We start from the raw sequence: 288,358 nt of genomic DNA, 5'->3' as shown, positions 1-288,358 counted from the left end.
ATATTGGAAATATACAAAGTAGATCCTAAATTGATACAGTTCCTAAACATAGTAATGAAAAATTGGAAAACCACACTTAATGTCCAAACAAATTCAAATAATGTCACATCACAGCCAATACAGATTAAGCATGGAATATACCAAGGAGACTCATTAAGTCCTTTCTGGTTCTGCCTTGCTCAGAACCCACTATCCAACATCCTAAATAATACAAATTATGGATACAATATTACTGGAACATACCAACACAAAATCACAAATTTGCTATACATGGTTGACCTAAAACTACTGGCAGCAACAAATCAACAACTCAACCAATTACTAAAGGTAACAGAAATATTCAGCAATTATATAAATATGGCTTTTGGAACACACAAATGTAAGAAAAATAACATAGTCAAGGGAAAACACACTAAACAAGAAGATTACGTATTGGATAAACGCAGCGATGTAGAAAACAGATGCCTATAAATATCTAGGATACAGACAAAAAATAGGAATAGATAATACAAATCTCAAAGAAGAACTAAAAGAAAAATATAGACAAAGACTAACAAAAATACTGAAAACAGAATTGACAGCAAGAAACAAGACAAAAGCTATACATACGTATGCTATACCAATATTGACCTACTCATTTGGAGTAGTGAAATGGAGTAACACAGACCTAGAAGCACTCAATGCACTTACACGATCACAATGCTACAAATATAGAAAACATCACATACATTCAGCAACAGAAAGATTCACATTAAGCAGAAAGGAAGAAGAAAGAGGATTTATCGACATAAAAAACCTACATTATGGACAGGTAGACAATTTAAGAAAATTCTTTACAGAACGAGCAGAAACTAGCAAAATACACAAAGCAATCACTCATATAAATACATCGGCTACACCACTGGAATTTCATAACCACTTCTACAACCCTTTAGGTCACATAACATCAACAGATACAAAGAAAGTAAATTGGAAAAAGAAAACACTACATGGCAAGCACCCGTATCATCTAACATAGCCACACACTGATCAAGACGCAGCCAACACATGCCTAAGAAAAGGCAATATATACAGTGAGACGGAAGGATTCATGATTGCAATACAGGATCAAACAATAAACACCAGATGTTACAGCAAGCATATTATTGAAGATCCCAATACCACAACAGATAAATGCAGACTTTGCAAACAACAAATAGAAACAATAGATCACATCACAAGCTGATATACAATACTAGCAAACACAGAATACCTCAGAAGACATGTCAATGTAGCAAAAATAATACATCCACAGCTTGCCTTACGACATAAACTAATAAAACAACACGTTCCCAAATACAAGTATGCACCACAAAATGTACTGGAGAATGATGAATACAAAATTATACTGGAATAGGACAATTATAACAGATAAAACAACACAACATAACAAACCTGACATCATACTCACCAATAAAAAGAAGAAATTAACACAACTAATCGAAAATCCGTACCCAATACAACAAATATACAGAAGAGAACAGGAGAAAAAAATTGAAAAATACATCCAACTGGCTCAGGAAGTCAAGGACATGTGGCATCAGGATAAAGTTGACATTATCCCAATTATACTATCAACTACAGGAGTCATACCACACAATATCCACCAGTACATCAACGCAATACAGCTACATCCAAACTTATATATACAACTACAGAAATCTGTAATTATTGATACATGTTCAATTACCCGAAAGTTCCTAAATGCAATGTAACATGTACCACACAGTTAAAAGGAAGTCGCGTTTGATCAAGGTCCACGTCACTTTCCATTTTTAACCAGACATAACGTCTGAGAAAGGAATATAATAATAATAATAATAATTAATAATAATAATAATGATATTCAATACACTCAGCATACACAGGCCATGAGAGATAGCATCTTGGCACTTGTACAATACAATGGTTTTGGGGCAATGAAGGGACAGCCAGGTGCCACATTCAACTTCACTGTGCCCAGAAGGGGATAAAGCAGTGGCACGGGATGGGTAATTGGCCAGCTTCGAGAGTTGGCTTAGGAAAGGTGTCGATGCCTCAGCAAGATGCCTATAAGTAAAAGCCATTTTAAATGCAGCTCAAGAATGTGACCATTCTCTGTGGATGCTCGACAACCATTCGCAACTGCTTACAGGATGCAGCCTTCGGGCCCATAGGGTGAGTAATAAAGAGGCCCTCTCTGATGATCACAAGTGTTAAGGCTTGCCTCCACTGAATTGAATGCAGACTGTGACTGGCATCACATTATTTTTTTAGATGTCATCAGTATTTAGCTCAGTGAATGAGGATCTGCTGTTGGTCTCCAGGCCACAGGAAGTATTTTACAAAACACAGTATGTAACGCAGCATTCATGTGTTGGCATTATGACAGTCTTGTGCCAGCGGTGGATGTTATTGGATGAGGCAGGGATAATTCATTGAATTTATGGTCATCTCATTGCAGATCAGTGTGTGCACATAAGGAAACATACTATGGTCCCAAGTGTGGGTATGCAATGTCCCTGTGGAGCAATCCAGTCTCAGCACTGCCACTAACTGGTACAAAAGTTGGATCATGTAGCAGTTGTATTCAGGCTGATGTTGACCAGGTTGATTTGCCAGACGTGAACCCCATTGAAAATCTGTGGGCCAAAATAAACATACACTGACTGACACCGGTCCCATGTGCACCTGACCGACTGTGAGACATGGAAGGGTCTCAAGGACAAGGAGATATTTCCAGAGTCTGATCGCCTCCCTGCCTCTTCGAATAAGGCAGGTAGTTGATGCCAGTGATGTGTGAACCTCATACTAGCCTCATCCCTAATACCAAACTTACCTCATCTCACATTACTCCATTTTGTATTACAATATTTAAAGTTGAGATAATTGTGTAGTAAATTTCATTTATTGAATTCATGCTACTTGCCATTTAATACATGTAAATTCAGATGAAGCACGAACAAGTCAAACTGAATCGAAATAGAAATGGCATCCTAACATGAGACAGACAGGGACAACACTTAATATCAATTAACAGATAAATCCTAAAATTTTAATATTCTGTTTCTTACTGCCTCTGAATGACTGGAAGATTATGTTTCATGTATTTTACTCTTTTTCTTTTTTAAGAACAAAACGTTCTCTTCTGTATCCTTTGATTCCACTACAGCTTTCATGTCTTTGAATTGTTTAAAATGTTCCCTGAAAGGTGGCTCTTGATGTGGCCTGCTGATTGTGGAAGCTGGTCAGATACTGCTTGGACTCTCATTTACACCGTTGTGTGCATATTTTATGTCAAACTCTTAGTGTATCGCAAAGTCATTTCTCTAGGCATGCAACTGTTACACGGAAAGAGTCCCTTTTTGTAGAGGGCATTTATAGTGTTTTCCATTGTTACTGCTCAGGAAGGCTTTACCAAATAATACTGTATTCAAAAACAAGGTTACTACTTGTCCTGGATATTTGCCCACCAGGTTTCAATTTATTGGGGATAATGCATTTCAAAGGATCGCATGAATTCCAGACAACAGGCTGCATTTTGTGAGTGGATCGGTGCGATAAATAAATGATGTGGGCATGGTATTCTCAAGCTTTGTCTACCACACAAATGTGATATGATGTCCATCAAGTATTAGCACAACAGGATCATTACCAGGTGGCACCACAAAGTTAACAAAAATGTTGAAACACTTAGTAAAACTGAGTCTCAATCAAGCTAAGAGGATGGCACCTGAAGTTATCCTAATATGAGATAGCGTTTTCTAGTATGAGATATTTTCGTATATTAGGATACCCATAGTATTGCATATTAAGAATAAGTCATCTTGCTTTAAAAACTTAACATCATAGTTATGCTGCCCAGTTTGACGTAGTGAATAAAGAGGGTACTTTGTGAAAAATATAATCCTATGAATATTGTTGCAACAGCTACTCATCTTCAGGTATTACAGCAGTACAGGCACAGACATGCAGAAAACCTGAAATTCAACACTTTTACATTAAGGATTCTTGGCAATGTCCAGCTCCATAATGGTCTTATTGTCACTGTTCCATACCTCTGGTGTTGGGATAACTAAGTTGTTATACTTCCCAACAGAGCTTAGCACTTATTTAGTCAGAATCTAGCTGTCTCACATTATCAAACTCTCCCATAATGGACACATTTGCTGTATATTCAGCAATGGTAGGATCTGTTGAGTAAATTTAAAGGATATGAAATCAGAACATGAATAGTCATTTTCTCAGATTCTAATTGCAGTAAGGAAAAGAATGGTGCATTCTGTCATCTGACATCTGTAGTTTTATACCTGCGGACCACAAGAGCTAGTGAGTTCTATTTTCCTTGAAAATTAGGGAGTAACAAACCATAATTTCTGTTGGAAAACCATATGGTGTGCTTTTCTTGCCAATTGTAACGTCACACAGTTTTGTGCCTGAAATTTTCTTTTTAATCATTATACACATCAAACCCCCCCCCCCCCCCCCCCCCCCCCCTCCCATGAACAATGGACCTTGCCGTTGGTGGGGAGACTTGCGTGCCTCAGCGATACAGATAGCCGTACCGTAGGTGCAACCACAATGGAGGGGTATCTGTTGAGAGGCCAGACAAACGTGTGGTTCCTGAAGAGGGGCAGCAGCCTTTTCAGTAGTTGCAGGGGCAACAGTCTGGATGATTGACTGATCTGGCCTTGTAACAATAACCAAAACAGCCTTGCTGTGCTGGTACTGCGAACGGCTGAAAGCAAGGGGAAACTACAGCTGTAATTTTTCCCGAGGGCATGCAGCTTTACTGTATGATTAAATGACGATGGCGTCCTCTTGGGTAAAATTTTCCGGAGGTAAAATAGTCCCCCATTCGGATCTCTGGGCGGTGACTACTCAAGAGGATATCGTTATCAGGAGAAAGAAAACTGGTGTTCTACGGATCGGAGCGTGGAATGTCAGATCCCTTAATTGGGCAGGAAGGTTAAGAAATTTAAAAAGGGCAATGGATAGGTTAAAGTTAGATATAGTGGGAATTAGTGATGTTCGCTGGCAGGAGGAACAAGACTTCTGGTCAGTTGACTACAGGGTTATAAACACAAAATCAAAGAGGGGTAATGCAGGAGTAGGTCTAATAATGAATAGGAATGCGGGTAACCTATTACAAACAACATAGTGAACGCATTATTGTTGCCAAGAGAGATACGAAGCCCACACCTACTACAGTAGTACAAGTTTATATGACAACTAGCTCTGCAAATTATGAAGAAACTGAAGAAATGTATGATCAAATAAAAGAAATTATTCAGATAGTGAAGGGTGACGAAAATTTAATAGTCATGGGTCACTGGAATTCGGTAGTAGGAAAAGGGAGAGAAGGAAACGTAGTAGGTGAATACGGACTGGGGGAAAGAAATGAAAGAGGAAGCCGCCTGGTAGAATTTTGCACAGAGCACAACTTAATCATAACTAACACTTGGTTCAAGAATCATAAAAGAAGGCTGTATACATGGAAGAAGCCTGGAGATACTGACAGGTTTCAGATAGATTATATAATGGTACGACAGAGATTTAGGAACCAGGTTTTAAATTTTAAGACATTTCCAGGGGCAGATGTGGACTCTGACCACAATCTATTGGTTATGACCTGTAGATTAAAACTGAAGAAACTGCAAAAAGGTGGGAATTTAAGGAGATGGGACCTGGATAAATTGAAAGAACCAGAGGTTGTACAGAGTTTCAAGGAGAGCATAAGGGAGCAATTGACAGGAATGGGGGAAAGAAATACAATGGAAGAAGAATGGGTAGCTTTGAGAGATGAAGTAGTGAAGGCAGCAGAGGATGAAGTAGGTAAAAAGAAGAGGGCTAGTAGAAATCCTTGGGAAACAGAAGAAATATTGAATTTAATTGATGAAAGGAGAAAATATAAAAATACAGTAAATGAAGCAGGCAAAAAGTAATACAAACATCTCAAAAATCGACAGGAAGTGCAAAATGGCTAAGCAGGTATGGGTAGAGGACAAATGTAATGATGTAGAGGCTTATCTCACTAGGGGTAAGATAGATACTGCCTACAGAAAAATTAAAGAGACCTTTGGAGAAAAGAGGACCACTTGAATGAATATTAAGAGCTTTGATGGAAACCCAGTTCTAAGCAAAGAAGGGAAAGCAAAAAGGTGGAAGGAGTATATAGAGGGTCTATACAAGGACGATGTACTTGAGGACAATATTATGGAAATGGAAGAGGATGTAGATGAAGATGAAATGGGAGATACGATACTGCATGAAGAGTTTGACAGAGCACTGAAAGACCTGTGTCCAAACAAGGCCCCCGGAGTAGACAACATTCCATTGGAACTACTGACTGCCTTGGGAGACCCGTTCCTGACAAAACTCTACCATCTGGTGAGCAAGATGTATGAGACAGGCGAAACACCCTCAGACTTCAAGAAGAATATAATAATTCCAATCCCAAAGAAAGCAGGTGTTGACAGATGTGAAAATTACCGAACAATCAGTTTAATAAGCCACAGCCTGAAAATACTAGCACGAATTCTTTACAGACGAATGGAAAAACTAGTAGAAGCCGACCTCGGGGAAGATCAGTTTGGATTCCTTAGAAATGTTGGAACACGTGAGGCAATACTGACCTTACGACTTATCTTAGAAGAAAGATTAAGGAATGGCAAACCGACGTTTCTAGCATTTGTAGACTTAGAGAAAGCTTTTGACAATGTTGACTGGAATACTCTCTTTCAAATTCTGAAGGTGGCAGGGGTAAAATACAGGAAGCGAAAGGCTATTTACAATTTGTACAGAAACCAGATGGCAGTTATAAGAGTCTAGAGACATGAAAGGGAAGCAGTGGTTGGGAAGGGAGTGAGACAGGGCTGTAGTCTCTCCCCGATGTTATTCAATCTGTATATTGAGCAAGCAGTGAAGGTAGCAAAAGAAAAATTCGGAGTAGGTATTAAAATCCATGGAGAAGAAATAAAAACTTTGAGGTTCACCAATGACATTGTAATTCTGTCAGAGACAGCAAAGGACTTGGAAGAGCAGTTGAACAGAATGGATAGTGTCTTGAAAGGAGGATATAAGATGATCATCAACAAAAGCAAAATGAGGATGATGGAATGTAGTCTAATTAAGTCGGGTGATGCTGAAGGAATTAGCTTAGGAAGTGAGACACTCAAAGCAGTAAAGGAGTTTTGCTATTTGGGGAGCAAAATAACTGGTGATGGTCGAAGTAGAGAGGATATAAAATGTAGACTGGCATGGCAAGGAAAGCGTTTATGAAGAAGAGAAATTTGTTAACATCGAATATAGATTTAAGTGTCAGGAAGTCATTACTGAAAGTATTTGTATGGAGTGTAGCCATGTATGGAAGTGAATCATGGACGATAAATAGTTTGGACAAGAAGAGAATAGAAGCTTTCGAAATGTGGCGCTACAGAAGAATGCTGAAGATTAGATGGGTAGATCACATAACTAATGAGGAAGTATTGAATCGGATTGGGGAGAAGAGAAGTTTGTGGCACAACTTGACTAGAAGAAGGGATCCATTGGTAGGACATGTTCTGAGGCATCAAGGGATCACCAATTTCGTATTGGAGGGCAGCGTGGAGGGTAAAAATCGTAGAGAGATACCAAGAGATGACTACACTAAGCAGATTCAGAAGGATGTAGGTTGCAGTAGGTACTGGGAGATAAAGAAGCTTGCACAGGATAGAGTAGGATGGAGAGCTGCATCAAACCAGTCTCAGGACTGAAGACCACAACAACAACAACACATCCAACTGGATTTTAATAAGTATTGTCTGACAAAATGTAAACATTTTATTCAGCTCCGTTAGGCTGATTAGTTGGATTTATTTTTCCGTGCATATTTGTAATTTTACTTTGACAGGCAATATAATTTGGACCTGATAATTTTCAAAATTGAGTGTGTTTCCAAATTTAAGCGCAAAAAGAGTGCTTTTCAATTTGGTGCTTACAACTGGGTGCATGATTTGAAAAACAGTGTATCATTACCAGTTCCATTTGTGCCAAAGAACTGTATTTGATTAGTTATTCTCTCCTACATTTGAAATATGAGGTTTGACAAAATAAAATTTTGATAAAAGTCTGACTGATCTCAAATCACTGACTCCTCAAAATAATTATATTCTTTCACTTATATAAAACAAATGCCTCTAAAATAACTTGGGTGAAGTTTGTTCAAAATTTTGTGATGGAGTTTTTGTTAGCTTATACTATAATAGTTCTCTTAAAGACTACAGATAATGTATGAGGTGCATTCAAGTTCTAAGGCCTCCAATTTTTTTTCTAATTAATTACTCAACCAAAATCGATGAAACTGGCGTTACTTCTTGACGTAATCGCCCTACAGACGTACACGTTTTTCACGATGCTGACGCCATAATTCCATGGCAGCAGCGAAGACTTCTTTAGGAGTCTGTTTTGACCACTGGAAAATCGCTGAGGCAATAGCAGCACAGCTGGCGAATGTGCGGCCACGGAGAGTGTCTTTCATTGTTGGAAAAAGCCAAAAGTCACTAGGAACCAGGTTAGGTTTGTAGGGAGCATGAGGGATCACTTCAAAGTTGTTATCAAAAGTAAACTGTTGCGTAACATTAGCTCGATGTGCGGGTGCGTTGTCTTGGTGAAACAGCACACGCGCAGCCCTTCCCAGACGTTTTTGTTGCAGTGCAGGAAGGAATTTGTTCTTCGAAACATTTTCGTAGGATGCACCTGTTACCGTAGTGCCCTTTGAAACGCAATGGGTAAGGATTACGCCCTCGCTGTCCCAGAACATAGACACCATCATTTTTTCAGCACTGGCAGTTACCCGAAATTTTTTTGGTGGCGGTGAATCTGTGTGCTTCCATTGAGCTGACTGGCGCTTTGTTTCTGGATTGAAAATGGCATCCACGTCTCATCCATTGTCACAGTCAACGAAAAGGAAGTCCCATTGATGCTGTCATTGCGCGTCAACATTGCTTGGCAACATGCTACACGGGCAGGCATGTGGTCGTCCGTCATCGTACGTGGCACCCATCTGGATGACACTTTTCGCATTTTCAGGTCGTCATGCAGGACTGTGTGCACAGAACCCACAGAAATGCCAACTCTGGAGGCGATCTGTTCAACAGTCATTCAGCGATCCCCCAAAACAATTCTCTCGACTTTCTCGATTGTGTCGTCAGACCGGCTTGTGTGAGCCCAAGGTTGTTTCGGTTTGTTGTCACACGATGTTCTGCCTTCATTAAACTGTTGCACCCACGAACTCACTTTCGACACATCCATAACTCCATCACCACATGTCTCCTTCAACTGTCGATGAATTTCAATTGGTTTCACACCACGCAAATTCAGAAAACGAATGATTGCACGCTGTTCAAGTGAGGAAAACGTCGCCATTTTAAGTATTTAAAACAGTTCACATTCTCGCCGCTGGTGGTAAAATTCCATCTGCCGTACGGTGCTGCCATCTCTGGGAGATATTGACAATGAACATGGCCTCATTTTAAAACAATGCACATGTTTCTATCTCTTTCCAGTCAGGAGAAAAAAATCGAAGGCCTTAGAACTTGAATGCACTTCGTACACCAGTGCTGTACTCGTCAAGACAAGAAAAGCTATCACAAAAAGACCGTTGGCATCTACCATGAAGGGAATGTAACAAAATATTGATCAGATGGCAGACCCAAATTCTGATTCAACGAATGATGACCAGGCACTTTGACTGTGAGTTACATGCACCTGATACTATACTCCTTCAGACACTTCTAGCACTTTTGGTCAAATCACTACATATTTTGTGTTTGCTGGTCTTCAGTGTATAATTTTTAATTGGTATTAATTTTCAATTTTGTGTATAGTGCACCTCGCTGGTATAATAAGATGTTGCCACTATAATAAGATGTTGCCACTGTAAACCCAATGTGGGCATTACCATGGCAAAAATGTTGCCACACTTAGTGATGGTGTCAGACTTAGCCACTATCCATGCGAAAAATTTTGTTTTGTCGACTGTACATACACCATCGGATCAAAGGTATACAGACACCCTCATGTAATGCGGAACTGAGCACTAGATGTCACTAGAGGCTGACCCATCAGCATAAAAGGGAGCAGGGAGTAACATTTTGTCAGAGAGAAGCAGTAAGAGCAGAATTTTCCAGTCAGCTTAGCACTCAGTGACTTTCAACACAGGCTAGTCACTGGATGTCACCCTATTAACAAAGCCATCAACAATGTTTCAATCCTTCTAAAGCTACCCAAGTTGACTGTTGGTGACGTGGCTGTGAAGTGGAAACATGAAAGAAGAACCACAGCTAAACCCAGACCAGACAGACACCATGTACAGACTGACACAGACCAGCTAGCACTGAGGGGAGTGGATGTCAAAAATCACATTGAAATCAGTGGAAGGAATCACTTGTGAATTCCAAAGTGCTACCTGCTGTCAAGCTAGCACATTGATTGTGTGTAGCCAGATAAAAGGAATGTGGTATGATGGTTGAGCAGTTCCTCATGATATTCCGTAGGCTCTTACTTTGTTTATCAGGCGACAGTGCGGAACTGTATCAAACGCCTTCCGGAAGTCTAGGAAAATAGCATCTACCTGGGAGCCTGTATCTAATAATTTCTGGGTCTCATGAACAAATAAAGCGAGTTGGGTTTCACACAATCGCTGTTTCCGGAATCCATGTTGATTCCTACAGAGTAGATTCTGGGTTTCCAAAAACTCGAGCAAAAAACATGTTCTGAAATTCTACAACAGATTGACGTCAGAGATATAGGTCTATAGTTTTGTGCATCTGCTCGACGACCCTTTTTGAAGACTGGGACTACCTGTGCTCTTTTCCAATCATTTGGAACCTTCCATTCCTCTAGAGACTTGCGGTACACGGCTGTTAGAAGGGGGGGGGGGGGCAAGTTCTTTTGCGTACTCTGTGTAGAATCAAATTGGTATTCCGTCACGTCCAGTGGACTTTCCTCTGTTGAGTGATTTCAGTTGCTTTTCTATTCCTTGGACACTTATTTCGATGTCAGCCATTTTTTCATTTGTGCGAGGATTTAGAGAAGGAACTGCAGTGCGGTCTTCCTCTGTGAAACAGCTTTGGAAAAAGGTGTTTAGTATTTCAGCTTTACGCGTGTCATCCTCTATTTCAAAGCCATCATCATCCCGGAGTGTCTGGATATGCTGTTTCGAGCCACTTACTGATTTAAATTCCTAGGATTTTCTGTCTAGTCGGTACATAGAATTTTACTTTCGAATTCACTGAACGCTTCACGCATAGCCCTCCTTACGCTAGCTTAGACATCGTTTAGGTTCTGTTTGTCTGAGAGGTTTTGGCTGCGTTTAAACTTGGAGTGAAGCTTTCCTTGCTTCAGCAGTAGTTTTCTAACTTTGTTGTTGAACCACGGTGGGTTTTTCCCTTCCCTCACAGTTTTACTCGGCATGTACCTGTCTAAAACGCATTTTACAATTGCCTTAAACTTTTTCCATAAACACTCAACATTGTCAGTGTGGGAACAGAAATTTTCGTTTTGATCTGTTAGGTGGTCTGAAATCTGCCTTCTATTAATCTTGCTAAACAGATAAACCTTCCTCCCTTTTTTTTATATTCCTATTAACTTCCATATTCAGGGATGCTGCAACGGCCTTATGATCACTGATTCCCTGTTCTGCACTTACAGAGTCGAAAAGTTCGGGTCTGTTTATTATGAGTAGGTCCAAGATGTTATCTCCATGAGTTGGTTCTCTGTTTAATTGCTCGAGGTAATCAGATAGTACACTCAGTATAATGTCACTCGATGCTCTGTCCCTACCATAAGCCACACATTTCTGTAGTAAGTGCAAAGTGATGCTTGAGGTGGTTTAAAGAGAGATGCCACTGGGAATGAGTGATTTAGTATGATGAGTCACACAGCTTTATTTGTTGAAGAAATAGTCTTTCATACAGCCTCTTTTCGTTTCTGATTGTGTAGGAGGCTATTTTTCTACCTTTTCTGAACCTTTTTAGGTTGTTTTGTGTCAAATTCAATTTAAATTTTTGGCATAGCTTTGTTTGTTTTCCAGAACTTCATTGCTCTTTCCATATACTGTGGCAATCTGACTCAAATGTAAGGGCTTGTCAAATGCATGGAGAACATTACATGTCATCAAATGTAATGCTAAGAGTGAAGTACCGAGAGGTATGGTATTATATCGTATGGTAACCGGGGGCCTAGAAACGACAGAGAGGCTCCGTCCCTGCCGCAGCTGCATTGGTCCACAACCCCACAATGGCTACCCCAGGGTTATTGTGCGGTTTGGCCCCCAGTGGACACCCCCCCACCCCCCATGAAACATCTCACACCATACGAGTGTAACCCCAATGTTTGCGTGGTAGAGTAATGGTGGTGTACGCGTACGTGGAGAACTTGCCTGCACAGCAATCACCGACATAGTGTAGCTGAGGTGGAATAAGGGGAACCAGCTCGCATTCACTGTGGCAGATGGAAAAACGCCTAAAAACAATCCACAGACTGGCCGGCTCACCAGACGTTGACACAAGTCCACCGGATGGATTCGTGCCGGGGACCAGGCACTCCTTCCCACTCCGAAAAGCCATGCGTTAGACTGCACGAGCCATTACAGAGAAGTGGTGGTACGGTTTTTTTTATTTTATTTCTTTTTAGCTAGGGTGTGCCCACTTATTGTGCTTACAAGAATGCTAAGTGCAAAAGGACATGAAAACATTTTGAGGCATACAATAGAGAAACTGTCCAGTGATGATGACTGATTGTAATCTCATGACAATGCACCTGTCGTAAAGCAGCTAGCATCTGTTTGGCAATGGATTGTGGACAACAACATTCCTGAAATGCACTGGGTTGCTCAGAGTCCTGACCTGAACCCAGTGGGACACCTTAGGGAGGAGTTAGAAGGCTAACTTCAGAGTACATCATCACTGTCTTCTCAGGTTATGGCTCTTGAGGATAATGGTCTGCTATTCCTCCACAAACATTGACATACCTCACTGAAAGTGTCCTCAGCACAATACAAGCATGGTGAAAGGTGGACTCACCCCATATTAGCGTCCAGATACTTTGATGAGATTATGTAATTAAAGAAATTTTGAAAAAAGTCAGGTCAGGTTGAAAGTCTCAAACATTAACTGATAATCCCCACCCCCACCCTCCAATCTGATAATATTGTTAAGATTAATTGCTGCAATACCCACTTCCCTCATAGGATTATTGCAAAGTTTTTTCAACCTCTTCAATAGCTGTCAAAGATTCCAATGGTGCTAGACCTGTGGCTTCCAGCATTGTTATTGCCATGGAAAATGAAAAAAATTAGATTTGATTTAAATTGGGTCTTGGTTCAAAACAATTTTTTGAGTGTCACTTGTGCATCTTTATAACTTCATCAAAATTATCGCACAAGAAGAAGGCAGCATTTATCCAGGTACCCCATCTGGCTAAAAAGAGAATGTTGTGACAGCTGGACCAGGTAGCCTATCTCTAAAAGCAGCAGCCTGGGGAAGTGCTTTCAATAATACCTTTGATAGGAACAAAGGCAGCATGTGATTTGATTTGTTCTGTCAGAATTATCAAACTTTTTATTTCATGCATACATTTATTTTCTTTGAGGAGGATATCAGCTAATTCCCATTGTCAGATTTTAGGTATACTGTTCCAGCTACACAATGTAGTCTACAGTATGGCCAAGCTAGGACTGTGGGTGACAGGATTGACTGTAAATTTGGGGTACTAAGAAGGAAGCATAGTTGACACCAAAGTGAATTATTGGAAAAAGGAATATAGAGGGTCTACAGAGGCAGAGACATGAATGAAAACTTCAGTCTTTCAAGATTGGCCCATCATGAGTTGAGGTCAGGAACAGAGAGAACGAGCAACCTGCGAAGCCTACTACAGTAATACTTACCTGATCTGATTGGGGAGAAGCTCATTGTTCACCTGGGAAGCACCATGCCATCAGTGCTGGCACTATGGATCAGCACTGGCATCAGGCCATGTTGTCTTCTGTTTCCTGCCACAGCCTCAGTGGAAGCATCAAAAATATCATGGTTGTTACAATAGTTAGCAATAATCATATAGTGTACAATTTTTCCCTCCCAAATGTCCATGTGACATAATGATTTTACTCTGACAGGGGGTTTATAACTAATGGAGAGAGTATCAATGGAAAAAGAAAAGTTTAATGATGGTACATTTGAATATAATGTGCAATTTCTGAATGCCATTGGAAGAACAGTAGCAATGGCTTTCCAATGAGCAGTGGCTTGGCTACAAAGCAGATGCAGTAGACAGGACAGAGCGACCACCAGGCTGGGGCTGATAAGTGAAGATGAGTGGAAATTTGCATGAATTGTATGAGCACATTTATTTGGGAATTACTATATTGTCATCCTACAAAGGTCCGCCCCTGGTAGCTGAGTGGTCAGCGCGACAGAATGTCATACCTAACGCCCCGGGTTTGATTCCCGGTTGGGTCGGAAATGTTCTCTGCTCAGGGACTGGGTGTTGTGTTGTCCTTATCATCATCATTTCATCCCCATCAACACACAAGTTGCCAAATTGGCATCAGCTCAAAAGATTTGCACCAGGTGAACGGTCTGCCCGACGGGAGGCCCTAACCACACAGCATTTCCATTTCCATCCTACAAAGAGGGCAATAGAAAATTATAGTTAATAACTTTTTAGTTTACACAAAAAATAGAAATTAAAAGTATTTACTCTAATTTTTACCTGTTTTGCTTTGAGAATGAGATGACATATTAATGTGTTGAGAATACAATGGCAAAAGCTAAGTTAAGTAAATTAACCATGGTGAAAAATGGCATCAATTAAATCTACTTGTTTTATCAATGTGGCACATTAGGTTACCTACATAGCTACAGATTCCAAACAGTGGGATCCAGGTTGGAGTATCAACAGTATTAGGAAAAGGGTAGGGTGCTGCTAACACACACACACACACACACACACACACACACACACACTCTCTCTCTCTCTCTCTCTCTCTCTCTCTCTCTCTCTCTCTCTCTCTTAACCGCTACTACAACGTGTAACAGTACCTGTCTGCAACTCAATGGGTCATCTTCATAGTGAGTAGCAATCCATCCTTTTCCTAATTTCGTAATATTGTCCTTAGCTCCAGATTCAAAGTGTCTTATTTAGTTCTCAATTAATTACTCCAAACTAGGCTAAGAAAAGCAATAATAATACCTTTTTAGGTTTTTGTACCTCAATCAGTAGAAATGGAACCTTTATAGGGTCACTTTATCATCTGCCTCTCTGTCCAATGTTACAAATATTTTTCTCAGGAACAAGTAGATGTATCACATTGAAATTTATGTCACATGCTAAGGTCTGTGGTCCTTTGGGATGTAAAAACTGTAAGCCTCTATGCCAATCCAATCAAAAGATATGGCCATTTATTTCAGAACTACCCCTTTGCCTTGTTCTTATAAACTTTGAAAAGGCCTTTGATTCAATCAGTCACCCAGCTATGTTTGAGGCTCTAAAAGAACAAGGACTAGAACAGGACTATATCAAAACCCTACATAACATTTACAAAACCTCCACAGCCTTTGTGAGCATTGCCAAAGATACTGATGAATTTCCCATTGAAAAGGGTATAAAGTAAGGTGATTCTATATCTCCCAAACTATTTTCAGCAGTCTTAGAAAAAGCCACGTCTAAATTGAATTGGGTAGAAAAGGGAATTGACGTTCTCGGAAAAAGACTGAACAACTCAAGGGTTGCAGATGATATTTTCCTATTTGCAGATGACATAGAACAACTTCAAATATTAGTTAATGAACTTGCATTAGTGTGCTCTGAAGTTGGACCAAAAATGAACATTGATAAAACCAAGATAATGATTATTGAATGGACACCTGAGGGAAGTATATCAGTTGGAAGTACACAACTCCAAAGAGTCACAGAATATATCTATCTATCTGGGTCAACTGATAAACATGAAAGGAGATTTAAAACTGGAAATATTATGATGAATTAAATTGGCCTCTGGGAAGATTATGGGAGGCACTCTTCAATTTTGAAATCTATTATGTTGGTTGAGCTGAAGAAATCTATTTTTGATCAATGTATATTGCCAGTAATAATGTATGGCTGCAAAACATGAACATTAAATGAGTTCATTGTTAGGAAACTAACAGTAGCCCAAATACAACTGGAAAGATCAGTGTTGTGTTACATGAAAGAAGACAGGAAGGGAGCAATTGAAATAAGACAAACAACAAAGGTCACCGACATAATGGAAAGAGTGAATACATTGAAATGGCAGTGGGCTAGTCATGTTGCTCAAACAAAAGATGGTAGATGGCTTAAACAAGTCCTAGACTGGAGCCCAATTTACCAGAAATGACCTAGAGGAAGACCACTAGACAGATGGGACAGAGATATAAGGAAGACAGTGGGATTCAATTGGCAACAGAAAACTCAGTATAGAAGATCTTACTAGGATGCTTTGTTACACCAAATCAATGAGACCACATAATTAAGTGACAGAACTGGCTGATGATGATGATGATGATGATGATGATGATGTCTTTTCAAAACCTATATTGTACCTCCCGTTAATGCTAAAATAATGAAATTTGGTAAAAAGCAAGGCTTCAGAGTACAAGTAAGGGAAAAAATCAATAAATTGTTAATTTGTAATTATATCACAGAAAAAATTATCATTTGTTATCCTACTGTCTGTCTGTCTGTCTGTCTCTCTTTTTCTCAAGAATTGGTAGACATATCAAGTTGGAATTTACGTCACGTGCTGGTGTCTGTGGTCCCTTGTATGAAATTTAATCTTCTTTGTCAATGTAATCAAAAAATGTCAATTTATGTCACCTATTTTGACATCTTTCCAGCACTGATATCAATAACAGGCCGACGAAACTGCTGAAATTCTTAAGTCCTGGGATGCATGAACTATCTATGTACATAATTAAGTTTGTATGGATCCTGCTGCACACAAATCCTAATCACACATGTTGATTTTATTTGTATGGGCTAATTGATAATTTATATTCCCTGTACTGGAATATACATAATGGATGTTTGAGTCCAGGGGTTGTAGACACTTGGTTGACAACAATTGGAAGTTTGGGTCTGGCTGTGAGTCGTGCTCGAATAGCCAAATGATAAGGTGACTACTCACAGTAAGTAAGAAACCGGGTTTGAGTTCCAGTCTGGCACAAATTTTCATTGTCATCTTTACATTATACAGCTGATGGTTGTCCATATTCACATCTGGAAATGCATTTAATGTGTTTCATAACAGCTGTAGTTTCCACAGTGCCTGTTCCTTTGGACAAGCATGGATGTTCAAAGTAACTTTGTATCATAATTCGGAATACACAGACTCTGCAATATCACATATGCATTATATCATGGTCGATGACAATGTTCAGACCTGGGTGTGATTATGAATATGTGGCTTGCACCAATGGCACAGCTCACTATTCATACTAATTGGTTTGCTTCTTCCCTCAACAGAGTCGTCAATAGAGTCGTACTGCTTCTTGTAAGGTACAAGGGGATATGAACTTTTTTCTTGACTCCTATTCTTACATCAATTAGTTTAATAAAGATATCTACAGCACGAGCCACAGCCTTGCAAAGCAGGGTACCACTATGTTCAGTGAATTCTGACAAAACGTGTGCTGCAAGAATCAGCTTGGATTCCATCTGCAAATGACTCTGAATCCTCCATAGGTTTTTATCTGAAAGTAGATAACTTATCTTGATAAAAGTTAACACTGTTGTGTCTGTGAAGCTGTCCACCAACCCATGGGCAAGCATTTCAAATGAAAATGAGTAAGCACTCCTAAATAAATCTACTGACTCAGTATAGCTCCTGGCATTTTAAGTAGAATGATATTAAATTGAAATTTATCCTAACATGTGCACAGATGACCCACATTCCTAATATTCTGAAGGAATGTGTACACTTAAAAAAATTTAGTTCCCCTCACCCCCCCCCCCCCCCCATGCAAAAACAAAGACAGTAGAAAATTGCTTAAAGAAACATGTGCTACTGAATTAACTACAACTGTCAGAGAGGGTGAAACTTCAAAGACTTGTGAAGTGGAAGCAGTTGCTACATGGGAATTTGTTTGTACTTTCTCATGCCCACTACATACTGCTGCAACCACAACTGCCAATTCAAATTTTCTTTTTCTTTTTGATTCTCAAGCCTAAGAGTTACAATATACTTCTATATCTCCTCATTGACCTCGTTCATGACACAATTACTAATAATAAGTCCCTCTACAGTTGAAGTACTTTTGCTACATGCATCTTCCCATAAGCTCTAGTCTTAAACTTTCTTTTGCGTCAACTTACATTCTAAAAGTTTTCCCAACTTTCACACAAAAAGTAAATAATAAAATAATAACATAGTCCCACACTTCAATTAATCAAGGCAACAAATCAATTGTACTAAACAAATATTTTGAAGCAATTGTTGTTTTAATTAAAGATGTTCAGGCCTCATTCCATGCTTCTATTAAGCTGCAAATAAAGCTACATTTTAATATAAATATTCTCAGGTCTTCTTCCATTTTTTGGTTCCACAATATTCACAGTGACTTAGAATAATACAGTTCAAAACTCTGATCAGTGTCTTCAGACTGCAACGGGGCTGATGTTGTGGCGGAGCACAGATAGCTAACAGTGCATGGACAATGTGTGGCAGAGCAGGAGCCTAGTATGCAACCCTCCACTATGATGAATGGGCAGGTAGCCAGTTGTCCAGCCAATCAGATACTCATATCCACAAGGCTTGCATACCAGATGTGCCATTATACGCAGTGTGTACACAACCAGTTTTAATGGATAGTGACATGTTACCATGCCAGATGGCACCCAGCCATGTGGAAACCAGAATTGCTTACTGCCTTGCAGCATGTACAGCTACACGTGTCATAGTGAGGTCAGGGGATGTATGAAAGCATAGCACAACAGAGCTCTCTAGCATGCCCTTGTGCCATAAGGGAACAGTGCACTATGTGCAGATCTACTATTCTGGAAGTAGTAGCCACGAAAAAAGCTAAAAGATTACAGCTCAGCTAATACCTGTGGCGTAACATGATGTTCCACTTCTTCCTCACAATTAGATGAAAGAGTTTTATGTAAAAACACTGTTTAGTTAGTTATCATGCTGTGCCTGCACTGTTTTGTGAGATGCTATCAATATACATTCTGCTGATTCTTGGAATATAATGATTTCAGGGCTCTTGGTTATACTATATATTGTTGTCATTACTGTATGCTGCCCACCACCTGCTACATGGAAAGGAGGTCAGCTGAAATATTAGAAAAGCTAAAAGTATTAGATAAACTGTCAAACAGATTAAATCCCTTCAAACTCAAGGGCTGGAATAAAAAAAATGGTATTAACACCAACAAAGACAAGTTAGCTGATAATATGAAAACCAGCAAAGAAGAGAGATCCAACAATATCAATACCCACATATGAGCATTAGAGGAGGTATCTACAAAAGTATATGAGATTCCTGATATCAAAGCAATCTTAGTAAAGTCACTCTGGGATATACATCTGGAAACATAAAAGCAATGTGATTTAGTCAGGAAGGAAGCTCTAAAACCATTAAAAGATGGTAAGATGAAAAATAATACACATTACCCAGCCAAGAATTTGAAGAGATACATAATCAAATCTCAGAGACATGAAAATGAGTATAGGCATTAGAGCAAAGCAAAGAATTTGTTGAAGTAAGTAGTACTCCAAATACTCTCCACTAGTTTGGACGAGCACCTACAGGAATAGTTGAACAAAAGAATGTTGAGTCCCCTAGAGCTGTCACCAATTGTTAGGGCAACATTTTAGTGCACCAGAAGGAATTTCTAAAGTTCAAACCAATGATTCTGTGTACACCCAGTTGCCTATTTGAAGCAGTTTAAGGAAGTGTTACCCAAGAGCTGGACTGGAACTTAATGAGTAGTGAAATCTACGCTGTATCAGGCATCCTTTGTTGTGTTGATGCCCTGTAGCCTACTTGCTAGGAAGAAGTGCATTAATTAACAGATAAGGTGGAAAAGATATGCTTTTTCTCTCCAGATCCAGAAAGGAGGTTGCAATGATTAACCTTGAGGACATTATGGATGTAGTTTGCCTCATGTTACCAGTCAGAGAGATGAAAAAAAAAGAAAAATACTTTTATTTACTTTTGTTATACGATTATATTCACTTCGTTTACTTATCTGAAATGAAGTTAGCCTTATTTCATCATTTACTGATTTATAAATAAAAATAGATTTAACTGAAAAAGTTTACGCATTTATGTAACATAAGGAATGTTGTGGTGTGTTCATTTGTTTTCATTTTCTGTGGCAGAAAGCCTAGTGCTAAATATAACTGGTTCAGCATAAACTTAAAGCTGAACAAATTAATTGCAGGCACTAAGACACTGCTACGTATCAAATCTAAAATTCAGTTTAACGAAGCTGGAGATTGAAGGAATATTAAAATTGTTGGTATAAATACATTTAATTATACTTATTACTTTAATATATTATTAATTTGACTCTGTTGTTAACTACCTGAGGCTCCACAGTCATGTACCTTTTATTTAATACTTTATTAAAGCTAAAGGAGATGCTTTAGATTACGTTACAAGCATAGTAAACTAAATATTCAACTATTGAATAAGTGAATTAAATATTATCACTGGTATAGTAATGATAACACCATAGTATTACCTAGTCTATAGTAGTAATAATGACTAAATCTTTTATTGGTGAACCACTGTTAAAGTTGCTTAACTGGCTGCCTCCAGTACCTGCTAAAGTAGAAGAATTATAGAATATGGTAAAGGGAAATGTATGAAAACAAATGGAAAATAGATTAAGAAAATGCAATCAAAAAGCAATTATACCTGCATTTCAGAGTGAAGATTTACTATTAGTTAAGGAATTCCATCTTAATTCTAATTTAAAGAAGGACACAAATAAATTTGCTTCACACTGCGGAGTACGCTTCAAGGTGTTTGGTAATACCACATCCCAAGGCAGTATATTTAGTAGACTCAGTGACTGGTCAACTGAAGGGCCTATATAACACCGACATGTTAAAAAATTCAAATCCCCGAGAGAACTGTGGAGTGATGTCCTAGTTAACTGCTTCATTACTTCATTTGTAGTTTTCCACAAGGTAGTTTCCTCCTCTTAAACTATCCCATTGTCTTTTAGCTACATTCATCTTTTACTATCCTGTTTTAAAAACAAAAAATCATGAATTACATTCTTCCCAGGGAGAGTTAGACTACTCTTTCACAGATGGAAGCTACGAAAACTTTAATAAAAGCAGAGAATATCTAACATTCCATGTGGGAAATTTGTGTGTGTGTTTATGTTTGTTATTGTAGACATTTGTCTGCTTGTGTCTGTGTATGTGTGGATGGATATGTGTGTGTGTGTTTGTGTGAGAGTGTATACCTGTCCTTCTTTTCCCCCTAAGGTCAGTCCTTCTGCTCCTGGGATTGGAATGACTCCTTACCCTCTCCCTTAAAACCCACATCCTTTCGTCTTTCCCTCTCCTTCCCTCTTTCCTGATGAAGCAACCATTGTTGCGGAAGCTTGAATTTTGTGTGTACGTTTGTGTTTGTTTGTGTGTCTATCAACCTGCCAGCGCTTTTGTTTGGTAAGTCACATCATCTTTGTTTTTAGATATATTTTACCCACGTGGAATGTTTCCCTCTATTATGTTCATATCATATCATATATTGTTTGAAAACACAGCAGAGGACAGAAATCCTACTATAGTGTAAAGATTAAAATTCATCTTAGTGAGGGGATATCTGTGTTGTAATGTGATGTTCCAGCCCTACCTTGTAATCGGATGTAAGGTGTTCATTTAAAAACATTGTTTAGGTAGTTGACAGGTACAGAACTTTCCACTGTGTGCATGCTGGTTTGGTGAATGTACAAAATTGGAGTGAGGTGAACAAGCACAAAACACTACCAAGGTGCGACAGTGAATGGATGTCTCCACCCACTGTGAAGGAGTCTCTTAGGCTTTCGTGTCATGGTCTGTAATGGGAGAGAACAATGGCAATGACAATGCCCAGACACAGTTGAAAGAAGCTGAAGAGAAATGTCATTCACTTCTCTTCTGTTCCGAGATTCAGTTCAGATGTGATGATTGAGTAAATAAGATATCTGTTCACAGAATCTTGTAATTGTTACATTATTGCAACAAAATGCAGAAGAGTTCTTTAAAAAGAAGTTATGTCATTTCACAGCTTGAATACTACAAAGCTATCTTGCAGTCCTCCGCTCTCTGTAGACAGGAAAGAAGTAGCACAGCAAGAACTGGTGGCACCATCGATAGCACCAGGGTAACACATCATTTGGAAGATAACACATCATATGGGCTCAATACAGCAAAAGAATGGCACCGTTAAACTCCACTCTTGTGCACGTCAGTTTACAAATTGGCAAAGCTAGGAGAGCAACAGAATAGACTTTGCATTTCAGGGTTCTCAGAATAAGGCATAAAAGGCACCAAAATTGTTTTTTGAAAAAAAGAAAAAAAAAGATACAGAGGTGATAGGTAGGGGAAACCATGAAGGAAAACTTCAGTCTCTTAAGATCAGTCTGTTTCCAAAAGCAGAGAGAATGAGCAGCCTTCCAGGCCTGTCATGGTAAAACTTGCCCAATCTGATTGGGGGAAGCTCATTCGTCATCTGCTAAGCACTGCAACATCAGTGCTGATATGGCAGCACCATCGCGGTGGTATGTCACGTGGTTCCCCACTTCCCTGTTCTGGCCTCAATGGAAGGATCAAAAATATCAAGGCTGTTACAACAGTTAGTAGTAATTATACACTGTGTAGTATTGCATGGGCTAAACATGTAACATGCTTTAAGTTAGGACAAAATATTTGAATCGCTTTCTTGCCACTTAGCATTGCTTAATGGTAATAAGACCCTTTTTTATCTAAATTTATGTACCACAATATTGCCTAAAAAATAATAAAAATATCAAATTGCAGGTACATTTTGAAAAATGATGTAAAGTCCGTAAATGTTAAGAGGTGTTCACTTTAGCAAAACCTGGTGGATTCTGTTTATGTAAGATACAGTTTATCTTGCAGTGAATTTATAATTTCAGTTATTATATGAGTATTTCCATTGACAGAGTGAATCATACAATACTGGTATCGTTTTCATCTCAATGTGTAACTTATTAATTCTTTTACAGTCTCTATGAAGTTCAACTGTTACAGGAATTGATGAATTTTTATCACACATCCAATAACATACATCAGGTTTGAGTAGAGCTTTAAAACATACTGAATTGAACTGCAGATTTTGTTTACAAAAATCTTTTATGCATCCGTTATTGTATAAGTTTTCCATTGTCATCTTGTGACGTCATATACTCTCTCCTCTTAAGCAGCTCATGCTGTGTTGGAAGCTCCATGCTATACTTGGTGTGATGTAAAGGTGTTTGCTGGGAAACTCCAACTGCCACACACCTCCCAAATAGTACCTCAAACAAATAATACAACACAAAACAAGTATTTGCACTAACACATAAAAACATATGTAAAAATATGCACCTTCATATTATTTAGAAACATAACCTTTAACATAATATTAATTATCAAGACATTTACTCATTTATAGATGATAAAGGTACAGAAAACGTCACATCTCTGACTCTTATGGGGAAAGAATCTTTGATTTAATTCTGCAAGAATTCTGAAAAAAATAAATGAGTAAGTATGTCACTATTTTTTTAAGTAATCTAATGCACACATTAAACATTACAACAAGACCCATTCAATAAATATACAATAGATAGTTGAACATAATTCATATTTCTTTCTTTTTCATTAATTAATCATCTTTCTATTCCAAACATTCACACGATTATGTTTTGCTGCTTAAAGGCTATAGTTCAAGTTACATCAGGTGAGTATATACATTTTTGTTTTTCTCTTTGTATCATGATTATTAATCACTTTTATTTTAAAATCAGCGAACCATATGGACTTAAATAAAAACAGTTCTGTTAATGTCATACTATTTCTATGCACTGTGATAATTTCCCTAAATATTATGATATTACTATTATCTTTCTTCACTACTGAAGCTTAAAATATGCCAATACAACAAAGTATTTATGTCATCCATCTGATTTACAACACTATATTAATTGATCAGTTTAAAATTAAATCCAGAATAATGTTAGCTTCCTTTCTGGTGCAAAATGTTAGAATACCTCGACCAGAAGCTACTTGGGTGTTGCTACAACTTGGGTAGCACTAAGGAAACAGGTTGTAAGTATATGGACAAAAGAAGGATTCACACAATCGAACTATTGAATGTTGTATGTGAGAGGGTACTATGGCACCCCAGGCAATGAAGAAAGAAAGGAAAGGTAAATTACAACTGTTAGAACTGAAATAAGAAAGAAGGTAGACCACAGATCCTTCCTATCCTGCACTTCAGGATCCCTCTGTGAGGGATGCTTCACTAGTGGGCTGCAGGATGAAGCTCATCATCAATCATACAGAATGGAGACCTCCAGCTTCGCCCATACATGCTCCAAAAATTGACTCTTAATACTCTGTGTGGAATACCTACAGAGAGAGTAGCAATGAAAATATGAACTTACAAAGAGAACTACTACCAGTTGCACCTGTGGCATGATCTTAAATTACTTTGTTAATCGGGCAGGTAGATTAGAAAATTTAAAAAGGGAAATGGATAGGTTAACGTTAGATATAGTGGGAATTAGTGAAGTTCGGTGGCAGGAGGAACAAGACTTCTGGTCAGGTGACTACAGGTTTATAAGTACAAAATCAAATAGGGGTAATGCAGGAGTAGGTTTAATAATGAATAGGAAAATAGGAATGCGGGTAAGCTACTACAAACAGCATAGTGAACGCATTATTGTGGCCAAGATAGATACGAAGCCCACGCCTACTACAGTAGTACAAGTTTATATGCCAACTAGCTCTGCAGATGATGAAGAAATTGAAGAAATGTACTATGAAATAAAAGAAATTATTCAGATAGTGAAGGGAGACGAAAATTTAATAGTAATGGGTGACTGGAATTCGAGTGTAGGAAAAGGGAGAGAAGGAAACATAGTAGGTGAATATGGATTGGGGCTAAGAAATGAAAGAGGAAGCCGCCTAATAGAATTTTGCACAGAGCACAACTTAATCATAGCTAACACTTGGTTCAAGAATCATGAAAGAAGGTTGTATACGTGGAAGAACCCTGGAGATACTAAAAGGTATAAGATAGATTATATAATGGTAAGACAGAGATTTAGGAACCAGGTTTTAAATTGTAAGACATTTCCAGGGGCAGATGTGTACTCTGACCACAATCTATTGGTTATGACCTGTAGATTAAAACTGAAGAAACTGCAAAAATGTGGGAAATTAAGGAGATGGGACCTGGATAAACTGAAAGAACCAGAGGTTGTACAGAGTTTCAGGGAGAGTATAAGGGAACAATTGACAGGAATAGGGGAAAGAAATACAGTAGAAGAAGAATGGGTAGCTCTGAGGGATGAAGTAGTGAAGGCAGCAGAGGATAAAGTAGGTACAAAGACGAGGGCTGCTAGAAATCCTTGGGTAACAGAAGAAATATTGAATTTAATTGATGAAAGGCGAAAATATAAAAATGCAGTAAATGAAACAGGCAAAAAGGAATACAAACGTCTCAAAAATGAGATCGACAGGAAGTGCAAAATGGCTAAACAGGGATGGCTAGAGGACAAATGTAAGGATGTAGAAGCTTATCTCACTAGGGGTAAGATAGATACTGCCTACAGGAAAATTAAAGAGACCTTTGGAGAGAAGAGAACCATGTGTATGAATATCAAGAGCTCAGATGGCAGCCCAGTTTTAAGCAAGGAAGGGAAGGCAGAAAGGTGGAAGGAGTATATAGAAGGTTTATACAAGGGCGATGTACTTGGGGACAGTATTATGGAAGTGGAAGAGGATGTAGATGAAGACGAAATGGGAGATACGATACTGCGTGAAGAGTTTGACAGAGCACTGAAAGACCTGAGTCGAAACAAGGCCCCCGGAGTAGACAACATTCCATTAGAACTACTGACGGCCTTGGGAGAACCAGTCCTGACAAAACTCTACCAGCTGGTGAGCAAGATGTATGAGACAGGCGAAATACCCTCAGACTTCAAGAAGAATATAATAATTCCAATCCCAAAGAAAGCAGGTGCTGACAGATGTGAAAATTACCGAACTATCAGTTTAATAAGCCACGGCTGCAAAATACTAACGCGAATTCTTTACAGACGAATGGAAAAACTGGTAGATGCAGACCTCGGGGAGGATCAGTTTGGATTCCGTCGAAATGTTGGAACACGTGAAGCAATACTGACCTTACGACTTATCTTAGAAGAAAGATTAAGAAAAGGCAAACCTACATTTCTAGCATTTGTAGACTTAGAGAAAGCTTTTGACAATGTTGACTGGAATACTCTTTTTCAAATTCTAAAGGTGACAGGGGTAAAATACAGGGAGCGTAAGGCTATTTATAATTTGTACAGAAACCAGATGGCAGTCATAAGAGTCGAGGGGCATGAAAGGGAAGCAGTGGTTGGGAAAGGAGTGAGACAGGGTTGTAGCCTCTCCCCGATGTTATTCAATCTGTATATTGAGCAAACAGTAAAGGAAACAAAAGAAAAATTTGGAGTAGGAATTAAAATTCATGGAGACGAAGTAAAAACTTTGAGGTTCGCCGATGACATTGTAATTCTGTCAGAGACGGCAAAGGACTTGGAAGAGCAGTTGAACGGAATGGACAGTGTCTTGAAAGGAGGATATAAGATGAACATTAACAAAAGCAAAACGAGGATAATGGAATGTAGTCAAATTAAATCGGGTGATGCTGAGGGAATTAGATTAGGAAATGAGACACTTAAAGTAGTAAAGGAGTTTTGCTATTTAGGAAGTAAAATAACTGATGATGGTCGAAGTAGAGAGGATATAAAATGTAGACTGGCAATGGCAAGGAAAGCGTTTCTGAAGAAGAGAAATTTGTTAACATCGAATATAGATTTATGTATCAGGAAGTCGTTTCTGAAAGTATTTGTTTGGAGTGTAGCCATGTATGGAAGTGAAACATGGACGATAAATAGTTTGGACAAGAAGAGAATAGAAGCTTTCGAAATGTGGTGCTACAGAAGAATACTGAAGATAAGGTGGATAGATCACGTAACTAATGAGGAGGTATTGAATAGGATTGGGGAGAAGAGAAGTTTGTGGCACAACTTGACTAGAAGAAGGGATCGGTTGGTAGGACATGTTTTGAGGCATCAAGGGATCACAAATTTAGCATTGGAGGGCAGCGTGGAGGGTAAAAATCGTAGAGGGAGACCGAGAGATGAGTACACTAAGCAGATTCAGAAGGATGTAGGTTGCAGTAGGTACTGGGAGATGAAGCAGCTTGCACAGGATAGAGTAGCATGGAGAGCTGCATCAAACCAGTCTCACGACTGAAGACAACAACAACAACAAGGCAGGGTAAGAAATGAACTTGACTACCTATACTATGTTACATTAACTTGCCTTAAAAAATTACATAAACCCAGTTTTATCACTCTGTAATTTCAGAAATGGTAAAAATGTCCTTTTCACAAAACCCATACCAATTATTACCACCACTCAACAGAAAACTGTACAAACGATTATCAAATTTTGTCATTTAATAAATTAAACTTACAAAATTCACTATAAAAGGCACAAAATATTCATTCACAACTTGTTATGGGATGGTCATAAATTTAGATTAATATTCTTAATTGAAAAACTTGTTACGGGACTGAAATTGTCATTTAACTGGAATATGTCTCTCACAGTGGAAGACTTCTAGAGGATTTTCTGTTTCCTCCAGTATTTCAATTACTATAATTACCATTTCTGGTGGATTCTCCTATCTCAGCAAATTTCCCATCAGGGAACAGTTACTTCCATGTAGCAGTAGAAAAATATTGCTTCCCTGTCCAGAAGACGTGGGTACAGAGACCAATAAACTAGTACTTCTCTGCAGAAAGAAAGGTTCTTCCTTGTACAGAAGACAAATGATACTACAACCATGGTAACTATTGGTGGATTCTCTGCAAGTCCACATTCCTTCACACTACTTCTGTAGAAGTCACATAGGTACCCATCATTTTGTGAGATGAAAGAAAATGGATCCATGTCCACGACATTAATTAATAGAACACTTGAAAGAGTGTTTACATCATAGAGTCTAGTGCTACTCCCTAGCAAGGGCACAGAAGGTCCTCAGACTGCGCCACATTTATATTCATAATTATAAATACAGTTCTGTTTATCTTTAGGAAGAAAGTTCTACTTCACTTATTGCTAGTTAGCTTTTAACTGTTATCTATGAAACTCCTGTAAAAATACATTCATAAATCATCACACTGTCAAACATTTATCCCCCTCAAGTGACAAACCATAGTCTGAAGATCATGAAGATACTCCAGTAACGAAAACTGTTGAAGTGCTGTTGACATTGGATGGTGCGGCCTTTTCATGTCCGTGGCCTATTTTGCTGATACTGTTTACCCCACTCAGCAGCATATGCCAGCATTAGCAATATGTGGTCTTGAGTGAGCAGTGCCAGTGATGAGAACATCCACTGAATTCTGATAGGTGTTCACTGCTACTGGATTAGAAGCTAAGCCTCGTGAAGACAGTTGATGGCAGTACCACCCTGGCTGCGAACTGCTACTCTCCAAGGCAGGAGTCTACTCTCCAAGGCAGGAGTTCAGTTGTTACTGTGGACAGCTGATCCATCATGTCATTCTAAGTCCACAGGTGTGGACTTAGAACCATGAACTGGTCTGGTGGAGATGGCTGCCCAGACTGCCATTGGCTGCTGGCTGACCCATAGTGTATTAGAGACTTCTGTGGATCTAATGTCGTAGAGAGTGCTACCAGACTGTGTATAACTGTACTAGAGGGTATTTATAGTGATTAATAGCATGCTTGTTGTGCCAATACATTGCTTCCAGGCACATAAAAATCAACACCTTCATGTCTGAAGGATGTGGAAACCCTCCATAGGCCAGATCATAGTTGCTTGGCCTATTGTTCACTGCCACCGTAATTGCACTGTTCGGCCCAGTGCCCAGCTGCCATATGGTGAACAAACAGGCTTGCTTGTGATATTACATATCAGCACCTCTGTGCCTGCCCGCTTCCCTCAAATACAACTACACTGGAGCTGCTTCTCACCCAATAATGCCCAAAATTAGTGAAGTGCATTACATTCCTCCCCTCTTTGGGAAGACCTGGACGAAGGGTATGAACTCTTGACTTGTCTGCAGCAGAAGACTTCACATATATAATTATGAAATAGATTATTTACAATTTTGCTCTTACATTAAGCAGCAAAGCTCAGAAGCCCCCACATTTCCTGTACAATTCTTAGCCCATTGGCTTGTCAATCCACCCATACAGTACAACATAAAACCTCAATTCTCATTTGAGCTGCCTCTTAAGTGTTAACCCCTCCAAAACACTAAAGAACTATTTACATGAATATCCACTCATTGCACCCTAGCAATATCTTTTACTGTAAGAAACAATACTTGTTTTAACACCACTCAAGCCTCCTTGTCTTCCAAATCTCAATTAAGAATATACAATACAACTTTTATTACTATACCCAGTTATTTGCATGCCTTGTACCTCCTCATGTACAAACAGTTAACCAGTGGTATATGATGTACTGGAAGAACACATTGATGGTGGCCCTCTGCTTAAACTACATGGAGGCTGTGCAAAACAGAGTCCAACATCAACACAGTGCCTGTGAAGCTTATTGTCTTGATCATGTGCTACTGCTGCTGCTTCTGATATTGCTGTGCACATGAAAGCATTCGCTCTACTGAAGCACGTCCCTCTTATGTGGTCTTATTAGCCTGTTGAAGGATAGGATTAGGTTAGAATCCAACGTTTCATTCACGTAATTTCATATTTATCACAGGAAGGATTGCTAGTGGCTTCTCTGCATGTTGTTCAACTTGATTTTCCCTGTAGCAGGCTGACAGATGAAAGGTCTGTCCTTTTACGTCAGAGTCCTTCCCATTAATAATCATTCCACTCTTGTGCAGTACCAAATGTTCAGCTCCTGGGAGCCTATCTTTCTCGAAACAGTTCACTACTACAACTTCAGAAATGTTTACAGAATAAATTCAGTGCAGACCTACTTCCTGGAAATAGGATCATGGCCCAAAAACATCACATGGACAATCCTCACCTTCCAATTTACCTAAGTACAGTTGCGTCACACACGTGCAAGTAGCTCAATGCACCACCCATGTTGGGCAGAGGGAACCCTCTCCCTCTGCCAATGTTCAAGGTTGGTCAGCAACATCATTGCATGACTACCACAATCTTCCCCATTCAGCGGTAGATCTTGTGTCTTTACTTAGACAACTTCCCCATTCTAATGGGTATGCATGTTTGGTGAAACATTTGAACCTGGCTCACTTGTTGCTAGTCATAAATCATATTTATATGTACAATTGCACTTGATCTATCCTGATCTCAACTACTACTATGTGGTAATAAAGTGGTAGATTTGATTTGTCTCAATCAACTATGAATTCCCATTCTGACAGCACTCCTTTCTGCACTTTTCACAGGCCATCCAAGAACTGATCTGGCATTTAAAGAGCTTGACTCAGCTGTCCGTGTGTCGCATGTAAAACTGCTTCCTTCGTCTCCGTCACCACTACCAAAATGTCCCACAAACTATCAGCTAAATACTGCACAATCCTCCATTGGTATTCCCATTTCCAAGCATTTACCCAAGCCTGGACAGTGTGCATGTCCCAGTTCACATATTTACTGCCTCTATACCAGGTGCATTATCTCCATTCCAAACTGTTCTAATGCCTGTGTGTTGTTCAGTACCCCTTTTTCTAAAATAGAGAACTTTATAGTGTGTCGTTCCATGATGGCCTTATTCCTACTCACTACATTACTCAGGCTCTTTATCACACCATTCAGTTCCCAGATGTCGCTGACATCCACAGTCCCAAAAACCATATTCAGTAGCGTACTACCTGTGTCTAACCAACCTCGCTCACATCATTGTACTGTGTGTGGCACCACTTCCACTGTCTGCTGCATCTGCCCTCACAACTGATTGTGTGACTTGTGCAACTTATCTTACTCCCTCCTCATTTCCTTCAGCCCATCTTTTTCTTCCATCTGCGCTGCAAGTCCATAAACATATATTCTAAGTGATTCACCTCATTACACATTTCCCAAGCATTCAGCATGAGCTTCAGTCCCCAACAGTGGCTTGTGAGTACTACATCCTCTTGCCTTGAGAAAAGTACTCCAGTTTCTAATGGTAATACACACAGTGCCCGTGCTCCACTCCTGGCGCACAACTGCCAAGATAAGAACTTCCCTCATCTTTACCTCAATCCATGGAAAACTGGAAACAGGTAATGCCCATCACTCCCCTTAACCCTATTTAGAGGTCTGCTTTCTCATAGACAAGTGAAAGAAAACCAAACCTTAAAACACCTACCTTACATGCAAATGAACACAGAAGTATAACACTACACATAAACTTCTCCCTCCACACCTCACCACCAATTGATAAGGTAATCACTTATGCATCTAACACATCATCCCATGTAAATGTCTGCTATGGTTGTGAAGTCATGATGCATGGATATTGGCTGTGCTGGCACCAACTGCCAAACAAGGTCAGCTGGCACCAAAATGCTTCAGATATCACTGTGTAGTGACCCAGGGTGAATGAGGCCGCTACGGTGTAGGAGCTGGCCAGGAGTTGCTAGAAAAACTCTGCTACAAAATGTAACAATGTTGTAGTGTTGCGATGCCCCTGGATACGCCTACTGAAGGTGCATCGTCATCTGGTGGTGCCATTGTCATCAGAAGATCTTGGCGGTGGGATAGCCAGTCCTTTTGCATGTATGTATGTATGTATGTATGTAAATAAAATAGACAGAAACTTCCACATGGGAAAAATATATTAAAAACAAAGATTCCAAGACTTACCAAGCGGGAAAGCGCCGGCAGACAGGCACAATGAACAAAACACACAAACACACACACAGAATTACTATTTTTCGCAACCGATGGTTGCTTCTTCAGGAAAGAAGGAAGGAGAGGGGAAGACAAAAGGATGTGGGTTTTAAGGGAGAGGATAAGGAGTCATTCCAATCCCGGGAGCGGAAAGACTTCCCTTAGGGGGAAAAAAGGACAGGTGTACACTCGCACACACGCACACATATCCATCCGCACATACACAGACACAAGCAGACATATTTAAAGGCAAAGAGTAAGGGCAGGGATGTCAGTCGAGGCAGAAGTACAGAGGCAATAAATTTCTATTTACTTTCACTTTAACGTCATATTACCCTTTCCACCTTCTAATACCATGTCAACCTCACAACATCCCTACAACGACCCCATTAAATTTTATTTACATTCCCTCCGCAAACATGCCTTCACCCTAGCCAGATTACGCTCCCATATTTTATTTACTCAGGCTTGTCTGACATTTGGCATTACCCCCAAAGGCCTCACACTTAAAGTTCCCATCTCTGGCAGCAATGCTTCTTTCCATCAGTCCTTATACCAGTTCCAAACAGCACAATCCATAGCCCTCACCCGCCTAATCCTTCACCTATACATCGACTCAGCCAATGAACACACCCGTCAACTCCTATCCCAAATCAAAGTCCTCAATCTTTCCTCTCCCACATCCACACCGGTTGTACATAGCATCCTCCTACAGGCCAACCGCAAATTAGAACAGCATGCCACCCTCCACCTCAAAAAACTATCCAATCTCCTGGTTTCCCAACTCCGGATAGGCAACTCACTCACCCTCCACAACCTTTCCAACAAACCTCAACCTCCTCTCATTGCACACAGACCCAGTCTCTCCCATCTAGTCAATCTCCCACTTCCAGCTCCACTCCCCCCAACACCTCAAAATTCTAGTCAACACAATCTGGAACCACAACACTCCAATTCAATAGTTAAACTTTCCTCCAAACCCCTCTCCCAATCCGAAACCTCTGTCCTATCCAAAGGCCTCACCTTCAGCCCCACTCCCAGGTTCAACCAAACTGCCCTTGTCAAAGATTTGCTGTCCTATACTCGTAGTCTCTGCTGGAAATATCACTTTGCCATGAAGAAAAATAATCCTGATCCCACTCCTAATGATCCAACTCCCCAAGACACTATCCAAATTGAACCCTGCCTGGAACAGTTCCGTCCTCCATCACAGTGGGACCCACCTCCTCTTCCTCAAAATCACCCTCTCCAAACCTTCCAGGAATTTCTCACTTCCAGCCTTGCTTCTCAATCTTTCTTGAAAAACCTTAATCCTACTCCCAACATCACCACAGCCGAAGCCCAGGCTATCCGTGACCTGAAAGCTGACCGATCCATCATCATTCTTCCGGCTGACAAGGTTTCCACGACCGTGGTACTTGATCGTCGGGAGTATGTGGCTGAGGGACTGCGTCAGCTTTCAGACAACTCTACAATCAAAGTTTGCCAAGGTAATCCCATTCCTGATGTCCAGGCGGAGCTTCAAGGAATTCAGAACCTTAGGCCCCCTACAAAACCTTTCACCTGACTCCATCAAAGTCCTGACCCCACCGACACCTCGCACTCCTACCTTCCACCTACTTCCTAAAATTCACAAACCCAAACATCCTGGCTGCCCCATTGTAGCTGGTTACCAAGCCCCCACAGAACGTATCTCTGCCTACATAGATCAACACCTTCAACCCATTACATGCAGTCTCCCATCCTTCATCAAAGACACCAACCACTTTCTCGAATGCCTGGAATCCTTACCAGTCTGTTACCCCCGGAAACCATCCTTGTAACTGTTGATGCCACTTCCCTATACACAAATATCCTGCACGTCCAGGGCCTCGCTGCAATGGAGCACTTCCTTTCACACCTATCACCTGCCACCCTACCTAAAACCTCTTTCCTCGTCACCTTAGCCAGCTTCATCCTGACCCACAACTTCTTCACTTTTGAAGGCCAGACATACCAACAATTAAAGGGAACAGCCATGGGTACCAGGATGGCCCCCTCGTATGCCAACCTATTTATGGGTCGCTTAGAGGAAGCCTTCTTGGTTACCCAAGCCTGCCAACCCAAAGTTTGGTACAGATTTGTTGATGACATCTTTATGATCTGGACTCACAGTGAAGAACAACTCCAGAATTTCTTCTCCAACCTCAACTCCTTTGGTTCCATCAGATTCACCTGGTCCTACTCCAAATCCCATCCCACTTTCCTTGACGTTGACCTCCATCTGTCCAATGGCCAGCTTCAGCTTCACAGATCCGTCCACATCAAACCCACCAACAAGCAACAGTACCTCCATTATGACAGCTGCCACCCATTCCATATCAAACGGTCCCTTCCCTACAGCCTAGGCCTTCGTGGCAAACGAATCTGCTCCAGTCCTGAATCCCTCGACCATTACACCAACAACCTGAAAACAGCTTTCACATCCCGCAACTACCCTCCCGACCTGGTACAGAAGCAGATAACCAGAGTCACATCCTCATTCCCTCAAACCCAGAACCTCTCACAGGAGAACCCCAAAAGTTCCCCACTTGTGACAGGATACTTCCCGGGACTGTATCAGACTGAATGTGGCTCTCCAGCAGGGATACGACTTCCTAAAATCCTGCCCCGAAATGAGATCCATCCTTCATGAAATCCTCCCCACTCTACCAAGAGTGTCTTTACGCCATCCACCTAACCTTCGTAACCTCTTGGTTCATCCCTATGAAATCCCCAAACCACCTTCCCTACCCTCTGGCTCCTACCCTTGCAATCGCCCCCAGTGTAAAACCTGTCCTATGCACCCTCCCACCACCACCTACTCCAGTCCTGTAACCCGGAAGGTGTACACGATCAAAGGGAGAGCCACGTGTGAAAGCACCCACGTGATTTACCAACTGACCTGCCTACACTGTGACGCTTTCTATGCGGGAATGACCAGCAACAAACTGTCCATTCGCATGAATGGACACAGAGGCAGACAGTGTTTGTTGGTAATGAGGATCACCCTGTGGCTAAACATGCCTTGGTGCACGGCCAGCACATCTTGGCACAGTGTTACACCATCCGAGTTATCTGGATACTTCCCACCAACACCAACCTATCCGAACTCCGGAGATGGGAACTCGCCCTTCAGTATATCCTCTCTTCTCGATATCCGCCAGGCCTCAACCTCTGCTAATTTCAAGTTGCCGCCGCTCATACCTCACCTGCCTTTCAAAAACTTCTTTGCCTCTGTACTTCCGCCTCGACTGACATCTCTGCCCTTACTCTTTGCCTTTAAATATGTCTGCTTGTGTCTGTGTATGTGCGGATGGATATGTGTGTGTGTGCGAGTGTACACCTGTCCTTTTTTCCCCCTAAGGGAAGTCTTTCCGCTCCTGGGATTGGAATGACTTCTTACCCTCTCCCTTAAAACCCACATCCTTTCGTCTTTCCCTCTCCTTCCTGAAGAAGCAACCATCGGTTGCGAAAGCTAGTAATTCTGTGTGTGTGTTTGTGTGTTTTGTTCATTGTGCCTGTCTGCCGTCGCTTTCCCGCTTGGTAAGTCTTGGAATCTTTGTTTTTAATATGTATGTATGTATGTACGTATAACTGTGCTACATTCAGAGGGTATTTATAGTGATTAATAGTGTGCTTGTTTTGCCAGCACATTGCTTGCAGGTGCATATAGATCAACACCATCATGCTTCAGTTGGATGGTAACACTCTACGCCAGTTTGTAGTTGCATGGCCTTTCTGCAGTGTCACCCTAACCACTTTGGGTGTATAAACAGGATCACTTGAATGGACAACAACATTTAATCAGATAATAATTATAATTTAAATTTGTTATGGGACTGACATCATTAAATTTATAATGTGCCCCTTCCAGTGGAAAATTCAGAGAATGTTCTGTTTCTTCATGCACATCAGTTTATTATTTAGTGGTTAATGTAACCGATTTCTGATGTAGTCTCCTATTTGAGCCCACTCCAGCTAGAAACAAGTAAATCTCTGTACACCCTGTATGTACACAGCCCTTAAAGGGTGAAAGAAAATAGTTCCTAGAGCAACATATCAGTTAACGCTATGATTCCTCATGAATCTTTACATTACTTAATATATCACGATACATCCTAATAACTGTCACCCCTAGCAAGGGCACAAAAGGTCTTTTGACTGTGGCAACTCCTTTCCTCATCTCCATCTGTAGCAGCAGATGATGAGCTGCATAGATCAGAAACCAGCCCCACAACACCCTCGCTGGCTACTTCTGCCAGCCATGCTTTCCAGACATTAGACATGCTGAACCATCGCTCGACCAGTCTCTTGTTCCACTCCGAGAAGACAACATTCCTGCACTTGACAGCTCGACCGTGCAACACCATGTGGCCCACATCGTCATCTGCCCCATTTTTCCTGGGGTATGCACAAACCGCAGAAGTGTTATACTGTTCTCACCACCATTGTCCTGTCACGGTCCTTTAATGAGAGGAGGCCTACCGCATTTTTTCCATGCTGCTGACCTGAGCTGCGTCTTCTTGATGCAGTTCTACTGACTACAGGAGTACAAAAGCCTGAAGCCAGATGCCTGGTTCGTCCCCCAGCATCAGTAATAGGAGTATTGCGTGCAGTGTAGTACAAATAGTGCAGGGAAGTGCAGTGCATGCCAGGACTAAAAGGCCGATTTATTACTATCCTATCCCCAGCCATTTTGGCACTCCTTTGCTGCCAAGTGTGCCACTGAAGCAGTTTTTCCCACGCCACTGGATGACACAGAACAAAGGTTACGAGGCACCCGTTGTCCGCCTGGCCCAGACCCTCCTCAATTAAGAGGTATTAGCTGTACAAACAGGCCTGTCTCTTGGTTAAGAGGCCTGTTTTGAATGATACTGTAGTCATTAGCTTTTGGATTAGTATGTTATAACCAGCTCACATAGCTCTTCCAGTGTGCCCCTTCATGTACTGCCATTTTTATAACTGGCACACTGCGTAGGCATGTGTCCTTTAGGTGTTTAGAAGGTAACATCACTCATCCCTTCACTGGTGATCCCCTCTAAACCAAAGCTCCAAGACTCATTACTGAAACCCTCTGGTCTTCCTTTTTTTAATATCCTGACTAGTACAACCCAAGTGGTCATGAAATCAGTTCCTATTAGGTCGGCTGGACAGATCCTGCTTGCACCCCCACCTGCCCCTTGCCCTCTCCACCCTTTTGCACCCCTCCAGGCATGCCATCCCTCACTACCCACCACTGTCCCCTCCACACATACCATCCCTTTGTGCGCACCAGCGTGCCCTTCCTTCTCCCCTCCCCACACTTCTCCCCGTACGCCACCCCTCGAAGGGCACCAACACACCCCTCCTACAGCCGACAGACATGCACCTGGACAAGCCACAGCATAACCATGCAGCATACTGAAGATCCCTTTCCACAACAACACACAGTGGAGATTGTACTCGCGGTCCATGCTATGCATGCCCCGCTTGCTTTCTTCTCCACGACACTACCTGCCAGTACCCTCCCGCGTACTGCAGAACACTGTCAGCACGGTTAAGTCGTGATGTCTCTGGCGCACGTTCCCACCTCTATGGCAGTCATGCCTGACGGGCGCTCTAACCAGCAGGCCCCCATTAGCAAGCACCCCCCCCCCCCCCCTCCCTTTGCCTTTGAACTTACAAGTACTTTGTTTTGGAGGTGTCGGAACTCCACACACAACTGTCAGCACTACAGAACTGCTTGAATCAGCTGACCGACAGTGCAGCATGTCTAGCACAAGCTGAGTCTACAGACCTCATTTGATTAAGAGCAGACCACAGCCATGATAGAGAGCTTTGAAAAAACAAAACAGCACCTAGCCAATGCAGCCCTTCTGGCCCACTGGCCCACTCCCATCCCCATGCCCTCCTCACAACAGTGGCGAACACAGGAAAACCTCAAGGCAAGGGGACTTAAGATATCTTGAGCCACCTTTACTTTTACCATAATAAAAAATAATCAAGTCACTTCCAAAGTTTAAGAAAGTTTTATTTAAACTGATTATACACACATACAAGACAATGCCATCTTATAATATAAAAAAGTTACAATTGTAGTTCTCTTCCTTAAATGATGAATTCTATATACTTATTCTTCCTGGAAAATTGGTCAATTACATCATCAATAGGACAATCAATGTCAGGGTGGGCATTCAACAGAGCTAAGCTGTTAAGTCGATCCTCCTCCATTGTCGACCTCAGCCACATCTTTTACGCCGCAATGTTGAAAAACTTCTTTTCACTGTAGCAATATATGCAGATGGATTAGCAAATATTTTGTAGAGCATGTGCAAAGTGGGATAGTCAGATGTAGACAAACAGACAACGCTTGCCTAACAGAATCACCATCATTAAGGGTGCTTATTCTCATTTGCTTGTATTGAAGAATCTCTCCCATTAGTATCAAATACAATGACCCAGATGTGTATGCTACATAGGAAAGTACAACTACTCAATTCAGTTGAGTCAACTGATGAAAAAAACGAGTGAATAGTGTGCGGGATGACTGGTGGGGGAGGCACAGGTGGCAATGCGGGCAGCCTTGCCGGTGAGGGGGAGGGGGGAGGCACTCACATGCCCTCCATATGTACCAGCCAGTGCCTCCCAATAGTGGCAGACACAAGACAGATGGCTATCAGAGACGTTCTTCAAGGATACATGGACAATCTCTGGCAATGGCTTGCCTTCTTTCCATCCAAGCTCTCTGATGCACAGTGCCGAAACTGTCCACAATTTCCAATTTCAGTTGAGGGACATGTCTTTATGATCTTCACAGACCATCGCCCCTCGCCTCTGCTTTTTGCAGGAAAGACATAGACCAGATCTCACCTCGACAGTTTAGGCTACAGGAGTATATCACACGATTCACCTCTGACATCCGGCATGTCGCCGGCCTTGACAACATGGTGGCAGATTGCCTTAGCCGCTCTTGCCCTGGCTGCTGCTCAAGATGGCGACCTGGACCTGCTCCATACCCTTTGGAATGTTGATACCAGCTTCAACCTCCAGTTAAGATCCATATGCGGCTCCAACCATAAGATCTGCTGTGACATCCTCATGGATCCTTCACAATGCGATGACTCCAATGATCGCCCAAACCCCTTCCTCCCTCCTGCCTTCTGAAAACTGGCATTTGATCATGTCCACAGCCTCATGCACCCAGGCATCCACGTTTCTGCCACCCTCATGAAACAATGTTTCATCTTTCCAGACAGCCAACATGACTGCATCAACTGGGCCTGATCTTGTGTTCCGTGCCAGATGTTTACTTCCTTGGCATGTTTATTTCCTTACTGCCACTTTTACTCCAACAACACCAGTTCACACACGTTCACCTCGACATTGTTGGTCCACTAACCTCCTCCAATGGCTATCAATATCTGCTGACAATTATTGACAGATTTACTTGCTGGCTGGAGGCCAACCCCATCACAGACATTTCATCCAAAACCATGGCTGCAGCCTTTGTTCCGATCTGGGTGTCCCACTTTGGTTGCCCACACAATATCAGTACAGATCATTGGTGCCATTTCACCGCAGCCCTCTTCCAGTCTCTGACTGCTACCTGTGACTCCAATTTCCACCATACCACCAGTTTCCATCCCACAACTAACGGCATGGTGGGGGCCATTCCATGGCACACTTAAAGACAGCCTTACATGCTATTCTTCTGGATGGTCTGCTGCCCTGCCCCTGATACTTCTAGGCCTCGATTGCACACAGAACTGACCTGGGAAATTTAGCTGCCGAGCTGGTATACTGACAGCCACTCACCATTCCCAGGGAGTTTTGGGAAGTGGCCCTGCTCCCTCCTGACAGCACCATCCCAGGATTTGTGCAGCAGCACCAGGGTGCTATGTGGTGCAACTGCGACCAACTCCTCGAAAACAGCAAGGTGTGCACCGCACCTTCATCCACCGGGACGTCTCAGCAAGCACACACATCATGCTTTGGATGGATGCATACCAACTGCCTCTCCACCCTCAGCATTCCGGCCCGCACCTGGTATTGCATCGCAGGAACAAGACATTCTCCACTCGTCTGAATGAGGTCACAACAACTGTCTCCACAAACAGGATCAAGCCGTCCTACATCCTAGAGCCCCCTCCAGCTAATTAGCACAGCACCATCAAGGTAGAGTTAGTTACCTTCACCTAACACAATCAACAACGCAGCCGTTATGATGGAGGCCTACATCGTCCTCTCTGGTGTCCCTGATGTGCCACCAGCAGACGCCACCCTCGACACTGTGTCCAACACACCTGACACTGCCTCTGGTCCACCACCAACTGACAACATGAGTGGCATACCTCCCAGGGCCTGGGACCCTGATGTCACCACTGCACTACCTTTCTTGCAGCATCCAGCTGACATAAACCCACCCCCACCCTCAATCCCACAGGCGCCCGCCACACTCAAGAGAGTGTTTTCACCACCGCCGCTAGCACCTGTGCTGTTGGAGCAGCGACGTTAGCAGCGACGTTACTTCACACACTCTCTACACAGCATGCAGGCACTGCCCATCCCCCTCTCTTCACTGGAAACCACAGCATGGGCAAAGTAGCAACAACCCATGCATTTCCCACAGCATGAGCACAGTAGCAACAACCCATGCATGCCCCACAGCAAGCACTGTCAGTCAGCTTCAAGCACCCCTCTGCAGTGTTGGCACCAGTGTTTTCCTCTTGAAAGGGTGGAACTGCATTGCAACTCCATCTCTTACTTCTATGATGATGGGCTGCATAGACCAAAAACCAGCCCTACAACACCCTCACTGGTCATTTCCGCCAGATGTCAGATGCCCGGTTCATCCCCCCAGTATCAGCAATTGGAGTACTGTGTGCAGTGTAGTGCAAATAGTGCAGTGTGTGCCAGGACTACCAGTTCAATTTATTACTATCCTATCCCCGTCCATTTTTGTGCTCCTTTGTTACCAAGCACGCCATTGAAGCAGTTTTTCCCACACCACTAGGCAATGCTGAACCGGATTTCACTGTAGGTGTTAGCTTTTGCATTAGTAAGTTAGAACCAACCTGAGCGGCTCTTCCTGCACCCTCTTTCATGTACTGCCATTTTCTTAACTGGCACACCACGTAGGCCTGTGTGCCCCTTAGGTGTAGAAAAGGGAACATGTCCTTTCAAGATCACTACACTTTATACGTAGAGTTCCATACATATATAAAACACTTCCATTTCATTTCTTGCTAGTTATAATTTACATTATTCCACTATGATTATTCAATAAGTTCTCATCATTTAGCAATCTACTACAGTTAAAGGAAATTACATTATTATTTATGAAAGTTCCCCAAAATTATTTTCCTGAATCATATTATTGCACAATGTTCATCCACACAAATGACCTACTACAATTTTAATCCTGGGAACACTTCAGTGTCCTAAATTTTGAAATTTAATACATTGGCCACTTCTTAATGACTGTCATAAATCTCAAATTATGTCTTATGTCTATGCCACAATCTGTAATATCGCTCATCACTAGCTCTGTTTCAGCCACACAAATGCATGCCAGTGAGAATGCTTGCCATTCTCCCTGGCCACAGGGTGGTGAAACAAATTATTTCAGAGCCAAAAAATTGCCACAGTACCTATGGTTTCATTAAATACAAAATATTATATGCACCTCTAGTAAATACCTTAACTTTCTGATGTATACTAAATGTTCTCAGTGTTTTCTTCACAATTTTGTTTTCTATAAAATGTAATGTTTTGTTACTTAGAGCCCATTCTTCTTGTGTCCAAAATATAAATTACCTAACTGTACACTTAATACAATGTTTTTATCCTGTATAGTAACAATATTATTTCTGTTTTTATTTAATGAGGTAGTAAACTCAACTAGTGCAGCAGTATCAGTAATGTAAGATATCATTTATAATACCGGATAATAAATTTGCATTACTACTTATCAATAAGAACTGATGACAGTAAATTCTTAGTATGTAGTAGCAAATGCTAATAAATTCTTAATACTTATTTGGGGCTGGTAAATTCTCACTAGCAACAGAAGATAGCAAGTTCTTAGTAGTAACCAATGACAAAGTAGTGACAGAAGGTGACAATTTATCATTAGCAACTAGACCTAGCAACTTATTGATAATAAAAGGATATAGTAAATTATCATCTATTAAATTCACACACTGTCTACTCACTTCTCCAGAAAATGAGAGTTTCCCTCTTTTCCTTTAATGGTGTTGTGCAATACCTTTTCTTTTTTTTTTCTTCTTTTTTTTTGTGTTTGTGTGTTATGTTTAGATTTGTATCCTGTCTTATCACAGCCTTGATCATGTTTTGCTCTTTCTGTATCATGATGTCGATCCTGGTTTGTTTCATCCTACCTGTCACTACTTGAGCTATTACCATTTTGCCATTTGTTGGATATTTTTATGGCAAGTCTATCTGTTCAAGATACTCTAATAACATTGATACCTTTGCCCAATTGTTTAACAGGGTTTATCTTTACCCTCCCTGGTAACCTTCCAATAAGTCCTTGTAATGAATGTCTTTTTTAAGAGAGGATCATCAATATTTTGCTTTTTTTAAGTGCTGTTCAACAAAATCTCTATATACTTTCCGACAACTATTATAAGGTTTTGAACTAAATAATTCTAAATGTAATTTATTTGTGCACCTTCACTCCAATGTTGATGTGGATTTAAATGCTGTACTGTGTTTACCGCTAAGTAGCTTACAACAAAACAGATTTTCTTTTGGTCATTACAGGCCTTAGGCAGCATACCCTTAGATACTTTCAAGAATAATACTGGACGTATCTCTCGTAATAGAGTAAAAGTTGGAAATCTATGTTTTGACCCTTTACCGAATATGTCAGATAAGTCATCCAGCCACTGTGTTGTAACTTAGGTTTGGCTACTATATCTAGTTCTTTTCTTACCTTACATCTTGCACTTTCAAAATTTAGATAATTATTAATTCTTAATTCTCTGTGCAGTATACCTTTTGACCCCTTTAGTATTTAGTAAGGATCTCTTGTCTGGCTGCATATTAGTAAGTGAAGATGGTTACTTATGATCAAAGTAAATCTATATTGCAATCATTTCTCTCACTAGCGAGGATCCCATATTAGCTTCTAGTTTTCCTAACAATGTTCCAATTAATTTATAATTACTGAAAATGTTTCAGATTTTTTCTGTATGACACTTCCTAAATTATCAGTTGTGTGCAATAACTTCTTTTCCAATATTTCTACTCTATTCAACCAATTATCCTGTATAGATTAAATTGTATGTAAGTGTTCTGTTTTGCTTTCCAACCATTCATCCACTGATTCTAGATGATCTAATTGTTCTACATGCTTAAATTATTAATTCCTTTCTCTTTTCTAACATGTCCATCCTCCCATTCAGTTGAGAACTTAAATTTAATACTGTTTTATTCATTTGAGAATGTTTTTCGTTTATTTCTGCCTTAATTTCTGTTGATTGTTGTGCAATCATCTGCTTAATTGTTTTTGAAGTTATGGCTTCCTGTAAAAGAGTCATTATGTCAGTCTCATAATACTAATGTAAAAGTCACAGAAATCTGCAATATATGTTATATAGTTTTCTCTTTTTTGTTCCAGACAATGAAATTCTCTCAATTAGTTTACTTTCTAATTTTCACAGTATCCAGCACACTGACTACACTGACTATGTATGGAAATTTTCACTCTGTTAACTCACAAATTTAATTTCGATTGAGCAATCACTTTACAGTATTGAACCCTAAAAGAACAAATCCCACCAGATTTTAATAAAATGGATTCCACTGAGAAGTCTATTTCTAAGTGCTAGGCGCATCTGCCACCAGCTGCTGAAGTGTCATGCGTTCACATTCCATTGTTGTGCATTGCATCGAGGCTTGTGAATGTTGTGTTGACTGGCGTTGGTGCCACCTGGTTGTGTCATGTTGAAGCAGCTTATTGTGAGTTGCAGATTGTCAGTCTTCATTAAATTTGGTAGGCTCTGATTACTGCACACACTGTTGGTTCTTCTTTGAACTAATCATCTCAAAGCTTTTGCTTATTTTCGGTCATGTTGAAGCAGCTTATTGTGAGTTGCAGATTGTCAGTCTTCATTAAATTTGGTAGGCTCTGATTACTGCACACACTGTTGGTTCTTCTTTGAACTAATCATCTCAAAGCTTTTGCTTATTTTTGATGAAACTGGAATGCATGTGAGCCTTCAGTATTTCCTTTCCACAAGCAGACATTTGATTAAATTATTCTTGACATGAAGTACAATAAATACATTGTATTCAAAATCTTCTTTGTATTTATCATTTGTTGATATAAATGATTTAATTATGGTTTGTGGCATACTAGTTTCGTGGTTTATTTCTGTCACAGCAGCTTATCGATTTATGTTGTCAAAGAAATCTTTTATTTCTGCTTTACAGGTAATAGTACTTGAAAGCCATTTTCAGTTCAAATATGCAAAACTTAAGAAGTTCTTAATGTCTGAATTATATATTTATATCACTTGTTATTACCCATGGTTCTACTGTTGTGTGAATATTACATGCACATAAATCCTGTCATGGAATAGAAGCTTATTGGTATTAATATAAAGTTAACTCTTAATTCACCTAAGGTGAGCTGTAAAGACCAATATTTGGTTGCACTCTTTCCTTGACGTTGTTGCAATGTCTTTAGTTTAATGTACTGTGTACATCTCTGTATCCTTGCTCACTGTAATAAAGCATTTGCACATGCAATGACATCGATTGCATTCAGTTAATTGTCTTGCACACATAATGAAATAATATTCAGTCTCTATAAAACTTATAATAGGTTTGCAGTCAAAATGCAAAAGAATGAAATATTCAATTCCTGTAGCAAAATTCTTTATACTTATTTTTGTCGTGTGGTTTGATCTAGATTTGCATCTAACTCCAGGGCCACCATGTGAGAGGGTTTGTGCTGACTCAAATGTTTTAAATCTTGTCGTAGAAATCTTTTAAGTTAATTTCTTCTCATTTTTTTAAAAATTTTCAATGTGAAATTCTTCCATTCCAGATTCACATCTAACTCCAAGGTCGCCACATGAGAGAGTTCTTGGTGGCAAAATCAAGAAAACATATTGTTTAAATATTTTTCATTGTAATTTTTCCTTTTTGTTATACTCCTACTTATACTGGAAATAATTAATATTTTATTATTCACAGGATTAAATAACAGTGTACATTTATTGTATGAACTTCTATAATGTTCTGTCAGAGAATATTTTAATTGCAGAATTATACCATGTCTGCTTAGGGCCAAAGACTAGTACACCATACTGGTACTATCGTTGAGTTAATATGGCAGATGCCATATTGAATCTGGCATATTTAGCTGTTTTGTATTATAATTTGCGTATGCTGTTTCAAGACAACAGTGCACTGAAGATTTATCATGAACACATTAGCCTTATAATTAAATGTAAGTTGACAATGCAACAACAACAACAACAACAACAACAACAACAGAAGCCTTCCAAGAGACATTATGACAGCTGACACAAACAGTGACTAAGTCCTCAGTGCAGCTTAGTGTGTAAGGATGTGTAAGGACTTTGATTTTCTTTTTTTTTTTTTTTTTCTTTCTTCATCTTAGTGTTTTTAAGACACATAAGTATGTGCTGCAACATTCAATGTTATTTACATTTCCATCTGATTAGAAAATGAAGGATGAAATAACAATTTTACTGTTTATTTCCAAATATGCAGCAGTTTCTTAGTGTATGGTTAGAAAAGAACTTAAGAAAACAGATTACATTGCACTTGAAAGTGCTGCTTTAATTAGAAGTTGGTACATGTTGGAAGCTTAGTCATAATTCAACCCAAACCATTGTCAAAAAGATAAGAAAGTTAATGAATATCTCTGGTATGACGGCAGTATCGGTGAAGAAATTCATGCCACAAGCTGTCAGATCTGCTGGGCTTTATGGAGTGCCAAAGATATACAAGGAAAATGTTCCTCTGAGGTCTGTAGCTAGTGCAAACATTTCATCCACCTACAGATTAGCAAAACATCTGGCAGGGTTACTAGTTCCCTAGTTGAGACACTGAACATCATATTGTCACTCGCAGCCATTCATTGAGACCCTCAGGGAAATAAAGATGGGCCAAAATGACATAACGGTTACTCTGGACATTGTGTCACTTTTTACGAGGCTGCTGGTATAAGACACACTGAACCTATTGGCCCAATAGTTTCTACATGCAACTGCCAAGCTGCTCCACCATGCCTGAACAACAACACACTTCCTGTATTGCAATGAATATTATGAGACAATAGATGGAACAGCTATGGGGTCTTCACTGTCATCAGCTGTCGTGAACTACTTTATGTAGTTTGCTTTGAGGAGCAACCTCTAAACTCTGTCTGGTTATGCCCATCTGGCTTCCTATGGTACAGTGATGAAGCCTTGTTGATATGAATTCATGGAGAAACAGCACTGCACCACATGGACAATGTCCATCCCAATATTAAATTTACTGTCAAGATGGAGATGGATGGCAAGCTTCAGTTCTTGGATTATTTTAGTTGAGCAGAAGGCAGGAGGCCAGCTTGGTCAATCAGTTAACTGGAAATCTACCCACACTGACCAGTACTTAAACACCAATTCACTACCCTGTACGCAAGATAGTGGTCCTGAGCAAATTAGTACAAAGGGCAAAGATTATTTCTTGTGGCAACCATCTAGAGCCTGAATTTCAGCGTTTGGAGTGCACGTTCGGGGAAAATGGTTACGGCAAGGGAGAAATTGCAAAGGTTTTCAGATGCCACGGACGAAACGCCTTCTGAATCAGTGGAAGAGGCTAAGCCATTTGCATTCCTTTTATACTGTGGTGCAACAACTAGCAAGATATGATGTGTGTTGCTGAGATGTGGGCTGAGACCTGTGTTTCAGCCTGCCTCCAAGATAAGACATATGTTGCACTCCATTAAAGACAACAAAGGTCTTCAAGATCCTGGCATATATGGTGTCCTCTGTGAATGTGGGACAAATTATTGGCACTATTGCTCAGTATTGTGCAGAGCATTCATAACATGGTAAACAAAGGAAACTTGAGAAATCAGTCATGACTGAAATTGCGTAGCAAACAGGCAAAAAGTACAATTAGAAAAGATAAAAGTTGTGGCTCGGTTATCATCATACTGGGATTCCCTTATAAAAGAAGCACCTGAAATTAGAGTAAACAGAAACAATTTTAACAGAGACCAGGGATACACATTTAGCAGGGCATTGGAATGGGCTTTGGACACCAAATGCAAGCAACGACGGAGGCTTGACGCTTGTACAGAGGTGGAGAACAGCAGTTTCACATGCGGTGCTGGCCCCTCATGCCACATGATGTCAATTGGTCTTGTGGTGAGACAGAGCTGCTCAACCTGCATTCCATCTGTGCATCATTTGAGCCCTCTCTGAAAGATTCCAGACTCTGTCTTTGTATCTGTATAAGCAGAACACCTTGCCAGCCCTAGCTGTCAATGATTTTAATCCCTGATGACAATGGCAGAGACAGCTCTTGAAAGGTTGAGTATTTTATTCGAAGTGATGCGACTTGTAAATTGAGAAGATTTTATTGAAACTTGTTTCTTCTTTTTTGAAATGCAGCAGGGTTCTTCTTAATATGTTTTGTCTTCTGTTGTATTTACAATTCACACTCCTTCCTTGAGGATTTGTATTTCACACACAGTCACCACGAGAGAGGGTCTTGTGTGGCAAAAAATCATAAAATATTGATATAGTTCTCATCTTGATGTATTACTTATTAATTCCCCTACAATCTCTACTCTTGAAATGAAATTCAATTGTTATAGGTAATAATTAACATTTGTTATACCTCCATGTACAGACATCAGGTTTGAGTAGAGTTTTAAACCATACTGAATTGAATTACAAAACCCTTTTATACATCCGTGATTATATAGCTTTTCATTGACAGCTTTTGACTTTGCCTCCTCCAAAGTTTCCCTTAAGTGGTCCATATGGTGCTAGAAGATTCATGCAGCACTTTTAGTGACATAAAGGTCTCTTCTGGTAAACTGCAAACCACCCATGCCATCTAAAGAATACTTCAAACAAACAATACAATACAAAACAAATATATTTAAAAATGTACACCCATGTCATATTTAGACAAAATATTGTAAGGGTTTTACAATGGGAATTTATACTACTTTGAATTTCTTTAGCGATAAAGTGGTTGGATTAGCCACAGACACATAACACCTTCAGACTTCACCAACAAGCAGGACAAAATGTGAGTAAATGTTGTTAAAATGAAAAACATAATCCATTAATGACAAACCACACCAAATAGTTTCTCCCGCCTAAAGTCTCACAAATTTTTACCTATGCCCGGTGTTTTGGCAAACAAATAAAAATCAGCCAGAGCTTAGGACAATCCAAATACAGCAAAGTTAAACCTAAAAAACCAGACATATGCTATGATTGTACTGGAACATACATTTTTAAAGGCTGTATTCAAACAAAAATTTAATTCGTATGATGTCCTAACATTTCTGTGTTTGCAGGTGACATGGTGTATTAATTTAGAACTCTGGCTGATTTTGGTTGTCAACCACAGGATATAGATAATGTAAATAAAAGGTAAAATATTGGGTGTTTCAAAATGAATATACAGGTTTTAAACAGTGTGGCTACTCAAACTTGGCAAAGTACTCCCTGAGAATTCAAGGTGTGTGGAGGGAGGGAGAGAGGGGAGCAGCTCTCCATGCTACTCTATCCTGTGCAAGCTTCTTCATCTCCCAGTACTTACTGCAACCTACATCCTTCTGAATCTGCTTAGTGTATTCATCTCTTGGTCTCCCTCTACCATTTTTACCATGCACGCTGCACTCCAATGATAAATTTGTGATCCCTTGATGGCTCAGAACATGTCCTACCAACCGGTCCCTTCTTCTTGTAAAGTTTTGCCACAAACTCCTCTTCTCCCCAATTCTATTCAATACCTTCTCATTAGTTACATGATCTACCCATCTAATCTTCAGCATTCTTCTGTAGCACTACATTTCAAAAGCTTCTATTCTCCTCTTGTCCAAACTATTTATCGTCCACGTTTCACTTCCATACATGGCTACACACCATACAAATACTTTCAGAAATGACTTGCTGACACTTAAATCAATACTCGATGTTAACAAATTTCTCTTCTTCATAAACGCTTTCCTTGCCATGCCAGTCTACATTTTATATCCTCTCTACTTCGACCATCATCAGTTAATTTGCTCCCCAAATAGCAAAACTCCTTTACTACTTTAAGTGTCTCATTTCCTAATCTAATTCCCTCAGCATCACCCGACTTTATTCGACTACATTCCATTATCCTCGTTTTGCTATTGTTGATGTAGATCTTATATCCTCCTTTCAAGACACCGTCCATTCCGTTCAACTGCTCTTCCAAGTCCTTTGCTGTCTCTGACAGAATTACAATGTCATCGGCGAACCTCAAAGTTTTTATTTCTTCTCCATGGATTTTAACACCTACTCCAAATTTTTCTTTTGTTTCCTTCACTGCTTGCTCAATATACAGATGGAATTACATCGGGGACAGGCTACAGCCCTGTCTCACTCCCTTCCCAACCACTGCTTCCCTTTCATGCCCCTCGATTCTTATAACTGCCATCTGGTTTCTGTACAAATTGTAAATAGCCTTTCGCTTCCTGTATTTTACCCCTGCCACCTTCAGAATTTGAAAGAGAGTATTCCAGTCAACATTGTCAAAAGCTTTCTCTAAGTCTACAAATGCTAGAAACGTAGGATCAATATTGCCTCACATGTTCCAACATTTCTACGAAATCCAAACTGATCTTCCCCGAGGTCGGCTTCTACCAGTTTTTCCATTCGTCTGTAAAGAATTCGTGTTAGTATTTTGCAGCTGTGACTTATTAAACTGATAGTTTGGTAATTTTCATACCTGTCAACACCTGTTTTCTTTGGGATTATAATTATTATATTTTTCTTGAAGTCTGAGGGTATTTCGCCTGTCTCATACATCTTGCTCACCAGATGGTAGAGTTTTGTCAGGACTGGCTCTCCCAAAGCAGTCAGTAGTTCCAATGGAATGTTGTCTACTCCCGGGGCCTTGTTTCGACTCAGGTCTTTCAGTGCTCTGTCAAACTCTTCACACAGTATCATATCTCCCATTTCATCTTCATCTACATCCTCTTCAATTTCCATAATATTGTCCTCAAGTACATCGCCCTTGTATAGACCCTCTAAATACTCCTTGCACCTTTCTGCTTTCCCTTCTTTGCTTAGAACTGGGTTTCCATCAAAGCACTTAATATTCATTCAAATGGTCCTCTTTTCTCCAAAGGTCTCTCTAATTTTCCTGTAGGCAGTATCTATCTTACCCCTAGTGAGATAAGCCTCTACGTCATTACATTTGTCCTCTACCCATCCCTGCTTAGCCATTTTGCACTTCCTGTCGATCTCATTTTTGAGATGTTTGTATTCCATTTTGCCTTCTTCATTTACTGCATTTTTATATTTTCTCCATTCATCAATTAAATTCACTATTTCTTCTGTTACCCAAGGATTTCTACTAGCCCTCGTCTTTTTACCTACTTGATCCTCTGCTGCCTTCACTATTTAATTCCTCAATCATTCTTCTTCTACTGTATTTCTTTCCCCCATTCCTGTCCATTGTTCCCTTATGCTCTCCCTGAAACTCTGTACAACCTCTGGTTTAGTCAGTTTGTCCAGGTCCCATCTCCTTAAATTCCCACCTTTTTGCAGTTTCTTCAGTTTTAATCTACAGTTCATAACCAATAGATTATGGTCAGAGTCCACATCTGCCCCTGGAAATGTCTTACAATTTAAAACCTGGTTCTTAAATCTCTGTCTTACCATTGTATAATCTATCTGATACCTTCCAGTATCTCCAGGATTCTTCCATGTATACAACCTTCTTTTATGATCTTTGAACCAAGTGTTAGCTATGATTAAGTTATGCTTTGTGCAAAATTCTACCAGATGGCTTCCTCTTTCATTTCTCTCTCCCAATCCATATTCACCCACTATTTTTCCTTCTCTCCCTTTTCCTACTCTCAAATTCCAGTCACCCATGACTATTAAATTTTCATTTCCCTTCACTACCTGAATAATATCTTTTATCTCATCATACATTTCATAAATTTCTTCATCATCTGCAGAGCCAGTTGGCATATAAACTTGTACTACTGTAGTAGGCATGGGGTTTTTGTCTATCTTGGCCACAATAATGCATTCACTATGCTGTTTGTAGTAGCTTACCCAATTCATTATTAAACCTACTCCTGCATTACACATATTTGATTTTGTATTTATAACCCTGTATGCACCTGACCAAAAGTCTTGTTCCTCCTGCCACCGAACTTCACTAATTCACACTATATCTAACTTTAACCTATCCATTTCCCTTTTTAAATTTTCTAACCTATCTGCCCAATTAAGGGATCTGACATTCCATGCTCCGATCCATAGATCGCCAGTTTTCTTTCTCCTGATAACAATGTCCTCTTGAGTAGCCCCTGCCCGGAGATCCGAATGGGGGACTATTTTACCTCTGGAATATTTTACCCAAGAGGACGCCTTCATCAGTTAACCATACAGTAAAGCTGCATGCCCTCGGGAAAAATTACGGTTGTAGTTTCCCCTTGCTTTCAGCCGTTCACAGTACCAGCACAGCATGGCCATTTTGGTTAGTGTTACAAGGCCAGATCAGTCAATCATCCAGCATGTTGCCCCTGCAACTACTGAAAAGGCTGCTGCTCCTCTTCAGGAACCACACGTTTGTCTGGCCTCTCAACAGATACCCCTCCCTTGTGGTTGCACCTACGGTACGGCCATCTGTATTGCTGAGGCACGCAAGCCTCGCCACCAACGGCACGGTGCCTGGTTCATGGGGGTAGGGTATCAGCCATAAGCACTAGTTTAACTGCACTTATTAAACATCTATAATTTATATGCAGTAAAATTATATAATTAACATGCTTTGAAGTATTATTTTACAATTTGTGATTTATAAAACTTAAAAAAAGTTACTTTTAATACTAGGTTAAAATGCAGAATTCTCTGAGACTTCCCTGATTTTTTCAGATAAAATGTAATTCCCAGATACTTGCAGGTTTTCCAGAAGAGTCACCAACCTGTTAAGGCATTGCAGCATTCATTTCATTCAACTTACAGTTATAAATAATACATCAAATGAAATAGCAAATCAGACAGTTTTCTTTGTATAGTTGTGTCCTAAGGGAAGAGTATGGAACAACCAGTAGCAACTGAAGAATCTGTTGAACGGTTGATAGTCTTTCACACATAGCCACAAGAATCAGTTCGGAAGACTAGTCCTAAATTAGCAATTCCAGTGACATCTGTAAGAACACTTAAGGAGATGCTTACAACTATGTCTTTATCATTTGAAACTGTTACAAGCTTTACAGCCTATAAAATAGGATTTTGTGCCAACTTTGCAAACGAAATTTTGCTGTGTGATGACAGTAAATTGCAAGACTTGCCAAATTGAATGTTTTTTGTGGCATATCCCAGCAGAATGTTTATGGGCCTTTCTTTTTTGGCGAAGAAGTGCAACTGGTGTGTCTTATCTCAATGTGCTATAACTGTGGCTCTTTCCTCAGCTGGAAGAAGCTGAACCAAAGAACTTCATTTGGTGGTGAACTGCCTCACAGGCATAACTCAGTATGGAATCGGTTAGCTGATGACCCGTGTTCACACATGATCCAATGCCATGTGATCTTTACCTTTAGAGGTTCATACAGGATAATGTGTACGTGCCTCCGGCATCAGTTGACCTATCTGACTTTAGAAACTACATTCTAGCATGGCACACTGATCAATATATGGGACTATTGACTTGATGTGTCGTTAATGGTGCTCTCGTTGAACACTTTTGAGAAAAACTGAGTTGCTTTTTCATTTGGTATCTTATTTATAATTGCAAGTTGAATGTTATAAATGCTATGAAGTGTTGAAACCAGTATACTAAATACACTAAATCTGAACCATTATGTATATATGGAAATCAAACAACAACAAAATCTGATGTTACATATTTTCTGGCCTAAATAAAATCTGTATGTTTGTGTTTCAGGAAAAATAAATGAAACAACCTACTTAGGGCCACAACTGTAGTGAAATATGTTTGGATATTACAGCAAAATAATAATTATGTACTTGCAAAATGGCGGACCCTCTCAAATTCATTACTATTTTTCTGCAAGCACAGGAACACAGTTTAAAATTCAAATATGATAGGTTATATAAGAATATGACAACATTAACAAAACTGATTCTATTGAAATCAAGATGGTATTTTGACTTCAAAATAAAAAAAAATGATATGCTTACATGATAAGGTTCACAAACTAGTAGTTTTCTAAAGCAAAACCACAAATGGTACAGATGTTTTGAGACGAATAGTACGTAAATAACTAGTAAGAAGCAAATGAAAATATGATTTATGTTCAAGTATTTGATGAGTATTGAAAACAAAGAAAAATAATTTTTATTGTAATGAATCATATTGAAATTGAATTATCTAGAAAATAAAGACATGCTTACTCATTGATGTGGCATGGAATGTGTGAGGTTACAGAATTTACCTGAATAAATCCAAGCTTTTTCCCGTTAGTGTAAGAGATGTAATGTTTTCTGTACCCTTGTAGGCTGTTTATGAGCAGGCACGTCTATATTTAGTTTTATTATAGAGATTATGATGTTTAAATACGATAGAAATGCATAATTTTGAGGTATATGATATTCTGTATTATTTTTGTATTTGTTTGAGATACACCTTGAGTGGCATACAGCAACACTGCATGGATTGCCAAGGAGGGCCTCAGAGTATTGATCTACAGGAGTTGTTAATGAAAACTCAAGAAAAGAATGTCACCAATGATAATGATGAAAATCTTTTAAAGTCTGAAGTTAGCGTGAGCTTAGTATCTGCTCAGTATACAACTCTGTAAGCAGGCGTACAATAAATGTTGATATATGCAAAACAAAAAAAATCAGTTTGTAAAAGATTAATATAAAAATAGTATCAATTAATTTAAATTTGATCATGAAATGCACATAAACTATTTAACAATATTTTCACCACTCTAAACCCTTTCACATTACAGCACTCTCAGTCCTTCTCCTGGGCATTCAGGACCCAGGTGCAAGCCAGCTGTCTTGCTTCTTTGGTTCTGGTGATGAGATGATTCATGTTGTCATCCTGAGTGTCAGCTGACTGAAATGGGAACAGGGATACATTGTCATTCCGGCCTCGCAACCATGGAGCAGAAATAGCTGTTTGAAATCCATAATGTTTTCCTTTACTGTGCTATAAGTGAATGGCACAAAGGGGACTACTGCATCCTAATTCCTGTTCGACATCAATGTGTATAGAAAGTACAGGGTGACACAAAATAACGGGAATGTTTGAAATGAGTAGTGGCAGTCATCGACAGATGGCAGCACTGCGGGTTCTTGACAGTTAGCGAGTAAACAGTCTGCCATTTCAGTAATCATGGATCAGTGGAACGGACAACAGCATGCGTTAGTTTGATAGTGGTGCAGAGGAAGTTTCGACGTTTTATAATTTAGGACATGATGATGCCACTCCATCAAAACACATGATAAAACGTTGGATTAATAACTTTGAAGAGACAGGATATGCCCTCAAGTATAAACCAACAGGACGACCAAGAGGTGTGTGTTCTCTTGCAAACATTGATGTTGTACGCGAGTCTGTCTTACAGAGGCCACGGTGTTCAATTTGTAAGCAAGCAGCAGTGGTTGGAATGTCCTGGGAGAGTGTGCGCAGAATTCTTCAACTTGATTTAAAATTTCATCCCTACAAACTACAGATGGTGCAACAATTGAAGGACAACTATTACCGGGTACGATTAGGATTCTGTTAACAAATGTGGATGTCAGATGAGGCATATTTTCATCTCACAGGTTATGTGAATAAACAGAACTACCTTTACTGGGCAAATGCAAATTGTAAAGACTTTCATGAGTGCCCTTTACACATTAGTGAAGTGACAGTATGGTGTCGTGTTTCATCACATGGGAGTATCGGACCATATTTTTTGGCAAATGAACAGGAAATACAATAATTATCAATGTCAATCGTTACATGGAGATGATAAAATTTTTATTTCATCTGCATTAAACAACTTTAAAAATGTTCAAGAAGCCTGGTTTCAGGACAGAGCGACATCACACACTAGACGGCAACCAATGACACGTGTGAGAATTGTTTGGCAACCGTGTGACTTCATAATTCGCTAATATTCCCTGGCCGCCTAGATTGCTAGATTTATTAGTTTGTGATTTTTTGTTGTGAGGCTACCTCATGAGCAAAGTCTACACAGCTCGCCCAGAAGCCCTGGATGAGCTAAAACAGAGAATTCGGGATGCAATTCAAAGTATCCCAGCTGAAATGTTGAAGCGGTCAATGAGGAATCTCAACAGCAAGATTTCACTAGTTATTCGTACAGGAAGACACCATCTAAAGGATGTAATTTTTAAAAAATTATAAATGCCATCAGTGTTTTGTAAATGGCAAAGTTGTGAGGTTTCAATTACTATGAATGCAATTACTATGAATGCTCCTTCACCACTTCTAGTTTTATTGGATTATGGAAATGTTTCTGTTTTTCTGTGTCACCCTGTATGTCTCACAATGATTTACTACAGCATTCTGTGAGGCCATTTGTTTAAAGGTGGCAGGCAGTTGGCATCCTGTGTGTGATATCACAACATGAAATTATTTGTGATAGTGGTCTTGACTTTAAAACTTTTCCATGATCAAGTATCACCATATAGGGTGCTCCTTGCTTCAGAATTATGTCCTCTACAAGGAACTTTGCAATTTCTAATGCTTCAGAAGTCAGCACAACTTTATGACAACATAGAAGGCATGGCAGTCAGTGGTCCATATCACCAGTGGCCCAATGGATCCTTTAGGCTAGTCATCCAGCATAGAAAATGATAGTCCATCACAATGGTGAACAGTACACCAAACAAATACAGTCAGAAGATGTTGATGGTGCAAACAACTGCAAAGACTCTTTCTTGGTTGTAGAATAGTTAATCTTAAACTTGTAGGGTACTCTGGGAAGCATAACCCATCATCACCTCTCCTGCACCTTCTTGAATTTGTAGTACAACTGCACCTATCTCATAACCCCTAGTGCCGGCATCAATTTCTGAGATCTTTGTTGTATCTCTTTCCAGGACAATTTGGCATCTGTCAGCAGTAGTTCTTGCAAGAGATGTGCCTTGGTTCAGAAGTCCTTTACCACTAATAAGAGAACATTCTGAAGAAAGAAAACTAATACCATCACAGATGTGCTAAGGTGTGAAAAAATCTATGACTGCCCTTATTTTCCTCTGGATTGAGATTTACTTCATCACCACTCACTAGGTGCACAAAGGCTGATTTCTTGGATGGCAAAAATGCACTTTTTTGGAATTGTGTAGAGGTCTGTAGACTGAGCACGCTTCAACACTGTTATCAGTTGACTTAGATGTTCCTCAAATGCATTCAAAAAAACAAAACAAAACAAAAAAAAAACATTTCATTGAGATAGCGAAGACATATCATCCTTTAAATGTGTCAAAGCAGCAGTAAAGAATATATATGCTGAGAGGCCAATGTCAAAATACCCAGACTAGTGAAAAGGGGTTGACAAGATGTTCACAAACTTACACAGCTTATTGCCCAAAGTGGTTGTTGGGGCTGAAGGATCCGTCCACTAGACTCGTTAGATGGGCTGTGAGACTTAGGGAATTCGACCACGAGGTGGTGCACAAGCCTGGGAAGAAGCATGGTAATGCGGATGCACTGAGTAGGAAGGTGGCAAAAGTAGAAGTCATAGATTCTGACCTAGCAGTATGGCAAGAATAACAGGATGTGGACAACGATTGTAAATTGTATCAGGCACAGCCACAATTTAATATGTATGACGGTCTTCTGAGCAAGTTAGGGTCAAGGGTAGCAGTGCCAGTAAAGTTGAGGGATGAGGTTTTAAAGGAAGCACATGATCACATATTATCATGGAAGATGTAGAGCGGTGAATAGGAGAGTGGCGGAGAGGTAGGAAAGGAGATGTGGATCAGTATGTCAGGAATTGTACACCATGTGCGCAGGAAGCAGATTTGAGTTGGATACGATTACCAGAAGCAACAGTCCATTCTCTTTGCTGGGGATTGATGTCTTAGGACCTTTTAGGTGAACACCATTGGGGAACAGATTCGTTCTGACAATAATAGACCATTTTTTGAGGTATGTGGAGATGGTAGCTATGCCAAATCACCAGGCAGCAATGGTTGCGTAAGCGTTAGTAAACAACTGGATTTTGAAGTTTGGTGTACCAGGGACAATAATTACTGACCAAGGGACCATCTTCATGTCAGATTTAATGAAGTAACTGCATAAATTGTTGAACATAAAGAAGATGAGGACGAGTGCATTTCGTCCACAGGCCAGCAGGAGGACAGAACAGGTACACAGAACAATCAAGAAGATGCTGAGTTCTTATGTGGTTTCTCACCACCATCAGTGGCACGAGTATTTGAGGTATATTGTATGCACATACAATGCAAAAGTCCATAGAAATAATGGTTTGTCTCCATATGAGGTAGTGTACAGGCGAAAAATACCGTTGCCAATTAGAATGACAATAGTACACATTGGGCAGTTACAACCATTCGAGGGTTGCCCGGATGTGATTCCAGGTGTCTCACAGGAAGGAAAGTGGAAGAAAGATAGAGTGAAGAGGAGTGCTAAGCACAGAGAAAACCAGGAAGATAAAGTACAGCATGAAGTACTGTATGTTTTATGATCCAGAACGTAGTAGAGTATTTGTAGTTTTTTTGTTTTGTTTTTTTGTTTTTGTGTCATGTATCATAGGATTAGCGTAGGTTAATTAGGCATTGTATTTTTGTGTATGTGTTTTCGAGTATTGTATGTGGAGTGTTGTTAGAGGAGAAATCAAATGCAGTTCTGGAGAAATAAATGTGTCGGAGTAAATTTTGCGGCAAAGCCATAATAAATGTGTGTTGAAATATGTCAGAATTGTACAATTTCCTGTTTCAATTTTTTGTTATCGACAGTGCTGGTTCAGGAAAGTCGTGTTTATTGCACCAGTTCATATAATGTAAGTTTAAGGATGAAAGTAGTCACACAATCGGTGTTGAGTTTGGTTCGAAAATAGCGAATGTTGGAGGAAAATTTGTAATGCTACAAATATGGGACACATGCATGGTGCAGTTATTTTTAGCCAGGGGAAAAGAAATAGACTGTCCAAGGGACATTGTGGAGCCAAAATTGAGCTTGCAATGGGTCAGGATGCTTCGGATCCTCTCCACCTATGAGAATTTGGTAGTAGTAGCGAGTTGCCTTGAGCAGGGAGTATTAGCAGAAATGAAACATGAAGAGCTCGAGGGAGCAGAATTTTAATCAATGGAACTAAGTGTAACATAATAGGACCAACCTTCCACCTGCCAGCATTAGTTTCAAGAGTCATGCAATTGAATGTTACATAGCCACAGCTGTACTGGCCAGAAGCCACTTTAGAGTTTTTGCCAAGGCAGAATCTGACCTTTTTACATCAAATTATGGAGCCAGGTCTGTTGAGATCTGTAAACCAGTTCATTTTAGAGCAAAAGGGCCACATATCTGCCGAACAGTTTGTTCAACATGTCACTCAGTATAGGGAAAGGCAGGCAAACAAGGATCATTTTGAGCACCTCTGTGCCAAGTGTCATCACAGCCTTAACTTTGTTATGTGGTGTTTTCTTTCTGATCAGGCACAGAGCTAATACCAAAAGGGAACCCAGGGTAGTCCAAGTCCCAGTGGATTGGATACTGAGGGCGTGAGATGAGTAGGTAAGAGGTTGATAGAGCAGTGGTCGTCCAGTGAGGAATTTTTACGTTTTGTTTCATGTCATGGTTTTAAGAGGGCACTAGACCCCATTTAAGTTTTCTAGTAGTAAGGAAATATGCCATAGGTGCCAACCCAAACAAGTTAAGAGCTAGTTAAGGGTCAACTAGAGGACTGGTTCTTTCCAAAGAGGGGAATAATGTAACAGCACCACCATTTAGGATAGGGAAAGTTAGCTTTGTGCAATATTCTGAGCACAAGTTATAGCCAGGTGTGGGTCGGACTGCAGTGAGTTACGCATACCAACAGTTGTGAAGTAGAATGGAGGCCACAGGGCCGTCGAACCGCTGAAAAGCGTAAACACAGCGGTTTGTATGGCGCAAGCTACAGGCAGAAGGGACCCACTGGCGCAACTGAGGTGTTGTGCGTACACGACTCAGAGCGGCATGTTAGCAAAACAGAGGTGCACAGATGAATATAAAGAAGTGCCATTTTCTAACGAGAGTGATTCAAGTGTGGCAGCTCTCCTGGATGGTGGGACATGTCACACTGCTGGGCTACATGCAACAACAGATGGCGTGCCAGCGACCCAGTCCACAGCAGGTCATGGTTTGAACCTCTGAGGCCAACACGAGGTCCGCAGCCAGCTAGCAGTGGGCCACTCTTTGGCTCGCTACCTCGGGCAGTTGTCTCAGCTCCCGACACACACCGGAGACTTCCTGATGCAAGGTCTGCAGATTCGGACACCAGATAGCAGGCGCTTGTTCGTCGCTGCAATCTCAGCCATGCCAGTGAGAAGAAGCAGCAGCTGGCCACCTGCGGCTCACACCAAGCACCGCTGAGTTGGCAGGGACGCAGACCGCTGAGCCAACTCCTAGCATCCTAATGATGCCGCACTCCGCTGGCGTACAAGGCTGACACACAGCGTATTGAACTGTGTTGCTGGGGTGGTGGCCTCAGCATTGTGGGACCTTGTCATGTGAATGAAGGTGAACGAAGCACTGCAGTGTAAACAATAAATCATTTGGAAAGATCTCACCAAGTTTTAATATGGCACCTACTGAATCCACCCACTACATTTGCTGTCTTCCTGCTACATTTGGTAATCCTGATACAGTCAGTGGCAGAGGTCCCCACTACACTTTTTATAAAGCAGCTTTACTACTGAGTATTTTAATAGTTCAAGAAATTGACCATTTTTTAAATAAAAATTACAAATATGCCTGAATACAGGTCTAACATGTGCAGCACAGTACTTTAATACTCTGCTAGGGTCTCCATTATATCCATGAGAGTCCTTAGTCTTCAGTGATTTAATTACTGACTCAACCTCTCCCTTGTCTGTATCAGAGAAGAGTATTTAATACATCAATCTCGGAAAGGCAATTGCAAGAAAGTTATACGATTCCCTGTAGAAACTGAATTTTTGTTTAATTCACCAGCAATGCTCAGAAAATGATTGTTAAATACTGTACATATATCTGATTTATCAGTAACAACAATATTTTTACTAAGAACTGACTTTATGACGTCGAGCTGCTGACCAGACACTTCTTCACAACTGGCCAAATGGTTTTAATTGTATCCTGTGAAGTAGCTATACTATTTGCATAACACATTCTCTTTGCCTTCCTCATAACATTTTTAAGCACCGTACAGCATTGTTTGCAATGGGCTACTGTGGCTTCACTGGGACTACTTCCAACGTTTTGACATAATTCCCGCTTTGTTCTACATTATATCCTTATTCCACTTATCAGCCACCCAGGCTGCCTTTTACTGCTAGTACCCCATTCTAATGGAAAGCAACTCTCAGAGAGCATGAGAAATGTGTTAAGGAAAGCATTATATTTGTCATCTATGTTATCGACACTATAAACATCCTGCCACTCCTTGAAGAGGTTTACAAAACACTATTTCCATTGGATTAACTTTCCTACATAGTTTGTAATTATATGTGACATTTGTTTGAGCACAAAAGCCTTAAGGTGTTAAAATTTGTGTATCATGGTATGAAAGGACATTCACCCTTTTACTAACTGAATGCCCATCTAGTAATGAAGAATGAATAGATCATATGAATTTAGGAGATCTACCAATGTCCTTTTTCTTGCACAATCACATACAAAATTAATATTGAAGTCACCACATACAACTAATTTCTTGTACTTCCTATAAAGTGAATCATGCACTGAAGTCAGAGTTAGGGGACCTATAAACAACAAAAATGAGAAGTTTGGTTTCACTAAATTCAACTGATCCTGCACAACATTCAAATATATGTTCAGTCCAGTGCTGTGATACGTCTATGGTCTCGAACAGAATACTCCCCCACTCCACAAAGAACTCCTTAAAAAACAGCCAGCTGATCTGTATCCTGATGAAGGAAGTCTCTGAATTGTTAAATAATTTAAGTTTAAGAGAAGATACTATGGGGGAGGAAGTTTGTCTTCTAACTAGCAATCCAGGAATTTCCCCCTCATCCTTGTATTTACTTAAATCTTTGTAACTAACCTATATTGTATTGCAGCTTAGTATGTTCCTATTTTGTAAAAGTAATACAGCCCAATTTTTCCATCAGGTCACTGTTTAAGTATCTCATTTTATGAGCTATTTTGTGAAATGTTAAATTTGGTATAAAAACAACAAATCTGTATAGTTCAACTACCTCTTTGGTTTAATTTAGAAATTAGAAAATTGTGCACTGTATTCTGAATATAAAATTAAAGCTTTACCAACTTCAGGTTTGTACATGTAAGTCTTCAATGTACAATGTGTCCTGAATAACCAGATTGGAAAGAGAGAGGCTGTAAGTAGTTCCATTTATAAAATTATTACATCCGTATTCCTTTGAGTAGAGACTTAATGCTCATTCAGCTTACCTGGAGAACCTCTGTCTTGAGTCCAAAAAATTGGCATCAATTTCAAATCCCAACTGGAAAAATTATTCAATCCTTTGTGTTAAATGATGGCGACTTTCATGGCCTCTAGTAAGAAAGTCCTGTCTTTCCTTTGCTATTTGCATGCATGAGCATTGTTTAAGATGTTCTGGAGTAATGTATTCAAACACCATGTGGCAGACAACACACTGGTTTCAGTGGCACTTGCCACAAATGCCACTGCTACAAGGTGGTAATGCCAATATCAGCAGGCAAAATGAGGTGGTGGACATCGTGGGAAACATCTTTGAGTGGAACTTTATGAAAGCTGACAATCTGACAGATCAAGCCCACATTGCTGACTGGCTTCTGACTTTTTTTGGTTGTACGAGCAGCGAACAATAACAATGATCCACTTTCTGCTGAGGAAGCCCACCACAATTCAATGTCTCCAACAGAAGATGTCACCATGTTCAAACAGATACTTCCTACTGTTGCCAGTTACATACCTGAAACCTTCAACACTATTCTGGTGTCTGGCATCCGTAACTTGGAACCACGCAAACATCATCACAATCCCTTTAAGCCAGAGATGATCTGCAAGCTCCCTACATCTACATCTTTACTCCACAAGGTGCCTTATGGTGTGTGGTGGACGGTACTTTGTGTTCCAATATTTCCTCTGTTTCCTGTTCCAGTTGTGTATGATTCATGGGGAGGAGGATTGCTGATAAGCCTCCTTGTGAGCTTGAATGTATCTAATTTCGTCTTCACGGTTTTTTCTGTGACATATGTATAAGGACGCAATATACAGATTGGCTGTTCTAGGAATGTACACACAAAATTTTAACATTAGACCACACTTTGATATAGATTGCCTCTCTTGCAGCGTCTGCCACTGGAGTTAACTTGGCATCTCCGTGACACTTCCATGCTTACTGAATGAACCTATAACAAAACTTGCTGTTCTTCTTTAGATCTTCTCTATTCCATCTATAAATTCTATCTGTTGCAGATCCCAGACTAACAATCAATATTCAAGGATTGTTTGAATGACTGCAAGGTATGCTACTTACTTTGTTGACAGACTAAATTTCCTGAGGATACTTAAACTATGAATTTCAGCCTGGCATCTGCCTCACCAGCCATTAATTTTATGATACTTAGATATTTTATGGAAGAATTTGCTTCCAGGAATTGATCTGCAATTGTGTAATCCATACCTGTTTTAAAAATGGACGTATATTTGTATGCACGTATGCACCAGGGAGATGTATGGGGGAGGGGGGGGGGGGGTGGACAGAGAGCAAGGAAAGAGGAGATGACTAATAGAAGACAAATAAATACATACCCAGGCAACACCCACTTCTCAGCTGCTCATACAATAAATGGTCTTTCTGGGTACGTATTCAAAATGTTACATCTGCTTAAGTTCAGGGCCAGTTGCCAGTCTTTTGGCACCAAGCGTTGATCCTCTGCAGGTCTTCCTGCATTTCACTTCAATTTTCTAGCATTGTGATTTCTTTGTATACAACAGCATCATCTATGAAAAGCCTCAGGAATCTTCTGACATTATCTGCTAGGTCATGTGTATGGTCCAACAACACACTCTTGGGGCATGCCCAAAGTTACTTTTATGTCTGAAGACTTCTCTCCATTTCAAATTACATGCTGTCATCTGTCTGATAGAAACTCCTCAGTCCAGTCACCCATCAGTAAGTCAGTGCTTAGAGGGTCATCCTGAATGTACAACACAACTTCCAACAAGGACATTTGACATCACACCAAATACTTGGTATGGTAGAATAGGCTATGGACACTGGCAATAACCAGGGGTGCCTGGATATAATTCTACTTGATGTCTTGAGAGCTTTTGAGTCAATGTGGCACGAAGTGCTCTTGGATAAACTGCATAAACAAGTCCCCATCATCATGTGTAAGATTGCTCAGAAACTGTCTTCAGCACTGAACCTTTCGCACCTGAGCTGGAAATGGTACTTCGAGCCATCACCACATCAAACCAGGGCTCAGTGGTGGGTCCCATTATATGATATTTTATGTACTGCGGGATTGCCTCAGAGACAGGGTGTGCAGTGCAGTTGGCGGCATACATTGAAGATACAGTGCACTACATGAAGAACTGCAGAGTCAACCTTGTGCAGGCCTGGCTGCAATGTGCTGCATATCAGCTAGTGAACTGGGCCACTATACAGCAGCTCTTGTTTAATGTGACTAAGGTGGGAGACATCATCATCACTAGTAGCACACTTAGGTATTTAAGCAGTGATTCTTTGCATGCTCCACACATGATTGGAACAAGAAGAATCCCCTAAGATGTGGTACTGTGCTAAGTACCTTCCACCATACAATTCACACTGATTTGCACAACATGTCTGATGGATATGTAGGTAATAAATGTCAGTTGCATTGCAACAAGTCCACATCATAGACAAACTTGAACAGATGACATCCACTATCTTGGAATCGCACTGGATCAGCATTTAACACTGCTACAACAACAACATCCAGTGCAGGGCACTGTGTACAGTGTAAAGCTTATATCCTTTGTGTTGGAATACCCGTCTACAAATGCTTTGTATGACCACTTACTGAGTATGCGGCAGTTGTGTGGGCCCAACACTGCCAAACACCAACATCAGCTGCTTCCATTGCATCCAGAAGCAAGCATTGCAGTAGCTCTTCACCAACCTTAGCAGTCAACACATACTGAACCAAATGGCGAGTGTGCAGTTACTGAAAGAAAGATTCCAAGAGATCAAGTGGCAGTTCTATGCACTCTGTGCATGCTCCATATATGACAACATCTGTGTCCTTGGCCATAAACTTCGTTGGCAACACAGAATCAGATGGCCAGATGACCTCCAGCTTAGGAATCACCAGTATTCGTCAATGAAAACTGAATAACACTTTGCTTGCAGAAAAATTGTGCATGCATTCTCTTACATCGGGCCCTAACCACAGAGACATTCCTTCTGTCATCTGTACTTTCTGTGGCACATTCTACTGCTCAACTTATGCTGCATTCTTGAGATAACACAGTGTATCTGATGGAAATAACAGAAGATCCTAACTGTAATGACAGTCAGGAAAGTCTTACAACATTCTCAAAGTATCATTTGTAGTGTAAGTGCTAGTGCTGAGACTACACACAACTCTGATGTTCATGAACATTCATTAAGGAGAGTAAAGGAAAGGAACATGTTTCAGGCAAGTGCAGTAATGATTCAGTATTACATGGCATTTCACTCTGACAATGTTTCATTAAGTCTGTACACACCAGCTGTTGGAAGTTAGCTCTTAATTATACGAAAGAAAATCACATGCCTCAGATGACTGTTTTGAGAACTACTGTATTACACATGGAGCAATTTTATGTTTGACAGCAATAACTGAATGTTCAAGATATGTTTAGAAGATAATTAAAATAACTATGATATTTCAGATTTTGGTATTTCACAAAAATTTGTGTGTGCTGCACTGAATGAAAACTGCATGCCAAATGGAGTACTTGAATTTCCCACTTTTGAGGAAAGCAATCATCTCAAACTGACTGCTGATTGCCAAAATTCTCAAATATTAACACTGGAACCAAACCAGACTTTTAAAGCTTATCATGTAGTGTGTGTCACTTCATAGTAAAGTGCTTGCTTTCACTGTGTAATTAAGAGGACTCAATATACTATACTTTAGCAGAACTGGCTTTAAATTGTTCGAAGCACACCTAAATGCTGCTGATGATTATATTTGGTTTGTGGGGCACTCAACTGCGTGGTCATCAGTGCCTGTACAAATTCCCAATCTTTTCACAGTCCAGTCATGCCACTTTCTGTCATGCATCTGTATGTCAAACAGCTCTGTCATCACTGCTGCTGCCCTTCTTTGTATGGCTTCAGTTTTGGCAGTATTTTTAAGCAGATGTGCTGAAACGTCAACAAGCAAACTGAAGATAACAAGTAATGCCCTGAGGCTATTTTCAAGTTACCTAGTGGAATCTGCAGGCCCTTGTTGCATGGGCAGAAGAGAAACTTTACTAACGAAAACCTTAGGGAAAGGATAGTGAATAATGAATTAAAAATGACTACATGACAAAGATGGTTCTTTTACATTATGAATAATTTTGGAAATAGGCTTCTGCCTCAAGTAAATATAAATTATTCTTGTTTAATACCCAAAACACATTTCAGTGAAACTTCACCATTGTCAGGGGTTAATTTATTTTCATGATATCACATACTAATTTTTACGTAGCTTTCACATTTGCAGTACAGCTGATTTGCTTCAGTTTGTCATCCTTAGTTGATTCTGTTTTTTCATATCCCACTGTTGATCACTGCGTGTTAGAAAGTACAGTTTCATTTACCTTGTACAAGCATAAAAACTCAGAATCAACAAAAATGACAAACTGGAGCAAAATACCTAGTGTACTGCGAATGTCAAACATACCCATAATTACCACAATGTGATGCTAGGAAAATAAATAACCCCACTGACAAAGGGGGTGTTTAAAGAAAAGGCAGAATGGTATTTCCATAATTATATATTAGGAAGCAAAGATAAAAAAGAGGCTTCAATCACAAGGTGAATTTTTTGTATCATTTCTTTTATTGCCATCTCTTTTTTCTTCTCTCATCAACATCGAAGTCAATGCCACCCAATAAAGGACTTTGTATAGACAGTAACAATACATTAATAAACGACGTTCAGACTCTGGACTACTACTAACGGTAAGTTTTATATGCTTGATAGGTTAAATGGAAGAGTAAGATGAGAAGGAAATATCCAAGTTGAATATGACAGGATAACTTAAAAAGAGAGCTAATGGAATGAAATAAGTCTTTCAAATTATATTTAAAGGCAGAAATGTACATAAAGAGGATATGAGGGGAAAATTCCTGTACAATTATTAGTGGTAACTTGATTTGGATAGATTTTTGTTGACAAGTTATCTTTTACCTATGGTAAAGCTGCAATGCATGGTACTGTCCAGGTCCACTGGATGATTATACCCAATATAGAGTCACCAGTTAACTAAAAATGATTAATAGTGCTTCAGAGTGTGATTGGTTTACTACAATTCCATGGATGGTGGGAGGTCACTGAGATGTTGGAAGGATTTTAGGCAGTGAGAGACAAAGCTAAATCCCTGATTTAGAAGTTGCTTTCTATTTTCTGATTTCAAGAGTAAAATTTGAGGTAATAACACTACTTTCGCATATTGACTAGGCATTATTCTCAGAGTCACCATAGGCCATGAAATTTTCTAGCACAGAAGCTTATTAGGATTGTTTCAAGATATGCTATTTACAAGACCACTGATACCCTCATTGTGAGGGTATGTTGGAACAGATCCAATGCCCACAACATCCACTAGCTTAAAGCAGAAAACAAACTGCTGCTTGTTGATGGGCTTAGTAGAAGAGGTCACTTGGATAGGCAACAATCATCTTGAGTATCTATCAATTTATAATACATTGAAGTGCCAAAGAAAGTGGTATAGGCATGTGTATTCAAATACAGAGATGTGCATACAGACAGAATATGGCAGTGTGGTTGGCAATGCCCATATAAGACAATCTGGCACTGTTGTCAGATCAGTTACTGCTGCTACAATGGCAGGTTAGCAAGATTTATGAGAGTGAATGTGGTGTTAGAGTCAGTGCATGTACAATGGGACATAGTATCTCTGAGGCAGTGTCGAAGTGGGGAATTTCCCATACGACCACTTCACGAATATCAGGAATCCAGCAAAACATCAAATTTCCGACATTGTTGCGCCTGGAGAAAGATCCTACAAGAACAGGACCAATGATGATTGAAGTGAATTGTTCAGTGTGACAGAAGTGCGGCTCTTCCACAAATTGTTGCAGATTTCAATGCTGGGCCATCGACAAGTGTCAGTGTGCAAACCATTCAACGAAACATCATCAATATGGGCTTATGGAGCCGAAGGCCCATGTGAGTTTTCTTGATGACTGCATCACACACACACACACACACACACACACACACACACACACACACACACACACACAAAACCTTTATGTTGACACTGGGCTATTGATAACTGGAAACATGTTGTCTGGTCGGATGAGTCTTGTTTCAAATTGTGTTGAGTGGATGGACGTGTACAGGTATGGAGACAACCTCATGAATCCATGGACCCTGCATGTCACCAGGGGACTGTTCAAGCTGGTGGAGGCTCTGCAATGGTGTGGGGCATGTCCAGTTGGAGTGATATGGGGCCCCTGATACGTCTAGATACTGACACATACATAAGCATCCTGTCTGATCACGTGCATCCATTCACGTCCATTGTGCATTCCGATGGACTTGGGCAATTCCAGCAGGAAAATGCAAGACCCCACATGTCCAGAATGGCCACAGAGTGGCTCCAGGAAAACTCTTCCAAGTTTAAAGACTCCCGCTGGCCACCAAACTCCCCAGACATTAACATTATTGAGCATAACTGGGGTGCCTTGCAATGTGCTGTTCAGAAGATGTCTCCACCCCTTGAACTCTTACTGATTTATGGACAGCCCTGCAAGGTTCATGGTGTCAATTCCCTCCAGCACACTACTACAGACATTAATCCAATTCATGCCACGTCGTGTTGTGGCAGTTCTTCATGCCTGTGGGGCCCCTACACATTATTAGACAGATGTACCAGTTTCTTTGGCTCCTTAGTGTATTTCAGCATATTTGCTTACTGCTAATACAAATGATTCTGCATTCCTGGTACTCTCCTGTTGACTTTACCTCTTTGGAAGACCAAGCCAGATGTTCATCTACATAATAACAGACACTTCACGATGTTTTTCTTTGAAAAAATTGAACTAGTGTACGTTCTTCTTTTGATACACATTTTTGATTCGTAAATAGATGTCCCTGTGATAACATTATATAATTTGCACTGTTGACAACACTGTGGTAAAAGGTGGAGAAAAGTGCTATAGATGTGTAGCAGCCACAAGCATTCTTTTTGCGACTTGATAGCAGGAGTGGGCAATTTGCTGTTCACTAGTTCTTTAGTTAGTGTTGACATTTTTTTGGACTAACAAGGATAAAAAGACTAATAGTAATCCAGTCCTTCATTCTTGAATTATGGGTTTCTGCCTAACTTTGAATGGCTACAGTAGTACTCTGCAAAGAAGACTGGAAAGTAAGTTTAAAATGTGTGTATAACTCTGAGGGACATTTGCTCGAAAGAAGTTAGTACTGATACATGATAGTGAGTGTTTAATGCAGAGAACAGGCACAAATGGAGTTTAGCATTTGCGGAAAAATCACATTTAAACAAGTAGCCAGGAATTCCCATTTTTACAAATGTGAAGTGAATGCCCTAATTTACTAAATTATCAGCACAAAATGTCAGGAGCTCACTAACATCTTCCACATAATTGAAATTGTTTCCAGTGAAGTGATATAAAGCAGATGATCAAACTTTATGGACAACTAGAGGAACAGGAGACCACCGAAAAGAAACTTTATTTTGTCAGTTCAGGATTTTCTCACCAGTTATAAACAGATGGGTGAAAATTCCCAAACTCTTGTAATGTGAGTTGAACATTAGGGTGCCAATTAGATACAGGAATGAGGAAGACAATCAATACAGTGACGGCACTCTGGGTCCACTTTGGCGCTGAATTCAGATGTAACAGATCACGACAACAGACTTCTGTAATAATCCTAGAATTTTTTTGACTAATTTTTCATGTCAGGTCAATCCATAAATACAATCAGATTCTGGAAGACTTTCAGAACACTTTGTCAGACCACACTGAACAAGAGGCAAGAGTAACTGTTAAAAGTGAGGTATTAGTTGCCTAACTCAAGCTTAACTCCTCATCATACGTAGAGCAGCCAAGTTTGCAAACGGTTTTCTTTGAAACATTTGTAAACCAACCTGATCTAACATCAAGTAACTTCTCTCTCTTCATTATTTTGAAGAGTGTCTATGATCAAAAACTCAACAACTGGGGAGTGAGTTTATAGTAGAGGTGTGTGACTGATCCAGAAATGTTTATACCTGGCTCATCAAAGGCTTTGAATACCATGGTAATTAAGTTGACAAATAGCAGTACACTTGTATAATATGCCATGTAAGTTTTACAAATAAATATACATTTTTTTTTCTTTGTGTGAAATGTACCATAATCCCATAAAAGGGAAAATTCAGTCAAGATAACTATCAAATTACGAGAAAGAACTGCTAGCCAGTACTTACCTTGAGGCAGCAAAATTTCAGTAGTGCCAAAAGACACATCAAAGTACATACACTATCGTAACTTTCAGAATTACTAGCTCCTTCCTTGGCAAGTACAGAGAGAAAGATTGGGGTAGGTTAAAAATCAAAAAGCAGGTCACTCAGACCCCTGGATGGTGCTAACCCTACTGCTGTAAGGTGTTGCTGGTGCTGCTGCATCCACATAACCATCAAGGCACTGTTCAGGCTGTAGAAACGTTCTTGTGTGGTTGACATTTACAAGGGATGAGGCCCTGAAGGGTGTATCACCATCTAGCACCAGAAAATGATACAGAAAAAACTGTTTGATCATGTGCATTGTCTTAACATAGAGCACCCTGACCTATACCTTCAATGAGACTGTACACCATATCGTCCCTTCAACATACTCACAATTGTTTCCAAAACATGCTATGAACTTATGAGGCATTGAGAGCACAAGTAGACTAACCTATACATTTTGTGCATTTAAGGTATTGACAAACTGTGATAACAGTATACAATTATTATGAAATGCCTATTGATATTTGGCTTATCTGAACGTTTGTCGCATTTAGCGACGTACACATTGCTGTTGCACTCAACGGCCGATACCATTGACAGCAGGAGTGAACTATGCATCATAATCCATTTGTACTCTGTGCTCTGTCCACTGTCACTGCGCATGATGTCGGCAAATAAAGGACTTGTGAATTCAGTGTGGAACAATGTATTGGACCAGTGACCACAATGAAATGTATGTCAGTTGTTCATCATGGAAGCCCCTATAGAAACTGAGGAGGAGCAATTGCAAGGTTAGTAGTTGTGTTCCTTTCTTTTGTTTGTGGATAACACTGTCAAATGTACACTAATGTGTTCATATTCAAAGTTATCCAGAGGTATCTCAAACAGTGACTGTTCACAAAATGCAAGCTGTTTTCCACACGAAAACACAATGAAATACAAACAATACTTTAATTATTGCTATATTGTGTAATCGAGCAAATATCACTTTTAATGTTATGTGTAGAGCAAAGTAAATTTGCACTTTTGAGTTTATTTGTTATAAATTAGATAATTTTGAAGACTAGTAATTTGGAGATTTATTCAAGAGAAAGACAAGCCATCCTGAGCTTACATTTCAGCAAGATAAAGCTTGCCCTCACATGGCAAGAGTTTCTACTGCTTGACTTCAAACTTGCAAAACTGTACCTCACCCAGCAAGGCTGCCGGATATCTCCCCTGTAGTGAACTTTTGGAGCATTATGGGGAGGGTCCAGCAAACAGCTCAGGGTTTTGATGAACACACCAAGTGCACAGAATACATCACAATGTCCCTCAGGAGGACATCCAACACCTCAGTCAGTCAATGTCAAGCCAAATAACAGCTTGCATAAGGACCATAGGTGGACCAACACATTATTGACATCCTCAGTTTGATGCACATGTACATCACACTTATCAATTGCCATTGTTGTGGCTGATTTGTTTGTTTGATGTGGCTGGATTGCTGTGCCACCTACCACACTCCCCAGCCCAGACTAAAGCCCTTGTGACAGAGAGAGAGAGAGAGAGAGAGAGAGAGAGAGAGAGAGAGAGAGAGAGATAGAGAGATAGAGAGAGAGAGAGAGAGAGATAGAGAGAGAGAGAGAGAGAGAGAGAGAGAGCTAGAGAGAGAGAGAGCTAGAGAGAGAGAGAGAGAGAGGGGGGGGGGCAGGCATGAGGGAGGGGGAGGGGGGGAATAAGATGAGGAACAGCAGAAATACTAAAATCATCAGGTTAAAAAGGGAAATAGTTCACAAAAAAATTCTACAAATGTCGTAGCAACGAGGTGCTTTATTTAAGCTTGAAGACTAGTCACATTTCGTTGTTGTTGCCCGATAGTAGAAAAGACTGACCAAAACACAAAACATTCCTCTATGAAAACACACACACACACACACACACACACACACACACACACACACACACACACACACACACACACACACACGTTTCACCATATTTTCTCTATTGTTAGCATTTAGAGTGTGCCCTTATCTTATTTCTTATTGTGTTTATATTTCTGTGACGTTCGTTTTCAGAGGTTCATTACAAAACCCCTGTGTAAGTAATTAGTGCTGATACTTAGATGCAATTCTAACTATGGTATTTCCATAATTTTTCATAAAATAATGAAATTCTATAATTAAATAAAAATATCATAAAAATGTTTTACTTGAAATCTGAGTGTTTGATGTTTTATATTAAATTGAACAAGTTATAGTTAATGCTATATTTCAGTATGTTCATAGCAATTATGATCTGTGGACAATATTATATTTTGTAGTGTTTACAAATCTATTACAATGGAAGGAATTATCATCATAAATATAATTCTTAAATTTATTAATAAATATACAATATAATAATGTAATAAAACCACAGCACATTACTTTTCAGTCAGTCTGTATCACAAGAGAGACAATAATGATTTCCCACAATACATTTTATGCACACAAACAGGAGACGGAGCAAACTACATTTAATGGTAATATATTTTTGTGTCAGACCCCCCCCCCCCCCCCCCCACCCCCTCCCCACAATAATTTTACAGGTAATCAGAGATCACCTTACTGTTCATCGTGTGATACTTATAGCTTGAAAAAGTTAGTTTCAGTACCACTTTGGTAAATACTGAATGTCAGTTTTACTGTTTAAATGTCTGGTAAGCATTAACTGCCACTATAAACAATACTGGCACATAAATTAAGAGCCACTGACACTACACTGATCAAACTGATGTGTAGTGAAGGCACTAACCTACAAAACTGAGTTGTTGAACCCAACTTTTAAATTAGTGTTTTAACATGTTAGAGTCCAAAATAAACACACTGAGCTTTCACTTACAAAGTAAATGTTTTAAAATATGTCAAAATATTTGGTATCAGTCATTGAATTAATTAAAAATTATCCAAAACCTAACACTGCAGGATGAGAGCGTTAATTTAAGATAGGTAACTATAACTTCACTGCTTCAGTTCCAGTGTCCATACTAAAAACACTAAAAACCATGCAGATAATTAAGCTGATGCAAAAATCCAGATAGTGTAATGCAATTAAAAGTTCCGATAGCACCATGAATAAATGCACAAAGAAACATATGACAGTGCAGGTACATAATACAAACCCCACCCCCCAAATATGCTTTCATCAATATCTTCGTCCAAAATTAGTGTTCACAATCTTCATAAAAATTTATAAGAAAGCTATAGGAAACAGAGATCATAGACATCAAAAAATCACTGCTTGCCAGTGTACTAATTCTTCAGCAATCTCTCAAGTATATGGAACTATTTATTCTTCAGTGACATTAAAACTTGTATCTAGACTAGTAACAATATAAACTAGTAGGGTCCGGAACCCATAGGCTACACTTCAGCACCATGCCCGCCCTCATAATCCTGATAAAGTAGTATGTGGTCAGGTGACGTTAGAGCTGCTGGTCCATCTGGTGAACCAGTGCCATACGTCCTCCTCAAAACTGATATTCCCTCAGCAGGTGTCTGCACACTCACAACATCTGGTTGCCTTAAAACAGAGGGCCGAAGAACAGCTGGAACAAAGCGGTGCTGGGATGTGTAAACTGTTCCATTTCCACTGTTGTGCTCAGGGCTTGTGTGTGTTGAAGAACTGGGAGACTGCCAATTATTGTGCGTGCCATTCTGTAAAAATTGTAAAATTTGTGAGCTTCACTTTTTCACATACTAAACACTGACAAACAGTAGCAACAAAAATGTATATGTCAAAACAATGCAATCACATTAGGACCACTATCATCTAGCTGATAAACTACAAATGATTAACAGAACATACTGAGGAGAATACCTGACAGCATTACTTTACTATTTCATGAAAGTCATGTACATAATAGTTGTTAAAGTAAGTCACATATGAAAGTAAACTAGTATTAACACCAATGAAAAAAATAAAGAGTTAGAATATACATCCAACATTTACTATTTTCATCAACTGAAAATGTAATAAGTTTTATATAAGTCCCCCTCCCCTTCTTCCTCCCCCTCTCCCTCCCCCAACCCACCTACCTACCTACCATAGCTGCACTTGAATGCCAGTAATTTTGTTATGGTGAGTTATGGTGAGTTATGGTGAGTTATGGTGAGTTATGGTGAGTTATGGTGAGTTATGGTGAGTTATGGTGAGTAAGCTACAGTATGCACAATGATGTCAGCTGTCCTCGTGTGGCTGCTTGTTCAGGTAAGCATAGCTCATTATGTCCATTCTCCCCACTCCCACCCCCCACTGCTCCAACCAAGGTGCAGTGGTACATGCAGCATCACTGCCGAGTGGTTTGTGTGTGGAGGGGCATTGGCAGGAATGCACATCTACGCAATGTGCTATCGAAGTAGCTGTACATTATATGACTTGCACATTATGCAACAAATTTAATAGTTTTTTTTTTTTAACACTGTTTATGTTTGCTGATGTAAAGAAATATGTTCCATTCCCAACCTCTTAGGAGCTTTTTAGAGTAGCCTTCCTTGTGGTTCAAGCTATACTCATACCAAATTTAATTGAAATCATTTCAATGCCGTAGTCGTGGAAACATAACAAGAGTTACTTTTGCAGTTATATATAAGCAGGATATTAAAAAAAGAATGCTGTAATTTTGAGAAAGTGCTACTGAAATTTGTTCAACTTAAGATAACATAACTGTTCTATTTATTGTGTCATATAAGCCTTCACCTTGACATGTGCCAAAGAGTTTTCTACTGGCATGTGTGACACCCCAGTACAATGTTGACTGTGCAACAGGATGCAAAGTGGTTCTTGGGTATGCTTAGTTTAAATCAACTATTAGTGTGCAGCACTGCTTTTGGGAAACTTATCCAGGACAAAATGTACCCGACAGGTCCACCAGTTTCGAGACACAGGAAGTGTGTTGTAGAGCCAGCTGACAGCAAGTGAAGACAAATGAAGAAATCATGCACTCATATTAGAAGACTGAAAAAAATCTCTTGCTTGACGAAGTCTTGAGTTGAACATACCAAACACTTTTCAATGTCATTTATAAAAGGCTATGACTGCTTGCCTACAACATTCACATTAGACAAGATAGAAAACTGACCGATCGCCCTAAGTGTACAAGATTCGCCATTTTAATGTTAAATGAAATTCATAACAATCCAAATTTTCTTAAACAGTTGCTGTTTTCAAACAAACATTCCATACAAATGACAGTGTAAAAAAAAAAAAAAAAAACACCACCACAATTGTAGGAATAATTTATCTTGATATGCCTGAATTGCTGGTGTATGAAGAAAGAAATTTAATTTTTCTTCAATTTGACATTTAAATCATTTCATTATCTTTAACAGTTTTTCTGTAATGCTCATTGAAAATCCTTTTTGGAACACTGCAAACAACACGGTGTCCAGGAGAAATGGTCAACATTCAGGGATATGACAGATGATCATTCAAAGCAAGAAATCCTAATTGCAAACACGGGCTGTAAAATGCATACCTTAAGAGCTATGGGCACTTTTTCATCTCGACTCATGTAAAACATCTCTTCTAATGAAGTAGTGCTCACAATGTGTATGCATTTTAGAATCCATATTTACTGTACTTTTTTTTTCTCCTGCCTGTCCTGCACTAAATGCTGAAATCTGCACAGATTTATTTATCTATATATATTTCTTTACTTCAGTTTAATACTTGCATTGTTCACAAATTGCAACATCACCCAATCTTTTCATACTAATTAAGGCCATAGAAGCATATTCTTTTCTATAACTGCTTCTGATCTAAAAGCAATTGTAGTAGCTGGTGTAGGGTGTCTTTTTTAATTCTGTCTTTTGAGTTCTTGTCATGATATTTCTGCAGAAACTTCCATTCCATGAAACACATTTATTTAGAAGTCAAACACCAATTTTCATTGATTAGCTTTTTTTAAAAAACAATGTTTTCATACAAATAAAACAGAAAGAAACTTCCACATGGGAAAAATATATTAAAAACAAAGATTCCAAGACTTACCAAGCGGGAAAGCGCCGGCAGACAGGCACATGAACAAAACACACAAACACACACACAGAATTACGAGCTTTCGCAACTGGCAGTTGCTTCGTCAGGAAAGAGGGAGGGAGAGGGAAAAATGAAAGGATGTGGGTTTTAAGGGAGAGGGTAAGGAGTCATTCCAATCCCGGGAGCGGAAAGACTTCCCTTAGGGGAAAAAAGGACAGGTGTACACTCGCGCGCACACACACACACACACACACACACACACATATCCATCCGCACATACACAGACACAAGCAGACATATTTAAAGGCAAAGAGTTAAGGGCAGAGATGTCAGTCAAGGTGGAAGTACAGAGGCAAAGAAGTTGTTGAAAGACAGTTGAGGTATGAGCGGCGGCAACTTGAAATTAGCGGAGGTTGAGGCCTGGCGGATATCGAGAAGAGAGGATATACTGAAGGGCGAGTTCCCATCTCCGGAGTTCGGATAGGTTGGTGTTGGTGGGAAGTATCCAGATAACTCGGACGGTGTAACACTGTGCCAAGATGTGCTGGCCGTGCATCAAGGCATGTTTAGCCACAGGGTGATCCTCATTACCAACAAACACTGTCTGCCTGTGTCCATTCATGCGAATGGACAGTTTGTTGCTGGTCATTCCCACATAGAAAGCATCACAGTGCAGGCAGGTCAGTTGGTAAATCACGTGGGTGCTTTCACATGTAGCTCTCCCTTTGATCGTGTACACCTTCCGGGTTACAGGACTGGAGTAGGTGGTGGTGGGAGGGTGCATAGGACAGGTTTTACACCGGGGGCGGTTGCAAGGGTAGGAGCCAGCGGGTAGGGGAGGTGGTTTGGGGATTTCATAGGGATGAACCCCAAAAGTGCCCCACTTGTAACAGAATACTTCCCGGGACTGGATCAGACCTTGAATGTGGCTCTCCAGCAGGGATACGGCTTCCTAAAATCCTGCCCCGAAATGAGATCCATCCTTCATGAAATCCTCCCCACGCCACCAAGAGTGTCTTTCCGCCGTCCACCTAACCTTCGTAACCTCTTGGTTCATCCCTATGAAATCCCCAAACCACCTCCCCTACCCTCTGGCTCCTACCCTTGCAACCGCCCCCGGTGTAAAACCTGTCCTATGCACCCTCCCACCACCACCTACTGCAGTCCTGTAACCCGGAAGGTGTACACGATCAAAGGGAGAGCTACATGTGAAAGCACCCACGTGATTTACCAACTGACCTGCCTGCACTGTGATGCTTTCTATGTGGGAATGACCAGCAACAAACTGTCCATTCGCATGAATGGACACAGGCAGACAGTGTTTGTTGGTAATGAGGATCACCCTGTGGCTAAACATGCCTTGATGCACGGCCAGCACATCTTGGCACAGTGTTACACCGTCCGAGTTATCTGGATACTTCCCACCAACACCAACCTATCCGAACTCCGGAGATGGGAACTCACCCTTCAGTATATCCTCTCTTCTCGATATCCGCCAGGCCTCAACCTCCGCTAATTTCAAGTTGCCGCCGCTAATTTCAAGTTGCCGCCGCTCATACCTCAACTGTCTTTCAACAACTTCTTTGCCTCTGTACTTCCACCTCGACTGACATCTCTGCCCTTAACTCTTTGCCTTTAAATATGTCTGCTTGTGTCTGTGTATGTGCGGATGGATGTGTGTGTGTGTGTGTGTGTGTGTGTGTGTGTGTGTGTGTGTGTGTGTGTGTGTGCGCGCGAGTGTACACCTGTCCTTTTTTTCCCCTAAGGGAAGTCTTTCCGCTCCCGGGATTGGAATGACTCCTTACCCTCTCCCTTAAAACCCACATCCTTTCATTTTTCCCTCTCCCTCCCTCTTTCCTGACGAAGCAACTGCCAGTTGCGAAAGCTCGTAATTCTGTGTGTGTGTTTGTGTGTTTTGTTCATGTGCCTGTCTGCCGGCGCTTTCCCGCTTGGTAAGTCTTGGAATCTTTGTTTTTAATATGTTTTCATACAAATTTCAATCCCTTATTTCAGCCTACTTAGGGGTTGTCAAATAGCAATTTTCATAAATGTAGCTTTGAAAATGCTTAAGTAGTTCTTTAATAGTGATTTATTCCCAAAGCATTTCACCTCCACAGGGGTTATATTTCCAAAAATTCTGAACCATGCATTTTTTTATTTTGACTAAAAGACAAAATAATAATTTTCATAGTTATAACTTCAAAACTGCTTTAATAGTGACATATTTTAAGGAAACCTTCCATCCCCTATTTTACCTGCTTAGGGACATAATTTCAAAAAATCCCTTCTTAAGTAATGCCTATAGTATACGATCAACAGCTTCAAATTTCAAGCTTCTATCCTTAACAGTTTAAGAGAGCGCAGCGCGTGCACACACACACACACACACACACACACACACACACACACACACACACACACACACACTTCTGTCCCCTTTAGATCAGAATGGCATTCTGGCCCGAGCAGCTGGAGATGGTGGTCAGGTGTGCTTTCTGGTGGCAATGTGTGTGTTTTCTTTTCTGAAGAAGGCTTTGGCAAAAAGCTCAATGTGTAACAGTCTTTCATTTTGCCTGTCTGCAACTCAATATGTCATCTTTACAGTGTGTACCAAGATTTCCTTTTCATAATATTGTTGATATTCTGACCTGGACTTCCCACAGTCTGATTTTTGTTTTGTTTCACACACATTTATTTTGTTGCTCTTCTTACATATTTTTCCTTCAGTTTTTCTCTACTATTTGCTGCTCCTGTTCATCCTCTCATCTAAGCTTCTGTTACCCTAGTTGTCTTTCTCTTGACTGTGCAGTGTGTTAATCCTAACTTACTGATTGAGGCATTTCTTTTAATTTGTCTCTCGATCTACCTGCTTGTGTTTCTGTTCATGCAGAGGCCTCAGTGAATTCTTTAGTTTGTAATTAGTGTTATTTCCTTGGCCTTCTTTGTAACAAACAAGCTACAGTTTTCAATCTCTAGCACTTTTATGGCTATCTTAATGTACCTGTCTCCTATTTCTGCTGCTTGGTAAATAGAAAGTTTTTTTACAACTATATTTTGTTGTAGATGTTCAATTAGCACAAGTCAAAATGAAGACAGTATCAGAGAAAAGAAGAGAGAAGAAATAGTAATCACATTGAAATGAGCATCATAAATCTAAAAAACTTAATACTAGATTAATATATATTTTTATAACCTCACCTGATAAGATATTGGACTGAAACCCTTGCAGCAGTGGAACACTACCTGTGTCCACAAAAACACCATTGTAATGAAAAACCCAACTGCAGAATAAATGGTGATGTCCCTGAAGCCATTCCTTATGTATGACAGCATAACAAAACTCAGCTGCAGCAATGAAATTGAAAATATTACAATGTTTATGGCTGATGCATGTATGCGTGAACTGATTTTTGATGGCCCATATGCCCAGTATATGTTGTAACGATCAACAAAATGCTTTAGCACCATGTATAAAAGACCTGAAATTGTGCAAAAGTATGTGATTATAAATGTGCATGTACACAATTGCTTGACTGTTGCACATTTCCAATGTAATTTAATGCTATAAAACATTAAAAATGACAGACGTAAGATGACCTGAAGTTTCTACATAACAGTAAATTTAGTTTAACCTAGTAAGTACACAATTAATTACCACATGGTGTGATTAGTGGACAAGGTAAACTGTATATAACTGTTGTGGCAAAGATCAGTAGTGTCCAAGCATACTGAACCCCAAAAGGAAATTCGTAGAAGATAGCTTTCCGAACACTTGCACTTTCTGCTTTTGACCTGAAATAATAAAATTATGTTGAGAATTATTCTTTTTACACCTTGACTGTATTCTATGGCAAAGCATAAAACTGACATTAATATAACTATAAACAAAACGTGACACACACACACACACACACACACACACACACACACACACACACACACACCCTCACCCTTCACTCTTGAGAGTTTTCATGCATGAAGGGATATTGCAGTCTAACTTGAAAATCATTTCTGTATTTAATTTGTGTAATATCGTCTACTGAAAGGAAAGCACAAGCTGCATCCATAGTGAGTACATTAAATATCTTAAATTAAACATTACTAAATTCTATCTTTTGATAAAGGTTTAAACTTGCAGACACACATGCTTTTTGAATTCTGCATGTGTAAGATAATTTACACTTAACTATTACAATGGCAAGAAAAAGTTATTGCATCTCAACAAAAAAATTAAGAACAAATGTGAAGTCTACAAAACTAATAGCTCTCAATATGCCACTGACTATCATTGACAAAACAGTTTGCAGTAGAAGTAAATTTTATACTTCATTGCCTTCTCACTGTAATAAGTACAAAAGAAATAACAAAGCAGTAAGTTAACATAATTAAAGAAATAGCCGAAACATATGAGGTCCACTCAAAAAATTATGACGTTCACCCTCAAAATTTTTCTACGCTTGCCTCCTCCTAATTGTGAATGGTCTCCTTCGAAATACCCTTGTCACAATTGTGCACCATTCCCAATGCCATTTCCACTTCCAGAAGATGTCTTGGTATGCCTGTGGCTGGATCGTGTGAAGCGCTTTCTGTGAATTGTCTTTTACCTCACTTACTGTTATAAGTTTTTGTCCTATCAATGAGGCTTTCAACTCTGGAAATTAAAGAAAAGGACAATGGGGCCAGGCCTAGACAGTGCAGAGGATGTGGCAGCACAGTGGTTTTGTGTTTTGTGCAATAGTCACACACCACAGGGGCGAATATGCAGGTATATTACTGTGATTCAAGAGCCATGAATTGTCTTGCCACATTTCAGGCCTTTTCCTTCTCATAGGATTTCATGACATGATCCAACTGAAATGTCACTGTCTTCTGCAATCTCTTGGACCATCAGTCTTCAATTGGTATGCATAATTTTGTTGACATTCCTGACATGAGCGTCATCAGTAAACATTGAAGGGTGTCCTGAAATAGGATCATCTTTAACTTCTGTCTGGTTATTTTTAAACCATTTGCACCATTTATAACCCCGAATATGGCTTAAGTACTCCTCACTGCAGGCTTCCTGCATCATTTGGTGTGTTGCTGTATGGGTTTTCTTGAGTTTCAGGCAAAATTTAATGCAGATGCATTACTCCTCTAACTCTGCCATCTTGAAATTCACAAACTGTGTAACAACGTTCTACTCACTACAGCACTGAACATTAACAGATATACAACAATGAAACTTCTGACAGTTACAAATTTAACACAGGTGCGTCCAGGTATGCCAACTGCATGTCATTCCAGAATACTAGTGGCATGAAATTACAAATGTTCCAGAATTTTTAGAAAAGACCTTGTAATTTGAATGTGCTTATTTAAGTTTTGTTTATTACTGGATTTCTGACCACAAGTCTTAAAAAAACTCAATATGTAACTTCAAATCTAGTTTCATTAAATAAATATTAAGTATTTCACTGCACAATCATAATCTGATAGAACTGAACAATGATAAAACTGAATCTTTTTTAGTAATAGTTCATTTATTAAGAAAGATAAGCTAATACAATAGGAAGAAGAGTCATTATTTCAATATTACACAATGTCAGGGACAGCATAAATGAGGTTGAACTGAGCAGTTCCTATGGCAGTACTATCAACTCAAAGCTGTGCTTTGTTGTATAGCTGAAAGCAGCTCATTTAATGCAAGGAAGAAGCCACTGACTCGGGCTGCGTGAGAATATCAAGCAGCCACTGCATCAGTGTTGGAAAGTATTACATATATAGTACATAGACCAAGCATATTGTCCCAGTGGGGAATGAGAATAGCATCAAGCATTTTCTGCATTTATGGCTCCCAAGAGAGCACATGGGCTTCTTGAAAATCAAAAGCAACTACAGCAGAAGTGATTTTCAGCTATTGCCAATCTACAGTGTTGTCCAAGTCACACACGCCACTTTCATGTTCCTGCAAGTGCGTGGTAATTGGTCTCGCCAATTAAAATGTTACTGGATTCACAACAAAGTCCATAAATGCCCCCCACCATGAAGAGCATATACTAAATCTTTCAGAAGCCTAAAATGATGTTTGATCTTGTGACCAATCTGATATACTAGCTTAGTTTCAAGCTGTGAGGTACATCAAAGACACAGGAGAAAAATAAAGAACAGTTCCTTGCTGCTCCCCTATCTCAAGTGATGTGTGTCAGTGCCCACATAGTCAAGATGCTCCACCACAAACCAATTAAGCCAATATTCCAGAGGAGCTCCACATCCTGAGCTCTAACGAGGCCCACAAGAACTGTATGCTCCCCATGCAACAGACATTTCCAAACTTTGGTAAGAAAGGAGTGATGGAGACACCTAGCATTTGCATATTAGACTACGAACATTACAGGTAACTTGGGCTACATGACAAATTAGCAACACCAAAAGTCCACCTGGGCTGTAGCTAACTTACTAGTTTTCAAGAAACACATGTTTATTGGGAGCATGAATGCAGCGTCAGAAAATCTGGGAGGGAATTTAAGGAATTAAATAACCAAGCATCATGAACAGGGAGAATGTTACACAATGCTGACACCACGGCTGCCAACAGTACCTCAAATGGGTCATGTGTTTGTCAGTCTACAGCTCCTCAAAACCTGGCTTCAACAGTATAATCAAGCAGAGCCATGCAGACATATCTTGCAGCTTGAAAACGCTACCTGGTTACAAACTGCTGATTCAAAGTTGACTTATTATCACCTGCTAGAGTATCACAGACAGTAAGCCTTCTGTACAACCACCTTTACACAGGCACAATGACTTTGGGTCATTCAATTACATTCCAGAATGGTGATGTCAGACACAATGTGGCAACCACAGTAGGGTGATGTATAGGGAAGACTATAATCAAACCTAGATGTTTGATTGCCCTGATGAACACGGCAAAAGCAGCTGAAATATTGGTTTTGGTATATTGTTTTAGTGTTACAGAACATCCACAACTAATTTAGTCAAACTTATCCTTAAATTGTTTTACTATTTTATAATTTCCTTCCCTCAGCCTTAACATAGCTCTGCCTTTAACCAAGATAATATTTTTACTATTTCATATTGTTATCATTCTGTCTCAAAACTATAGGCTGAAACTTTCTGCTGGAAAATAAAATGAGGCTGACAGGTCAACTAAATCCATAGGGATTGCAGTTACAAAAAACTTTAATTGGAACAATCACATAGAGAATGTTGTGGGTAAGACACACCAAAAACTGTGTCTTTGCAGCCATACATTTGGAACACTTGTCTGTCCTCTTCTGGAGTATTACTGCTTGGTATGGGATCCATACCAGGTACGATTCATGGAGATCAGAAAAGCTTGAAGGAGGATTAATTTGGTGTTATGACAAAATAGAGGAGACAGTGTCACAGATACAACATGCAAGTTGAGTGGTAATTGTTAAAACAAATTATTTTTTCCATTGCTGCAAGATCTTTTACAAAATTTCAGTCATAACTTTCTCCTCGAAACATAAAAATATTTTGTAGACACCCATCAACAGAGCAAGAAATGTTCAGCATAATAAAATGAGAAATCAGAGCTCACAAGGAAAGATTTAAAACTGTCCATGTTTCCTCATGCACTGTTAGAGAGTGGAACAATAGAGAAATAGTCTGAAGATGGTTGGATGAACCCTCTGCCAAGTACTTAAGACTTTTGGTATAGTGTTTCCTGGCTAAAAGTAAAGATCTTAGTGAGCTTACAATTTAATCTCCCAGAAAAACTGATAAAAGCAAGCATTCAGCTGCCAAGTGAAATAATAATTTGGGAATAAGCAATGTGTTTTATGTCGCATAAGCCAACAGTGAAGTTAATGAGAATACCAATTTTCAAAGCAGTTCATAAAGAGCATTTTCCAATCATTTCCAGTGACTGAAAAGCACACTTTAATTGACCCTCTGTTTAGTTTAGTCTGCTCATATATGTATGGTATCTGTTTTTCCACACTTGTTCAAAAGAACAAAAACCATTTTGATCCATCTGATACTATGAATTAAAACACTATGGAATTACGGTCATTGGCTGCAAGTGGCCATAGATTTAAATAAGATTTTTGAAATTTTTGAAAACAGTCAGTGATCTTAAAAGTAGCTAAAATTAAAATTTAAAACAGTCTTGATCACAATCTGGTTGAAGTATTTTTTTAATTGGAATGAGTGACCGGTTTCGACTCTATGAATGAGTCATCTTCAGACTCCAGGGAGGTGGATGGACACTGCTAGAAAATTCTCAGCAGCTGAAACATCTGGTCATGAAAGTCTTCATTGTATGACTGCTGGACTCCAGTTACACGAGCGTCGATGGTTGAAGGAACTCCTCTAGCAGTATCCATCCACCGCTCCGGAGTCTGAAGATGACTTTCATAGAGTCGAAACTGGTCACTCATTCCAATTAAAAAAATACTTTAACAAAATTGCAATCAAGACTGTTTTAAATTTTAATTTTAATCGATTTAAATCATTGGGGAAAGTTTAAAATTTTTGCCGGATCAGGATTCAAACCTGAGCTCCTGCTTACTAGGTGGATGTTCTGACCACTGCACCATTTGGACACAGTGGTTATCACAACTGCAAGGACTACCCTAACATGACTCAACTTATCCACACACTACGAATGTAGGCCCCTTGCCCATTATCCTCTTTACTCGTGGCATTTGACTGATTCATGTAAGAGTTTGAGCCCGGTGTGCATTACAACTGAAGAGCTCTAACTCTTACAGGAGTCTGCGAAATGCCAGAAGAAATGACAATAAAGGGCAAGCGGCACTACATTCATAGTGGGTGGTAAGTTGAGAATTTGAGTCTGATAAGAGGAGCGCTAGGGTAGTCCATGCACTTGTGATGCCCACTGTGTCTGGATGGTGCAGTGGTCAGTGCATCTGCCTAGTAAGCAGGAGATCCGAGTGCAGCACAAATTTTCAACTTTGCCCATTAATTTAGATTGATGCCCACTCACAGGTCAATGTTTAATTTCTTTATGTCTTAGTCTGTTCATATTTCCATAATTGGAAAACAGCAACTGTAGCTTGTAAGCATCCTTACCTTGACCAACACAGTCTTACTGCATACATGATCAGTTCAGGAAATCTTATTAGTTCCAGAGCAGTTCCAATAAATGCTGATGTTATTACATAGTTAACAAAGAATGCTCCCTTATCTGGCAGGAACACACACTTCCATCGATAAGTTTCATTTCTTGATAGTGTCCATTCAACAAATGCCTGTGCACTGTAACAGAGAACAAGAAATTAGATGTACACTTCAAAGATACTTTAAATGGAAAATGCAATTCACAGCAGTATCTCAATATTTATCTGTCATTCTGATTCCATTATCACAATTCTTTAATTTTTTATCTGCCATTCTTCTCTCTACAGCATTCGGAGTGTCCTTTCACCACAATATTTATTTATCTCATTATCCATGCCATTACTATCCCTATAACATTTTTCTTTAGTGATTTTTATATATTTTCACAGTTACTATACTTCTGTTGTAAAAACAACTCATCATACAGGGTGTTTCAGAAGTGATGGTTAATAATTCACATGTGGAAAGTATAGGCCAAAAGTAACTACAAGCCCCAATGAACATAGGTCCACAAATCAACAGTTGTTGAGCTGTAACACATTTTCTTAGGCAGCTCATCAACGTCTATGAACACATGGCATCTCTCAGTGTTAAAGTAGGTATTTGAAATCATGTCACTACATCTGAATGCAAAAAACAGGTTCATCTCTGAAATGAGTTGCAATTTCTCTCAGGCAGTCCTGGGGAATTCTGTAAATGCTGGAAGGCTGAGTCAATCCGCAAGCATAAATCCTCAAGAGTTGATCTCAGTACTGTAGACCAGGCTTTTGACATGACCCCATACACAGAAATCCATGGGATTTAAATCCAGAAACCTTTGAGGTCATGACACAGGCCCTCGTCTACCTATCCAATGTTGATCATACATCCAAGACAGAAGCCAGCACACTTGTAAATGGAAATATGCTGGAAACCCGTCATGCATGAATCACATGTTAAGGTGTTAGTTCAGTGGGACATCATCATGTACATTTGGAAGAACAGTCCGAAGAAACCGCATACGCTCTGTTCAGTTAGTATCTGTGGTAGGAAGTATGGTCCAGTAGCGCAGTCTCCAAGCAGCTCTGCCCAGACGTTCAACGAATAACGCTGGTGATGTCATGATGTGGATTAGGATTAACAATTGCCCAAATGTGACAGTTATGGTAGTTAAAAATACTGTCAGAGGTAAATCCAGCCTCATATGTGAACAGAAGTCTGCTTACAAACAGGTGATTCAGGGTACAATGTTGTTGCACTAATGGGCAGAAATTGTCTCTATGAGGAAATTGTGCATTGTTTAGATCTTGCATTTGCTGGAGATGATACAGATAAAGTACTTACCAATGTAAAACCCGCCACACACTTATGATTCACGAGACACTCTCTTATAGCAATCCTTGTTAAAGTACTTGGATGTTTGTGTACAATGTGTAACATCCTTTCCTCAACATCAGGTGTTCTGGATCTAGTCAACCACCTTGTACATGTTGTGCAAAACTCCCAGTTCCTCTAAGGTGCTGATGTAACCAGTTAAATGCATGCCTATTGCACTGCCTGTGGAGAGGAAAAGCTTCTGCATCCTCAAGGGTACTGCCATTCGCTTTGCCACCATACATAAAGTGCATGTCAGCATACTGTTCATTGGTGTAACCTCTGGCTTCACGTTCATAACATTGTGAGGCCGGGATGGCTCAGTGCATGGAGGGGGAAAAGGAAGTAATCGTGCATGCGTAAACAAATAGATAGTGTATCCAAAACCTGGAGATACCAACAAAAATACCACGGTATCTAGGGACATCCACAGTTGGTCGATTTGGGGACCCATGTTCATTGGAGCTTTTTAGCTTCTTATGGCCTGTACTTTTTGTGCGTGAATTATTGACTACCACTTCTGAAACACACTGTACAACATTGAGCACTACAATTGATATCCAAATGTGGAATACTACATGTGTTATAAGGCAATTTTCTTTTGTTCATGCCAGCTCGAGCATATGCTTAATTTCTGCTTTTCCTTTGACATTCTTTTATATAAACTCTTCACAAAACATTTCATCCATATTATCTTGGGATCTCTGTACAATTGCAGCTAGGAACACCGACCATTTAATACTACACCAACTTATGTTGTTATTAACAACATAAGCTTCTTAAGAAAGGTCATTCAAACCTTCCTGTGGGATGTACTATGACAATAATCTGCAGTTGGTATATATATATATATATCTGCCATCTTTATCAAATTACAGTCAATCTTTGTCAATTTCAGCTGCGTTTTCATATTTTCCTCAGTAAATGATGATGTCAAAACGCATTCTGTTCTAAAAACAACTATCATGATATTCATGATAAGACTATCAGGTCTCCAGCCAGAACATATCATCATCTTGACACGGTCCACCCGGCTGCTATCTTCAGGTGAGTAAGCTGTCGCACTAACTCGCCAGAACTGAAATCAAACATGCATCGGCGACTCCATTGTACACCATCTGTATGTCCACCATGTGTGCGCAAACATTACTGCCCACCAGTGAAAAGCACAAAAGTGCACTGGTGGTGAAAACTCACGGAAAAGGTGAATTGATACCAAACACTGTTGGCACCATTTGATGGCTGAAACAAAGACTCGTTTTTTAATGTTTGACAAAACAGGGTTCCAGCTCTTACTTAAAGAGTACCCCCATTTATGTTTATAATATTGTCCGATAGCCAGATCTTAATAGCTTCTTTCACTACACAGTCCCAATAATGTGACTAAGGATCAACCACTTGTGTCTCATCGCACAACTGCACATTTTTCTGGCTGAAATAAATGTGTGTTGTGATGGTGCTCCACACATTGATCCCGGACCATACAAATTGTTTGTCCAATTTAGGTTTACCCGTATGGCAGGGAATTTTACCGATGGCTTGCTTCCTCAAACCCAAATCATCAAAAGATGCACACAGTGTTCAATAGCGGTTTATCATTTCTGCGAGCTTTCACCACCAGTGTGCTGTCATGCTTAGTGCTGGTGGGCAGTTATGTTTGAGCATGCGCGGTGGACCTACAGGCGGTGTATAAATGAGCTGCATCTGCATGTCTGATTTCAGTCCCGGTGACTTAGTACGACAGCTTACTCACCTGAAGATGGCAGCCAGGTGGACCACCAAAATACTGTGTCAAGATGACGTTACATTCCAACTAGAGACCCACTATCAGCTATTACAGTGGAAAAGTTTATAGAGCCCCAACAACTCTCCTAACACTGTGCACTATAATTTGTATCAAATGTGGAAACTGCATGTGTTATGGGGCAATTTTCTTTTCTTCGTACAAGCTCGAGTGTATGCTTAATTTAAGCATTTCTTTTGATATTCTTTATATAAACTCTTCACAAACTGTTTTACCCTTATTATCTTGAGCTCCTTGTTATGCAGCCAGGAACACCAAGCATTTAAAACTACATGAACTTCTGTTATTAGCCTCATAGAAACTGCCACTACAACTGGCTTCTTAAAAATATGATACCCTCTCTGTGTTATGGATATGCTTCAGGAACTCAAATGGGAATCCTTGGTGGAAAGACAACAATCTTTTCAAGAAACACCACCAAGAAAATTTAGAGAACTGACATTTTAAGCTGACTGACAAACAGTTCTACTGCTGTCAACACACATTGCATGTAAGGACCATGAAGACAAAATACAATAAATTAGGCCTCATACAGAGGCATATAGGCAGTTATTTTTCCCTCATTCTATTTGCAAGGAGGACAGAAAAGGAAAAAACTAGTAGTGGTACAAAGTACCCTCTGCCACACACCATATTGTGGCTTGTGGAGTACGATATATATGCAGATTTAACTCATTCAATGCTCTTGTCCTTTCACGGCAAGTTCTTTAATGTTAATCTTTGTCCTACCAATCATTTCTCTGTCTTCCTCACGCATTATTTTCAATTTCTGATTTAAAATTTTGCCAAAATCTGATGCGTCTGAAGAGCCACCTTGAAAAAAAAGTACTGTGTACACAGCAACAACTGTATTGCTCAGTGCAATATTCTGCAACTTTCGAAATCTGCTGGAAGTGATGAAGACAGCAACTATGACTTGAGGGGTCTCAGCTCAAATGTTTCTCTGCAGCACTCCTATATATTCCCTTATCTGGAACTAAGCACAGGGATCAGGCTTCAATTGTTCTCCTACACTTCACAACAGATTTCTCAACTTGTGAAACACTGTTAGACCTACGGAGTCTCTTTCAATATGTCTGATGCATACTACATGCTGAAAATTAACACTCAAATGACAGTGTGCAAATTTAGGGCAGCTTTTTAATCTATAAACCCATTACAAACTCATGCTACAAGCTGGACAACAATTAAGCTATAAAATCATTGCCAATTAACTAGCAAATAATTTGCAACAGTCCAAGAGTTTATCTTTCAACACAAGGAGAGCATTTAAATAATGCAAACTGTCTACATTGAAATCCCTTAATTTTAGCAAGTACATAATGACACTGTCTATTTATCAACATATATGAGACAATACATTAGGTTCCAATAAATGTAGTTAAAAATTGTTCACTAATTTGCAACAGACAAACTTGCAAAATCTCCTCAAACCTGAAACCGCCGTTAAACTTTCTCCATCTACTGCATAACGCCACCTTCCAAGCAGACATAAATCTAACAATTCTGGTCACCTTTTAGATGCAGCTTTAAAAGTATACTATGAATATTTATGAACTTTGGTTTAGCAACAGTTCTAACTACTGACCAAAGACTCATTCCCACATTACTACACCTATCAAGCACTTAAGTGTGTGGCAGACAATACTTTCCACTGTACCATGTACTACGAATTCTTCTCCTTTCACTAGTGTATGAAGTGTGGTAAGAATGATTCCATAAGCACACCTGTGGGTGCTATAATTAGTGTAATCTTCTCTTTGCTGTCCCTAAGAGTGTGATACATAGAAGGCTGGAATATACTTTTAGATTCCTCACTTGGCACAACTACTTAACATTTTGTTAAGCAGAGATTTGAATGTATATATTCAATAACCACAGTTGGTCCTATTTGGTATGTGTCCCACAGACTTGTGTAATATTCTGGGATGAGTTGCATAAGTGTTCTGTAAGCAATCTCATTTGCAGAATCACTGCATTTTTCCAGTCAAATGAGGGTTACTAACTGCTTCACCTATGACTGATTCCATGTGATCATTCTATTTCATATCGCTATGAATTATCACAAAGGGTATTTGTACGAATTGATGGATACCATGTGAGAGACATTAATATTCAGGTCATATGGTACTATGAATTTTTCATTTTTTGAACTGCAAAGTTTTACATTTCAGAACATTTAAATAAAATTGCCAATCTTTTTGTCAGTTTCAAATCTTATCCAGATCCGGTTTAATATTTCCGCAGCTTTTTGAGATAGTAGTTATTGTAAGCAACTCCATAAAAAAATGGTTCAAATGGCTCTGAGCATTATGGGACTTAACAGCTGAGGTAATCAGTCCCTTAGAACTTAGAACTACTTAAACCTAATTAACCTAAGGACATCACACACATCCATGCCCGAGGCAGGATTCAAACCTTCAACCGTAGCAGTCGCGTGCTTCCAGACTGAAATACCTAGAATCGCTCAGCCACACCGGCCGGCAGCAACTCCGTAACCTGTAGAAACTTATGTTAATACTACTATTGTCTACCATATCATTAACATACAACACGAGTAACTAGGATCCTAGCCCATTTCGATGTTGCACACCTTAAGTTACTTCTACACGGAACAGCCAAAGAAACAGGTAAACTTGCCTAATGTCATGTAGGGCACCTGCGAGCATGCAGAAGTGCCACTACATGATGTGGTATGGACTCAACTAATGTCCTAAGTAGTGCTGGAGGGAACTGACACCATGAACCCTTTAGGGCTGTCCATAAATCTGTAAGAGTACGAAGGGGTGGAGACCTCTTCTGAACAGCACGTTGCAAGTTTCCTAGATATGCTCAATAATGTTCGCGTTTGGGTAGTTTGGTGGCCAGTGGAAGTGTTTAAACTCAGAAGAGTTTTCCTGGAGCCACTCTGTAGCAATTCTGGATGTGCAGGTGTCGCATTGGCCTGCTGGAATTGCCCAAGTCCGTCTGAATGCACAATGGACATGAATGGATGCAGGAGACCAGACAGGATATTTACATATGTGTCCCACATCACTCCAACTGCACATGCCCTACACCATTACAGAGCTGGTGTGGCTGAGCGGTTCTAGGCACTTTAGTCTGGAACCGCGTGACCGCTATGGTCACAGGTTTGAATCCTGCCTGGGGCTTGGTTGCGTGTTATGTCATTAGGTTAGTTAGGTTTAAGTAGTTCTAAGATCTAGGGGACTGATGGCCTCAGATGTTAAGTCCCATAGTGCTCAGAGCCATTTTTGAACATGCAGAGCCCATGGATTCATGAGGTTGTCTCCATACCCATACACATCCATCCACTCAACACAATTTAAAACAAGACTTACCCGAGCAGACAACATGTGTCCAGTCAACAATAGCCCAGTGTCTGTGTTGAAGGGCCCATGTGTCATGCAGTCATCAAGAGAACAAGAGTGGGCCTTTCGCTGTGAAAGCAAATATTGATGATGTTTCATCAAATGGTTCACACAATGACACTTTTTGATGGCCCAGCATTGAAATCTGCAACAATCTGTGGAAGGGTTGCACTTCAGTCATTGTTGGTCCTGTTCTTGTAGGATCTTTTTCCACCCACTGTGATGTCCGAGATCTGATGTTTTACTGGATTCCCGATATTCACTCTACACTCATGAAATGGTTGTATGGGAAAATCACTTCTTCATCACTACCTCTGAGATACTATGTCCATCGCTTGTGCACCAACTATAACACAATGTTCAAACTTCCTAAAATTTTGATAACCTGCCATTGTAGCAACAGTAATCAATCTAACACCTGCGCCAGACACTTGTTGTCTTATATAGGCATTGCTGACTGCAGGGCCGTATTCTCCCTACTTACATATCTCTGTATTTGAATACGCTTGCCTATATCAGTTTCTTTGGTGCTTCCATGTGTATCTCATTAGTCTTCATCACACAGATAACAAAAATTCCATCTTTTGCAACTGAATGTTTCATTTGTGCGTACCAAACATGTTTCAACTTTTTGTGCTAGACATCTTCAGTGGTCTTTAATATAAATAAAATTATTTACTTTTACATATTTTCATATGACAACTGTAGTAATTCTTGGCAGCTCATTTACATCTAATTTATTTACTACTGAATGGTTGTGGTTTTTACTTACATTCATTTTGTATCCTTTTCATGGTTCATGACATCGTAGACGATGGTAACTGTAAAATCGTGTTCTGTTTGTACTAGATGCACAAAGCACAGGTTTCTTCCAACTGGCATGCCACAGTTAAAAATTTCTCTGCACATAACTTATACCATAACACATTAAACTTGTTCTTGCTCACATACTTTAGGGATGACGGAGGCACGATGGGAGTTGTAGAGGGTTAGAGTACAGTAGAGTTGGGAATGTGTATATGCATGTGCACACCTTGGCAATGACTGGAGAATTAAACTGAGGCAGTACACCTGGATTTTCTTTTGTAAAGCAGCATTTGAAATCCAGTGTTCAACAATTGTGCCTTTGTTCTGTTAGCATCAATTTCAGTTCCTGTGTCATCCAACAGTGTCCAGATGTTAACTTTGCTGCTTCAGACAGCTATTTTGTATGGTCAGAAATTATTTGGGTTGCGTGTGAGATATTTTCATAAGACACTGCTACAGTAGTCACTGAAAGTTTCAGGCATTGCATTTCTGGAGGGCAAATGGATTTTCTTTATCATTTCTCTACCTGTAGCCCTATGCTTTGTTTTAAACATAATTTGTAGTAGTTACTGTTCCTTTAGAAGTTTCTTCACAGATACTTTATAACATGCAGCATCTCTCCCATTATGAACTATTTTACTAGGTACGTATCTGTATGGTGCTTTCTCAATTATTCTAATAAATTTGGGGAGTAGTTCTTTTACATACTCTTACACAAAGTTATAAATTTAAATATAGCCTAGAGACATGAAACTACTTTTTTTGTTGTGACGTTCAGTCCAAAGACTGATTTGATGCAGCTCCCCATGTTAGTCCACCTTGTATACACTGTCAGTTCAAGAAAATTTTTCACACAGGCAGTATGTCATTTGGTGGCCCTCCTACCCACTCCCTTAGATGTTAGCTGCCTTTTCCTGGGCTTTTGATAAGATCATTATGAATAAATATAAATTCCAGATTTAGATTACGGAAGTACTACACCGATATTTCTCTGTAACAAGTAAATTTCTTAATCTTATTTCTGTAACAAGTAAATTTCTTAATCTTATTTCTGTAACAAGTAAATTTCTTAATCTTATCTAGGTGCTAAGTATAAAAAAAAGACAATTTCTGTTTACAGTAGTTCTTGAGATCATTAAATGCTTTTAGTGAAAGCAGAGAGAAGTGGATGTGTGTATTATTTTAGCTCCAGTTAAAATGTGCTATCTACAAGACTGAATGGAAAGAATGAAAATATAAAATTTCTGTTACTGTTAGACTAATACGGGAACTTTTTAATTCTATAATTTACCAGTTATTTCACATTCCATTGTAAAAGGATGCTGTGCATTTCAAAAAATAACCTAATTGTATATTGAAATGTTACCAGAAGATATTGTGCAATTGTATAATGTGGTTTGGATAACACGGGAAACACCACCTTTAATGTGTTTCAATGTACGGTAAATTGTAACATGCTTAAGTAGTATTTTACCTATTTGGGATCTACAACATGCACCAACTTGTCTGTGGACACTGATATTACCAATAGAATTGCAAAAGCATCGGCTGTCATGGGTAGATTGAAAAACAGAGTATGTAAGAATGGACTACTCACATTAAAAACTAAAATGCAAGTATTAACGCTTGTGTTATCAGCACCCTTTTGTACAGCTGTGAGACATGGGCAACTCTTGCTAAACACAAATCCCAACTGAACTGCTTTCATCTCCATTGTCTCCAGAGATGCTTCAGATCTCTTGGAAGGATAGAGTACCCAACACTGAAGTATTACAGCTCACAAGCACAACCAGCATTCCACGTACTCCTGAGCCACAGACGTCTTAGGTGGCTAGGACATGCCAGGTGGAAGGATTCTGAACAAATAGCAAAACAAAAGTGCCATATCGAGAACTTTGGGAAAGTGTGAGGTCATTAGGAAGACCGAACCTTCACTTCAAGGATGTCTGCAAGAGAGATTTGACCAAGGCCCGCGTCGATCCAAGTCAGTGGGAAAATACAGCTGGTGACCATGTCAAGTGGTGACAAGCTGTGCGCAATGGGGTTGAGCTTACAAGTAGACATCAGGAAGAAGGCAAGATGGAAGGAGAGAGCGGCCTCTGGTGGAAGTCCTTCACATTTAAAGTGCCCAAACTGCAGTAGAGACTGCCACTCTCGAGTGGGACTTTTGAGCCATAGCAGACATTGCAGAGTCTGAACCAACTGTGCTACACCACCATCCTTCGAGGATGGACGAATGCCATATAATGTATTAGTATTGTATTCCTTGTTACAATAGATCTTCAATGAAATCTGAACCCAATTAGATTGGGGGGGGGGGGGGGCTTAACTAAAAATTTACATTTCAAATCCATGCATACTACTTAGGATAATATCTGATTTTGGAGTCTGCAGCAGTTTGTGTCCACACATTCACAATTGTCTCTCAACTGGCTCATTTCCAGACCCATGTTTCCTGAAACGCTTTTGTTTCTATTATCATATATGTTCACCCATGTCAGTATTCTCTATAAATTATAATACACACTGTACATAAAATCTGCATTCTGACACCTCTGGCATCCCCCTGAGCTTGGCACCAGAAGTGGCCACTTGTCTAACTTGGACCTTAAACTGACTCTGCATGTGCAGGCCCTGTTCAAAACTAAAGGCAGTTCAAAAGCAGATGAATGAATTATGAGGGGGTGCTTGGAGCAGAGGAAGCAAGCTCTCCCCACAGACTTCCAGCACATAGGCTGCCAAGAGGCTAGCAGCGGCATGGAGAGAACAAACTGCCTTTACATCACACAGTGCTGTCACTACACTTGTGCTTACATATCAATTTAAGCTCCAAGAAGCACTGACAGTACCACCTACTTGCCTCTGTACTAGCTGTCAGCTGCTACATGCTGCTCATCTACAAAAGTACTAAGTGAGATAGTGTAAGAGATGTTTACAGCTTTTTTGAAATATAAATTAATACTTTCATGGTGAATAATGGTGCTCGATGCTACTAATTCTCTATCAGTTCTCATAGACAATTCAAAATCTAAAAGAGCTCTTAGGAAAACTTCTACTGTAGTGATAAAAATAATGATTAAAATTTTAAACATTTATTAACATATGTAATACAGAATTTTAGGCACAAAGAAATCACTGAGAGTAAGTCTCATTATATACATCTGCACATAATTCGTCATCACCATCACTACTGTCTGATTCAGCACTATGAATAATGAATTTGTCTACTGTGAGTTCAACACCATCATCACTCCTCCAGTAACCTCCTTCCAATAGATGGACTTTCCTGCAGTACCCATCCCAGTCATTAACAGTTACTAACAGAAGGGATTCACTGGCAACATTAAACAAATTGTCATTGGACATATCCCATGAAATGTTGTGCTTCCTGGCTAGATTTTCACTTCTACTCATGGCATTTCCATCACACTTAAATCACAATTATAGGGCAGCAAGCAGACAATGGCATGGCCTTTTTCTTCTTGTTTCATCAACTGCATGCAACTTTTTCACAGGTCTGCATTTTTTAATGAAAGGCAACAGACCCTGCTTGCACATGTTCTCATAGCTGGCAACATGCCTCTTTTGCAGCTACCACATCATTCTCACTTTGATATTACACCATGTTTGTCCACTTGTCTGTCATGGTATGGAGTACTGTTTAACACAATGCCTGCATTTGGAAGAAGATTGGGGGTCCCATATCACAAGGTAGCCATAATTAATTGACTAAAAATAATCAAAACAGTCATTGCTAAAAGATGTAAAAGAAACTGCTTTGCAACATGACTCACTACCTACCTTCAGCATACCAGCAAAATATCTTTAGCACTACACATTGCACAGGTTCAAAAGTGGACTTTGTTATTGTAGCTTTAGTCATCATTTGGCTCTCAAGAAAATAATATTTGTTTATTACTTGTAAACAGGGGGCCACAAAGGCAAATGACTAACTTACCCAACCACATATGTGATTTCAAAAAGTGAATCCTACCCTGCTTTTTCTGGGTCGTTTTGGTAATTTGTTTTTACAAAAATTCCAAATTCTTCACAAAGAGCTGAAGTCTGCTCCTATTTGCCACTGTTCATCTTATCAGCTGAGAAAGACGATGAAGCAAATACGAGGTCGGTTCAAAAAATTCCAGAAATTTGTCCACAAAATTTTTCTATGCTTAGCTTTTACTTATTGTGCACTGTCTCTTTTGAAATACTCTTCTCTGCAGTTCATACATTATTCCCAATGCCTTTTCCATTTCCAGAAGCAGTCTTTGTACATCTCTTGCTAGATTGTGTGAAGCAATTTTTTTCTCATTCATCACTGCAGATCTTTATTCTTTCAACAGCGTTTTCGACTTTGGAAATAACAAAAAGTCTGCAGCAGCCCGGTCTGCAGAGTGTGGAGGATGAGGCAGGAAGTGATTTCATTTTTTGTGCAATAGTCAGGCACCAACATAAATGAATGTGTGGGTGCATTAGTGTAAAGCAAGAGCCATGAATTGTCTCACCACAATTCAGGCCTTTTCCTTCTCACATTATCTTGCAGGCATCACAACATGTCCTGATAGTTCCATTGATTAACAGTTTGTCCCTGTGGCAAGAATACATGATGAACTAATCCTTCAAAGTCAAAGAAAACTATCAGAATGACTATGACATTTGACCTGACCTGACCTGCCTTTTTTGGTCTTTGAGAACCTTTCCCGATTCACTGTGAAGAACGAAACTTCATCTTAACACCATAACCTTAGATCCAAGTCTCATCTCTTAAGAAACATCTCATTCTTGTTTGTGCAATTCAAAAGCTCTTTACAGATTGTGAGATGAAGGTCTTTCTGATCTTGACTCATGAACCGTGGGACGAACTTGGCAGCAACATGAAGCATTCCAAGATGCTAGGTCATGATTTCGTGACGTGCTCCACCTGAAATGTCACATTCTTCTGCAATCTCTGACAGTCAGTCTTTGATTGGGACACACAATTTTGCTTACATTCCTGACATGAGCATCATCAGTAGACATCAAAGGGTCCTGAATAAGGGTCACTTTTAACTTTCATCTAGACATTTTTAAACAGTGTGAGCCATTTGTAACACCGAGTATGGCTTAAACAATCATCACTGTAGGCTTTGTGCATTATTTGATCTGTCTCGGTAAAGATTTTCTTGAGTTTCATCTAAAATTTAATGCACACTCTCTGATCCTCTAACTCGGCCATCTCAAAATTCACAAACTGTGCACAGCAATGTTCTATTCAATACAACACTGATCAACAACAGACATACAACAGTGAAACTTCCAGCAGTTACATACTAAACACAGGCATGCCAACCAAATGACACTGCAACAATTTTTTTTGGACAGATCTCATATTTATTTTAGATCTTCTTCTTGCGACATTCAGTGGCATCACTAATTATTTTTCTAGCTTCACTCTGTAAAGTACCACCCCTTGCTCTTATCCAAGGAGTATCAGACATTGCCCATGATGGGCCAGGAGTTGTTTCATCAGATAGGTATTCATTTGTGACAACACAAGATAATCACTTTGCAATGACTACTTACACAATGTTCTGTATTAGATTGCCGAGGTTGGTAGTGGCCAAATGCAATACATGAGTGCACAAAAGTTGATACAGAATTAATTAGCCTTCATTCATCTCTTTGTGAACAAGATACACTGCAACCTGCACCTATTTGAATCTCTTTACTGTCATATTTTTAGTCTATCTCTATAATTTTCACTCCTTACATTACCAAACTGACAACTCCTTGTGCCTCAAAATGTGTCCTAGCTACCAATCCCATCTTTTAGTACAGCTGTGCAATACATTCCTTCTTCATCCATTTTGACTCCTTATCATCTCAATTATCCCACCACAGTGTTCAAAATTGTTCAGTTGCACTGAATTTTGGAAGCTTTTACTCTCTCCTTGTCTGAACTGTCTCTTGTCTTGCACACAAAACTGTACACCAGGCAAATACCTTCAGAAGAGATTTCCCAATGCTTAAATTCACATTCAGAGTTAAGTATCTCTTTTACAGAAGAGCTTTTCTTGCTATTGCCAGACTACATTTTATATCCCCTGTGCTTTCACCACAACCACTTATTTTGCTTCCCAAATAATACTACTCATCTACTATTTCTTAATCTAATTCCCTCAGCACCACCCGATTTAATTCAGTTATATTCTATCACCCTTATTTTGCTTTTGTTGATGTTCATATAATAACCTCTTCGCAAGACAGTATCCATGCCAACTTCCTGGCAGATTAAAACTGTGTGCCCGACCGAGACTCGAACTCGGGACCTTTACCTTTCGCGGGCAAGTGCTCTACCAACTGAGCTACCGAAGCACGACTCACGCCTGGTACTCACAGCTTTACTTCTGCCAGTATCCGTCTCCTACCTTCCAAACTTTACAGAAGCTCTTCTGCGAACCTTGCAGAACTAGCACTCCTGAAAGAAAGGATATTGCGGAGACATGGCTTAGCCACAGCCTAGGGGATGTTTCCAGAATGAGATTTTCACTCTGCAGCGGAGTGTGCGCTGATATGAAACTTCCTGGCAGATTAAAACTGTGTGCCCGACCGAGACTCGAACTCGGGACCTTTGCCTTTTGCGGGCAAGGCACGTTCAACTATTCTTTTAAACTTGTGCCAGAGTTCTTCTACAAGCTCCTGCCCTGTGCTGAAAGTGTGAAGATCCTCATTAAGATACGACATTTCTGATTTTTTTTTGTCTAATTTACTAAACATTTATATCTTTCTGTTCGTTTCAGTTGTCCTTTGTACTTTGAATATCATTGTTGCCACAACTGTGTTATGGTCTCTGATACCAGTTTGGATGTTGACATCCACAGAGAGATCAGGTCTATTTGTTGTCATTAGATCCAAAATATTTCCATTATGAGTGGTGTTGTGGACTATCTGCTCTAGGTAGTTTTCAGAGAATGCTTTTAGTAAAGTTTCACAGAATGTCTTATGCCCACCACTAACAAAACTGTAATTTTCCCAATTATTGTTGGATGATTATAGTATGACTGGGGAAATTAAGTACAAGTGAACTGAGGTTTCTCTGAAGTTTTCAGTTACACCAGGCAATGGAAGGATCCAATTATTTTATGCCCGCACCTGATACCGAATCTTGCCCGAACAATCTCACATGTAGCTTCAATTTCTAACTCTGTGGATTTGAGCTTCCTGCCTACTGTGAAACATACCACCTTAATTTCCAATAAGCCTATCCTTTCTATATACACTTAAATCTTCCCCAAATATCTCTCTGCTATCAATTTCATCTTTTAACCAGCTTTTGTACCTAGTATTGTGTGAGCTTCACTGCTTTTCATTAGCACTTCAAACTCTGCCACTTTGTTATAAATGCTTTGGCAGTTTACCATTAGGATTTTAATACTCTCACCTATGAGAGGCAATTCTTTTGACCATACACTGATATTTCTGGGTTTCATACAGCTATCATTATCTGGATTGGATGGAGTCACTTTAATCTAAAAAGCCCTTCTGTCCACCCCACACACTGTCAGCTATCTGAGTAGCAGCACCTGATGTGTAGTGCACACCTGTCCTATTTAAGGTGATCCTATAGTTATGAACCCCTATGACACCACAAAGTCACAGCCTAGCTTGTTACAGAACCTTCAAAGCCAGTGGTTCAGTCCTTCCACTCGACTCAGAACTAAGGGGCCACAATGCTGCACATTGTGAGCTTCGCTGAAACTCCACGTGCAAGGCTGGCCTTCTCAACCTTCTCTGCCAGTCGCCAGAATGACCCAAAAATGACCTCTGAACCCAGGCAACACCATCATTTGTTCCAGAGTGTATGGAATACACAGTGCAAATTTTAACATATTTACTGAACTATGGTCTAACAATACCAAGTAAGAGGAGTAGTGACAGCAAAGACTCTTTCACTAGCAGTATTGATGCAAAAGTAACACCAAGAATATTGATAATGTTAAACTCTTCTTAGTTGACAGGAGAATATGAGGACCTGACTGATCACAGTGAACACCGATCCAGGCATCATAAGCAAATTAAGAAAAATTGGCAGATTTTAAATATACTTCTTTAATGGCATGGTGTGTGTAATAGGATAGATCACTATTAACAAAACACAGGTGGTGCTGAGCAGCCAGTCATCACTTCCACTGACCCGAAGAACTAGAGCTGGGTGAAACAAACTGAATTACTTACAATAAAGTATTAGTTACCTAGTGAGTCCCAGAGAAGGCAGAATGAGGACCATGAACAGCAAGAAGATAAAGGTTTTGCGCATAATTGAGTGGTTCTGCTCAGATCGTGTCCAGTGAGAGAGCCATTGATCAGAATATGCAACAATAACCGGTAACAGAGCAGATGCTGTCCACAGTAAAAGCGTAGGTAGGAACTCCGACAGAACAGGGCTCTGCAACATGGAAAAAATACAATGAATCTTAAATATACTGGTATAAATCATCATCATAGCAGTGTAATCCTTTATACTCACTCATCCCACAGTACTCCATGTGGGTAGGATTGAATTTAATATCACATGTAAAGCACACTGAAGAGTGAAAAAGAAGCCTTTCCTGTACTGTATTATATAGTTTCTAAGGGGAACTGCAATTTTAATCATGAAACTGACTCAGTGATACTACATTATTCTTTGTCAAAGTATGAATTATAGTATTTAACAAAGAGGACAGTTTGTTTTCTTTTTCTACACATATCTGACAATAGAATTATCATACCACTATTCATAGAGTACAGTTAGTAATGCAGAACAGCACCATGAGAAATACTGAGGAAAGGTAGTAACAAAATAGTTCATGGGTGAACAACTGGAGGTCCCTATTTCAACAATTAACCACATTGGTATCATCAGGTGTGGAGATGAACCAACTGTTTGGCACGGCACTTATATCCGCATCCTTTCCTTCTGACCTGCTGCCATCTCTTTAGTTTGCCCTTAGCATCCCCCCCCCCTCCCCCCCCCCCCCCCCGACCACTCCTTACCACTCCCGTCAACACATTGCTCTGTCCTCTGTATCCACAGATATGAGCCAGTGGCATCTCTGATGTTGTTCCATCTTTCCACCACCTCATCTCATTGTTGGTATCTCACTACTCCTTTTAATCAGACTACTTGTGGGTCCCCAGGCCTAACTAACAATGTAACCACTATCATGATTGATCAGCTGTTCTCTTACTCTAATCTCTGTAGACTGTTTAATGACACAGTCCAGAACTGAAACTTCTGTCTCAGAACCGTATTACGGTCCAAACAATTAGATGAGGAGGCATTTCAGTTCTTTAGAAAGAACTCAATTTTGCACCCACCCCTTACACTACACATACCAGAAACAGCTCAGGTGTCAGAAGTGTGATCCCTGTGCTGTCACAGGGCTCAGCCAGATGGATATATAACAGCCCCTCCAATTGACTGGCTACACAGGCTGGTGACTTAGGGGGTGGGGTGGGGGTGGGGGTGGGGGTGGGAAGGAAAGGGGCTTGGAGGTAGGTAGGAATGGGGAGTTGGAGGAGGGTAGAAATGAGAAATCGGGAGTCAGAGATAGGATAGGGAGGGGGGGAGGGGGGGGGGGGGAAGGAATAAGGAATCTACACCAGAGATGCTAGGCAGCGAGTTCTTTACCAATTGGTTCATTCTACAGGCAGAAAAATTAAGTAGTGGAGGTCAGTCCTCAAAGGGGGACCAGAAACACCAAAAAGGAAGGATGAAATAGAAAAGGTAAAGGGAACAAAACTGGGAGGAATACAAGAAACCAGGTAGATATCCCGGTCAGCATAACAACAACAAGAGGAAGGAGGAGGCAGTGGGGAAGGAGTCATGATGGGGTGGGGGGGGGGGGGGGCAGGGGTAGAGGGAAGGGGAAGGAAACGCAGCCCCAGAAGGAAGAATGGGCTACAATAGCTTGGGGCCCCATGGTAGCCAAGCACAAACAAAAGAGCCATGAGCCCCGGGAGGAAGTGGGGGGCCTACACTAGATCGCGTGTTGCAAAATCGCATTGCAGTTCCTCATTATTTATTGCATGAGCATCAAAATAATAGACATCAAAGTAAGTTATCATGGTATAGAAAATCAACAGGAATCTCTCAACAGAGGAAAGCCCACTGGACCAGATGGGATACCAACATGAAATTAAAGAGAGTTATTATAGAACACACTGCTTTTCTAGCAGCTGTAACACCGTAGGTCCCTGGAGGAGTAAAGCATTCCTAGTAATTAGAGAGGTGTACAGTTTTTGAGAGAGGTCATCAAATGTGTGTAAAAACTATAGGCCAGTATCTCTGATGTCCACCACTTGTAGAACATTGCATACATAATATTACGCACATGTATTATGATATTTCTCGACATAGTAAAACTCCTCTGTAGGAAATAACATAGGTTTCCAAGACTATAATCATACCCAAACTCAGCTCCCTCTGTTTGTCCACAAGACTCAGTAAGCAGTAGTTATTGGAGCCTAGGTTGATGCTGTGTTGCTTGGCTGCTGGAAGGCATTTGAAACTCTTCCACACTGCTGTCTACTAAAAAAGATCTGAGCATATAGAATATTACACCAACTCTATGACTAGACTGAAGTGTTTCAAGCAAACAGAACACAGCATGTCATTTTCAATACAAAGAGATTTTCAGATGTAAAAGAAACTTTGTTGCATCCCAATGGAATGTTACAGGACTATCAATTTTCATTATTTATATAAATGATCTAGCAGATAACAGCAGAAGTTCCATGCGATCTTTTGTGATTGATACTGTTGTATAAAGAAAAGTCACAAAACTAGAAAATTGTAGCAGACTTTGTATAAGGACTGGCAGTTGACAAATTAAAGTATATTTCACACGGATAGGTAGAATATCTGTTATTGTACAATTACATGATTGCAAAACAACCAAAAGCAGTCACATCCCCAAAATATCTAGGAGTATGTGTATGGAGGGTTTTAAAGTGGGATTGATTACATAAAACTGGTTGCAGTAAGACAGATGCTCAACAAATTCATTGTCAGATTCATGAAGTGTAATCCACCAAAGGAGGAAGGAGGTAGCTTCCAAAGCCCTCATTTGACCAATATTTTAACATTGCACATCAGTCTGGAATCTGCACCAGATAGGATTTATAGAAGAACTAAAGAAGATCCAAGAAACAGCAGTGAGTACCATTACAGGTTCATTTATTTAGTGGAAAATGGAGGTGTATCACAGTGTGGTTTACTGTTAAGTTCTGAGGGTGTACATTCCTAGAAGAGTCAACCAATATATTGCTTCCCCATATGGCTACCTCATGCAAAGACCATGAAGATAAAATTAAAATTAGTGTGTTAAACTCACTCTGAGGCTCACCAACATTCATTTATTCCCCTCTAACCATTCATAACTGGAAGAGGGAAGGGAGAAGTGACAATGGTACACGAAGGATGTACCATCTGTCTAACGACGTAAGTTGGCTTGCATAAAATACACATAGATGTAGATATACAGACAACTACAAAATAAATAGATAAATCTGCAAACAGGACCTTAAAATCAACTTATTTCCTCCTGCTGTCACAAAAGAACTTGATACAGCATAGAAAATGCAAGAAAACATATTAGAATGAAGTGTAATCTGTCATCTAAAAAGCTGAGATAGCCAGATACCAGAATTGTTCCCTTCACTGGAAGTTAAGATGTGTCTTATTGCAAGATATTCTATTTAAGAGCAGAGCTGATCATCCAATGGCAGAAGACTTACTGAGCACAACATGCCTGGTTTCAATGGCTGCTTCATGGCCCATGCCATGTGTTCATATCTGCTAGCTCCTACACTGCACACCATTCATTCCTGCCCCATGACCCTGAATTAACTCATCCTGCACTCGCATGCTCTTCTTTTCAGTCTTCCTCTTCCTCTGTTCAGTCTCCCCCACCCCAATTTATTCCTCCATGGCATTACGCACTGTGCACACCCCGCCCTCCCCCCCCCCCCCCCCCCTTCCCAACCCAGGCCACATCATATTCATTTCATGTGTTCCTGCTGCCTCTCCTTGCCAGCTGTAAGCCAACTTTTTCCAACCTCCGTGTTCCTCACCTCCCTGCTCCCCTCACCACTCTATAGGAAACAATCTCTCATCCTACACAAGTTCCAGTGCCAGTGCCAGTGCACTGCATATATACTGGTGTCTAACTATATGTGTAAAGCTAACTACATTCTCAATTTTGATTCTGTGTTTCTGTGATATAGACAACTAAGAGTCAACAACATAACAAGTTATTACCTTTACTTCTTCAATTATTTATATCCCATCGAGGGCTTTTCCATTATGTCATTTATATGTACTCGTCTAGCTTTAAAAATTGAGAAACTGTTTTGACTGTTACCATTTTGCCTATTTCATCTGAAACGTGGAAGGTCTCCATCATTTTAAACCATAATCGCCGGTGTTGTCAAGAAAAACAGTGCAAAGAAAAGAAGAAATTTACTAGTGTGGCCTTGATGTACCAATAGTTTGACTGCACTGACAAATTTTCCCTGAAAATGAGAAAGAATAAGAAATAATTAGTTACCAATTTCCAATCTTTATTACACACAACGTTTTTACACAGGCATTAAATTTGATTAGCTTTAGCTATTTCATACAAAATTGTGCTTATCATTGGCCATAATCTGAGAACTATACTTTTGCTATAAAGGGCGAGTCTAATAAATATCAGGACATATTATCTGGGCAATGAGAAAGATTGAGAGGCAGTCTAAGTGCGACAAAAAATGAGAATCCCACATAATTTAGGAGATTCTACTCAGTTGCTGCCATCTGCTCGAAGTGCACTGATAGTGTCTGAAGAGAACTTGGGTAGTACTGTCATTGAAAGTCAAAATTCATCAAACTGTCAAGCAGTATAGTATCGCTAAACAATCTGCTAGAGTTTTACTTTTTTTTTGTTGCTTAAAAGAAACACACAAAAAAAAAAGACAGTGATACGGGACAAATGAGACAAGAAAAAGCATGTTGAAAGGATGCCTCACCAGCTCCACTTCAAGGAAAAGTACTGGCAGAAGTGCATGAATACAGCAGGATCCTATTTTGAAGAATATTAACTCACCACACAGACATCTTCAATAACTTTCTTTGAAAAATTTCTGTCAGGACACTTGATGAACTTCACATTATATATATAAAAACAAAGATTCCAAGACTTACCAAGCGGGAAAGCGCCGGTAGATAGGAACAATGAATAAAACACACAAACACACACACAGAATTTCGAGCTTTCGCAACCGGCGGCTGCTTCGTCAGGAAAGAGGGAAGGGAAAGGAAAGATGAAAGGATGTGGGTTTTCAAGGAGAGGGTAAGGAGTCGTTCCAATCCCGGGAGCGGAAAGACTTACCTTAGGGGGAAAAAAGGATAGGTATATACTAGGGCGCGCGCGCGCGCCCACACACACACACACACACACACACACACACACACACACACACACACACACACACACACACACAATCCATCCATCCATACATACATACACACACAGAGACACAAGCAGACATATTTAAAGGCAAAGAGTAAGGGCAGAGATGTAAGTCGAGGCGGAAGTGTGGCGGCAAAGATGTTGTTGAAAGGCAGGTGAGGTATGAGTGGCGGCAACTTGAAATTAGCGGAGGTTGAGGTCTGGTGGATAACAAGAAGCGGGACTGGATCAGACACTGAATGTGGCTCTCCAGCAGGTATACGACTTCCTAAAATCCTGCCCCGAAATGAGATCCATCCTTCATGAAATCCTCCCCACTCCACCAAGAGTGTCTTTCCGCCGTCCACCTAACCTTCGTAACCTCTTTGTTCATCCCTATGAAATCCCCAAACCACCTTCCCTACCCTCTGGCTCCTACCCTTGCAATCGCCCCCAGTGTAAAACCTGTCCTATGCACCCTCCCACCACCACCTACTCCAGTCCTGTAACCCGGAAGGTGTACACGATAAAAGGCAGAGCCACGTGTGAAAGCACCCACGTGATTTACCAACTGACCTGCCTACACTGTGACGCTTTCTATGTGGGAATGACCAGCAACAAACTGTCCATTCGCATGAATGGACACAGGCAGACAGTGTTTGTTGGTAATGAGGATCACCCTGTGGCTAAACATGCCTTGGTGCACGGCCAGCACATCTTGCCACAGTGTTACACCGTCTGAGTTATCTGGATACTTCCTACCAACACCAACCTATCCGAACTCCGGAGATGGGAACTCGCCCTTCAATATATCCTCTCTTCTCGTTATCCACCAGGCCTCAATCTCCGCTAATTTCAAGTTGCCGCCACTCATACCTCACCTGTCTTTCAACATCATCTTTGCCTCCACACTTCCGCCTCGACTTACATCTCTGCCCTTATTCTTTGCCTTTAAATATGTCTGCTTGTGTCTGTGTATGTATGTATGTATGTGTGTATGTGTGTATGTGTGTATGTGTGTATGTGTGTGAGGGCGCGTGCGCACGAGTATATACCTATCCTTTTTCCCCCCCTAAGGTAAGTCTTTCCGCTCCCGGGATTGGAATGACTCCTTACCCTCTCCCTTAAAACCCACATCCTTTCATCTTTCCTTTTCCTTCCCTCTTTCCTGACGAAGCAGCCGCCGGTTGCGAAAGCTTGAAATTTTGTGTGTGTGTTTGTTTGTTTTATTCATTGTGCCTATCTACCGGCGCTTTCCCACTTGGTATGTCTTGGAATCTTTGTTTTTAATATATTTTTCCCATGTGGAAGTTTCTTTCTATTCTTACTATATATGTAGATTGAGGGAAAACTAATTTTATTTTGTGACCTGTTTTCACTTTGCTTCCTGTTTTTTGTTATGTCACATTATCGATGTGAATGCCAACCAGTCCAAGCTAGCACCACCATGGACATGACTTAAGAAGATGCTGGACTGATGCCAGGCTCAATCTGTTTATTGCATTTTATTGGTGTATTCGAAGCCTTACTAGTTAGCCTTTCTTGTTATTACATGCAACAAATATGCTTGCGTCATGGAATTGTTTGGTCTATTTTTGGACTTGCTGATATCAAGTTACGCACATAATACACATGCTCCTTGGTATGTTTGCTCTCTGTCTCAGCACCCACCTATTTCTCGCCATCCATCCCGTGAACAACCTTACATTTCTATTTCTTTCCTTTTAGTGGTTGATGGTGTCATTTTGAACATAATATACGTATAATTTATTATGTTGAAGATGAAGATAAACCAGTCATTTAAATTACATTTACTGGACAATGAATCACATTAATCTACATTACATATCTATGTTATAATTTAAGCATTTAATAACAGTTACTTAGAACAGCTTGGCTTGTAAAGAACAAAAGTAAGGCTAATACAAAATATTCATCAGAAACATTATTATAGAAGTGTAAACTGAGTACAGGGATAATGTGATTGCAAATGGACCACTATCCGACTGTCATCATTGTCAAAACATACTTGTCATTGAGCGCTGTTCTATTAATGTTTGTATGAAGTCTTAACCTTGACATTTCCCTGTAGAATATGATGAATAATCAAAACTACTTTGCAGATGACTTCCACAGTTTGTTATCTGGTTTTGTTCTCCAAATGGTATCTTTGGCCTTGAACTACTGGCACTGATGACTCATGTTCCAACAGTGTCACACACATTGTGGCGAGAGCCAACATTTCCTATCAAGTTCAGTTTTTTTACTATCCCGACAAAATATTTCAATTAAATTCAAAACATTTGGTAACAAATTGTGAGAAGTAATTACTATTATCTGGAGCAAGTAATAAAACCAATGCAAGTTAACTGTCGCCTACAGATTAACAATATTTTTGATTAAGTACTGGGGAAAAAATCAAATACCATTATGTTTCATTACAGTCATTTTTATGTTTTCTTTGAAAACTGCCTATTTGCACAACTCATCATGTTATCATTTAAACAAAATTTTATGCCTTCACATATACACAATTCTACAAAAAACTGAAAACTTCTTACAATCATTCATTTGCACTTGGTTCCAACGTTGGGTTTTCAAACGAAGGGACACAACAATAAGAGATCTGCAAAGACATGCATGAATACTGAAGCTGACAGTGGACTGATCCACAGCAAGGAAAAAAATGACAATGTAAGACAAATATTAAGATTTGTAATTTGAGGTCCGCCAGTTATGCAAAACACCGTTTTTCTTTAACACCCAAACATGTTTCGGCACGACTGTGCCATCATCAGTGGGTTTCCTTTTTATTTTGCACTTTACATTTGATGAATGTGAAATTTACAGATCCCTTTTATGTTGTAGCTTGTAAGGGATCTGTAAATTTCACATTCATCAAATGTAAAGTGCAAAATAAAAAGGAAACCCACTGATGATGGCACAGTCGTGCCGAAACATGTTTGGGTGTTAAAGAAAAACGGTGTTTTGCATAACTGGCGGACCTCAAATCCAAAATATTTTTAACTGCAAACACGGCCAATACAAGGAGCTGCACATCAAAATGATGAATATTAAGATTTGTGACACAGGTACAAATGATTTTGGATTTAATAGATATGTAGAAACAAAAGTTGTTACAAATAAGAAGACACATCAAGTTGCAGAAAGGCACAATTAAAAGGACGCACACATATAGCTTTTAGCAACACCCTTCATCAGTAAAACAAGCACGCAAGCACGCACGCACGCACACACTAAAGAGTGTGTAAATGGTGCATGTGCGAGACTTTTACTGATGAAGGCTGAGGCTGAAAACTATACACAAGTGTCTTAATTGTGCCTGTCTGCAACCTGACATGTCTTTTCATACATTGTTAATATTGCTACCTGCAGTTATTATTCAGTACAAATAAGAAGAGGTGGCTAAAAGCATTATACGAGTACAAACAACAATAATGAATAACAAGGTACAATTAGAAATCAAACTGCTATAATGCATTTATAGACAACTTTAGCTTCTTAATTACTGTGAAACCTTGCATGGACACTGCAGTTAATAAGAGTAAGCCCTGGACATGTATAGTGTCTTTACCACAGTACATAAGAGAACAACTCTGCAATGTCTTTTTGGCATTTAAGATATAATGGTTTAGAACTGTGGGCTCCAGAGCTATCTCAAAATGTTAAAATGTAAATTATTGACTTTAAATTAGTCAATTTATATTTGCTCATTCTGAGTTTGGTATCAAACATACAGAAGGAGCCATTTAGGCAGCCATCTATCGTTAACATGCTAACTGAGATTCTAGCTCATTAATCTGCCTGTAAGAACTTTTTCCACACATTCAGCATGAGTATTGTACCAGCAGAGTCATGTGGAATCGATGGTAGCACCCGCATGTTGGGTAAAGTTTAGAAGAAACTTCACTGCTAAACTGTTTCATTTATACTTACGAATCTGAAGTATTGCTATTGTAGCATGAATATTTATTAATTCTTGTGGCACAATGGGGCCTGTAATTGTGTTATTGTATACAATGTCATGCACCGGGTGAGTATTTAGAAAATTGAAGTGTCTTGGTAATGCAAAAAATACACGTTTATTAAACCAAGTGCAAGGAATTTAATTTAGGCAGTAAACATTTTAAAGAGACATCGACAGTGAGTAAGAGCAACGTATCAGGGTTCAAACAGAAACATAATTAATTTACAGTGTTTAATAAAATACATGTACACTACTGGCCATTAAAGTTGATACACCACGAATGTGACTTGCTACAGACACGAAATTTAACCGACAGGAAGAAGATGCTGTGTTATGCAAATGATTAGCTTTTCAGAGCATTCACACAAGGTTGGCGTCGCCTACAACGTGCTGACATGAGGAAAGCTACCAACCGATTTCTCATACACAAACAGCAATTGACCAGCGTTGCCTGGTGAAACGTTGTGATGCCTCATGTAAGGAGGAGGAAGGCGAACAATCATGTTGCCGACTTTGATAAAGGTCCAATTGTAGCCTATTGCGATTTCGGTTTATCATATCGCGACATTTCTGCTCGCATTGGTCGAGATCAAATGACTGTTAGCAGAATTTGGAATCGGTGGGTTTAGGAGGGTAATACAGAACACCGTGCTGGATCCCAGTGGCCTCGTATCACTAGCAGTTGAGATGACAGGCATCTCATTCGCATGGCTGTAACGGATCGTGCCGCCACATCTCAATCCCTGAGTCAACAGATGGGGAAATTTGCAAAGACAACAACCATCTGCACGAACAGTTCAATGACGTTTACAGCAGAATGGGCTATCAGCTGAGAGACCATGGCTGCAGTTATCCTTGACGCTGCATCACAGACAGGGGTGCCTGCGATGGTGTACTCAATGATGAACCCGGGTGCACAAACGGCAAAAAATGTTTTTCAGGTGAATCCAGGTTCTGTTTACAGCATCATGATGGTCACATCCGTGTTTGGCGACATCGCAGTGAACACACATTGGAAGCGTTTATTTTCGTCATCGCTATACTGGCGTATCACCCGGCATGATGGTATAGGGTGCCATTGGTTACACTTCAGCAGGACAATGCACGACCCCATGTTGTAGGTGTTGTACGGCCCTTTCTGGATACAGAAAGTCTTCGACTGCTGCCCTGGCCAGCACATTCGCCAGATGTCTCACAAACTGAAAAGGTCTGGTCAATGGTGGCCTAGCAACTGGCTCGTCACAATATGCTAGTCACTACTCTTGATGAATTGTGGTATTGTGGTGAAGCTGCATGGGCAGCTGTACCAGTGCACGCCATCCAAGCTCTGTTTGACTCAATGCCCAGGCATATCAATGTAGTTATGGCCAGAAGTGTTTGTTCTGGGTACTGATTTCTCAGGATCTATGCAACAAAACTGCTTGAAAATGTATTCACATGTCAGTTCCAGTAAAATATATTTGTCCAATGAATACCTGTTTATCATCACATTTCTTTTTGGTGTAGCAATTTTAATGGCCAGTAATATATCACCGGGAAAGCGCCGGTAGACAGTCACAATAAATAAAACACACAAACGCACACACAGAAATTCTAGCTTTCGCAACCGACGGTTGCTTCTTCAGGAAAGAGGGAAGGAGAGGGAAAGACGAAAGGATGTGGGTTTTAAGGGAGAGGGTAAGGAGTCATGTCAGTCGAAGCAGAAGTACAGAGGCAAAGAAGTTGTTGAAAGACAGGTGAGGTATGAGCGGTGGCAACTTGAAATTAGCAGAGGTTGAGGCCTGGCGGATATCGAGAAGAGAGGATATACTGAAGGGCAAGTTCCCATCTCCAGAGTTCGGATAGGTTGCTGTTGGTGGGAAGTATCCAGATAACTCGGACGGTGTAACACTGTGCCAAGATGTGCTGGCCGTGCACCAAGGCATGTTTAGCCACAGGGTGATCCTCATTACCAACAAACACTGTCTGTCTGTGTCCATTCATGCGAATGGACAGTTTGTTGCTGGTCATTCCCACATAGAAAGCATCACAGTGTAGGCAGGTCAGTTTGTAAATGACGTGGGTGCTTTCACACGTGGCTCTGCCTTTTATCGTGTACACCTTCCGGGTTACAGGACTGGAGTAGGTGGTGGTGGGAGGGTGCATAGGATAGGTTTTACACCGTGGGTGGCTACAAGGGTAGGAGCCAGAGGGTAGGGAAGGTGGTTTGGGGATTTCATAGGGATGAACCAAGAGGTTACGAAGGTTAGGTGGACGGCGGAAAGACACTCTTGGTAGAGTGGGGAGGATTTCATGAAGGATGGCTCTCATTTTGGGGCAGGATTTTAGGAAGTCGTATCCCTGCTGGAGAGTCACATTCAGAGTCTGATCCAGTCCCGGGAAGTATCCTGTCACAAGTGGGGCACTTTTGGGGTTCTTCTGTGAGAGGTTCTGGGTTTGAGGGGATGAGGAAGTGGCTCTGGTTATCTGCTTCTGTACCAGGTTGGGAGGGTAGTTGCGGGATGCGAAAGTTGTTTTCAGGTTGTTGGTGTAATGGTCCAGGGATTCAGGACTGGAGCAGATTCATTTGCCACAAAGGCCTAGGCTGCAGGGAAGGTACCGTTTGATATGGAATGGGTGGCAGCTGTCATAATGGAGGTACTGTTGCTTGTTGGTGGGTTTGATGTGGACAGATCTGTGAAGCTGGCCATTGGACAGATGGAGGTCAACGTCAAGGAAAGTGGCATGGGATTTGGAGTAGGACCAGGTAAATCTGATGGAACCAAAGGAGTTGCAGTTGGAGAGGAAATTCAGGAGTTGTTCTTCACTGTGAGTCCAGATCATGAAGATGTCATCAATAAATCTGCACCAAACTTTCGGTTGTCAGGCTTGGGTAACCAAGAAGGCTTCCTCTAAGCGACCCATAAATAGGTTCGCATACGAGGGGGCCATCCTGGTACCCATGGCTGTTCCCTTTAATTGTTGGTATGTCTGGCCTTCAAAAGTGAAGAAGTTGTGGGTCAGGATGAAGCTGGCTAAGGTGACGAGGAAAGAGGTTTTAGGTAGGGTGGCATGTGATAGGTGTGAATGGAAGTGCTCCATTGCAGCGAGGCCCTGGACGTGAGGGATATTTGTGTATAGGGAAGTGGCATCAACAGTTACAAGGATGGTTTCCGGGGGTAACAGACTGGTAAGGATTCCAGGCATTCGAGAAAGTGGTTGGTGTCTTTGATGAAGGATGGGAGACTGCATGTAATGGGTTGAAGGTGTTGATCTACGTAGGCAGAGATACGTTCTGTGGGGGCTTGGTATCCAGCTACAATGGGGCGGCCGGGATGTTTGGGTTTGTGAATTTTACGAAGTAGGTAGAAGGTAGGAGTGCGAGGTGTCAGTGGGGTCAAGAGTTTGATGGAGTCAGGTGAAAGGTTTTGTAGGGGGCCTAAGGTTCTGAGGATTCCTTGAAGCTCCGCCTGGACATCAGGAATGGGATTACCTTGGCAAACTTTGTATGTAGAGTTGTCTGAAAGCTGACGCAGTCCCTCAGCCACATACTCCCGACGATCAAGTACCACGGTCGTGGAACCCTTGTCAGCCGGAAGAATGATGATGGATCGGTAAGCTTTCAGATCACGGATAGCCTGGGCTTCGGCTGTGGTGATGTTGGGAGTAGGATTAAGGTTTTTCAAGAAAGATTGAGAGGAAAGGCTGGAAGTGAGAAATTCCTGGAATGTTTGGAGAGGGTGATTTTGAGGAAGAGGAGGTGGGTCCCTCTGTGATGGAGGACGGAACTGTTCCAGGCAGGGTTCAATTTGGATAGTGTCTTGGGGAGTTGGATCATTAAGAGTGGTATCAGGATTATTTTTCTTCATGGCAAAGTGATATTTCCAGCACCTAACCTTCGTAACCTCTTGGTTCATCCCTATAAAATCCCCAAACCACCTTCCCTACCCTCTGGCTCCTACCCTTGCAACCGCCCCCGGTGTAAAACCTGTCCTATGCACCCTCCCACCACCACCTACTCTAGTCCTGTAACCCGGAAGGTGTACACGATCAAAGGCAGAGCCACGTGTGAAAGCACCCACGGGATTTACCAACTGACCTGCCTACACTGTGATGCTTTCTATGTGGGAATGACCAGCAACAAACTGTCCATTCGCATGAATGGACACAGGCAGACAGTGTTTGTTGGTAATGAGGATCACCCTGTGGCTAAACATGCCTTGGTGCACGGCCAGCACATCTTGGCACAGTGTTACACCGTCTGAGTTATCTGGATACTTCCCACCAACACCAACCTATCAGAACTCCGGAGATGGGAACTCGCCCTTCAGTATATCCTCTCTTCTCGATATCCGCCAGGCCTCAACCTCTGCTAATTTCAAGTTGCCACTGCTCATACCTCAACTGTCTTTCTACAACTTCTTTGCCTCTGTACTTCCGCCTCGACTGACATCTCTACCCGAACTCTTTGCTTTACAAATGTCTGCTTGTGTCTGTGTACGTGCGTGTGCGTGTGCGTGTGTGTGTGTGTGTGTGTGTGTGTGTGTGTGTGTGTGTGTGTGTACACCTGTCCTTTTTTCCCCCTAAGGGAAGTCTTTCCGCTCCCAGGACTGGAATGACTCCTTACCCTCTCCCTTAAAACCCACATCCTTTAATCTTTCCGTCTCCTTCCCTCTTTCCTGAAGAAGCAACCATCTGTTGCGAAAGCTAGAAATTCTGTGTGTGCGTTTGTGTGTTTTATTTATTGTGCTTGGCTACCGGCTCTTTCCCGTTTGGTAAGTTTTGGAATCTTTGTTTTTAATGTACACACACACACACACACACACACACACACACACACACACACACACACACACACACACATTCTAAAATGATATTTAACAAATAAATGAAACTGTCAAATGTATTGCTAATTTGTCATGATGGCAATGACAACTCCAAAATAAGCAACAAGTTTTGAATGCCACGACTATAACAAACACAAAATATGACTGATGTTCTAGCATAGAGAGAGAGAGAGAGAGAGATTTCAGGAATACCAGAAAATATCTTTTGGTGATGGCGTGAACTGAACTCTCCACTCGCTGATTCTCAGTTGCTTGCTTAGAGTTGAATGAGGAGGATTGCTAGCACACTGCAATGTAGCTTTGTGTTCTTCAAAGACCTTCTGAGCAGCATCTGTGGATGCCAGTGTGACAAATGCTACACCGACAGGTCTTCTCAGTGCTGCATTGCGTTCTGTATCTACTTTTTCCCTTAAATTCGCCTCTTCTTCAGTGTAGTACTCCAGTGCGTCAACCTGCAGACAGTTACATATGCGAATACAAAAATGTTTCCATAACCTGTTAGGTTACAACAAAATAAATTAACTTAAAATAGTGGAACCGTGAAGAGAGAACTGTTACAAATGACACAAAAGGCTGGTTATGTAAACATATGTTACTACAAATTTAGCCCTAAACAGATAATTTGAGACACAAAACAACAATTGATGACTTAAATAAATGTGTGGGCGTTCTGAGTGAATGCTAACAGGAAGATGTTTCACAAAAAGTATCTAGTACGGCAAGCGTATTTTGTGCATTTAATTTGGTATATATTAAGATGATATGGTAATCTTAGTATCTAATTATATATATTATATTAGTACAGCACATGACATCAGAAAGTTCGGGAAACGTTTACAGGATTTAAATTCCTTCTTCCATGAGTAAGTAAAGGCAAAATGAAAGGGAATGGCTTGGAAGCCATAAAAAAACTGAACAAATAGTTATAGAAACTAAGATTTTGCTGCTACAAGACTTGTTCTGAAGCAGAAATAATAATAAATCAATGATGTAGTTGTACAACATTCACTTATTGAGCTGCCTATGCATGCCCATTGGAATGAGGAATGATATTGACAAAGTGTTTAAACACAGTTGCTCAGGAACATTATTATTATTATTATTATTATTATTATTATTATTATTATTATTATTAAACACTTACAAACACCGTTAAATGCTACACTTGTAAATTTCTGCCTTCATTACCGTCTGACTCTCCAAGTTATTCACATTCTCATTCCCTCTAACATTCATAAGAAGTAAAACTGTCATCAAACTTAAGGTTGGTTTGAATGCCGCAGTGCTTTACTAGCCATGGTCATGTATGGAGAGGCATGCTGTTGCATTCCTCCAACCTTCGAGCTGACTGACACTGCCAGTTATAGAGGGACCAACAGTTTAATATGGGCTACAAGGCACAATGCACCATTTTTCAAATTAACAAAGGAAGTGAAACATGACAGAAAATCCTAGGACTGGCTGGGATCAAACCTGAGACATTGGATCTGTAATCTGGTACTTTTACTACTAAGCCAAGCCATACAACATAGCCTCCACATCCAACTAAAAAAAATTGAATTGCTGGCCTGTGCATTTATCCATATCAAACTAAAAAAATAACTAACTCCTAGTCTGTGCATTTAATTTCTGTTTGAAAATCAAGAAAAATAAATGTATGAGGATTAAAATAGTTGCTCAGAAAAATGTAACTGCCTGATCACATCTAAAAAGTTGCAGTCATTGAGATTTACTCTAAGGCAATCCAGTAACAAGTAGAATGACACCACTTTCCCCTACTCTTGCAGAGAAATGATGTTGCATACATTTTTTAGTAATAATTACATGGTATACACAGTTTGGAGAGCACTCAAATCAGCTCTCATTGTGTAGTATTTTTTGGTGTTTAAGTGTTCTGGAGTCATCAGGTGTTGTGAAGGAGTGTTCTGTGTTGGCACTGCATTAATAACAATAGTGCAGCATGTCTGAACAGAATATCTGCAATAAAAGATCACCCAAGAACACATTCACCAACTGTGAATCTATTGAGTGCTGGTGGGCAAATTTGGATCTGAGGATAAGGCCACAAATGTGTGCACTCCGCGTGCAGTTACTTTGAACTCCAGTGCAATAGTGGAGGTCTGATTTTAGATATTCCAAGAGTAGTGGAGAAAGAGCTGCTGCACTTAACATTCACCAATCTGCAGCGCTGAAAATTAGGAAAAAGAAAGAAAGAAAGGAAAAGGCAAATGATGCAGCAACACCAGCTTGTTCTTTACTAGAAGCTCTGAGTAAGAAAAGAAGTTATGACGGATGTTAACCAAGATAGCCACATTCCAGCAGGATGTAATGCACAGACATGTGTTTGCTCATTATCAATGCAAGGAATACCCTTTGTTAAAGAAACATTTTCAGGCTCAAAGAAGCAGAGCTGTTCACTGGGAGTAGGTCGTCACTTCAAAATTGTCCTCATGAGCTTGGTTCCCAACACAAAAAGTTTTTGTCTCCAACATTTATCATCGAGATAAGTGACATAGTGGCCTGGCAATACTGGCATCTGCGTTGTGTGAGGAGTACTTCGTTGAAAGACATTGTGTGGATGGATGAAACATGGGTTCAATAATGTGTTGCACACTGACAAAGGAGTGGATGGACTGCATAACATGAGGAATGATGGAAGCACCATTAGGCTAGGGCAGAATGATAACTGTCCTTCACACTGGTTCTGTCCACAGCTTCATTCGACTTTTTTTTAATTACTGTTCTGTTCCAGGAAGCATGATGAGAAAATGAACACCACCGTTCTCATGGAGTGTCTTTCTAATGTTCTGCTCCAAAATATTCCTCCAAACTCTACAGGTGTAATGGACAATGTCTCATACCACTCCTCTGTGATGGATTGAGCTCCAACAATGCAATGGAGAAAAGAGGATATTTTGCTCTGTACAAAGAAAATAAAGTTGAACTTAGCATGAATAAGGTGGACTTAATAGAACTTTTAATGCTGTACAAACCAAAGTCCCCACACTACCAGGTCGATGATCTGGTCAACACTAAAGAGCATAGTGTGATCGTGTGTGTGTGTGTGTGGGGGGGGGGGGGGGGGGGGGTGGGGGGGTGGTGCGCGCACACACACGCAGTTGGAAGGCGATGTGTCAAGAAGCAGCAAGAAGTTTATGCTCAGTGGGACTCGAATGCTGACAAAAGAAGCCATTGCAAATATTACCCCAAAGGACTGGTCTCTATTAGTCAACCATACCAAGAAGGTAGTTGAGAAGACATGGATTCAGGCAGGACTGCTACAAGAACTGATTGAAGGGATGGCTATTTTGGTCAGCTCCAATATCAGATCCTGGTCTGAGGAAGAGGACGGCGAGGTTGCTCCACTTATTGAATACGTATGAAAGTTTAAAACGATAGAAAATCCAGGATGGAATGTAACATCGTTATAGAAGGAAAGTTGCTACTCACCATATAGCAAAGAGGCTGAGTTGCAGATAGGGGCAACAAAAACATTGTCACAAAGAAGACTGTGGCTTCAGCTGCCAGATAGAGTAGTTGTGTGGGAGAGTAGTGTTTATGTGTCTGCACGAGAGCGTGCATGCATACATGTCTGTTTTTGAAGAAGGCCTTGCTGACTTGAAAGCTTATTTGTGACAATCTTTTTGTTGCGCCTATTTACGACTCAACATTTCTGCTATATGGTGTGTAGCAACTTTCCTTCCATAATATCGTTATGTATGAAAGTTTCAGGGATTTAACTGCACTGTTCAGTACTGTCATTTCTTTGCCACCAAAGTACGTTTGCCAGGCATCCAGCTAACAACTGCTGCTTAAGATAGGCATAGCATTATCGCCACCAGCAGCACGCTCAGCACACACTTGCAATCATGCTTCCCTGCACTTGCCCCCCACTGAACTGTTTAAAGTCTCAACTTACTCTAAATGCACTAAGTAAGTGTTGGTTGGTTGGATTAAAAGAGGGGGAAAGGGACCAAACTACAAGGTCATCAGTTCCTCGTTTAAAATTTAAAAAAATGCCACAAGTCAGAGAATAAAACAAATGAGACTGACAACTCAAAGCGGAATGGAAGGGAAACTCACAAGAACAATGAAGTGCAACACCACATGTAAATGGACAAAAGGGGACAAGAAAGTCACAGAAATGCAAGAAACAGGATGAAGAGATTAAAACAACAAAGCAGATTACCATGGCTGGCTGACCACGAGAATAAAAAAGGAGAAGCCAGCCACTCTGCAACACATTAATACAGAGGAACAAAGGACATGTGCTAAAACTTAGATCCAATGATAAAACCCCACCCTCAAGAATAAAAGATAAAACTACATCAGCTGACGAGGTGTCATCAGATAATATTAGCGGCACCAAGTCCCGTAACCCACGACTTAGGCACTGGGCAGTCAAAGTGGGACAGTGCACCAGAATATGCGCCATTGTCTACTGGGTGCCGCAACGACACTCAGGCAGTTCTTCACAGCGCAGGAGGTAACCGTGGGTCGCCCAAGCGTGGTCAATGCAGAGCCGGCTCAGGACATTCATAGTTTCCTTAATGACACACAGTTTGTTGTGTGTACTGTTATGCCATTCAGTCTCCCAAAGCTGAATAGCCCTATGGCGTAAGACAGAACGCAGGTCAGTTTCAGAGATGTCCATCTCCAGAAGCAGTTTCCGCATAGCCTGTCGGCAAGTTTGTTGCCTGGGATCCACACAAATACCACTGAACGATGGGGCCAGTCCAGGGCATAAATGGACTCCTGGATGGACGTCACCAAAGGATGGTGAGGGTAGCACTGGTCGGCAGCTTGTACGCTGCTCAAGGAGTCAGTACACAGAAGAAACGATTCCTCAGGGCATGAACGGATATACTGAAGTGCACGAAATATGGCCACCAGCTCTGCAGTGAATACACTGCAGCCAATGGGCAAGGAATGCTGTTCAAAATGGCATCTGTGGATGTAGGCGAAGCCAACATGACCATCACCCATCAAGACGTCAGTGTAAACCACTTCAGAGCCCTGGAACATGTCAAGAATCGAGAGGAAATGACAGCGAAGAGGGACAGGAGTTCTTAGGGTCATGCAAAAGGTCCAGATGAATCTGCAGCCTAGGTGTACACCATGGAGGTGTATGAGGTCGAATCTGGATGGGATGTGGTAAAGGGAAGGACTCCAGTTCCGACAGAAGGGATTGCACGTGAACCGCAATCGTTAGCCCTGACATGGGCAGCTGATGCTGGAGATGAACTGCCGCGAGTGGAAAAAGGAGACGATAATTCGGTTGCGCAGGAGAACTATGAATGTGTGCAATGTAACTGGCAAATAGTTGTGCACATCGGAAATGCAATGGAGGGAGTCTGATCAACAGACTCATTCTATAAGCTCCCGTCGCTAGGCAAATGCCACAATGGTGCACTGAGTTGAGTACACACAACGATGAAGGTGCCGCCGAACCATGAACCAGACTCCCATAGTCAAGGCAGGATTGAACAAGAGCTTTGTAGAGCTGCAGCAGAATAGAGCGATCTGCACCCCACTCTTTGTTGTTCAGGCAGCGGAGGTAATTGAGGTGCTGCCACCAGCACTTCCGCTTAAGCTGACAAAGGTGAGGTGGCCGAGTCAATTGGGCATCGAAAACCAATCCTAAGAATTGATATGTCTCTGTTACAGTGAGTGGATCATCATGATGGCCAAAAACTGGAAGCCATAGGCAAGAAAGATGACAACAAAAGTGTTGGCGTCTGGAAAAGGCTGTTCGGATGGCGGACTTGAAGGACACAAGATTATCAGTGGTAGAGCGCCCCTGGTGGAAACCGCCATGACATGGAGCCAGTAGGCCACAACCTTAGGACCCAACACAACTGACAACACACCATACATTCCACCAGCTTACAAACAACGTTGGTGAGGTTGATGGGCCAATAGCTATCCACATCAAGCAGTTTTTTTACCGGGTTTGAGCACCAGAACGATGGTTCTGTCCCACCACTGCAATGGAAAACTAGCATCTCACCAGATCCAGTTGAACAAGATGAGGAGATGGCGCTTTTAGTCAGATGAGGGATGTTTAATCATCTGACTGTGGATCTGATCCAGCCCAGGAGCCATGTCGGGGCAATGTAAAAGTGCACTGAGGAGCTCCTACTCTGTAAATGTGGTGTTATACAGTCACTGTGGCGTGTAGTGAATGAGACGACTTTCCTTTCCATCCGCTGTTTGAGGGTGCGAAAGGCTGGAGGGTAGTTCTCCGATGCAGAGGCTCAGGCCTAGTGCTCAGGAAAGAGCTCGGCAACAACATTTGCATCGGTACATAGCATGCCATTTATGGTAACTCCAGGGACACATACATCTACATCTACATTTATACTCTGCAAGCCACCCAACGGTGTGGCGGAGGACACTTTACGTGCCACTGTCATTACCTCCCTTTTTCTGTTCCTGTCGCGTATGGTTTGTGGTAAGAACGACTGTCTGAAAGCCTCCATGCGTGCTCGAATCTCTCTAATTTTACATTTGTGATCTCCTCGAGAGGTAAAAGTAGGGGGTCCTTGGGAGGTATAAGTAGGGGGACACCTGTTGGGGTCTGGTACCCAAAAATATGTCTGATCTATGTCCAAACTTGGGAAGGTGATGAATGGTGCTCAATGGTCGAGAAGTACCTCTCCCAACTCTCCTGTTTCCGCCATTTTGTAAGCTGGCGTACACAGGCACAAAGCTGCTTAAAGGCTACCAGATGCCCAAGGGAAGGATGTCACTTATGTTGCTGTAGAGCTCCCCGACGCTCTGTAATTGCCTCAGTGACTTCTGGCGACCAGCAAGGGACTGTCTTTCACCAGGGCACCCTAAAGAGTGAGGTATCGCATTTTCTGCCACAGAAATGATTGTGGTAGTCACCTGCTCAGCTATCACATCGATGTTACCATGTGGGGGAGAGTCAATGGTGACATCAGAGGTGAAAGTTTCCCAGTCCACCTTGTTTAAAGCCCATCTGGGCAGGTGTCAATGGGCCTGATGCCGCAGCAGTGACAGGAAGCTGGGGAAGAGGTTACTACCACACAGGTCGTCATGTGTTCTCCAATGGATAGATGGGATAAGTTCTGAGCTGCAAATTGATAAATCAATGGCCGATTAACTACCTTGAGTCACACTGAAATATGTGGCGGCCCCAGTATTTAAGAGGCAGCGGTCGAACAGAGAGTAAAGTTTCAACATTTCTGCCTTGGCCAGTAAGAACTGTGCAACTGTGCCACCCAGAAGGGGTTATGGGCATTAAAATCTCTCAAAAGTACAAAAGATTTAGGATGTTGATCAATCACTGCAGTTGATACATTCAGGGATACTGCACCATCTGGAGGAATATATACACTGCAGACTTATTTCCTGCGTCATCCTTATTCTGACAGCCACAGCTTCAAGATGGGTTTGAAAGAACACAATTTCACTATAGACTGAGTTTAGGACATAAATGCAACCACCACCCAACACTAGATTACAGTCGCTATGGTTCCTGTAATACCCCATAAAGCCGCAGAGGGCAGGGGTCCACATTGCCAAGAACCAGGTTTCGTGGAGGGCAATGCAGAAAGCAGGTATAAATCTTAACAGTTGCCATAGCTCAGCCAGGCAGTGGAAAAAACTGCTGCAATTCCACTGGAGGATGACGTCGTCATGAGACTGGGAAGGCACTGAACATTCAATGAGGCAGTCTACACCTGAGGGCCATCTGCTGCCACCGACTTTTTGCCTGAGCAGTCTATACCCACTGTGTCTGAGGGTCTGGCAAGATCCAAGTCCTCAGTGGCTGCCAGAATCTCCACCCCATCCTCAGATGCAGAGCTTTTAGCTAGCAGTGGTGTGGGTGCCATCACAAGTTCCTAGTTCTTAGGGGTCTTCTTTTTCGATTTCTGGCACTGTTCCTTGGGTTTCCCTGGCTGGGAGGACTTCACTGAATCAGTCTGTGGGACTGAGGATGAGTGTGAAGCCTTAGGACCAGCTGCTTTTGGGCTCTTCTGCCACTGGCGGGTGCGATCTTTCCCACTAGCAGAAACCAGGGAAGGGAGTGACCCCAAGCGAGTCCTCCTTAGCGAGAAGGGCTGAAGAATCCTTACACTTCTCCAGATCAGAAGTGGGGACAGAAATCCTCAATGGTTCGGGGGGTGTTGCTCCCGAAGTAGGTGGTGCGAGGGCAACAGGGACAGGAGAGACAAGCTATTGTACATGCAACATCATCAGAAATCTCCAAAGCATGCCAAATGATGGTTCATCCACCTCATGCTAAACATAGAGGTGGTCTTATTAAGTAACTGTTTTAAACCTAAACCTTGGATCGAAAAGTATACATCAATAGTTAAGCTGGGGATGCTTAAAGCATTCAGAATTGGAATGTATTTGATCTGTATTATCTCCACGAACACCCCAAGAGTTTACAGCTATGACTGACTTTATCTTCAGATTTGTAAGCTCAATTTCTCACTGAACAGAAGCCCAAGAGAGCTCAATAACTTGTTCTTTTTATAATAAATGATATTCTTCACCTACAGTTCTGGAAGATAGATTATGGGGGAGGGGGCACGAAGGGGGAGCAAAGGAGGTCAGACTGAATAAAATCCATAGCCTTCTTTAAAGAGAATCTACATTTAGTGGTTTCTGTGCACTTATCCAGTTTCTGATCTGTTTATTGTGCCTGCTGAACCACACACCAGCCTATATTAAGCGTGAAAATGAAGAAACTGATTACAATATTGTCCACAAACATGGACATGGTTCATCATCACCACCACCACCACCACCACCACCACCACCACCACCACCACCACCATCATAGTTTGTGCACTACTGATACTGAGAGCATAAACAGTCAAAAACAGAAGCCTGTAAGACACCACTCACGAAGCTATCTGACAAGATATTACTGATACAATATCTATACAGTATACTGGAAATAAATGTCCCTTGAATGGACTACTTTGCCTCCAGGTGGCAGTGCAAACTTTTTCACACACTTCTGGTAATGTGTGGTTAACAAAAATGGAATGAAATTTCTAAAATTCAGGCAGAGCAGCTGGTAAGCTATCAAGATAGAGAAGGCACTGGATTACACATTCCAGGGTTTTCTCTGTGCAGGAGTTAATGTGACACGGCAATAGCCTCAAACTTTTATCAATCCTTGGTTTTAAAAAGTGAAATCAAAGCAGTTCATTCTTCTGTGCTTTAGAAATAGTACTGATGAGTAAGACTCCAGTTTTAGGAGGATCACTTTTATATGGTTAAGATACTGCAAACACTATACGTTGCAAGTGCAGGCTTTCTTGGCAAACTACACTGATGAATTCACTTCCACAAATCAGGCAAGTAACATCAATCTGGAGTGATGTCTTGAGTCAGTTTCCTAATTATCATTTTCCGGCAAAGTGTATGTGTTGCAGCAGCTGCTGCTGTTTATCCGTTTCACGTTACATCTCTCAGAATCACACCAGATAGGCTAATCAAGAGCACTCAGAAGTGAGAATCCCAAGCCGTGGGGATAGAGCTGGTGCAGAAGTGACTATGCATAGTGTCTCAGTTTCATTAGTTAATCCTGGCCATTGGCAGTGCTCCACTCCTCACAAATGTTTGATAATAAGACATCCCATGTGGACCTGTCTCCGCTCAGAGTTTCATGCATCTCTTATTTCCACCACTTACTTGATTACAGAAACCCAAACACTCAGAGTAAAAGCACATTTCTTTCTCTGAAGTCAGACAAGTGTCCTTCAAATGTGCTATGTTACATTACTGTCATCTTGTCTGTGCAGCTGAGGTGGCCCTTTCTCATGTCTATCTACATCTACATCTACACGATTACTCTGCAATTCACATTTAAGTGCTTGGCAGAGGGTTCATCGAACCACAATATACTATCTCTCTACCATTCCACTCCTGAACAGCGCGCGGGAAAAACGAACACCTAAACCTTTCTGTTCGAGCTCTGATTTCTCTTTTTTTATTTTGATGATCATTCCTACCTATGTAGGTTGGGCTCAACAAAATATTTTCGCATTTGGAAGAGAAAGTTTGTGACTGAAATTTCGTAAATGTATCTCGCCACGACGAAGAACGTCTTTGCTTTAATGTCTTCCATCCCAACTCGCATATGATATCTGCCACACTCTCCCCCCTATTATGTAATAATTCAAAACGAGCTGCCTTTTTTGCACCCTTTCGATGTCCTCCGTGAATCCCACCTGGTAAGGATCCCACACTGCGCAGCAATATTCTAACAGAGGACAAACGAGTGTAATGTAAGCTGTCTCTCTAGTGGACTTGTTGCATCTTCTAAGTGTCCTGCCAATGAAACGCAACCTTTGGCTCACCTTCCTCACAATATTATCTATGTGGTCTTTCCAACTGAAGTTGTTCGTAATTTTTAACACCCGGATACTTAGTTGAATTGACAGCCTTGAGAATTTTACTATTTATCGAGTAATAGAATTCCAATGGATTTCTTTTGGAACTCGTGTGGATCACCTCACTTTTCGTTATTTAGTATCAACTGCCACCTTCCACACCATACAACAATCTTTTCTAAATCACTTTGCAACTGATATTGGTCTTTGGATGACCTTACTAGACGGTAAATTACAGCATCATCTGTGAACAACTTAAGAGAACTGCTCAGATTATCACCCAGGTCATTTATATAGATCAGGAACAGCAGAGGTCCCAGGACGCTTCCCTGGGGAACACCTGATATCACTTCAGTATTACTCGATTTGCCATCTATTACTACAAACTGCGACCTTCCTGACAGGAAATCATGAATCCAGTCACACAACTGAGACGATACCCCATAGGCCCGCAGCTTGATTAGAATTCGCTTGTGAGGAACGGTGTCAAAAGCTTTCCAGAAATCTAGTAATACGGAATCAACTTGAGATCCCCTGTCGATAGCAGCCATTACTTCGTGCAAATAAAGATCTAGCTGTGTTGCACAAGAACGATGTTTTCTGAAGCCATGTTGATTACATATCAATAGACCGTTCCCTTCGAGGTGATTCATAATGTCTGAATACAGTATATCCTCCAAAACCCTACTGTAAACCGACGTCGGTGATATAGGTCTGTAGTTCAATGGATTAATCCTACTACCCTTCTTAAACACTGGTGCGACCTGCACAATTTTCCAATCTGTAGGTACAGATCTATCGGTGAGTGAGCGGTTGTATATGATTGCTAAGTAGGGAGCTAATGTATCAGCGTAATCTGAAAGGAACCTAATCGGTATACAATCTGGACCTGAAGACTTGCTCGTATCAAGCGATTTGAGTTGCTTCACAACCCCTAAGGTATCTACTTCTAAGAAACTCATGCTAGCAGCTGTTTGTGTTTCAAATTCTGGAATATTCCATTCGTCTTCCCTGGTGAAGGGATTTTGGAAAACTGCGTTCAATAACTCCGCTGTAGCGGCACAGTCATCGGTAAAAGTGCCATCGGCAATGCACAGCAAAGGTACTGACTGCGTCTTGCCACTAATGTACTTTACAGAATTTCTTCTGATTTTCTACCAAATTTCGAGACAATGTTTCGTTGTGGAGCCTATTGAAGGCATCTCGCATTTAAGTCCGTGCCAAATTTCGCGCGTCTAAATTTTAGCCAATCTTCGGGTTTTCGCATTCTTCTGAACTTAAACAATCCATTCACAAAATGTAGGGCTGCATTTGGATGATGTTTTGGTGGCCACATTACACGTAATGCCACATACACCAGGTGTTCTTAGTCCTGAGGTATCTTTTGTGTAGCCAAGCCTCTTCCCAGTTTTGCATGCAAGGTGGAAAACTATCTTCACATTATGTTATGAAGACAACATTATGAAAAGGATAGATTGATACTCACCATGCAGAGGAGAGGAATAGCAGACAGGCACAACAAAAACACTGCTAAACAAGTGAGCTTTTGAGGAGGACAGGGTGTAACGAAGATTGAAGCGATGTGGGGGTTATGGGAATTTGGGATATATTGCATGGAGCGTTCTCATCGGTGCAATTCAGAAAGATGGTGTTGGTAGGAAGGTTCCAGATAACACAGACTGTGAAGCAGTCATGAAGTGAAGAACCATGTGTTGGGTAGAATACTCAGCAACTATGTGAACCAGATGTCTATTGGCCAGTTTTTGTGTGGCTATTCATTCATGTAGACAGCCAGCTTGTTGGTCGTCATGCCCATGCAGAATGCAGCACAGTGGTTATAGGATAATGGGTAGGATATTCCTCATGTCAGGGCATGACAAGAGGTAATCCAAACCCTGGTGATTCAGTGGTCCAGTCCTGGGTGGTACTGAGTCACGAGGGGAATACTCGTTTGTGGCCAGATGGTTGGACTTTGGGAGGTGGTAGGTGACTGGAGAGAGAAAGCATGGGAGATCTGTTTTTGTACATGGTTGGGAAAGTTATTTTGGTCTGTGAAGGCTTCAGTGTGACCTTTGGTATATTTGGACAAGGACTGCTCATCACTACAGATGTGACAGCCATGGGTTGCTAGGCTGTATGGAGGGGACTTCTTGATATGGAATGCGTAACAGCTGTCTAAGTGGAGGCACTGCTGGTGTTTGGTAGGTTTGATATAGACAGAGGTAGTGGCATAGCAATCTTTGAGATGGGGGCCAACACTGAGGAAGGTGGTTTGTTGAGGTGAGGAGGATCAGATGAAGTGAATGAGGGAGAACGTGTCCTCACCTGCAATCCAGAACATGAAGATGTCATCTGTGGATCTGAAGATGTTTGGGTTTCTGGGGGGTTAGTGAGGATTCCTCTAGATGATCCACGGACAGATTGGCATAGGATGGTGCCATGCAGGTGCAATTGTGATTTTGTTTGTAGTGATGCCCCCCAAGACAAAATTCATGGTGACAGGAAAGAGATTGTAGGACTGGAATCAACTAGGTGTTGGGAAAGAGAGTGTTCAATAGTGGCATGGCCATGGGGATTAGGGATGTTAGTATAAAGCAAGGTGCCATCAATAGCGATGAGCAGGCCACTATATAGGAAAGGAAGAGGAATTGTGTATAGTCTGTGGAGAAAATGGCTTGCGTCTTAAATAGGAGAGTAGGTTGATATCATTATGATCTGAATCAAGCATGACGACACCCTATCTAAATTTCTCCACAGCCTCAATACTTTCTCCCCAACTGCTTCACATGGTCCTTCACAACCAAACAACTCAGCTTCCTTGATTTACGTCCACTTCAAAAGTGGCTAAATCAGCACCCCCGGCCATATCACCACTACCAATCATCAGAAATACTGCCAATTTGACAGCTACCACACATTCGATACCAAGCAGCCTCTTCCACACAGTTAGCCACCTGTGGCCATTGCATTTATATCAACAAGCAGTGCATCTCCAAAAATACCAGGGGTCTCACTGAGGACTTCACAGACCATAATTTTACCCTCACAACCTTTTACAGAATCAAATCTCTCATGCCTTATCTCTCGACTCATCCACGACCTTCCAGAGCATCATCATATGGCCACAAAGGAGCATTCCCCTGTGATTCAGTGCCACCAAGGACTAGAGCAGCTAAATCATGTTCTCCACATGGGTATCACCTACATCTCAAGCCCTGAAATGAGGAATATCTTACCCACTGCCCTTCCCACTCCTTCCACAGTGGTATTCAACAGCCCACCAAACCTATGCAATATCCTCTTTCATCCCTAGTCCAACCCTACTCGCAACCCCTTGCTCATAGCTCATATTTCTGTAACAGACCTATATGCAAAACTTGTTCAATACATGAGCATAGTGTGGCCTCCGCGTCAAAGAATTCTACAACCTGTTCACCAGCCACTCCTGCCTTGGATTACCACAACCTCTACAACAGCCTCCAAACATCCACCACATTCCCTCATAGCTGAAAAATACCACCACCACCACCACCACCAACTCCAGTCTAGTCACGTGTCACCTATCCCATAAAAATCAGGGCTGCCTATGGAAGCAGTAATGTGATCTACAAGTGAAACTGCAACCACTGTGCTCCTTTCTATGTGGCACAATAACCATCAAACTTTCTGTCAGCATGAATGGCCACCAACACACTGTGGCCAATGGACAGCTGGACCGCCAGTTGCTGAGCATACTACCCAAGATGACATTCTCTTCTTCAATTACTGCTTCATAGCTTGTGTTACCTGGACCCTTCCTATGAATACCAGCTCTTCAGAACTGCACAGATGGGAACTCTCCTTGCAATATGTCCTATGTTCCTGCAACCCCTCTGGCCTCATACTTCGTTAGCCACTGTGCTTCACCCAAATATCCTCTTCCCTGCTTCCAATCCAGCACTACACAGGCTTCTGTTTCACCAACACACCCACATTCTTTCCCTCCCCCATCATCTACTTTCCTTTTCAACCCCCCCTCTCCTCTGTCTAACCTCCCAACTGAATCTACCCTGCCCCACCATGTCCCTGCACACTCCCACTATCCACTCCCTACCCTGCTGTAACTCCCCCTCCCTACCTGAGCCACCTCCTTGCCCCTACCACCAAAACTGCTTCTCTCATCATGTGCAGTTGCTCGCAGTACAACCTTAGTCACCAGAGCCGGTGGTCATATGTTTGTGAGCTGTGCTTGTGTGGTGTCTACTTTAGAAGGCCTTCTGGCCAAAAGCTCACTTGTTTAGCAGTCTCTGTTCTGCTCGTCTGTGACTCAACATCATCTCTATATGGTGAGTAGCAATCTACCATTTTCATAATAGTAAACAGTAGAAACTCCATGTAGGAATCTCCACAATGTAGAAAAAGACATTGATACTTACCATAAAGAGGACACGTTAAGTTGCAGACGGGCCCACTTAAAAGACACTTAAATAAAGCTTTTGGCTGCAGCCTTCATCAGCAAAAGAGAAAAAACACAACATACATACAAGCACACCTACCCCCCCCCCCCCCTCTCTCTCTCTCTCTCTCTCTCTCTCTCTCTCTCTCTCTCTCTCACTCACACACACACACACACACACACACACACACACACACACACACAAATGACCAACTGCAGCATTTTGGGCTGCAATAATTTCTTTCATTTTTCTTTTCCTACCATTCTGCTTCACCCCCCCCCCCCCTCCAAATGAGAAAGTACACCATTATTTACAAGCAGCTTCAAAACTACACTAAACAACTGCAACTGACACAGCAAAGATGCATTGTGGCCCAAGATTCTAGAGTTGGCAGTCATATGTGCATTAGGTGTGCTTGCTTGTGTGTATGACTGGCATGCTTCTCTTTTGCTGACGAAGGCTGTGGCCGAAAGCTTTAGGTAAATGTCTCAATTCTGCCTGTCTGCAACTTAACCTATCTTCTTTGCTGTAACCAGCAATCTATCTTTTGATAATAATGTCATTATTCCATCCCGTATTTTTCCATTAGGCTACAAAGTTTTGTAGTACATGGCCACTAGTAGCATGCAGTTGCAGTCTCTATAAACCAGAATGTAGTTTTGGGAATGAAAACTACTATGTCACTATAACAGTTTTCTTAAATGAGTACTGAAAATTTCCCTTCACTTTCCATGTAATTTTAACCCTCCTTTGACTGCTGTTATTACAAATATCTATGTTGGAGTAAGCCTAATTTCCATGTATGGTTGGCTATGTATGACTGGTATGAAAGCTGGTGAACTAGTAATATAGCTGTAATAACGAAACAAAACATTATAAATAGGAAACACTTCCTTGCATTTGGCAAAATTTTATTTGTTTGAGCATGAACCAGCATTTGGCTTCTTATGTTATCAGCAAGTTATAAAAGAACATCCCAAACACAAATGAAATGACATGTGACTTACAATGGTATAATTTTTATATCTTTTGTACCTCCTGTATAAAAGATAACACATAGACTATTTACATAAGAAAGTACTATTTTTTTAACATCACACTGAAACAGTTAGCTTTAACTAAAAGATAAAAGATTTTCATGTAATGACTTTAATAAAAGATGAAAAATAAAGGTGAAATTATAATTTTAATCTAATATTTGTGTAACTAAAACTTTCAGAGAAGAGGGAAAGAAATGTGAGTTTGGTCATTTAATAAGAAGACAATGACCCAAGAAATAAAGCTGGTTTATTACTTCGTTAGTAAATAAATATAAATTTGTGCAACATCAGAACGCTCTTTCTAAACCACCACCACCACCACCACCACCACCACCACCACAGCCACAGCACTGATAAAACTTTCAAATTTTACAGAAAGTTTCTGCTTCTTATAAAAATATTTGTAGTTGTAAAAACACTCTTAAAATGTAGAAGACATATGGTTTCTTGGCCAATCCATCAGTAAAACCTTTAATTTGAAATTACATAAATTTGCATTAATAGACGTAACTCACAGGTGGGCAGCAGGAGTCACAACAGCAGATACTTCCACATGCATATGGTCTCATTAGTAACCTTTCATTCTTTGTTTTTAAGTAATTCTCACAATACAGCTTTGCCTGATAAGCTTTCTCTCTGCAATAAAACAAAATGAATGTTACACCAAAAGTAATTTATTTATGCAAAAAACAACTCACAAAATTATGGGATCTGATCTATGCCAAGTCTAAGGCATATGCAGATTTGAGAAGACTGCCAACACAATCTGTGTCACAATTTACCACTAGGAGCATAAAATGTAAGTTTTAACTTTAATTTTGTTACACACCTATGGTTAATGTATCAATTCAGTTATCACCAGAATGAAGTGACAGCACAAAATTTAGACTGTATGATCATTTGATTATATGATCAGACAACCATGACAACCATAGTGAAAGGGAAATCAATAATGGAATGCAACAGGGGAGATAGATGAACTCCAGACACTAGGAGAGGGAGGGAGGGAAGGAGATCAAGTTAAAAGTCAGAAGGCTAAGGAAAATTTAAAGAAATTCTTGCAAAAACGACAGGTGGGAGGAAAAATTAAAAAACTAACAGAGAAAAAGAAAGGAAGATGACAAATAGAGTGAAAGATATTCAAAGTAGACAAGGAGAAAAGTAATGAAAAAGTGAAATATCAAGAAACACAATATGACACTCCAAAAGACAACAGAATTCATATTTTTCTTCAGTTATCTTCTCCTGTTCATCCTCTTGGCACACCTTCTCGTATTTCCTAACACTTTTCTTGTCCCAGCATTCTGCTACACACCCCACCCCTTCCCCAGAGGAGAAAGTACAGAGTTATTTACATGCAATTGAAGGTTTCGGAACACTACAGTCAACAACAGTGGCTGACACTGCATAAATATTTATATCACTTGAAAAAACAAAAACTGTTTCCAACAAAACTTACAGGTATTTCATGTGGCTACTCTACAGTCTACAACACAAATCATTTCAGTATCTTAAGTCTTATTACACATGTCCTAATTTCTCACAAGACCAGCAGTTGCTTTCATGACTACTAGTCACAACTCTTCAAATATCGCATGACATTACAGACATGAAGGTACAAGTACATTTTTTTTACATAAAAAATTAAGCTTGATTGGGTACTTGTGGAGGAAAATGAAGGGGAGATGTGGGGACACATCCAACTCACTCCTGTTGAAGTGCAACATTTGAATGATCAGACATATTTAGGAAGAAATGACATTTTGTCAATGGAGTGAGTGATTGATTGATTATTTTGTAAAAATCACATATGACTGTGTCTTAAGAATGTGGTTGTGTCTATAAATAAACAAAAAATTGATCAGACATATCTCAATAAAAATATGTTTGAACAACAATACATTGCAAAGTAAAGTCAACACACACTTCACACAGTTGTGATAGAAACTTAATTTCAGCATGTGTGAGTACACAATATCAGTGAACTTTGCCTACAAACACTGGTAGACAAGGTAGCACAAAATTCATTCACTATATTGCATTCAAAAATGTGCTCCAAGACTGATGATACTTCTCTTAGTCCCAAATGCACACGACATGGCAATCCATTTTATAAATCACAGAAAACAAAGCACTGTCATTAATGAAGCTTTTATGGGAACAGTCTCCCTCTATTCACACAAAGTCTGAGGAAACACAAGAACAAATTTCTTGATGAGGACCCAATAACAGAAATAACTGCATTCAACATCATTTCCAGTAAAGATGTTCATGAAGCGCACTTAGAATTGTTGACTGCCATAGCTTAAGATCAGAGGCAACTTCTTTCATCAATCCCTTAAGTCTTCTGATAAATGTGTGTGACATATTACATATTCCCTGCTGACAATCAGAGTTGACCTAGTTTTATTGCAGTAAAAAAGAACTACCTAAGCAACTGTTTTATCTGTTGGAGATTCTGCCTGTGTATACCCTTTAAGCAGTCACAACTAACTAAAAAATCAAGGAGTCTGAATGCTTATGAACAGGTGCCCAAGCATTCCTGGGATAAAGGGAGCTGTTCTAGTATGCTTCTGAAACACTACTTCAATACTGCCTGTAGTATTGCTCAGAAATGTTTTTTCCATCTACAGTGAATTTTTTCCATCCTAGCAGTTTTGCTCTATTTTTCAAAATGGTAGATTTATGTGAACAATCCCCAAATGTGGAATTTTGCTTCCTGCTTGAGAGAAATGCCTCATAACTGTGTGATGTGTAAACAGCTTATAAATATGACACTTAAAAAGCCTCACATCTGTGGGTGGCTTTTCCTGCTTCAGAAATAGTGACAACTGCTAGCAAATCTCATTCTGTCACGAATCAACTTCTTAAATAGATGAAAATATCAAGAATATCAAAGAAGTTATTTTAAGACTGATAATACATAGCTGACAGACTGGTGAAGTTAATAGGCTGTTTTAGAGCTCAGTCCAGTGATATTTAACAGAATATTTGGGAATGGGAAGAGTCACTGCAAATTAGTGACTGTACATCTCGGTGACCAGCAAAATAAGCATCAAGTAGAAGTATGCTGTCCCTTGAAAGAACAGTTCCAAAATGACCCACAAGTTTCATTTACAATGTTATTGCAGGTGACAGGTCACTTTGCAATAGTTACAACCCTGAAACTAAGCAGCTGGCTAAATGAATACATCATTGTTTGCCTTGACCCAAGAGGCTTGTCAAGTGAAGTCTGTAACATTATAGACACTCTGCATCAGCTTAGAGAAAAGTGTGGAATGTAGTTGACAGTCAGCACAGGTGGTAAGTCAAGGGAGTAAGGAAGGGTTTCCCCACGTACCTGCAGCCAGTAGCTCAGGGAGCTGCATGTGCCAGTTGAGCAGAAAGTTGGTTATATTTAGTTAAAACATTTTTGATGTGATACAATATTAGGTGGAAGGTGGTGCTTTAACAGTTACAAGTAGGCTTGAGCATTGTTACTGCATAATGTCTGAATAAGCTTGGAGCACTTTTGTCAATTTTGTGACTGCCAAAAGTTTAAAAGTTATGTGGATTGTCAAATTACTGTTATAACTTGGAAACTTTTATACATCAGTGTCATTTCATAGCTGTGTGCAATTTTCACTATTTCACCTTTTTTTCTTCAAGTGAACTTCTCTTGCTTTCAGCTGTTAGTGTTTTATTTTATAACTGCAATTTTTGCATTCTGTCATTTTCAGGCACAAGATTTTGACATTTAGGTTTTCATAAACCTGTGCATCAAAATGTTATCTTGAAAAATGACATAATGCCGAAATTGCAATCATAAAATAAAATCTAAACATATAAATCAAAATCTTATGTGTGAAACTGGCATAACACCAAAATTGCAACTGTAAACTAATACTACAGCTGAAAGCAAGATGACTTAATTTTAAAATATTATACAAGCTGTGGACTCTTATTACCAGAAATTAGTAATTCACCTGTACCATACAACAGACTGTAGAAGATAACAGATAAGATTCTGGAACAATAAGAATTTATGCTAATCCCTAGAGAGGAAGGTGTTGTAGTCTGGGATAGCATTCTCTGCAAAAGCCCACTTCGAACAGTTTAGTGTGGATACATCATAGAACTCTTGGTTTGGTACATGTGGAAACAATAGTGTAACACTGCTAGTGGATCACATGAAGCAGCAGTGGCGAACTGTGGTTTCACTCACTGCAGTGGAGAGGCTACAGCATCAACCAATGGTGTTTTCAATATGTGGCAGCAGCACGCAAATCAGTAGTGCAACAGTTTCACTAAGTAATGGACGATAAGACAGCGGCTTCACCATATAGCAAGTTATGGCAGAAGTACCACATTGAGTGCAAGATGCCCAAGTTACGTTAACATAGTAGCACATTTCTTTTTCCTTTGTAACCATAATTATTTCAAGTCTGAATAGTTCACAAAATCAAGCAGTCGGTAAGTGGTAATGATTCAGTGGTCAGAGGAGACACTGGTAAATTTGTTGCAAAATTAAGATGTTTCCTTTAGTGGAACTTTGAATTCAATTCTGCAGAAAAAAAATCAGCAGTGAAGCAGAGAAGATGGTGTTGATTATGACAATGATAATATGAATTAGGATAGATTGCTACTCACCACATAGAGATGAATAGCAGGCAAACATATTACACTTTTATATTTCAGTTATCGGATGAAGACCACTGTGTAACAGTATGCGCGTGTGTGCATGCATGTAGGCATAAGCATGTGCCCCATCTGCTAAAGCACTTTGTCTAATATATAAAATCTAACACTATTAAATGTGCCTGTCTGCTGTTTAATGCCTTCTCTATGTGGTGAGTGCAATCAATACCAATCTATATTTTTGTTTGAAGCTACATAATAAGTTTTACAAAAAAACTGGGGATCTGAAGACCATTACTAACTGGGAGTCAGGCTTGTAGTCTCTCAGCAAGTCTTATGCATTCTGCCCTATCAGAAGTCATGCTGCAAGTATGATACTGTCAAAGTCTTCAATTTCAAACATACTGTTTTCCCCATAATGTACAATTTTTACTATGATGAAATAAACTCAATGGGATTGCAATGGCAATAGTGTACTGACAGCCTAATAGCTTTGTGTTCATGATGTTTAACAAACTTTTGGATTTAATAAATACAATATGCAAGCTATTGGGCACAACTAGCAGTCTGGTTTGAGAGGAGTTGTGAAGGACCCAACTGCTTGCCAAGCACAAGCACATAATTAGTATTTCCCAATACATGGAGAAGGTGGTTTGTTTCTTTACACTATGTGGGTGCTGGCACTGTTGACATAAAAATCAGACTTGGGGAGAGGTATGATAACTGGTTTAGATGTGATGGTAATCCTTAAAACACAAACTTATTACTTAAAGAGTACAAGATTACTCTAAGGATTAAAACTCCTGTCTGCTGATCTCGCATGAACAAAAAATGTGACCCAACTTTACCCAAAGGCATTTTTGGAGCACTGGGCCTGTCACTTATTTTCCATCACACTGATCTTAAGTTTTTCTAATTTACATACATTTCTTCAATGTAATAAATGAAAGATGTGCCACTATCTCAGATCTCCTGCATTCTTCCTAGCAGACACAATATCACTCCTTTCCATCAACAATTTCTTGTCAATGGTCATTTTATGGCACCTGAGGCCCATGTCTTAATACACTTAACTCTGCCTACTAACAGCCAAAAACCAACTTAAAAGAAGTAGTTTTTTGCCATCAGATATGTCTTGTTCATAATGTTCCAACACTGATAAACCATAGGGATGCACTCTAAAACTATGGCAAAAGAGAAAATACATATAAAAACGTGGAAGCTAGTCTCTAGAATCAGGTGTATTCTGTGTGCTGGACCTTGCAGCTACTGCTCAACTGTATTTAGAATCATAAGAAATTCTTAAGAATTACTTTTATCATTACGTGTTAATGATGTGCTGGCCATTCTCTCCCACTGTTAAAATTACTTTGTGTCAATGACCTTCTGTTATACCTACATACAAGTCCCACAATCCTATGCACAGACATCCAGAATGTAAATGATGACTTACCTGAGTTATCAGAGTAAACATAGGACACAGGTTTGGAACTTAACCTATCTAGAATGCAAGCAATCTTAGTTACTTATGAGAGACTTATTACCCCTAAAGCTAATAAAAAATTTTCCCCAATAACCATAAACAGCATAGAATAACTATTCCTCCTTCTGCAAAGAATTTTAGGACAATTCTGGACCATCACAGACAGTACTGGAAAGACTACTACAGTCTGAAAGAACTCTTTCCCCTTGCTACACAGTTCTCTACAGAAAGTGTTTTCTTCACAGCAATTGTCACTGTAATTTTCAATCTTCTCCTCTGTCAATATCCCTTCTGTTTCTGATGACACTAAACACTGCTTCAAATGTGCTAAATTAATCAACAATATTACTGTTATTTGTAGTCTACCACCACCACCACCACTCCATTTTGATCAACTAGGGACCATGTTATTTCAACTTTCTGTTTTAGATTTTTGTCTACCACACAATGCGTTCATTTCTGGCAATTTTCTTTTCTCTCTTGGGTTCATGCCTTCCCTGTCTCCAGCTTCAGCTTTTCTTTGAAATCTCTGTGTGTTCATAGCTTTTCCTTAAGTGGCTATTTGGAGATCTTTAGGAGAAACAAAGTTATCTTAGATCTTCACCAACTTCTGTGAACCATCCCCCTTTGGTTTTCCAGATAATAAAGTACATAACTACCATTTCAATAACCCTTCCTGGTCTCATTCATACCATGTGGGCATTAAAGGCAATCATTTTCCGAATCATGTCACTTAACTCCTCTACGTGCTTACATAGTTTGAGGTTGTGCCATCTTCTGTACTTTTGGTTTCTCAATGTGACCAGGATTTTTATCGAAATCTTTGTTTCTCTGGTCTTTAATTTCTCCACTGGCACTTTCTTCTTTATTTTAAGAGTGTCACGTACAGAACCTCCAGTCAAACAACAGTGCAGTAATGTTTAATTTTGGCATTTTAGGATATTTATCTCTTATTGTAGATGTCTTTAGTTAGTTAGCAGGCCATTCCCATTTTGCTAATGCATGACAAGAAAGCTTCTTTCTACGACAGATTAGGCTCTATCCATTCACCTAAGTATTGAAACTTTTCTGCCTGCTTAATGTTTCCTAGTCCAACATCCAGTTCTCTTAGTATTGATTTTATGTCTCTCATAAAATGTGTCTACATCTACATAAGCATACATGCACACACTCCACAAGCCACTGTAAAGTGCACAGTGGAGGGTACCCTGTTCCACTAATAGCCATTTCCTTTCCTGTTCCATTCACAAATAGAGTGAGGGAAAGAGACTGACTGTATGCCTCTAAGAATCCAATTTTCTTGTATCTTATCTTTGTGGTTCTTACACAGCAGTACAATTTTTCTGCAGTCAGCTTAAAATGGCAGTCCTCAAAATTTTCTCAGTAGTGTTCCTCAAAAAGAACTTCATCTTCCCTACAGGGATTCCCATTTGAGTGCTCCAGGCATCTCCGCAATACTTGTAAGTAGTTCGAACTTACTGGTAACAAATCTAGCAGCCCACCTCTGTATTGCTTTGATGTCTTCCTTTAACCCATGGCCTCTATTACAGGTGAACCACACTTTTCTAAATTCTCCCAATAAAGTGAAATCTATTATTCACCTTTCCTACCGCAATCCTCACATACTCATTTAACTTCATATCATTTTGCAACGTTATGCACAAGTATTTGAACAACATGACAAGGACGACACTACTAACTCTGTATTATAATATTATGAGTTTGTTTTTCCTACTCATCTGCATTAACTTAAATTTTTCCACATTTAGAGCTAGTCACCTTTCATCACTCCAGCCAGAAATTTCATTTAGTACATCTTGTATTCACCTACAGTCACTCCAACACCTTCCTGTACACTATAGCATCATCAGCAAATTATGACACATTGTGTGTGCCCTGTCTGCCAGGCCACGTATGTATATAGACAATAATAGCAGTCCTATTGCACTTCCCCAGGGCACTCCTGACAATATCCTTGTCTTTGATGAACACACACTATCGAGGACAACATATCGGTTTCTATTAAGAAGTCTTCAAGCCACTCTTTAGTGGGAACCTTTTTCATATGTTCTTATCTTCATTTTCTCAGTGGAAATTGGAAGCCCTGCCTTCAATGCATGTGTCTTCAGTCCCACACCTAAGCAGTGCCCACAATAACATAGCAATCCCAGTGGCAGTCACAAAACCAAAATAACAATGCATAATCCAGCCATTTGCAGGATACCAGTTATCTTTTCTCTCTGGTTGCTATTAATTGTACATGAAGGGCGTATATTAGGACCACAAATTACAAGTAAGGGGTCCCGCAAGGATATGTTTTGCCATATCTTCTCTTTAATATCTATACTGCTAATTTACAAAAGTTATTCCTAAGGATGGTGAAAGTTCTGCAAAACACATATAATATATATTATTTACATGGAAAGTACATCCCTAGAAGAGTAAGTCACAACTGACAACCACAATATTTGCACTCCAACAGTTGCTCATAAGGAACACACTTGATATATCCACAGGTAATCAAATGCAGTATTGTTTCCAAGGCACAGAGTGAATCTGCCAGCACTAGCACTAGGCCCACACCATTCCGCTTCAAAAATGGTAGTCAAATCAGACTCTTCACTGACCATAAACCAACACAGAAGATGCACACAAAATATGTGGCTAAGAAATGTTAGATGGCTATCAACATCACAGATATAACAGGACTTGGATGGGGCATGAGCATCAGCACAGCACTAACACTTGACCATACAATGGTTCAACCAATTATTCCCTATAGGAGTGGTTACAGATCTGCACTTGACATTTATCTCAGCAGAATTTGTAAATGCCAGTATAAATTGTTCAGAGCTTGTTTGGGCGTAATGCATTCCACGTCCACTATTGTTTTCTTGATTGAGGACATGAACATCCTCAATCCATCTACGCTGATGGTATATTTGTCGCAAAATTATTCTTAAAAGGAATCAGTATGATTGAAGAGCTCCCTTAGACAGTTTGTAGGATGGGGTGGGGGGGGGGGGGGGGCAGTGATTATGGGGTATTTTTAATATTTTGAATGACAAATTGAGACTTAAGTAGCCATAAGAAGTTTCAGTTGGACACCGTTAAAAACCTGCATAACACTGATTTTTTAAATCATTTTCTTGAAAGAAAAACATCTGACTACAATACATTTTTTTCCATTCCCTCAGAGCTGGGGGGAGGTGGGGACAGTGGACAGACAGATCACGGCCCCCTTCCTCCCGTTACATGAATCCATCAATCTGAAATCAATCACTTAAAACCTAATCACTTAGCTGGACACTTCTAGATCACTAACATTCTTCTTTCCGAAGTTCAAGCACATTTAAATACTCAGGAAATTTCTAGGAAGGTTATTAGAGCATCTAGACTAAATAGTTCCTGTGTCCCATTCCCACTGAAATCATTTAAGGTGAATGTAATAAACCGTGATTACGAGACCCACATTAACAATAAAACTTCACTGCATTTTTTAAGCCTGTATCCAGAGGCAATGTATATCTATATTGATGGCCCGAAAACAAGTGACTGTCAGAAGCGCATACTGCATATCAGGTATCCTGACAGCAGAACTTGTTGCCATGTTAGAAGCACTGCATTTCTACTTGTGCATTACATCATCTTTATATTGCCTACTCAGTGAATCTTTCTCTGCTCTAAAAGTAGTTAAAAATTTTAGCATCTGTTTGACCAAAAATCCTATTGTACACAGGATTACTGAAGTTTGCTGAATAATCACTTTTGTGTTGCTATAACATCCACACTCTTCTAGAATTTGAAATAGTGTGGTTTGATCAAAGGAGTCATATCTCATCCTGAAATTTGCAAAGGTCATCACTAATTGCCTGTTCCTGAGATTTGGGTTCAAAATGATGGGACTTCCGCTTCACTATCTGCTCACAACATGAAACCCTATTTGGTATTCTCCCAACTGTGGATCAGTTTGTTCCATCCTATTCTTTAGATTCTATTGTTGAAAATTTTTCACTCTCCCAAATCTCTTGAATACTTTCAACAAGTTTATCAATTGTTTCCAGGGCTCTCGGGTGTCCAGCTAGATGCGATCGTTTAAGTCCCACGATTTCCGCCATTGTCAGATGGTTTTGATGGAATGGTCTGTCTGCTCATTGTCAGTGTTATTTATGTCCGTCAGTCGGGCTTCGATTCCCTGCCCTGCTCTGACAATGAGCAGACAGACCATTCCATCAAAACCACCTGATGATGGCAGAAAGGTTATTCGTCGAAATATCGTGGGACTTCAACGATCGCTTCCGGCTGGACACCCGAGAGCCCTGGAAACAACACACACGCCAGGAAAGTCTCCAATCACAAGTTTATCAATTGCCATATATCCTGCATGCTGCCACAGTTCAGCAATCATCAGATCGCCACCCTTGGTCCCTTGTTGGCCTTAGTGCTTGGATGACCTTTGCAGTTTCTTCCTTCAGGGATGGAAATGAATCTGGGTGGATGTTTGGATTGTTCTCATAAATGAATGTGGTCTCTGAAGCCTCACAGCTGAGAAAACATTCAAAGTTACTAGCTAAACTCTAGCAATTATCTTAATCAATGTGGGCTATTTTCCCTCTGGAATCTATGACCTGTAGGTTCATGGAGGTTGTTATTTGTTCATTTTGTGTTTGAAGGTTGCAGTGTTTTACTTATCTGGAACTCTTGTTCAGTCAGTAACAATTGATTTTTATCAAACATACACTTCATTCCAAGGATGCTTTTTGATGCAAATTTTCTCACGTTTAGAAAGTTGACGCCTTTCACTCCATTTTTCTGGAAATTCCATTTCTGTCAAGAAACCTGACTGCTGCACTGCATTCATCATCCCAGCAAGCATGTTTTCTTGATTTCATGAATGGTTCTCATTAGCTGTATGACTAAAGCCTCTTAATTGTTCCTAGTTCTTGGGATTTAAAGTTTCGAATCTGTGGACAAGTTTTTGATTGCTTCTTAGCATCCTGTCAAAATTATCATTTTATTTTGTAGGAATAAACTTCTTGTTATTGAAATTAGTCTAACTTTGATTTTCAAAAGTTAATGATCTGAGTCTAGATTGTCATTTCTCAGAACCTTTATGTTATAGAACTTGCGTACTTTCCATGCAACGGGAACATGGTCAATTTGGAATTCACCAAGTTTTGGAGTTATGGGATGTCCAGGCCTTCTGGGCATGTGTTTGAAAACTGTTGACTTTAGAGCCAGACTGAATGCTCTGCATAACTTCATTAGTGTATCCACTGTAACTGATTCTTCTTCTTCTTCTTCTTCTTCTTCTTCTTCTTCTTCTTCTTCTTATGATGATGATGATAACAGCAATAACAGGCTCATCATCATCATCATCATCATCATCATCATATCATCATCATCATCATCATCATCATCATCATCATCATCATCATCATCATCGCTATAATTGTCCTCATAATTTGTCAGATGTACATGACTGAATGAGAAGGGTGCATAGAAATTGAGAATCTTCCTTAATAATTTTTTTAGTATGTGTTATTCCTTGTCCAAGGCACGAGAAGGCTGTTAGGTCCAGTAGCTTTGTAGAATAGGTTCAAATTGGTTCAAATGGCTCTGAGCACTATGGGACTTAACTTCTGAGGTCATCAGTCCCCTAGAACTTAGAACTACTAAAATCTAACTAACCTAAGGATATCACACACATCCATGCCCGAGGCAGGATTCGAACCTGCGACCGTAGCTGTCGCGCAGCTCCAGACTGAAGTGCCTAGAACCGCTCGGCCACTATGGCCGGCTGTAGAATAGGTTTTGTCTGAAAGTTTAACACTTTTATTCAATAACAGCCCACAGACAAACATGGCTAAAGCTGCATTTTTTGTTTGTTTGTTTGATTCTCCATTGTAATGGATTTAAGAAATATTTTTAAAATATAGGTGGACAAACATCCAAATTCCATTAAAAAAAAATCATAATTTGATTAAAACAGATGACACATTTAGAGCACTGGCAGCTAACCATTAGGTTTTTAGCTACCACTTAATTCACACAGGATTTACAGGAAGCAAACTACTTTAAATTAGTAAAATGAATTATATGGCCACAGTTTTTCAGCAATTTAAAGAGTTCCTGTTTCCTAAAAAGACTAGAATCTAACAGTTATAAACACATACAGCATACAAGTAACCTCTAAAATCTACAGGAAGCTATCACAATACTACAGTAATAGCTTAGAATAAACAGACATGCTTGTTAATACAGTTACTCTTTTACATATTTAAGGTTTGCAACATACATAGATAGCTCTACTCAGAATATTACTGTCTTTAAGGAAACCAGTCCCAATGATAAACCATCTACAACTTAAACCTCTGCAACTAATACTACAACCAGTAAGTGATTTTGTTACGTATGTTTATTTTGATCATAATCTAGGAAAAGACTATGTGCAAAAATGCCAACACAATTAGTACTTTAATAAGAGTTTTCAGGGCTTGCAATGCATCATGCATTTTAATAAAACAATGTTTTACCTTTCATATCTTATGAAAGTAACTGATTAGTAAAGGTTGTGAACAGCAGATTAAATCTGAAAAAATGCTAAAAGTAGGAAATTAAGGAGATGGGACCTGGATAAGCTGGAAGAACCAGAGGTAGTTGCGAGTTTCAGAGGAAGCATTAGGCAAAGTTGACTAGAAGAGGGGAAAGAAATACAGCAGATGATGGGTGGGTAGCTTGAAGAGATGAAATAGTGAAGGCAGCAGAGAATCAAATACATAAAAAGGCAAGGCCTAATAGAAATCCGTGGATAATGTAGGAGGCATTTAATTTAATTGATGAAAGGAAAAAATATAAAATGCAGCAAAAGAACCAGGGGAAAGGGAGTACAAATGTCTAAAAAATGAAACTGGCAGGACGTGCAAAATAACTAAACAGGGATGGCTAGAGGACAAATCTAAGAATTTAGAAGCATATTTTACCAAGAGAAAAATCGATACTGCCTACAGAAAAATTAATGAGACTTCTGGAGAAAAGAGAGGGAGCTGTATGAGTATCAAGAGCTCAGATGGAAAACCAGCCCCCAGCAAAGAACGGAAAGACAGAATATACAAGGAAAATACAGAGTGTCTATACAAAGGAGATGAACTTTAAGGCAATATTATGGAAAGGGAAGATGACATAGATGAATGTGTGATGGGAGATAGTGATACTGCAAGAAGAATCTGACAATGCTCTGAAAGATCTAAGTCTAAACAAGGCCCAGGGAGTAGACAGCATGCCATCAAAACTACCGGTAGCCTTGGGAGAGCCAGCCATGACAAAACTTCCATCTGGCATGAAAGATGTACGAGAGGGATGAAATACGCTCAGACTTCAAAAAGAACGTCTTAATTCCAATTCCAAGTAAGTGCTTGCTGATGGGTGTGAAAATGACCAACCTATCAGTTTAACAAGTCATAGTTGCAAAATACTAACAAATTCTTTACAGGAGAATAGAAAAACTGGTAGAAGTCAACCTTGGGGAAGGTCCGTTTGAATTCCAGAGAAATGTAGGAACACACAAGACAATAATGATGCTAGGTTAAAGAAGGGCGAAACAATGTTTGTTGATTTAGAGAAAGCTTTTGACAATGTTGATTGGATTACTCTTTGAAATACTGGAGGTAGCAGAAATGAAATACAGGGAGTGAAAGACTATTTACAATTTGTACAGCAACCAAACAGCAGTTATAAGAGTTGAGGGGCATGAAAGGGAAGCAGTAGTTGAGAAGGAAGTGAAACAACAGGGTTGCACCTATCCCCGATCATATTCAATCTGTACACTGAGCAAGCAGTAAAGGACAAAAAAAATTTGGAGTAGGAATTAAAGTTCAGGAAGAAGAAATAAGAATCTTTAAGTTTGTAGATGACATTGTAATTGTGTCAGAGGGAGTAGGAGACTTTGAACAGCAGTTTAACAGAATAGACAGTATCTTGAAAGGAGGATGTAAGATTAACATAAAAAAGCAAAATGAGGATAATGGAATGTAGTCAAATTCAATCACGTGATGCTGAAGGAATTAGATTAGGAAAAGAGGCACTTAAAGTGGTAGATAGGTTTCGTTTTTTTGGGCAGCAAAATAACTGATAACGGCAAAAGTAGAGAGGAAAAATATGTAGACTGGCAATGGTAAGAAGAGCATTTCTGTAGAAGAAAAATTTGTTAACACTGAATATAGATTTAAGCGTTAGGAAGTCTTTTCTGAAGGTATTTGTTTGGAGTGTAGTCGTGTATGGAAGCGAAGCATGGAAACGAACAGTTAAGAGGAGAAGCTTGAAAATGGGGTGCTACAGAAGAAAGCTGAAGATTAGATGAGCAGAGACATAGCCAATGAAGAAGTACTGAACGGAACGGATGAGAAAAGAAATTTGTGTCAAAACCCAATTAGAAGGAAGTATGGGATGATAGGACACATTGTGAGACATCAATGGATCACCAATTTAATACTGGAGGGAAGTGTAGGGGATAAAAATTGTAGAGGGAGACCAAGTGATGGAATACAGAAAGCAGATTCAGAAGGATGTAGGTTGCAGTACTTTTTGGAGGGTGAATAGGCTTGCATAGGAGAGACTAGCATGGGAAGTTGCATGAAACCAGTGTTTGGACTGAAAGAAGAAGAAGCATCAGCAGCTACTGCTACTAATACTACTAATTTAAAGCTAGAATACAAACCACAATGGATAAAATTAAAGAAATATTGTAAAAATTTTAGAGTTGGTGTAAATATGATAACATATAATACCTCTGCTTCTCAAGTGCACTCACTCTTGTTATGTCATATGCTAATTGTACTTCATCAACTTCTACATCTGGATGTGCTTCTCTGAAAATTAGTAAGAAAAATATTACAAAAGATGTAGAAATCACATCAAATCATAGGATTTTCATTGAAACAACAAGCATTTACAAGTTGCATTAACAAAATAATATTTCATAGTGACTTAAATGTTCTGTGAGACAGCTTGTAATTTCTACAAGTTACCTGCACAATATTTAAATTGTATAATTACTTACTTCACATAATCTTATCATATATATACTGCCTGACAAAGCAAACCACTCAGTGGGGGGGAGGTGGAGGACAAAAGTTCACAGACTGAGTATTTGACATTACTTCAGTGACAACAAAATTTTATCATATTTTAAAGAACTTGGCAGTATGAGCTCACATACCAGTATGATGTTGCATCCCCTCTGGGATGAATGCATGCATTGATTCAGTTTGGATAGGGTGCTTAAGCACTTTTGTTCTCTCCAGAGGCAAGGTGACACACAACTGTTGAACCAAGTCCTTGGTATCCCAGATAATGGCAATGGGGCACAGTTGATGTCCAAGCTGGTCCCACATGTGTTCTATTGGGGACAGATCTGGTGATCTTATCGACCATGGGATCTTATCTGGAATATCCAGAGCTGCCCCACCCCTGCTCTCCTGTAGTCAAGATGTTAAAGAGTATTCACTATTCAACAGCATACTTCCTCTCATACAGAAAATAGGGTGGAGCAAAAAAGCAGACAAACTACATCTAAAAGCAATTAAAACAGAGTAAGATGGGGACAAGAGTGAGCTGGTCAAAGAGAGAGAATCAGGATTCCCACAGCCCAGCATGTAGTAAGGGAGACACCAATCGCAACCACCCTGCACCTGCACCAAGCTTAAAACCTTAAATCTGAAAAGAAAAGCTAATTTCATGCAGAAAATGGAGAATCATTTCAACCACCCCTGAACTGCCTGCCAATATTTGAGGCACAGAATTCGGAAGGCCGTACTTCACATGGAGGGCTACAAGGGGCCGTTTCACCAGGATATGAACTACAGTTTGTAAGGCTTCACATGTACCATGTGGGGTGACTTTTTACGTAAAATGATGCTATGGGTTAGCTTGGTATGACCAATCTGGAGGCAATATTGGAGACTGGATTCCTTCCATGGGAAATGTTAGGAAGATGGCCATGCAGTAGTAGTAATCTTTGTAGTGCAGCCTTTATTAGAAGAGGCAATAGTCAGCCAAATGCTGTTCCATCTCTGACTGGGCAGGGGTCTTATTTGCTTCCCCAAATCTGCACCTGTTAGAAGCAAAATGAATAGGGATGAGTAATCACTTCTCTAGGCAAATGGTTTACCAGTTCATTCCGTAGTATATCCACATGACTTCAGACTCTGAGAAAGACAACCAAGCAGTCAGTTTGACTAAGTTTACCAAGGTCATGAATAGAGGAGATTACAGGGTGACAAGAGTAACATTGGTCAATAGCCTGAAAACTGCTTGTTGAGTCACTGCACACTAAAACACAGTCAACAGAGGCCACTTTAACAATATGGAGGGCTCTTAATGGCTATCAGCTCCGCTGCAAAAATACTAGACGTTCCTGGCAGTGAATGGTGTCCCTGACTGGCAGGAGGTGTAAAAGTGTCTCCCATCTTATCCAAAATTTTACAGCTGTCACTGTAGAAGATATGAGGGTGGTCCCATAAGTAACTGACCTGACCAAGAGATGGCAGTCGTCGTAGGAAAAATTTCTCTGGATTAGAAAGTATATGATCTATGAAGCGTATGTTTCAAGTTTGAAGACTTCACATTGTTTATTATTTGTTTGGCAGCCATCAATAATGAACGCTATGAGTGAACTTGTGAAAATAGAGAAAACTGGTCATCGTTATGTGATACAATATTTTTTGAAAGGCCTCAGTGCAACCAATATTAAAGCTGAGCTAGATTCTACTTTGGCAGAGTCTGCTCCATTGTTGACAACAGGTAGCTGAGTTTAAACGAGGCCGTACTAGCTGCCAAGACGAGTGTCGCGTCGGTCAACCAAATAAACCTCCAGAAACCGTGAAGAAAATCCACAAAGCGATACTGGATGTTGTTGTTGTTGTTGTGGTCTTCAGTCCTGAGACTGGTTTGATGCAGCTCTCCATGCTACTCTATCCTGTGCAAGCTTCTTCATCTCCCAGTACCTAGTGCAACCTACATCCTTCTGAATCTGCTTAGTGTACTTATCTCTTGGTCTCCCTCTACGATTTTTACCCTCCACACTGCCCTCCAATACTAAATTGGTGATCCCTTGATGCCTCAGAACATGTCCTACCAACCGATGCCTCCTTCTGGTCAAGTTGTGCCACAAACTTCTCTTCTCCCCAATCCTATTCAATACTTCCTCATTAGTTATGTGATCTACCCATCTAATCTTCAGCATTCTTCTGTAGCACCACATTTCAAAAGCTTCTATTCTCTTCTTGTCCAAACTATTTATCGTCCATGTTTCACTTCCATACATGGCTACACACCATACAAATACTTTCAGAAATGACTTCCTGACACTTAAATCTATACTCGATGTTAACAAATTTCTCTTCTTCACAAACACTTTCCTTGCCATTGCCAGTCTACATTTTATATCCTCTCTACTTCCACCATCATCAGTTATTTTGCTCCCCAAATAGCAAAACTCATTTACTACTTTAATTGTGTCATTTCCTAATCTAAATCCCTCAGCATCAGCCGACTTCATTCGACTACATTCCATTATCCTCGTTTTGCTTTTGTTGATGTTGATCTTATATCCTCGTTTCAAGACTGTCCATTCCATTCAACTGCTCTTTCAAGTCCTTTGCTGACTCTGACATAATTACAATGTCATCGGCGAACCTCAAAGTTTTTATTTCTTCTCCATGGATTTTAACACCTACTCCAAATTTTTCTTTTGTTTCCTTCACTGCTTGCTCAATATACATATTGAATAACATTGGGGAGAGACTACAGCCCTGTCTCACTCCCTTCCCAACCACTGCTTCCCTTTCATACCCCTCTACTCTTATAACTGCCATCTGGTTTCTGTACAAATTGTAAATAGCCTTTCGCTCCCTATATTTTACCCCTGCCACCTTTAGAATTGGGAAGAGAGTATTCCAGTCAACATTGTCAAAAGCTTTCTCTAAGTCTACGAATGCTAAAAACGTAGGTTTGCCTTTCCTTTATCTTTCTTCTAAGATAAGTCGTAAGGTCAGTATTGCCTCACGTGTTCCAACATTTCTACGGAATCCAAACTGATCTTCCCCGAGGTCGGCTTCTACTAGTTTTTCCATTCGTCTGTAAAGAATTCGTGCTAGTATTTTGCAGCTGTGGCTTATTAAACTGATTGTTCAGTAATTTTCACATCTGTCAACACCTGCTTTCTTTGGGATTGGAATTATTATATTCTTCTTGAAGTCTGAGGGTACTTCACCTGTCTCATGCATCTTGCTCACCAGATGGTAGAGTCTTGTCAAGACTGGCTCTCCCAAGGCCGTCAGTAGTTCTAATGGAATGTTGTCTACTCCAGGGGCCTTGTTTAGGCTCAGGTCTTTCAGTGCTCTGTCAAACTCTTCACGCAGTATCGTATCTCCCATTTCATCTTCATCCACATCCTCTTCCATTTCCATAATATTGTCCTCAAGTACATCGCCCTTGTATAGACCCTCTATATACTCCTTCCACCTTTCTGCTTTCCCTTCTTTGCTTAGAACTGGGTTTCCATCTGAGCTCTTTATGTTCATACAAGTGGTTCTCTTTTCTCCAAAGGTCTCTCTAATTTTCCTGTAGGCAGTATCTATCTTACCCCTAGTGAGATAAGCCTCTACATCCTTACATTTGTCCTCTAGCCATCCCTGCTTAGCCATTTTGCACTTCCTGTCGATCTCATTTTTGAGACATTTGTATTCCTTTTTGCCTGCTTCATTTACTGCATTTTTATATTTTCTCCTTTTATCAATTATATTCAATATTTCTTCTGTTACCCAAGGATTTCTACTAGCCCTCATCTTTTTACCTACTTGATTATCTGCTGCCTTCACTACTTCATCCCTCAAAGCTACCCATTCTTCTTCTACTGTATTTGTTTACCCCATTCCTGTCAATTGTTCCCTTATGCTCTCCCTGAAACACTGTACAACCTCTGGTTCTTTCAGTTTATCCACGTCATATCTCCTTAAGTTCCCTCCTTTTTGCAGTTTCTTCAGTTTTAATCTACAGGTCATAACCAATAGATTGTGGTCAGAGTCCACATCTGCCCCTGGAAATGTCTTACAATTTAAAACCTGGTTCCTAAATCTCTGTCTTACCATTATATAATCTATCTGATACCTTTTAGTATCTCCAGGCTTCTTCCATGTATACAACCTTCTTTCATGATTCTTAAACCAAGTATTAGTTATGATTAAGTTGTGATCTGTGCAAAATTCTACCAGACGGGTTCCTCTTTCATTTCTTAGCACCAATCCATATTCACCTACTACGTTTCCTTCTCTCCCTTTTCCTACTGCCGAATTCCAGTCACCCATGACTATTAAATTTTCATCACCCTTTACTATCTGAATAATTTCTTTTATTTCATCATACATTTCTTCTATTTCATCATACATTTCTTCAATTTCTTCGTCATCTGCAGAGCTAGTTGGCATATAAACTTGTACTACTGTAGTAGGTGTGGGCTTCGTATCTATCTTGGCCACAATAATGCGTTCATTATGCTGTTTGTAGTAGCTTACCCGCATTCCTATTTTCCTATTCATTATTAAACCTACTCCTGCATTACCCCTATTTGATTTTGTGTTTATAACCCTGTAGTCAACTGACCAGAAGTCTTGTTCCTCCTGCCAGCAAACATCACTAATTCCCACTATATCTAACTTTAACCTATCCATTGCCCTTTTTAAATTTCTTAACCTTCCTGCCCAATTAAGGGATCTGACATTCCACACTCCGATCCGTGGAACACCAGTTTTCTTTCTGATGATAACGACATCCTCTTGAGTAGTCCCCACCCGGAGATCCAAATGGGGGACTATTTTACCTCCGGAAAATTTTACCCAAGAGGACGCCATCATCATTTAATCATACAGTAAAGCTGCATGTCCTCGGGAAAAATTACGGCCATAGTTTCCCCTTGCTTTCAGCCGTTTGCAGTACCAGCACAGCAAGGCCGTTTTGGTTATTGTTACAAGGCCAGATCAATCAATCATCCAGACTGTTGCCCTTGCAACTACTGAAAAGGCTGCTGCACCTCTTCAGCAACCACACGTTTGTCTGGCCTCTCAACAGATACCCCTCCATTGTGGTTGCACCTACGGTACGGCTATCTGTATCACTGAGCCACGCAAGCCTCCCCACCAACTGCAAGGTCCATGGTTCATGGGGGGGGGTGGGGGGGGAGACTGGATGATTGTCAACTGAAAGTGTGCGAGCTAGCACACACAGTAGGCATTTCAAAAAGTGCGGTACATCACATATTATCTGAAAATTTGGACATGAGAAAACTGTATACAAGATCTGTGCCGCATTTGCTCACACTCCAGCAGAAACAGTGTCACAAAGATGTTTCAATTGAGTGTTTAGAGTAGTTTTGCAGCAACAAAGCCGCTTTTTTGTGCCATTTGATTGCAATGTAAACATAGGTCCGCCACTTCACTCCCGAGACAAAAGAACAATCAAAACAATGGTCACAAATTGGAGAACCAACTCCAAAGAAGGTGAAGAGCTTTTTATCTGCAGGCAAGTTCATGGCATCAGTATTTTGGGATGTGAATGGGATAATTTTCACTGACTACCTTGAAAAAGGAAAAATTATCAATGGCAAGAATACAAGTATTATGTGAACTTACTGCAATGTTCGGTGGCAGGGGGGTGGGGGTGGAGGGGACGGGGGGGGAGGAGAGAGAGAGAGAGAGAGAGAGAGAGAGAGAGAGAGAGAGAGAGAGAGAGAGCAAGCAACAACGGCTGCATTTGGCCAACAAGAAAGTGTTGTTTCTTCAGGACAATGTACCAACTTACAAGTTAGTTATTGCAATGCCCAAAATTAATCAATCAAAATTTGAACTGCTACCTCATGCACTATTTGCCAGATTTAGCCCCCTTGGATTATTGTCTGTTACCAAACTTTTGAAAAATGGCTCAATGGTCAAAGATTTTCGATGAATGAAGATTTGATGTTGGCAGTTAATGGCTATTTTGAGGAGTCAGACAGTTCTCATTATAAACGGGTACAGAACTTAATAAACTTCGCTGGGAAAAGTGTATAGACATGAAACGAAATTATGTCAAAAAATAAACACTTTTTTCCAAAATTTCTGTGTTTTCTTTGTTGGCTCAGGTACTTATGGGATCACCCTCGTAGTAGCACCCTGAAACTCCTGAAGAACTGGCCCAACTGACACTGGAAGGTCACAGGGGTGACAGACTAAGACCACAAAAAAGATTGTTCTAATTTGTGGCTTGGGTCCCAACCTAGAGGAGGGAAGGGGGGCCGGGATATGAGAAAACACTGGGAAAACTTTCCAGTCAGTAGAAGCAGAGATCCTGGCAAAGTGCTGCAAAGCATAATCCAACCAGTAATCCCATCCAAGGGCAGGTATCAGAGGGTCAACTCTTCTTGTATGCAAAAAAGGATGAGATACATTGGATGATCCTGGTATTTTCAAATGGCAATTGCACAAGAGACAAAAGAGTTGTTATTGTCACAACTGAAGAGGTACTATCACTGGTTTGGCACGGAGATTGTCGAAAAAACTAATGTAGATGATGCCAGAAGCCAGACAAAGTATGAAGGTGCTACTGAGCCATAAAACTGGCTACCATGGTGCAGCTGGTACGAGATTAGAGCTCAGTAAACACAGGAGGGGAGTATAATCCACACCTCAAGATGTGTGGGCAAGGAACCACAGCATCTTAAGGTTCTACATGCAACTAGTCTTTACTTGACTAATATGGGGCAACAAAGTCCTCTTTTTATCAAAAGGGGGGCCCAAAACAAGACTGTGTAATGACTTCAAGCACTGCATACCCAAGCTCGATCAGGATGGGCCACAGAATGATGACAGAAATGCACAACCTGCATTTTTTCAATACAAACCACAGGAAAGGGTCCATGCACAGGCCCACCTGATGGTATATTGGAGCTGGATGGGGAAGAGTGCAACACTCAGGGCAATGCCCTGTAGGGTGTTCTTAAGCATCAGTCAGGCAGGTAAGTAAAATGTGATGGTGCCAAGCAGCGTCATATGCCTTATGTAGGTCAAAAAAAGACTGCAATGAGGTGTTTGTGCTTAGAAAAAGCCTGCTGGATTGCCACCACCCATCCCCCCCCCCCTCCCCCAGAACACACACTGACAGAGGGGAGGGAGGGGAGGCCAACAGGCTCAGGGACTCTAGAGCCCACCATAATCTGCTCGCCCTGGCTTCTGAGCAGTTTTCACAGCATGTAGGTGAAGCTAATCAGTCAGCAGCTGTCAAGAGACACTGGGCTTTTGCCTGGCTTAAGGACTGGGACAAAGATACTATCTCACAATTGTGAAGGGAAGTGACCTTCAAGCCAAATACAGTCCAAGACCCTGAGTAGATGTAGTCTTCAAATAACATCCAGGTGTTGGAGCATTTGATTATGAATTGAATCAGGGCCAGGGCCATATCATGAGAGAAGGCAAAAGCTTGAAGCAGTTCCCAGTCAATGAAAGGGTCCTTATATGATTTGGCTTGACGAGAGGGGTTACATGTGGGGGGGATTCAATTTGTCTTTTCTACAGCAGAAAGCTAGCCAGGTAAGAAGAGGACACCAATGCTGTTGCAAAATGGGTTGCAGTAAAAATCCAAACATTGGTACAAAGACCACCCTCAAGACCCAGAACAGTTGTTGAGTGCAGAAGACTATGGAGCTTGTCCCATACCTAGTATGAAGAGGCTTGTATTCCTAGGGAAGAGACTTGGCACTTCCAGCATTCCTTCTTACAGCATTTAATTAGACAGCAAGCTTAGCACGAAGTAGCTCAATTGTGATAAGGCTGGTCTGAAAAGGACGTTGCAAGGCTCTTTGGTGAGCCTGAGCAGCTATTGCAATGTCTTTGATCCACCATGGCACCAGCTGGTGACAGATGCTACCTGTAGAAAGGTAAATAGAAGTTCCTGTGGCACTGTTGATTGCAAAGGAGACACTTGCAGTGTCTTCTCAACAGAGAGGGGGTGGAGGCACTAGCAGAGTCATACAACTGTGCATTGACTCTTTGAAGGACCTAATGTGACAGTCCATCCATCTGGTGTTGGCCAGGAAGCAACAGTGTCACCAGAAAGTGGCGACTGCCAGACAGTTTATCGTATAGTGACTAGTATACTTTAGACTTGGGGAATAGATCATTGGATCAATAGCTGAAAACATGCCATGCGTGGCACTGAAGTGGGTAGAGATTAGATTAGATTAGATTAATACTTGTTCCATAGATCATGAATACGACACTTCGTAATGATGTGGAACGTGTCAGGTTAATGAAAGAGGTCCGTACAAGATATTACATTACACAAAATATTGCATGACACTAATGCTTAAGTTAGTTTTTTTCCCTCCCTTAATTTATATCTAAAAATTCAGCCAATGAGTAGAAGGAGTTGTCATCTAGAAATTCTTTTAATTTATTTTTAAATGTTGGTTGACTATCTGTCAGGCTTTTGATGCTGTTTGGTAGGTGACCAAAGACTTTCGTGGCAGCATAATTTACCCCCTTCTGTGCCAAAGATTTAACCCTGCATAGTGAAGATCATCCTTTCTCCTGGTGTTATAGCTATACTGTGAGGTTACTGTGAGGATCCCTAGATCCTTAAATAGATGTCTGCAAGATGACCGTGGGTGGGCTCCAGCAATTATTCTGATTACACGTTTTTGAGCAATGAATACTTTGCTACTCAACGATGAATTACCCCAGAATATGATACCATACAAAAGCAGTGAATGAAAGTAGGCATGGTAAGCTAATTTACTGAGATTCTTATCACCAAAATTTGCAATAACCCTAATAGCATACGTAGCTGAACTCAGACGTTTCAGCAGACCATCAATGTGTTGCTTCCAGTTTAACCTCTCATCAATGGACACACGTAAAAATTTTGAAAATTCTACCTTAGCTACAGACTTCTGCTCAGAGTCTATATTTATTATTGGAGTCGTGCCATTTACTGTACGGAACTGTATATACTGTGTTTTATCAAAATTTAAAGAGTGTCAGTTTGCTGAGAACCACTTAATAATTTTGTGAAAAACATCATTTACAATTACATCACTTAATTTTTGGTTTTTGGATGTTATTACTATACTTGCACCATCAGCAAGTACACCATTGAGGAGAGAGATGGTACGGTCAGTAAGAAGCTAGCCAAGTAGAAGGGCTGATCAGATGACTGAAATCCACAAGTATGAGAAATGAGGAGGAGGTGGAGTGGGTGCAGTTGTTGGATTAATGTGGTCAACTCAAGGTAAGTAAGAGGCCTGCCTAGAGGCATGTAAAAGGTGATCCCTGAGGTCATCTGCACTCGCATGGCTGTTTCTTCTAAAGTGATGCAAAGGGCAGTCCACTCGCTGACCACATCTGCGCGAACCTATGTATAGACCCTTCCAGGGGCCCTTTCCGAGGCCACGGAGGTTCTGACAATGAACAATAACCACAGAGTGGTGGGATCGGTCATCAGTAAAGTTTTTTTTCTGGTAGAGCAATGCAAATTTAAGATGAGAAAGAAGTAAGGTGGCGTAGTTCCGGCAGGTGGCCCTTTACGAGGCCACGGAGGTTCTGACAATGAACAATAACCACAGAGTGGTTGGGTCGGTCATCAGTAAAGTTTTTTTTCTGGTAGAGCAATGCAAATTTAAGATGAGAAAGAAGTAAGGTGGCGTAGTTCCGGCAGGTGGAAGAAATATTCATTACAGTTCCACTTAATGATCATATTACAGGTGTTCAGATTAGGCATGGTGGGGTCAGGTCTGGTCACTCCCCATGCTGGAGGTGGAATCCTACTGCTTTCTCTACAATGTCTATCCTATGGGAACAGTGACAAGGAAGACATGTAGAAGCAAAGCAGTTTATCTAATTTACTTCCGCTGTGTTCGTTTTAAGGAACATATTGAAGATCAATGTGGAGAAGTCCAGTCATTGGGGAAAATATGCAGTGGATGACTATTTGTTAAAGAATCCAATGGCATGAGAGCATCTGGCACCTCTGGTGTCACTGCAGTAGCTTCATTCAAATTCTCCTCCCAAACCCAACCATCGCCAAAGTCTTTGGTGGCCAAGATTCTTTTAAGGGCCTGTCAGCAATGACAGTGTGGACTGATTAAGAGCAGACAGTCCAGAGAACCACAGGGTGTGGTTCCTTCATTCACTTGCTGGTGTCTGGCCTCTGACCTGACGATTTCTAGAAGGAGGGAGCCCTGTCACCAGGACAACATCTGAGGATAAAACTGCTCCTCTGGCCAAGTGCAGAAAGTGGTTCCTGAATACAGTGCTGTGGGAACAGTGAGAGAAGTCCAGTAGAACAACTAAATTAAAAAAAAAAAGAAAAATCAGGTAGTGTGAGTGGCAGCTGTGACTTTTGCTAACTGGACATCACGTCAAAAGGACATAGGCATTAATATTTTTATTTGCCTCAGTATATGACAGTATATGACAGATGGTCAACAGGTTTATAACCCTGTATTTTTCATGCTTTCTTGAGGCGTGAACAAATCGGTGAATGTGGCAGATAGTGTTCCATGCAACTGACACACAAAAGTAGTTGTTCACAAGGACTACCTTCATGAAATGATGATCACTGTTACCATATTTTGGATCCACCATGCAGCAGGATGATACATGACCAAAGTGCAAGCATCGAAAGCATCTCATTGGTGGCGAGACGTAAACAAAATATAAGCCTCATTGCTCAAAATTAGCCCATAGCTCCTCATCTTTTTGGAACAGAAGGTGGTGGAAGATGATTCCTTGAACCATATTCAAAGTCTTGTGTGGGGCAATGATCACTGGTCAGCTAACCAGATGTTCACATGCCTGAACAGCTGTAGATTGTGCAGCAGAGGAGGCTTTAACCAATAATCATCCACTGCACATGGCTCGACTTCTCCACATTGATCTTCAATATGTTCCTTAAAACGAACACAGTGGAAGTAAATTAGATAAACTGCTTTGCTCCTACATGTCTGGCTTGTCATTATTCCCATAGGGAAGACATGATAGAGAAATCAGTAGAATTATAACTATGTGTATTGAACTTTCTGTACCTGTCTTATGAGAGAGCCAGACGTCTGCTGCAATGGCACCTATTCCAACTGGGGGCTCTTCGCACAGGTGTAACCCAGCCGCAGCAGAGACCATCTAGCACAATGGCCATTTCTGGGAGTCCTGGTGCCCTAGGAAGACGAAAATCTAATTTTTTTAGGGCGCAAAACTGCTTTGGTCATTAGTGCCCGGTCTGTGACTTAGGAAAATGTAAAAAAACGAAAGTGTAAACCAGCAGCAATGGGAACAAACCTCAAAAAATTGAAGAAACTAGAAGCCGAAGGAAAGCTTAAAAAACCACTACAGAAAGGGGTTGGTTGTCCCCAAAAAGAACTTCAAATGACTGATGTCATCTCACTGGAACTAATAAACACGAGAACGCGATCGGCTGAGCGCGTGTCATCTGCTAAAATGGTTGATATATCAGGCGACAGCTGTTGATGGGCGCGTACCAGAGTAACATAGGGGCACTCAAGTAAAAGGTGTCTCACCGTCCACAGCTGAGGGCAGTGGGGACAGAGTGGGGAAGGATCGCTGCTTAAAAGATGTCGATGGCTAAAAAGACAGTGCCCTACCCGGAGTCTAGTTAAAATTACCTCCTCCCAACGATGTGTTTGGGAGGAAGAGGTCCAAGCACAGGGAAGAACTTTCATGTCCCGCAATTTATTATGGGGAAGTGTCGACTAATGTGCGTGCCATAAAAGAACAACACGATGACATAAAACACTCTGTAAATCGGCGAAGGGAATCATGCGAATAACTGGCCAAAGAAGAGAGACTGCAGTCTTGGCCGCTATGTCGGCCGCATCATTTCCACAGATACCAAAGTGTCCTGGGATTCAGAGCAACGCCACAGAGAAGCTCCCCAAGTGGAACAAGTGTAGGCAGTCCTGAATCTGGTGGACCAGAGGGTGAACAGGGCAGAGAGCTAGGAGACTGAGGAGAGAGCTGAGAGAATCTGGACAGATAACATACTGTATCCGCTGATGGCAACTGATGTATTGGACAGCATGGACAGCGTAAAGCTCCGCAGCATAAACCAAACACTAGTCTGGAAGCCGAAATCGATTTGGGGTGTTGCCAACAATATAGGCAGTCCCTACACCTAACGATGTTTTAGAGCCTTCAGTGTAAATAAATGTGGCTTCCTTCATTTGTGCACAGAAAGCAGAAAATGTCAGACAATAAACAAGTGAAGGCAGGTCCGGGAACAGAGCCAAGGCGGTGCTGTACCCCAAGATGTCAAGAAAGTCTTAGGAAAGTGGAAGGAAAGAGAATGGAGCAGTTGACGGAAGTGGACTTCCCGTGGTAGTAGGGAGGAAGGGCGGCCTGTATACCCTAAATCCAAGGAGGCGTCGAAAAAAATGTCATGGGCCGGATTAGCAGGCATTGAAGACAAATGGCTAGCGTAACGACTTAGGAGGACAGCTCACCGATTGGACAGTGGAGGTTCAGCAGTCTCAGCATAAAGGCTTTCCACAAGGCTCATGTAAAAAGCTCCAGACACTAAACATAATCCACGGTGGTGGATAGAGTAGAGACGCCGAAGAATAGACAGCCAAGCAGAGGAGTAAACTATGCTTCCATAGTCCAATTTTGAGTGCACTAAGGCATGATAGAGGCGGAGAAGGACCATTCGGTCCGCTCCTCCAGAGGTATCATTCAGGACATGGAGGGTGTTGAGGGATCGCAGACAGCAAGCTGAAAGATAGGAAACGTGGGAGGGCCAGCACAGTTTTCTGTCAAACATAAGACCCAAGAATTCAGCGATGTCCAAAAATGGAAGGTTGACATGTCCTAGATGTAAGGAAGGTGGAAGAAACTCCGTACTACTCCAAAAATTAACACAAACAGTCTTACTGGAAGAAAAGCATAAGCCTGTTTCTATGCTCCAAGAGTGGAGGTGATCAAGACAGCCTCGAAGAAGTCGTTCAAGAAGGCTGGTCTGTTGAGAGCTGTACAAGATCGCAAAAATCTTCCACAAAGAGGGAGCCCAAGACATCAGGAAGGAGGCATTCCATAATTGGATTTATGGCAATGGCAAACAGTACAACACTTAGCACGGAGCCCTGGGATACCCCGTTTTCTTGGGAGAAAGTACGGGAGAGAGTAGTGTTCACTCACACTTTAAATGTGCGCTCTGCCATAAATTCGTGAAGAAAAAGGGGCAACCGACCTCGAAAGCCCCCAAGAGAACACTGCACGGAGGATGCCTGTCCTCCAACAGGTATCGTATTCTCTCTCCGGATCAAAAAATATTGCTACTCTTTGGCGTTTCCGGAAAGAATTGTTCATGATATAAATGGAGAGAGCAACAAGATGGTCAACTGCAGAACGATGCTTTTGGAAATCAAATTTGGCAGATAGGGGACTGCGAGGCTCCAGCCACCAAGCTAAACAGTGATTAACCATACACTCCAAAACCTTACATAGACTACTCCTGAGAGAAATGGGGCGATATCTAGAGGGGAGATGTTTTTCACTTCCAGGTTTCAGAACAGGAATGACGATAGCTTCCCGCCATCATCTGGGGAAAGTACTGTCAGTCCAAGTTCGATTATAAAGGCGAAGGAGGTAATGCAGACTATGGTATGATAAATGCAGCAACATTTGGATGTGGATACCATCTGGTCTTGGGGCAGAGGAGCAAGAAGAGGAGTGTGCATGTTGGAGTTCCTGCATGGAGAAAACAGTATTGTAGCTTTCACGATTTAGAGAGGAGAAAGCAAGAGGTTGCACTTCCGCTGCACATTTCTTCGGGAGAAATGCTGGCGGGTAATTTGACGAGCTCGAAATCTCAGCAAAATGTTGACCCAACGAGTTCGAAATTGTGACGCGGTCCACTAATGTATCATGCGAGACAGTGAGCCCAGAAACCGGGGAGAAACTAGGCGTGCCTGATAACTGTCGAATCCGACTCCAAACTTCCGAGGAGGGAGTTAAGGTGTTAAATGAGCTAGTAAAGAAGTCCCAGCTTGCCTTCTTGCTATCGCAGATGACGCAATGGCACCGCGCACATAACTGCTTATAGCGGATACAGTTGGCCAAAGTAGGATGGTGTCTGAAAACGCGAAGAGCATGTCGCCGCTCACTTACAGCGTCGTGGCATGCCTCGTTCCACCAAGGAACTGGGGGGCGCCGGGGCAATTCAGAGGTGCGAGGTATTGAACGTTCCGCAGCTGTAAGAATAACATCTGTAATATGAGTGACATCATCATCGACGCTAGGAAAGTGACTGTCATCGAATGTCGCTAGACTCGAAAAAAGTGTCCAATCGGCTTGGGCAAACTGCCAGTGTCATGAGCGCATACACGGCAGTTGTGGCTGCAATCGAAGGACACTTGGAAAGTGGTCACTCAGGAGTGTATCAGCAAGGGCGAACCATTCGAAGCGCCGAGCTAGTGGAACTGTACCGACCGAAAGGTCCAAATGAGAGAAATTTGTTGTAGAGGCAGACAAACCTGTAGGGTCCCCAGTGTTGAGGCGAACAAGATCCGCTTGGTGGAAGACATCTATCAATAGTGAGCCACGTGGACAAGGATGTGGAGATCCCCCAAGTGGGTGGTGGGCATTGAAGTCCCCAACCAGCAAATAGGGGGGTGGAAGCTGACCAAGAAGATGAAGGAGATCAGCTCGTGCCATTGATGTGGACGATGGAATGTATACAGTACAAAGAGAGAAGGTGTATCCAGAAAGGGGAAGACGGACAGCGACTGCTTGGAAGGAAGTGTTTAAGGGGATTGGGTGATAATGGAGAGTTTCATGGAGAAGAATCATGAGCCCTCCATTTGTTGGAGTGCCTTCAACAGCTGGGAGATCAAATCGGACTGACTGAAAATGGAGGAAAGCAAAGTGGTCGTGGGGATGCAGCTTTGTTTCCTGAAGACAGAAGATGTCTGGCAAGTAGGATCGTTAGAGGATCATCAATTCATCCCGATTGGCTCGAATACAGAGGATATTCCAATGAATAATGGACATAGGGTGGACAGAAAATGGAAGAATGTGACCAAGGTTGCCGTCAACTCAACGACTGCTCAAAGCTTGCGACCGACAGCTTGGAACGGCACCCAGCCGAAGGCAGAAGATCCTGATCCACAGGTTGTTCAGGAGCAGCTCCTGCCACCAGCAATCGTCCGGTTGATCAGCCGCCAGCAGTGCACCTCGGCGACACAGAAGACGGCTGAGGGCGGTTACCACCAGGTGGTGCTGTAGATGAGACACGCCGTGGCAGAGAAGGGGAGGGACTGGATTTCTTATTAGCCTGCTTGGAAACAGGATGTTTAGATGGAGGAACCAATGGTTGTGAAGTTGGGGTATGTAAAAAAAATCTTCACGAGTAGGCTCTTTTTTTGGAAGTCCATGTGCCTGACTTTTGGGCTCGAGATTTAGCAGAACCCGATGAAGGGTGAGCCATAGAGCGAGCAGGCGAAAGTGCGGAGGTTGAACGGGCGATCTTTGCGCTGGCCAATCTCATGACCGTGGCACTAAAGGTGAGATCACAAATCTGCGTGGCTGCCTCCTTTGTTGGCCGAGGAGAGGCAAGGACAGTGCTGTATTTTCCTGTCTGAGGCACAGTGGGCTTTAGACTGGCGAATAATTTTCGAGCAGCAAAGGTTGACACCTTTTCCTGAATGAGCTTTTTGTCTTTAAAAATGTGGCAATGTCTAGAGGAAGGAGCATGGTCACCCATACAGTTGATGCAACGAGGGGATGGAGGTGGACAAGCACCCTCATGGGCATCCTTGCCACACTAACACATTTGGCCAGGTTGGAACAGGACTGGCTGGTATGATTGAACCGCTGACACCAATAGCAACGCATAGGGTTTGGGACGTAGGGACGAACGGAAATTATCTCATAGCCCGCTTTTATGTTCGATGGAAGTTGAACTCTGCCAAATGTCAAGAAGACAGTACGGGTTGGAACGATGTTCGTGTCCACCCTTTTCATGACTATGAACAGCCGTTACGCCCTGGTCAGACAGGTAGTGTTGAATTTCCTCGTCAGACAATCTGTCGAGGGAGCTTTCATAAACGACTCCACGTGAGGAATTTAAAGTGTGGTGCACTTCCACCTGGACAGGGAAGGTGTGCAGCAGTGAAGTACGCAGCGTTTACTATTCCTGGAGGGCACTGACTGTTGCTAACAACAAGGTGCCATTCCGTAATCTGGAACAAGACTTTACAGGATCTGTAATTGCGTTGACACCTTTCTGAATAATGAAAGGGTTGACCGTGGAGAAGTCGTGACCTTCGTCAGACCGAGAAACACCAAGGAACTGTGGCAACGATGGAAGAACTGTCTGTGGCTGAGACTCGGTGAACTTACGCTTGTGAGCAGACATAGTGGAAGATGAGGAAACCATTGCGGAAGAATCCCCCATGATTACCAGCATCTCCGATGGTGCACTCCTCCCTTGTGGGGGCCCTCTCTGAGGGCACTCCCGCCTTAGGTGATTGTTCATACCTCAGGTTACACCTCCCAAGAAACGAACGGAGCGACCAATCGGCAATTTCGGAAGGTAACAGCTCGGGTAATCACCCCTGCCTGGTCCTACGTGTCCTACCTGTCTACCAGGGGCGGGGAATTACGTGTTACCCCATCACCGGCTATGCATGAAAATGCATGGGTCGGCCTTCAGACACGCATTGGGAGGAAAAAAGAGAAAGGGAAAAACAAAGAAAGGGAAAGGAAAGAAGAGGTCTCAAACACCGCAGCGGAGAAAAGGGTAATGAAAAGAGGTAAGCAAAAAAGAAGGACAAAGGAAGGATGAAGACATGCAAGCAGAGAAAGCGAGGAATGTGAATACATTTTTGAGCGTCCGTCTCTGGACGTTGGCACAAAACATACTCCCAGAGGGAGGGAAAGGGATGGAAAGAGCCAGTGGTGAGGGGAGGGGGGGGGGGGGGCGAAGATGGGGGATAGGGAAGGATGCAGAAAAGGAATCTATGCAGCACGGGAAAGAAGGATGGCCGTATTAGCTCAGGGTCCCGTGTTCGCTACGCACCTATCCACAGAAGAGTGGTGGACCCCCTGGGGGGAGGGGGTGGGGGCATCAGCAGTGTGGTCCATTTGTTGCCAGAGGGCTCATGTTAATACAATTACTTTGAAGCACAAACAATAGTCTATGCAGGCATTATGCACAGATGATCTTTAACATAGCATGAATTTTTTTTTGGGTCGAAGGGCACTCAACTACTGAGGCCATTAGCACCCAGTCACAATTGTAAGAGCACATAGAATCTAGTAAAACTCAAGGGGGGAACACCAGAAAGTTCTTACAAAGATGCAGATAAAATAAGTGGAAGAGTTAGATGTCTTTGGACAAGCCACTCAAAGTGATAAATTGAAGAACATGAGCACATGCTCGAGTGTCATCAGCTAAAATATCCTGTAAAGTAGATGGCAGACACAGGACAACACGAGATTGACTGAAACGGGGACACAACAATAAAACATGGCGCACTGTCAATGCATGACCACAAGGGCACTGCGGGGCTGGGTCACCGGAGAGCAGGTAGCGGTGGCTAAACCGGCAATGCCCAATCCGCAACCTGGTCAGAAGGACCTCTTCTCGCCGAGATGGTCAGGAGGAGGTTGTCCAAGCAGTTGGGAATGGTTTTACGCCCCGGAGCTTGTTTCCTTGAAGTGATGACGATGTATCCCACCACAATGACACAAGCCTCTTACAAACCACCCCACTAACGTCAGATGACGTGACACAATGGGAGGCTGGCCGAGGCAGGAGGACTGCAGCCTTGGCTGCAGCATCAGCAGCCTCATTCCCAGGTACTCCTACATGGCTGGGAACCCACAGAAAGCTGACAGGAGAGCCATCATTAGCAAAAGAATGGAGGGACTGCTGGATCCATTGCACCGAGGGATGGACCGGATATGGAGCTCCAAGGCTCTGAAGAGCACCGAGTGAATCAGAGCAGAGTACATACGATGAATGGCGGTGGCGACGGGCTTTACTGAACGGCCTGATGGAAAGCAAAAAGCTCGGCCGTAAAGCTGGAACACTGGTTGAGGAGCCGGTATTTAAAGGTGACTGCCCCGACGACAAAGGCACAGCCGATACCATAGTCAGTTTTGGAGCCATCAGTGTAAATAAAGGTGTGACTGGCAAGTCGCGCACGAAGTTAGACATACCGTGAGCAATACACTGCAGCCGGAGTACCCTCCTTCGGGAGCGAGCTGAGGTTGAGATGAATACGAACCAGAGCCTGGAGCCAAGGTGGTGTCAGGCTCTCAGCCTCTCTGAAGGTGGTAGGAAGGGCAAAATCTAATTGTCGAAGTAGGCGACGAAAGCGGACTCCAGGGGGAAGCAGGGCAGATACGTACAACCCATACTGACGGTCTAGAGAATCGGCGAAGGAGGACTGATAAGAGGGGTGGTCGGGCATTGACAACAGCCGGTAGGCATACCGACAAAGCAGTATGCCGCACCGGTAGGTCAATGGTAATTTGGCAGCTTCAGCATAAAGACTCGACGGGACTTGTGTAGTATGCTCCGGTCGCAAGACGTAACCCCCGATGGTGGATGGAGTTGAGACGGTGTAAGAGGGATGGCCGAGCAGACGAGGCTCCCATAATCCAGCTTTGATTGGACTATGGATCGATACAAGCGAAGCAGGACAGTGCAATCCGCTCCCCAAGATGAACCACTAAGAACTCTGAGGACATTAAGGGAACGTGTACAACGGGCAGCCATATAAGAGATGTGCGGAGACCAACAAAGTTTCCTGTCCAGTGTGAGCTCTAGAAACTTAGTTGTTTCCACGAATGGGAGAACAACAGGACCGAGATGTAAGGATGGCGGAAGGAACACTTTATATCGCCAAAAGTTGACGCAAAACGTCTTCTCTTCAGAGATCCGGAAGCCATTAGCCACACTCCATGAGTATAGGTTGTCAAGACAACGCTGAAGGCAGCGCTCCAGGAGGCATGTTCTCTGGGCACTGCAGTAGATCGCGAAGTCATTGACAAAAAGAGAGCCTGAGACATTAGGTGGAATGCAATCCATAATCGGATTGATCGCTATGGCAAAAAGGGCTACGCGCAAGACGCAGCCCTGAGGCACTCCGTTCTCCTGGAGGAAGACGTCGGACAATATGGAACCCACACGTACCCTAAACTTTCGATCTGTTAAAAAGGAATCAATAAAAAGGGGCAGGCGACCGCGTAGACCACACCTGTGCATAGTGTGGAGGATACCTCCTCTCCAACAGGTATCATAAGCCTTCTCCAAATCGAAAAACACGGCTACCGTTTGGCGCTTTCACAAAAAGTTGGTCATGATGAATGTCGACAAGGTCACAAGGTGGTCAACAGCAGAGCGGCGGCGACGAAAGCCGCATTGAACATTGGTAAGTAGCCGTCAAGATTCATGAATCCAAACTAACCGAGCGTTAACCATGCACTCCATCACCTTACAGACACAGCTTGTACGAGAAATGGGGCAGTAACTAGAAGGAAGGTGTCTATCCTTCCCAGGTTTGGGTATAGGAACAACGACAGCGTCATGCCAATGCATGGGGACTTGACCTTCGGCCCAGACGCGATTGTAGGTGCGAAGAAGAAAGCTTTTGCCTGCCGGAGAAAGGTGTGTCAGCATCTGAACGTGAATGGCGTCTGGCCCCGGAGCAGAGGACCGGGACAGTGGAAGTGCACGTTCGAGTTCCCGCATTATAATTTTCCAGATTCAGCGAGTGGAAGGAAGGTAGCCTAGCCTCTTCTGCCTCTTTCCTGGGAAGGAAGCCAGGGTGGTAATGGGCGGAGCTTGAAACCTCCGCGAAAAACGGCCGAAGGCGTTTGAGACATCCACAGGATCAACAAGTACCTCATTACCTGAAGTCAGGCCAGGTACCGAGGAGTGGGCCTTAATGCCCAACAGGCGGCGCAGGCCACCCCAGACGACAGAAGAGGGAGTAAAACTGTTAAAGGAGCTGGTGAAAGAGGTCCAACAAGCTTTTTTGCTGTCTGATGACTCTACGGCATTGCGCTCGGAGTCGTTTGTATCCAATACAATTTGCCAACTTAGGATGGCGGCGCAAGGTGCGTAAAGCACGTCGTCGAGCACGAATAGTGCCTCTACAAGCCTCATTCTACCAGGGGACAGAAACGCGACGCGAAGAAGAGGTAGTACAAGGAATGGAACATTCGGCAGCATTGATGATAACAGCCGTGAGGTATTCGACGTGACTGTCACAACTGAGAAAATTGTGGCCCGGAAAGGTTGCCAGGGAAGAGCAAAGTCCCCAGTCAGCTTTCGGTATGTTCCAGCTCGAAGGACGTGGGGATGGGGTATGGTGCAGGAGACTAACGACACAGGGGAAATGGTCGCTCGAATAGGTGTCAGAAAGGACATACCACTCGAACCGACGGGCAAGAGTGGTAGAACAGATCGAGAGGTCCAAGTAGGAGTAGGTATGAGTAGAGTCCGAGAGGAAGACAAGATTGAGGTGGTTGAAGACATCCGCCAAGAGGGAGCCTCTCTGACAGGATGCAGGAGAGCCCCAAAGGGGATGATGGACATTGAAGTCACCAAACAATAAAAACGGCGGAGGAAGCTGAACAATCAGGTGCATCATGTCAGCCCAACTAACTGTGGATGACGATGGAGTGTAGACAGTACAAACAGAAAAAGTAAAGGCAGAAAGAGTAATACGGACAGCTATTGCTTGGAGTGGGGTGGTCAATGGGATGGGATGGTAATAGACATCGTCCCGAATGAGCAACATGACCCCACCATGAGCTGGAATACTGTCCACAGAGGTGAGGTCAGACCGCTCCGAGGTATAGTGGGTAAAAGCAATATGGTCACTTGAGTGCAACTTGGTTTCCTGGAGACCAAGGACGAGCGGACAGTGCAGGCAGAGGAGCAGTTGTAATTCCTCCTGATTAGATCGAATACCTCTTATGTTCCAATCTAACAAAGCCATTGCTAGTCAGAAAAAAGGGGGAATGAAACGGATGAAGAGCTGGTCACCTTGACGGCCGCGGAGGTCCAGGTTTCGAGAGAACAGCACTACAACCGGCAGGAGGCGGATCCTGTTCCATCGAGTCGTCAGCAGTTGCGGCCGCATTCCTGGGTTGCGTAGGAGGGGCAGTTTCATTTGCCGACGACAGGCCAGCTGAACGCCTGGCAGCAGAGCGTCCCGGCGAAACTGAGGACGGCCGGGAGCAGCAACTCGCAGATGGAGCGTCAGATGAAACACGCCGAGGTGGAGAGGGGGATAAAGACTACTTCTTGGAGGCCTTCTTGGAAGTCCGATGAGGCACGAGGATGGTGGGCTGGACCCGAAGAAGGTCCTCACGCGTGGGGTTCATTTTGAAACACTGGACCACGGAAGCCGGTGTCTGGAATGTTTCCCCGATGGACGCCTGAGAAGAGGATTGCTTCTCACAGGCGGGAGGGGGGGGGGGGGGGGGGGCGAGGAAGCGGAGGAGGAAGGGTGGCCCCTGAGGCAGAGGGGGCAGGGGCCGCGAGGGAGGAGGATTTGGAAGGGAGGGATTTGGGAGGCGGAGGCGGGTCAGGATAGGGGTGAGGATACTGTGGAAGGAGTGGACATGACTGAGGCAAAGGAAGTTGTCAATGTCACGGGATGGAGGCGGTCATACTTCTTCCTGGCCTCAGAATAAGAGAGACGGTCCAAAGTTTTTAATTCTTGAATCATCTTCTCCTTCTGATACGAGGGGCAGTCTAAAGATCTAGGCGAGTGGATGCCAGAACAATTGACGCACCGAGGTGGTGGGGTGCATGTTTGTTCCTCACGAAGAGGACGTCCACAATCGCCACAAAGGGGCTCAGCCTCACACCGTGACGACATGTGCCCGAAGCGCAAACACCGAAAGCAGTGCATAGGAGGCGGGACGTACGGTCGCATGTCGCACCGGTAGCACATCACCTTTACCTTCTCAGGGCGAACATCCACCTCGAAGGCGAGGATAAAGGCTCCGGTGTCGATGTGACGGTCTTTGGGGCCGCGCTGGACTCGCCGGACGAAATGCACGCCTCGGTGCTCCAGGTTGGCCCTGAGCTCCTCGTCAGATTGCAGGAGGAGGTCCCGATGAAAAATAACCCCCTGCGTCCTATTCCGTGACAGATGCAGGACAATGGACACTGGGATGTCCCCTAGTCGGTTGCACGCCTGGAGCGCCGCCGACAGTGTGGCGGAGGTGGTCATTGTAAGAACGGACCCCGAACGCATTTTACTGAGAGCCTCGATTTCCCCGAAGATGTCCTCGATGTGCTGGACAAAGAAAATGGGCTTGGAGGTGGTGAACGTCCCCCCATCGGTCCGAGAACAGACTAAATAGCGGGGAAAGTACTTCGCCCCTGTCCTTCCTCCCAGGGAGTGGCCAAGGGGGAAAGGGCAGGAGAACCAGAACCAGAGACAGTACCTTTCTTTTTAAAAGACTCTGCCGCAGATCGACCTGATACATGTTGACATTTCATCTGCGAAACGTCCATCCCGATACCACCCACTCCGACCAGGGGCTCTCCACATGGGCGCCACCCAGCCTCAGCAAGGGCCACCTGGCAGGATGACCATTGCCGGGAGTCCTGATGTCCCAAGGAGACGGGCATCTACTCCTTGGCCGACGTGGGGAGGGTGCAGCTCAGGTATCAGCAGTACGATCCCTGTGTTGTCAGGGGGCTACAACCTAGAGGGTACATGACGACCCCACCACAACAGGCTGGCTACCGAGCTGGATTTTGGGTGCCATGGAAAGTCCATCATGATCGTAGGTACAGATGGGGACGCACTATTGGCGTAACTTGTGCAACCCATCAGGCGTCTAGGCCCAATTTGAGGAATAGTGGGTGCGGTTACGCCGCCGTTACACACGTTGGCAATTCCACAGTCTGGCTGCTGTTAGTCTCCGACCAATTTTGTGGGATAAGAGTATGTTGCATGAAGTCTGTTACCCGTTCATGGATGGCAGAGGCTGATGTGCAGGTAGTTACCATGTGCTTGGTGCATATTACAGTGATCCTCCTTCAGTCAGATGTGGTCAACAGGAACCTTAATGATGAATATGTCCATTCTCACAGTCCCATGCAACCCAACTCCAGACCACTGTCACATCCAAATTCCACACAATCTGCACATTGCACAATCTGACCAGCTTGCCAAATGGAAAGCCACAATGACAGTCCTGTAAAAATTTTGGAGACATCATCTCTATGTCCTTCACAGTAACCACTTAACATCTGGTAGAGTTCACACTCCTTATATACCCTACCAAGTCTAGTAACAACAGTAAGCCTTAACAAGTCTCATGCTCTCTGACGGCAGCTCTGCTTGTCACAGAGAATCTATATTACTAAATGGCTAACTTGAGGCACAGTCTAGTTGCAGGCTGCTCTATTTAATAGCTTCCAGGGAATACAAAAATTTTATTTTCAGTATTTTTTATAGTAATTGATTGAATTTAGAAATTTAAAAGTGTCAGAACCTCATCATTAAGAGCTCTAATCTTGTGTTAAAGGTTTAATGCAGTAAGTCTAGTATTACAGTTAAAACTGTATAGCCTTGATGGAAAGTTACTCTCAGTACACAATTCATCCAGACTGTATCCATTCAGTATTTGAGAATAAGAGCACTTAGTGACTAAAATTTTTTCACTTACAGGCTTAATGCCAAACATGAGTGTATTAACTTATTTGTAAAGTAATCAGAAGTTTGAAACTGTTTTATACATAGGAGTTCAATTCATTAAAGAATCAGGGGAGGTGTTTACTGGTTGCAGCTCTAAGCATTTATGTAGATCACTGACAGTGTGAATGTATACAAAGTAACACTGACATCTGACCATGTCCTTTCGGAGCATCACTCTTCTTGTCAGGCAGTGTATTTTCTTGGGTTAATAAACATTACATACACAATTTTTTTTTCACATTTATCAATTGCTGTCTTATAATGAATCAAACCATAGACGGAAAACTACTAATGAACACAAACCAGTATGGATGTGGATAATGTAGTTTCGTACATCATGTAAGTAACAACAATAAGAACAACAACAGATCAAAAGCACCATTCTTATAACCCTTAAGAAAACATGAAAGATAAAAAGCATTTTATGATTATATTTTAAAAAGCCACTTACAGTTTGAACTGCAGAGTAATCGTGTGCATGTAGACATTCATTTCAATACTTCAGTGATTAGACAGCAAAGTATTAGATACTGACTAAAAGCACCGTAGAGAGCTTTACTTCTTTTTCGTAACAGCCCTTATTCAGCGAGCGGGCCATGCAGAAGCATCATAACCATTTCTCATAATTACACAGGTAAGCCAAAACATTATGACCACTACCCACAGTGACACTGGATACCACCTGGTGGTGTTGAGGGCACATGACATGGTAACAAAAAGTATGTAACTTGAGCAGACACTGACAGGGGATTACCCTAGCCTTAGTGAAGATATGGTCTGCAAATGTGGAAACCCATTGAGGTAAGTGACTTTCACAAAGGGTAGATTATCATCATCATCATCATCATCATCATCATCATCATCATCATCATCTCAAAGCCTGTGGATAATTATCTTGAAAATGGTGAAGCTGGTCAAATGTTCATGTGCTACTGTTATCAGCATCTATTGAAAGAGGTAGGAGGACAGTGAAACTACCACTAGGTGTTGGATGTCCATGGCTCCTCACAGAACATGGGTTTTGGAGGCTTGTCTGCTCTGTAAGTAGAATTGATGGCGATCTCTGGCATCTCTACTGGAAGGGCACATATGTGTGCACAACTGTTTAGGAGCACACCATTCATTGTACATTGCTGAATATGGAGCTCCACAGCAGACCACACCTGTGTGTTCACTTTTTGACCCAGCATTTTCAGTTATGATTCAGTGGGCAGGATTTGACCATTGATCAATGTAAAAGCTTCATCTCTGTGTGTAATCACATTTTTGCTACACAGACCAAAAGAGATACTACATTTCTTTCTGAAGGAATCACACACCACTACCACCAGATATCCAGGTTGAAGTACTTCCAATCTCTGCATTATATTGCAAATGACCCTAATACTACGTATCTGAAACTAAGTATTTAATTCTTTGGTAGTGGAGAGCTGCAGTTCAAACTTTCTGCTACGAATCTCTCACACAAATTTATTAATAATGTCACTAACAAAAAATGTGTGGTTCACATCTGACTACCTCATTAAACAGTTTTTCAATAATTGTGCATCCATAAACTTACTGAAAATGTCTCCGGATATCAGCAGAATCACAAAATTTTCTTGGGATATTTGTTATCATTAATGTTCGGGAAACAGCAGTGTCACTTTCTTCAAATCTCATGGTCACAGAAAACCTCCTCATTACTATGATGCCAAGTGGTAAGTATAATATTGCCAATGTTACATGAATCCACAAATATGGAGAGCTGTGGAAAAAAATATATGATTAACATTCTGAATTGTTTTCGTTTATTACTTAAACCAGCCACTACATGCAAATTCCTTCAAGTAATAGCTTATTCCCACAAATTCAGAAAATACTATGTAAGTAAAGGTAACAAAAAAATGCAGCTTACAGCAGACAGACTGCCTAATCAGTACAGAGCCACACGTTTTAATTTTTTATTGACAGACCACCCAAAATTGAACTTTTTAAGACAATGAGGGGCGTGGAAAAAGCCAGCCCAGTTAGACACTTCTTCCTACACGATACATTGAACCTACAATGTCTCGCTCAGGCTGTTAACACAATAAAACTTTGAATGTAGCTGGGCCCTGTAGATAGATAGATAGATTCATTCATTCATTGTATGTAGATAAATACAGGATTTGTTTTAGACTGTGAAGATACAGAATGGGCCAAAAGCCACTACCCATTATAACCTAACTGAATACAAAGCAAAAAATTGGAATTCTGAAATAACTGAACACTTTACTGAAGCTACAGGATTATTTATAGTAATATTTCTTTAATTATTTTCCACTGTTGTTGATACATATTGTCAGATGACCTAGGATGCTTAAGCACACTTATTGGTGGCCAACCTGACCTGTGGCAACTTTTCTCGAAATGTTTCTGTAAATTGTAGACCACCTTCCTTGTAGGTAGAACAGTGCTGGAATTATTATTCCACTAATATATAATTAAATTATAGCCACCTCTGTGCCACTTTTTAAAGTAAAAACTCTTTCTTCATTAGAAAATATATTCACATGTCAGAATCAACAATGAAAAATGTTAGATGTCTGATTTAACAGCTGTGTATTTTGGTGTTTCTACCTATAATGATCACAAACAAACAAGAATAATTAATGTTTTCAAAAGGTTATAATGGGGAGTGACTTTTGGCCCACTTCATATTTTACATTTCTTGTCATAAGTTTGCATGAATAACTATAAAAAAGTGTATATCATGATTACTATTACTTATAAACATTAATGGTATTCTACTCCACTGAAAGAAAGTCCTTAATTCCTTAATACTAGAAAAAACCTATTGGAAAGATTCTTCAACACCAGTTCAAAGCAGCTTCTACCTGACCTTTTTAAATTCTTTAATAGTTTGTTAAGATGATGACTAACTGAAACCCTCAGCTGCCGACAGGTGGTGTTTATATCCTCGATGTGGACAGCTGAAAATGTGTACCCCGACCGGGACCCGAACCCGGGATCTCCTGGTCGGGGCACACATTTTCAGCTGTCCACATCGAGGTATATCAACAACACCTGTCGACAGCTGAGGGTTTCAGTTAGTCATCATTTATTCCAGGGAAAAGCTGCACAGTCATCAACGGTATTCTGTTCTTTCGAGAACAGTTACTGTCTTCATATATATAGTTTGTTAAAAGTTTTATCCCCATATAATTGGGGCTGCTGTCTGCACCTTTTGTGTTATGCCTTTTTAGATGTTAATAACAGTCTCATCTAGTATTATAAAAATGTACCTCTCTATTTAGACTAATTTTACTGCTTGTATTTTAAAATTAGTTGAACAATTCTATAAACATATAATGAGGAAAGTGTTAGTACAGTCTTACTTTTGAACACCTCTATATGTATCAACCTGCGAGAGTTAAAGTTTTTTATATCTTTATCAACAGTCTAACTGGCATCTTCCAGTCTGACTGCATATTTTTGGCTGTAACTACTTTTTTTTTAAAAAAAAACTGCTTTATTTTTATTTGGTGTTGATCATTAGCAATCAACTGCTGCATCTTCACTTCCATCTTACATGCAAGGCATAAAAGTGGTCGCCAAATACAAATACTTGTAAGAGGCAGTCTAACAACCTCCAACATTATCTCTTGGCCAGTAACACCATACAACCATTACATGTCATTTAATCTTCCAGGATTGCATCTGGGGTAGCAGTATTTCTTCTTGAGTTTGGCAGATGATCGTATAACCAACTGCAAGGTGAGTTGGTGCTCGATTTAATTTAATCACTGACTTCCCTTTAATATGGCTGTAGGTTATATCTGAAGAGGAAATGTCACTATCCTGGATGCACATTCAAAAGATGATGGAATATTTTGTGTGCTAGGAAAACTTCAAGAAAACATACTGCAATGTTCTCTGAAACCAGTATTCTCTACACCAGACACACATGAGCAATTCTTGTCAGCTGACAGGTTTCAATGTATGTTAAACTTCATAGCTAAAAGAAAAGTTGATTAATTCTGTTACTTGATGCAAGTCAAGTGCAGCAGCCACTTTTTGACTAATACCATAACAGTGAGTGAGTTTTTGTGACTGAGCATAACCCAAATACTATATGTAAATCATTTCTAACAACCCTGTCAACTTTGTAGTGAGCCTAATTAACTATCAACTAAAAGCCCACCATCTTCATTGTGAAAGATATTAAAACTATGGTACTGGTATGATATGCCCTTCATATCAGGCTGTAAAAAACTAGCATTACTCTTTTCTAATTTGTAAGGTGCAATAATTATTCTTGCAGTTATAGATCTTTCACATTCAACTTCACATTATTACCATTTGTGTTTCCATATCCTAAGCCAATAAAGGGGAGTCCTTACTGGGGTAATTTTTTTTCTGTCACACAAAGTTGGTTTTCACATCCTTCACTGGTCTCTCTCTCTCTCTCTCTCTCTCTCTCTCTCTCTCTCTCTCTCTCTCTGGTAAGAGGCAGTGGCAGAATACTCTAAAATGTGTCAGACAAGCTTGGAAGCAGCTTTTCCATAAACAAGTTACATTTTCCAAGAATCCTTTCTATGGACCTTGCATCTGTTCTCCATTAAAATGTGTGTGGTTGCTACATCTAGAGCTGTGCACATGATCTCATATTTGCCTGCTGTGATTTAATTGGTAATTTGAAGGTTGTGTCAATACTTTTATTTTTCACATCATGAACAAATGATATTTTATATAAAGCAGAGATGAAATTAACACTTCTGGGGCATTCTTTTCTCCACAACAGTATCTTCCTGCAATTTTTGAAAATTATTTTTCCATGCATTTAAAACAAAATATCAATGTTCACAATATTGTTAAAAGATGTAGCATTGGTTAATAATAATTTTAAGAATGTGAAAAATGTATTACACGCTTACTGTTCAGGCAAACTGAAAATGCTGTCAAGATTTTATAAATCACACATGGGCTTACTTCTGTGGAGTTGGTCATACTTGATCACAACTGATTGCAGTCTACTATACTGAACATGTCTTGCTGAAATGTTGCACGAGGTAACCATTTTCTCATTTTTCAAAAAGCATTGTCTTTAGTTTTGCATTGATGGATTTCATTAGAATGTGTCTCACCTAGTGGTCTCATTAAAAAAAGGATATGCCATGCTGTATTGTTAGCCATTACTTCAGTTTGTGATTTTTGTGTGTGTGTGTGTGTGTGTGTGTGTGTGTGTGTGTGTGTGTGTGTGTCAGACAGGCAAGTGGTGAAAAGTGTTCCCGTGGAAATAATTACTGTAAAAGTAGAGAGTGTGTGAATTTTAGGAACAAAATTGTGAAGTTAAATGAGCATATTCCCAGCCTTCAGTTAATCATTAGTGCACTGAGTAGTAATATGTGAAAACTTCAAAAAGAAATGAATGAGCTGTCAGGCAAGCATGTCCATTCTTCCCCATGTAAAAACTGAAACAACTGGGCCAAAATATAATACAAAAACAAAAGGTTGAAAACAAAAAATCATCATAGATTGAAAACATTTAATAATTGTCAGTTAAAAACAAATTTCATGTTCTTTCCATTAGTGAAGAGACTGAACCAATACCAGTAAGTGAAAATGAACCTCCAAACCAACTGTATTGACAGAATGGTTAAACATGGTCTAAATTCATGATTAGGACAAATAGCGCTACTGAAAAACTGTGCACATATTAATGAAACTAATGTGAAAGACATCAACAAAAATGTAAAACAGAACAAACAGGGAAGTAGCATATTATTTTTAATGGGCAGCCACAGCAAAAACGTGGCATGACTTTTCAAAGAATGCACAAAATGCTAAGCAATAGGTATTGTTAAACCAAGAACAGCAATGAAAAATCTGCATGATAAAATTTCAAAGAATGACTATGTGGTGTGTATAGCAGGGGCGGACAATACTGAAAAAGAATGAATCAAATAACTGCCAAGCAGAATGAAAGATGTTCCTACACTGTAATAAACAAGGTAATACAATCATTGCAACATTACCACACAGATGTGACATGCTAACTCTCAAGTGTGAATGAAGAACTGACATTAAAATAAAACAAATGAGTAATTTGCAGCCTTCTCAATATAGGCAAACTGGTCAGATGCCAGCATACCAAGTATGGAATGCACCTGATTTATGAAAACTTCATATGTAAAATCAAACATGAAATAATCATGCACAAAAAAGTGAACAGTGTAATTCCATGTGTGGGAACAATGATACCAGCAGAAGAAACAGCAACATCACCAATATTATTACCAACAGCAGTGCTATCAATACTAGAATGAGTAGCTGAAACATTATCACATTTTGCAGAAGCAGTAGCTCATCCTACACACAACAGAAAAGTAAATCAATATTTTTGTAAGTCACATGAGAGGAAAGTAGTTCAAACCATGTAAACATCTCTCATGCATTCAAAAGGAGCCTCTAGTGGTCCCAGCAAACTAACTAGTTTACTGAGAAAAACTGCTTATAACAAATATATGAAGGAAATGATGAACAAGTCACAAACATTGTATTTCATCAAATTGTAAGAGGTCTGGAGAACAGAACAGACCAACTGCTAATAGATGTAAAAGATGAAGAATATGGAAGTGAACCTGATATTATGTGTTTCTCTGAACATCATATCAAGAACAGAATCCACATGTTGCAGACTGAAAACTAGTTCAGCTGCTCATTACTGTATATCTAGTATGGGAAAGGGTAGCACTGCAATGTCTGTTAGAAATAACATAGTGTTTAAATCTCTAAAGTTCAGTAAATACTGTGCTGAACAGCACATTGAGGTGTGTGGCATTCAGATAGCTGCAGATAGTGTCAGTTTACAGGGCAATTGCTCAGTATCTGAATGTTTTTCTGGGACATTCTGAATGACTCTTGTCCCACCTGTCTAGCAAAATTAAATCATTCATTGTAAAGGGTGACTGTAATATGAACTTTTTAACAGAAAATAGAAACAGAAACTTTAGTACCTGATGTGCTCTTACAACTTAGTGTCAGTGGTAGACAGTCCAACTAGGGTAACACAGCCAGTACTAGCACTTTAATAAATAACATATTTAGAGATAAGGATGTACACAGGGTGTCCCATTTATCTTTACCACCATAAATAACTTTTTTCAGATGAAAATTACAAAATGTTTCAAGCAAATGTTCTTTAGCTGTCAGGGGGACATCAATCAGCATGATTGCCTTCATTGTAGCTTTGATTTTTACAAAGATATGAAGAGCGGTATGACATTTTTTAAAAGGCGCCCTGTATTTTTTATTCAGTAATTCATTTCCTCTCCTAAAGACCTACTCAAAAATGTATCACAGTGTACCATTCACTGAAATACAATGTTATTAATTACGTAACACAACATTGACGTTGATGCTCCCAGTGCTTAGTACAGGTACTTGGGGTAATGGAACACATCCACGTGCTGACGTTGAAAGAGGACAAATGTAAACATAAGTAGAATGCACACCCATCATTCTGTCAACCGTTGTCAGCTGAGTTGTGAGAGTAGAATGTACACCAATGAATAGAAAGTAGAAATTCTCCTCATCAATGGGGAATGTAAGTAAGCAGAACAGTAATTGAAATATTTTTTTCTTATGAACAGGTACATTTAGTAAAACAGTTTAGTCCTTTTAAATACTGTTGTGTAGAGTAGGCATACCGTAAAGGCTGTCCTTCCTACAAACTGCATTGACATAATGTTTCTTTTATTGTTGTTGTTGTAGGTAGGCAAAATGCTACACAGGCAGTGGAACTGTACAGAGTGATATCTTGACAAGAACCTACATTCCCAACGGATGTTCTCTTGTCGGAAATCTGAAGTTTCAACCCATGACAATGCAATCATCATAGCACTCGCATTGATGAAATTGCCAAAGTTACTGTTTCTCGCTTCCATTGCTACGAATCCACATGTGAGCACACGACAGCTTGAACACGAGATTGGCATTCTTAAAACCAGTGTACACTGTATTCTTACATGTCACTGGTTCCATCCTTACCATATACACCTACATCAAGAATTGCATCGGAATGATTTCCAGAATCTTCTGCAGTTCCGTCAGTGGGCACAGCAGCAAATCCTCGCCAACCTGAACTACTTTGCCAATGTTCTATTTACCAATGAATGTTCCTTCTCAAACAAAGGACAGGTAAATACAAGGAACATGCATTATTGGTCCAGCAACAACCCATGATAGCTTAGACAGGAGGAACATCAACATCAATGGAGAATTAACATCCGGTGCGGGATGCTTGGTACTACAATTATTGGCCCTTATTTCATCAATGGTAGTCTAAATGGCACAGTGTATACCAACTTTCTCAGATGAATTCTTCCTCCTCTTCTGGATGAAGTGCCACTAAGAACCAGAATGCTTATGTGGTATCAACACGATGGATGTTGAGCACATAACGCCTTGCATACACGTCATGTCCTGAACCGAAGGTATCCTGCAGGATGGATTGGTCGAGGAGGAACAGCTACTTTGCCTGCTAGGTCTCCTGATTTAATTCCTCTGGACTTTTTTCTTTGGGGATGCATTAAAGACATTGTCTAATGTGATATTCCAACAACTCCAGAGAACATGCAGGAACATATCATGCTTACTTGTAATTCTCTTCAGCAGGCAACACTGTAAGCAATAAATAATTCATTCATTCAATGAGTGCACCCGTGTATCGGTGTCCAGGGTCTATGAACACCTTTGAATGTTTTTCTCCTGGGGAATGGTACACGGGAGTCAAAGTCAATTTTGTGTTGTTTTTACTTAGTTTTCATTTGTTTTCTGACAACTCCAGCAAGTCGACGAGTTTGTGATCCCGGGCTCAAAGTCAATGGTGTTATGTAATTCATAATGTTGTGTTTCAGTTAATGGTAAACTGAAATACATTTTTGAACAGGTCTTTAGGAAAGGAAATGAATTACTGAATAAAAATTACAGGGTGCCATTTAAAAAAAAGTCATACCACTGTCATACTGACTACCACTGACATTAAGTTGATTTGAGGCAAATATATTTGTTCAGATGTTAACTCTTCATAGCAATTACCATCATTTTCACATTCACTACACATAACTATCACACCAGCCTAGCTCAAAATCTGATTTCCCAGGCCATCAGATCTAATTTTGGTACCACAGAACACTCCAAAAAACAACTTAGAAGTACACAGTATTATCATGGTCTTTAATGTATTAATTATCTACTTCAACAAAGCTATAACTTCCTAAATTTCATGCTCTAAATCATGTATCTAGAAAGCCCCCCTCCCGCCTCCTGCCATCCCAAAAAAGTCTCTGCAATATCCTAATGGCTTTTACACCTGTGACTGTCTCCACTGTAAGACTTGCCGACTTGCCTTATGTACCCTCCTCCCACAACCTATACCAGATATGTAGTTATCAAAACATATACCATTAAAGGAAGAGCCACCTGTGAAACAACATGTCATGTTCCAGCTGTTACGTACACACAGTTCAACATTCTACATTTGTATGACTAACAACAAATTTACAGGTGGGGTGGAAGAGCAGACAGCGGGTGCACACTGGCAAAAAACAATATCCTGTTGCAGAGCATGCTCTACACCATGACAGTCATGACATTGATACCTGTTTCACCACACATTCCATCTGGAATTCCCTTCCATACACCAGTTTCTCAGCACTCCACAGAATTCTGTGACCTGTATTTTTCCCCACCCCCATTTCTACTACATAAAATTGACTTAGCTTTCTGCTCTTATTAACTTGTGCACAATGTTTTGTCAGCAATCTCTATCTTGTGTATTGCTCTATCTTCTACCTTTAAGCTCTCAAGTTTTCAAATCTTGTCCAGTACATTCCCCTCCAAGCCTTTCCTTCTCATCCCATCAGGCATATCTCCCCTTACCCCAAAGTTCTGGACGACTTTTCTGAACTCTCCCCATTTTCTAAACCTTGCCAGTCCTATTCCTTCATCCCTCTCTTTCTCTTCAACACTTCTGCCAGAAGAAGGAGGCACTAGCTCTGAAAGCTTGCACATTTCTTTAACCATTTTGTGTGTCTTCACCTGCCACCACTTGGTTGAGATTTTTTATCTATTCAATTATATTTTCAAAAATTTATTATTTTTACTGGCAAATAAATGATGAGGATAAAGAAAAACTTGTGGCAGTCCCTACTGCAAGGGTCATTTTACGATAAAGAAGAGTTCCTGAACCATAATGTTCAGTATCCATGTATCTGTAATGCTCACATACATTCCAATATCCTTATTTGTGATCCTATCTGTTTATTATTGTAAACATTTTTTTCTATGTTGAATTTTCTGTCGTATTTATTTGCCTACAAAACTTATTTTACTGTAACAGAATACTTTAATATGAAACTGATTACTGATACTATTTACATAGCATGATGACAAAATTATAAAACTGACACATTCCATACTCTGTGATATGTTCTCAATATGGATCAACAGTACACTAAATAAGTAAATAAAAGTATGTAAATCACTGCCTTAGTGCTAAGCACCTCAAGCTTTTAAGGAACTGTGAAAGCTGCAAAGCTTCCAAATTGGTCAAGAGACTGCATAGCCTGGAGAATGCAAAGATACTTATCTACCAAATACATTCAATTTTCATCAAATTCTTCTGTTCAGGCATGTTGAAGGTCAAATTTTACAAGGCAACACTAATACCAAGAGACAATTGTCCAAGCAATGCTAGAATGTTCTGATGTGATCAAATGCACTCTCAAATTTGGAGTGCTCATGATAAAATGTGGCTAAGAATTGCTACAAATCTGGCAAAACGCAATATTTGTCAACAAGCAAGATGTAATCATTTGTAGGAAGTAAACATTGATAATCAAAATTGTTTTATTTATTTTACTAATGATAGAAACAAATATGAAAGATAAACAAATTAACTTACAAAAACTACAAGAAAGCAGGTAGAAACTAATAAACAGAAAATCAGGCTACTGAATAGAGATCAAAATATATTTCAGAATGAAATAGCATAGTAGTGCATAAAATTATGCGAGCTGCACTACCAGCATAATCTACAACTCCTGAAATTGTTTCCCCCTTTTCAAAGCAATCTTTTGACATATGCTGAATTATTGAGACCCTGAATCACCAATTAGTAATTCCAGCTGCAGCCCCAACAATGACTAAAACGCACATGGATGATAAGCAATATTTTGTCAAATGGAATAACGTCTTATTTTAAAAATAAAACTGGACTGACAGGTAGCTGTTTTGTCACCTTTTCTTTTTAATGGAACCTTGAAGAAAGTTGTGAGGAAATTATTAACTGATGAAACTCTTAAGATTTTAAGGTATTAGCATATGCTGCTGGTAGAGTGTTCGTTAGAAATAAACTGTAGTGATTAGAAAATTTTGAGGAGCTCATAGAAGTAGCATTCCAGCTTGTTCTAAAAGTAAACATTCAGAACCTGAAATACATGAAAGTTAAAGGATAAGAGAGTTTACTACTCCATACAGAAAGTTAGAGACTAAACTACCGACAAGGAAAACTAAAATGAAGCCATGTAACACCTATGGAGTAGAAACAAAAGTTCAACTACAACAGAAGAGCACAAATTACAAGTTATTGAAAACAAAGTTTATATAAAAATCATTGGTCCATACTATGACAATGAACCACAATGCTGGAAGAGAAACAATGCAGAAATCTATATATTATCACAACAAGTTACATTAATGAGCACATAATTCCAGAAGTCTTTAGTCAGCAAGCCATTTGACGAGAATGAAAGACTGAAGTGCTTTCAAGAATATTCAAGGAGATGTTTAGTAAAAGACCAAGGAGGACACATCAGAGACATAAAGCTAAAAGAAATTAAAACAATGTGCATAAGAAAGAAATATTTCTGTGCAACATGTGACATTGGCAAATCATCTTTACATCCTGTAGAGGAGGAGGAGGAGGAGGAGGAGGAGGAGGATCCCTCATCAGTATTTTCTAATTGCCTTCCTTTCTAGTTTCTGTTTTCCTACCTAGATTTTTTAAATTTAATAATGTCATTAAATGCCAAAACAAAGAGCTGAGCAACAACTGTCAAAACATGCAGATGATAACCCTATCTGCCCTTTCATTGATATAGAAATTATTATGTTCCTCTGTACAGAGAGGAATTCTACTGACTCTGAAGAGAATATTTTTTTTCTTCAATGCTTTCTCTTTACAGGTTCCAGTAATCATCCATATCCTATGTACCAACCTCTGTCAAGTCTGGGATATTGGCATGATACAGCCTTTTGGGATTAAGTGTATGCTAAATTTACTTGGAAAAATCTGACAGTACCTTCAGCCAAGACTGTCAAGAAGTCCAAGGGGAATGAAAAGTTATTTGCACCATATAGAAAAAGGACAACGGCAACCACCCATCACTATTTCTTTGACAGTGCTTTAAATTACCTCAGACTTATCTTGGATTTAAAATATACATTAAATCTTAGCATTTTGTATTGTAGGATTTTTATGCAAACCTTGGATCAAGATTTGAGAGAGTTGTATGGCCAAATGTTTCTTCGTCTCCTCCCAAATTTCCTTGGAAATTGACTGGAAGCACAACAGCTAAGGATATGACCATCACCACTGACAAATAGAATATTATGTGGCGCTGAAATGACAAATATTGCACTGCATCTGGCCCACATTTTTGCAAGATGTTTTCGTCCCTGCAAAACATAAACAACGCCATTATTAAACAACACTTCAAAAAATGCAAATTACTTAAAAACATTAATAGGGACGATAAACACTAAAAGCTATATTTCCACTACTTGAGACAAGACATGCCCATATGAGTGATTAAACAGAAATTACTGGAAAAGGAATGGCAAATAAACTTGTATAAATACAGGTACCAACTTAGAGTTTAAACTATATGCAAACAGACGAGCATTATTTTGTTAAATATTCCTTTCATAACATTCACAAAACATTATGTTATGTCTACTACACAGAGTGTAACAAAAAGTTACATCAAAACATTCAGAACACATACTTTATACACATAAGGCAGAAGGTTACATGGACACTGCTTTGCAAATGTTTCATGTCCACAATTTCATTTTCTATAATTCTTCATAGTACATTAATCTTGGGGGAACACACAGAAACAGGACATACCAGAATACCATATGAAATACTTTCTTACATGAAGCACTAAAAATGTCTTACTGTTTACATCTGATAAAGTTGTAATTCTTAGATTCAGCTTCAGTGTTGTGTGTTCAGTTTCAGCAAATCTGCATGCACCTCACTTCATTCCTTTACATACATGTGGTGTCAGTTATTTATGTGATCATTACAGTCTTTAACACAAAACTGTTTAACACCATTCATTGAGGACTATTTACACTACAGTGCAATGTAAGTGTACACAAATGCGAAGTTAGCAAATGGCCATTTCGTATTCTGATTAGCATACAACAATGGCCATGGCACTCAGATTTTATCAGTAAATATTTTCAGAACAAATGTGACCTGCAAGAAACTGGTCATCACCTTAAGCAGCACAAGAATTTTAAGTCTACTACTCTGAAGTAGGGAACCACAGAACAAGGATGTCACAAACGGAGTAGTAAGTTCTTCATTCAGTCGAATGATTATCCCAGTGTCATCATAAAACAAGTAGCTGCAACAAGAAACACTGATATGTCATTATTTCATGTAAATGATAACCTGCTACATTCATGCCATTCACAGTGTGTGCTGGTATTATGAGTATCTGATTTTCCCACACGGTTTATTCATCGATGTGTCAACAACTGTTTTAGTGTAGTTATGTTGTCCAATGATTAAGACATTCAAATTTTATGAGATTATAAATTTTCATCAGCTGGTATCAGCAAACATGAATTCTCATGAAGTTTTGAAACATATTGTAAAGATTTTATTTGAGCCAACACTGTAATGATTAAGGTCTCATGTTGTTCTACCAATGCCCAACAAACAAACTTACTCTGCTTTCTTAGAGAATACTCCCTTTGATCTGCTACAATATCAATTTTTATCACTGCATTGAAACCAGTGCTTCATACATAATGGAGTTCCCATTCATTATATTTTAAATGGTCACTGGATTCTATATAAAAGATTATGTGATGGACAGATAGTGTAAGATGGAACAATCCTCGGCCTAAACGTTCACTGGATATAAGCTCATAAGACTTATTTGTTGGGAGCACTTAAAGGCTCTTGTGCACAAAATGCAGAGTCTTTGTGCCTATACTGTGCAAGACTGGAACTATACCCATTGTTCCAGAGATACATCAATAGATTTAGGATTTACTGCAATGATAGTGTGATGAATGTACATGTACACTATGTGATCAAAAGTATCTGGACACCATCAAAAACATACGTTTTTCGTATTACATGCATTGTGCTGCCACAATAGGTACTCCATATCAGCACTCTCAAAAGTCAATAGACATCGTGAGAGAGCAGAATGGGGCATTCCGCAGAACTCATGGACTTCGAACGTGATCAGGTGATTGGGTGTCACTTGTGTCATACGTCTGCACGTGAAATTTCCACACTCCTAAACATACCTAGGTCCACTGTTTCCATGTGATAGTTAAGTGGAAACATGAAGTGCACAAAACCGTATAGGCTGACCTTGTCTGTTGACTGACAGAGACCGCCGACAGTTGAAGAGGGTCGATACATGTAATAGGCAGACAGCTATCCAGATCATCACACAGGAATTCCAACACGAATTCCAAACTGCATCAGGATCCACTGCAAGTACTATGATGTTAGGCGGGCGGTGAGTAAAACTTGGATTTCATGGTCAAGCAGCTGCTCATAAGTCACACATCATGCTGGTAAATACCAAACAACACCTCACTTGGTGTAAGGAGTGTAAACATCGGACAACTGTACAGTGGAAAAACCATTTTGAGGAGTGATGAATTATGGTACACAATGTGATGATCCAACGACAGGGTGTGGGTATGGCGAATGCCCGGTGAACATCTGCCAGTGTGTGTAGTGTCAACAGTAAAATTCAGAGGTTGTGGTGTTTTGGTGTGGTCGTGTTTTTGGTGGAGGGGACTTGTTTTACATGAAACAATCCCAGTATTAGATTTATGTTTAAAGCACTTTCTTGCTTCCCACTATTGAAGAGCAATTCAGGGACGGCAATTGCATCTTTCAACACGATCGAGCACCTGTTCATAATGCAAAGCCTGCAGTGGAGTGGTTACACGATGCTAACATCCCTGTAATGGACTGGCCTGCACAGAGTCCTGACCTGAATCCTACAGAACACCTTTGGGATGTTTTGGATCACCGACTTCATACCAAGGGCTCACCAACTGACATCAATACCTCTCCACAGTGCACCACTCCATGAAAAATGGTTTGCCATTCCCCAAGAAATCTTACAGCACCTAGTTGAATGTATGCCTGCGAAAGTGGAAGCTGTAATCAAGGCTAAGTGTGGGCCAACACCATATTGAATTCCAGCATTACTGATGGAGGGTGCCACAAATTTTTAAGTCATTTCCAGCCAGGTGTCCGGATACATAGTGTATCAACAATGAAGAACTTTTCATGTAATAAAGAGTTTCATGCGACATGCTGGTGTGTCCTGTTCCTGCTTTTCCCCATAATTAGTGAACTATGCAGAGTTGTAGAAATTGAGTTATAACATGGAAATAAAGTGCTACTGGACCCATGGTAAAACAAGATATTTTCTTCTTCTACATCAGGAATGTGTTGTGACTTTAGCCAAACCCTTCTAGTTACATCCTTTATAACAGGAGATAATATTGCACTCCACAAGAGAAAATATTTTAACTGCTCATTAACTACTTCAGTGTGTTCTGTGGACCCCATCATAAATAGCATTAAAGCACCTGGAATGAGTCTGCTATATACATTAATAGATCAAAACAGTTATTTTTTATAGCAGTTTGACAGTTGTTAACAGTTTCCATTTGTGATTACTAAACTCAATACTGTAGAATTAGTAGGAGAACCACATCTTTCGAAAATGTTGTTGCTTCCTCAGTTATACTAAATAGCTGCTTTCCTACTATTGTAACCATAATATTTACACAATTACATTAGTATTCATCACAGCAAACATTATCTACATGCTGACAGAATAAAGGCCGTTTATATCTTTAATTGCTTCATCTCATGCATCAACAGAAGTCTTCAGGGATTGAATCTAAGTGTCCAGAAAATTTCTTAGGATAATGTGTTCTTTCTAATAGTCTTTTCAGTTTCTAAGGATTCCTAGTTTCTTGCTTTATGTCAGAAGGGAGTGTCAAGACCTTGGAAGCAGCATAATAGACAAGGAGGCAAAGTCCATATCAAGTTATTTTTCTGCCTTTTATTGTGGCCTTTTAATCCACAGTACAATGAAACGTATTTACCACCACCACCACCACCACCACCACCACCACCAAATAGCATTATGAAGTAAACATTCTGGAAGTAAATCTAAGAAACTCTGGATATTTATAAAAATTGTGATTATTTACTTCACACAGCAATCTTATTGCTAGTTTTTTGCAGATGAATACTTTTCTTACTTCGGCTGCCTTGCCCCATAAATTAAATCCATAAAATAATGGAGTGTAAGCATGCAGACTCAGCTAGCAGCTTAAGCTCCACATCATCACAATAATAAATACATTTAAAAGCAAAATATGTTTAACTGATCTGCTTGATTATTCAACCTAAGTGTTGACTTAATTTTAACATGTTACAGATGGTCTCCTACTATTAATGTCAGTTTCTGGTACCAGCACATCATTTTATTTCTCCGACATTGTATAATGTGATCTTTTTAAAGTTCACACCAACTATTTACTGTGAATCAGTGATTGGCCTATTCAATCAATGTCTGACCTGTCTCATATAGCTGACTGTGGACCCTTTATTAGTACACTTACATATCAGCAGACATACTCTCAACATTTTAAAATCCTTGGAAGGCCACATATGCAGATTAGGAACAGTGGGCAAATGAAATACGGAACCTTGTGGAACTCCAGATATTTGTTTTCAATGTATGAGTTTTGTTTTTCATGTAGAATTTCACACACAATTAAAGGCAATGGCAAATACTAACAATATTTGTCAGATCCTCCTGTATAGCTTTTAATGTGGATATGGTTGTTCTATCTGGACAGCATTCCATTCCAAGAAGATTCTAAAAGCAGTCAATCACGAACATGCTTTTCTTAGATAGCTAATTATTTAGGGTTGTAATTTTGAAATCCGTGTTTGCCTACAGAGTAAACAGGGTCTGTCAAAGCATATCTAAGGCATCTACATATGAATAATTTATTATCGAGTACAATCTTTGCTTCCACTATGACGAAGTCCTCACAGAAAGCAGTGGGCAACAGATTCACCGTATTTTTCTGTCACAGATATATGGAAATTTCATTTAATTTTCCCTGCTGTTTGTATTTTTTCTTGTTCAATAAGGCATCACACTGTTTTCACAAGTTGTGACAGTCATAGCAGAATACACAGTGATCCTGGAAATTTTTTTATATTTATTCCAGTTTTGGATCACAATATTTTACACCATATAATTAATTTCTGCCTATGATGTCCATTGTCAAGAACAACAATATAAGAGAAGCATCTTGCCCCCACAAACTGCACTGAACTTACCAGATAAGACAATCAGAAATCAATTTATGACTAAATGACAGTCTTGTATACCCAAGTACTAACAATTTTTCAGTCACCTGAAGCCAATATATGTAAATATGGTACAGATAGAAGGGAATAAGCCAAAAAAAGCTTTGTTGAACTACATAAAAATACTATTTTTTCTTCTCTCTTGGATGATTGTATCTTCTGTTTATAGTACTTATGATTCTGTTTCTTTGTAACAGTTTTCAGGATTTTACAGTACTTGGGATACTGTTTTCAATCTTTGTTACAAATCTTCTGGAACAGTTAGAATCTGATTCTCCTAGCGCAAGACACGGTCATACTTTTAATGCATGATTTATTTCTGTTTCATTTTACTCTTTTCTTTTAGAAAAAAAATTCAGACCCCGAAGTTCTCTTCGCCCTGTTAATCTCCTTCCATTTGTCTTCCCTTACACTTTTTCAAATAACCATAGCTGAGGCAATGGTTATGTTACTGTAATATTTTTTCTTAATCCAAACCTAGCTGCTCAGCATGTTTTAATGTTAACTCTTTAGTATCCAGGTCATGTACACTATTTAGTGACAACCTGCATATTTAAAACACTAAAGACAGTTTGGTCTGTTGTGCCATGCCTTCACCATGGACAATGTACTGTTCCTGCAACATTCAACAAAAGGACATCATAGAGGAGAAGCAGTTATCGGCCTGAAGTCCAGACACCATTTCGCAAGAAGGTTAATCAGAGTGTGAGAGCACTAATTCAGAGTGCTGACAATGTGGAAAGCACCAACTGGCAGCTACGAAAGGTAAAGTTTTGAAATCTTACAGTGGTCTCGAGGAGCTGACCAAACAAGTAAACCAGAAAAATAAAGTCGTTCCTGCCCAATGGCGATGCCCCACACCAGCCCAGCATGAGTTACTGGATGTAAGTACCACTGTTGTTGGAGAAATACTAACCAGGCAGCTCACATAAATAAAGCCATCTCCTTCTCTAAAACAGACCCTCACTGTTGGACGCTTGTTATGCCCAGTGATATCAAGGTATATATGTGATGCCAAACCCCACAGTCAATGACAACTGTTAACTTCAAGATGAAGATGACTGCACTGCCAGAGGAAGCAGACAACCACCTTCTATGGATTGACTTCAGTAGCTGCAGGCGTCGTCCCGAGCTGGAGTGCATATGCAGAAAACACGGCCTCTTCACACCACTGGGCCACCTGCTGAGTGACAACTTTCTATTGGTGACTATCTCTCTGGCAACTTGTGCGTTTGATCCTGGGCTACGGACAGCCCAATTACACTGTTGCTATTCACCATTCTCTCTGAGCCTTCACCACTGCTAATCACTGCTCAGTGCAGTCTCACATCTTTGACTTCTGACATGCTGGGCACTACAGTTTAACACAGTCCATTTGGATGTACTGAGGCTGTGGCCATGGACCAGCCATAGCCTTTGCTGACTGCCAGGACAGCACATTCATTAGGACTCTATGGTAGTGCAGACAGCAGCAGCAGCAGCAGCAGCTCCCCCCACATAGGGCATGACAGACAGGCAAAACACTGATGACAGGCTGCATGCTCATGGCCTCCAACCTCACTGAGACCAATACCCACTCTCTCTACTACTCCACACCTGTAACTGGCATGAGTAAAGTGTTGTTATACCCAGGATGTTTTACTGACAGTTCACCATACAAGTACAGTCACCACCACAGCCATAGCCCTCATCCAGGCAGGAAGCCTGTGCTCCATCCTGAGCTGTCGTCAGCCATTTCAGCCATCACCATAGGGGTCACATTCCAGCCTCTAAAGGTTTATGTACAAACTTTTGTGCTCTGCTGTTTCACATATGTATGGTTGTTACTACTGCACTATGCACTATGACTTTCAAATCTCATTGTGAAATTTCTTGTGATAAATAATACAAGCTGCTAGGTAACCCTTGGGCCATTTGCACAAACACTTAAATGATGTTGTTGTGGTCTTCAGTCCTAAGACTGGTTTAATGCAGCTGTCCATGCTACTCTATCCTGTGCAAGCTGCTCCATCTCCCAGTACCTACTGCAACCCACATCCTTCTGAATCTGCTTAGTCTATTCTTCTTTTTGTCTCCCTCTACGATTGTTACCCTCTGCACTGCCCTCCAGTACTAAACTGGTGATCCCTTGATGCCTCAGAACATGTCCTACCAACAGATCCCTTCTTCTAGTCAAGTTGTGCCACTAACTCCTCTTCTCCCCAATTCTATTCAATACCTCCTCATTAGTTATGTGATCTACCCATCCGTCCGTAGCACCACATTTCGAAAGCTTCTATTCTCTTCTGGTCTAAACTATTTATCGTACATGTTTCACTTCCATACGTGGCTACACTCCATACAAATACTTTCAGGAATGACTTCCTCACACTTAAATCTATACTCGATGTTAACAAATTTTTCTTCTTCAGAAACGCTTTTCTTGCCATTGCCAGTCTACATTTTATATCCTCTCTACTTCGTCCATCATCAGTTATTTTTCTCCCCAAATAGCAAAACTCCTTTACTACTTTAAGTGTCTCACTTCCTAATCTAATTCCCTCAGCATCACCCGAGTTAACTCCAGTACATTCCATTATCCTTGTTTTGCTTTTGTTGATGTTCATCTTATATCCTCCTTTAAAGACACTATCCATTCCGTTCAACTGCCTTTCCAAGTCCTTTGCTGTCTCTGACAGAATTACAATGTCATCGGCGAACCTCAAAGTTTTTATTTCTTCTCCATGAATTTTAATACCTACTCCGAATTTTTGTTTTGTTTCCTTCAGTGCTTCCTCAATATATAGATTGAATAACATCGGGGAGAGGCTACAACCCTGTCTCACTCCCTTCCCAACCACTACTTCCCTTTCATGTCCCTCGACTCATAACTGCCATCTGCTTCCTGTACAAATTGTAAATACCTTTTCGCTCCCTGTATTTTACTCCTGCCACCTTCAGAATTTGAAAGAGAATATTCCAGTCAAAAGCTTTCTCTAAGTCTACAAATGCTAGAAAAGTAGGTTTGCCTTTCCTTAACCTAGCTTCTAAGATAATTCGTAGGGCCAGTACTGCCTCACGTATTCCAATAGTTCTACGGAATCCAAACTGATCTTCCCCGAGGTGGGCTGCTACTAGTTTTTCCATTCGTCTGTAAAGGATTCGCGTTAGTATTTTGCATCCGTGACTAATTAAACTCATAGTTCGGTAATTTTCACATCTGTCAACACCTGCTTTCTTTGGGATTGGAATTATAATATTCTGCTTGAAGTCTGAGGGAATTTTGCCTGTCTCATACATATTGCTCACCAGATGGTAGAGTTTTGTCAGGACTGGCTCTCCCAAGGCTTTCAGTAGTTCTAATGGAATGGAGATCAATTTTTGTCTTAGTTTAGAAAACAGGCCCAGTTCACTAACACTATTTTGCATAACACTAAACATTATAACTGACTGAGGTTCAGTGTTGAACCGAATAGGCATGAAAAACACTTGGCAACACAGCTAAATACACTACCATGAACATGATTGTTGTTCTTCACTGTGGATATTAATTGTACATCATATGTGTAAAATATTCATTAGTGAAGATTTCATATCATAAAGATGGAGGAAAAATGAGTAGAAAACTTAAAGAACTTCTCTTCAGCCAGAAACACTGAAACAGACTTACAGCTGAAGTAGATGAAAAGAGATACAGCTCTCAGCACTTAAGGTTCTTGAATATATAATGCTGCTCAGCACAGTGGCCCAGAACACTAGGGAAACAGCATGGCATATATCCCGGTGGTGTGGTTTCAAAATGTAGTATGTTTACAGTCCATACCTCAGAGAATACATCATTCAGCAACAGATAATTCATCACTGCCTAGGTGGTGTGGCTAATTAGAATGAACACTGGACAACAGTTACATCACATACGTGTTTCAGAAGTTTGCTGAGCTTGAGAGAAACATACACATTACATATCACTGGGCACGATTTAGGTAGCTTTCTGTTTATTTGCTTGAAAGTCATTGTTATCACAAATTAAAGAAACAATCAATACAGATATTAGCAAAGTCTGCTTGTGTAAAGTTAATATCAACCTGAAATTTTGTTTAACCACTGCAGTGATTTACTGGGAATGGTCCTTTTAAGGTGGTGTATCTTTCCTTCCTCAGACCTTTGGATGGATTTACCCATCCAGTTTAATGTGAACTCCAGCTCAGCATTCACAACTTTAAAATAATTACCACATGCCAAAAAAGTGAGAAGTCAAAATATCTTGTGATTAACCTGGCATAAAACCCCAGCTCCATGGTGCCATGGACAAGCATACAATCAATGAGCCACCAAGATGCAACCACAGCATTTAGTTGATAAAGATGATACTGCTCATTGATCACATGTGCGTATTACTTCTGCTCATTAATGTGCATGAATTAGCAATTTAAGCATAACATTTGGTAGTTAAACAATACGCATTGTTAAGTTGCTGACTGTCAAGCCCCCGAGAGCATTTTGGTGGGAGCAGTAGTTCTAATTTACACAAATGCACAATGGCTCTTATGTCAAAGAATTAAACTTTACAGTCTCAGATTGAAATGAGCTCAGGACTACCAAAATACTCCTCCAGTTTCTTATATTAACCATAACCCACACACTAAATCTTTATAAAAAAAGTCCTTGAAGATCTTACTTAATTATTGTAATTATTGTCTGAGTCTACCAAAAAGTATCACATGCAATCTGTCAGTGACCTGCACCCATCTGACAGTTACGCAGATTATCAATGGAATTTGGTCTTACATGAGACCAGTAAACCCTGTCCTGCCAAAATGTTTTCAATTACAGTCAAGTTTGCAAAAATTCCAAACAAAATTTTAGCTGCAAATATAAACAAGAAGTTACTAAAAGAATTATTAAATATGGTATTTACTGTATGGTTCCTGTACTTCAAACTGCCTAGTATGCAGACATGATGATTGCCTATGCTATGCAACACTGTACTCTCATCACTGCTTCCACTGGTTTGTTAGGGAACATTTAATCATTGATGGAGCTCTGAAGATATTCAGTATTCAAGTAACTTACAAATTACACTAGTATGCAACCTGTATGCTTATGTATGAGATTTATTACTCAACTTCACAAACTTCAGTATTATTACACACTCAAAATTTGTGTAGTCTATGGACAGCTTTTACTTTGTCAGAGTAAATTTGACATACAGCTAAGAATAAGATGGGGTTTTTTATACCTGAGCAAGAATTTTTTCAGACTTAGATGGGTTTACATCATAATTTTCTTTGGAGAACAGCATGCTATGCTTCCCGTAATAGCAGCTTGTGCCACCGAAGACGCACCTCACTGAGTTGCATTTGTGAAGTCATGAAATGCTGTTTTCTTGGTTTTTTTTGTTTTTTTTATGTTATCTTCCAGAATGAATCAGCAGCTGAAATTTTGCACCTGGATTTTACGTAATATTACAAACCCTGTGGCACAGTTTGCCATACAGTGGACATATGTTAATGTCCTTTTTGGCATTTTCAATCGGCCCTGAGACTTAAAATGCACACAGGGCATGCCATTAGTTGGGAGTGTTCACTTGGGTGGACTGTGTGTATTTACAGCCTGAGGATTGATTGAAAACAACAAAGGTGACATTAATAGCTGTCCACAGAAGTGGACGTCTGCACCATAGGGTTCATTATCACAGGTAAAAAAAAAAAAAAAAGAAGGATGGGTTTCGACAACATGCCAGAACAGTGTGCACCACTTTCTAATGGCACTACGATCACTGAACAGCCACAGGTAGAACATGCAAGCAACACAAAATATCCTATGGTGAGGAATATACCACCTCTTAAGGCAAATACATTTGTTGTGTCCACAGGAAAAAGCCAAGTCTCCTATTAACAAAGTAAGAAAGACAAATTCTATGGCATTGCCATAGAAGCCACCGGGAAGTGATGGAGAAGAGCGGTGATCAACCAGAAGCAACCGAGATAAGCTATAAGCATAGGGAGTCCACAGGGCATTACCAGACAGTGGTCTATTCATAAGCATTGAGTCAACATCCAATCCATATATGACATTATAATGGTGAGACCAGCACTCATTATTAGACAGGACAGTAGGATGCATGGGAGACACAGAAAAAGGCCGTTGGTGGGGACAAAGCTATGTCATGAGAAGCTAATCAAGGGCTTAGGACGCAGATTGTGACCATATTCAGCAAGGTACCTCTTTATCCCCACCCACCCTCTGAAGAAATACCCAATAAGCTGGCAACAGATCTTAGACATTATGGCATGGCAGTAGCCAGAGGGGTCAGAGAGGAAATATGAACAGAACTCTGGATCCAGATGCTCTGAGGGCACTCAGAGTGAGTAATCTGAAGAAGTCAGAGTTGGACAGGGAAACAGCAAGCTTATTTGTCACTGTGAAGCTGCAGGCAGGCAGCAGAAATAGTCAGCAGCTGCAGGCAGGTAGCAATCTGACAAGATCATAAAGAACTGTTAGCCAGCCTTGGGACTGTGTTCAGGTGTTTGCCTCTGGATATCATCTTTGCCATGTGCAGCTTTGGATACTTGACAACAAAACACATGCTTTCAGCCTCTTTCCTGCATTATTGTTTAGGCAATGCTTTCAAAAAGTTCTATATTTTATGGACTACAGACTGTAAGACTGCCTTAATTTTTTAAGCAATTTTTAAAAATTAACACTTATTATTAGATTGCAAAGCCATACTAGAGAAATTTTTAGTTTATAAAACTGAACTGAGCTTTAAAATCCCTGAAAATCTTCTTCATCAATGTGCTCTTCATATACGAGATGGTCTTCACTGCCTTCGAGAACATTATTTACGTAGCACTTTTTGGAAGATTTAACAATAACGTCTTCTCTCGCTCTAGACCACGACTGTTTCATCCACTGACACACTTGGTTGATTCTAGATTGTTTTAAAGCTCCCTTTGGCATGAATTCATGTTGGTTTCGTTCATCATAAATTTGTTCTATTCATACCTCACATATGCTTTCAATGGTTAATTATCGAGACATCGAGAGGTTGCAATTGTGAAGTAAGTCCTCTTAGATTAATAGCAAGCTCTGTATTTCCGTGCTTCAGTTTCTCTTTCACATAATTTTTCAAATGACTAATCTAGCACAAGAAGAGATCTCTTCTTCAATAAAGCACCTTTCCTTCTCTACCACACACTGTTAATCAATAATTTCATACCAGCTTTGCCCATCCAACACTTGTCATGTATGTTAACACCACCATCTGGCAGTATTTCAGAAAGTTTTGGCATTGTTTTGTGCTCAGAAATGATCATTGCATTAAGTTAATACCATCAGCACAACATGAAAGGACAACAGTGCAATGTATTTTTCATGTTCACTTGTTTTTATAGTTACAGTTTTTGCACCTTTCATGGCAACAGCTTTGTTACTCAGCACATCAAATATCTGAGGAGTTTCATCCAAATTATATTTTGGCTTAGTTCCTCAATGGTTTTCTTTCGATTTTGAATAATAAAGTGATGGAATGATAATTTCTCTTCATACTCTTGTGGCATTTTCCAAGTTATTTTGATTTTGGTTTGCATGCTAAGTCCATGATGCTTCATAAACCTGTAGGACCAACCGACTACATTCTTTAAGTCTGCTAAGTTCCACTGTACCACTAGTTTATGAGCATGTATTTGAATCATTTTTGTATTAATTCCAATTCCATTTTGATGGTGTCCTTTAATCTATTTCAATAGATAGTCTTTTAGTTTTGGCCATTTCACATTCAGTCCTCAATTTGCACATTTAGTCTTCTCCGTTTTGATGAGTGTTAGTAAGCTTGTGAATCCCCACAACTCATATTCGTCACATTTGTGTACTGCTGCTGCTGCTGCTGCTGCTGCTGCTGCTGCTGCCAGCTGAACCCAGCATTGCCAGATAGAGAGAGGTTTTCTACATCATGAAATATCTTGCCGTTTCTAAGACTGGGGGGAATTTTAAGCCAAACACTGGACATTTTTATATTAATTGCAACTATAAGATGCACCCAAATTTTGGAAGCAATTTTTTTGCAGAAAAAAGTGCATCTCAGTCTGTAAAATATGGTAGTGATCCTGAGTTCAACATTGAATTTAGTGGCTCAGAAAGTGAGTGAAATACATGGTTACACTTTAAAGCTACACAAAAACTAAAAAATGACCAAATTTCATGATATTTTAATGAAAGTTCAGTGCATGAGTATATTTGGGATTTTATTACTGGTGACCTATACAATTTTGTAACTCATTATTTTGAGATTTGAAAGCTATCTTTCTATGTCCGAATGAAACGGCATAAACTATAGGATGTGTTTCATTAACAAAAAATATTTTTTGGAACATAATTTGAAAGAAGATCAATATGATAACGGGTTAACGATTCTTTGGTTATTCATACATTGCTCATTTTTGATGTTGTGGCATCCCTTTCTGCAGGATGTACACTATCCAAATTTCTTCTCTACAACAGCAATTTGCCATATTTTATTTTAGAAATAAATTTCTCCAAGCTAAAAATGACAAGTTTTTGATAACTTTTCTTATAAATAAAACAGTGTGCTGCTTAAGAGACACAAATTCTGCACCTATTTTCTTCAAACTTCTGCTCGTCATTTACATCTAACTTATTTCTTTATGTATGTTTTCACTGTAATTTGAGCTTTTGGCATTCCACTATTGTAGAGCATAGTATATTATAATTCTTATGCCCAAGAATAAGATTGTATCATTCGCTTAATTTGCTACAAGCGACATAACCTTTCATCACATTTGTAACTGTGTTAAAATATGCTATAAATCATTAAATTGAAAATGAGATACTTATGGAATATGTGAATGATCATTAGACTTCAGTTTTCTGCAGTTTCTTGTCACAAAAGATGTGTAGTAAACACTATCATTCACACACTTCAGTTCAAATAACATGGTGCAATTACAAATGTGTGTTGTCTTGGTGGAAAATGTACAAAAGCATTTCTTAAGCTTAATGGTCTTCCATTTGAGAAATACACCAGAACCTTGTGAATCTAGCCTTAGTGCCTGTGGCTTTTTGTTTGTTTGTTTGTTTGTTTTGGCAAAATAAAGTGATCAACTAATTCTGGTGTCAATGATCTTCAATAAGCATTTTTCCCCCTTGCATTGGATAACAGCGCGCATACAACTAAGATGTAATCTTGATCATGATAAGCCCTAAGTTGACAATTTTAATAAAAACCACCTCAACTGTATTATTACACATTCTTTGTGCTACAACCAATTTTTTTTTTCTTTGAACACCTTCATGTTGCCTGGAGTTAAACAGAACAGGAAACTAGGCTAAAGTAACAGTATTTTAAAGAATAAAATCGGGGAACACACTGATAAACTTATACTAAATGCTCGCAAAGTTGTGCTGAAATCAGCACATAGATAGTCTGGTTCTTGTGTGTCATGTTAAAGGCAACATCCAAGAACTCTGACTGTAAACATTCTGCCTATGCGGCTTGGTGGATGTATGGTGAGCCAATATGGCATGCTGCATACAGTAAACTGCCAAGACAAGGCTGCTTCTTGACAGAAGTAAACATAGTATTTGGCCTCTGTTGAGTGCAACAGTTGGCCGTGCGATTGTTATTGCTACAAGCAATGATGAAACCTTAAGCACAGTACTAATTTTAAAGAGTGCATGATTAATGCAAACAATTGGAAAGTACAACTGAGCAAATGTTAACAATACAATTATGCACAATAACAATGGAACAGGCAACAATACTTGCACTAAATTATATCATCATTTGACAACTATGACAGTAAGTGAATAAATATACATATGCAGAATAATTGTGTAAAATATATATGGAACGAGAATTTTCATTTCTCAGAATGATCATAAGTTACTAATAATGTCATTACAAGAGATGCGCTGCCTTTTAAAAATGTAAAAAAGCTAAGGCAACCAAGCTGATGGTTGTGGTGCACTGTTAATAGAATTACAAGTGAGCTGTTCTAAGTTAGCTACAATTATTTACAATGAAAGAGATCATAAAGCAGTGGTTACACAAAGCTACATCAATACAATTTATTATACAACTGATTGGTACAGTAATTACATATAGTACAACAAGACCATTAACTTATCAAACATAGTGATCTTGATAAAATAAAAAGCCATTACCACAAATAACGTATTGTCACTGAATGTATAAAAAACTGAAAATAGCTGAACAGGGTGATTTCAATTGTTTGGATTAATTATGTAGCAGCTTTTAGTCTGCATCAGTTCTGTACTTATGCATAAAGTAGCAAGTTGAAGGCCAAAGGACCTGCTGCATTAGTGAGACTGGTTCCAGTCCGATCACTGAAGTTAAGTGCCACTGAGCTTAGCTAGAACTTTAATGTGCCGACGAGCACTGCCAACGAGCACTGCCGACGAGCACTGCCGACGAGCACTGCCGACGAGCACTGCCGACGAGCACTGCCGACGAGCACTGCCGACGAGCACTGCCGACGAGCACTGCCGACGAGCACTGCCGACGAGCACTGCCGACGAGCACTGCCGACGAGCACTGCCGACGAGCACTGCCGACGAGCACTGCCGACGAGCACTGCCGACGAGCACTGCCGACGAGCACTGCCGACGAGCACTGCCGACGAGCACTGCCGACGAGCACTGCCGACGAGCACTGCCGACGAGCACTGCCGACGAGCACTGCCGACGAGCACTGCCGACGAGCACTGCCGACGAGCACTGCCGACGAGCACTGCCGACGAGCACTGCCGACGAGCACTGCCGACGAGCACTGCCGACGAGCACTGCCGACGAGCACTGCCGACGAGCACTGCCGACGAGCACTGCCGACGAGCACTGCCGACGAGCACTGCCGACGAGCACTGCCGACGAGCACTGCCGACGAGCACTGCCGACGAGCACTGCCGACGAGCACTGCCGACGAGCACTGCCGACGAGCACTGCCGACGAGCACTGCCGACGAGCACTGCCGACGAGCACTGCCGACGAGCACTGCCGACGAGCACTGCCGACGAGCACTGCCGACGAGCACTGCCGACGAGCACTGCCGACGAGCAGGGTGCACCCAGGCCTTGTGAGGCCATTAGAGGAGATATTTGACTGAGAAGTAGTGGCTCTGGTCATGAAAACTGACAGACACCATGAGAGCAATGTGCTGGCCACATGCCCCTCCGTACGTGCATCCAGTATGCCTATTGGCAGAGGATGTCACAGTGATTGGTCGGTATCACTGGGCCTTACGAGGCTTGTTCGAACAGAGTTTTACAAAGTGAAATATAGCTGGATTGTGACTGACAATACACGACAAGCTGCCCAGTTTATTCTACCACTCCACACGTTCAGTGACAACATGTTTTCCTGTAATAGCTTTTATTCATTGCTCACAGTCACTGTGTATGCAATTAATTCATAGGTGTAACTGGTTGCACACTGTTTTTATACATCTACATCAGTGCAACCATGTACAGCTTTGCTGTCTACCCCTTTATTGTATAGATGTGCTGTTAGTAACACACAAATAACTACCCTGTTCAGCTACTCTCAATTCTTTTAGACACTCAATGGCAAGACGTTACTAGTGGTAACTGGTTTTACCCTGCAGTCATGATCACCTTGCATGATAACAATTATTGGTTCTGTTGTACTATTTGTGATTACTTCACAATCAATTGTATAGTAAGTCAAATGAAGTTATCAACCTAACAAGGACACAACTTTGTGTAACCACTTATTTACATTCTCTTCCAATGTAAATAATTTTAGCTAACTTTTAATTTTATTACCAGAATATGATAACGATCAGTTTAGTTCCCTTAGCTCTTACATTTTTAAACACACACACACACACACACACACACACACACACACACACACACACACACACACACACACACACCTCTTGCAACGGCATTACCAATAACGTATCACTCTTTGAGGCCAAAATTATTCCAGATATAATTTACACAATTATCCTGTAACTGTATTTATTCACTTACTGTTATAGCCAGTAAATGACAGTGTGATTTGGTGTAAGTATTGTCACTTGTTCCATTATTACTGTACTTAATTGTGTAGTTAACTTTTGTTTGGTTCTACCTTTCAATAGTTTGCATTAATTATGCACTATTTAATATTAATTCTGCACTTGAGGTTTAGTCATTGCTTGTAACAATTACAATTGCACACTTGATCATCACACCCTACAGAGGCCAAGTACTATGTTTACTTGTTTACCTCTATTGAGGTACACTTTACTGTACACAGTATGCCACATTGCTCACCATACTTCCACCAAGCCATTAGCACAATGTTTATGATCAGCATTCTTGGATGTTGTCTTTAACATTACATATAACAACTAAACTGTGTATGTCTCAACTTCAGCACAACTTGGTGAGGATTCAGTATAAGATTGTTATCAGTGTGAGTCTCCTATTTTATTCATTAAAATAGCTGCAGCTTCACCTAATTTCCTGTGTGTTTAACTGCAGGCAATCTGGAGGTGTCCAAAGAAAAGAAATCACCCATAACATAATAAATGTGTAACAAATACAGTGGAGGTGGTTCTCATTAATCACTAAGATATATGTGGGAACTGAAGGAGGGCATGGTGACCATTATTGGCACTGTTAGATCTATTCCCATGCAGTGACTGGGCAGTCTGTCCAATACTGCTCTTCCAAAACTCAGAAGAAAAGCTACTGAGATGCAAATCCTCAAGAAGACAAAAGTCCCACAAGAACTTTGATCTGAAGAGCACTTTCCACAATTCACCATCTATATGCCTGAAGTCGTGAAAGCTACCTTGTGTCTGTCTTCAAGTCACACTGATATTTTATGTCACTGAGAAGCGGAAAGAATGCTGGAATTATCATCATCCCAGAAGCCCTATCTGATTCAAAACCCAGGGTTTGACCATCATTTTTGTGAATTGTTCAGAATCTACCACAGCCAAAACAGGACAAAAGGAAATGTAGCCAAATCTCTAAGAAGTAGGGTTATCATGAAAGTGCTGCATGTGGGTGCGATGCAAAGAAAAAGAAATACAACATTGTTTACAGAACCCCACTCCATGCTTTTAAAGGCGGTCTGAAAGACTTGCATGAAGGCACCAAGTACTATGATTTGGTTGTCAAATTTAAGCATTTACCTGTTATACACTGTATGTGTAAAACTAAAAATATCAATAATAGTAATAATAACAATAGCACCACAGAGAAATGTGATACTACCAGACATAGTTGAGTGTGCCATACTATGCTTCCAACTAAGACTCTAGCTAACCAAGGAAAGGCAAATGACATCATTTCTAATATTATGATCAAATCTTTATCACTGTAGGCTTAGCTGGCTGGAGACCCGAGAAACCATCAAATCTTTATCAGCTTGCATTACAAAAATATTTCTTTTTTTAAGACGGCATTCACTTTTTAGAGTTCCAAGACCATAGAAAATAATCCACATTTGTCTACAGAAGTTGGGTTGCACTAGCATCTTAAAATGCGAGGCTGAAATTGTGTGATGTTATGAACAATTATTCTGTATTTTAAATAATTTATCTGTTTTTAGCTGGTACTTACTTCAATCTAAATAAAGCAGTGAACCATGAACAAAATCCTTTGTCTATTAGAACACTCGAATCTAATGATGCAAGAGAATCAGCTTCAGTGGATGTGTTCATCTCATCCGTCCTCGCATAGAAGAGCTGAGTCCATCTGTGAAGAAAAGCTTTTTTAATATAATCATCTCACTTAAAAAAGAATGTGGTGATGGTAAATATAAACAGTGAACTTAACAGCAGACAAAATTACACAAAGGGAGAGTCAAATTTTTCAAAATAAATAAATAAGAAAAAACAATAGTCTAATGAGGTTGTGACATAAAATGCATTCAAAATAAAGTCAATTTTTTTCCTTTATCTCAGATGTTTATAGAAAATAAGATGACACAGGAAATCTGGATTTAATAATTTTTGTAAAAGGAGAAATAGAGTGAGAAAGGGTGGGTGATGGAGTGAAGGCAGGAAGAGCAACATAATTCAGACACCTGAATAGTGAACAAGGTTGTCAACAAATACAAAGGCTATTCATAAAGTAGGAAATGTTTTGGCATTAAAAATAACAAAGTACATTAAATACATTTTATTATATACATCTGAAAGAGCGATTGACATACTACTTTTTTACATAGTCACCAAGCACATTGAAGCACTTATAGTGGTGGACAAGCTTTGAAAGACCTTAGTCATAAAATTCTACCGCCTGAGACTTCGGCCAGTGAGTCACGCCTGCCTGGAGTTCATCATCATCATCAAAGTGCTGCGTTGCAAGACAGTTCTTCATCTTGAGAAACATGTGGAAGTCACTTGGTGCAAGATTGGAGCTGTAGGGCAGATGAGGGAAATTTTCACATTTGAATGAATTGAGGAGTTCTTTAGTGTGGTTTGCCATGTGAGGTCGGGCATTGTTGAGCAAAAAAAAGTAAAATAAAATTCTTGGACGTCAGCTTTCCTTGGAGTTTGTTTTTAACTGCTCTTCTAAGGCTGTGCAGAGTTTGACAGTATCGGGCAGAATTTATGGTTGCTCCACGTTCAAGAAAATCGGTAAGAAGTACATCTTGCGTATCACAAAACACTGTTGCCATCAACTTCCTTGCTGACAAGGTTTGCAAACATTTTCTTGGTTTTTAGGGAGACCCTGTGTGCCCCCACTCCATGGACTGCAATTTTGTCTCAACTGATGTCTTTCATCCAAGTCTTATCACTGGTTATGATTCGATCCAGTAATGCATCACCATGTTTGTAGCAGGCCTCCAGAGATGTCAACAATGCCCCCATTCACTGTTCTTTATGGTGCTTTGTAAGCACTTTGGGCACCTATCATGCACAAAATTTGTGGTAGCCTAGCTTTTGAGTGAATTTCAAACACCAAAGTCCATGAAACTTGTGGAAAAGAAAGCAAAAGCTCCTTGTGGAAAAGAAAGCAAAAGCTCCATTATTGTCGAGAGATGGTTTTCACGAATCGTTTCATCAACTTTAGCAACCAGATCGTCAGTCACAACGCTTGGGCATCCACTCTTCTCTTCTTCATTAACATTGGTTCGGCCATTTTTAAACCAAATGCACCATTTCCAGACAGAACATTCACTCATTACACTATTTCTGTACACTTCGCACAGTTGACTATAAATTTTTATGGGTTTTAGGTTTTTTGCCAACAAAAACCTTATCACAGACCGCACCTCGCACATTCAGATATCACAAAAACCAGACATGCAGATACATTCCCACTGTCACGGATGGATGCCAACTGAGCTGCCAAGCATGCAAATACCAAAATATATGCAATTGGCACACACCTAGTAGCGCCCGACGGAAACGTTCCCTACTTTCTGAATAGCCCTCATATACACTCAGAACAGAGAAGAAATTTAACCTCCAAAAACAACATAGAAGGAAGGAAGAATAGAATTTAACGTCTCATCATAGAGAAGGTTGCTAGAGACAGAGCACAAGCTCTGGTTATGGGAGTGATACAGAAGAAAATCAACACCAGAAGCATTCTTTTCAAAGAAACTGGCTCAGAATTTTCATCAAGCAATTTATTGAAATGAATGGAAACCTAAATATGAATGGCCTGATAAGGATTGGAACTGCCATCATCTCGAAAATGAGCCCATTGTGCTAAACACTATGCCACCCCACTCAATGTAAACAACATCAAGTTGAAAATAATGGAATTTACACAGTAATGCCTACAAGGCTGATTCACTCTTCTTCCCATCATTCATCATTACTGAATCTACAGCTACATTTACTTTCATTAATTTCAATGTATAAAAACCAGTGTGGCTCAATTACAAAGAGTGTCTAGGATTCAATTTTAGGTCAGCCAATCTGACACTTATTTCTGACATTGATTTGTGTACACACAAAAAACTGCAAGCTGCACGGTGGGGCCCATGTTACCCACTAGATATATCACATTCAATAGGACTATGACTAGTAAATTAACATTTTGATTGCTGGTAGTTTTAAAAACTAGTTTCAATGTAGGTAAAAGCTACATCGTTTAACCCTTTGGCCCACCTGCTATCTCCCAATTGCTCAGGCTTTTTTGCCATGTGCCTGAACCTGCACAGAGTACATGTATAGTATGACACATATATTTTGGTCCAACCTCAGGACCTGTGAAATAATAATCGACATTTGGGCATAACCAATAACTTTAAGATGTCTGAAGTAAACATGATTGATTCAACAGTGAAAATAAATTATTTATTATTTGAAACTGGATAATGTATCAGTAACAGTTTGTAAATCAATACTTAGTTCAAATTGTGTTTTCGGAATACTCCTAGATAACTGGTGATCATCTTTGCGATATTTTTCAAAACAATGAGTGTGTGTAAACTCGACAATTTTTATATTCCCAGACCATATTACTTTGTTTCTTATTTCTTTCACTTACTTTGCAAGCTCTTTTTGGGTAATTTTTCGATGATGTGGGATCTATACATTTTAGAAAGTGAGCCCCCCGCACCGTTGTATGTATCTCTCATTGGTACATCTCTATATGTCCATAACAGCTCTCATCTTTTATAAACTTGTGACAGTATGTTCCGTAATAATGCTTATGATATTTGAAGTCTATACTCAGTTTAATTCTGTTTTAATAGCTTTTTATTGTACAGAAAATATGATTTATAGGTGCCATAACATGCAAAAAAATTTGGTACATTGAAAGCCACTAATATCCAATCTTGGCAGTCAATACCAAACATTCCCCCATTGCAGCCAACACCACATTTTTGTTCAAGAGTATGGTTTTGTTGACCTCATTTTGTTCAACCATTCCTATACTTTAAGGCTCTGTAGAAATAATCTGGATACCCTCTTTATCCTTACACATCAATGCTAATTGCCACTGCAGCTTCTCGAAGTATTCTCTCCTTTTTTCTATTAAATCTATCCCAACAACATCTGTTCCACTTTCAACTGACATTACAAGCTGTTTTGGCATACAATACCAGTCACCCATATACAATGTGTCAGAGTGAGTGTAACAACTCCATCACAACAGCTTCAGATGCATTATAATCAAGATCTCTTATCGTTTCCTGAAAATACTTCAAATTTATAGCAATGGCTCAAAGCTGCTTCTCGTAGTGTATAAAATTTTAACCCAAAAGTACCAATACTTAGGAGAACTATGCCACTGGAGAGATTTTTGCATGTAACTGTTTTATTGTATGTTCTTTTTCTGGCATTATAGTTACATGGGTTATTTGATTCTTTCAGGGACCACAATCAACAAATGTGAATGCAACAACGGAGTACACATTATTGAAATAAGAGACTATCAAGAATTGTTGAACCCAAAGTCCGACTCTGGCCATCGTCGTCATTGTCAGATTGTTTTGCATGTCATCATGAGCCAGGGTCATAATCCTTGCACATGGTTTGCACACAGTTCCACAAGACCAGCTCTCAGTTATTGTTTCTAGCCTAACTTACTTCCTGAGTCTCACTCACGGTTGGAGGTGAAAGGGTTAAAAAAATCTATTACAGCAAAATCTATAACGCACATAACCTGAATTAAGAGTATGAAAAATAGTAAAAGAAACATTACAGAAATGGCATTTTTCACATTAACTGCAATTAGATTTTTCTTGTAACTAACAAATGTACAAGCTGCTATTTGCATGGAAGTCCTGTGATACAAATCAGACATTTGGATGTATTTCAACAACTTTCAGATGCCTTGACCACACTTTTTGTCATTTATACAATCACCTTACATGTTTTGACAGGGTAAGTTTCAAAGGCTGCAAAATGCAATACAAAACAAAACTGATTTGGCTACATTTAACATTTCCATATCTTTTGATACCAGTTTCATTTTATAGGCTTCGTAAATGACAATGTCAAAACATGTACAGTGATTTTGGAAATAATAAAAATTGTGGTGAAGACATCTGACAGTTGTTAAAGTAACATATGTGCATTGTTACACAAATGTTTCTTACCGTTCCTCTGTCTTCTGGACCAAGGCAAGTCTGCCATAATTCCAAGCTCTTTTCCTCAAAATGGCAAAGAGTAGCAACAAGAGCTGAAAGAAAAACTAAGTATGAATATTCAATTGGGCCAAACAAATTATATTCAGTAAAACAAAACAAAAGAACACTAAAAAAGTAGGGGAACTTACCTTTGTTTATATTGCACAAAAATTCATTCCAAGTGCCCAACTACAGCACTATTACTCTCTCTTCATTAAATTTCAAAAATAAAGAAAGTTAAATCCAAAATTTTGAAATAATTTCCCAATTGGGTTTGGCTAACTGTTCACAGTAACACTCACTTAACTGTTCACAGATACATAAGAATGTTCAAAATGCTGAAAAATACACTGTTGTGAATGCTTCTGCAGAATACACAGAGCACTACTGTTCAAGATAGCCTTTCCACCCCTACCCTGCTCTGCTCTCCTCACAATCATTGTAAATACAAGGCAATTGTTTAAATTATTGAACAACACTGTGTACATCTGTGTTACCATTAAAGGCCATGGTTATAAGCAGGGGTTGAGTTTTCATTACGTATTTCACTGAGTTTTTCATTGCGTATTTCATAAACTGTTGTTCTATCAGCTCTGATCACTCTTCCTCTTAACACAGCAGTTCTCCTTATTTCAGTAATAACCTGCATGGGGTGGGAGTATTTACTAATTTTATTTTCCTGCAATAGAACATACTCTATTAGAGCACTAAGCTCCCTGCACTTGCAGTCTAGATCTTTCAATGTTTGGCACATATGAACACACTGTAGCTAGTTTTGTAGACTAATTTCCATTTAACCCACTGAATGGATTTCCAGTTTACGTGAAGCAAGAGAACATGAGATTCATTCAGTGAAAAATGAGAGAAAATAATGATAATATTTCAGTGATCCATTGAGGAATTGGATCAGATAATTACCATGGAAATCACTAAACAGTTTTGAGAAGTTATTTTATTTAGATGACAACCATTTTCAGAATCTCAAAAACACCAAGTTGACTTTACAGACAGAAGGTGAAGCATAATAATAAAAGCCCTTAAAATCTACAGAATGCAGTTTTCTCAGGTCATATGTGGAGTATCCAGTGTTCTTGACTACATCTCATGAGACATGTTATGGTTGGTTGGTTTTAGTTTATTCTAGCTTTGTGACTTTTACTTCACCATACACCTTCTGGCAAATTTTATGATGTTCTTACCATACATGTGTATTTTTTGATTTTTATGGATTTTGGGTTGATGACCTGATGACAGCTGCGAGTTTTGAGTATGCTATGTGCTACTGTTGTGGGTCACAAGTTTTACTGTGGGGCTTGAGACTCCTGGCATATATAGTCTTCTGCTATTGAACCGTTTGTTTGATCACCTTTGTTTTTCTCATCATTTAGAAGGTTTTGATTTAGTACTGTTCCATCCCATTCCTAGATTAAAGTACAAGGCTATTTAACAACTTTTTTTTTCTCTCTCCATTCAGAACTGTTGCCCTTTTTTGCACCAGTATGTTCCTTAATAAGTGGGCTTATACTTAGGTGTCTTGGTTTCACACTTACTTCACTTTTAACTTGTTTCATTCCCACACGACCTATTGCAACGCAACTTGATATATGTCAGTTCCCATCTGGATGGGTTCATCACTTTGTAGGTAGGTTAATAGTATGATACCTTATATTCCCAAGAAAATAGTAATTAAACTGTCAATTGAGATTTTGGAGAATTCCCCTTAGTTAATATAGATTTGAGGTCTTTGTTCCACTCTTATTTGCCCACCTATTAACTGACATAAGGGATACCAAATCACACCTTTTTATTTTTTGATTTAGTATGTAACATATGCGCTCTTGGTATTCCTCATATGTTCTTTGCACACTATTATTTACTTAATATCTTGTTGGCCACTGGGTTTCGCATCTGGTTGCAGTCTTGATTTTGTGACAACTAATTCTGATATACATAAAAAAAGAAACAATAAAGATAGAATGTGGAAAAATAAAAATTAATAAAATACATAAGCTAGACAAGCTTTATATGTTTGTGTTTATAATTGTACATTGTCTATTCTTGGTTTTTTGTAATGTTTGGCATGTTCTGTTATAACTGTGATGTCAAAATAGTTTCAGTGCTAACCAGTTTATGTACATGTCGAAACTCGTCATCTAAATAAAATACCTTCTCAGAACATATGGGTGTTTGGCAAATTTCTGGGTAAATAATAACATTTTTCTGTCACTGGCAAATTTGTACGAAAAAGGCCAATTATATGACTAACACTTTTTGTGCAAAAAATCTATGAAATTTCAGTACAGAAAAGTACATTCCATTTTCATTCTTTCTTTTTTTTCTTCAGGATAAAATTCCGTCGTCAACTGCAAGTACATTTTATTATGATTTACCAGTTCCAATAAATTAATATGTTGCCTCGGAAGCCTTTAAAATTAGGAATACTATAAATCTTTAGACCTTGGCTATATATTTATGTGAAGTATTAAAAAGTAGCTGCTGCTGTGGTCTTCAATCTTAAGACCATTGTTGTAGCTATCCACACTTATCATATGCGAGCATCTTCATATCCAAATAACTACTGCAACCTACATCTTTCCAATTCTGCTTACTGTATTGATCTCTTGGTCTCCCTATACAATTTTTAACTCCCACACTTTCCTTCAATGTCTCAAAATGTGTCCTATCAACAAATACCATCTCCTCTTTGGGTTGCACCACAAATTCCTCACCTCTCCAATTCTATTCTGTACTTCCTCATTAGTTAAGTGATCAACCCATCAAATCTTCAGCCTCCTCCTGTAGCACCATATTTCAAAAGCTCCTGTTCTCTTTTTATATAAACTTTTTTTCATCCATGCTACACTCCAGACAAACAGCTTCAGAAAAGACTTCCTAACACTTAAATCTATATTCAATGTTAACAGATTTCTCTTTTTTAGAAATGCTTTTCTTGTTGTTGCCAGTCTACATTTTATATCCTCTGTATTTTGGCCATCAGTTATTTTGTTACCCAAACAGCAAAACTCATCAACTACTTAAGTGTCTTGTTTCCTAATCTGATTCCTTTAGCATCACCTGATGTCATTCAACTACTTTCCATTATCCTTGTTTTGCTTCTGTTGATGTTCATCTTATATCCCCCTTTCCAGACACTGTAATTCTTTCAACTGCTTTTCCAAAGCCTTTGTCTCCAACGTAATTATAACGTCATCACCAAAACGCAAAGTTTTTGACTGACTGATCGACAAATTAATTGAAGGATGTTAAGGGACTAAACAGTGAGGTCATCAGTCCCACGATTGCTAAGTACCTCGCAGAAGAGAGGATCCACTGAAAGTGGATGGATACATAAAAGAGGAGTCAAATTATAAAACGAGGAAGTTAAAACACATACAGTGGTAGGTATATAAGGGTAGCACTAATCTAAAAAACTGGGAAAACAGACAGATAAAACAGTGGTCTTCACAAGGAGGAGTGGTCATGGGTCCCAGACCGAGAAAACACGAGGAGAGGCCACAACCATCCCGCCCCTTCTCCAGGACTGTAGCAAAACCTTACATACAAAAATAAAAACCACTTTCACGGAGGAAACTGAGGACCAGTACAACCATCTGTGAATCATGAGCTGTTATCAAAATAAATAATATGCGATCCTGGTATGAGGTTGCAACAATGGAAAATTGTACTGAAATGCAGGAGGATCTGCAGCGAATTGACGCATGGTGCACGGAATGGCAATTGAATCTCAATGTAGCGAAGTGTAATGTGATGCGAATACATTGAAAGATAGGTCCCTTATCATTTAGCTACAAAATAGCAGGTCAGCAACTGGAAGCAGTTAATTCCATAAATTATCTGGGAGTACGCATTAGGAGTGATTTAAAATGGAATGATCATATAAAGTTGATCGTCGGTAAAGCAGATGCCAGACTGAGATTCATTGGAAGAATCCTAAGGAAATGCAATCCGACAACAAAGGAAGTAGGTTACAGTACGCTTGTTCGCCCAATGCTTGAATACTGCTCAGCAGTGTGGGATCCGCACCAGGTAGGGTTGATAGAAGAGATAGAGAAGATCCAACGGAGAGCAGCGCGCTTCGTTACAGGATCATTTAGTAATCGCGTTACGGAGATGATAGATAAACTCCAGTGGAAGACTCTGCAGGAGAGACGCTCAGTAGCTCGGTACGGGCTTTTGTTGAAGTTTCGAGAACATACCTTCACCGAAGAGTCAAGCAGTATATTGCTCCCTCCTACGTACATCTCGCGAAGAGACCATGAAGATAAAATCAGAGACATTAGAGCCCACACAGAAGCATACCGACAATCCTTCTTTCCACGTACAATACGAGACTGGAATAGAAGGGAGAACTGATAGAGGTACTCAGGGTACCCTCCGCCACACACCGTCAGGTGGCTTGCGGAGTACGGATGTAGATGTAGATGTAGAACAATGCATAGACAACATAAGACAGTGGATTCCTTCCATGAGGAGTGGAAAGGAAAACACCAATCTGCAGAAGACTCCTTGATTGTGCGGAGTTTATCACCAAGAGCAGTAGCGCATCAGATTTTATTCCACATTAAGTAGTGTGGGGGGGGGGGGGGGCGGCGGGGAGGCAGAGAGCCGGCAGGGCGGCGGGGAGGCAGAGAGCCGGCAGGGCGGCGGGGAGGCAGGGAGCCGGCAGGGCGGCGGGGAGGCAGGGAGCCGGCAGGGCGGCGGGGAGGCAGGGAGCCGGCAGGGCGGCGGGGAGGCAGGGAGCCGGCAGGGCGGCGGGGAGGCAGGGAGCCGGCAGGGCGGCGGGGAGGCAGGGAGCCGGCAGGGCGGCGGGGAGGCAGGGAGCCGGCAGGGCGGCGGGGAGGCAGGGAGCCGGCAGGGCGGCGGGGAGGCAGGGAGCCGGCAGGGCGGCGGGGAGGCAGGGAGCCGGCAGGGCGGCGGGGAGGCAGGGAGCCGGCAGGGCGGCGGGGAGGCAGAGAGCCGGCAGGGCGGCGGGGAGGAAGAGAGCCGGCAGGGCGGCGGGGAGGAAGAGAGCCGGCAGGGCGGCGGGGAGGAAGAGAGCCGGCAGGGCGGCGGGGAGGAAGAGAGCCGGCAGGGCGGCGGGGAGGAAGAGAGCCGGCAGGGCGGCGGGGAGGAAGAGAGCCGGCAGGGCGGCGGGGAGGAAGAGAGCCGGCAGGGCGGCGGGGAGGAAGAGAGCCGGCAGGGCGGCGGGGAGGAAGAGAGCCGGCAGGGCGGCGGGGAGGAAGAGAGCCGGCAGGGCGGCGGGGAGGAAGAGAGCCGGCAGGGCGGCGGGGAGGAAGAGAGCCGGCAGGGCGGCGGGGAGGAAGAGAGCCGGCAGGGCGGCGGGGAGGAAGAGAGCCGGCAGGGCGGCGGGGAGGAAGAGAGCCGGCAGGGCGGCGGGGAGGAAGAGAGCCGGCAGGGCGGCGGGGAGGAAGAGAGCCGGCAGGGCGGCGGGGAGGAAGAGAGCCGGCAGGGCGGCGGGGAGGAAGAGAGCCGGCAGGGCGGCGGGGGAGGAAGAGAGCCGGCAGGGCGGCGGGGAGGAAGAGAGCCGGCAGGGCGGCGGGGAGGAAGAGAGCCGGCAGGGCGGCGGGGAGGAAGAGAGCCGGCAGGGCGGCGGGGAGGAAGAGAGCCGGCAGGGCGGCGGGGAGGAAGAGAGCCGGCAGGGCGGCGGGGAGGAAGAGAGCCGGCAGGGCGGCGGGGAGGAAGAGAGCCGGCAGGGCGGCGGGGAGGAAGAGAGCCGGCAGGGCGGCGGGGAGGAAGAGAGCCGGCAGGGCGGCGGGGAGGAAGAGAGCCGGCAGGGCGGCGGGGAGGAAGAGAGCCGGCAGGGCGGCGGGGAGGAAGAGAGCCGGCAGGGCGGCGGGGAGGAAGAGAGCCGGCAGGGCGGCGGGGAGGAAGAGAGCCGGCAGGGCGGCGGGGAGGAAGAGAGCCGGCAGGGCGGCGGGGAGGAAGAGAGCCGGCAGGGCGGCGGGGAGGAAGAGAGCCGGCAGGGCGGCGGGGAGGAAGAGAGCCGGCAGGGCGGCGGGGAGGAAGAGAGCCGGCAGGCGCGGCGGGGAGGAAGAGAGCCGGCAGGGCGGCGGGGAGGAAGAGAGCCGGCAGGGCGGCGGGGAGGAAGAGAGCCGGCAGGGCGGCGGGGAGGAAGAGAGCCGGCAGGGCGGCGGGGAGGAAGAGAGCCGGCAGGGCGGCGGGGAGGAAGAGAGCCGGCAGGGCGGCGGGGAGGAAGAGAGCCGGCAGGGCGGCGGGGAGGAAGAGAGCCGGCAGGGCGGCGGGGAGGAAGAGAGCCGGCAGGGCGGCGGGGGAGGAAGAGAGCCGGCAGGGCGGCGGGGAGGAAGAGAGCCGGCAGGGCGGCGGGGAGGAAGAGAGCCGGCAGGGCGGCGGGGAGGAAGAGAGCCGGCAGGGCGGCGGGGAGGAAGAGAGCCGGCAGGGCGGCGGGGAGGAAGAGAGCCGGCAGGGCGGCGGGGAGGAAGAGAGCCGGCAGGGCGGCGGGGAGGAAGAGAGCCGGCAGGGCGGCGGGGAGGAAGAGAGCCGGCAGGGCGGCGGGGAGGAAGAGAGCCGGCAGGGCGGCGGGGAGGAAGAGAGCCGGCAGGGCGGCGGGGAGGAAGAGAGCCGGCAGGGCGGCGGGGAGGAAGAGAGCCGGCAGGGCGGCGGGGAGGAAGAGAGCCGGCAGGGCGGCGGGGAGGAAGAGAGCCGGCAGGGCGGCGGGGAGGAAGAGAGCCGGCAGGGCGGCGGGGAGGAAGAGAGCCGGCAGGGCGGCGGGGAGGAAGAGAGCGGCAGGGCGGCGGGGAGGAAGAGAGCCGGCAGGGGCGGCGGGGAGGAAGAGAGCCGGCAGGGCGGCGGGGAGGAAGAGAGCCGGCAGGGCGGCGGGGAGGAAGAGAGCCGGCAGGGCGGCGGGGAGGAAGAGAGCCGGCAGGGCGGCGGGGAGGAAGAGAGCCGGCAGGGCGGCGGGGAGGAAGAGAGCCGGCAGGGCGGCGGGGAGGAAGAGAGCCGGCAGGGCGGCGGGGAGGAAGAGAGCCGGCAGGGCGGCGGGGAGGAAGAGAGCCGGCAGGGCGGCGGGGAGGAAGAGAGCCGGCAGGGCGGGCGGGGAGGAAGAGAGCCGGCAGGGCGGCGGGGAGGAAGAGAGCCGGCAGGGCGGCGGGGAGGAAGAGAGCCGGCAGGGCGGCGGGGGAGGAAGAGAGCCGGCAGGGCGGCGGGGAGGAAGAGAGCCGGCAGGGCGGCGGGGAGGAAGAGAGCCGGCAGGGCGGCGGGGAGGAAGAGAGCCGGCAGGGCGGCGGGGAGGAAGAGAGCCGGCAGGGCGGCGGGGAGGAAGAGAGCCGGCAGGGCGGCGGGGAGGAAGAGAGCCGGCAGGGCGGCGGGGGAGGAAGAGAGCCGGCAGGGCGGCGGGGAGGAAGAGAGCCGGCAGGGCGGCGGGGAGGAAGAGAGCCGGCAGGGCGGCGGGGAGGAAGAGAGCCGGCAGGGCGGCGGGGAGGAAGAGAGCCGGCAGGGCGGCGGGGAGGAAGAGAGCCGGCAGGGCGGCGGGGAGGAAGAGAGCCGGCAGGGCGGCGGGGAGGAAGAGAGCCGGCAGGGCGGCGGGGAGGAAGAGAGCCGGCAGGGCGGCGGGGAGGAAGAGAGCCGGCAGGGCGGCGGGGAGGAAGAGAGCCGGCAGGGCGGCGGGGGAGGAAGAGAGCCGGCAGGGCGGCGGGGAGGAAGAGAGCGGCAGGGCGGCGGGGAGGAAGAGAGCCGGCAGGGCGGCGGGAGGAAGAGAGCCGGCAGGGCGGCGGGGGAGGAAGAGAGCCGGCAGGGCGGCGGGGAGGAAGAGAGCCGGCAGGGCGGCGGGGAGGAAGAGAGCCGGCAGGGCGGCGGGGAGGAAGAGAGCCGGCAGGGCGGCGGGGAGGAAGAGAGCCGGCAGGGCGGCGGGGAGGAAGAGAGCCGGCAGGGCGGCGGGGAGGAAGAGAGCCGGCAGGGCGGCGGGGAGGAAGAGAGCCGGCAGGGCGGCGGGAGGAAGAGAGCCGGCAGGGCGGCGGGGAGGAAGAGAGCCGGCAGGGCGGCGGGGAGGAAGAGAGCCGGCAGGGCGGCGGGGAGGAAGAGAGCCGGCAGGGCGGCGGGGAGGAAGAGAGCCGGCAGGGCGGCGGGGAGGAAGAGAGCCGGCAGGGCGGCGGGGAGGAAGAGAGCCGGCAGGGCGGCGGGGAGGAAGAGAGCCGGCAGGGCGGCGGGGAGGAAGAGAGCCGGCAGGGCGGCGGGGAGGAAGAGAGCCGGCAGGGCGGCGGGGAGGAAGAGAGCCGGCAGGGCGGCGGGGAGGAAGAGAGCCGGCAGGGCGGCGGGGAGGAAGAGAGCCGGCAGGGCGGCGGGGAGGAAGAGAGCCGGCAGGGCGGCGGGGAGGAAGAGAGCCGGCAGGGCGGCGGGGAGGAAGAGAGCCGGCAGGGCGGCGGGGAGGAAGAGAGCCGGCAGGGCGGCGGGGAGGAAGAGAGCCGGCAGGGCGGCGGGGAGGAAGAGAGCCGGCAGGGCGGCGGGGAGGAAGAGAGCCGGCAGGGCGGCGGGGAGGAAGAGAGCCGGCAGGGCGGCGGGGAGGAAGAGAGCCGGCAGGGCGGCGGGGAGGAAGAGAGCCGGCAGGGCGGCGGGGAGGAAGAGAGCCGGCAGGGCGGCGGGGAGGAAGAGAGCCGGCAGGGCGGCGGGGAGGAAGAGAGCCGGCAGGGCGGCGGGGAGGAAGAGAGCCGGCAGGGCGGCGGGGAGGAAGAGAGCCGGCAGGGCGGCGGGGAGGAAGAGAGCCGGCAGGGCGGCGGGGAGGAAGAGAGCCGGCAGGGCGGCGGGGAGGAAGAGAGCCGGCAGGGCGGCGGGGAGGAAGAGAGCCGGCAGGGCGGCGGGGAGGAAGAGAGCCGGCAGGGCGGCGGGGAGGAAGAGAGCCGGCAGGGCGGCGGGGAGGAAGAGAGCCGGCAGGGCGGCGGGGAGGAAGAGAGCCGGCAGGGCGGCGGGGAGGAAGAGAGCCGGCAGGGCGGCGGGGAGGAAGAGAGCCGGCAGGGCGGCGGGGAGGAAGAGAGCCGGCAGGGCGGCGGGGAGGAAGAGAGCCGGCAGGGCGGCGGGGAGGAAGAGAGCCGGCAGGGCGGCGGGGAGGAAGAGAGCCGGCAGGGCGGCGGGGAGGAAGAGAGCCGGCAGGGCGGCGGGGAGGAAGAGAGCCGGCAGGGCGGCGGGGAGGAAGAGAGCCGGCAGGGCGGCGGGGAGGAAGAGAGCCGGCAGGGCGGCGGGGAGGAAGAGAGCCGGCAGGGCGGCGGGTAGGAAGAGAGCCGGCAGGGCGGCGGGTAGGAAGAGAGCCGGCAGGGCGGCGGGTAGGAAGAGAGCCGGCAGGGCGGCGGGGAGGAAGAGAGCCGGCAGGGCGGCGGGGAGGAAGAGAGCCGGCAGGGCGGCGGGGAGGAAGAGAGCCGGCAGGGCGGCGGGGAGGAAGAGAGCCGGCAGGGCGGCGGGGAGGAAGAGAGCCGGCAGGGCGGCGGGGAGGAAGAGAGCCGGCAGGGCGGCGGGGAGGAAGAGAGCCGGCAGGGCGGCGGGGAGGAAGAGAGCCGGCAGGGCGGCGGGGAGGAAGAGAGCCGGCAGGGCGGCGGGGAGGAAGAGAGCCGGCAGGGCGGCGGGGAGGAAGAGAGCCGGCAGGGCGGCGGGGAGGAAGAGAGCCGGCAGGGCGGCGGGGAGGAAGAGAGCCGGCAGGGCGGCGGGGAGGAAGAGAGCCGGCAGGGCGGCGGGGAGGAAGAGAGCCGGCAGGGCGGCGGGGAGGAAGAGAGCCGGCAGGGCGGCGGGGAGGAAGAGAGCCGGCAGGGCGGCGGGGAGGAAGAGAGCCGGCAGGGCGGCGGGGAGGAAGAGAGCCGGCAGGGCGGCGGGGAGGAAGAGAGCCGGCAGGGCGGCGGGGAGGAAGAGAGCCGGCAGGGCGGCGGGGAGGAAGAGAGCCGGCAGGGCGGCGGGGAGGAAGAGAGCCGGCAGGGCGGCGGGGAGGAAGAGAGCCGGCAGGGCGGCGGGGAGGAAGAGAGCCGGCAGGGCGGCGGGGAGGAAGAGAGCCGGCAGGGCGGCGGGGAGGAAGAGAGCCGGCAGGGCGGCGGGGAGGAAGAGAGCCGGCAGGGCGGCGGGGAGGAAGAGAGCCGGCAGGGCGGCGGGGAGGAAGAGAGCCGGCAGGGCGACGGGGAGGAAGAGAGCCGGCAGGGCGGCGGGGAGGAAGAGAGCCGGCAGGGCGGCGGGGAGGAAGAGAGCCGGCAGGGCGGCGGGGAGGAAGAGAGCCGGCAGGGCGGCGGGGAGGAAGAGAGCCGGCAGGGCGGCGGGGAGGAAGAGAGCCGGCAGGGCGGCGGGGAGGAAGAGAGCCGGCAGGGCGGCGGGGAGGAAGAGAGCCGGCAGGGCGGCGGGGAGGAAGAGAGCCGGCAGGGCGGCGGGGAGGAAGAGAGCCGGCAGGGCGGCGGGGAGGAAGAGAGCCGGCAGGGCGGCGGGGAGGAAGAGAGCCGGCAGGGCGGCGGGGGGAGTGGGAAGGAAGAGAAATGGCGGGGGGGGGGGGGGGGGTGAAGAAAGCTGCATTTATTTCTCTTCATCAGTCCTTTACTGTACAGCAAACACTGATGAGCCAAAACATTATGACTCTGCTTAATAGCAGTTGGCCCACATTTAGCAAGCAACACTGCAGTTATTCTGGGTGGCATGAATTCAACAAGATTTTGGTAGGCTTTTAGAGGTAAGTGACACCAGATGTCTATGCACAGGTTATGCAATTCTAAAAAATTACAGGCCAATGGTTTGTCAGAGATTTATGTGCATCAGTCATTCGGTGTAATTTTCCACAACTCAATCACTTGATCAAGTTCATAACACTGAAACTGGAAAGTTAGATTACATGTTATCAAATTATTCTTCTGAATCCATCCAGTCTCTGAATTTAACTTCCTTAACAGTTTGGTGACAATGCCCAACCACCACCTGGGCCACAATGCTGTATTCAAAAGGACACAACAGAGTATCTCTCAGGTCATGATGTTCTTTATGTACAAGCCACCTACTGCTCGTAAAGTCTACTCACTTCATGTGAGGAAACTGCATAGACCTCTTGCTACCTGTCCGTTGACAGGTGCAGGCTTCTGTTAATTTCTAGAATTATTTCAGGAGTACCAATAGCAAACAAATGACTGAGGAAATATGTGCTCACATTTTTGTAAGTTTCTTGCATGTTTTCATTAGGTTCTGCCATCTGCCTAATTCTACTACAAATATGTCACATTTGTTACATGAGGGAGAAATGTTGGAAGCTCAACAGCATGGAATCAATGATTCTGGGTTGGAGGGAGAAATATCTGAGTGGGAAAAATCTGAAGAGGATCCATATTCAAGAACACTTAACATTGCTACAATTTTCCATCGCTAATATTTTTGCTACACACACTACTGCTGCAATTACAATTTAGTTCAATTTTACTTGTGTCTTAATCTCTTCTTTTTTACAGATGAATCTCATGATGAAGCAGATACAACACGGGTTGTCAAGATTTGCTTGAAGAGAATGAAACAGTTTAGTTGTAAAACAAGCTGGAAAGAGTCAATTTGGTGTAGTTCTTCAGGATTTTCCATGCTAAAGCCAATTACAAACAAAATTGCTCAGGAACTCTCCTCACATATTTTTAAGGATAATTATATCTTTTGCCATCATTATTGTAAAATTTGTACCCAATCAAAGAACTAAAATAAGAAAAATAAACCTTGAAGCTTGCTTTTTTTCAGTGTGTATTATTTTTCAGATACCATATTTACTCGAATCTAAGCTGCACTTTTTTTCCCCCGATTTTTGTAAATCCAGAAAACCACTTGCAGCTTAGAATCGAGTGCAAAGTAAGCGCAAGTTCTGAAAAATGTTGATAGGTGCCGTAGGTGCCGCCACAACTAACTTCTGCAGTCGAATATGTGCACCCCTACACAGGCATGCTTTGCGGGCACAAAGATAAACCTCTGAATCAATAAATAAATTAAAAGAAAAGGTAGAATAATGTAATCATTATGCCATGTACTCTTTCATATTTGCTGCTATCTCATTTAAATTCTGTCTGCCTAATAAACTATAAAACTAGAGTGAGACAACAGCAAATGCTGAAGAATGTACGTATCATGTCACGTTTATCTTCGTATTATTCTTATGCTCAATAGTGACACAGTCAGAAATGAAGCACAGTGACTGACTAGATTTTTAAATCTAAGATGTCTAATTTCTGTGCAGAATGTAATGTACTGAAGAGGCGTCTGCAAAGATTTTCAAATAAAGAAAAATTTTTGCTAAACTCTCATTCAGAACATCATCTATCATACACAGTCTATTATTTCGTTCTAGTTGATCATTATCAAAGAAAGCAGCAGTGTAAGTAACAACAAATAGCAGTCTCTTGCCATTGTTTTGCTAGTGAGACAATTCCTCTCGTTTTTAATTGTAAGCGACGGTAGTGCGCACAAAAGCTAGCCATGCTGCAGGTGGCGACAGGTCGTAAACACTCATTATCAGTGCGACAAACAATGCATCACAGTAAAATAATGCATTTTCAGCTTAGAGTGACGCAAACACCTATAACAAAGAGAATGACACTTATCAGATCAAAGCAAAATAAGCAACCGATTCAAACCAGATGAAGCACCTGAAAAAGGAAGGGTACCCGTATCAATACAGAAGGAGTGTGCGACACATAGCAACAGCTACTTAGTGAATCTTAACTGTTAAGATTAGACTCAAACCAAACTACTGTAGCTATATCTTCATCCATCTGACCTAAATTGTGTCTCATGTTACACTGGACCAACTTAGTTTTGACTTGGATGTGCAGTCTAAATTTTTCTCTCCTCTTGAATTTCGAGTCTCAAATTTCAGGTGTGGCTTAGATTCGGGAATTTTTTATTCCTTTGATTTTGAGTCTCATTTTTCAGGAGCAGCTTAGATTCAAGTAAATATGGTAGCAAACACAAATTTGCCAGCTTATTTCAAATAATGGCACAAATGGCTAGTTTTCTGGGCCTAAAATTTTTCTAAATGGCTGGACCTCAAAATGTTAGGGAATTTTTACAGTACATCACAATTTATTTTAAGTTTCCAATATAATTTCCATTACACAACACTGTCAATTAATAATAAAGAGTCTATCCACAGACATAACTAAGAATATTTTACTAACAGAAAACTATACATACACTATATTCGGTTGGTGCTTAAGTTCATAGTGTTTAATAAACACATTAGATAAACATAACGGAGACTTAAGTAATCAATACTATATTCTTCACTATTTACAACAGTCTTTCATTTCTGCAGCACTAGAAATTGTGGTTTTGTGGCAAAGAACTCGTCTAATCATGTCCATAATGCATTTTCCTCTGGAAAGTAAGCTCCTTGAAGGTTGTTCCACTCAATAGAGTGTAGAAAAGGTGAAAATCTGAGGACTCCTCAAGATCAGGAGAATAAGGTGGGTGCAGAATGACTTCCCAACCCAATTCCTGTATAGTGTTTTTTGTGTCTCTCAGAATGTGGGTGGGCATTATTGTAGAGTAGCATCACTTCAGTCTCCCTGGTCATTGCTCTTTAACTGCACCTGCAAGGTGTGTCAGCTGTTGACAAATGTCTGCAGTGGTGGTTACATCTCAGGGGAGCAATTTTTAGTGCACCACACCACTGCTGTTCCACCAGGTGCATAACATTATCTTTTGTGGATGCAAGCAGTACTTTGTATGGTGAGTTGCTGCTTTCTTTGGACTCAACCATTCCTTTCTTTTCCTTACATTATGTATTTCTCGTCACCAGTAATGATACAGGATAGGAATGTTTGGTTATGTTCATGAGCCAATTGATGACTGATTTTTGTGATTGTGTCTTAGAGAATGCGGTACCCATTCACCCAATTACTAACCTAACCCACTGCACGCAAATGTCTTACGATGGTAAAATAATCACAGTTTGTCATGTTTGCCAGTTCATGTGTACACTGACATGAATCATTATGAATCTTCAAACCTCTAAGGTCTTCCTGAATGTGGGGAGTCACCAATATCAAAACAATCATCCTCAAAATGATAAAATTATTTTCTTGCCATGCCCTGTCCAATGGCATTCTCCTCACACACAATACCAAAGTTTCTGGCTGCCTCCACTGCTGTCATCCCTCCATAGAACTCAAAAGAATATGCCAGAAACTATCCAATTTCTCCACTTGGTACTTCATTTTCTAGCACTTACAGCTCCATACACTGCCACCAAATGATAAAATGACAATATGTCAACTCAAACAGCAACACTGAACTACAAATAAAAAAATGACAATCGATAAATAAACCCATAGCAACCAGAATACCAACATGCAAAACAAAAATGCTGCTAAATTCTACACTGACCTCATATTTGACAGTGAATACTCAACAGGAATAAAAGTAATATTGGAACTGTCCAAAGGAAGCATTACAGGGCTGGTAATACTTAACTGTACAAAAATTATTTATCACATAGTGTCAGCAGTAACACTACAAGCTTGTTCTCCATTTATGGTCTTATCCACAGGAAAATCACAGATAATCATAAGGAAATACAGAATGATAAACTATGTCCAATCAGTGCAAAAAATTACAACTTTGAGTCTGAAGAAACAAAGCAATTCCCAAATAAAGAGAAATAACGTGATGATATCCAACTGCAAGATTAATTGTAAGCTTCTGGCACCCAACATTTTGTTTATAAATCTAAAAGATTCAAACACAGAATTACAAGAGTAGGTTATGCAAATGCAAGCCTAAGATTTGTTGGACAGTTTCTGGGAACATGCAGTGCTTCTTTCAAGTTAATTCCATATTAGATGCTAGTGTGACTAATTCTAGACAACTATTCCAGCTTTTGAAGTCTCTCAAATGATAGGCATTGAATTTAATTATATGCAGCTAGGATAAGTGGTTGATACAAAAGTTTAACAGAGATGCTCAGGCAATGTAAGAGAGTACACCAATGAACATAGGCAGTCATTCCTGACACCCTTCTCCCACTCAGTAAGTGAAATTAACAGAACAGAAATTTGTTAATGTTGGTACATAACACTCTCCATCATGCTCTGTACAGTGGCTCGCACAGTACATATCTACAAGGAAACACACACTCAATTTGCCTTTTAAACTTTCTAAAAACTATTCATCATGCTTCCTGGCAGGTTAAAATTATGTGCCAGACCAAGACGAACTCTGGACCTTTGCCTTTTGCAGGCATGTGCTCTACCAACTGAGTTATGGAAGCACAACTCACAACCTTCCCTCAATGCTTTAATTCTACCAGTGACTAATTTCCTATTCTGAGAATGGGTCAGGAATAGTACTTTCATAACTCAGTCAGTAGAGCACTTTTCCCATAAAGACTGTGGTCCGGAGTTCTGAGTCTTGGTCCAGCACACAGTTGTAATCTGCTAGGAAGCTTCATATCAGTGCACACACTGTTGCAGAGGGGAAAATTCGTTCTGCAAACTGTTAGTTTTTGTAAGTGTCTTCTGGAAACTGTGCACATTCATTAGAAAAATTGCCATTGATTTAGTGCAGTCTCAGCAGTAGAAAAAAGTCATGAGGAAAAGATCTAGATCGTGGGGCATGGTTACAAAGGACTGTAAAGAAATTACAGTTGTTGTTATTGTTGTTGTGGTCTTCAGTCCTGAGACTGGTTTGATGCAGCTCTCCATGCCACTATCCTGTGCAAGCTGCTTCATCTCCCAGTACCTACTGCAACCTACATCCTTCGGAATCTGCTTAGTGTATTCATCACTTGGTCTCCCTCTACGATTTTTACCCTCCACACTGCCCTCCAATACTAAACTGGTGATCCCTTGATGCCTCAGAACATGTCCTACCAACTGGTCCCTTCTTGTCAAGTTGTGCCACAAACTTCTCTTCTCCCCAATCCTATTCAATACTTCCTCACTAGTTATGTGGTCTACCCATCTAATCTTCAGCATTTTTTTTTGTAGCACCACATTTCGAAAGCTTCTATTCTCTTCTTGTCTAAACTATTTATCGTCCATGTTTCACTTTCAGACATGGCTACATTCCATACAAACACTTTCAGAAAAGACTTCCTGACACTTAAATCTATATCCGATGTTAACAAATTTCTCTTCTTCAGAAATGCTTTCCTTGCCATTGCCAGTCTACATTTCATATCCTCTCTACTTCGACCATCATCAGTTATTTTTCTCCCCAAATAGCAAAACTCCTTTACTACTTTTAATGTCTCATTTCCTAATCTAATTCCCTCAGCATCACCTGATTTAATTCGACTACATTCCATTATCCTCGTTTTGCTTTTGTTGATGTTCATCTTATATACTCATCTCAAGACACTGTCCATTCCATTCAACTGCTCTTCCAAGTCCTTTGCTGTCTCTGACAGAATTACAATGTCATCAGTGAACCTCAAAGTTTTTATTTCTTCTCCAAGGATTTTAATACCTACTCCGAATTTTTCTTTTGTTTCCTTTATTGCTTGCTCAATATACAGATTGAATAACATCGGGGAGAGGCTAACACCCTGTCTCGCTCCCTTCCCAACCACTGCTTCCCTTTCATGCACCTCGATTCTAACTGCCATCTGGTTTCTGTACAAATTGTAAATAGCCCTTCGCTCCCTGTATTTTACCCCTGCCACCTTTAGAATTTGAAAGAGTATTCCAGTCAACATTGTTGAAAGCTTTCTCTAAGTCTACAAATGCTAGAAATGTAGGTTTGCCTTACCTTAATCTTTCTTCTAAGATAAGTTGTAAGGTCGGTATTGCCTCACGTGTTCCAGTATTTCTACGGAATCCAAACTGATCTTCCCCGAGGTCAGCTTCTACTAGTTTTTCCATTCGTCTGTATTTTGCAGCTGTGGCTTATTGAAATGATTTTTCGGTAATTTTCACACCTGTCAATACCTGCTTTCTTTGGGATTGGAATTATTACATTCTTCTTGAAGTCCGAGTGTACTTCACCTGTCTCATACATCTTGCTTACCAGATGGTAGAGGTTTGTCAAGACTGGCTCTCCCAAGGGCATCAGTAGTTCTAATGGAATGTTGTCTACTCCCGAGGCATTGTTTCGGCTCAGGTCTTTCAGTGCTCTGTCAAACTCTTCACGCAGTATCGTATCTCCCATTTCGTCTTCATCTACATCCTCTTCCATTTCCATAATATTGTCCTCAAGTACATCGCCCTTGTATAGACCCTCTATATACTCCTTCCACCTTTCTGCTTTCCCTTCTTTGCTTAGAACTGGGTTTCCATCTGAGCTCTTTATGTTCATACAAGTGGTTCTCTTTTCTCCAAAGGTCTTTCTAATTTTCCTGTAGGCAGTATCTACACTCCTGGAAATGGAAAAAAGAACACATTGACACCGGTGTGTCAGACCCACCATACTTGCTCCGGACACTGCGAGAGGGCTGTACAAGCAATGATCACACGCACGGCACAGCGGACACACCAGGAACCGCGGTGTTGGCCGTCGAATGGCGCTAGCTGCGCAGCATTTGTGCACCGCCGCCATCAGTGTCAGCCAGTTGGCCGTGGCATACGGAGCTCCATCGCAGTCTTTAACACTGGTAGCCTGCCGCGACAGCGTGGACGTGAACCGTATGTGCAGTTGACGGACTGAGCGAGGGCGTATAGTGGGCATGCGGGAGGCCGGGTGGACGTACCGCCGAATTGCTCAACACGTGGGGCATGAGGTCTCCACAGTACATCGATGTTGTCGCCAGTGGTCGGAGGAAGGTGCACGTACCTGTCGACCTGGGACCGGACCGCAGCAACGCACGGATGCATGCCAAGACCGTAGGATCCTACGCAGTGCCGTAGGGGACCGCTCCGCCACTTCCCAGCAAATGAGGGACACTGTTCCTCCTGGGGTATCAGCGAGGACCATTCGCAACCGTCTCCATGAAGCTGGGCTACGGTCCCGCACACCGTTAGGCCATCTTCCGCTCACGCCCCAACATCGTGCAGCCCGCCTCCAGTGGTGTGGCGACAGGCGTGAATGGAGGGACGAATGGAGACGTGTCGTCTTCAGCGATGAGAGTCGCTTCTGCCTTGGTGCCAATGATGGTCGTATGCGTGTTTGGCGCCGTGCTGGTGAGCGCCACAATCAGGACTGCATACGACCAAGGCACACAGGGCCAACACCCGGCATCATGGTGTGGGGAGCAATCTCCTACACTGGCCGTACACCTCTGGCGATCGTCGAGGGGACACGGAATAGTGCACGGTACATCCAAACCGTCATCGAACCCATCGTTCTACCATTCCTAGACCGGCAAGGGAACTTGCTGTTCCAACAGGACAATGCACGTCCGCATGTATCCCGTGCCACCCAACGTGCTCTAGAAGGTGTAAGTCAACTACCCTGGCCAGCAAGATCTCCGGATCTGTCCTCCATTGAGCATGTTTGGGACTAGATGAAGCGTCGTCTCACGCGGTCTGCACATCCAGCACGAACGCTGGTCCAACTGACGCGCCAGGTGGAAATGGCATGGCAAGCCGTTCCACAGGACTACATCCAGCATCTCTACGATCGTCTCCAAGGGAGAATAGCAGCCTGCATTGCTGCGAAAGGTGGATATACACTGTACTAGTGCCGACATTGTGCATGCTCTGTTGCCTGTGTCTATGTGCCTTTGGTTCTGTCAGTGTGATCATGTGATGTATCTGACCCCAGGAATGTGTCAATAAAGTTTCCCCTTCCTGGGACAATGAATTCACGGTGTTCTTATTTCAATTTCCAGGAGTGTATCTCACCCCTAGTAAAATAAGCCTCTACATCCTTACATTTGTCCTCTAGCCATCCCTGCTTAGCTATTTTGCACTTCCTGTCGATCTCTTTTTTGAGATGTTTGTATTCATTTTTCCCTGCTTCATTTATTGCATTTTTATATTTTCTCCTTCATCAATTAAATTCAATATTTCTTCTGTTACCCAAGGATTTCTACTAGCCCTCGTCTTTTTACCTACTTGATCCTCTGCTGCATTCACTACTTCATCCCTCAAAGCTACCCATTCTTCTACTGTATTTTTCCCCCATTCCTGTCAATTGTTCCCTTATGATCTCCCTGAAACTCTGTACAACCTCTGGTTCTTTCAGTTTATCCAGGTCCCATCTCCTTAAATTCCCTCCTTTTTGCAGTTTCTTCAGTTTTAATCTACAGGTCATAACCAATAGATTGTGGTCAGAGTCCACATCTGCCCCTGGAAATGTCTTACAATTTAAAACCTGGTTCCTAAATCTCTGTCTTACCATTATATAATCTATCTGGTACCTTTTAGTATCTCCAGGGTTCTTCCATGTATGCAACCTTCTTTCATGATTCTTAAACCAAGTATTAGTTATTATTAAGTTGTGATCTGTGCAAAATTCTAACAGGCTAGTTCCTCTTTCATCTTTTAGCCCCAATCCATATTCACCTACTACGTTTCCTTCTCTCCCTTTTTCCTACTGCCGAATTCCAGTCACCCATGACTATTAAATTTTCATCTCCCTTCACTATCTTAATAATTTCTTTTATTTGATCATACATTTCTTCAATTTCTTCATCATCTGCAGAGCTAGTTGGCATATAAACTTTTACTACTGTAGTAGGTGTGGGCTTCGCATCTATCTTGGCCACAATAATGCGTTCATTATGCTGTTTGTAGTAGCTTACCTACATTCCTATTTTCCTATTCATTATTAAACCTACTCCTGCATTACCCCTATTTTATTTTGTGTTTATAACCCTGTAGTCACCTGACCAGAAGTCTTGTTCCTCCTGCCACCGAACTTCACTAATTCCCACTATATCCAACTTCAACCTATCCATTTCCCTTTTTAAATTTTCTAACCTACCTGCCCAATTAAGGGATCCGACATTACACACTTCGATCCGTAGAATGCCAGTTTTCTTTCTCCTGATAACGACATCCTCTTGAGTAGTCCCCGCCCGGAGATCCGAGTGGGGGACTATTTTACCTCCAGAATATTTTACCCAAGAGGACGCCATCATCATTTAATCATACAGTAAAGCTGCATGCCCTCGAGAAAAATTATGGCCATAGTTTCCCCTTGCTTTCAGCCGTTCGCAGTACCAGCACAGCAAGGCTGTTTTGGTTATTGTTACAAGGCCAGATCAGTCAATCATCCAGACTGTTGCCCGTGCAACTACTGAAAAGGCTGCTGCCCCTCTCCAGGAACCACACGTTTGTCTGGCCTCTCAACAGATACCCCTCCATTGCGGTTGTACCTACGGTACGGCTACCTGTATCGCTGAAGCACGCAAGCCTCCCCACCAACGGCAAGGTCCATGGTTCATGGGGGAGGAGAAATTACAGAGTTATTACAAATTGTAAATAATATTTTTGTTAGTTTTATGCCTGAGTAAACTGTCAGGATTCAGTATTTGCTAGATGGTTTGAAGCATAGCTGGAACCATGCAGCAGTGTGTGCATATGCTCCAAGAATGTGTCAAATGATGTATGTTAGGTTTCATCTTCTTTGGCATTGGAACAACTACAATACACTCAGTTTTATATTTCATAGCAGTTAGTCCATGACATTGTTGGTATAAACTGGTTGCCAGTAGCTGTGAAATGAGTTTACTTTTTTGTGGTTCTGGAAATATAAAACTATGGGCAAAAGAAGCAGGCCACCTTTAACACAACTGTTCTCACATTTGCCCTACCTTTGATATTTAGTTTTCCAGTGATGAGACTCAATTATTTTGGCACTTGCAATTTATACTTGTCAGAGTGGCAACTGTCATGCTGTAAAAAGAGGATATCGAAATATGCCCAGTTTCGTCCATATCTATGTAATTGAGATTGAAGTTTGACTTGCTTGTATCCTCAATTGAATTACCCGGTATTTACAAAGACTTCCCTCCAAAGAACTTAAATTATTGTTTACAGCACTGAACCTGGCATATTGCTTAAAAATATTAACTACCTGGTAATTGTTATCCAACATGTTTTGTATCAGTTCAAGTATTTCCTCCCCCTGACTTACTGAGCAGCACAACTATATAGTTTTTCATCAGCTTTTTCTTTCTAGTCTTATTTTGTGCATTTTTCCCTGGAGTGTCAAACTATTTCCGAGCTTGTTTGAATATATAAATGCTTTTGACCATGCTATCCAAAGTACTGCAGCTATCTAACTTGCAATGTCTTTCAGACATTTTCACTGATTTGACCAGAGTGGAGAGGAGACAGATGGGGGGAAAATACTGTAGGTGCGTTGATAGATAAGGTGTGTGTAGTACTGGAGTGGAAGCAGGGAAGGGGATAGGTAGGTGGAGGAAACACACTAGTGGAGGCGGAGCCTAAGAGGGTTACAGGAATGAAGGATGTGTTGTTGGGAGAGTTCTCCCTGTGAAGTTCAGAAAAGCTCGTAGATCCAGAGGGCACAGGATGTGAAGCTGACAATGAAATAAGGCACATCATGTTGGTGGACAGCAGGTTCAGCAACTGGTTGGTCCAACTGTCTTGGTTGCAGCACCAGCAGCCATACATGTGAACAGAAAGCTTGGCAGTTGTCACGCCCATGTAGAAAGCAGCACAGTGATCGGAGCTTCGTTTGTAGATCACATGACTGGTTTCACAGGTAGCTATGCCTTTGATGGGGTAGGCGATGCCTGTGATTGGACTGGAATAGGTAGTGGCGGTGGAAGGATGCGTGGGACAGGTCTTGCATGTAGATCTATTGCACGCATATGTGTCATGAGGCAAGGAGTTGGTAGCAAGGGTGGAGTAGTAATATTGTGTAGGTTCAATGGATAGCTGATCACCAATGTGAGAAGGGTGGGGAGGATATCCATTTCTGGGCATGCTAAGAGGTAATTTAAAACCTGGCAGAGAATGTGATTCGGTTGCTCCACTCCTGTGGTACTGTGCCAAGAAAGTAATGCACCTTTGTGGACAGATAGTGGGTATTTGGTAGGTGGTCTCACCAGTCACCTATCATCTGCGTGTGAAATAGGAGGAGTTAGGTGACTGGAGAAATTGCCTACCAAATACACATTGTCTGACCACAAAGGAGCACTGCTCTCTTTGAACAGTATCACCCAAGACTGTAGCAAGTCCATCACATTCTCTGCCAGGGCTTCAATTAGCTGTTGCCATGCCCTGAAATGAGTAATATCCTCCTCATCCCTTCGACACTGGTGGTCTGCCATCCACCGAACCAACGCAATATCTTTATCACACCTACTCCACCCCTGCTCTCAATCCCTTGCCTCATAGCACATAACCCTGCAATAGACCTAGATGCAGGACCTGTTCGATAAACACATCCACCACCACCACCACCACCACCACCAACTCTAGTTCAATCACATCCCCTCAAAGCCAGGATTACCTGTGAAAGATACACGAACTACAAACTACCATAAGCTGCAATCACTGTGCTCTCACATTAAGCACATTATCCTCCCCCTTTTATTTTGCTATCCCTCTCACCCCATCCCCATGCCGTGCCCTGCCATTCCACCTCCTTAACGCCCCTCCTCCCCCAGCACCTCCCCAGATCACTGCAGTTGTTGTCTGTAGTAGGAACACATTACCTTTCTATTCACAAAGAACTTTTGTCCAAAGGCTTAAATGTTTAGCCACCTCTATGTCATGAGTAACAATCTATTCCTTTTCATTACATTGTCAGGATTTAGTCAGTTTACAGAAAACCTTCACCTACATGAGCCATACACATCCCATACAGCATGCAAATCACTTCTGGGAGTCCTAACTCTCAGTTTAGTTTTACAATAGAAAGCACAGATCCAGACTCTCCATTAAGTTCCTCTTTCCTCACTGAAGACGAAATCTAAGATTCACAAAGCTAGAAGGACTGTTATCTGATTTTGTGATTTAACTAACGGTACTGGAAGATGGTCTTCCTAACTTTAAGTACTTGATGACCCACCAATGTCTGAATTTAAGAGTTTGAGAGAATTTTCCTTTTCATGTGGCAAAGGAATGTTAGCTTCTAGCATAAATGATTCACATTCAGTCTCATCTATCTTAGCAATATAACTACTAGTCCACAGCCATCAGCTTGAATTTGTCTGGTAAAGCTGATAAACAGAAATAAGGCCTCACAAGAGTAATGAAAAAATTGATTTTTAATACAATTTAACTCTTGGATCATTACTTACCGCCCAGCCCAAGAAGTTCAAAAGAAAGTTCTCTGGGATTCCCTCATATACTGAAGTAATAATTCTTTTAGTAGTTTTGTTATAATATGCACATGATTCTGCTCCATCTGGCTGTCCAGTTTCACTGAACAATGTCTCACCAAAGAACCTGAAAGCAAAACATTTTCTGTAATACTCAGAGTTATAACTGGTCTCAGTCTATCAACTCAGGAAGAAAAACAGAATTAACCATGTTTTATGCAAAAGTGATATATTCTGAAAAAGAAAAAATAATTCTCAAGTTTCTTTACCTTACCATTGCAGCAGAGCTTACTTATCCATATATACCAGCTTCAGAACAATACAGCATCTGTAATAGTAAAAATGGCACAAATTAGTTTATTTAAATATAATAATTATAGCTTACATTGCATCATTGAAGTTTTAGTGAAAAACTACGTCAAACTGATGTGAAATACTGTTTTTGCTTCAAATCTTTTCAAATAATTACAGTTTTAAAATAAAAATTAAGCTCATTAATGACTCAAAAGCTAAGTTACAGTATATGGTCCAATCACATTAATGTGACCACCTGTCAAAAGCCTGGTGTAAAGGGACACCCTCCTATAGCATTACTTTTATTCAACGAAAGTTATCAAAACCAAAAATAATTTCTACCTTTTAAACAAGTTAATACTATCTCAACTGTTCTTCTAAAAAATTGCAAATGATTTTGCACACGTTGTCTTAAATTTCAGGCTAAAATGTATAAAATGAAATTATTTTTGTTGTTACACTCAATATGTACTAACTCTGTATGTACAGTTAAAAATACTACTTTTAGAAACATTTGAAATTACAAAATAGCTGGAACACTTAAAATTCCTAATATTACTTGCACAATATGATATTTGTTATGTTTACTTCTGGATTCATTTATAAAATAGTGGTATAGATTAATAGAAAGTCATTTGTCAAGAAAGTTTGTAAAGTCTTTGGAATACTGTCAGTACCACTGAACGTGCTAGTAGTGAGCATGCATGTGATCGGAGCCATTTTTATGTTTGGCAATACTGATAGCCTTGGGAGAGCCAGCCTTAACAAACTTTTCCATCTGGTGAGCAAGATGTATGTTGTTGTTGTTGTTGTTGTTGTTGTTGTTGTTGTTGTTGTCGTCGTCATCGTCTTTAGTCCTGAGACTGGTTTGATGCAGTCTCCATGTTACTCTATCCTGTGCAAGCTGCTTCATCTCCCAATACTTACTGCAACCTACATCCTTCTGAATCTGCTTTGTGTATTCATCTCTGTCTCCCTCTACGATTTTCACCCTCCACACTGCCCTCCAATACTAAATTGGTGATCCCTTGATGCCTCCGAACATGTCCTACCAACCGATCCCTTCTTCTAGTCAAGTTGTGCCACAAACTTCGCTTCTCCCCAATCCTATTCAATACTTCCTCATTAGTTATGTGGTCTACCCATCTAATCTTCAGCATTTTTTTGTAGCACCACATTTTGAAAGCTTATATTCTCTTCTTGTTTAAACTATTTATCGTCCATGTTTCACTTCCATACATGGCTACATTCCATACAAACACTTTCAGAAACGACTTCCTGACACTTAAATCTATACTCGATATTAACAAATTTCTCTTCTTCAGAAACGCTTTCCTTGCCATTCCCAGTCTACATTTTATATCCTCTCTACTTCGACCATCAGTTATTTTGCTCCACAAATAGCAAAACTCCTTTACTACTTTGAGTGTCTCACTTCCTAAGCTAATTCCCTCAGCATCACCCGACTTAATTAGACTACATTCCATTATCCTCGTTTTGATTTTGTTGATGTTGATCTTATATCCTCGTTTCAAGACTGTCCATTCCATTCAACTGCTCTTCCAAGTCCTTTGCTGTCTCTGACAGAATTACAATGTCATCGGCAAACCTCAAAGTTTTTATTTCTTCTCCATGGATTTTAACACCTACTCCAAATTTTTCTTTTGTTTCCTTCACTGCTTGCTCAATATACATATTGAATAACATTGGGGAGAGACTACAGCCCTGTCTCACTCCCTTTCCAACCACTGCTTCCCTTTCATACCCCTCTACTCTTATAACTGCCATCTGGTTTCTGTACAAATTGTAAATAGCCTTTCACTAGCTGTATTTTACCCCTACCACCTTTAGAATTTGAAAGAGAGTATTCCAGTCAACATTGTTGAAAGCTTTCTCTAAGTCTACAAATGCTAGAAACGTAGGTTTGCCTATCCTTAATCTTTCTTCTAAGGTAAGTTGTAAGGTCAGTATTGCCTCATGTGTTAAAATATTTCTACGGAACCCAAACTGATCTTCACCGAGGTCGGCTACTACCAGTTTTTCCATTTGTCTGTAAAGAATTCGCATTACTATTTTGCAGCTGTGACTTATTAAACTGATGGTTCGGTAATTTTCACATTTGTCAACACCTGCTTTCTTTGGGATTGGAATTATTATATTCTTCTTGAAGCCTGAGGGTATTTCGACTGTATCATACATTTTGCTCACCATATGGTAGAGTTTTGTCAAGACTGGCTCTCCCAAGGCCATCAGTAGTTCTAATGGAATGTTGTCTACTCCCGAGGCATTGTTTCGGCTCAGGTCTTTCAGTGCTCTGTCAAACTCTTCACGTAGTATCGTATCTCCCATTTCATCTTCATCCACATCCTCTTCCATTTCCATAATATTGTCCTCAAGTACATCGCCCTTGTATAGACCCTCTATATACTCCTTCCACCTTTCTGCTTTCCCTTCTTTGCTTAGAACTGGGTTTCCATCAAAGCACTTAATATTCATTCAAATGGTCCTCTTTTCTCCAAAGGTCTCTCTAATTTTCCTGTAGGCAGTATCTATCTTATCCCTAGTGAGGTAAGTCTCTACATCCTTACCTTTTTCCTCTAGCCATCCGTGCTTAGCCATTTTGCACTTCCTGTCGATCTCATTTTTGAGACGTTTGTATTCCTTTTTGCCTGCTTCATTTATTGCATTTTTATATTTTCTCCTTTCATCAATTAAATTCAATATTTCTTCTGTTACCCAAGGATTTCTACTAGCCCTCGTCTTTTTACCTACTTGATCCTCTACTGCATTCACTACTTCATCCCTCAAAGCTACTGTATTTTTTCCCCCATTCCTGTCAATTGTTCCCTTATGATCTCCCTGAAACTCTGTACAACCTCTGGTTCTTTCAGTTTATCCAGGTCCCATCTCCGTAAGTTCCCACCTTTTTGCAGTTTCTTCAGTTTTAATCTACAGGTCATAACCAATAGATTGTGGTCAGAGTCCACATCTGCCCCTGGAAATGTCTTACAATTTAAAACCTGGTTCCTAAATCTCTGTCATACCATTATATAATCTATCTGATACCTTGTAGTATCTCCAGGATTCTTCCATGTATACAACCTTCTTTTACGATTCTTGAACCAAGTGTTAGCTATGATTAAGTTATGCTCTGTGCAAAATTCTACCAGATGGCTTCCTTTCATTTCTCTCCCCCAATCCATATGTTTCCTTCTTTCCCTTTTCCTACTCTCGAATTCCAGTCATCCATGACTATTAAATTTTTGTCTCCCTTCACTACCTGAATAATTTCTTTTATCTCATCATACATTTCATGAATTTCTTCATAATCTGCAGAGCTAGTTGGCATATAAACTTTTACTACTGTAGGAGGCATGGGCTTCGTGTCTATCGTGGCCACAATAATGCGTTCACTATCCTGTTGGTAGTAGCTTACCCGCATTCCTATTTTCCTATTCATTATTAAACCTACTCCTGCATTACCCCTACTTTATTTTGTGTTTATAACCCTGTAGTCACCTGACCAAAAGTCTTGCTACTCCTGCCACCGAACTTCACTAATTCCCACTATATCTAACTTCAACCTATCCATTTCCCTTTTCAAATTTTCTAACCTACCTGTCCGATTAAGGATCTGACATTCCATGCTCCGATCCATAGATGTATGAGACAGGTGAAATACCCACAGACTTCAAGAAGAATATATTAATTCCAATCCCAAAGAATGCACGTGTTGATAAGTGTGAAAATTACCGAACTATCTGTTTAATAAGTCACGGCTGCAAAATACTAACATGAATTCTGTAGAGATGAATCGAAAAACTGGTAGAAGCTGACCTTTGGGAATATCAGTTTGGATCCCAGAGAAATGTCGGAACAAGTGAAGTAGTACTGACCCTATGACTTGTCTTAGAAAATAAATTAAGGAAAGGCAAACCTACATTTTGAAGATTTAGAGAAAGCTTTTGACAATGTTGACTAGAATACTCTTTCAAATTCTGAAGGTGGCAAGGGTCAAATACAGTGAGCACAAGGCAATTTACAATTTGTACAGAAACCAGATGGCAGTTAAAAGAATCAATGGGCATGAAAGAGAAGCAGTGGTTGGGAAGATAGAGAGACAGGGTTATAGTCTACCACTGATGTTATTCAATCTGTCTATTGAGCAAGCAGTAAAGGAAACAAAAGAAAAATTTGGATTAGGTATTAAAATCCACGGAGAAGAAATAAAAACTTGAGGTTTGCCGATGACATTGTAATTCTGTCAGAGACAGCAAAAGACTTGGAAGAGCAGTTGAACGGAATGGACAGTGTCTTGAGAGGAGTATATAAGATGAACATCAACAGAATCAAAACGAGGATAATGGAATGTAGTCAAATTAAATCAGGTGATGCTGAGGGAATTAGATTAGGAAAGGAGACGCATAAAGCAGTAAATGAGTTTTGCTATTTGGGGAGCAAAATAACTGATGATGGTGGAAGTAGAGAGGATATAAAATGTAGACTGGGAATGGCAAGGAAAGCATTTCTGAAGAAGAGAAATTTGTTAACATCGAGTATAGATTTAAGTGTCAGGAAGTAATTTCTGAAAGAGTGTGTGGGGTGTAGCCATGTATGGAAGTGAAACATGGATGATAAATAGTTTAGACAAGAAGAGAATAGAAGCTTTCAAAATGTGGTGCTACAAAAAAATGCTGAAGATTAGATGGGTAGACCACATAACTAATGGGGAGGTACTGAATAGAATTGGAGAGAAGAGAAATTTGTGGCACAACTTGACTAGAAGAAGGGATCCGTTGGTAGGATATGTTCTGAGACATCAAGGGATCACCAATTTAGTACTGGTGGGCAGCATGGCGCGTAAAAATCTTGGAGTGAGATCAAGAGATTAATACACTAGGCAGATTCAGAAGGATGTAGGTTGCAGCAGTTACTTGGCGGTGAAGTAGCTTTCACAGGATAGAGTAGCATGGAGAGCTGCATCAAACCAGTGTCTAGACTGAGTATGACAAAAACAAAACAATGTAATTTTCATTTTTGAAGTGGAAATTGTATAGACTGTGTGAAATGTGGAAAGAATAAAACTCAGCATACTAACAGGCAATTCTTCACTAGTTCTCTCATCAATTGAAACCATTAGAACCTATAATATCAAAAAATTTCAGTTTCAAGAATCAACCCCTAGACCTGAACTGGAGCCAAGTACGAGAAAAGAAGACAAGTAAAAAAGTTTTATTGCAAAGCTGACTCCTCTCTAAGCTTATTAAAAGAGCTTATTACAAAGTGAGTGACAATCAACAAATCATGTGAGGGAGGGGTAGAGTACAAGTGCTGACTATGTCCAGGATCAATTGACTGATAATGAAGTTTCTCTGTTGCAGAACAAGGGAGGGTGATTTGTTCTATTTGCAGTTTATGTATGAATGGATTTCTGATCACTTGAAGAAAGAACACCGAGAGCTGCCCAACAAAGTCTTATCAACGGCAAATGGTTCTAAGCAATATGGGACTTAACATCTGAGGTCATCAGTCCCCTAGAACTTAGAACTACTTGAACCTAACTAACCCAAGGACAGGACACACACATCCATGCCCGAGGCAGGATTCGAACCTGCGACGGTAGCAGCAGCGCGGTTCCCGACAAGCGCCAAGAACTGCTCGGCCAAAGTGACCGGCCAACAACGACAGACCGAATCGAATGTAAGAGGACTTTACTACTACGAAGAGGGGCATCAAAACGAAAAGATAAGTACAAACTATTTGTGAAATTGATTTGTTTGTGGACACATGCTTGTTAACAAGATGAATACAAACGAAGGTAGTAGTAATGTAGAAGTTAAAGCGGACCTAGCCAGGACATTTTTGAACCGAGTTAAAGCATGGTCAGCAAAGAAACAGTAAACACCGATATTTTGCAGTTAATTATAGCAAAGACTAGAGGAAATGGAGACAGATACCAGTAGCAGATTTAGTGCAGATGATCAGTTAACAAAAAAATTCACTTCACTACATGGACAATTAATGACCTGTAAACAATAGTAAAATGGATAGGGTGCAATACCAAATAGACCAACTTAGTAATTAGGTTTCAGCGCTAAAAAATGGGTTGTAAGAGGGACTAAAAACTGCAAATGGATGAGTTAGTTGTCGAATCGGCAAGACAGACAAAGAATGTTGCTTACGTCAGAGTTGAACAGAAGGAATATCAGATTTTTCATTTACGTTTTCATCAGAAGTTTCAGGTTACTATGTTTAATAATAGTGATGTAGGTGCTAATCACAAATCAGAATGTGAGAATTTTGATGTAGTATGTACTAATCATTTCTTCTCCTGGTCAGAAAACAGTATTACTGATGTATCTAAATCAGGTGATGACTGTATTGGGTCTCAATTAGGTGGCATTTTTGATGTTGATGTGAATGAGAGCTGTAAAATAACTGAGGCTGGTAAGTCTGAGAATAGTAGCTTATTGCAAATGAATGTAGGTGAGGAAAGTGGCTGATGGAGATCAGACTTGTGTTCTTACTGACATTGTTGAAGAAGTCATTTTGGACATATATGATGATGAGTATCAGGTATTTGTGGAGTTTAATAATAATGAAGTTTCAGAGTCATTTGTGAATGATGTTGACAATACATGTAAGGATGTGATGAGGTAAGTCAAAGTCATAGAATGCCAGTCCAGTCAAAGCAGTTTTTCATTACAGTAATGATAGCTGCTCCTCGCTGAAGGAAGTTCGGACTGGAGTGCCTCAGGGCTCGGTCCTAGGTCGTTTTCTGTTCATCATCGCTACTAATGACTTACCTTACCATGTAGGAACAAATTCAATTAGGAACTGCTCAATACATACCATGACAGAGCTGAATCAGGCAACACAGAAAAAACTAGAACTAGTAATGAATTAGCTTTCTTCTAATGAACTCCTATGTAATCCCAATAAAACTCGAGAACTAATTCTAAGTTTAGCTACAGCTGTTGGAAGCAAATCAGTAAAATTGTTAGGATTCCACATTGATTCAAAATTTAACTGGGAGGAACATATTAGCCATATCTGCAAGACAACAGAAAGAGTGTACTATCTCATCTGGAGACACAGATGTAGTCACTGATGAGTATCTGAAGATGGCATATTTTGGCCTGTTGCCATCACACATTTCCTACGGCATGTTGTTATGGGGACAATCTTTCTTTGTCAGTGATATTCTGAAAATTCAAAAAGTAATCAGAATAATGAGCAAAGTTAAGTCTAAGGAACACTGTCGTCCCCTCTTTATCAAGCACATGATATTGACTGTTCTGAATCTATACATCTACACAGCACTGCTTTATGTCAAAAGCAACTTAAATGAGTTCAAGACCAGAGAAAACATACATCCCCACAACACCAGAGGCAAACTGGACTTCGATATACCAAGACACAGCCTCACTAAGACTGCAAACTCACACAAAATAATGAGTTTAAAACTCTTCAATAAACTTCCAGCATCTACTCGGTCACTGACCTGTAATATTTTCAAACTTAAGGTTTATGACTGGTTACTCAAGCACCCATTTTATAAGATAACAGAATATTTTGAAATAATCATTGACATAAGTATATAAGAATATTCCTAAAATAAAAGGAATTAAATTGTAAAAACTTTACAGTAAAGTTATTGTTAATTGTATATTTAATGTTCAGACCTATTCCGCTGCAAGTGGGATGAATAAACTGAATACTGAAACTGTATACTGAATTATCCAGACACTAACAGCGAATTGTCTGTAAGCCTGGAGAATAAAAGTGAAAATTTTTTGAAGTTTGTTTGGGACCAGATTGATGGTAACATAGATAAATGTGCATTCTGGAATAGGTTATGCTGTAGTTAGTCAAAATTTGTATCCAAATCAATCTATATCTGGAAACATGATTATCTGAAGTAATGCTATGATACCAGAAAAGTTGATAAAACCCAGTAAAGATGGTGTGGATGTAGCATTTGATGAAATTTAAAGTGATCTTTCACATGAAGTGTCTAAAAACAGATTATTCAAGATTTCAGGTGTCCTTACATTAAGAGCGATCAGTGGGAAGGGAACTGTATGATACAGGTAGCCTGATTTGTGGTATATCTGAACAATTTACAGATAAGAACCGTTATCGTAAGAATTTTGTGGAAATGTCCATCGTATGTGTAAAGATGAGAGGAGCTACTGGTAAGCAAAGCAAGTATGTAAAATGTCAAGTACTGTTGAAGTTTAGTATAGAGTACAAGACCTCTAAACATGGATGCAGAATGACCACTAGTCTAGAAGAAAATATACACTACGTTTACAGATTTAGAAGACTATAAACTGTATTTTGTTTGTCTGGAATGTAGTATGTAAGAAGATGTTATTTTTAAAGTCTTATCTATTGACTAAGTTTAAATCTATGATACACTATATGATTATATTTTGTACTAGATTTGTGCTTTAGAATTTGATACATATTTGCCACAAGATTAAATGAGTAGATCCTTTTACAATTTTGAAATGGGACAACTTTCATAACTCCTCTAGCATTACTTTTCTTCAACAGAAGTTAATGATACCAAAAATACTTTCTACCTTCTAAAAAAGGCATTATCTCAACTGTTTTTCTAAAAGAATTGCATATGATTTTGTTATGTTTTAGTATAAAAATGTATAAAAAGATATTACTTTATTTTCATTGTTACAATCTGTATGTACTTCCTCTGTATATATATAGTTAAAATTCTTCTTATTTTAGAAACATTTGAAATTACAAAGTATCTGGCACACTTAAAATTAATATTATTAACTGCACAATCGGACTTCTGGATACATTTATAAAATAATTTATAGATTAATAGAAAGTCATTTGTCAAGAAAGTTTGTCCGCTCTTTGGAATATTGTTAGTACCACAGAATGAGTTAGTAGTGGGCATGCCTCAGATGTGATCGGACATGTTTTTAGGTTTGGCAACAACAATGTAATTTTCAATTTTGAAGTGGAAATTCTAAGGACAGTATGCTCTAGAGGAAAAATGTTAAAGAATAAAAATCAAAATAAAAACAGGCAATTCTTCAGTAGTTATCTTGTTAATTGGATCCATGAGAACCTATAACACAAAAAAATTTCAGGTTCAAGAATCAACCTCTAGATGTGAATGACTTTAGCCAACTAAGAGAAAAGAAGATAAGTAAAAAAAGTATATTGTAAATCTTACTCCTCTCGAAGCTTATTAAAAAAGTTTATTATGAAATGAGTTACAATCAACAAATGAGTGAGGGTAGATTACTCTGGGTAACCACCCTTCACAGTGTGAACCACAGAGAGATGCAGGAAAGAGTGTGAGGTTCTGGAAGGTACTGACAGGGATGTGGAGCTATGTCAAGTAAGTTCATGGCCAGTTGCATTACATTTCTCAGTTGAGGTTCCCTGACGTGAACTGCCTGAATGAGGTGGTCCCACAGATTCTCGACTGGATTTAAATTTGAGGAGTTTGGTGGCCAGGGAGTACTGTAAACCTGTCCTGTTGCTCTTCAAACCACACACTAACACTGCAAGCTATGTGACATATTACACTGTCCTGCTGCCATCGAGCTGAAGAAAAACTACATGTAGGGATAGACATGCCCCCCCCTCCCCCCCCCCCCCCCCCAAAAAATGCATTGTTGTGCTGAGCCATTGTTCCTTCCAGAATGATGAGGTAACCCAAGGAATGCAATGAAAACATTCCCCAAATTGTAATGTTCCCTCCTTTGGTCTGGGCCCTTCCGATGATTGTAGCAGGATGTTAGCTTTCAGTCCAATGGAGCATAAAATTTGATTAATTTGAAAAGGCCACATGTCATTCAGTAGATATCCAGTTGCAGTATCAGCATGCAAATTCCAGCCTTTGTTGCTGATTAACAGTCAGCATGAGTGCAAGAACCAGGTGCCTACTGCAGAGGTCCACATGCAGCAACATTCATCTCTTTGTTCACCTGGGTGCTCAGTTGTTCAACAGTCACACATCTTTTCACCCATACACATTCATGCAGCTGTCATTCACCCTTGTCATCTATGGCTCATGGTGTATCACAGCTGCCATGGCGAATACTTTAACCACAGCAGCACCAAACAATCTACACAAACTTAGCCATTTCAGAAATGTTACTGTCATTGGACCGAAAGCTAATGATTGTGCCCTTCCATTTGGATGTCAGATACGTCACTCCATTTCCACAATGCAACAGACTGTTTTCCACAGCCCCCTGACACACATCATATAGCATTCACAGCTAGTGCTGCCACCTGTCATCTCCGAGTGGATATTCCACACCGACAGCGAACATTCACAGTTGTTATATTAATCTAACACAATAACATGATCATAGGAGCAATGCAAAGTAGCCACCAAGTTAATATGAGCCCTGACTCGAATACACAATTCCAATTTTAATAGAGAAATGATGAAATTCATTTTCACTGCAAGGTGGAAACATCTGTGGAAAGAAGTGCTCCTGTAGATATTGCAAAAAGGAAATCACCCTTGCTTTAAGCAGGGCAACTGGTTCTGCAGGTTCTGGAGAGCATACAAGAAAGATTATATATACACTACTGGCCATTAAAATTGCTACACCAAGAAGAAATGCAGATGATAAATGGGTATTCATTGGACAAATAAATTCTACTAGAACTGACATGTGATTACATTTTCACGCAATTTGGGTGCATAGATCCTGAAAAATCAGTACCCAGAACAACCACCTCTGGCCGTAATAATGGCCTTGATACGCCTGGGCATTGAGTCAAATAGAGTTGGATGGCGTGTACAGGTACAGTTGCCCATGTAGCTTCAACACAATACCAAAGTTCATCAAGAGTAATGACTGGCATACTGTGACGAGCCAGTTGCTCAGCCACCATTGACCAGGCGCTTTCAATTGGTGAGAAATCTGGAGAATGTGCTCACCAGGGCAGCAGTCAATTAGTTTCTGTATCCAGAAAGGCCCGTACAGGGCGTGCAAATGTGGTCATGCATTATCCTGCTGATATGTATGGTTTCACAGGGATCAAATGAAGGGTAGAGCCACGGGTCGTAACAGCTGAAATGTAAAGTCCACTGTTCGAAGTGCCATCAATGCAAACAAGAGTGTCTTCTTTTTTTGTTATGGTTTTAGAGCACAAAACTGCTACGGTCATTAGCCCCCAGTCTGTGACTTAGGAGAAGGTAAAAAACCGAAACTGGAAACCAGCAGTAATGGGAACGAAACTCAAAAAATTGGAGAAACTAAAAACAGAAGGAAAGCTTAAAAAACCACTATTGAAGGGGGTTGGTTGTCCCCAAAAAGAGCTTAAAATGACTGGCGTCATCTCACTGGCACTAATAAACTGAAGAACGTGATCGGCTGAGCGCGTGTCATCTGCTAAAATGGAAGATATATCGGGCAACAGCTGCAGACGAGCGCATAAGGGAGTAAAATAGGTGTCTTACTGTCCACAGCTGAGAACAGGGGGGGGGGGGGGGGGGGGGGGGGGACAGAGCGGGGGAGGATCGCTGCTTAAAAGATGTCGATCGCTAAAAGGACAGTGCCCTATCCGGAGTCTAGTTAAAATTACCTCCTCCCGACGGCGCGTTCCGGAGGAAGTGGTCCAAGCACAGGGAAGAGCTTTCACATCCTGCAATTTATTATTGGGAAGTGTCCAGCAATGTGCATGGCATAAAAGAACAACATGATGACATAAAACACTCCGTAGATCGGCGAAAGGAATCATGCGAATAGCTGGCTGAAGAAGAGAGACTGCAGCCTTGGCCGCTATATCGGCCACCTCATTTCCACAGATACCAACATGTCCTTGGATCCAAAGGAATGCCACAGAGACGCCCCCCAAGTGGAGCAAGCGAAGGCAGTCCTGAATCCGGCGGACCAGAGGGTGAACAGGGTAGAGAGCTTGGAGACTGAGGAGAGAGCTGAGAGAATCTGAACAGGTAACATACTGTATCTGCTGATGGCGATGGATGTATTGGACAGCCTGGAGAACAACGTAAAGCTCCGCAGTATAAACCGAACACTAGTCGGGAAGCCTAAATCGATTTGGGGTGTCGCCAACAATATAGGCACTCCCTACACCAAACTATGTTTTTGAGCCATCAGTGTAAATAAATGTGGCTTCCTTCATTTGTGCACATACAGCATAAAATGCCCGATGATAAACAAGTGAAGGGGTACCATCCTTGGGAAACTAACGAAGGTCGCAGAGCAGGCAGGTCTGGGGACAGAGCCAAGGCAGTGCTGTACCTCTAAGTTGTCAGAAAGGTTTTAGGAAAGCGGAAGGAAAGAGAATGGAGCAGTTGACGGAAGCAGACTCCCCGTGCTAGTATGGAGAAAGGGCGACCTGCATACCCTAAATCCAAGGTGGTGTCAAAAAAATGTCATGGGCCGGATTAGGAGGTATGGAAGACAGATGGCTAGCAAACCGTCTCAGAAGGACAGCTCGCCGATTGAAAAGCGGAAGTTCAGCAGTCTCAGCATAAAGGCTTTCCACAAGGCTGGTGTAAAAAGCTCCAGACACTAAACATAATCCACGGTGGTGGATAGAGTAGAGACAGAGAAGAATAGACGGCCGAGCAGAGGAGTAAACTGTGCTTCCATAGTACAATTTCGAGCACACTGAGACGTGATAGAGGCAGAGAAAGACCACTCGGTCCGCTCCCCAGGAGGTACCATTCAGGACACGGAGGGTGTTGAGGGATCACAGACAAAGAGCTGAAAGATAGGAAACGTGGGAGGACCAGCACAGTTTTCTGGCAAATGTAAGACCCAAGAATTTAGCGATGTCCGAAAACGGAAGGTTGACATGTCCTAGATGTAAGGAAGGTGGAAGAAACTCCGTACTACGCCAAAAATTAGCACAAACAGTCTTACTGGAAGAAAAGCGGAAGCCTGTTTCGATGCTCCAAGAGTGGAGGCGATCGAAACAGCCTCGAAGAAGTCGTTCAAGAAGGCTGGTCTGTTGAGAGCTGTATAAGATTGCAAAAATCGTCCACAAAGAGGGAGCCCCGAGATATCAGGAAGGAGACAATCCATAACTGGATTTATGGCAATGGAAAACAGTACAACACTTAGCACGGAGCCCTGGGATATCCTGTTTTCTTGGGAGAAAGTACGGGAGAGAGTAGTGTTCACCCGCACTTTAAATGTGCGCTCTGCCATAAATTCGCAAAGAAAAAGGGGCAACTGACCACAAAAGCCCCAAGAGAACAGTGTGCGGAGGATGCTTGCGCTCCAACAGGTATCACATGCTCTCTCCACATCAAAAAATATTGCTACTGTTTGCCATTTCCGGGGAAAATTGTTCATGATACAAGCGGAGAGATCAACAAGATGGTCAACTGCAGAATGATGCTTTCAGAAACCGCATTGGGCAGGTGTTAAAAGACTGTGGGACTCCACTCATCATGCTAAACGGCAATTCACCATACGCTCCAAAACATTACATACACTACTTGTGAGAGAAATGGGGCAATAGCTAGAGGAGAGATGTGTGTACTTTCCAGGTTTCGGAACAGGAATGACAACAGCTTCCCGCCATCGTCTGGGGAAAGTACTGTCAGTCCAAGTTCGATTATAAAGGCGAAGGAGGTAATGCAGACTATGGTATGATAAATGCAGCAACATTTGGATGTGGATACCATCTGGTCTTGGGGCAGAGGAGCAAGAAGAGGAGTGTGCATGTTGGAGTTCCTGCATGGAGAAAACAGTATTGTAGCTTTCACGATTTAGAGAGGAGAAAGCAAGAGGTTGCACTTCCGCTGCACATTTCTTCGGGAGAAATGCTGGCGGGTAATTTGACGAGCTCGAAATCTCAGCAAAATGTTGACCCAACGAGTTCGAAATTGTGACGCGGTCCACTAATGTATCATGCGAGACAGTGAGCCCAGAAACCGGGGAGAAACTAGGCGTGCCTGATAACTGTCGAATCCGACTCCAAACTTCCGAGGAGGGAGTTAAGGTGTTAAATGAGCTAGTAAAGAAGTCCCAGCTTGCCTTCTTGCTATCGCAGATGACGCAATGGCACCGCGCACATAACTGCTTATAGCGGATACAGTTGGCCAAAGTAGGATGGTGTCTGAAAACGCGAAGAGCATGTCGCCGCTCACTTACAGCGTCGTGGCATGCCTCGTTCCACCAAGGAACTGGGGGGCGCCGGGGCAATTCAGAGGTGCGAGGTATTGAACGTTCCGCAGCTGTAAGAATAACATCTGTAATATGAGTGACATCATCATCGACGCTAGGAAAGTGACTGTCATCGAATGTCGCTAGACTCGAAAAAAGTGTCCAATCGGCTTGGGCAAACTGCCAGTGTCATGAGCGCATACACGGCAGTTGTGGCTGCAATCGAAGGACACTTGGAAAGTGGTCACTCAGGAGTGTATCAGCAAGGGCGAACCATTCGAAGCACCGAGCTAGTGGAACTGTACCGACCGAAAGGTCCAAATGAGAGAAATTTGTTGTAGAGGCAGACAAACCTGTAGGGTCCCCAGTGTTGAGGCGAACAAGATCCGCTTGGTGGAAGACGTCTATCAATAGTGAGCCACGTGGACAAGGATGTGGAGATCCCCCAAGTGGGTGGTGGGCATTGAAGTCCCCAACCAGCAAATAGGGGGGTGGAAGCTGACCAAGAAGATGAAGGAGATCAGCTCGTGCCATTGATGTGGACGATGGAATGTATACAGTACAAAGAGAGAAGGTGTATCCAGAAAGGGGAAGACGGACAGCGACTGCTTGGAAGGAAGTGTTTAAGGGGATTGGGTGATAATGGAGAGTTTCATGGAGAAGAATCATGAGCCCTCCATTTGTTGGAGTGCCTTCAACAGCTGGGAGATCAAATCGGACTGACTGAAAATGGAGGAAAGCAAAGTGGTCGTGGGGATGCAGCTTTGTTTCCTGAAGACAGAAGATGTCTGGCAAGTAGGATCGTTAGAGGATCATCAATTCATCCCGATTGGCTCGAATACAGAGGATATTCCAATGAATAATGGACATAGAGTGGACAGAAAATGGAAGAATGTGACCAAGGTTGCCGTCAACTCAACGACTGCTCAAAGCTTGCGACCGACAGCTTGGAACGGCACCCAGCCGAAGGCAGAAGATCCTGATCCATAGGTTGTTCAGGAGCAGCTCCTGCCACCAGCAATCGTCCGGTTGATCAGCCGCCAGCAGTGCGCCTCGGTGACACGGAAGACGGCCGACGGCGGTTACCACCAGGTGGTGGTAGTGTGGATGAGACATGCCGTGGTGGAAAAGGAGAGCAACTGGATTTCTTATTAGCCTTCTTGGAAACAGGATGTTTAGATGGAGGAACCAATGGTTGTGAAGTTGGGGTATGTCAAAAATCTTCACGAGTAGGCTCTTTTTTTGGAAGTCCAGGTGCCTGACTTTTGGGCTCGAGATTTAGCAGAACCCGATGAAGGGTGAGCCATAGAGCGAGCAGGCGAAAGTGCGGAGGTTGAACGGGCGATCTTTGCGCTGGCCAATCTGATGACCGTGGCACTAAAGGTGAGATCACAAATCTGCATGGCCACCTCCTTTGTTGGCTGACGAGAGGCAAAGACAGTGCTGTATTTTCCTGTCTGAGACACAGTGGGCTTTCGATTGGCAAATAATTTTCGAGCAGCAAAGTTCGACACCTTTTCCTGAATGAGCTTTTCATCTTTAAAAATGTGGCAATGTCTAGAGGAAGCAGCATTGTCACCCTTACAGTTGATACAACGAGGGGATGGAGGTGGAGAAGCACCCTCATGGGCATCCTTGCCACACTAACACATTTGGTCAGGTTGGAACAGGACTGGCTGGTATGATTGAACCACTGACACTGATAGCAACGCATAGGGTTTGGGACGTAGGGACGAACGGAAATTATCTCATAGCCCGCTTTTATGTTCGATGGAAGTTGAACTCTGCCAAATGTCAAGAAGACAGTACGGGTTGGAACGATGTTCGTGTCCACCCTTTTCATGACTATGAACAGCTGTTACACCCTGGTCAGACAGGTAGTGTTGAATTTCCTCACCGGACAATCCGTCGAGGGAGCGTGTATAAACGACTCCACGTGAGGAATTTAAAGTACGATGCACTTCCACCTGGACAGGGAAGGTGTGCAGCAGTGAAGTACGCAGCGATTACTATGCCTGGAGGGCACTGACTGTTGCTAACAACAATGTGCCATTCCGTAATCTGGAACAAGATTTTACAGGATCTGTAATTGCGTTGACACCTTTCTGAATAATGAAAGGGTTGACCGTGGAGAAGTCGTGACCTTCCATCATTGCCATAGTTCCTCGTTGTTTCTCAGTCTGACGAAGAACTGTTTGTGGCTGAGACTCAGTGAACTTGTGCTTGTGAACAGACGTAGTGGAAGATGAGGAAACCATTTTGGAAGTATCCCCCATGATTACTGGTGTCTCCAATGGCGCGCTCCTCCCTTGTGGGGGCCCTCTCTGAGGGCACTCCCATCTTAGGTGATTGTTCACACCTCAGGTCACGCCTCCCAAGAATCAGACAGAGGGACCAATCGGCACTTTCGGAAGTTATCAACTCTGGTATCACCCCTCCCTGGGGCTGGCTGTTACCAGGGGGCACATTCGTGTCCTACCTGCCTATCCGGGGTGGGAAATTATGCGTTACCCAATCACCGGCTACACATGGAAATGCGTGGGTCGCTCTTCAGACATGCACAGGGAGGAAAAAATGAAAAGGGAAAACAAAGAAAGGGATAGGGAAGAAGAAAGGTCTCCAACACCGCAGTGGAGAAAAGGGTAAAGAGAAAAGGTAAGGAAAAGAGAAGGACGAAGGAAGGATGAAGACTTGCAAGCAGAGAAAACGAAGAATTAGTTACATTCTGAAGCGTCCGTCTCCGGATGTAGGCACAAAACATACTCCCACAGAGGGAGAAAGGGAAGGAAAATGGCAGATGGGGGATGGGAAAGAATGTGGAAAAGGAAGGTATGCAGCCCGGAAAGGAAGGAGGGCCACATTAGCTCAGGGTCCCGTGCTCGCTACGCACATCCCCACAAAAGAGTTGTGGACCCCCTGGGGGGGGGCGCAAACAAGAGGTGACCGAGACGTGTAACCAATAGCACCCCATACCATCGCGCTGGGTGATACACCAGTATGGCGATGACGAATGCATGCTTCCAATGTGCGTTTACTGTGATGTCACCTAACACGGATGCGAACATCATGATGCTGTAAACAACCTGGATTCATCCGAAAAAATGACGTTTTGCCATTCATGCACTCAGGTTCGTCGTTGAGTACACCATTGCAGGCGCTCCTGTCTGTGATGTGACATCAAGGGTAACTGCAGCCATGGTCTCCGAGCTGATAGTCCATGCTGCTGCAAACATGGTCTAACTGTTCGTGCAGATGGTTGATGTCATACAAACATCCCCATCTGTTGACTCAAGGATCGAGACGTGGCTGCACGAACCATTACAGCTATGCGGATAAGATGCCTGTCATCTCTACTGCTAGTGACAAGAGGCCGTTGGAATCCAGCACAGCATTCCGTATTACCCTCCAGAACCCATCAATTCCATATTCTGCTAACAGTCATTGGATCTCTAGCAACACAAGCCGCAATGTCGCAATATGATAAACCGCAATCACGATAGGCTACAATCCGACCTTTATCAAAGTTGGAAACGTGATGGTATGCATTTCTCCTCCTTACACGAGGCATCACAACAACGTTTCACCAGGCAACGCCGATCAACTGCTGTTTGTATATGAGAAATCTGTTAGAAACTTTCCTCATGACAGCACGTTGTAAGTGTCGCCACCAGCGCCAACCTTATGTGAATGCTCTGAAAAGCTTATCATTTGCATATCACAGCATCTTTTTCCTGTTGGTTAAACTTCGCGTCTGCAGCATGTCATCTTCGTGGTGTAGCAATTTTAATGGCCAGTAGTGTATGTATGTTCTTTCAGACCCCATTTTTCATCTAGCAACCATTATGAATTAATATCCAAAGGAATTTGTGCCGGACTGGGATTCGAACTGTGGTCTCATGCTCTGGCCACTGAGCCATCCAGACACATTGGCCACTGCAACTTCATGGACTATCCTAGCACATCTACTAGTAAGCAGAAGACCCATGTGAAAATTCCGGTACAGCAAATTTTCAACTTCCCCATTGATTTCAGTCAATGTCCAATCGCAGCCAAGGTCTGTAGTTCCTCTGTGTGCATGTAAGAATTAATTGGAGAAGTCTTAAAACTCATCAAAATTCAGACCCCCAAAAAAATACTTTCTTGAAGCATTCAACATAAATTTCCTTTTAAAATTGTAAAATTGAAAAACTATAAAAGCTTTGGATGAACACGAATTTCTATTTTGTCATTACAGGAAACACAGTTCACAGATTATGATACTATGGAATATGAGAACTATTGCATACTTAAAGGAAAATTAGAAAATTGTCACAAATGAGGTATTCTACATCTAGAAACAGCACTTGCCATTAACTGTAAAGCGAGCAATGGACCCTGGGACAAATTTTTAGTCTGTCAGAAAGACTGTTTCAACATTGTGGTGTGAATACAAAAATAAGACACTTCATAACTGTCACACTACTATAAATGAGAAAATAGGGTGACCCAGATAAGATAGAATATTTTTGGGAAACCTTAGAAAAGGAAGTACCCAGAATTCCAATTGGAATGGTCAGAATGTTGCTACGAGATTATAATGTTCAAATTGGAAAAGTGAAAGCTTTGGGCAAAATCATCTGAGACAACCCAACACACACACAAAAATCACCAAATGTTTCTATTGTCATTAGATAATTATTGTAATTTATCAATTCATAATTCCTTTATATCATACAATGATTGGACAATTAACCAGCTATCCCGACCTGGTACAGAAGCAGATAACCAGAGCCACTTCCTCATCCCCTCAAACCCAGAACCTCTCACAGAAGAACCCCAAAAGTGCCCCACTTGTGACAGAATACTTCCTGGGACTGGATCAGACCTTGAATGTGGCTCTCCAGGGATACGACTTCCTAAAATCCTGCCCCAAAATGAGATCCATCCTTCATGAAATCCTCCCCACTCCACCAAGAGTGTCTTTCCGCCGTCCACCTAACCTTCGTAACCTCTTGGTTCATCCCTATGAAATCCCCAAACCACCTTCCCTACCCTCTGGCTCCTACCCTTGCAATCGCCCCCCGGTGTAAAACCTGTCCTATGCACCCTCCCACCACCACCTACTCCAGTCCTGTAAGCCGGAAGGTGTGCACGATCAAAGGGAGAGCCACGTGTGAAAGCACCCACGTGATTTACCAACTGACCTGCCTGCACTGTGACGCTTTCTATGTGGGAATGACCAGCAACAAACTGTCCATTCGCATGAATGGACACAGGCAGACAGTGTTTGTTGGTAATGAGGATCACCCTGTGGCTAAACATGCCTTGGTGCACGGCCAGCACATCTTGGCACAGTGTTACACCGTCCGAGTTATCTGGATACTTCCCACCAACACCAACCTATCCGAACTCTGGAGATGGGAACTCGCCCTTCAGTATATCCTCTCTTCTCGATATCCGCCAGGCCTCAACCTCCACTAATTTCAAGTTGCCACCGCTCATACCTGTCTTTCAACAACTTCTTTGCCTCTGTACTTCCGCCTCGACTGACATCTCTGCCCTTACTCTTTGCCTTTAAATATGTCTGCTTGTGTGTGTGTGTGTGTGTGTGTGTGTGTGTGTGTGTGTGTGTGTGTGTGTGTGTATACCTGTCATTTTTTTCCCCCTAAGGGAAGTCTTTCCACTCCCGGGATTGGAATGACTCCTTACCCTCTCCCTTAAAACCCACATCCTTTCGTCTTTCCCTCTCCTTCCTGAAGAAGCAACCATCGGTTGCGAAAGCTAGTAATTCTGTGTGTCTGTTTGAGTGTTTTGTTCATTGTGCCTGTCTGCCGGCACTTTCCCACTTGGTAAGTCTTGGAATCTTTGTTGAGAGAGAGAGAGAGAGAGAGAGAGAGAGAGAGAGAGAGAGAGAGAGAGAGCGCACTTGTTCAGGTAGATCTTTTACAGTATGTGAAAGCTTATTAAGCATCTGTTACTATCAGTTATCTGTCTTGAGCTGACTGCGATCTAATTAAAAAGAATTACACCATAAGCATTTCGCTTTTATTTGTAATGCATGCTCTGTGGTTATTGGTGTTCCTTTAAATATTCTACTCCTTCCCTTCTTGCTAACAATGGTTTGTGTCTAAAGGCTTCATTTCACATTTGCACTTGGCAGCTTTTGGCACTCTTTTTAATCAGATTTCAGTTGGCTTAAGACATAACCTATAGGGATAGATTTTAACAGCTGCTTTGGAAAATGACCACATAAACAAACAGCTTATTAAATGATTTCTGCCTCTCAATTTTATACCTTAATTGAGTTTGAAAGTGTGGTATGGGATATAAATTTATCATTCGCTTATATATAGTGTCCCTCAAGAGGAATGGCCAATATTAAGGAATATGAGGAACGATCATTTGAAGCGAAAGTCTAGTAAACAGGGGCTCTAAAATTCATCCGTAACACTACAAGCACTAATGAAGAGAGATGTTTCACAGTAACAAAAATAAAAAATACTTTTAGCTCTTAAGCTGTGTGTTTCAGAGCCCATGTTTACTAGACTTACTTTTGCTTCAAATCATCAATCCTGTCATATTCCTTAATAATGACCATTTGGCCTGGAATGACCTGTACATACATTTTACATGCATGATACTTTTGTTCACAAAACTAAAGTTTGCAATATGTCTTATATGAAGAACCATTTATTATTCTGATAACTACTTCTACAGTATTAAGATGTCATTCACACAAATATGGTTTCTCCACAAAATTACACCACATGATATTTATGCTTTGGAAAAACAAAAATTAGGATGTTCTAATATTTCATATAGACAACATATTTTTAACAAATAAATTACTACACATCTTACCACTAAAATATTTTACATACTGACCCCAAGATAATTTACCATCTAAATAGACACCCCAAAACTTAATATAGCTTGGGTCATCTGAGGGAAGTGTATTTTAGAGTAAAAACCACCTGCTAGGTTTTGTTTTCATTTAGCAAGAATCCATTTGCTATAAACCAACAGAACAGTTGAGCAACTATCTTTTTGATACAACTTTTAGGCTACAGTGATCATGACTACTGTATATAATACTGTACTGGATCCAATAAATGAAGGCAGATCACTAATCATTATTATGAACAGGAAAGCTTCCAGCACAGATTCAGTGGAACTTCACTTGCCATATACTGGATATTTCTTTGTCAAAATGGTTAACTTGCGTATGGTTCTGTAGATTGGATATAGGATTTTGATAGTTTAAGGCTTTTCTCTTTACTAACAAAGTAGTTGTTTTTTTTCAAGACGTGGTGCATGTTCCACACACTCAAAGGATCAAGTTCATGTCAAGGCCTCTTCATGTAATTTTTATGAACTACTGCTTGTGCCTACAGCTGTGTGCTTTGCAGTTGAAAGCTGTCCACCACACACACACACACACACACACACACACACACACTTTTGGATAATATGTATGGATAGAGATACATCTACACACCTTTGTTTCTCAAATCAGTCAGCTGTTTAGTATACCACAGATTTTGTCCGCTTGCCAATTACTTTGCAATTCTTTATGGAAATGCTATCACTGTATTGCGTCAAAAATGCTTCAAAAACGCCTATCAAATATTATCAGTATTGACAAGTCTTTACTTACAGTATGTGTATTGCCGTAACACTGGCCAACCCTGTCTCTGTAAGGGAGAGAATTACAAACCTGACAAATTTATCATCAACGACAGGTCAGTTTATCATAAATTTTGGGACACAGTTATTTTTATTACTCTTGCCAAGAAGGAATCTATTGCTATAATTTAAAGATACACAGAATTATAATCAGTAACTGGAAACACTGTCAGAACACATGATTCTTATGGAGTTTTAATATTGGCATAATTTTGTCTAGATATGCATGCTTTCTTGGAGATCTTTTATTGACAATGAATTGCACTGTCCAATAAGCTTTCATATCAGTAACACTACATCCAACTCTACATTCAAAGCTGCACCTACTTTAATACAGGGTGTTTCAAAAAGAATATACTTACTACAAAGTATTATTTTGTCCAAACTATCAATCACTGTGCCTCGACTTTGCTATTGGAGAAATGAATACATAGTCTACTTTATTTTAATAGCTACTACATGTCAGTTGTCTTCTGTTTTGCTTGGTAACTGTCATATGTTTAAATGGCTACTCCGCAGCATAAATAATTTTGTGTTCTCGTGTTTGTGAAGTGCAATTCTGTGACTACAGTGCAAAGATGTTTCTGGTTGATATACTAAACTGACCCTCTGAATGTATGGAACATTTTCAGATGGTATCAACAGTTTCTAGATTCATAATGTGTATGTAAAGGAAAGGGTCCTGGCTGCCCTTGTGTTCCTAAAGCAAATGTTGCATGAATTCAAATTGCTTTCTAATGCAGTCCTTCAAAATCAACTCATGATGCCAGTCGGGAGTTACGTCTGCCTACAACAATCTGGCGTTTTTTGATACATCAGTTGGTTATGAAGCTATCCAAGTTACAGCTGTTACCAGCTCTGCATCCTGGTGACAAACACAAACACGTGGCATTTTGTAACAAGATTCTTGATGCTATTGACAATGCTAATACTTTCGCACAACACATCGTGTTCAGTAATGAAGCGACTTTCCATGTTAGTCGTCAGGTAAACAAACACAATGTTCGAATTTGGGGCCTACAGAACCCACATGCAGCCATTGAACATGTACGTGATCTGCCCAAAGTCAATGTGTTTTGTGCAATATCCCAATCATCTGTTTACAGCCCATTCTTCTTTGATGGAAACATGGTTAACGGTCAGCAGTATCTCGCTAAGTTACAAAACAGGTTGTTTCCGAGGCTGCACTTTCAACAAGACAGGGCATCCACTCACTGAGTCAGCAAATACATGAATATCTGAATGAAACTCTACTAAACCATTGGATTGGTTGTCAAGGAGCTGGTGACTCAGCATCTTTCAGCTGTGCTCCACGGTCACCGGATCTGACACCCTCAGACTTTTTACTGTTGGGTTTTGTTTAAGACAACGTTTATGCACCACCACTCCCACAGAACGTGGAAGAGTTGAAGAACTAAATCCGTACTCGCATAACATCAGTGAGGAAGAACATCCTCACAATTTCAATGAGCTGGCTTCCAATTGTGACCGTAACCATAGAACAAGAGATTTTTCCATTTTGTGAAGTACTCATTTCCAATTTCTGAACATTTGAGGCAAATTGCTAATCTTCATAAAAATTTGAAATGTCATCAAAATCTGACAATATCTGAGCAGTTCATTTAATAGCATTTTGTTACAGACAACAGCTGCCTCTGAGAAAAGATAGGTTACCATTAATATCATCTGTCAGGCATCTCTATACTACATGACCGTAAGGATCCTAACATCCTAGGGACACACCCAACTTATTTTTACATCTGTTAATAATTTTCCATCCAAGATAATGTGCTGTCTCCTGCATACTATGAAAACACAAACCCACTTTCAAATTTTATTTTATATCCCATATAGTCCTACAAACCCATTAATTGGCATTAACAATCAGTGTGGTACTGAATAATAAGATTTTTTAGAGCCAAGGCTACCGCACCCACCAGTGTGCCATGAGCCATAGCTCACAGGACATCAAGTGATAAAGAACATAAGTGTATTCTACAATAATGCTATCCTTTTGTAGACAGAAGGGACTTGCAATTTATACCAACAACTGATCATGGTTTATTCAAGGTATATATATGACATATTATGGTTAAAAAGCTGTGTCAAGTTCTGTGTTGAATCAGATAGGGATTCCATTGGGAGCAGATAAATTTTCTTTCTTTTTTCAGTTTTAGTAATTTCAGGTGTTTCACAATGCTAATAATATATCTGTGTCACTCATTTTTGCATTGGTGCTAGATATATACTGGGACAGAACTCCTAGAAATTTGTTTGAGAAAGAATGTATTTCTGCTTTTGTTATGCTATCCTCAATTTTAGTTCCTGTTCCATGGACGAGAGGCTGGATACTAACTTTAGCGTCATGACATCTGTTAACGTATCAGCAGAATTGCTTCGAGTTTCACAACAGGCCTTTCAACAAGATTCTACAACAATAGTAATAGAATCCATCAAACACTGCACTCCAAGATGCAATGTCCAATGTGTGACTGCTGCCTGCAGCTGCAATGCAAAAGGGGTTACTTGGTCGCACAGGTGAGTTCGGGCTGGAATGTATGGCCAGTACAGCAGCAGCCACAGCACTGCAACAGCACTGCAACAGCAACCACCGTTCTGGGATAAATGGTACAACTGAGTTCTAAATGGTGTTGCTGAAACATGTCTAACCAAATGAAACTAAGGATTTTCAATGAGCTATTCCCAGAAAGAAATACAGTGAACAGTCTCACAACATCATTGTCTCCGTGTTTTAAAGTATAATATGTACAAGAACATTTCTTACAGCACCATCACTGTCATGATCAAAAATTGCTTTGCTTGTTCCAAAAGTTTTTGAATTGAAGGTCCTGACAAATAAATAGGAGATAGTTTGTAGTCAAATGCAGACAGTACTTCTAACAACTGAAGTAATGAAGTATACTGTACAGACTCAGATGAAAAATACTTGAAATATGTAAGATTCTCCTGCTGCCACATTTGTATAGCATTTTAAGTGGAACGTGCAAGAACAGATGAAAGAACATATAGGATTCAAAGGAAAAATAGAAGCAAAAGAAAGCTTTGTGATCAGATATCTCACAAAGGGAGACCATGACATTTGGATCACAGATATACTTGAAACTTTTTACACTATTAGTAGTCCATTAGGTAAATGTAATGGGCAAGTAATAAGGTGTACTACATAGGTGATTTCTGGAAAACCTCATGCTACGTTTTGTGTGTCACTGACGTACTGGTGCTTTGTGACCCAGAGCACGAGTTGGTGGCATTTATGTGGTTAGCATTCCAGCTGCACAATCAGTGAATCGCTGGATTGAATCTCTATCGTCACTAGTCATTACTTCACGCATATTACTTTTCAAAGGAAATATTATAGACAGACACATGCATCTGTGTGAACTTTTATTGAATTTCTAAAGATAATGGGTTGTTTGCTATCATAACACATAATATAATAATTATTGAAACACGTAAGAAATCAGCTGCATAAAGTTTTCCTGAAAATGTACACCTGTTGTGATTTCCAAAATCCCTTATACTTGCAGGCACGTAAGGTACCGTGAACTGTTTCACACCTGGACACTTCGATCTGTAGAGTGGGTTTCAATAACAAGGGACACATTTGTATAGGCCATGTCAAAATTGATAAGTAATGGTGTAAATAAATTTATTCAATAATACAGTAAGTTACACTATGCCACAATAAGGATTATGTACGACTAACTGCGAATTTGCTTTTGACATTACAAGCTGCAGAAAGATCTTTTTCATACAGACACAGAAAACATGTTATATGAATGCAATTGTCCCACATGCACAAGGAATCCTCAGGGTTTCTAAAGAAAAACAAAGGTTGTTGACATTTTAAAAGATTTCTTTCTTCTGACACTTTTGCTTGCAATCAACACAACTTTTCCAAAAATATCAGTGCCGGAAATTGGAGATGCACAGTTTAACGTATTTTGGTAGTCTCTTCATGAGATTCAATTTTTCGTTTTTTGTTAATTAAATACGACCCCTTGTCAGTGAAACCAAAGAAATGGATTCTGAGGGTTAACTCAGCTTTCCTGTAGCCAGTTCTACACCGAAGGCAATACATAATTGAAGGGTATGGGAAAAGACAATGGTAACCCCCAAATTTGAATTTTTCAAACCAAGACAGTAAGACAATGGTAACCCTGATCTATGGCTATGAGCACTATAGGACTCAACTGCTGTGGTCATCAGTGCCCTAGAACTTAGAACTACTTAAACCTAACTAACCTAACTAACCTAATGACATCACACACATCCATGCCCAAGGCAGGATTCGAACCTGCGACCGTAGCAGTCGCACGGTTCCGGACTGCGCGCCTAGAATCGCGAGACCACCGCGGCCGGCGAACCCTGATCTATGCTAGGTAGTGTAACAAGTTCATCTTATTGATGACAGATGGAAGCACTATGTTCATTTGTTTCTGTGGGAAGCCACATACGCTCGCGAGAAACAATGGTAAACCACAAATTAAGAATGAGGGCAACAACAGATGGCAGTGAGGGAAGTTGCGATACTTTTGTAATTTTAAGTGAATTGTGTGGTGATTCTAGTGATTCTGACAGTTTTGATGATGACATTAATGATCCAGATTTCACTTTAAACGAGGTGATGGATATTAATTCTACTGCAAGTCAAGTAAGTTTTGTTTTCCACATCATGTTATTTGATGGTTGCCATTATCTTTGTGCCAGCTAGTTAGCCTATGTATTTTATTTCCATATTCAACTTCTTTACAAGATCTTGATACAAAGATAAGAGTCAACACATCTTTTAATGCAACTACACTGTCCTATGTAAATAATGGGATGTCTACAAAAAGAAATATTCTTGTATTTGTGGGTTAACATTTTATTCGTCTTGTCATTGATGAGGTTACTGTTTTATTGGTTAACAACATTTTTTACCATTGCACTATCCATACAAAAATATTTTTTTAATGGAATGATGATGATTGCAACAGAACAGCTTTGAAAACATCGAGAAAAAGAAAAAAGCTAGTGAACGAACAACAACACAAGAAACTTGCAAGAAATAGTGGACTTTAATATACTACAAAAGAAGGTACAGTGATTCAGGTGAGAAATTTAGTTGAAGCTTCCTGTAAATGTTCTAAAAAACGTTTTGAATGGATTGAGGAGAAGCTTATACAGAGTTTAAACAAGTAATTCTAGAACATTGGGGACTTCAATAAACAAAATTCTTATTTTTTTGGTTCCATACAGTCAGAACCCATAAAAAGAAGCTATACAAGCAATAAAATTAGCAGGCGTAACACTGTATGATACAGTGTTATAAAAGATGACAGAAGCACTGATGTCTGTAAAGTTGCATTTTTAAGCACCCATGGTTTGCAGCACAACAGAGGTACAGTAGAAAACAAACAATCTAACATGCGAACAGGGGCTACTGCTCCACCTGAAGATAGAAAAGGCAAACACAAGAACACACCACTTGCCTACTCAGAGGAGGATGTGCAGTTAGTGAAAAAACATATAGAAGGTATTCCAAAATACAAAGTCACTACAGTACAAAAGATAATAGTGAAAAATTCTGTGTCAATGGAATATCCCAAATAAAGTTGCTATATCATTATAAAGATGAATACTGTCCTGATATCAAAGTAAAGCCTATATCTTTTCATAAGTATCATCACATTTTCATTCAAGATTACAATATTTCATTAAAATTGCCAAAATCAGATACCTGTCCACATGCAATTCAAATGAAATTCAACAGCTAGAAGCAAAAAACGACTTGGAAAAATTAAGAGAAATGAATATACAGAATGAGCTAAATCTCAGAAAAGCCCATGCAGGTCAAAATAATATAAAAGTGCAAACAGAGAAGGCAGTTTCTGATAAAGACATTCATCTAATAACTTTAGATCAACAACAGGCATTGCCCACTCCTAAACTCTCTATAGGAACAATGTTCTATAAGAGGAAACTGTGGACATATAACTTCAGCTTTCATTACTGTAATTTGTCACTGCCCATTTCTTGGTTTGGGATGAAATAGTAGCATCAAGGGGTTCTGATGAAATAGGCAGCTGCTTACTGAGGTATTTTGAAGATCACAATATACGAGGGAATAAGTTGATTGCAATTTCGGACACCTGCTCTGGGCAAAACAAAAACTGGAACATTGTATTTGGATGTTGCTTATAACAAAAGGAAGATTTTCCACTATTTAGCACCATTTCCCACTTCCTGGACATTCCATGTTGCCAAACGATCGAGATTTTGCTGTTGTGGGGGAGTGTGTTCGCCAACATGTGGAGTTTGTTTGTGCCCCTCAAGACTGGGAGGACATCTTGAAGTGTGGCCAAAAGTGACCATTTTGTATCCATGTTATGTCACCAGAAGATTTTCTATGCATCGGTGACATAAAATCTACATTTAGTCAAAAGAATATCTCAGTAGAAGGGCACAAGGTGTTATTGCGAGATGATGTATGGCTCCTCCTCGATGCAGATGACCCAGGAATCTTGTTCGTGTCAAATACATTTCATGGGAAATAGTGGCAGAAGGTCAGTTTACACAAACGAGGTCGCCCTACAACCTCAGAAGGAACCAGTCTTTAAAAGGAGTATTCCAGGTCAGTTCCAGTTGACTGTAAGAAGAAACAAGACCTCATATCTACACTGAACTGGATACCACCTATTATCACAAATTCTACAAAGCCATAAAAACTAAGAAGACATCTACAAGTGATGATGATTATGTAGATACATCTGCAGAGGAAATGTGAGAATTTTTAGTTGTCCTGTGTTTGTTGGTTCATTATATGTTTGCCACAGCTAGAAAATGATAGTTTTGGACATTATTAACTCAAAGTTTGTATTTTTCCATTGATTTGTGTGCTCAAGGCATAGTACAGTGACTACCAGTTGCATAAATAATGAAATATTAATAACTTATGAAATATTCTTTTAATCTTTTCCAATTGAAGATCTCCATTCATAGCTAATGTGGGTTACCATTATATTTCCCCATACCCTGCAATTTGTTACTTTTAAGCAATTTACTTTTATCTGTCAATAATTTTCACTTAAGTAGTGTTATTACCATTTCATGGGCAAATCCATGGAAGTATGTGGTGGTGAATTGCAGCAGCTGCTAGTAGCTGGCGAGTGTATAGTGTCATCATTTCAGTTACAGCAGAAGTGCTGTTCACTTATTGAGAGAGGTGCCACGACACCTGCCACTGAAGCAGTAGTGCACAGTACAGCCGAGGGAATTACCCCACTGAAATGTGGAGAAATGCCTCTACCAAATGCTGTCCTGCATTGCAGCCACCCCTCCATCCTAGGATGAGCTTTACTTCTTTCTTTACCTTTAGTGATAGTAAATTTGGCCTATTATTAACACATTTCATAAACTAAAATGTTTTGTTGCAAATCTGTCTCCAATATTTTTCTCTCTCAGTCAGAAGTAAAGACCGACAATACTGTTTATAACACTGGCTGATTTCGGAGACAATACAGAAATTGAATTCCTATAACTCAATCTGTACATGCCTGAGATGAGAGAGTTGCAAGCCCCATCAAATGTTTCTTCTGTACAGATTAAACAAGAAGGGAGAGCGAGAGCGAGAGAAATTGCACAGTAGTCTCCACTTCCTTAGAAGTTCCTTTATGGAGACTGTGTACCATGGAGAGTCTTTCCCACAACAAACTCCTAATAGATTTAACAATGGAAAATCCAGAATAGAATGTAACAATATTATGAAAAGGATAGTTTCTATTCACCATACAGCAGACGTGCTGAATCAAAAGTAGGCACAACAAAAAGACTGTCACAAAATGAGCTTTCTTCCAACAAGGACTTTGTCAAAACTAGATAACAGATACATGCACACTCACGACCACAGCCTCTGTCATCTCCACTATATGTTTAAATAGATTCATTTGTATCTAGCACTTAGTTAACTGTTTTACACTATTACCACTATTCCTCCACATGGGTCTATCCAGAACAGCTGTGTGACTGGAGACACACAATTTCCTGTCAGAACGGCCACAGTTTGTAGTAACTGACAGCAAGTCATCTAGGGAAACAAAGTGACAACTAGGGCTCCCCAAGGAAGCACCTTAGCCCCACTACAGTCTCTGATTTACAACAAATTTAGGAGACTTCTGAGCACACTTCTTAGAGTGCTTGCAGGTGATGATGTCACTTGCCATCTAGTAAGTTTATTGGAACATCAAAAGAAACTGCAAAATGATTTGGACAAATGTTTGTATGGTGTCAACAAATTAAACCAAAATAATAAAATGTAAAATTTCCTCCACACAACTAACAAAAAGTCAGATTCTGGTTACATGATAAATCTTGCAAATGCAAATGATGTTGATTCAACTATATACCTATGGGTTAGAATTATGGAACAACTTAAATTGGAATGACTACACAGGAAATTGTGTGTGGAAGTTCAACCAAAGACTGAATTTTATCGGCAGAGCACTTCAAAGATGCAACCAATCTGTTAAATACAGTGCCCACTCATGTCTGTTCTTTTCTGACACGTAGATGGGGTGGTAATCATTAAAATGTCTTTTCGTAGCAGCCATGAAACTTCCATCACCCACTATCTCCTCCACACACACACACACACACACACACACACACACACACACACACACACACACACACACACTAGTCAGGTTGTGCGTTGTGCCACAAATTTCTTTTCTCCCCAATTTTATTCAGTACCGTCTCATTAGTTATGCGAGCTGCCCATCTAACTTTCTGCTTTCTTCTGGAGCATCACAGTTTGAAAGCTTCTATTGTCTTGTTGACTTTATTATTTATCATTCATGTTTGAGTTCAATACATGACTAAACTTCATACAAACTCTTCCGGAAAATACTTCTTGACACTGCAAACTATATTTGATATTAACAAATTTTATCTTCTTCAGAAAAGCTTTTCTTGCCATTGCCAGGCTACATTTTATATCCTCTATACTACGGCTATCGTGAGTTATTTCACTGCCCAAATAGCAAAGCTCGTCTAGTACTTCAAGTGTCTTGTTTCCTAATCTTATTCCCTCAACATCACCTGTTTTAATTTGACTACATTCCATTATTCTCATCTTGTTTTTGTTGATGTTCATCTTACATCCTCCATTCCATTCAACTGCTCTTTCAAGTCCTCTGCAACCTCTGACAGAATTAAAGTGTCACCAACAAACCTCAAGGTGGATGACGGATCCTAAAATGAACTTGACTCGATATTTCAGCGATCCAACTGGTCGCCATCTTCAGGAGAATGCCGCTTCTGCTGATGAGTCCCGCTGAGAACTGATGCCAGGCTCAAATTGATGTCCTCTATAGGCTACCATTCAGTACATGGTGCATGGCGCAGTACATAGCGCACGGTTGCTGCCATCCAAGACAGGGAGATGGCGAAGTCAATCGGGCATTGAAAACTAGTCCTAAGAATCGATATGTCTCCACTATAGTGAGTAGGTCATCATGAAGGGTAAGTTCTGGTTCTGGATGAACAGTACGATGCCAACAGAAGTGTATGACAGACGACTTAGCAGCCAAAAACTGGAAGCCATGTGCTAGAGGCCATGACTGCACCTTGTGGATGGCTTCCTGTAGGCACCACTCAGCAACACCCATACTGGAGCAGCAGTATGAAATGCAGAAGTCGTCTGCATACAGAGGAAGTGAGAATGACGGCCCTACAGCTGCTGCTAGACCGTTAATGGCCACTAAACAGAGATACCCTTAATACAGAACCCTGTGGGACTCCATTCTCCTGGATATGGATGGTACTATGGGAGGCACAAACTTGGACACGGAAAGTATGGAGCGATAGGAAATTCTGGATAAAAATCAGAAGCAGGCTCCAGAGACTCCACTCAAACAATGTGGCAAGGATATGATGCCATTTCGTATCGTATGCTTTATGTAAGTAAAAAAAATGGCAACCAGGTGTTGCCATCTGGAAAAGGCTCCTCGGATGGCAGACTCGTGGGACACAAGATTATCAGTGGTAGAGCACCCCTGGCGGAAGCCGCCCTGACATGGAGCCAGTAGGCCACGTGACTCCAGGGCCCAACCCAAATGCCGACACACCATATGTTCCAGCAGCTTACAGAGAACATCAGTGAGTCTGATGGGCCGATAGCTATCCATATCAAGTGGGTTTTTACGGGGTTTGAGCACCAGAAAAATTGTGCTCTCCCACCATTGCGATTGAAAGACACCATCACACCACATCTGGTTGAGGATGAAAAGATGTCGCTTGTAATCAGATGAGAGATATTTAATCATCTGGTTGTGGATCTGATCAGGCCCAGGAGCTGTGATGATGCAATGTGCAAGGACAATGAAAAGCTCCCACTCTGTAAATGGGGCATTATAGGATTCACTGTGGCGTGTAGTGAAAGAGTACTTTCCCTTTCAGTCACCATTAGAGTGCGTAAGGCTGGGGTTAATTCTCTGATGCAGAGGCTCGAGCACAGTGCTCAGCAATCTGCGTTAGTGTCTATAGATAACACGCCATTTATGGGAATACCTGCTGGGGTCTGGTACCCGAAAAGACATTTGATCTTTGCCCAGGCTTGTGAAGGTGATGTATGGCACCCAATAGTCGAGACTTATCTCTCCAAACACTCTTGCTTCCGTCGTTTGATAAGTTGGCGAACACGGGCACTGAGCCGTTTAAACAGTCTGAGGTGTTCCAGGGAAGGGTGCCGCTCATGCTGCTATAGAGCTCGCTGATACACCTTAATTGCTTCAGTGACTTCGCAAGACCACCAAGGGACTGCCATATGCCTGGGGGACCCTAAAGACTGAGGAATCGCGTTTTCTGCAGCAGAAACAATTTTTGTAGTCACCTACTTAACAATCACATCAGTGTTACTGTGTGGATGTGATTGAACGGTGACATCAGAGGTGAAAGTTTGCAAGTCCACCTTGTGTAGAGCCCATCTGGGCAGGTGTCATTGGCATGATGCCAGGGCAGTTACAGGAAGACGGGGAAATTGTCACTACCACAAAGGCTGTCATGTGCTCCCCAGTGTAAATATTCTGACAGCCATAGCTTCAGGAGGGGAACAGTGTCACGACAGACTACATTTAAGATATGAACGAAAAACTCCACCTGACATTTGATTATAGTCACTACAGTTACTGTAATACTACTCATAGCTGCGGAGGGCAGGGGTCTGCATTGCCGGGAACCATGTTTCCTGGACAGCAATGCCGATAGCAGGTGTGAAGCTTAACAGTTGCTGTAGCTCAGCCAGGTGGTGGACAAAACTGCCGCAATTCCACCGTAAGGTGACGTCATCGTGAGACTGGGAAGGCACGGAACATTCAATGATGCTGTTTACACCTCAGGGTCACCTGCTGCCACTGACTTTTTGCCTGAGCAGTCTATATCCATCGTGTCTGAGGGTCTGGCGAGATCTAGGTCCTAAGCGGATGCCAGATTCTCCACCCAATCCTTCGACACATAGCTTGTAGGTAGCAGTGGTGTGGGTGTCACCATAATCTACTTGGTCTTAGGGCTCTTCTTATTGGATTTATCTTACTGTTCCTTGGGTTTCCCTGGCTGTGAGTACTTCACCAGATCAGGGTCCGGGGCTGAGGATGAGCGTGGAGCCCTATGACCAGCTGCTTTGAGATCTTCAGCCACTGGCAGGTGTCAACTTTCAGCAGAAACTTGAGGAAACAAGGGACCCCTTCGGAGGAAGAGATGCTGAACAGGACTTACGTTTCTCCGGCTTAGAAGTGGGGACAGGCATCCTCAATGATTGGGGGGGAGGGGGGGGGGAGGTGCAGGAGCAACAGGAAGGGAAAAGCCCCCACCATCAACAGGGCAGGTGTAGTCTTCTGGCTCTGAGAGGTGACTGCGGTTGGCTGAGTTGATGGTGCCTTAACTGTTGTAGCAGCACCATAAGACTGTCATACGTACAGGATGCAGGTGTTCAAATTTCCTCTTAGCCTCAGTGTAGGTCAGTCTGTCCAGGGTCTTGTACTCAACAATTTTCCTTTCTTTCTGGAGAATCCTGCAGTCTGGCGACCAAGATAATGGTACTCTCTGCAGTTGCCACAGATGGGAGGAGGACACATGGAGTATTGGGATGTGATGAACGACCACAATCTTGACATGTAACACTGGAAGTACAGTGGGAAGACATATGGTTGAACTTCCAGCACTTGAAGCACCGCATAGGGGAAGGTATATGTGGCTTTACATCACAGTGGTAGACCATCACCTTGACCACCTTGGGCAATGGATTGCCCTCTAAAGCCAAGGTGAAGGCACTGATGGCAACCTAATTATCCCTCGGACACCGGTGGACACACTGGACGAAATTTACACCTCACTGCTCTAAATCGGCGCGCAGCTCATCGTCAGACTGCAAAAGAAGGTCTCTGTGAATTGTGATACCCAGGACCATATTTAAGCTCTTATGGGGTGTGATGGTTACAGAAACATCCCCAGCTTGTCACAAGCAAGTAACATCCATGACTGGGAAGAGGATGCTGTTTTGATTAAAGCTGACCCAGATCTCAATTTGGGACAATCCATACACTTCCCCAAACTTGTCCTCTAAATGCTCAAGAAAAGACTGAGGCTTCATCATCATAAAAGCTTCCCCATCAGCTCTCAAACATACAACGTACTGGGGCAAATAAGATCTGCTGCCATCCTTAGCCTGACGTTCCTCCCATTATGTGGCCAGGGAGGGGAACGATTTGGGGTCACACTTCTCTACACTGAATTGAGCTTGTGAATGCTTAGAGACTGCTGGTGTTTCACCACATGCTTCATCACATGTTATCCACCCTGATGCCACCCACTCTGACCAGGGGCCCTCCCCACAGGTGCCACCGAGCCTCAGCAAAGGCCACCTGGCAGGATGGCCATTGCCAGGAGTCCCAATGCCCCAGGGGGATGGGCATCTACCCATTGGCATACATGGGGCATTAATGGTGCAGGCATCAGCAGAGTGATCCCTGTGTGGTCAGGAGGCTACAACAAACAGGGTATATGATGGCCCCACCACAACAGACTGGCTACTGTGCTGGATATTAGGTGCAAAGAAGTCCATGGCCATCGTCAGTGCAGAAAGTGACACTGCATAGTGCATGGTGGAAAACTCACCCAGGAAGGTGTCCTCGCCCAAGAGATGGAAAATGACCAGGACTGAAATGCGACAACAAGAAAGTGGGCTAAAGATCTCAACGCATGTTGGACATGATGCACGATGTAAGGTGCCCTTCCCCAATTGGGTCCCTCTTCGGGAAAATATTGAAGAATGGAGGTCAAACCCTACAGAGGACAATCACATAAAGGCCAAAACATTTGTACCTCCTTTTAGTCACCTCTTACAACAGGCAGGAATACCTCAGCCCTATTCTTGCCCCAAGTCCCGCAGGGGGCTGGTGAGAGCGATGGGGCAGTAGCTAGAAGGACGGTCTGTGTCCTTACCAAGCCTAGGTATGGGTATGATGCTAGCTTCATGCCAAAGCCCGGAAAATGTGCCCTCTGCCCAGATGCGGTTGTACATGTTAAGTAGAAAGTGCTTGCCCACAGGAGAAAGGTGCTCCAACATCTGAATGCGGTCAACAGCTGGCCCTGGGGCGAATGATCAGGATGAGCTGTTGTTGTTGATGTTGATGATGATGATGTTGATGATGATGATGTTGATGATGATGATGATGTTGATGATGATGATGATGATGATGATGATGATGATGATCTAGCCCCCTCATAGTAGACAGCACTATAGCACACAGTTCTGAGAAGAGAACGGTATCGCCCAAGCCGCCTCTGCTCGTTTCCGATGGAGGAAGGTAGGGTGACAGTGAGCTCGAAACTTCCGCAAAATGGTAGCCAAGGTGTTGGAGATAGCAATAGGGTCCACAATACCTCTGTCTGCTACTGTCAGACTGAAAATTGGTGAATGGTTCTTGGTCCCAGAGAATCGGCAGAAGTTGGCCCACATGACAGAGGAAGCAGTAGAACTGTTAAAAGAACTAGTGTATGAAATCCAGCTAGCTTTTTTGCTGTACCGAAGAATGCGATGACACTTTGCATGCACCTGTTTATAATGAAAGTGGTTTGCTGTCATAGGATAATGATGATTAAAAATGGAGAGAGCAAGTCTAAGTGCACAAACTGCATCGTGGCATGCCTCAGTCCACCAAGGGACTGTGACATGACGTGGTAAAGAGGAAGTGTAAGAAATGGAACGTTCTGCAACAGTAAGGATAACATTTGTGAGATATTCCACCTGGTCATCACAACTGGGAAAATCTTGTGCTTCAAAGGTTGCCGGGGAGGAGTACAGCTGTTAGTCAGCCTAGCATGCTGCCATTTGGGTGTGCGTGCAGGTGGTATAGGAGTCAGCAGATAGCATATGGGAAATGACCACTCGAGTAGGTGTCAGAAAGAACAGACCACTCAAGATGATGGGCAAGCTGGGCAGTGTAGAAGGAGAGGTCCAAATAGGAACAGTGTGCGAGGAATCAGAAAGGAAAGTGGGTGCTGCAGCGTTAAGGCAGAAGAGGTTGAGTTGATTAAGAAGATCAGCCAAGAGGGTACCTCTTCGACAGGTTCTGGGAGCACCTCAAAGGGGATGATGCACATTAAAGTCACTGAGTAGCAGAAATGGGGGAGGTAGCTGCCCAATAAGTTGAATGACGTCTGCTCTGATGACATCGAATGATGGAGGGACATAAAAGGTACAGAGGGGAAATGTCAAGTGGGGAAGGAAAAGGCGAACGGCAACAGTTTGAAGATGGGTAGTCAGGGAGATGGGTTGACTACGAATGTCATCCAGTATGAGCAGCATGATGCTCCCATGAGGAGGGATGCCGACCTCAGAGGGAAGGTCAAAATGAACGAGGTAGAAATGTAAAAGTTCAAAGCAGTCATGAGGATGCAATTTCCTTCCCTGAAGACAGAGAACAAGGGCATGCCGCAATGCTAAAAGCAGCCATAAATCCTCTTTATGCGACCGAAGGCACTGGGCATTCCATTGGAGGAGAGTCATGATGAGGAAGAGATGTAGGTGTGTCACCTCAGCGACTGCTGAGTGATGGCCTGTGAAGAGTCACTACTACAGGGCACAGAAGCAGGAGGATCCTGCTCCATGAGGTCCACAAAACCATTGGCTCGTTTGTGTGGTCGGTCCGTGGAGTCCAACACTGAAAAAAGGGGTGGTGATGCACACCGGTGACACAGAGGCCAATTGGGCTAAGATATCACATGGCAACACCGTCGAAGAGGATCTTCGAGTCGGTGAAGGAGAAGATCGTTTGGCTTTGGTGGACTTCTTCAACCCTTTCCAGTTGGCGGAAGATTCGGGTGTTTGTCGGCTGGAGGGATGCAAGAAATCTTCACAGGAGTACTCCTGCTATCGTTTCCATCCTAGTGGTTGTGTAGGTAGTGGCTTCACCCCTTGAGGCAAGAGTTTGATGGCTTGTTGCACAGCTGGACGGAGGATGGCGATGCTACCTTGACACTGGGCAATTTCACAACTTCAGAGCTGAATTGGAGGTCGTCTGACTGCATGGCCATGCCCTTCACGGAGTGAGGGGTAATTAATAACAGAATCATAGGTGCCAGATGGGAGAACACAGGGTTTGCGACTAGCCAATAACTTTCGAGCGACTGGGTAACACACTTTTTCCTTTACCTGGATCTCTTGGAAAGCCCACTCATCAAGTTACATGGGAGAATCCTGAGAGAAGACAGCATGGCCACCGTTGCAGTTGATACATGGGGAGAAATATGTGGACAATTGCCCTCATGCGCATCCCTACCACAGGTTACACATTTGACTGGGTGTTGACAAGACGTTCTAGTGTGGTTGAACGAAGACACTGGCAGCAGCGCATCAGGTTTGGAATGTACAGCCAGACTGTGATGATTTCATAGCCTGCTTTAATCTTGGATGGACACACTATTCTATTAAAGGTGAGAAAAGGAGTACACGTGGGCACTAATGATGAATCTACCTTTTTCGTTACCTGGTGGACAGCAATGACACCCTGATCAGAAAGGTAAGACTGTATTTCGGCCTCTGTTAGACTGTTGAGCAACCTAGTGTGAAAAACACCATGGGAAGAATTCGAAGTTATATGGGCCTCGACACTAACAGGGTAGCGGTGGAGAAGCGAGGCGGAAAGCAGTTGTGCTTGAGAATCAGAAGTAGTATCAAAAAGCAAAGTGCCATTCCATTAATAAGAGCAGGATTTCACAGGGCCGGCAATTGAAACACCCTCCTGAATAATAAACGGATTTACCGTGGCGAAGGACTGACTCATCAGTACGTGAGACCACAAGGAATCGTCGTGCAGCACGAAGGCTCTTTAAATCATTAGCCTCATTATGTTTACGTTTTGTAGACGTTGCGTTGACTGTAAATGTGACTGACACATTGTGAGAAAATCCCTACGACTGCCAGCGTCTCTGATGGCATGCTCCTTCCAACTGAGGGCCCCCTTCACAATAGGGCACACCCGCCTCAAGTGATTGTTCACACCTCCCAAACACCTGGCAGAGGGACCAATCGGCAATTTAGAAAGGTTGCGGCTCAGGCTCCCTGTGCCTGGCCTATACCGGGGAGGGAAGGGGGGGGGGGGGGGGGTACCGTACCTGTTGACCCGGGGCTGGGAATTACACATTACCCAGTAACCTGTTACACATCAGATGCATGGGCCCACCTTCAGGAGTGTGCAGGGAGAAAGAGGAAAAAGAGAAACCTCAAACACCGAAGCGGAGGAACAAGAGGAGAAGGGAAACAAAGAAAGGAAAAGGGAGTGAGAAACAATGGTGAGACTGTTCTTACATCATCGACATTCAGAACATTCAGAATAATACCCCAGACATGTTCCCAAGGGAGGGGAAAAAGAATAGCAAGAGGATAGACATGCAGCATGGAAGGGCAAAAATGCTGCGAAGGCCGGGGCCCCGTGGTAGCCAAGCACAAACCCATTGAAGAGTGGCGAGGCCCCTGGGGGCAGGGACATTGTGGGGACAGGGTAGGGCAGGTAGGTGTAGTCGAGAGGTTAGACAGGGGCAGGGGTGGAAGGGCGGGAGAAGGTGGCAGAAAAGGAGACAAGTTAAATGACTGGACACATTGGTGGAACAGAAGGTTGTGTAGTGTTGGAGTGGAAGCAGGGAAGGGGACAGGTGGGTGAAAGACAGTGGCTAACTAAGGTTGAGGCCAAGAGGGTTGTGGGAACATAGGATATATTGCAGGGAGAATTTCCACCAGCGCAATTCAGGAAAGCTGGCATTGATGGGAAGGATCCAGATTGCACAGGTTGTGAAGTAATCACTGATGGAATAATGTTGCCCTGGGCAACATGCTCAGTAACTGTGTGGTCTAGCTGTCTACTGGCCAGTTGTTTTGGTGGTCATTCCCATGGATAGAGAGCTCATTGGTTATCATGCCCACAAACACAGCACAGTGGCTGTAGCTTAAAATTTAGATCACTTGACTGCTTTAACAGGTAGAAATGTTCAAATGTGTGTGAATTGCTAAAGGACCAAACTGGTGAGGTCATCAGTCCCTATACTTACACATTACTTAAACCAACTTATACTATGAACAACAAACACACATGCACCCTCACGCCCGAGGGTGGACTCTAACCTCCGGTGGGAGGGGTTGCACAATCCGTGATATGGCGCCTCTAACTGAATGGCCTTAACAGATAGCCCTGCCTGCAATGGGATAGGTGATGCTTATGACCACACTGGACTAGGTGTTGGTGGGTGGATGGATTAGACAAGTCTTTCATACAGGTCTATTACATGGTATGAGCTATGAGGCAAAGGCTTGGGAACAGGGTTGGAGATGAGACAGGTGAGGATATTGTGAAGGTTGGTAGGTTAAATTAAAAGAGGGGAGGCAGGGGGGAGGGGACCAAACTACGATGTCATCAGTCCCTTGTTCCGAATAAAACAATGCCACAAGTATGAGAATAAAACAAACGAGACTGACAATATAAAACAGAATGAAAGAAAAAAAAATCACAAAAACAAAGGGCAACAAATGTGTAAATGGACAAAAGGGATACAAGAAAACCACAGAAATGCAAGAAAGGGGATGAAGAGAGTAAAACAACAAAGCAGATGACCATGGCTGACTGACCACGAGAATAAAAAGGAGAAGCCAGCCACTCTGCAACACATTAAAACCTCCACCTTAAAAGCACTATGGTGGTGGACACAGAAGGACAAAGGACATGCACTAAAACTTAGAGCAGAATTATGATAAAACCTACTCTCATGAATAAAATATAAAACTGAATCAGCCAATGAGATGCTGTCACATAAAATTAGTGCAGCCATCGGGCAAGGTGTGCTTTTCTACATGTCCTCCATGAACACAGGCAAAGCCAACATGACCATCGGCCATAGAGCAATCGGTGTTAACCATTTCGTGGCGCCGGTATATGCCGAGAATCGAGAGGAAGTGACAGCGGAGAGTCGCAGGGTTAACTTAGTCCTTAGGTCCATATGAAAGGTCAAGGCAAACGGTGGCCTAGGTGTACATGAAAGGACTTCAAGTATAGGTGGTAAAGGCAATGACTCCAGTTCGGAAAGAAGGGATCGGACATGAACTGCAATTGGAAGCCCTGACCAGGGCCACCGATGCGGGAGATGATCCCCCATGGGTGGGAAAAGGAGATGGTAATTTGGACGTGCAATGTAACTGGCAAGCAGTTGTGCAAGCCTAACCTTCAATGGACTGACTTCGGCCTCCAACATGACACTGGTCACCAGACTCACTCTAAAAGAACCTGTCACTAGGCAAATGCCACACTGGTGCACTGGGTCGAGTAAACACAACGCCAAGGGCGCCACTGAACCATAAACCATACTCCCATTGTCAAGGTGGGACTGAACAAGGGCTATGTACATGGGTACGCTGCAGCGGCGTAAAACGATCTGCACCCCAGTTGGTGTTGCTCAGGCAGTGGAGGGCATTGAGGTGCTGCCAGCATTTCCACTTAAGCTGACGAATGTGAGGTATCGAAGTCAATCTGGCATTGAGGACCAATCCTAAGAATCAATATGCCTCCACTACAGTGAGTGGATCATCAGTAAGATAAAGTTCTGGTTCTGGATGAACGGTACGACGCCGACAGAAGTGCATGACACATGACTGCAGCCAGGAACTGGAAGCTGTGGGTGTGAGCCCATGAGTGCACCTTGTGGAATGCTCCCTGTAGGCAATGCTCAGCAACACCAATATTGATGGAGCAGTATGAAATGCAGTAGTCTGCATACAAAGAGTGTGAGTACCGAGTACTCCAGGATCCCACTGTCCTCGACATGGGGGGGTGGGGGGACTACGGGAGGCACCAACTTGGACAAAGACAGCAACAAGGTGTTGGCATCTGGAAAAGGCTGTTCAGATGGCAGACTAGAGGGACCCAAGATTATCAGCGGTCAAACACCCCTGGCAAAAGCCATCCTGACATGGAGCCAGTAGGCCACGTGATTCCAGGACCCAACTCAACCACAGACACACCATATATTCCAGCAGCTTACGAAGAACTTTTGTGAGGCTGATGGGCCGATAGCAATCCACACAAAGTGGGTTTCACCACTTTTGGGCACTGGAATAATTGTGGTCTCCCACCACTGTGATGAAAAGACACCATCTCACCAGATCCGGTTGAAGATGACAAGGAGATGACGCTTGTAGTCAGATGGGAGATGATTAATCAACTGGCAGTGGATCTGATCAGGACCAAGAGCTGTGTTGGAGCAATGTGCATGGGTTCTGAGAAGCTTCCACTTTATAGGATTCACTGTGGCATGTAATGAATGAGCAGACTTTCCCTTCCAGCCGCCATTTGAGAATGCGTAAGGCTATGGTAATTCTCCAACACAGAGGCTCAAGCAAAGTGCTCAGCAATCACTTTTGCGTCAGCAGATAACACACCATTTACGGTAACACCTGTTGGGCTCTGGAACCAAAGAGACGTTTGATCTTTGCCCAGACTTGCTTAAGTGACGTATGGCACCCAATAGTCAAGACTTATCTCTCCGAACACTCCTGCTTCTGTCATCTGACAAGTTTACGAACAAGGGCATGGAACCATTTAAAGCTCTGAGGTGTTTCAGGGAAGGGTGCCACTTATGCCACTGTAGAGCTCCCCGATGCTCCTCAATTGCTTCAATGACTTCCTGAGACCACCAAGGGACTGCCTTACGCCGGGGCACCCTAAAAGGTGAGGAATCGCTTTTTCTGCAGCAGAAACAATTTTTGTAGTCACCTGCTCAACCATCACATTGATGTTACTGTGTGGGAGAGATTCAACGGTGACTTCAGAGGTCAAAGTTTCCCAGTCCGTCTTGTCTAGAGCCCACCTGGGCAGGCGTCGTTGGCATGACGCCGGGGCAGTGACAGGAAGACGGGTAAGTTGTCACTACCACATGTGCTCTCCAGTGGATAGATGGGAGGAGGCCAGGACTGCAAACCAAGACATCAATGGTCGAATACGTGCCATGTGCCACACTGAAATGTTTGGGGGCAACTGTACTTCAGAGGCAGAGGTTGAGATTAAGTTGTGACAGTAAATTTCTGACTTCTCTTCCTCAGACAGTATGCACGGTGCCACCCCATAAGGGGTGAGTTAAAACCTCCCAAAAGTAGGAAAGGTTTAGGGAGTTGAACACTCAGTGCAGCCAATGCGTTCACGGGTTCTGCACCATGTGGAGGAAGATATATGTTGCATGTTGCAGACTTATTTCCTATGTCATCAGCATCCTGACAGCCACAGCTTCAAGAGGGGTTTGATGGGGCACAGGTTCACTGCATACTGAGTTCAGGACAGATGCAAACTCCACCTAACACTATTATAGATGCTACATTTCCTGTAATATCCCTTATCGCGGCAGAGGGCAAAGCTCTGCATTGCCAGGAACCAGGTTTCCTGGAGGGCAATGCAGCAAGCAGGTGTGAAGCTTAACAGTTGTTGTAGCTCAGACAGGTGGTGGAAAAACCACCGCAATACCACAGGAGGATGACTTGATTGTGAGGCTGCGAAGGCATGGAACACTGAATGAGGCAATTTACACCTCAGGTTCACCTGCTGCAACATACTTATTTCCTGAGCAGTCTGTATCCATGGTGCCAGAGGGTCCAGCGAGATCTATGTCCTCAGTGGACGCCACAATCTTCACCTCATCCTCAGAAGTAAAGCTTCAGGTAGCGGTGGTGTGGATGCCACCATAAGTCCCTTGGTCTTGGGGGGTCTTCTTTTTGGATTTCTCTCACTGCTCCTTGGGTTTCTCTGGCTGGGAGGGATTGACTAATTCAGTCTCTGGGACTGAGGATGATCGTGAAGCCCTACGACCAGCTACTTTTGGGAACTTCACTCACTGGTGGTAGTCATCTTTCCCACTAGCAGTAACCTGGAATGGCAGTAACCCAAGGGAACCTTTCCTAGTGAGAGGTGCCAAGGAAGACTTTCCTTGAGAGTAGGGACTGGTGTCCCTGATGGTTGGGCTGGGGCGGTGGGCAGGGGGGGTGGGGGGAGGAGGAGTGCTCCCGAGTTGGTTGGTGTGGGAGCAACAGGGAGGGAAGTGCCCCCCACCATCAAGGAGACAGATGCAGTCTTCTGGCTCAGAGAGCCAACCGGAATTCACGGAACGGAGGGGGCTACAACTGTTCTCATAGTGGCAACATAAGAGGTGGTCATAGCCACAGGATGTAGATGCTCAAATTTCTTCTTAGCCTCATTGTAGGTCAGTCGGTCCAAGGTCTTGTATTCCATGATTTTCCTTTCGTGCTGTAAAATCCTGCAGTCTGGAGAGCAAGGGGAATGATACTCTCTGCAGTTAACATAGATGGAAGGCAGGGCACATGTGAGAATTGGAATGTGATGGACATCCACAATCTCATCATGTGACACTGGAAGTACAGCAGGAAGACACACGGCCAAACTTCCAGCACCGCATAGGGTGAGGTATATATGGCTTTACATCACAGCGGTAGACCATCACCTTGACTTCTCGGCAATGGATCGCCCTCGAAGGCCAAGATGAAGGCACTGATGGCAACCTGATGATCATCCCTCAAACCCTTAGGGACGCACCAGACAAAACAAATGCCTTGTCGCTCTAAGATGGTGTGCAGCTTGTCGTCAGACTGCGAAAGATGGTCCCTGTGGTATATAATACCTTGCACCATCTTTAAGCTCTTATGGGGCGTAATGGTAATGGAAACCTACTGCAGCTTGACCCAAGCGAGTAACATCCGTGACTGGGCAGAGGATGCTGTTTTTAGCAAGACTGACCCTGACCGCATTTTGGACAAGCCCTCCAACTCCCCAAACTTATCCTCTGAATGATTTACAAAAAACTGTGGCTTCATCGAAACAAAGGAGTCCCCATCAGTTCTTACACACATGAGGTACCGAGATGGATAAGGTTCACTGCCATCCTTAGCCTGGCATTACTCCCATGGTGTTGCCAAGGAGGTGAATGATTTAGGGTCGTGCTTCCTTGCATTATAATGAGACTTGGGATGCTTAGAGACTGCCGGTGTTTGATCACCAGCACGTGATGATGTGGTACACTTCATTGCGCATCATCCACCCTGATGCCACCATTCCAACCAGGGGGCCTCCCTACAGGCGCCACCCAGCTGCAGCAAAGGCCACCTGGCAGGTGGGCCATTGACGGGAGTCCTGAAGCCCCAGGGTGATAGGCATTTACTCCTTGGCATACAAGGCGATCCCTGTGTTGTCAGGGGGGCTACAACCAACAGGGCACATGGTGGCCCCACCACAATGGACTTTCTACCATGCCGGATATCAGTTGCAATCAAGTCCATGGTTATCACCACCGCAGAAAGCGACACCGCATAGCGCATTGTGGAAAACACACCCAGGAAGGTCTCCTCGCCCAAGACATGGAGAATGAGCGGGACTGCAATGCGAAGACAAGAAAGCGGGCTACAGATCTCAAGGCACAATGGACACGATGCACCATGTAAGGTGCCCTTCCCCAATTGGCACGCTCTTCAGAAAAATTTTGAAGAATGGAGGTCAAACCATACAGGGGACCATCACAAAGTCTGAAAGGCTGAAATGTATGATACTCATTTTAGTCACCTCTTACGACAGGCAGGAATACCTTAGGCCTAATCTTCCCCCCGGACCTGCAGGGGGGGGGGGGGGGGGGGGGAGTGGTATTGTGAAGGTCCAGTGGACCTGCTGGACAAGGAAGGGGTGGGAAGGATAGTGGGTAAGAAATTCCTCATTTCATCTGGTTCAGTTGCTCCAGTCCTGGGTGGCACTGAGTGATGAGAGGAGTGCTCCTTTGTGGCTGGAGGGTTGGGCTATGGGAGGTGGTGATTGACTGGGGATACAAGGCACAGGAGATCTGTTTATGTATAAAGTCTACCGTACTTTGTTCACTACTCCTTCCTACCATGATACGCATTCACTGACCCCAAACCCTTTCCAGAATTTCTTTACCTCAAACTTTGCCACACCATCATACCCCAAATCCTGCAACATGCAAGCTAACCTTACATCTGCAGTAAGAACTGTAATTGACCACCTAAAAACTGATCCAGACCTTATAATCCTACCTGCTTACAAAGGCTCCACCACTTGTTTTCAAACACAACATCTGGTGGAAGAATTTGGCCAGCTGTCAGATTCATCCACCTACAAACCCTACTACAATGACCCCATTCCATTAATCCAACATGATCTCCAGTCTCTCATCAAATCCTGAGCCCCATCACTGAACTCACTCACACTCTCTCTCTCTCTCTCTCTCTCTCTCTCTCTCTCTCTCTCTCTCTCTCTCTCTCTCTCTCTCTCTCTCCCCTCCCTCCCTCCCCCCCCCCCTTTCTCCTATCCCTACCACTCCCTGCTGCATTGCTAGATGCTTCCTATAGTCCATACCTACATCTATATAAATATTTCACAAGCCACTGTATGGTGCGTGGTGGAGGGTATCCTGTACCACTATTAAAATAATTTCCCTTTTCTGATCCACTCGCAAACAGAGAGGGAAAAATGACTATTCATACGCCTCTGCATGAGCCCCGATCACTCTAACCTTATCTTCATTGTGCTTTCGTGTAGGCATGTCGGTGGCAGTAGAATCTCTCTCTGCGGTCAGCCTCAAATGCCAATTCTGTAAGTTTTCTCAATAGTGCTCCTTGAAAACATCGTTGCCTCCCTCCAGTAATTCTAATTTGAGTTCCCGAATCATCTCCATAATGCTTGCCTGTTGTCCAAATCTACCGATGGTAAATCCAGTTGTCCGCCTCCGATTCACTTTGATGCTTTCCTTTGATCTGACTTAGTGCGGATCCCAAACAGTCAACCAGTAGTCAAAAATGGGTCACACTAGCATCCTATATGCAGTCTCCTTTACAGATGAACCACACTTTCCTAAAATTCTCCCAATATCCAACCACGCAGGGCACCCCATTGTGGCCAGTTGACGAAGCCTCTGGTTGAGACCCTCCACTTGGCTCCAAACCAAAGGACCCCGATCCACTCTGGGAATGATGCTGCAAACAGAGTTCTGCTTGCGCCCTGTGTGTGGGGCCAGCAGTCTTCACCAAATCTGCCAGCCACACGTACAAACGGGGGATCGGCTCAGAACCCAAGCGACAGCCATCATTGGTGCTGACGTGAGCAACTACTTGCAGATGACTGCACCCCGTATGCTCGATAGCCGCAGGCAAGGCCGCCTCCACATCTTGGATGGGGCCCCCCCGGCAGACAAAATGAGTGCACGTTGGAATTCTTTCCAGCCCTGTACGCATTTTCCCTAAGGGGCTCCATCACCCACCCAACGTTGGAGCTCCCAATAACCAGCAAGTCTTTGCCCCCATGTGCCTGCTCAGGCCCTGCTGAAGGAGCGGCCAACTGCCCATTGACAGGATGAACGGGTGAGGCCAGCCTCCAGATTGACCCTCCGCCTCGAGCGACATGAACGCGTTGCAGTCCGCCATTCACCCTGAGGTGACAGCGGAACCATGTGTTGGGTACACTAGAAGGTGCCTCGATGGCTGAGTCAGCGGACTGAGCAAGCGACACCTGGGGTGCCTCAAGCAACGCGCTAGACCCTCCGCCGTCACCGCACCTCGAGGCAGCAGCCTGAAGGCGGCTGACCGTGGCCAACAGCATGCTCAGCAGCTCGCGAACCGCTGCCAGTTCCTCCTGCGCTCGCACACAGCATGCACACACCCTCTCCATCCTACTGCTAATATCTGTACGTATAGAGTTGAGACAAATAAAACAGCAGTATGCGACTCTACAGTTGCGTCACCAATGTCAGATTGAGCTGCGATATACGAAAAGTTACTTACGAACAAAGCAATCAAGTGACCATGACTAAGCCACTATATAGCTATTAAAATGTGATCCTACCCCTGTCTTAGTACAAATTACAACTGCCTATGAGATGTTACACTCTACCATTATTAAAATTTGATACTACCCCTTTCTAATTCGAAAATATGCAAAGATCCAAAAAATTTCACCATGCAAGCACACAAACACTCAAAGCAATTTGAATTAAACGTGCAGAACTAATAACAAGAAACTGAATATACGACTAGTTTCTGCTACTGCTGCTCGCACAATTCACTCTGCAAGCACAGATGAAACTGCACTGTGTCTGTCCATTGCTGACCGACTTTACGAAATAAACAGAAAGCACTGGCTGTCCAAAACAAACAACTGACTAACGACTCCACGAATTTATACTTTACAGCTATCAATAAGCAATATAACTCCTCTCAAATACGAGAATACACAATGATGGCAACTTTTTCATTTTTATATCCCTATGCCTGGCAACATTTGCATTGCAAATAGTGATCTGTTTAGAAGCTCCAGTGATTCTGTAGTGTAATACTCCCAGTTGAATTTATCATCAAACTGTAATCTCGAGAATTTAACACTGTCTACATCTGTTTGCCATCCTAACACAAGCCCACACTGATGGGAAACCCTCTGAAAGTTATGAATAGCATGTAGTGTGTTTTATCAAAATTAGTGACAAAGAGCGGGCTAGGAACCATTTACACTGTTGTCATTGTTCTGGCAACTTTAATGTGACCACCTGTCAACAGACTGAATACCCAACTTTTTCAGCTCAAACTGCTGTGAGATATGTAGAAAGACAGTGAACGATCTGGAAGATATTGAAAGGGATTTGGAGCCATGCCAACTCTAGTGCTGTGGCAGGTTTCTTGGTTGAGGATCCATGACATGAACATCTCAATTGAGGCTGTCTGACAGATTCTTGATTGGTTTTAAATCTGCGTTGCACTGTTCTACCAAGGAGAAAAAACAGTATGCAGGGGATGGACAAGGTCCCTGCAGAAGGGTGTGTACTTTTTGTTGACCCATTGAGCCTTCCAGAACAACAAGATCACCAAGGGAACACCACAAAAAAAAAGATTCCCCAGACCACAATGCACTCGCCTCTGGCCAAGACCCATCTGACAATTGTTGCAGGGTGTCTGTCATCTGTCCGATGGAGTACAAAATGTTATACATCTATTGCCACTCAATGGATTCCCAGTTTTAGTATTTGTGTACAAATTCCAGTCTTTGTCACTCCCAAACAACAGTCAGCATGGGTAAATCAACCACGTACTCAATGCAGAGACCTATACGCAGCAATGTTTGCTGAATGGTCATTGAGGAGGCACTGTCAGTAGCTCTTTGCTTCATCTGAGTGGTTGCTCGCTCAGCGGTTGCACATCTATTGAACCATACACATCGCTGCAGTTGTCATTCAACCCTGTCATCTATGGCTCATGGTGCACTACAGTTGCTCAAATGGCTCCGAGCGCTATGGGATTTAACATCTGAGGTCATCAGTCCCCTAAAACTTAGAACTACTTAAACCTAACTAACCTAAGGACATCACACACATCCATGACAGAGGCAGGATTCGAACCTGTGACTGTAGCGGTCGCGCAGTTCCAGACTGAAGCACCTAGAACTGCTCGGCCACAGTGGCCGGCTGCACTGCAGCTGCCTCAGTGCCAGTTTTGGATACTGCCATTTTACCAAGTATGGTATACTTTAACCATGGCAGCACACAACCCAGTTTACAAACTTAGCCATTTTGGAAATATTTCCATCCCTGGCCCCAAAGCCAATTATCACACTCTCTAGGACGTAAGATAAATCACTGTTTCTGCATTATGGTGACTGCACTGTTTTTCATGTCGCCCCCTCCCCTCCAAACGTGCTTTATATACTCTCCACTGCTAATGCTGTCATCTTCTATCCGAGTTTATTGCACATTGACATCCAACTTAAGTGGTGGCCACATAAGTGTGACTGGACCATGAAAATTTTGTTAAAAGATCTTTCTAACAGTAAGAATACACTTGATTGCTGTTTATTGCAATGATTGTATAATCTGCCAACAAAATAACTTTGCAATCTGATAATGTTACTGATGCAAGGTCATCAACATACAAAAGAAAAATTAAGTGCCTTAAAATGTAACCTTTTGGGACACCACATGTCATTACTCCCAGTTGGAATGGTGTCCAATAGCTTAATACATGTCTTTTCTAATGACATCCCTTGTTAACTGTCAGACTTATAGGACTGGAAACATTCTGCAGCATTTCCTCTTACACCACAATGTCCTAATTTACCTGAAAGGATATTGTGATTTACGCAGTCAAATGCCTTTGACAGATAAAATATGCCAATAATCTTTACTTATCTAATGAATTGTGTACATTTTCGCTGTATGTGTAAAAAGACTTCTCAATATCAAAACAATTTAGAAATGCCAAATGCGTCTTTGACAGTTCGTTATCTGCTGTAAAATGATTAAGAAGCCAATTGTGTATCACTCTTTCTAAATTATTGAGAATACTGGAGAAATTGAAATTGGATGGAAATTTGATGGTATAACTTCTGCACACTCCAGCCATTCAGGAAATGTTCTGCCAATAAAATACTGGTTACACAGGTAGCTTAATATGTTACTAAACACAGAAGCACAGTCCTTAACTTTGTTAATATTTGATCATAACCACTAAAATGTTTTGATTTTCACGATTTTGAGATGGACATTACTTCTACTGAGTAGTGGAGTTCATAGTCATTTGTGAAGTTATGTATAATGACTTGTCTGACTGGTTGGTTGGTTGAGTTTGGAGAGGAGACCAAACAGCGACGTCATCGGTCCCATCTGATAGGGAAGGATGGGGAAGGAAGTCAGCTGTGTGCTTTCAAAGGTAGCATCCTGGCATTTTCCTGAAGCGGTTTAGGGAATCACAGGAAACATAAAGCCAGATGGCCGGACGCAGACTTGAAACATTGTCCGCCAAAGGAGACTCCAGTATGCCAGCCACTGTGCCACCTCACCCAGTGACTTGTCTTAGCTACTCCACAACAGTGGAACCTGAAAACCCTATCCTTTCCATAACAGTTATGAAATGCTTATCAAAAAGTTTCACAACATTGTACACATATCTGGTTCTAGCATTCTCCTCCTCGACTATATCCCATATCGAGTTTATTTAGTTATTTACTGTGATTATCTTTTTCTTGTGTATGTCTTTTAATGTGTTATGGCTTCAACATCAGAGCTGTTTGACAGATACAAAGTCCTTTTTGTTTTACAAGGTACTTTTGTTCCTTGGGTACTACATGGCCTCTTTGTACACTTTGGTCTAATCTGAATTAGTTTTGGGAGAAAACAATACTCAAATAGAGTAAGTACTTCAGTAATAAAAGTGTTGTATTTTTCATTCATGCCATGAGCACTGTACAAACCACTGTATAATTTTTGGCTTACTGACTACCGTCTTGAATTCCTATTTTATCTCCTTTTCAGTATTAACATTTAGCAAAATTGCATGTCTGAGAGGCCAATGATAACTGATTTTGTAATATAACTGTGTTCATTAGACCTTTATAGAAAGATATTACCAATGGCTGCTTGTGAGCAAGTAGCTACCCTAATTGGGAAGTTAAGGCACAAATTAAGTTTAAACTGTACATTAAAGCCACCAGCAATCACTATTTATTTGGTTTCTGTTGTTAAGCAGACCAGCGGAGTTGCAAGGTGGTTCACGAGTATATCCAGATGTTGTTGTTATTGTTATTATTTCTTTCTTACCTCAGACGTTATGTCTGGTCAGAAGTAGAAAGTGACGTGGACCTTGATCAAGCGCGACTTCCTTTTAACTGTATGGTATATGTTATATTGCATTTAGGAACTTTCGGGTAATTGAACATGTATCAATAATTACGGATTTCTGTAGTTGTATATATAAGTTTGGATGTAGCTGTATTGCATTGATGTACTGGTGGATATTGTGTGGTATGACTCCTGTAGTTGATAGTATAATTGGTATAATGTCAACTTTATCCTGATGCCACATATCCTTGACTTCCTCAGCCAGTTTGATGTATTTTTCAATTTTTTCTCCTGTTTTCTTCTGTATATTTGTCGTATTGGGTATGGACATTTCGATTAGTTGTGTTAATTTCTTCTTTTTATTGGTGAGTATGATGTCAGGTTTGTTATGTGTTGTTGTTTTATCTGTTATAATTGTTCTGTTCCAGTATAATTTTGTATTCATCATTCTCCAGTACATCTTGTGGTGCATACTTGTATGTGGGAACGTGTTGTTTTATAAGTTTATGTTGTAAGGCAAGCTGTGGATGTATTATTTTTGCTACATTGACATGTCTTCTGGGGTATTCTGTGTTTGCTAATATTGTATATCCGCTTGTGATGTGATCTATTTTTTCTATTTGTTGTTTGCAAAGTCTGCATTTATCTGTTGTGGTATTGGGATCTTTAATAATATGCTAGCTGTAATATCTGGTGTTTATTGTTTGATGCTGTATTGCAATCATGAACCCTTCCATCTCACTGTATATATTGCCTTTTCTTAGGCATGTGTTGGATGCGTCTTGATCAGTGTGTGGCTATGTTAGATGATACGGGTGCTTGCCATGTAGTGTTTTCTTTTTCCAATTTACTTTCTTTGTATCTGTTTATGTTATGTGATCTAAAGGGTTGTAGAAGTGGTTATGAAATTGCAGTGGTGTAGCCGATGTATTTATATGAGTGATTGCTTTGTGTATTTTGCTAGTTTCTGCTCGTTCTAGAAAGAATTTTCTTTAATTGTCTACCTGTCCATAATGTAGGTTTTTTATGTCGATAAATCCCCTTCCTCCTTCCTTTCTGCTTAATGTGAATCTTTCTGTTGCTGAATGTATGTGATGTGATCTATATTTGTGGCATTGTGATCGTGGAAGTGTATTGAGTGCTTCTAGGTCTGTGTTACTCCATTTCACTACTACAAATGAGTAGGTCAATATTGGTATAGCATAAGTATTTATAGCTTTTGTTTTGTTTCTTGCTGTCAATTCTGTTTTCAGTATTTTTGTTAGTCTTTGTCTATATTTTTCTTTTAGTTCTTCTTTAATATTTGTATTATCTATTCCTATTTTTTTCTGTATCCTAGATATTTATAGGCATCTGTTTTTTCCATCGCTTCTATGCAGTCGCTGTGGTTATCCAATATGTAATCTTGGATAGTGTGTTTTCCCTTGACTATGCTATTTTTCTTACATTTGTTTGTTCCAAAAGCCATATTTATAGCAGTGCTAAATACTTCTGTTATCTTTAGTAATTGGTTCAGTTGTTGAATTATTATTATTAACACTAATAAAAGAAAAAATAGAAAACCCTCTCCAAAAGTGAGACATACACAAGAAAAGAAAGCCTTCGCATAGAGTCAACAACTCTCAATATAGTGCAAAAAGAAGTCAAGTCCGCAAAAAATGGTTTATAATAAGCTACCACTGAATATAAAGAGACACTGACAACTATCTTCCATTCAAGAGGAAAGAAACTGATGAACTATATTGTATATCATTTAAATGGTTTTCTTGAGCCGTAAGTTATGAAAACATTTCTCACAAATGATACTGTAACATTGAATGTTAAATATGTATGCATGTATGTATACTGTATGTTCCTTCTCTCTCCCCCTCTTCGTTTTATTCTTTGCCCGTCTACAATACAAAACGCTAAAGCCTTTGTATGTAATTTCTTTAATTAAAGCAAATTTGTCATATGAGCAGGTTAAGTAATTCACTGGTTCTATTCCTATTTCCGTACTCATTCTTTTAACCACGAGTCTGCTCATTGTCAAAGTGTGTGCACACTTCCGCCTAGATACTAAACCCTTTTGTTAGCCTGTATAAGTGGTTTACACAGCGGTAGTAGAGAACGTCTTTTTTTAGGTTTTTCATCAGAATACTTGTATTATAAGTTTGTGTTACATTTCTAGCCACTTATTCCAAGTACTATGGAGAATCAGCTGACACAATAACCCAGAACAATACTACATTAACATTTCGTATCAAGTGCATTTATCCATTCTAAATGAAAACTGTGACAATATTTCGTATGAGGAGCCAGCCTACAGCCATGACAATTACCATTAATATCGCAACATCTGTTAATTATAATTTCCTCACTAACACATGCCCAGAGGGCACAAAAACAAATACCAAAAAACAATAATTTACCCAAAAACGAGCAGATGTGAATCAGGAATCTACGTAATTGCTACACGTAATGCAACACGCATTAACAAGGAGGCTCAAAGTGCAAACATATGGCACAAGGTGAAACGATATGCGGCAACATAAAGCAGAAAACAAAGAAACTGCAGTAATGAGCAAAGTTAAGTGATTAAGAAGAAACATTTCAAATTCTGGGAAATCCAACGTAGAAAAGGTACGAATCAACTTGTGTCTGCATGGGTGCAATGGGGTATTGACAGTCATCCTTTCGAGTGCGAGTCCACTGTTTTAACCTCTATCCCAATTCAGCCGGTAAAATTCAAGAACAGTTCATCCTGCGATGTATATTTCTGCTTGTGCAAGTTGTCAAAAGGAGTATTATGACTAGTGCCTAAGTAATCGCTATGACGTCGTGGTGGTAATATCAATTCAATGATACGTCATATTCAATTGTCTCTTAAGATAACTCTGACTGTATATTAGAAAGAAACTATAACAGGAAACTAACAATTGCCCAATTTCAAAATTTAGGGGAGGTTTAAATAGACAAACGTTAACATATGTTGATAAGAAACTCCAGTTACGCAAACAGTTTCACAGACATAAACATATCCCATCGCAATATGCTATAAGCTCTAAAAATGGCAAGGCCACTAAATCCACATCCTCCAAAACAAATCCAAGGTAACAGAATGCATCTGTGGACCATAAATGACTTATTGAGTTTCTACGCTATTATCTTAATATATCTCGCGGCTGTAACTTACATGACAAAACTCATTTGCAGCTTCTGTCAGGTGAGAAAATACTGCCTTAAGTACACACCCCCTCCAAGCAGACGTAAGTAAAAGTCACAAAGCTTTTGACACACAGCTGTGAGCTCAGAGATAAGGCTAAACAACTGCTTCAACTTTGAAAGAACAGCATCTATGACAGCATCTGTGAGTGTACACGTGCTCACGCAAATTACACGGCAGACATGCATACACATGAGATATGAGGCGTATAGGCTCAGGACACCCCCCACTCGAAACAAAGAAAACGTTTTAGTACCACCGATTATATTTAACATGTATAAAAATTTCATGTAACTTTCAGACAATAAGCTGGTAGAAAGAAAAAAGTTCTCGAAAATGGAGACTAAGTTAGAAGCGGGAAAATGCTCCTGTCGGACCCCAAAAAGATCACGTTCCTCTAAGATTCTGAGCGAAAAATGGAGTCCCAACTGCCTCAACACAGTCTTCTTTTGTCTTCCTTCCCACTGCCACTGTCTTCACTATACCTCGGCAGTTCAAAAATCCTGGGGCGTCCTTCTTATTTTTTTCGCTATACATACGGGGTTTAAAATTTCGGTCCAAATTTCGCCTGTCCCTATACCTAAGTGTTAAAGTTGGCCAGTATGAGAAGATCCATATACGCCAAGCACATGTATGGTTTCCACTTACCTGTATTTTTCATTTCCACTGTCTCTTCTCTTTTTGGTTCCCGATCTTTCTATCTCCACCCAACTCTCTCTTTTATTGCCATTATCTCTCGCTGACCGCCATTATTCCACTGCTATTTTCCTAACCTAGCTCTCTTTCTATTTCACTGCCATTTTCTCTGTCCCACTATCACGTCCTCCTCTCTCTTTCTCTCTACTACTCCCTTTCAACACAAAAAAGCGCGAATATGTTTGCATCACAAAATTTTTGGCGAGGAGGATCAAACAAGGATTGAGGTTTCTGGTACGGCACTTCCCTGCCAGAGCCTTTTAAAGAGGAACATATTCGCATTTTTTGAGCTCTGGCATGAGCATACGTTCGTTGAGCCCCCTCCTTTCCCTACTACAGCAGTTTGTGCTGCTTACATAAAAGAAAACTGCATGTCAGTAAAGTTTTCACAGTTTGTTTATATACTTCGACGTATTTTTATACTTTCACATATGTTGTTGTTGTTGTCTTCAGTCCTGACACTGGTTTGATGCAGCTCTCCATGCTACTCTATCCTGTACAAGCTTCTTCATCTCCCAGTACCTACTGCAACCTACACCCTTCTGAATCTGCTTAGTGTATTCATCTCTTGGTCTCCCTCTACGATTTTTACCCTCCACGCTGCCCTCCAATGCTAAATTTGTGATCCCTTGATGCCTCAAAACATGTCCTACCAACCGATCCCTTTTTCTAGTCAAGTTGTGCCACAAACTTCTCTTCTCCACAATCCTATTCAATACCTCCTCATTAGTTACGTGATCTATCCACCTTGTCTTCAGCATTCTTCTGTAGCACCACATTTCGAAAACTTCTATTCTCTTCTTGTCCAAACTAGTTGTCGTCCACGTTTCACTTCCATACATGGCTACAAGCCAAACAAATACTTTCAGAAACGACTTCCTGATACATAAATCTATATTCGATGTTAACAAATTTCTCTTCTTCAGAAACGCTTTCCTTGCCATTGCCAGTTTACATTTTATACCCTCTCTACTTCGACCATCATCAGTTATTTTACTTCCTAAATAGCAAAACTCTTTTACTACTTTAAGTGTCTCATTTCCTAATCTAATTCCCTCGGCATCACCCGACTTAATTCGACTACATTCCATTATCCTCGTTTTGCTTTTGTTAATGTTCATCTTATATCCTTGTTTTAAGACACTGTCCATTCTGTTAAACTGCTCTTCCAAGTCCTTTGTCGTCTCTGACAGAATTACAATGTCATCGGCAAACCTCAAAGTTTTTATTTCTTCTCCATGAATTTTAATACCTACTCCAAATTTTTCTTTTGTTTCCTTTACTGCTGGCTCAATATACAGATTGAATAACATCGGGGAGAGGCTACAACCCTGTCTCACTCCTTTCCCAACCACTGCTTATCTTTCATGCCCCTCGACTCTAATAACTGCCATCTGGTTTCTGTACAAGTTGTAAATAGCCTTTCGCTTCATGTATTTTACCCCTGCCACCTCCAGAATTTGAAACAGAGTATTCCAGTCAACATTGTCAAAAGCTTTCTCTAAGTCTACAAATGCTAGAAACGTAGGTTTGCCTTTTCTTAATCTTTCTTCTAAGATAAGTCGTAAGGTCAGTATTGCCTCACATGTTCCAACATTTCTACGGAATCCAAACTGATGGTCCCCGAGGCCCGCATCTACCAGTTTTTCCATTCGTCTGTAAAGAATTAGCGTTAGTATTTTGCAGCTGTGACTTATTAAAGTGATAGTTCATTAATTTTTACATCTGTCAGCACCTGCTTCCTTTTGGATTGGAATTATTATGTTCTTATTGAAGTCTGACCGTATTTCGCCTGTCTCATATATCTTGCTTACCAGCTGGTAGACTTTTGTCATGACTGGCTCTCCCAAGGCCGTCAGTAGTTCTAATGGAATGTTGTCTACTCTGGGGCCCTCGTTTCGGCTCAGGTCTTTCAGTGCTCTGTCAAACTCTTCACACAGTATCTTATCTCCCATTTCGTCTTCATCTACATCCTCTTCCATTTCCATAATATTGTCCTCAAGTACATCGCTCTTGTATAAACCTTCTATATACTCCTTCCACCTTTCTGCCTTCCCTTCTTTGCTTAGAACTGGGTTGCCATCTGAGCTCTTGATATTCATACACATGCTTCTCTTCTCTCCAAAGGTCTCTTTAATTTTCCTGTAGGCAGTATCTATCTTACCCCTAGTGAGATAAGCTTCTACATCCTTACATTTGTCCTCTAGCCATCCCTGCTTAGCCATTTTGCACTTCCTGTCGATCTCATTTTTGAGACGTTTGTATTCCTTTTTGCCTGCTTCATTTACTGCATTTTTATATTTTCTCCTTTCATCAATTAAATTCAATATTTCTTCTGTTACCCAAGGATTTCTAGCAGCCCTCGTCTTTGTACCTACTTTATCCTCTGCTGCCTTCACTACTTCATCCCTCAGAGCTACCCATTCTTCTTCTACTGTGTTTCTTTCCCCTATTCCTGTCAATTGTTCCCTTATGCTCTCCTTGAAACTCTGTACAACTTCTGGTTCTTTCAGCTTATCCAGATCCCATGTCCTTAAATTCCCACCTTTTTGCAGTTTCTTCAGTTTTAACCTACAGGTCATAACCAATAGATTGTGGTCAGAGTCCACATCTGCCCCTGGAAATGTCCTACAATTTAAAACCTGATTCCTAAATCTCTGTCTTTCCATTATATAATCTATGTGATACCTTTTAGTATCTCCAGGGTTCTTCCATGAATACAACCTTCTTTTATGATTCTTGAACCAAGTGTTAGCTATGATTAAGTTATGCTGTGTGCAAAATTCTACCAGACGGCTTCCTCTTTCATTTCTTAGCCCCAATCCATAATCCCCTACTATGTTTCCTTCTCTCCTTTTTCCTACTGATGATTTCCAGTCACCCATGACTATTAAATTTTCGTCTCCCTTCACTACCTGAATAATTTATTTTATCTCATCATACTTTTCATCAATTTCTTCATCATCTGCAGAGCTAGTTGGCATATAAACTTGTACTACTGTAGTAGGCATGGGCTTTGTGTCTATCTTGGCCACAATAATGCGTTCACACATATAAACAACAAAAAATTACGCATGGTATTAGGTTAAAATAAAATCATTCGCTTTACATTTCTTTCTGGATACTTTGCTCTTCAATCGCAATTCATCTAAAATGCCCAACGTTTGATTTGTATAATAAGAGAGTAACCCCAGTAATACTGAATTTGCAGTCATTTTAAGTTCTTTTTAGGCATCTTAAGACTTTTCTTAGCCCATTTTTTGATAATACAGTACCAGTTTTGGCATATTTATATAGGTTTGAAGTGTCCATTTTATAGTGACTGCACCTCATAAAGTTTCATGAGTAAAACAAAACTCCTGACAAGAATCTTAGTTTGGCAAACTCATAATCCTTGTCATTATCTCAAAACCCTTGCAATTTGTCCATTACATCAGGTAAATTTACATTTATGCCCCAGATCGGATGTTATTTGCATATTTTACGTGCATAATACAGTAACTTTGAATCTCTGGATCTCGGTAGCAGATAAAGATCTAAAAAAAAAAAAAGTTTCGAGGTATCCCGAGAGTATCATATTAAGAACACACAGTGAAAATTTCGACGATCTGCCACTAAGAGAAATTATATACGTGGCCATCCTCACAACTGGTATGTTTAGGCTTTTTGGCTATATCTTGGTAACGAATAAAGATGTTCGAAAATGTGAATATTATGTTTCTACATAACTGTCGAAAGAATGAAAATTTAAATTTGAGCCATCTGCTATGGTTAGTTATTTTGAGAATTGCAGCCCACAGGGCAAAAACGGCAATAAAACGTCTACTGCGTTTTCTCCGTAAGTATGGTAACTTTGAATCTATGGATCTCAGTAATGGATAATGATATCAAAAAAAGTTTCGAGATTCCACGAGAATACCATCTTAAGAACATACGATAAATATGTCGAGTATTTGCCATGAATATAAATTACAGAACTCGCCTCAGAATTTGTACTTTTCGTGATCAAAAACCATGGTTTTTTGTGGGCTTTCTCAGGAACCGGCAATGAACAAATGGTCCTTTTATAAGTCGCCTAAGTCTCACCCTGGACCACACCTAATTCAAATGAAACAACCGATTTCCCCAATTTGTATGGGCTGAAGGAAGTGTGTAAGATAGTTTCAGTTTGGCCTTTTCACCCGACAGGTACACAAATGATCGCTGGCCATAGGGCTGTCCAAATTTCTTGACCCTTACCTCTGCGACCAATAAAATGAGAGATATGACAGCCTGAAAAATAGGATTTTCCCGCCAAGTTTTCTGGAACATGTTACTACCATACACTGCCATGCAGTGACCAACAATGTTTTTAGGTTTCCTGGAATCAAGACAGTTTTTGTGGTTCACTAATTATTAAATGACATTGTCGACACTTTACAATATATCTTTAACCTACATATTTCTACAAAATCTCATCCAGGACAGATGTAATATCGCCACTACCCCTGGTGCTTATACAGAGTGCTCATTCTAACTGAAGACATTGT

General features: G+C 41.6%; 1 protein-coding gene across 1 annotated transcript; it reads right to left on the bottom strand.

Moving 5' to 3' along the window:
• Positions 1 to 72,044: 72,044 nt before the first annotated feature.
• Positions 72,045 to 283,268, bottom strand: LOC126334896 (calcium permeable stress-gated cation channel 1-like). Its single transcript, XM_049997600.1, is given in 18 exon segments — positions 72,045 to 73,930; positions 79,452 to 79,732; positions 79,909 to 80,045; positions 85,317 to 85,502; positions 100,931 to 101,124; positions 105,086 to 105,130; positions 105,132 to 105,181; positions 105,184 to 105,236; positions 115,160 to 115,419; positions 131,341 to 131,461; positions 145,712 to 145,792; positions 171,263 to 171,448; positions 182,215 to 182,406; positions 201,007 to 201,141; positions 205,454 to 205,536; positions 228,597 to 228,744; positions 228,887 to 228,945; positions 283,104 to 283,268. Coding segments are annotated over 17 exon segments (2,454 nt in total). The 5' UTR covers positions 228,895 to 228,945; positions 283,104 to 283,268; the 3' UTR covers positions 72,045 to 73,636.
• Positions 283,269 to 288,358: the final 5,090 nt, after the last annotated feature.

The sequence above is a fragment of the Schistocerca gregaria genome, chromosome 2, assembly GCF_023897955.1.
Source record: "Schistocerca gregaria isolate iqSchGreg1 chromosome 2, iqSchGreg1.2, whole genome shotgun sequence".
Classification (NCBI taxonomy): domain Eukaryota; kingdom Metazoa; phylum Arthropoda; class Insecta; order Orthoptera; family Acrididae; genus Schistocerca; species Schistocerca gregaria.
This window is presented reverse-complemented; position numbering and strand designations above follow the sequence as displayed.